The following is a 288,358-nucleotide window of genomic DNA, read 5'->3' on the forward strand; positions in this document are numbered from 1 at the left end:
TTTCTCAATCTTCGGCGAAAAAAAAACAAACCAGTCTTTCTCTTGCAAGCTTGGGGGTCTGGGAGCGCGCGGTAAGCTTCTTCAGTGGGGTTCTGGGCGAAGCCCGACGCCCAAAAGCGTTTTCTTGCATTTTTCACTGCAGAAACGCATTCTTCTGACATCTACAGCTGATTATTTATCAGTGGGGTTCGGGGCAAAGCCCCGACGCCAAAAGCGTTTTCTTGCATTTTTCACTGCAGAAACGCATTCTTCTGACATCTACAGCTGATTATTTATCAGTGGGGTTCGGGGCGAAGCCCCGACGCCAAAAGCGTTTTCTTGCATTTTTCACGGCTGAAACGCATTCTCCTGACATCTACAGCTCATTACTTTTTAGTGGTGTTCGGGGCGAAGCCCCGACGCCAAAAGCGATTTCTTGCAATTCTAACTGCAGAAACGCATTCTCCCGACATCTACAGCTTATTATTCATCAGTGAGGTTCGGGGCGAAGCCTCGACGCTAAAAGCGTTTTCTGGCATTCTTCACTGCAGTAACGCATTCTCCTGACTTACAGCTCATTATTCATTCTATTATAAAGTGCCTTTTGAATAATGAGAAAAATATTCTAATATGAATTTATAGTCCCTTATTTAATACATTGCAAATACAACTGATTTGTTCTTTGAAAAGATAAGATACCCCACATATTTAGATTAAGGTTTTGAGGATCGTCGCCGAAAAAAAAATCGATAAATAATATTCAATAAAATTCTAGTATAGATTGTGAGTTATAGTCCCAAATTTATTTAACTAGAAAAATATGAGATAGAGTAAAGGTTGGAAAAAGTCGACTAGGAAAAGATTATCTGGCTTTTGAACTCATCTCAACCGTGACTGTTATATTGAAAAATTTCGTTTGAATTATAACTTTTCCAAAGCAAAGTTTTTCTTAAAATAGTTTTGATAAATTCATGTCAAATTACACAAACTCTGTCTAGAAAGGGGAAGGGCGGTAAAATGAAAACGATTAATTCTCGCTCCTTTTTATAATTCCTGCTAATGATTGACTTTTTGCATTAAAGAATAGGGGTTGGGTGACTCGATATAAGAATTTACTTTATAGCATATATAAATTATATTAGTGACAGATTTTTTTAAATTTTGTAATTTCTTACTATAATACAAAAAGAAAAAGTATTGATTTGTCCGATGGGGGGAAGGGTATTGCATGTATCGCACTTCCACCTGTTTATATTATATAGATATTCGACTAATTTTGTTCACATACTATGATTTCTCCATAAAAGTAGGACCGCCCCCCCCACTCAAAGGGTTTAGATGGGAAGGGCGCTGGAGGTATTCGCTCTTCCCCTTCCAATCGGCCAACAGGTGAACGAAATTATACAAAGACCGGTTAAAATACCAATAACAAGTTTTAATCATATAGATATTTAATTGATTCTGTTAGCCAGCTGTGATTTCTATAAATAAATAGGACCGCCCCCCCTCTCGAAAGTTTATGGTTGGGGGGGCGGATTGATGCCATCGCCCCCTCCCGACCCTACCAAATCGGCCAAAATACTAGAAGAGGGGCGAAATAATCTAAAAATAGGTTGAAATATAAATAATTAGTATATATTATTAACATAAGTAATAAATTCCAATACAAATTGTGTGAATTCTTTACTATAATTCGTCCGCCCCCCCCCTTTCGGGTCGGCCGAGTGGGGGGGGGGGCGATCGCCCCTACCGCCCCCCCCCCCTGGGCCCCTGCTGTAGAGAATAGATACGTAATTGAAGATTATTTCGTTCACGCCCTTTGTCTCTCATTTCAGATTCTTTAGATACGGTAAAAAAAATTGTAACAAAGAAAATTTGTGTCAAATAAAGTCAATTTGTACGATTGTAAACTGGAATAGAGATGCTATACACGGATACTGGGCAAAACATACTAAGAACGCATCACAAATGAGGATATTCGAAACCGGATCACAATCGCAATTAATGACATGCTGATCATTGTCAAAATAAAGCAAACTAAAACTTTACGGTCATATCACAAGGTCCTCAGAGCTCGTAAAGACCTTGCATCTGAAAAGAGTTGACTCACCAGGAAAAAAGGAGAAAGGGAGAGGAAGCGACGAGAAGACACCATTAAAGAATCGACGGGCCTGTCATTAAAAGGAGATTCTGTTCAAGAAAAACAAGGCAGAGGAATGGAGAAAGACGTTCGACAGATCATTTGTGGTACTCCAAAGGCTTCGACAGACTGAGTGAAAAGTGAAGGTAATATTGAAGATAACATTTATGTAACAACTGCTATCAAAAATTGGGGAGGAGGTGCCACCTTTGTTGTGAGTTGGTAAGGTTTTATCATTTACAGTTTACAGTAAAAGCAAATTATTGCAAGGGATGACCATTCAAAATTATATCTTATCTATTACAAATGGTACTTCAAAAAAGAAGATAACTACATCCTACGCCTTTCATAAGTCAATCTAGCAATGCATGTTAATCAATGACTTAACTTTGCTAAGTCTTTGGTTTCCATGCCTGATTCAGGCAACCTATTTCACTCTTAAATGGCACTAGGAAGAAGGAGAACTTGTACGAATTTGTTCTAGCGTATGGAATAAAAGATGTACCTCCATCGTTGTGTCTTTCTGAGTATTTCATTAGGTTTAGCTTTTCTATTTGTAAATTATTAAATTTTGTTTTTATATTTGAAGGTTATGGTTCAGTGTTTTATGTATTATATCTACTTTACTTTTTATTCTTCTGTCCTGAAGTGTCTCTAAGTTTAGTGATTTTACTTATGGTACTCCTCTAATCAATTTGGAATACTCGTGTGTTATAAATCTAACTGCTCTATTTTGTATCTGTTCCAGTTTCTTTATGTTTTCATGAGTTAAGGGATCCCTCCCATTACAATCCCACTTATTTAGTCAATAAGTCCACTTTAGCCCCGCCATGATAGATGTGACTAGTCGTTTAAAATTTAACTCATCTTATATTTATATGATTCATATCTTGAATGATAAAAATACTGCCTATAAACTCGCATTATATTTCAATAGTACATTTATAATTTGTATCACTGCTAAATTGCTAAATAATCTTGTTAATAAGAAGTTAGCAGGTCCGCTGCGGGTGTCACTTTTGGCATGTATTGTAGTGTCCTCAGATCTTCGCCCCTTAATCTTTGTGATATTTTTTTTTCTGTTTCATGGGATTTAATTTTAAGAATCATAATCTTAGTTTTATTATCGGAATTATTTCCCTTAGTTCATATAAATGATATGCTCCACTGAAACGTATTTTAGCAACAAATTGTTTAATTAATACAATACACGATCTTAATGAAAACGTTTTTGAAGTCACAAAAAAATACCAAAAAAAAAAATAAATTTAATCTTGCGATTTATGTAGGTTATAATAAACATCGATACATAACCCAATAACTGGAGGAAGTGAATTTGATGGCTACAAATGAGATAAAAGTAAGGTTACAAATACAGTTTGTGTGGACCACAAACTCAAAATCGGTCCCCGAAGTGGCCCATCCAGGATCTTCTGTGTGATAGGCAGATGTGATATGCACTACGCTACGGAAACACATGGAAATGTACAATATATTTATAATCGTTCCTTATACTTTCAGTTTGATACTGTTACAAATGAACAGTGACAAGTAGAGGTCAACGTGTGACCCCAGCGAGATGACACAGCAGTTAGTGTTCTCTGGAATCTACGCGTATAAACAAAGACAGGATGTGACGTGTCCTCAAGTGTTGTTCCAGGGGAAAAACAGATCTAAGAAGGGGGCAGTTACTAATGAACAGTGACAGATAGAGGTCAGTACGTGTGACCCCGGCTTGATTACACTGCAGCAGGTGTTCTCTGGAATCTGCATCGAAAAACAAAGACAGGATGTGATGTTTCCTCACGGGTTGTTCCAGAGGATACTAGCAGTGTTTGTGCAACTTTGGAGGAGCGATTAGGGACTCTATATAAGCCAGAGAGTTAATGTGAAAGTCAGTCGTATGGAGTCGTGAGTGAGCTGTTACAGTCGATACAGACGATGTAAGACGTGTGCGACTCTAGTGGAAGAGAAATGTGTACGACTCGATGCAAGTTAGCTAGGGTAGAGTTAACTGTCGTTAAAGCCTATACAGCGAACTACAGTGGACTTGAGCCGTTACAGTCGATACAGTCGATGTAAGACGTGTGCGGCTCTGATTCGGTAGACTTGAGTACGACTTGGTTCAGCTTTGGGAGACCTGGAGCGACACTGGGAAGTGTGTCGTTTGTCTGTTCTGTGGAATACGGCACGATGCATGTTGACAAGAGATAAATTGCAACAAAGTGAAGAGATGAATTACAACGAAGTATAGCTAACTGTAAACTGACAGATATTGTACAGTCTTCTACACTACATGTTACAGTGACGAATTGTTAGAGTTAATAGTCATTAAAGTTATATGAAGCTGAAAGTTGAGTCGTCAAGTTCTTTGCAGTGTTTTTATTTGTGTGCCTACTAATACATTTAGCCAGAAGATTCAGAAATACGTAACAATACCATAGTTATGTTACTTAGTATCTCAATAGTCATTTGTCATACAAACTAGACATTGATCTAGCTAGATATAGACTACAGACCTAGTTTTAGATCTAAATCTAGATTCAAGATCTAAGCCTAAGCCTAGATCTAGAAATAGATTTAAGTCTAGATATAGACTAATTATAGAAATAGATCTCAGCCTCTAACTCTAGATCTAGAGTTAGATATAAGTCCTTCTAAGTCTATATACTATATACTATATCTAAGTAGAGTTAGTTTTAAGACTCTAAGTCAGTCTAAGTCTATATCCAAGTCTAGATATAGATATAGAATCTTGATATAGAAGCTACTATATGTAGACTAGATATGTAGGCCTATAGAGATCTATGTCGATCTGGCCTCTATTTATTGTAATTTAGATTCAGATTGTTGTAAAGTGTATAGGCAGCCTAATGAGGATGTGTGAAAACTGCGCGGTAAAAGTAGTTTTTTTTTAAATTACAATTGAAACGAAGTTCGTATTAAAATTCTTTTTAAAAACAACATTTGAATCATTATTCTATTCCATGAGTTAGTTAATAAATGGAAAATCTATTTTATAATGATTCATTGATACTTTTTCCATTGTGACCTTTGCTGCAATTTTTTGTACCAATGCGTGAATCTATGAATGAAGCTTGATTTATTAATGAAGAAGCCTGTGACCTTTTTAATAAGACTTACTTCCCCTGAAGTTTTTCATTGAAAAGTGGTGTAATTTTTTGAAAAATCTGCTTGCATATATAATTTTAAAAATTATATGGTTCACTTTTGGAAAAGAAAAAAGTAGCCGTTGCATCAGAACTTTGAATGATCTATATTATCATCATGTCCGATTTTCATTTTCTCTTCTAGTTTCTGAGATCTAAACGGTACGGACGGACAGACAGGTCACACAAAACTAATAGCGTCTTTTCCCCTTTCGGGGGCCGCTAAAAATTAAACAAAAGCGAAAAAATAAAAGAAATTACGCTATTTATTTAAAACGTATCGTACTGCAAAATAGCATTAGGCACAAGTGCCAGGCCCCAACCAATCGGAAGCCTTAAGCAGCTGCCTAAGGCCGGCCCTGGCAATAATCTCTCCATCAGTGTTGATTATAATTATTTATTTTTGTTTGATATTAAAAAGGAAAGTATTGAGTTATATATCTGTATGTGCGGAATCCTTCCCATTAGATAAAAAACAAACGATTTTTTATAAATGACTTCTTGTATAGAGTAAGAGTACTTTTACTCCTGCTCAGTGTCAGTGATATTAGCAGGCTTTTAAAAAAAGCTTAAGTCGAAGCGAATTTACGCTGCAACAATGTCAACCTTTAATTACTGCTTATGTTTCACTTATATCGTAGTAACTCTTATTTGATGAGGGTTAAAAAAATGGGATGCGAACATCGTGGAATAGTGAAGATCATTAAACTATGTGAGGACTTACTTACTAACATAATGGCATCCAGCTGTTGAAGATGTAGTCAGTGAGCTGTTAACTGTACTCCAGTAAACATGGCTTGATGCATACGTTGTTTGGGTCAGTGTTTCTCAAAGGATAATTCAAAATTCAGCATCTGCTAACTCCAAAATAAAATATCTTAATGGACAATATCTTAATGGACACCAGAGTACATCTGAATATCCATTTTTATTAATAGTCCTCAATCAAAGAAACGTATAATTTTTTTTGATATCAACTCATTTAAATATGCGCACCAAAGTCCCACTTTCAAAACTTAAGGGCATGATTTAAAGATTATCTCTTTCTTTAGCAGACAGTAACAACAGTGTCATGTGGCCAGCATAAGAACCAACCTCCTTAACCAGGTACTAAATAACGTTGGGTGGACTTCGGTTCATCTAAAAAAAAATTCAGAAATGTAAAATCCCAGTCTTCACCGACACTCGAACCCAAGATCTCTCGGTTCGGAAGCCTAGCGCTTTACCGCTTTTACCACGCATCCTAACTATGTGCATTATAAATAATAAAGTAATTGGTTAATTTTTTAATTGATTCAGCTTTTGTTACGTACCATAAATAATTGTTTAAAGCTTCAACGTGATCTGAGAATGGGTTTGGAAGAACTAAAGTTTACAACTATTTAAAAGGACAAACCCGACATATTAAACCATTAGTTTTGGTTCTCGCGTTAGTGATTTTATGCACCTTTCTCGAATGTAGAATTTAAAGCTGTATATAGAAAAGTAAAAAATCCCCACTCACAACCTCTGCGGGTAATCTGTCTCCTCATTATGTTTGCCCAGTAAAGGAACAACTAGGTCAAAATGCAAATCTCCTTGCAATGTATTTACTTATTTAAGTAATTAAAAATATTGTTTAATTTACGAGATTGATTGTAAAATAAAATGGAGTGTTATAGTTCATTAATTCCTACTAACACCTCACACTGTCGTCATGGTAACAAAAAAAAATATTTTGCCAACTTTTCAAATAGACTCGTGCTGCGTGACAATCTGTCTGTGGCATTTTAGGTCTCGAGAGACGATCTTTTCCCTTTGCAATTTCTTGTGTGACTAAAGAGGCCAATCCTTGATACACAGCTGCGATCGCAGGTTGGGCATATGTGATCACCAGACGCCGTTGCATTTTCACCCTTCTTTCTGCTTCTGTGGTGTATGGCATCTGCAATCCGAGACCCCTCCTTTATGCTCTCTCTCCATGTAGATCTATTCAGTGCTACTTTTTCCCAGCAGCTAGTGTCGATTTTGAAGAGCTTCACGTCGCGTTTGCATACATCCGTATAACGTAAAAGTGGGCGACCAGCGGCTATCCTGCCTTCTATTTGATCGCCATACAGGATGTCTTGCGGAAGTCGACCTACTGGCATTCTACGAACCTGGCCAAGCCAGCCAAAGCGTCTGCTGCTGATAACAAAGCGGATGTCCTGGCATCCTGCTCTTCGTAGCACTTCATCATTGGTTATCCTATCTTGCCACCTTATTTTAAAGATCCGCCTTAGGCATCGGAGGTGGAAGACATTCAGCTTTTTTTCCTGCCATGAGTAAGTTAACCAAGTTTCACTTCCGTATAGCAATGTGCTCAACACAAAGGTCCGGTAGACTAGGGCTTTAGTACTGCTAGTCAGCAATATGTTTTCATATAATTTCATGATTGAAGTTGACATCTTGTAAATTTAATATGCGTGACAATACATTTATAAAAATGTCCCAAATATCACTTCTTATTAAGTTCTTATAGTATTGCATTGATTAAACTTTTTATTTTCAGTGACAACGTTCTATCCATGGGATTCAAGGGGAACTAGAAATCAAAACACACGCTTTCTTTTATTAATAGCTATCTAAGGATGTTTTTATTATAATATTATACGTATTTGTGATTCTTTTGCCATATATCTAAAATATTTTTTATTTGCTGGGTTTATTTTATTTTTGTTTTGGCTACATGAACCACTCGTTTATCTTTGTTGATGAAAGCATTCAAAATCAGCTACAAGTACAACAGGGCAGGTATGTAAAGAAAGTTTTAAAATTATTTTTTAATTGTTTGTTTACAAAGCTTACTGTAACTCACTTCCTGGTCAAAAAAAGTTTGTACACGTTATTTCTTCAACACAAGCTGAACTTTTGAGCAATTATTTCTTTTACCTGACAAACAAGAAATTTTTTTTTTTCAAATGTTCATTAACTACTGGTAATAAATTCTTTTGTTTGGTATCTCGAACAAGGAAAGAAATTGTAATTGACTGAAGTGGTGGTAGAAGCTGAATTATAGGTCGTCGTCTGAGTCTTAGGGAACACAAACCTGAAAAATAGGGCGAGACTATAAAGCAACTGAAAACTAAACAATCTTCCTTGTTCGTAAGTTCTCCACTTGCAGAGTGGTTACCGTGTTTGGTTTGAGAAGCCTGAGAATGCTTGAGCCACGAGTTCGAATTCAGGTCGTTCCCCATTTTTTTATTTTATTTTTATGTAGTGGAGTGGATACCTTTTCAGTAACCACCGGCCACCCCGATATCCACGTGACCCTTCCCCCTAGATGGCACCTTGTGTCCGCGCATAACAAGGCAGACCAACGTGGACACTGTCCATTCGATCGGCATCTATTGTCGCTGTAGTGTCCATACGTTACTGGACCTACGTCGTCTCCACTACATTTATAAAGCTTTTTTATTGTTAGTCTAGATCTATTACAAATTTAATGACATGATCCAAGCTAATTGATACAAGTACACTTATTATTTATTGTTTAAAACGGTGTCACTACTGGCTTAATTTTTTTTTTACCTCAAAGCCCACGTCCTGACCAAGCATATGACTATATAGGTAAATAACTCAATAATGTTTTTCCCATTATAAAAAAACAAACTTTTATTTTAAAACAGTGCACAAGTATCAGGTTGCCGGCATGGAGCCTAATGACTTTAACACTGTGTGTATATGAACAGTGCCAACTATTTAAACGATGGTATGATTCAGAAGGCGACAGCTGCAGGATACCAGACATTTAAATAGGATCCAATAGGATAGGATACTCTTCTTAAACTCTCTTTTTAGAAAGGACTACCGAGTAGAAAATAAACTATTCTGGTGTTGTTCAACTTAAAGCTACTGGTATATAATGGTAAGTGAGTTGCTTTGAAATATATTGCAGAATAAATTGATAGATAGTTAGATAGAAATTACTATGCAGATGTCAACTGGGTTTGCGTAGTCACGTAAGATACTGCATTCATCTTCGGAATCCAAGACAGTGCACATTATATAGTCAGAAATTACTATAAACAAGAAAAATATAGAAATATTTTTTAAAAGCTTCTATTAAATGTTACTGTATCAATTAATTTTGATCAGTTACTACTTAGCTTTGTAATAGATCTAGACTGGTAATAATAAATCAGTACGATTAGAAATATTTTTACCAATTAATTGTTTTTGTTAAGTAAAACATGTAGGTCAATTATGTGATTCTGAAATATATTCGCAATAATTGCTACAAATATTTGTCTCTATGCTAGACTCAGATCTTTCTCATGTCTCGAAAAAAATATATTTATATGTATGTGTGTGTACATAATCTTTATTACATTCTGACCCATCGTTCTTTCGGAAGACGCTTATTGTGCCCTAGAATTGGTTCTTCCTCGAGTTAGTGGGAAAATTGTAGACCCCACCGCGAATACCAGCAAGGGGGGTCTGGGGGAGCGCAAGGAGCTCCCCCCGCGCGGGGCGGAGCCCTGTCGCCAAGCACTATTTCTGATATTGAAAGCCAGCAAAATGCATATTCTGGGGTATCTACAGTGCATTTTCCTGCTATTCAAAAGTTTTTATTTCAAAAACCTAATGTGCTATTCTTACTGATTTACACCTTCCCACGCCATTCGGCGCATTTGCCGTCAAGTGTTTCCACAAAATCTGTCACTGGTAATGTCTGAAGCCTCTTCCCACCTGCTCTGAGGAACTCCATGAATGTGTGGCGCCAATTTGTACTAGGATGTCATCGCAACTCTTCTTATGCCTAATTCATTTTGTCGGAAAACATGTCCCGCAAATCTCATGCGACGCTCTGTCACAATCTTACTAAGGGGTCAACTCCCAGTTCAGCATGGAATTTCTTTGATTTACACCCGATCTCTATAACTGACTTCTAAAATCTGTTTTAGCCATCTTTGTTGAGCCACATTTAGTGTTTTTCAATTTCGGCAGATGGCTATTCACTGCACTTTATTAATTGAGCCCCGCCACTGGTAGAAATGTGTAACCTCTCTTGAATACGCTCTTGGAATTAAGTGACTGTAGTTTGCTTTAGATTTTATATCGAAAAAAGTGAAGTTTTATCGTCAAAATCATCTGTTGGGGGTTTCAAACTAAAAAATCCATTTAGCTAAGCTCATAACATTTTGAGTGCGTAATTTGCGTTTTTTATACCGGGTATTGAAGACGTATTTTTTAGCTTCAAATCCTACTGAAAAGGGGTGGGGGTTAACTCAAAACCCCTTTGGCTAAGCTCAGAATTTGAGTGTGTAATTTTCTTTCTTTTATATTGAAGAGGGGGTTTATCGTAAATTTTGGAGGGGTTTAAAAATCAAAATCTTCCTTAAATGTGCTCGTGAAATCTGGGAGTTTGTAGTTTGGATTTTTTTGTTTTGTGTTATAGAAGAGTGGAATTTAACTGCGAAAACCCCTGGTAGGGGGCTTAAAACTCGAACCCCCCCCCCGGTAGGGGTTTTTAAACTGGAACCCCCCTGGTAGGTTTTTTTTAACTCGAACCCCCCTGGTAGGGGTTTTAAACTCAAAAACCCCTGGTAAGGGGTTTTAAACTCAAAACTTCCTTTGCTGTGCTAGGGCAAGTGATAGTTTAGTCTTAAAATCTCACCTAAAATAAACAAAATCAAAGCAAAAAATCAGTCACTAAATTCCGTCCCTCGGGGGGATTTGAACCCCAAAACCCCCCTCCCTGGCTGCGCCCATGCAGTATGAACTAAAGTCGCAATAATTGCTACAAATATTTGTCTCTATGATAGACTCAGATCTTTCTCATGTCTATGAGCTATATTCGCAATAATAACTCAGTTCATTTTTTGTACGACAGATTCAGATCTTTCTCTTGTCTGCATCAGCCTTGTTGGCTCTGTCGTATGCCGCTCCTTCCGGTAAGTAGATTTATCACTAAAAGAAATGGAATATGTCTCATACTTGTTACGAGAATGTGATCAAAGGATTAGCTCACAGACCTATATAATAATTTTTTTTGGGATTAGCTCACAGACCTATATAATAATGTCTTTGGGTTTATGAAGTGTAGATAGTCTTTATTTTTTAAAATCATGTTTGTAAATTATTTGTGTGCGTGTGTGTGATTTTGTGACAAACAAACTTGGAATGTGTGGATGAATGTCACAAACCACTAGGCTACACATTAAGTGGGTTCGGATTAGAACTCCGACTCGAGGGGACCTGCGTTTGATGAGCGCCTAAAGGCAGCACGGAAACCTTCTCCCAGATTCCCCTCTCATCGAGTGGTTCGCAAAAGAGATTGGACATGATATAAGAATGAAAGATGCGCCATACTAAAGCCATTAAAATACAGAACAAAATTCTAGTTGACATTAATTTTTGGTTCCAGGTTCCTGTACTCTGAATGGACTGATTGTGAAAGACGGAGACATTTTTAACCTTCCAGGATTCTCTCAGTGTACTAAGTACAAGTGTTTAAATGGGAAACCAGTCGTTCTCCAGGAAGGTAAGAAACTTAATACACTGAACTTTGACCTTTTGATCAAAGACTGGTGCTACTGGAGATTTTCAAACATGGCGGTGAAAACTATAAATAGGTAGCATTTTTTTGGTGTATCCGGTGTACAAACTACAGGAAGTGCTGCTATGTCACAATGCCCCTGAAGATGTATATGGCAATATTTGTGTTCCTTTTAGCACTGCTAAATCAACTCTTACAAGGTCTTCCGTATGTAGCACTCAGATAATTTCAGATAATTTCAATAAGACAGAAGCGTGAGACTTTCATTCTATGACTTATTGTTTTGTTTAAATGGACAGTTAATAAGCTGTAATTAAGGAGATTCGATTCGAAGATGAACTGTTCCGCATTGCGATATTGTTAAAAATGTTGGTCCAATTCTCTTCCGTTTTGATCTAGTCGAAAACGATTCATTTCAATTTGGTGTCCTTGACATTGATTAGTTTATCATCAAAATTTCTAATACCCTATAATTTTTTTGACATATTAGCAGACATTCAATCCATTCTTGTCGTCATCATCATCAACATTGGTATGGGTTCCTCCAGGGGGAGGAGATTTGGGTTGCCCCTTAGAGCGAGCAGTGAAAACAGTCCAGACATGAACATTGGACTATGAATCGATCGAAAGACCAGTTCAGCCACTCGCTCGTCTGGGCAGGGTTTAATCCACGAAAGTGGAGTGAGGCAGGAGACCTTTTTTTTTTATAGCCACCAGTTTAGAGCTGGCAAATTTTGATGGCTTGACCCTCCACTAGTCTACAGGGCGGCGGCTGGTCAATTCAGCATTAGCTAAAGCCCCGACAGACACAAATCCCTACACCAGACGAGCGTGCAGGGGTTATGTCGATCAGAGCTTAGCATTGCCCAGACCTCACCAGCAGAACTCTGCACCAGGAGAGCGTGAAAGCCTGCTGGGAAAGTTGAAGCTCCCGCAACGTTAGCCCTTTTCGGACCACCCTGAGAGCAAAGGGTGGACTTACTCCAGTTACCAGGGGACACCACGAGGAGGTCGGCGGGCACTGTCCCTCATCCATTCTTGTCAACTAGCGTGTTCCTGAGTGCCAATTGTTCAACAAATAATGTCCCGATTATTCATTTTGATTGGCTAGTTAAATAATCATCAAGTTTTTTATATAAACATTTGGAATACTCATTGAATATATGATTGGCTATGAACTCTTCACTGACTTTAAGTAATATGCCACAGCAATTCAAGCAAGCACTTGTCAGGCCTCTACTAATTAAATATTGACCAGAGTGTCTATAAAAAATCATCGCCCGGTATCTAATCTTCAACTCCTGTCAAAGATTGTAGAGCGTGTTAGCGTAAGTACTTTCCCTAATGACGCCACTCTGTGCGTGTGTGTGTGTGTATGATGTAGTGTGTGTGTGAGGGGGGCGGGGGATTTCGGCCCGTAGAGTTTAAACAGGGTCCATCGAAAGGACATTTCCCGAGCTAATACCACACGAATACGCAGCCATCTGTAATTCACAATTTGCGATAATGAAATAGTCAAAAATATTAAAACTTTTATTTTAGTGGGGGGGGGGGGAGGGGTTGTGATGGGAGATTGTATACTATATAGTATAGTATAGTATAGTATAGTATAGTATAGTATAGTATAGTATAGTATAGTATAGTAAAGTGAATAAGTGAATCAATGTTTATAAGTCAAAGATTTGTGTTTTATAAATTATAGTCAAACCCTCTCGCGCCATAACAGGCTGCGCCAAAACGACCATTTCGCCAAAACGGCTGCGCCATAACGTTTCGTGTCCCAGTACTCTAGCCTAACTGACTCTATGCAAGGTATATAACTCTTGGATTCCATATCTTTTGTTCTATACAAACTGCTTCTTTATCTCCAGGCTGTGAGTTTGAAGGCAAATGTATTCGAGTCAAAGGGACATTGGTCAAGGACTGCGTTACGTATTCTTGTTCAAAGTCGACAGAAAGTGGCATCAACACATTTTCGACCACCATCACTAAAATACGTAGGTGTTGCATTTTGATTTCACTTCATTTCGATCTGGTAATTTAGACTAAAAAAATGGGAGAGCATGTGTAATGATGCGCAGATGTTCTTTTTCACGAGTTTCGGTCCTTATGATTAGGTATGGGACAATGTATTAAAATATGATCGACCAAATATTAATCAAACAAAATATGTATATATTAGTCGTTTCTTAAACGTGAGGCGTTCGGTAAGCACCCAATACTCTCTGCAACATCGCTGCATCACATTTCTACATCATGTACATAAATGTACAACTAGCTTTTAAAGTTATCATCTATTATACAGTCAGGAGAAAAAAAGACATTTCCTGTAAATGAATGGTACTTAAATGAGTGGGGAAGATAAATACGATTTCGCAGTGACATTGTATACTTTGTGGTAGGAGTAGTCGTTCTTGTCTCCTTCTTCCATTGAACCGATACTGATCGTCATAGAAGGTCCGAATACTGATCTGCAATAAGAGCTCCTTGCAACTTTGTAAAGAAGCCCTCTATATGGCGATTGGTCTCGGAATGCACAATCAGAAACTGACTTTTTATATCCAAGAGTAAATGTAGAACCACAGCGCGAATACAGAATTACAGAGCTCTGTAACTCCTTACATGCAATTGTGAATTCAGAATCATAAATCTCTTTGATTCTTTACGAAAAATAAAGAATTTTTGTTTGGTTCTTTGTTTTTCCACTTTTCTAATTAATTTCTTCCAATTTACACAGTCAAAGTTTTCTATTCTTCAGAGTGTAAAGACGTAAATGGCATTTGTCGCAGGCCAGGAAGTACATTTAAATTTACTATGAACGGAAGGACCTACGACAAGTGCACTTGTGCCGTTATAGGCAACTCCTCGAACTACAGCTGTTCTTAAGGAATTACAGATGCTTTTTAAAAAAAAGTACTGTTTAGGGTGTTATTCAGTTGATAGTAAATAAGCCTTACACATTGAACGGACTGCACTATCACAAATCTTTGTGACTTTTTTATATGTCTTTGTGACTTTTTTCCATGTCTGTGTGACTTGTTTCTATGTATGTGTGACTTGTTTCTATGTCTGTGTGACTTGTTTCTATGTCTGTGTGACTTGTTTCTATGTATGTGTGACTTGTTTCTATGTCTGTGTGACTTGTTTCTATGTCTGTGTGACTTGTTTCTATGTCTGTGTGAATGCCTTTTCGAGGACTAGACTAAAGAATGGAACAAGCAGAATATTTATCTAAAGAGAAAGAACTCGTCCTTACAACTATAACAATAATGTACACGTTATTTCCCTTTTTCGATATCAAACAAAATAATTAGTAACAATAATAAATTGACTAATTGAGTATTTTTGTTTATTGATTCATGGTTGATCACGTACAATAAATGATTGTTTAAATTATCACCTTGATCGGAGAATGCGTGAGGGAGAAATATCATCTACATCTATATAAGGGGACTAAATCCAACAAATTTAGCCAAATCTGTCTGAAGTATTAGTTTCCCTTGATGCTATTAAAAAAAATAATGAACCAACAGTAATTAATTGTCTAATTGATTACCTTTTTTTTATTGATTCATGTCTTGTCTATGCCAATGAATAATTGTGCGAAGTTTCAGCTTGCTCCGAGAATGGGTGTGGGAGGAATAACGTATACAACGTTTTATTTATACTATACAAACAGACAGACAGACAAACAAACAGAAAGAGAGTTGGTTGATATAAGCTTTGTAAAAAGTAGATTTAAAGATAATGATATGTCGATCTCTATAGTAATGAGGATTGATATTTTATCCTTTATTAGTGATACAAGCTAAGAAGTATCGAAATTATCATAGAATTTTGTTGTTGTTTAGTTTTACAAAGATTCAGTTTTCAAAACCTTTCCAAAAGAGGCTTATGTTATAAATTCTAAACAACAACAAAAAAAAAAAAAAATGCGTCAATCAAAATTACCAATTGTTAGGTACCTCGATAACTTGCAAACATTTCTACCAACCACTTAGTATAATGGTACAATAGTATCGGCAACACTTTCGATACGAACATGTCTCTTCTTTTTGTTATTGGTGGGAAATGTTTTGCTTGTTGATATTTGTAGTTCATAGCTTATGATAGTCTTGCTGAAAATATTGAGACCTACTGTATTAGAAACTCTTTAGGTTCACTTACCTGTCTTTGTAGCGTTACTAACAAACAATGTTACTGCTGCTAATGTATGTAGGTGTGTAAGAGGTAAGCATTGGTTGGGAGCAGCTTAATACATATACTTTTAGTTTCAAATGAGGTCCCTTGATGTTTGTTTTCATATTTGTTTTCCAAGTTTATATCAACTCACTCCGTCTGTCTGTCTGGTCAAAATGTTTTACACGTTTTTTTCTCCCTTTTCCCGTTCTCGGATCAAGTGAAACTTTGCATAATTATTAATTGTCGATGACAACGCATGAATTAATCAAAACATTAACCAATTTGTTAATCAATTAATTGTAATTAATTAATTTTCTTATAAATTGTTGTAGAAAAAAAGGGAGTCAAAGCATAAAACTTTATTAACTGCATTATACCCTCCATGGTCATAATTACATTCTTGTATGCTTCCGAACCTTGGACGCTAATTGCAGAACTATAAAAGTGGGTTCTACCAATGGAATCGAGATGCTATAGAAGGAACTTTTGTATGATTTACAAAGACCGCATCACTAATTAGAATATACTTAACAGGATCACAGTTACAATAGCACCCCTTGATGATAACTGTAAAAAAAAAATACGAGCTAAAACTTTCTGCCCTATCACATGGCCCTCGGGGCTCGCAAAAGGCTTTCCTTCAGGGAACAGTACAAGGAAAATGAAGAAGAGGTAGACAAAGAAAGTGGTGGATAGACAACATCAAAGAGTGGACAGACCTGTCACTGGAAAAGTTTCTACTTAAAGCAAAAAGACAGGGAGGAATGGAGGAAGACGGTTGACAGATCATGCGTCGCACCCTACATCCTACCCATGAAAGTGAGATGCTAAGAAAGGAGCCTAGGTATCACCTACATCTCCAACGAGGATATTCGGAACTGAATCACAATCACAATAGAGCCAACCCTGACCTGCTGGCCACTATCAAAAAACGCAGCCTAAATCTTTATTGACATATCACAAGGTCATCAAGGCTCGCATAGACATTCCTTCAGGGAACAGTACCGGGAAAAGGGAGAAGAGGCAGACAAAGCGATGGGAAGTGGACAGAACTGCCACTGGAATGGATTCTACTTAGGCACAGATCACGTGTGTTGTCCCAATTGTTCAACAGACTAAGGGATAGGTGAAAAAAGATGAACAGTTATTTAATTCTTAAAAGGAAAAAAAAAACAAACACTTACTCTAGACATGCTTTCGGAGGCTCGGTGGCTGAGCGGTAAAGCGCTTGGCTTCCGAACCGGGGTCCAGGGCTCTAAGCCTGGTGAAGACTGGGATTTTTAATTTCGGGATCTTTGGGCGTCTCTGAATCCACCCAGCTCTAATGGGTACCTGAAATTAGATGGGGAAAGGTAAAGGCGGTTGGTTGTTGTGCTGGCTACATGACACCCTCGTTAACTGTTGACCAATGAAACAGATGACCTTTACATCGTCTGCCCCATAGATTGCAACGCCTGAAAGAATAACTATACAGTCAGATTGTTAATGAAGTACTATACAGTCAGATTGTTAATTAAGAACTTTACAGAGAAGTTGTTAATGAAGTGCTTTACAGAGAGGTTGTTAATGAAGTACTTTACGGAGAGGTTGTTAATGAAGTACTTTACGGAGAGGTTGTTAATGAAGTACTATACAGAGAGGTTGTTAATGAAGTACTATACAGAGAGGTTGTTAATGAAGTACTTTACAGAGAAGTTGTTAATGAAGTACTTTACAGAGAGGTTGTTAATGAAGTACTATACAGAGAGGTTGTTAATGAAGTACTATACAGAGTGATTGTTAATGAAGTACTTTACAGAGAAGTTGTTAATGAAGTACTTTACAGAGAAGTTGTTAATGAAGTACTATACAGAGAGGTTGTTAATGAAGTACTATACAGAGTGGTTGTTAATGAAGTACTTTACAGAGAAGTTGTTAATGAAGTACTTTACAGAGAAGTTGTTAATGAAGTACTTTACAGAGAGGTTGTTAATGAAGTACTTTACAGAGAAGTTGTTAATGAAGTACTTTACAGAGAAGTTGTTAATGAAGTACTATACAGAGTGGTTGTTAATGAAGTACTTTACAGAGAAGTTGTTAATGAAGTACTTTACAGAGAAGTTGTTAATGAAGTACTTTACAGAGAAGTTGTTAATGAAGTACTTTACAGAGAAGTTGTTAATGAAGTACTATACAGAGTGGTTGTTAATGAAGTACTTTACAGAGAAGTTGTTAATGAAGTACTTTACAGAGAGGTTGTTAATGAAGTACTTTACAGAGAAGTTGTTAATGAAGTACTTTACAGAGAAGTTGTTAATGAAGTACTTTACAGAGAAGTTGTTAATGAAGTACTTTACAGAGAGGTTGTTAATGAAGTACTATACAGAGAGGTTGTTAATGAACTTGGCGATCGTATTGGCAGGGGAAGTCATCTCTTTGTAAAAAGTAAGTGCGCTTCCCCTTGTCCAGTTGTTCTATGACTTGGACAGCTGAGTGAGTGACACTGCTGTTTGAACTGGTGTGCTATATGGTGAAAGATAGTAGATCTATATCTAGACTATATGTATAAATTAGTTATATTAACGTTGCACTAACTCAGGAAGGAACTGAAATTTTAGTCTGATATCGAACCAATGCAGAAGTCTACCGATTGCTTTACATTATATGGTCCAAATTTATCTCCATTGTTTTCAGGTCACGTCTTTCTGTTGTTACATATCTACATTTTTGTTTGCATGTTTTAATTTTAAAAACTAATTAAAGTACTAACTATTCTCAAATATACAATCTATTTTAATAATAAAGAAACGTGAAGCAATAGTTACTAGATAATTGAACAGTAACCTATGCTTGTCGTGAAGAAACCCAAAATTGAGCTCTTTCTAAACATAAAATAAACCTATTTGCTCAAGCAATATCCTTAGCTTTCGAAGAAACCAAAAATCTACACACAAAACCCAAGAAAATCCTAACAAAATAAAACATGGATAATAATTTAAAGTACGGCTTACAATACAATGTCGGACTTTTTTTTCCCTCAGCAAAGTTCCTAATCCTGCCCATTCTTATCACTTTTTTTTTATTACACGTTACATATACATAATAGTCTGCTTCAGAACAGTTCAAAGCTTGGGGACCTTTATCTTGCCCATAGGAACAGAATCAGCCTACTCGTTAACCTGCTGAGAGTGAATAGACAAGTCTTCAAAGCTGTCAATCGAGTTTGGGATTACACAAATACCCAAGTGGTGATTACAGCTGGCTTACGATAAGTGAAACCTATCACCCAGAGATAACGCACAGACGTTGCGTTGTGGAACTAAAGCTAATTTGAAATCTGTAATTCACAACTTCAAAACACTATTTTAGTGGAATATTGTTTTGACAATAACCTGAATCTTTTCATACATTTAAAAGATTCCATTTGTACTCGCTCTTACAACCCTCTCCTCAATTTGTGTCCATGGGTTACCAACTCCAATCTTTATCTTCTTCGTGAAAAAAAAAAAGCAGTAAAGTGTTAGGGACAAACTAGATATAAAGTTCCAACCTGGTATATTGAAATGTCTCTAAACCGGAAATAAACTTTATAGTGACACTTATTGATTTATTTGTACCATTTTTTTTTTATTTGTTGTTCACTTTATTTCTCTGACTCCACCCAAACTCTGTCGAAAACCTATCTACACGACTCTCTCTCTCTCTCTCTCTCTCTCTCTCTCTCTCTCTCTCTCTCTCTCTCTCTCTCTCTCACTCTCTCTCTACCTTTACCTTTTTTTTCCAGTCGAAAAATTCAGGGTTTTAACACCCTTTAAAAAAATATTTTTGAATTTCCATATGCTAGCTTTCAAACAGGACTTGATTTAAATATTGCTGACGTCTCGGTTAGTAACTGGATTGTTATATTCGGTATTTGACAAGATCAGATGATAGTTCAAACATAGCTCCTGTTGTTTTGTCTTAAACTTTAGTAAGTACATTATCTTTTAGATATACGCAATATATATTATAAAACATGCAATAACGTAGCAGATAGTTGGTCCAAACAGTAAAATTGAAGGTTTGACATATTTAAAAACTGGATCACGTTAAATTTATAATTGGCTCCTTTCATATTGGAGATAAACTAAACTAGGTCAAAGGCGCTAAATAAAACTCCTGATGGTAGAATTTTAAGAATTTCTCAGTGCGTAGCAGTTTATCTTCGTATCAAAATCTTCAATTCATAATTAAGTAAAGACATACTATTTTTATATTGAAATTATTTAGGTTTAGATCATTGGATTCTGCACTTCTGAAAACTGAACAAAATGTATAATATTTCTTTTTTTTTTATCAAGATTTTCTTTCTTTCGTACAGTGGATACACGCAACACATCTGACTAGTATGTGTCCGCCATTAGTAAAAATACCTAATACTATATCATTCATGTTTGTTTTACATTTTAGAATTGTATCTTTCTAAGAGCTATGATTCCATTTACACTTTTTTTTCTTCTATTTTTTGGGGGGAGCGGTTGCTGGAAAATGTTTTTTTTTTTAAAAAAAGCTACTTTAGGTCTAGTCATAGTGGGTATTGTTTGCATTGTAAGCTATTAAAATCATAATTTAAAAATTTCTACCTTATACGGAAGGTGACATGGGAATTAATGATATTTTAACGTGTGCTGCTGGGGTCAGTGGAGATTATGATATGATCGTATCGTGCACTAAGGAGTTATCACACCCCAGATACCAACAGGCATATTATGCTTAAACATTTAGACATAAATCGTCCGAAAATCTGAAGCCTTTGTTAAGATTCAGTAAAACTTAAAGTCACCTTTAGTCTTAGCAATGGATTAAAACTAATCTCATTACACAAAACAAAGGCACAAATTCGAAACAAATTTCTTTCCCAGAACCCCCTCCCCCCTTTTTGTTTTCTCTTTTCCATAGCCTCTATCCTATACACATTCACATTTTCACAAAGGTGTGGTGCCAAGTTCTACGAGAGCGTCCCTGTTTGCGCTTTTATTGTATTGGTCTCCATGTCATTGTAACTCGTAGCATGCGTGATTCATTCTGTTGGAGGACATGTCCCGCAACATCATTGAGTGGTGAACTCCAAGTTCGGCATAGGATTTTTTTTTTACTTATGATCCTATCTCTGTAATTGACTCCTAATGTCCACCTTAGCCTACATCTGTAAGAAATTTTGTTTGGTTACATAAACATATTGCAAAGCTCTGAAAACAAAGTTGGTGAGAGAAATGGTCAATTACACAGACCTATTTCTCTTAATTTTGTGCATTGTTTAAGCAGTCATGACATATATTGAAACAGAGTTCTAGGACCAAAGTTATTTAAACATAGAAACATCCGAGAAATGGATGGGAAAAGGGGACTACGAAAATAGAATTTGGTCTCAAATTTCATCTCATTTGTTCCACTTAAAAGTTCCTAATTAATTCTAAATGTTTCAGGAAAAAAATAATTGTGCCAAATTTATGCCAGAGAATAAACAGTTTAGAAATTTAGGATTGGATTTGATATTTGACAATCTAGGTTTAAAATTCATGCTTTCGGCAGAAAAGTGGAAAGGGGAGGGGTAGAATTAAAACGATAATCACGTACTGGTCTTCTTTCTATTTTGTATTTATTATATTTATTATATATTTATTATATTTATTATATATTTATTATAACTATTATATTTTTTATTAATGATTGTAGTGGACTCGTTATAAAAAAAAATAAAGCTCCCCTTTCAGACCTTGCGATCTATGGGACAGATGTTGTACAGGTCATCTGTTTCTGTGGCCCACGGTAAACAAGCGTGTCGTGTGGTCAGCACAATGACCAACATTTTATACTTTTCCACAATTAATGTCAACCTAATGAAATACTCAGAAAGACACAAAGATAAAGGCAGACTCTATGGAATGGGTTGCCTGAGCTATCCTGGAAAACAAATGACTTGGCAGAATTTAGGTCATTGGTTAAAACATGCATGACTTGATTGACCTAGGAACATGCGCAGGACGTAATCATCTTATTTTTGGAAGTAACGTTTGTATTTCTTAAGATAAGATAAGATAATAATTTTAAATAATTTAAAACTCAAAGAAAATGAATAGGCAATCGAATAGGTCTACGTTAAATCTCACTAAACTCCTTGCACTTAACATTACAAAAAAATTATAAACATCTAATGTTCTTTCAGAAATGAATATTATAACATTCTGACCCAAACCTCACACAAGACTGCATAGACTCATGGGGGACAAGGCTCTTACTCCTTATTATCTTGATGACAGTTGGTATGGTTAAGGATGGCTGCCTGGTCGTGCAGTTTGCGCGCTGGACTGTTGTTCGGACTTATCGATGGCTCCGGGTTCAAACCCTGGCCGCTCCCATCCCCCGTCATCCTGCGGGAGGTTTGGACTAGGAAGTAAATTATCTTCAACTCTGAAGGAACATTCGAAACATGTTAAACAAACAAAACAAAAAGTCCCAAACGCATACACGACCCAGCACCCATCCTTAACCAAATCAACAAAATGTACAACAGGTTAAATTCTCGTATAAAGCAAAATTTAAACCAAAAAAACACAACGAGCTTTTCTAAAGTAGTTTTTCAATTTAAAAAGATTTGCAAACGTCTCAATAACATCTGTCTAATCATTTGTTTTGTTTTTAAATATTGATACAAATCTAAAATATTAGGAAATTAATCATACCTACAAACAAGCTAATGGGTTTGTATCTAGGCCTACATGTTTGTAAGAATAAATGTGAGTATACACAATAGTCTTGGTGGGCCCTATGTAGAGATATGGGTATGTTAGATTTGGTATAGGAAATTGGCATAAGTGCATGTAGCCTTCTATTAGGCTAAAGGTCCATCTCCTCGGAGACGCATGCAAATTAAACAACAAACTAATAGATATAATGAAACACTGATCAACATCATAATGTCTGATGATCATAGATTTGAATTCGAAGAGGAATAAAACAGTAGGACATATTCGCCCAGGGCCTACTCAAAATACATAAATAAATGGGCATAACAAATTTACAGCTACAAATTATTATTTTATTATTATCAACAATTTTGTTTAAAAGTCATCTAGCTCTGGGGGAAAATGTCTCGATTATTGGATCTCATTTTTATTATAGGCCTATTATTATATAATATAAATATTGAATAATAATCAAAATGTTACATCTAGATCAGTGGCGTAGCAACCATAGCGAGAAGGGGTTCTTAGCACCCGGGCCCACAACCAAACGGGCTCTTGTAATAGGAAAAAAAATGTTGACTATACAAATTTCAAATTTAAATGTTTCAAACTATTAAATTATTTGACTTAAATCATTGCATATTCTACATTCTACTTCTGGTATCCGAGCAAATTAACACATTGATGTGAAATTTCTTTGATTACTGTATTGCTGGACGGCTGTCTGGTCGTGTGGTAGGTGTGCTGGACTGTCGTTCGGTCGTCTCTACTGTCACGGATTCATACCTTGCCCGCTCCCATCCCCCGTCGTCCTGCGGGGGTTCGGCCTAAGATGTAGATTCTCTTCAACTCTGAAGGAACAAAGCACGTAAAACACTGTACTCTATTATGAAAGGGAGGTAAGTCTAGAATCGTAAGTTCAGAATTTCATTAAATTGTAACGTGTTAGATTTGTAAACAATAATAAATAGTAGCCTAATAATTTTAAAAAACTTAAAAAAAAAACAAAGCTTATATTAAATGTAATTGCATCAATTACATATGTAATTTTATTAGTAATATACCTATATAGATAAACAATAATAAATCTGTGTAATTAGAAATGTTTGTACCGATTGTTTTTGTTTAGCGCAATTTCATGCTTTTAGTTAGCTTTCTAAATGCGCTACAATCCTAGATCACTTGGCAGACTTGTCTGGAACAGTTGGTTATCTTACATAGACCTAACTATAGATTTAGACCTAGTTCTCAATAATAGGTCTAATAAAGAATAGTATCAATTATACGCTTCAGCTTCATCTTAGGCTTAAACTATTAAAAGGGTGTACTTGATGTTCCTGAAGTTAATAATTTATCGTTTACTTTAATGAATTGATTAAAATGACTAAATATTGAGCTTACACGCTCATCAGAGTCCCACTATGTACTAACTGAAATTAAACACCACCACGTGACTCAAAAAATAATTCTAAACAACTTCACTCATAATATTGCATAGAAGCTTTTGGCCAAAAATATTTAATAACATTTATAGTTGAAGTGCAGATATTGGGTCCATAACCTCTACACCATCTTACTTTATCAATCTCTCTTCAAATGCAGACAATGACTAAATAGTTGTTAATTGCATCTTTTTTTTTTTTTTTAAATCAACGCTGTTGGTATTATGTAGATGATCAGAAAACAGGGATGTGTGTCTCACCTGCTACCACATGTTTAAAAGTTGTACACTTTCTAATTGAAATTGTTAGTTTGTAGCTAAAAAAAAATTAAAATTAAACTACGATTTTAACTTTTTTTTTCTTAGTTAAACTTCGGCCTTAATTATTTTTATTATATTTTTCTTATAACTTTTTATTCCACTTTTGCCCATCACTAGTTGTACCTAACAGTTTATTACAACTCAGCTGTTTCTGTGAAATTCAATTCTCTATTGACGCTTATTGATTTACACAAAATTGAAAAAAAAATATTATTATAGAAGTCTTGGAATTTATTCAAACTGAGATAAAAAAAAACCTCGGCTACATTGACATCTGGAGACACTGTATCGTAAAGATGGTGTTATGAAGCGTCGAGTGTCTTTGATTACCATTCGAATGTAAAGCAAGTTAGCGAGAAAGTCAGACATCAGACTAGCCAATGTTTTACATCGTAGTAGTGAAAGTGAAACATCAGTTCGGTGAAAGTCAGACATCAGACTAGCCAATGTTTTACAGCGTAGTAGTGAAAGTGAAACATCAGTTCGGTGAAAGTCAGACATCAGACTAGCCAATGTTTTACATCGTAGTAGTGAAAGTGAAACATCCGTTCGGTGAAAATAAAAAGTCAAGATGGCTGAAAGTAAAATGTCATCCTAGCGGACGTGAAACGTCAAACTGGTAGAAATTCAACGTAAACCTAGTGAAGACAAAACGTCAGTCTAATGAAAGTGAAACGCCCGTCTAGTGAAAGTGAAACGTCCGTCTAGTGAAAGTGAAACATCCGTCTAGTGAAAGTGAAACATCCGTCTAATGAAAGTAAAACATGCGTCTAATGAAAGTGAAACGTCCGTCTAATGAAAGTGAAACGTCCGTCTAATGCAATTGAAACATCCGTCTAATGAAAGTGAAACATCCGTCTAATGAAAGTAAAACATCCGTCTAGTGAAAGTGAAACATCCGTCTAATGAAAGTGAAACATCCGTCTAATGAAAGTGAAACGTCCGTCTAATGAAAGTGAAACATCCGTGTAATGAAAGTGAAACATCCGTCTAGTGAAAGTGAAACATCCGTCTAGTGAAAGTTAAACGTCCTTCTAATGAAAGTGAAACATCCGTCTAATGAAAGTGAAACGTCCGTCTAGTGAAAGTGAAACATCCGTCTAGTGAAAGTGAAACATCCGTCTAATGAAAGTGAAACGTCCGTCTAGTGAAAGTGAAACGTCTTAACACGATTCTCAAGAGATTTTATAGGACTGACGCGTGCGATCGTCACAAGAAGCGTGGTCGAGAGGCCAAGTGCGCTTGTCTTGGCTACCTAAAAGGGGGCTCGAGGTTCGACACCCGACTCGGGCAGAGTTGTGTTTACTGAGCGCTTAAAGGCAGCACGGAAAACCAACTCCTAGATACCCACTCCCCCCCATTGGACCAAAAGCGCTCTGAGCATGCTATAAGCATGAAAGTAGCGCTATATAAAATCTAGAATAATAATAAGAAGAAGAAGAAGAAAAAAATTCACATTTTACTTTTGCAAACGTTGATTCTGTTTCCGGTTAGATCTGTCTTACAGGTACAGCTCCCATAGGTGATTCCATCTTTATGTACTGGAAACCTTGCTCCCGGCTTGTGACATTGTCCAAACATATCTAGGCAGTCTGTAAGGAAGAATGTTAGTTGGACGTTAGGATCTTTAAAACAAACAGAAAGGCGACTAATATTCAAACAATAATCTGATAGTCAAGAGAAAAAAAAAGGTTAATTTTTTAACAATATTTTCAATTATGTGAGAAAAAATATTTGAGGTAGCAATGAATAGATTATATCGTCACAGTTGTAGCTACGAACAATGTAACTACTCTGCTAGTACAGCTCTTATGAATGTAGTAGTTTTTTGTTTCTATAACTTCGTCGTATTTCATGTGTGTTCTTTAACTCTTTGACTGCTGTGTTTTGTTTTCAAAAAAATGCTACTTTTTTTTTAAAAATAAGAAAATGTTCCAAACATGGCTAAAACAAAAATTTATTGTTTAAGTACCAATGATGCTATAGTAACAAATTTGGTATCAAAGTAAAGGTAAATGAATGGAGAATGTGAAAATGTAAACATCTTTCTATTTAAATATAAGATACAAATTATAATCTAAATAATATGACACTCAGAAAAAAAAATGGATGCCAACTTTAGAACTTTTGAGACCTAAATTTAGATTTTGTTCTTTGTATTACTGTTGAAACAGCATATTTAGACTATTTACAGCATTTTCAAAAAGAAATGTGATAAAACAGTCAATAAAAGATGATGAATCATTGATTATATTATTATTTTTACCTTGTTTTTTAGTCAGAAAAAAAGTGAAAATTATTGTGCTTTTCATTTCTACCAATAACAATAGATACCAGTACTAAATCTATCAACCAAATGCACTCAAATATTATGTACATTTGAATCAATGGGATATAGATCTAGATTTGTCTTATTTTTATTTGCATAGAACATCTTTCATTCTAATACTAGACCAGTGCAAGACATAGGCTAGCAAGAGATCAAAGCCTAAATCTCTAACTAGATGAAGGACAATAAAAATCCTAATTCATTTTACCTAAGATTTAGACATCAAATAGATCATTATTACTGTTCCTTTGTGATATTTTCAAAAAGAAATGTGATAAAATAGTCAATAAAAGATGATGAATCATTGATTATATTATTATTTTTACCTGGTTTTTTAGTCAGAAAAAAAAGTGAAAATTATTGCACTTTTCATTACTACCAATAACAATAGATACCAGCACTAAATCTATCAACCAAATGCACTCAAATATTATGTACATTTGAATCAATGGGATATAGATCTAGATTTGTCTTCTTTTTATTTGCATAGAACATCTTTCATTCTAATACTAGACCAGTGCAAGACATAGGCTAGCGAGAGATCAAAGCCTAAATCTCTAACTAGATGAAGGACAATAAAAATCCTAATTCATTTTACCTAAGATTTAGACATCGAATAGATCATTATTACTGTTCCTTTGTGATAAATTATGGATTTAGAATAGTTTTATATTTTACTTTTATTTAGTAGTAAACCTTTTGGAGTGCAACTTGAACCAGTATAGTGATGGTGATGATTTTTACCAAAAAACAATACTAAAAAAAATTGCTAGAAAATATACCAAGAAAAGGCCCAGCATGGTGGATGAATATTGGATTTAGATCTGCCATTTCTGTTGTTTTCATTTATCTAAGGGTTAGATCTATAGGAATCTACAAAGGTGTAAAGATAAAAGCATAGATCTAGTCAACCTTGATCTACATTCAAGACCTAGCCCTAGTCTAAGGCTAAGGCCTAAGCCTAAGCATATAAGGCAATTCTAGATCTAAATCTAAATGCTAATAATGTCCAAGTCTGCTTCATCCTATGCTAAATCTTGATCAAGATCTTCATTATTACAATTCATAGAAGTATAAATAAAACAATAATAAAGCTTCTTCAGTAGTAAACATTGTGGGTGTGTCTTGGACAAGCATAGCCATGATGTTGTAGATTTTTACAGATAAACAATACTAAAAAAAAAAAAGAAAATGGGGAAAAAATGCCCACAGTACAGTGGATGATTATTTGATGTAGATTATTGTAGATCTACCATTTCCTTTCTTTTTATTTACCAGAAGCTTAGATCTAAAGATATATCTAGATCTAGAGTCCAAGTCTAGAGATAAAAGCTTAGATCTAGATCTAGTCAATCTCGATCTACAGACTACACCTAGCCTACTGACAATAATAGATTTAGATCTAAATACTAATAATATAGATATAATCATATAAATACGCTAAATTTAGACCTACCTGAATCTAATCTAGATCAAATTCTTCATTATTACTATTTATTTGTGATAATTTTTAGAATAATTATAAAGTTTCTTCAGTAGTCAACATTGTGGGTGTGTCTTGGACTAGCGTAGTCATGGCGACGTTTTTTTACATTGTAAAAAAAGTAATAAATAAATGTCTAAATAAAGCCAAAAGCTTCTAATTTCTATGTAAACAAAGGATGAAGAACTCTTTTATAAATTAAAAATAGTTCCACTGTTGTTAGTTAAAATTTTTAATTTAAAAATGCAACGAAACAAAGGTAGGGTAAGAACGTCTATGGGATAGACGTTCCGTGCGTTTAGGGCAGACAGACCGTCTATGGGATAGACGCTCCGCACTCATTGAGTTAAGATTCAGACGACGACCTATTAAGAGAACTTATATAGCGTATACCACTATTTCGGTCAAGTACAATTTCTTTCCCTTGTTCGAGATACCTAACAAAATAATTTATTAATAGCTAGTTAATACTGCATTGCAAGTTTTTTTTTATAATTCTTGTGTAGTCAGTTAAAAGAAATAATTGTACACATTTTCAGCTTGATCCCAGATTGAATATCGGAGAAATAACGTGTACAAATATTTTACCAGACAGACAGACAGGCAGAGTTGGTAAAAACAAGACTTAAATATTTCCGACTAGGGCATATGAAGTCACAGTTAAAAATAGTTCCAAGTTTTTTCTAATATGGAGACAATTCATGTTTAGAACGTTAGAATGCAGAGAGCGATTATCTCCCTTGTCCCTTGTTTTTTCTTTTGTAGTCAACCATTGTATATGTACAAAAATTAATCAGACAGTTCAAGGCAATCTAGATCAAAACTGAGGCAGTTCAAGGCAATCTAGATCAAAACTGAGGCAGTTCAAGGCAATCTAGATCAAAACTGAGGCAGTTCAAGGCAATCTAGATCAAAACTGAGGCAGTTCAAGGCAATCTAGATCAAAACTGAGGCAGTTCAAGGCAATCTAGATCAAAACTGAGGCAGTTCAAGGCAATCTAGATCAAAACTGAGGCAATCTCTCGTTTGTTCTACTTGGCAGCAGCTATGAAATATTCGTCAATAGTCTTAAATAATCACATCATTTTCGGAAGTACTAGGCTAGGGAGTAGGCTAGGGCGTAGGCTAGGGCGTAAGCTAGGGCGTAAGCTATGGCGTAGAGTGACAACTATAGAGGAAAACACAGAATGAGACAACATACGGACCGGAAGCTCAAGATTCGGACTAACTAGACTTTTTCTTGTGCACCATCGCCAGATATTGCCGACCCCCAATAAAAAGATATGCTCACGCTCCTTCCCACCAAGCCAACTAAAGAGTCAGGAGTCAGGGATATGGTGCTTTGAGTTCCCTCCGCGGGAACCGGGTCAGAGTAGGTCTTCCTGCATTTGAAACTATAGAAATTCATTCTCCTCGCGTCTAAGCTGCATACTCAATATAGAGGCCCGAACCGAAGAAGACAATTGCCCCGAAACCCTCCTATAGAGATTAAAAACTATATGGAGAACTGCTAGATCTGGAAATCTAAAAAAAAACAGAATATACTTAAATGTAAATCAGTTGCATCCCTTTAGTGGAGGTAATGAAAGCCAATGGTTGATATCAAGAAGACTTGTGTTACTCAAGGGATTTAAAGTAAAAAAATGTGTTTGTTTCTACATATTTCGGATGTTCCTTCAGAGTTGAAGATTTTATTTCCTAGTCCAAGCCTCCCGCAGGACGACGGGGGATGGAAGAGGGCGGGGTCTGAACCAAGTCCGAGAGACAGTCCATCGAGCAAACCGTACGACCAGGCAGCAATCTAGACCTAATTTACTTCGGCCTTCCCCCCTCCCCTATAAGTACTGTCGTATCTGAATGAGATTGTTATGAATAAACTATAAACTTCTGAATTTAGGCCTAATAGTAGTTTAATTGTTATGAATAAACTATAAACTTCTGAATTTAATATTAGTTTAAGCCATATAAATATCTGAAAATCCTACTTGGCACTGACATATAATACTTGGACTTAAAAAGGGCGCCACTATATTAAATATCTTAGGGCCTAGTGAACTCCAGATTCACATCTCTCTGTTATATGTTATTTAGATTTAGTTATTTATTTGTGAGGTGCTCTTTGACAGAGGTCAAAACACAAATGTTGATGGTCAGTTGTTTGTTAGTGGCCCCAAACAGCTAGTTCAACTAAGCCGATGTAGGCTTATGATATATTTATATTGTAGAACTTTTTAAAAATTTCAATAAACTTCAAATATGAACAGAAACTCAAAATAACTTTTCGTAACAATGTACACAGATTCAACTTGAAATCTAATAGTAGCAATAGTAACAAAAATAGTAACGTATTTAAAAAAAAAATCAAACTCGCTGCAAAAAAAAAAAAATCTTTACTTGCGTCTCTGGTCCGTCTCCTCTAGTAACTATAAAATCCCTCACTTATGAATTATGACAGACCAGCCCTTGGTTTCATCATTCTACACCAACAAAAAAACAATCTCTACGCTGCATGATTGTAACGTTGGCAACACATACAGTCTTCATAACAACACTCTAGAAATCACACTTTGATATGGAGTCCTTATAATACGTTTGATTTCTGAGGAACTATTTTACATTGTCTCAAGTCCTACCTAAATGAAAGCATAAAAAGTGGGGCATAGGTGAAGGTCATCCCCAACCGCCCTTTGTTTGACTTGGTCCGGCAGGGTTACATATATGCATGTTTATTGTATTTTCTTCCCTCAGGCACGGGGTTATGGGATAGAAGCAGAAGAAAGAGGATTATACAGTTGGGGAAGACGTTCATGAAACTTAAGAAAACTTTCTTAGATACAATTCGTCATTTCCTTATTGACACTTACTATTTTCTAAGAGCGCTACTTGAGTGCGCCTTGCCAGGGGCATCATTTGTACCATGCACTTGTAGACTATACATCTTAATTGAAATGTTGAGTTGGCCAGGTAGCACTGACCCTCGAAATCACAAGCTGAATGTACAAGCAAAAGAGAATTTTGAGGACGCTTGAGGCAAAAGTAAATTTACATTGACATACTGACAGACTAAAAACATTTTCAGAGAAAACAGCTTGTCGTGCTAGACGAGAGTTTCAGTGCTGAACAAGCTTGTCATAAAGTACCAGGTGGTACAGACCTGTGACGTGGCAACCAGCTATTGGATTAAACTGCCCACAGATTGCGACTAGGCAGGTCAGTGCTCAGGACTTCTATAGAGATTGGTCTCAGTTTTAGACGCCAGGAGAATGAATTTCTATATTTTCAAACGATTAACTCTGACCCGGTTCTCGAGGAGGGATCTCAAAGCGCCATTTCCCAGACTCTTCTGAATTTAATTTTAGTCTAACCCTTATGATATCTAAAAATCATACTTGGCACTGACATATAATACCTGGAATTAAAAAGGGCGTCAATCTATCAAATATCTTAGGGCAATAGGGGTGGTGGGAAGGAGCGTGAACGTACATTTTTTTTATGGGAGAGGGGTCATGAATAAAAATTTGAGAACTTACCGTGTTCATAAACTTCTATTTTCCCATTTCTACATATATGTTTGGTACATCTGGATAATCCGGGCAATGTAAATACTACATTATTTTTGAAGACTTTCATGTTGGAAATCAAGCAGGAACCATCTGCATTTCATAGGAATAGTCAAAGAAGAAACAGTCAGGTTTATTTTCATCTAGAGTGTTTTATAAAACAGCCAGTGGGATATTTTATGTTTTTATTTTTTGCAAAGGTTATATTTATTCATTCCATCTGTCTGTCTGGGTGAAATCTTTCACACGATAGTTCTCACACCTCCCATTCTCGGATCAAGTTGAAACTTTGCACAGTTTGGGTGGAAACACCAACTCAGAATTGATATCTGCAGTGGTCCACCATGACAGATATTTTGTTACTATTAATAGTGAATAGTTGTAAAAATGGTGCATTGTTATGGAAAACAATGCTTGCATAATTGATTTTAAAAAAATAGATTTTTCGCTTTCAGAAAATAAAAAAGTAGCAGTTGAATCAGAACTTTGAATAATCTCATGTATTATGATGTCGGATTTTCACTAACTTTTCTAGTTTACGAGATCTAAACAGGACTGACGGACTGACGGACCTCACAAAACTAATAGAGTCTTCTCCCCTTAAAAAGTAACAAACCTTATAATTAGTTATTGCTAAAAGGGATAAATACACGAAGGGGAATGATCAGTATTTAGAGAATAAGGTCTTTCACAAAAAAAATTTTAACTTCAGACTTTTTTAGACTATAAACCTTTCTATTTTTATAAGTACTTGAATAGCTAAGTGGCTAATGCGTCGGCCTCCCATCAGGAATTTCACGACCTTCTGTTTGAATTCCGACTCTAGAAACATTTTTTTTTAAAACAAAACTTTATTTTACTCGAAAATTTATAACAGTCAAATTAGAGTTTTCACCGTGTGGCCAACGAGCTAGTAATTCTTTTCTCAGCGATATACATCACCTGTTAAATTTCTAGGAAAATCGTTAGAGCCGTTTTTGAGGTCAGCCTTCAGGCTCCTCCGCCCACCCTCCAGGTTCCATGAAGCTCTGACTTAAAATAGAGGTATTGTAAAAATTAATGACAAGATTGATTCAAAATAATTAATTGAAATTTCACTTTTTTTTTCATTTTTTTCAATAGAAGAGTTAGACTAAAACTAGAAATTTGGTTTACATTTTTTTTTCGCTAAAAATATTTTTTACTTGTAATTTTGCTAATTGCTAGGAAGTTGTGTGGTTTGCGATTCAGGGTGCCGTAACGAATGGTCCCGAAGAAAAATAATGTGTATAATAACAAGAAATTTTCCCGTTTGACCAACGAGCTAGTAATTCTTTTCTCATGCGATATACATCTACTGTTAAATTGATAGGAAACTCGTTGGAGCCGGTTTTAGGCTTGTTCCTGGATGGGTTCTGGCTAAATCCTGGCTGGTTCCAGGTTCCATGAAGATCTGACTTGAATAGAGGTTTTGTAATAAACAGAGCCAAAAAGACTGAAAGAGAGGGAAAGTGAAAGAATTAGGGGGAACAAGAGAACGGAAGAATGAAAGATTGCAGCAGCAGAGAGAAAACAAACATACTATTAACGCTTACCTGTCCTTTGGCACCACATGACCAACGGGAACAGGGTCAAGGTCAGAAGTAGCAGCAGATACTATCAAAGGATGAAAACAACAACAACAATATTTTCATGATATCAGACTTGCATTTTGGTTGCTGGTTGATAAGTGACAAGTCCATTATTTTGCGACTTTTTTGTTTGTAATTCTACTTTAGATGGAATACATAGAGATTAATGTTTTATTGTTTTGGAAAAATAATTCATAACTATAAACTACTTCAAATTATAATTTGGACAAATTGTTAGTTCGCTGAAAAGTTTTAAATAAGGCTGCATATTCTAGTTAAAAAATGCCAGCTGTTTGCGAACCATATTTTAAAATAAATTGGTCTGAGAATGATGCTATTATTGAGCTATTTTTGAGCCTAAAAAGTTCAGGTCTGAATACTATCTTCTAAGTTAGCCTCGAGCAACGAAATCTTTATACTTATGATAAATTAAACGTTTTTGCCTAGAAATAGTGTCAATGTCTAAGTACAAATGACTCCTCCAAGAAAAGATTCAATGTCTACGCCAATGGCCTATTAAATGTCTACGCCTATAATAAAGTAAATGTCTATATGCATGACAACGTAAATTTCATCGCGTATGCCAAAGTAAATGTCTCCACTTAGAATCAATTATACATCTACGCCTATGATAAATTTGAATCTCTACGCCTATGATAAAGTAGATTTCTATGTTTATGATAACGTAGTCGCCTACGTGTATAAAAAATGAACGTCTATGCGAACGATGAAGTAAATGTGTATGCACATAATAAAGTCAATGTCTACGCGAATGTCAAAGTCAATGTCTACGCTAATGCTAGCGTGTACGCATATGGTAAAGCAGATGCAATACAAATAACATCTTACCATTTAAAAATGAATCTGTGGCCCTGGTGAGGCGAAGTGACCATGTAGTGCGAGCATATGGAGCAATCCTATGGACAGTCGCAGTAGATTCAGTGTCAAGATGAATCAAAAGGTTGGCAGTGCAAGCTATTGATTTGTACTAATCTTTTAATAAGTCTTTAGAAAAGAAGATATGTCACATAAAACATCCCTTTTGAGTGTTTTAGCGGATGATAATGCGCCCTAGTCTTATATGTTGGATTATCTTTAACACCAGCATTCTTTAGCAGTAGTATGGCCAGGTGCAAAGAGGGAATGTGAGGCTGCTCCCCCCTTTTTTTTTTCAAAAAACTTAAACAACCACAGACTAACGGAAACATGGAACTCATCTGAAAAAGAGAGATGTTTTGAGATTTCTAAACATGTTTCAATATAATAAATACTTCATTAGTATAATTATATTATTTTTTGCTTCTTCTCTATATCAAAGGATATAATTTTTTACTTTTAAAGTTAGCCTATACACCCAAAGGATGTCTGCCTGGTCGTGCGGTTTGCGCGCTGGACTGTCGTTCGGACTTATCGATGGTCCCGGGTTCAAACCCTGCACGCTCCCATGCCCTGTTGTCCTGTGGGACGTTTGGGCGAGGAAGTAAATTATCTTCAACCCTGAAGGAACATCAGAAACATGTCAAACATTTACAACAAAAGACGCTACATCCCCCCTCCTCTTCAGTTTGTAGATTATGGACTTAACTTTATAAATATTTGTTTTTTTTTTTGTAAAAGCGAACATTTCTTTTTATCATTGAATGATATGATTGGCAATGTCTTTGATTCCTAAGATTAGGAATTATGTGGAACATTCTTTTATTGTTCTAATGATATCATGTGCACTTATATGGTTACATATACACTGATTGATATTATTGATACACAAATACATCATCATCATCATCATCATCATTCCTTTGGGTTCCTCATGGAACATAGGGCCTCGACAAAAACACGCCACTCTCCACGGTCTCTTGCTAGTTTTTTGATGGTTTCCCAGCTCTTCCCTGTCCTCTCAGCTTCTTCTAGTACACTGCGTCGCCACGTTCTTTTTGGTCTTCCTCTGCGTCTTGTTCCCTGGGGGTTCCACTCTAAGGCCTGCCTAGCTCTGTTGCTGGTATCTTTTCTAAGGGTGTGGCCAATCCATCTCCACTTCCTCTCTAAGATCTGCACTTCTATATTTTTCTGTCCACTCATCTCCCACAGTTTGGTGTTTTCTACTTTGTCGCACCAGTGTATTTTTAGGATGATTCTCAGGCATCTGTTGATGAAGGTCTGTATATATTTTTTTTTGTCGTTTCAGTTGTTCTCCATGTTTAAGTTAAAGATTCTTAGTTTAGTCTTGTTTGAGATGTGAGGAGATTTCCAGGTTGGTTTTAGCTGTGTAAATGTCTGACGCGCTAGATTTATACGCGTTGAATGTCTTCATCTGTTCCACCTGATATACTTCCAAGGTATATACAATGTTCTACTTGGTCTATAGTCTGAGAATCCAGTTCTATGTCTCAAAATTTGTTTATTGTTTACTTTAAGTACTTTAGTTTTTTGGTGGTTTATTTTGATACCTACTTTTCTTGCATATCCTGTAATCTGTGTGATAAACACAAATACATACACATGTTAAAATTGAGAGGGGGACACTACTTCACATTTTTTTCCCTTATCGAGGCAGGTTCTGGTCCTATTCTTATTGTGACGATCACACTTGCCGGGGATTATATTATCAAACTTGATAATTCAATAAAGTGAAGAAAGAAACATTTCTGTATTTTCTCGAAACGTCTTTAATAATACTTCTTCAACTTTTACATCAAATTAATTTCTCAATTCAATAACAACTTGACTTGATACTTCATAAATAAAACTTAAAGATACATGAAACTTCACTTAGTATAACATTCAACTTCAACTAATAATATTACTCCAACTAATAAAACTTTAATTAATGGACCCGCTAATATCACAAAACTTATAACTCTATCAAACTATTACTAATCGAGGACTAAGCGAGGACCCCGACTAACTGACTTTCCCCCAATTTATACTTTTTTAAATCGTACATTCCAGAATCATGGAAACTTCTCAGACAATTATTTGAGTAACTTTGACCTTCTAGAAGTTGACGTGTGCTATTTATTTTCCTTAACCTCTTTCTTTGATTGGTACCTAAAATTAACTTGTTTACGCTGGACACTAGCACTGGTTTGACCTCGCTTCTAGAAACTGGTTGAAATAGGTCACAGACTCGACTCGTGACACTTATCTTATCTTATAAAATTAGTATTATAGCTTTTATATAGCGCTACTTTCATGCTTATAGCATGCTCAGAGCGCTTTGGTCCAATCTCATTTGTGGACCAGTGGGGGGGGGGGGGGGGAGGGGGTATCTAGGAGTTTGTTTTCCGTTCTGCCTTTAGGCGCTCAGTAAACACAACTCTGCCCGAGTCGGGTGTCGAACCTCGAGCCCCCTTCTAGGTAGCCAAGCCAAGCCAAGTTCAAGCACTTGGCCTCTCGACCACGCTTCCCATAAAATGCAGACGTTACTCCAAAAAAGAAGATGATTACGCCCACGCGTGTTCCTAGTTCAATCATGTTATTAGTCGCTATAACTAAGGGATGACTGTATTTTTGGTGCTCTGAGGGATTGTCTGTTAATGCTGGAGATATGCCAAGGGTGTGACCTATCAACGTCTCTGAAGGATCTCAACTTCGATGGGCTGCTGCTTTATTCTTTGCGACAGCTTCTAATTCGAAAATCTGTTCAAGTTAGAGGATCATACGAATCTTCGAAGCAGATATTGATGAATACCTGGATTTTTTTTTCATTGCGGTGATTTACAAGGTTACTCTAGTCCAGGCATATCAAACACATTAAGGTGTATGGGCCACTTAAAAAACTTACTATGACCTGAAGGGCTACAGACAAAAATCTGTTGGAAAACATAGCCTACAAGTTTATGTAAATAAGAAACAATACAATAATTAATGTCCTTTATCAAAATTTGTAGTACTATTTTTGTTAGTTAGAAAGTACTATAATTACCCGTACGCATTCGTTTCGTTGTACTTATGCTTGACATCTTTTCTGGGATACAAGTTTATAAATGTCGGGTTGAAGTTTGTTTGCCACTGACACTTTCATCACTGATTCAAATTTTGTTCAGATAATCTCGAATGGTGAAGTGTTTTTGTAGCTTTCATTATTGTAATGAACTGTTCACAGAGATAAGTGCTTGCAAACATATCTAGAATTCTTGCTGCAAATCTCCGCAATTCAAAGTACCTTTCAGGTAAACAAATGTAAAATTTTGGCACAGCCACTTCTATATACTTTGCTTTCAACAAAGAATGTGACTGCATTTCTATCAGCTCAAGTTGCACATTACCAGCAGCATTTTCAGGAGCAAATGAAAATGGAGATACAAAACAACGAAAATTCTTGCTCGTATGAAACGAAGTCACGAAAACGGTCATTGCAAGATATTGTTACGACCCTATTGGCGGCGCAAAAGGGTTAACTATAGGCTCAGCTGACACACCCGTGAATCACTCAGGTCAGCGGGGCCATGGACAAGGGACAGTACTACGATTACACGCAAATATGACCAATGTTATGGTCATGTGATCGAAAGCCTGCGGTACGAGTGACACAGTGTGTAAGAAAGCGGCAGTTCAAGACCGGAGAGCGTTGAGACCAGGACTGTTAGTTGGCCATGAAGTCGGTCCTTGTCGAGTCCTCAAGTGTTATGTACGAGTCTAGGAAGAAATAGAGACAGTAGAGTTGTATACGGTGATGTACAGTTTAACTTTCGTAGTAGCTTATTGTGTTGCCAATTGTGTCGTATTGGCTGTCTTCTACTTATTCACTCATTATTAAAGTACCAGATTATTGTGGAGCTCTTGTTGGCAGGTTCTTGATGTGTTGATGTGTTGTGTTGTGTTTAGCAGTGTTTATAGAAGGCCGGAGTAGAAGAGAACCGTAACACTGGTGTCAGAAGTGGGATAGTCGTCCTCAATCTTCCCCCAAATGATCATTTCCGACTTAGCAGGCAAGGTTGTATTTTCCACCAACGTAACCCTTCTGGCTCGGCCATCTTCTTCATTTTCGTCGCCAAGCAAGGGTACTTCGAGGTCCCCACATTGTAAAGTGCCTCCGCCGATATTCAAAGAAAAGCCATATTTCAGCATGAAGTCGAGTCCTATTATGCAGTCATCTGTGACGTCAGCAATCAGGAATTCGTGTTTGAATGACTGATTTCCGATCTCGACTGTTATGTCGATCAGGCCTTTTATGGGCATCAGTTCTCCACTGGCTGTTTTCAACGAGTAGGCCCTAACTGGCGTTTTCTTGCTATTGTCCACTTTATCCGTCCGGATGACTGATCGTGAGGCACAAGTATCAAGGAGGAAGTGATAGTTTTGACATCCAATTTTCCCGATGACCTTTAGACTCTTACTTTGCCCTAGCACGGCGACCGGGATGATGGTTGCAGGGGCTCTCATTCTCTGTGTCGCCGGGTTCCGCCCCTTGAAGCCGGCGCGTGCTAGTTTCCCTGGTAGCCCCGAGAATTTGGTCGTGCATACCTTTCTGATCTGTAATGGGTTCCAGTTTGTGCAAATTTTCTAGTGCAGCTTCTTTGTATATGACCGAGTTCACTACAATTCCAGCATCGTACAGGAACCCTAGGTTGACTTTCTGGTACTTGGTTTGTTCGTCGTTCATCTATTGCCTCTGTCACCCTTCTCACAAGTTGTGTAAATTCTTCCTCTTTGACTTCTAACCTTCGGCCTTGATGAGTGCTCCCTGATGCGTCTTTGGCGGCTTCATATGAGAGAGCATATACGAGGGCTTCACTGGCCTTACGTTTACCACTAACTCTGGTGGCTTTCTTTAACTCGGGGTCTCGAAGGGCATCAATGAAAGTGTCTGTAATAATGACTTCCAGAAAATCTTGTGCGGCGGTTGGGTAGGCCAGATGTGCGAGGCGTTCGATGTCTGTCTCTAGTTCCTGTAGTGTTTCATCGGGGCGCTGTTGTCTGGTCTTTAGTTGCACACGATATACTTCTTGCAGATGTTCATCCCCGTATCGGAGTTCCATAGCCTGGACTAGGGCGGCGAAGTCATGCTGGTTCGGTAGAGACTGTAGCAATTCGGAGGCTTTTCCTCTTAGGGATAACACAAGGGCTGTTGCTTTCTCCTCCTCACTGATCCATTTGTTAACTTTGGCTGCTGCGTCAAATTGCTTCTTGTATACTGACCAGGACACGGAACCATCAAATACGGGGGGCTTCATTTTCCCGGAGACTTCAGGTACAAATGACGTCATATCTGCTTCTGGTACATTTGTGTGCTTGCGTTGGACTTGTATCTTCATTTCGTCGATGGCCTTCTCCACTGCGTCGACCCTCTGATTCATCTGCTCGTCAGTGTTGGTGATTCTCACCTCCACAGCATGTATGCGTTGGTTCATTGCCAATAACTCCGTTTTGATTCCCGAGTCCATCGTGTCTATCTTGGTGTCCATGGCGTCTATCTTGTAATTGATCTGTTCCAGCAAGTCCGGTTCGACCTCAAAAAGATATGTGTCCGGATCTTCTTTTTCCTTCACCAGTTCTTCCCGAAGGCGTGCTTGTAAGGTTTCTTTGTTGCCGCTCGTCTTCAGGCCTCGATCACGGAGCTCTTCCTTCAGTTCCTTCACACGGAGTTGGTCTAACGTTTTCATAGTAGCCATAGCGGATCCGTTCCTATCCGATACGATCCGATCCCACTTCTGACACCATGGTGTCGTATCGTATCGGATAGAAACGGATCCGCTATGGCTACTATGAAAACGTTAGACCAACTCCGTGTGAAATGCAGAATGGAATGTAAACACTGCAGCAAGGTTGAAGAGAAGGAAGTTATCGTTGATTGTCGACATCTTGGGGTACAAGCTTCCGGGTCATGGTCCGACGAAAGAATCCGAGAAGACCAGTTAAAAGATGAGGACCTGGCTCCCATTCTGCTTATGAAGGAAGACGGACAAAGACCAGAATGGCATCACCTTTCTGATAAAGGAGCTGCTACCAAGGCATATTGGGCACAATGGGACTCACTGACAATCGACAATGGAGTTCTCAAGAGGGTCTGGGAAACGGCAGATGGGACATGCAATCGCTTACAGCTGTTGTTGCCTAAAGTGAGAGTTGCTGAGGTGCTGCAAGAAATCCATAATAATTCCAGTGGGTCACATTTAGGTGTCAACAAGACCTTTGAAAAAGTACGCCAGCGGTTTTACTGGTTCGGCTACCGGGATGATGTAGAAGAATGGTGCCGAAGATGCGACGCATGTTCAGCAGCAAAGGGCCCGCACAGGAGAACGAGGGGACGTATGCAGCAATACAACGTCGGTAACCCCTTTGAAAGAATAGCGCTCGATGTAGCCGGACCATTTCCTGAATCCCAGAGAGGAAACAAGTACGTTCTAGTAGTGATAGACTATTTTACTAAGTGGCCTGAAGCGTATGCGATACCAAACCAAGAAGCCACCACCATAGCGGAAACACTTGTGGAGAATTGGATTAGCCGATTCGGTCCTCCCAGGGAGTTACACTCCGACCAAGGTCGAAACTTCGAATCCAAGATCTTTCAAGAGATGTGCCAGGTACTCGGCATCGAAAAGACACGCACAACCCCTCTTCACCCCCAGTCAGATGGAATGGTGGAACGATTTAACCGAACATTGGAACAACATCTGTCGAAAGTCGTCGATGAACGTCAAGAGGACTGGGACACCTATATCCCAATGTTCCTTATGGCATATAGAGGATCGATTCACAGCACCACCGGTTACACTCCAGCAAAGATGTTGTTCGGCCGAGAGCTGCAACTACCTTGTGACTTGCTATTCGGGATCCCGGGAAATGTGCCAGCCTCTTCGACAGACTATGTCGCAAATCTCCGAAAACGGATGGAGAAAACTCACGCTCTAGCCCGCAGAAACATCAAGATCAACAGTGACCACATGAAGCCAAGGTACGACAAACGGGCCAATGCCGCTGGGTTTCATGAGAACGATCTGGTGTGGCTGTACAACCCACAAAGACGAAAAGGCAAGTCCCCAAAGCTTCAAACAGACTGGGAAGGACCCTACCGCGTGATAAAAAGAATCAACGATGTCGTGTATCGAATACAGAAGAGCCCAAGATCCAAACTGAAGGTCGTCTACATCGACAGACTCAACAAGTACCATGGTGAAGCTGGATCTGCCCGGGACGGACAGATCTAAGGTGGTGGCACAGATGGGGGTAGTGGTGTGTGTAGTCAGCCGTCGCTTTTGCTGCAGAAATGAGTGCCTCCGTCAGCCAGACAGAGCCAGACAACGTTGTGTTACAGCCAGACAGAACCAGACAACGTTGTGTCTTACATCAAGCCTGTAGCTGGGGACATTAAAGACATCTGTCTTTCTGTCAGTGCTGATGAGAGGGACCCGAATCCTGATGGCTGCACTCAGATGTTTGGCGAGAACTTTGTGTGTCGAGCTTTGCAGGGAGAACGCCAACTCCAAGAAACCCATCGGCAAGGTCTGCACCCAACAGACGTTTGTCCAGCTGACGAGACCTGGTGATGGTCAAGTAAGTGAACTGGAGCCTGATGCTGAATATGAGGGTCCTTCGCAAGTGGAGTGCTGCCAACTTGCTCCGCTAGTTTGCCCTCCGGACAAGCCTGAAGATGATGTGTGCCACTATCTCCCCTCCTGTGGACCTGACACCCATTCCCAAAAAAACCCGTCTCTTGAAAACCCTATGAAACAACCTGATAGGCCAGCGATCTTGGTGACCCCAGTCCTGACATCCTATCCCTCCCCGTGTGTTAAATGGCTGCCCTCAGAAGTGAGCGACCGAAGAAGGCGACGTTTGCTCAGTCCAAAGTGCATGGCGATGCAACCACGACGTCAGTGCAGCCAGGTGAAGGTCACCTGGAGTAGGAGAAAGAGACATACGCCGAATACAACGCAGATGGCTCCATCGAGATGGCAATATAAGCCCATTGTCGCCCCCACCGATAGACCTCCTCCTGCATCGATTCACCTCCACTGCCCATGTCGTGTGATAGATTTTGTCCGGGACGGACAAATCTGAGAAGGGGGCAGTGTTACGACCCTATTGGCGGCGCAAAAGGGTTAACTATAGGCTCAGCTGACACACCCGTGAATCACTCAGGTCAGCGGGGCCATGGACAAGGGACAGTACTACGATTACACGCAAATATGACCAATGTTATGGTCATGTGATCGAAAGCCTGCGGTACGAGTGACACAGTGTGTAAGAAAGCGGCAGTTCAAGACCGGAGAGCGTTGAGACCAGGACTGTTAGTTGGCCATGAAGTCGGTCCTTGTCGAGTCCTCAAGTGTTATGTACGAGTCTAGGAAGAAATAGAGACAGTAGAGTTGTATACGGTGATGTACAGTTTAACATTTGTAGTAGCTTATTGTGTTGCCAATTGTGTCGTATTGGCTGTCTTCTACTTATTCACTCATTATTAAAGTACCAGATTATTGTGGAGCTCTTGTTGGCAGGTTCTTGATGTGTTGATGTGTTGTGTTGTGTTTAGCAGTGTTTATAGAAGGCCGGAGTAGAAGAGAACCGTAACAATATTAATAACGACTCCAGGTGTCAGACATATTTACCAAATGTTGTAGCCGTATTTAATCTTTTTAGTTCCTGCCACGTTGAGAAATGAACAAGAGCTCTCTTTTGGTATTTGGTTTACCCACAGTCGTAACTTTGCTTGAAAGCACCTCACATCATCACACGCAGTTGTGACAATTTTGTTTTTACCTTGAAGTCTCAAAGTCTTGCAGGTGACCAATGAGATCAACTGCAAATGTCAAATCCTGAACCCATTCGTCAGTTTAGAAATGTTCAACAAGTTCACCTTTCATGTTCTAAAAGATATTTACTTTTTTTTCAGTACATATTTTACCTTAACATTAGTGGTGACTGTAAAAAAAATAATAATTTAACATATTTTGGATAATTCTTAAGGTGGCAAAGTGCTCGCAATGTTTGACATGCCTGTCTTAACACCTCTTTGGCCAATAAGTGGGAGGTGTTAATCTTGACCGGATGTCACATTAGCTATCTTGATCTATTACGTGATCTATCGCATGCTATCCTGTCCAATCCATATTTTCGACCTAGCAGCATATAAGTCTCAATCTTGTCAATCATATGCTGGACATAAGGCAATAAATAAAAATGAAATAATTAGGTTTCTACCTTACGACAGTCATGTCTTATTCCAGTTCACATTTACTGGTCAACGAGTCTGACAGAGTAAGAAACAAATGATCTGTTTTTGTGCACTGTTCGGTTCTACCTGCTCAGAAGTCGTTCACCTCTCGACGACTAGACGTAGTTATAATGGAAAATATCTATTATAAGAAGCTATCTATTGAAAATACATTGATGGCATGTGGCGAGTTTAACATAAATAAAACATTATTGATGTTATCACAGCCCTATACCAAAATGCAACCAAGTATTTTGAAAGTTTTACTATATTCATAAAACGGTTCTCGAAAACGGCTCTAACGATTTTCCTAGAAGTTTGACAGTTGATGTGTATTGTTACAAATGAACAGTGACAGTTAGAGGTCACTACGTGTGACCTCGGCGAGATGACACTGCATCAGGTGTTCTCTGGAATCGACATGTATAAACAACGACAGGATGTGATGTTTCCTTCCGTGTTGTTCCAGAGGATACTAGCAGTGTTTGTGCAATATTGGACAAGCGATTAGGGACTCTATATAAGCCAGAGAGTTAATGTGAAAGTCAGTCGTGAGTGAGTCGTGAGTGAGCCGTTACAGTCGATACAGTCGATGTAAGACGTGTGCGGCCCTAGTGGAAGAGAAATGTTTACGACTCGATGCAAGTTAGCTAGGGTAGAGTTAACTGGAGTGGACTACTTTCGTTAAAGTCTATACAGCGAACTACAGTGGACTTAAGCCGTTATAGTCAATACAGTCGATGTAAGACGTGTGCGGCTCTGATTCGGTAGACTTGAGTACGACATGGTTCAGCTTTGGGAGACCTGGAGCGACACTGGGAAGTGTGTCGTTGGTCTGTTCTGTGGAATACGGTTCGATGCAAGTTGAGAAGAGATGAATTGCAACGAAGTGAAGAGATGAATTGCAACGAAGTATAGCTAACTGTAAACTGACAGATATTGTACAGTCTTGTATGCTACATGTTACAGTGACGAATTGTTAGAGTTAATAGTCATTAAAGTTATATGAAACTGAAAGTTTAGTCGTCAAGTTCTTTACAGTGTTTTTATTTGTGTGCCTACTAGTACATCCAGCCAGAAGATTCAGAAATACGTAACAGTATCGTTGACCCCACAGAGAAAACTCTAGTTTGACCGTTATAATTTTTCAAAATATAAAAAGAAACACATTGAAATGTGTCTAGGCAGCTAGAAAATATTTATCTTGAAAAAACGATACATCTAGTGACATGCTGCACGAGTTCTTTTGTTTACATAAGCTGTGTTTTAAATAAACTTGTATCTAAGTTTTCTTTCAGACCTGGTCACATCTGGTCTCTAATTGTGCTATGAATGAAATTGTTAAGTTGGATCCTCCTATCTAATTTAGCACCACAGGTGTCTGCACAATTCGTTGTTTGACGTTCCAAAAGAACGGTAATTCAAAGGTTTCCATTTGACAATATACCCAGCTAGTTAACTCCGACTCCACTTATACACTTTGCCCTATGCCTCGTGACAAATAAAATCTTGCCAACGAAGTGGCTAGGGGTTAATATTTTCTCTTTATTTCTTGCTATCGGCCTCATTTCTAATGTCTTGGGTTGGGAGGTACTCGTATTTAGGATGTGATATATAGACATGTGCTTGAACCCCTACCAGACAGAACAAATGTTCAGACAGGCCGGCGAATGGAAGCTTTCGTTGGCTTAGAGCAGTGGTTCCCAAACTGTGTTCCGCGGAACCCTAGTGTTCCGCGAGGCCTGACTTGCTGTTCCACGAACTATTAAAAAAGATTTATAAGCAGGCCAACACTTGAATCTAGATTCTGAAAAAAAATTGAAACAAAGATACAGAGATCTTCAAATATTTGCGTAAAAAGTTGTGAATTCAATCTGAGATTTTTCTAATGTATAAGTAACTTTCGAATTGTGTTACAAAATTTATTCTTCAATCCAAAATACAAAATACAAAAAATTTAGAGTAACATCTAATTGGTCTTCTTAATCTCTCCTTCGCTTCTGATTTGTTTGTTCATAACTTTGAATTATAGTTCTGTAACAAACAAATTTACAAACAAGAGTATTGAACAAAATTAATAACATATTAATATTAATGATTTTTTTTTTCGAAGACATTTTTCTTTGGCGGCGTTAATCTAAATCTTTGGAGTATCCTTTCTTTTTAAGGAACAAATCTGTTGTATTTGGAATGTATTTAGGGCCTATAAATTCACATTATAATTTTTTAAACTAAAAAATTCTTTAATTTGCACACGTAAAAACAGTCGAATATCCAAAGAGCGGTGAACCATCGTTCTGTTGACCTCTTATCCTGACTAAAAAAAAAGACTACTACAAGAAGCTCGCTTAACATGAAGATAATACTACAATAAATACGCCTAATAAAGATATATTTACATTATTTGTATCGACCCCATGTTACTTTATTTTACTACATTTGACCTGCCTTTTTTTTAATAGGACGAATAATGAGCTGTAGATGTCAAGAGAATACGTTTATGGCAGAGAAGAATGTAAGAAAACGCGGGGAGGGGAGGGCGGGGGGGGGGCTTACAGCGCTCCCCAAAACCCCTCAATTGACAAGAGAAGGCCCACCAACATGACTTTGAGAAACACTCCTTTAGTTGCACATGACCACTTTTTGTTATTCTCTTGATATATATATATATATATATGTGTGTGTGTGTGTGTGCTTTGATACATAGGGATAGGGTTTACTGGTCGTTAGGATAAGCGTTTTGAAAAAAAAAAATCTCCCCCCCCCAAAGATCTGGATCCGCTAGTGTGTATAACCCTTGTTAACAAACACTGTTAGTGAACATTTTTACCAATTGTGTGATCTAGTAGGAGGCAGGTGCAGAGCTCTTCAAATTGATATTGAATATACAGCTTTACACCATGGTAAGTTAAAGAGATAGAAGGATGGATGGATAAAGATATATATATATATAGATAGATAGATAGATAGATAGATAGATAGATAGATAGACAGACAGACAGACAGACAGACAGACAGACAGACAGACAGACAGATAGATAGATAGATAGATAGATAGATAGATAGATAGATAGATAGATAGATAGATAGATAGATAGATAGATAGATAGATAGATAGATAGATAGATAGATAGATAATGATAGAGATTTATTATTTTCTAAAATAAAGATTTTGTATAAGTACATCCATCCATCGATTCCTCCCAGAGGCGCAACTTCAGTTCTTGAAATAAAGAAAAAAGCACAAACGTTTGATGGACTGTCCACGTAAAATTGCTATAAAAAGGTTTCAATTCAATTTTCTCTATACTTGAAATGACTGAAGATGTCAATTCTACTGACTGCAATGGCTTTAAGCAGGGTGGAAGTGACACAATAGAATTAGCCCATGGAGGGGAGGGATCTAGCCTGATTGAACGGAACTTTCACAACTCTCTTGAGCTTTTTGTCTCCAAACCCAAACAATAAGTTGTTGTAAATTTGCTTCTGTTGTTATATGTTTGCTTCTAATGTTATAGGTTTGCTTCTAATGTTATAGGTTTGCTTCTGTTGTTATAGCTTTGATTCTGTTGTTATAGCTTTGCTTCTGTTGTTATAGGTTTGCTTCTAATGTTATAGGTTTGCTTCTGTTGTTATAGCTTTGATTCTGTTGTTATAGCTTTGCTTCTGTTCTTATAGGTTTGCTTCTGTTGTTATAGGTTTGCTTCTGTTGTTATAGGTTTGCTTCTAATGTTATAGGTTTGCTTCTGTTGTTATAGCTTTGATTCTGTTGTTATAGCTTTGCTTCTGTTGTTATAGGTTTGCTTCTGTTGTTATAGGTTTGCTTCTGTTGTTATAGGTTTGATTCTGTAGTTGTAGGTATGCTTCTGTTGATATAGGTTTGATTCTGTAGTTGTAGGTATGCTTCTGTTGTTGTCTCCATCAGTCGTGGAAACGACTATAGTTCATTTCGTTTAACACTTTTTATGTGATAGTGTAACCCTATTCTCGAGAGACATTCCGGTCCACATATACAGCGGGCTAAGAATATGTACAAAATTTCAGCTTGATCCGAGATTGGGCGTCGGAGAAATAACGTGAACAAACCTTTGGCCAGACACACAGAGTAATTGGTAAACATATTTCTAATCGCTCAGATTTATTATTGTTATTGTAGATCTTTTACAAATTTAATTACATGACTGATCCAAATTAATTATACTTCGTATAAGCTTTTCTTTTTTTTTTAAATATGTTTAACGTACTATTAGTTACAATCCCAACTTGGCGGCGATCTCAACAATAAAAGTTGTCATTATTATTACAAAACATGTGGTGGACCGGATTGAAACCTTTCCGCCGGGCCGAACTTAGTCCATCATTGTAATACACCGTCCATGCCCGCATTCATCACAACATGTTTCTATAGTGTAGTATATGCCCATGTATGCCTATGTATACCCTTAAAACAATGCAAGCGTCTCTGGTGAAAGCGTCCAAGAAGTCAGAGATCATATAGCAATAAAGTATCGGAACAATGATTACACTTAATAGAAATGAAAAAAATATATTACTTTTCATCCTGCATGACAGACTCTGGTTGTCCTCGTGTCCTTGTGTGCAGTGTTGACTCTGTCTTACGCGAATCCTCTTAACCCTCGTAAGTTGATTCTTTTGTTACAAAAGCTTATATCAATTCTGTCTGTCTGTCTGTCTGGTAAAAAGTTTGTGCACGTTATTTCTCCCACACATTTTTTAAAAATTAAACAATTAGAAAAATAACTATTGGTAATTAATTCTTTTGTTTGGTATCTCGAACAAGGGAAAAAAATTGTACTAGACTGAAGTGGTGGTATAAGCTGAATTAGTTCAGTTTATATGTCGCCTCTCTAAATTGAAACAAACAATATTTGACTATACAATTGTATCTAGTTATGAGCTCCTCACTGGCAAAATGTCGGCCCGAGGTGGCGTGAGCCACGAGTTCGAATTCAGGTCATTCTCCCACTCCCTTTTTTTGTAAATGCTTTTAAAATTCAATTACTTTTTTTTTTCTCCCCCCCCCCCTTTTCCATTTTCCCAACTGGTCCAGATATGTGATCTGTAGCGGCCTTAGGGGGTGGCAAGTGGGACTAACGCCCCAGGGCCTGCGATCGTAGATTTCCTTGTCACATTCAGCTTCGCAAACCAGTTCAGTTCACATTAACTAGGACTTGTTACTCAAGTATTTGGAAGCCTTCCCGGCATCTATATGATACATATTGGCATGCAATATTTTAATAAGACATTTTTGGTTTCAAATACAGTTCAGTTTCGGTCAATTCATTTTTTAACAGTTCACCTTGGCATCAATAAAAACAAGTAGCCGGAAGCGACCAATTAACATCGATAATTTTGTAAATAAGTATGACATCCAATCGGATTTGAATAGGCAAACGCATAGTGATCAAGTTTGTAACATAATGCAACTTTTGAAATATTGATTTTTTAAGGAAAATTAATAAAGAAATGTAGTGTTTTCTTGACTTTCGAGGGTAATACGTTCCGAGACCGCCAGCAAAATTTAAATTTCCGCGGTAATTAATTTCATATTAGTACACTATTTTTGGATACGAACAATATCACAAGACATCCCCTAACACATTAATCACCTAAACAACTATTTTTCATTCTCATAATAACCTTTACATGTCATCATCATCATCATCATCATCAAACACCATTTGAGTGAGGGCTTGAGAGGCTCAAATCTTCTCTTGCAAAATCCCTGGACAGAAACCCTGCTGCCTTGCGTAGTGAATAAATGTCGCCATACAGGTCGAGAATTTTTGGTTTCCCAGACCTGTAGAGACGGAGATCAGCAAGTCTGGGGCAGTCAAAAGGAGTAAGAGACACGGTTTCCTCTTCTTCAGCGGGGGCACCGTGAATCGAAATTTGGCCATAGCCGTGAGAAATATGAGCCAACAGGACAATGACCTGTCCTGCACTGTGCTATAAAGCTTGCTCAGGCCTGGACAGCCTCCACCACGGGGAAGTGCGGTCAGGGCGCCTCATGCGCTCCCAGACTCCACGGGCTTTTTGGGACTTGTCCCAGCACTCAAACCACTTTTCCATTTCTGTTTTTTGAATTATAGCCAGAGCATGATGAAAACTTACAGCCTGTTCAGTGGATGGTCTCTGCATCGAAACTGCAAACACTACCACATGGTCCAAAGATATTGACTGAGTGACCTTTACATGTCAACTGTATCTGACGTCACAACCTGTGACTGGGCAACGAGCAATTGGTCTACACAGGTTGCGAAGTCACAGGCCAGTGTTGAGGCCACTACTAACGATTGATCTCGATCGAACCAGTTAATATGCTTAAACGGTTATTTCAGCCAATCAGCATGTAGAAAGTCTGGCGATGACGTATTCATTTTTTTCGAAATACGCTACTGTGCATATACATCGGATGGCTTTGGGAAAAACCGTGCTCAAAACAAACAAAAAAAAAACAGAAAAAAAAACAACAAACAAACAAAAACGAAAAAAACAACTCATTTATTTATTTTGAATACCCGTAGTATAACTAACCCTTCCGCGAAAGTCGCATCTGCGAACGTCAAGGGACAACTGGAGCGTCCTATGTGATAGTTCTTCAAGAGCCTCCATTAGGCTTCGGCATTCGGAGCACACATTGGGAGAGAAGAGACATCACATTAGTAGTGCAAAGCGACAAGCCAGGAAAGCTCCGTGACTGAATCCGTCAGTGACCGTCTAAGCAACTTTTTGGTTATTGCAAGTGTTTTGGTTCTCCTTCGTAATTAATAGTTACATTCCGAGTCCAGCTTAGCAGAAATTATTTTTATCTAGTTTGTTGATTTTTCATGCAAAATGTTTCTGAATTATTAGTTACCGTTTATGGACATTAAAAGCGAAATCTTTCTTGCAGAACAAATACAAAACCGTATATATAGTTCGTCCATCGTGGTTCGATGATGACCACTTTGTCATCCAGGGGGCTGTGGGCTTTGCACTGGGGTTTTATGCCTCCTCATGTGGCTGGTGAGACCTATGTGAGCCCGGAATGTTTGGCCGCACACTGGGCAGGTTATTCCAGCTGGGGCTAGTGTCGTTTGTCTTGCTTTTCTTTTGTGGCGTTTTTCTTCTGCCAGCGTTGTTCTTTTTTCCTCAGCAACCTGTGCGCCAGTTTTCACAGCGCGACGCCATGATGCTCTGTCATGTGCCTCTGTCTCCCAGGTGCCAGGGTCTATGCTGAACGCCTTCAGAGAAGCTTTGAGGGTGTCCCTGAAGCGCTTTCTTTGCCCACCTTGCGAGTGCTTTCCTTTACTTAATTGGCCATACAAGAGTCGTTTAGGGATGCGGTGGTCTTTCATTCTGTAGACGTGACCTGCCCATCGCAGCTGGGACTGCATCAGGATTGTGTGGATGCTTTGCAGACACGCTCTTCGAAGTACTTCTGTATCTGGTATTTTGTCTTGCCATTTGACATATAGTATTTTTCTCAGACATGTCATGTGGAAGTGGTTTAGTTTCTTTGCATGTTTACTGTACACTGTCCATGTTTCTGAGGCATAGAGCAATGTAGGGAGGATGACGGCTCTATATACCCCTAGCTTGGTGTTTGTGGTGAAAGGTAAATAGTACAGTGACTACGTAAGACGTACGATACTATATTTAGTAGTAAAAATAAGGCCTACCGCGTTAAAGGCAGACAAGCCCGTTAGCGTGATGTACGATACATATAGGCTCAGGCCGGTTCAGGGCCCCACATAGGACACTCGCCCAGGGCACCGCGATCTGCTAAGGATGGCTCTGTAATGTGATAGGATCATAGCGTATTGAAATAGCGCTAAGCAAAAACAAATGGTAAAAATATTATTAATCGCACAGATTTATTGTTGTTGGCCTATCTATTACAAATTTAATCACATGACTGATAATTGGTACAACTACACTTAATATAAGCTTTATTTTTTTTTTTTTTTTTTTTTTTTTAAGTATTTTGTTAAATAATATCATATAGTAGGGGGGCCGCTAAAAATCTCTATTCTGCATGATCTTTCATTTAGAAATGTAACCAAGAAGCTAACTTAGACCACCGCCTGTTTTGTTATATTTAATTATTTTTTTTAGTTTGCCTTAATTTTTAGAGTTTTTGATACAAAAAAGGTCTAACTTAAAAATATTTCAGGTTCTTGTGTCATTGATGGAAAGACTTTCAAGAACGGAGAAATTATTCCGTTTCTAGGTTCTAAGTGTGACACGTATAATTGTGTAGATGGACATCCAAGCCTTTTGAAGGAAGGTAAGAAATCACCTTCACCTATATCTATACAGTTGAATCGTTGGGGCACCATACAAGATTTTTTGACTGCCTTTCTCCAATTCTTCCTGTCTTGCCATGGATAATTCTCTGTCTTTTTCATTAAATACAATCTCTTTCAATGCCAGCCTGTCCATTCTTTTATCTTGTTTCTCATCGCTTTCTCTGCCTGTCGCTTCTTTTTTTTTCCAGGTTCTGTGACTTCGCTAAAAAAATTTTAATCAATTGACTTTTTTAGACTATAAAACCTTCTATTTTTATAAGTGATGAATACTCAATGGCTAATATGTCTGACTTCCAGAGAGAAGGAGTTTAAATTTAGACTTTAAACAATTTTTTTTTTTAAAGCATCAAGGGTAAGTTACGGCCTTCCCCACTTGTCCACAAAGGTGATTGATTCATAAATGCACTGACCACTCCATATACATGAACATTGCACTATATTCGATGAACATTATTATAATTATGTCCAATCGTTTATGTCTTCAACTTTTTGTTACCTATTCCTTTGTTTCTTAAGGTTGTAACTGGCAAGGGGAATGTATTCCAGTCAAAGGGACATTAGTTAAAAACTGTAAGACCTATACTTGTTCTAAATCTACGAAAGGCTTCACCATCTCATTACTGAAAATAGGTAGGTGATTGATTTCCAATGGTAAATAATGCTGTAGGTTAAGGGTTAATTTAACTGCCACATATTTGACCGCACTTGACTATAGCAAGAGAATTCCGACATTCCCTTTCTGATGAATGATGTATAAGATGGTTGGAAGAGCTGGCCACGCTCCACTAAACTGTTAAACCGTTGTTCTTTTTTTTTTTTTTTATCGGAGCTAATTTCAAAGCAAACAATGAAGGGACATATTTGGCAGCGCTGGATTTACCTAGAGGCAACATAAGCTATAGCATCCTAAATATTATTTTGAAGATTAGGCCATAAGACCAGTGACTTCTGCTGTACTGGCAAGTTAGTCCAGTGGTACCTCGTTGTCCCAAAATTATACTACCTTGGCTATTAGTTATAACCTCTCGATAAACAATTGACTGAGACATATACATAATAATAATAATAATCAAGTTTCAGTTACAACTAATATTGAGCTTATTTAGAAACAAATAAAAAGGTCATAAATGAATGCGGAAATAAAGGCTAACAAAAGAAAAGAATATTGAAAAAAAAAGTAGAAAGGTTCAGGTCAAAATAATCAAAGGACCGCCATCTCTGAGGCACCCTACTGTCTGGTCTCAATAACAAAACGATGGCTTAAAAAATATAGTATGAAAAAGATAGGTCATAACAATGACAGTCATCCTTCAGATACAATACTGTCTCGTCTCAAAACAAAAGTTTGTCTTTTAAATAGGCCTACTATTCGACCCTAATCTGGTCTTTACAGTTACAAAAAAAAACACTCACATATGTGAGAGGATAAGAGACTAAGTAGACATATAATATTTACAGATACAAACTGATTAATAACAAATAAATATAGTCTACATAGCTCGTCATTGAAAAACACGTTACCATAACAGTGGCACACTCTCCGTGTGTAACACAATCAGAGCACAACATGAGAATTATATTCATATTACATAGATACAGTTCAAAATAATGTATACTTACTGGTCAGCTCAATGACTCAAGGGAAAGTGGCAATTGAATACAGTCAACAGAGCCTTAAATAGTGTATTAAAGGGGACTAACTCTTCTTGACAAACAAAAGTAACTACCCTTATTAACCTCTCTTGTCACACAAATGTTGTTATGTTGATTACTAGAAGCCACATATCTCAAATAGCTTAGAGCCTTGTAAAGTCTAAATCTGGCCATGACCCTTGGGTCCGTAACATAGACAGGTTTGGACACTTTTAGTACGAATATCAGACGACTATAACCACAAGCTAACAACAGTCACAATCCTACATTTCCCCAGACAGAAAGAAATTTTATTTTAATCCTGATTATCAGCGATCACTTCAACCCAAAGCGCGAGGTCCTACTATTTGTCTGCGTGAACATTGCATGCTGTCACGTATCATCATTGATGTCTGATGTAAGATGTCAAGATCTATGAAGATGTTATGATAGATGTCACGTTGGAGATTATCTTGATCTGTATCACACCATCAATGATCATGTTTGCCGAGGATCTTAAAATCTTCTTTTAACAAGATGATCGTATAGAAGTAGCTAGGCCTAGTTGATAATACGATCATTCAGAATGTTGCCAGTTGATAAGAGGATTATCTAGATCTAGGAATTACTATTTGACAATACAATCTAAGTATTTTATTGTATTCAATGGAGAAACTTCTCTTCGTCTAAAACAATTACTTTAATTCAGAACTTGAAAAAGCTATTCACAATAATTACAATGGTTAAATGTACTTGAATAGAATAACTGATCTACACAATAATATAACTGAGTTCTAATACAAAATTGATGTTATCAATAACACGTTCCAAAACAAGACTGACGTCAAACTAGCCTCTTCCCGGGATTCATAGCATAATCACGTGATCAACAACATTACTCTGCAAGACCAACCAATAAATGCAGCTCAACATACAACAATTAACATTTCGAAACCAATCCCTTTCATTTTGAAACTGAAATGAAATGCATGCCTGGTTTTTCCCGAGCCAGCTCAAGTCCCGTCGACAAGCTAAATATAGACTATTGCCAAATATGGATACAGTGTACGTGACATATTACCCCCCGCTTTCTTAAGTATTTGTATGGTAATAGAAATGCGTATAATACATGAAAAATTATTATGACATTATAACTTATTTGGTTAGTACTAATGTGAAAATGTGTACATATACAAAAATATTACATATGAAAAATAAAAAATAGTTGAGATGCTACAAGATGATTGTAGTTACACAGTAAGTAGTATTATGTAATCACATTTTTTATCATGGTTCATAAAAATATGTATAATGTCTTTAAACATTAACAAGTTATTGTTCACTTGATGTCACATTCGAAATAAAATAAGACTATAATAAAATATGATAAAAATGAGTATCTTTTCTTCGAAGGTACTTTATATCTGTAATAATAAAATATCTGTGAAGAGAAAATGAAATGATGAAACTTAAGTAATTATTATATACATCTGGACAGTGTGTCAGCAAATACATTCAAGTGACCTGGTATTGTCTTGACATCAAACTGGTAGTCCATGAGTTGTAGACTCCAACGTGTTAATCGTCCGTTTGCCATCTTTTTTGAATTCAGAAATGCTAGTGGTGCATGGTCTGTAAGTAGTGTGAAGTGTGCACCCAATAAATATTTGGTGAATTTGGAAATGGCCCAGACAATGGCCAGACATTCACGTTCAATGGTGGTGTATCTAGTTTCGGCTGGTGAGAGTTTTCTGCTGGTAAAAAATACAGGATGTAAAGTTCCTTGGTAATCCTGCATTAAACATGCTCCTATGGCTGATGAAGATGCGTCGGTAGCGAGATGAAAAGGCTTTTCTCGGTTCGAAAGTTTGAGTATACTGTCTCTGGAAAAAGTTGCTTTGATTGTAGTTCCGTAGACCATGGAATCTTAATAGGTTGACCTTTCTTTGTGAAGTTGGTCAATGTTGATGTGAGTGCTGTGTAATTAGGACTAAATGTTCTGTAAAAATTACACAGTCCCAGGAGGCTTCTAACTTGCTTCTTAGTTGTGGGAACCTTGATGTCTAAAATGCGTTTGATGATATCTTCTTGTGGTCTAAGTGAGTTGTAGCTAACTCTATGACCAAGGAAAGATACTTCAGTCATGGCTAATTCAACTTTGCTGGATTTTATCGTGAAGCCGTATTGTTGTATTATGTTGAATACTTCATGTAATCCTTTCATGTGTTCATTCCATGTTTTATGGAATATGCAAATGTCATCTATGTAAGATACTGTGTCTTTTCTTTGGTTCAGTATTCTATGTATAGCTCTGTTAAAAGTGCTGCTGGCGTTGACCAATTCGAATGGCATGTAGTTGAACTGGAATACTCCGAAAGCTGTTGTGAAGGCTGTAAATAGTTTTGATTCTTCCTTCAAAGGAATTTGGTAATAACCTCTAGATAAATCTAGTTTGGTAAAGAATCTTGCCTCTGAAAATTGTGTCATAAGATCTTCAGGGTTAGGCATGGGATATGAGTCGAGGCGAGTTATTTTGTTTAATTGTCTGAAGTCGACACACATTCTTGGAGTTGATGCTTGTTTACGTTTGACAAGTACAATTGGTGCAGCATTTGGTGAATTAGAATGTTCTATGATGCCTTGTTTTAAAAGTTGGTTAATTTCTTGTTGAAGAAAATCTCTGTAGTGTATTGGTAAAGGATAAGGTCTTGATTTTGAAGGCTTGGAATCTGTAAGTATGATTTCATGTTCAACAATAGAAGTTTTTGCTGGATTATCTGTAAATATTTCTGAATGTTCTTTGAGAATGTTTGTCAATTCTTGTCTTCTCTGAGGTGATAATTTATCAATTTTGATATCATGCCAAAATTCAGTTTGCTTTGGTGGTGTATCTGGCATTATGAAATCATTGCAATCATCCATATCATTTTCTTCTTCTTCAGGTATGACTGCTAAACATGACATAACTCTTTCTGTCTGTTCTGTACTTGTATCATCATCTGTTTCAGTATTGTACTTTTGTAGCATGTTGATATGGTATATTTTCTTCTTGTTATGAATGTCAATTTCATAGTCAACATCTGTGATTTTTCTGAGTACTGAGAATGGACCTTGCCATTTGATAAATAGCTTGTTGTTCTTGTCTGGTAACAATAAACATACTTTGTCTCCTGGTTCAAACTGTCTAAGTTTTCTAGTTTTGTTGACTCTAGCTTGAGTATTTCTGTTTGCTTTAGCTGTGGCTTCTTTAGCTTGCTCACATGCTGATATGACAAAAGTTTCTGATATTTGAGGCTTGCTGACGTGCTGTCTCTATCTCTGATGAGTTTGAATCTAGGTGTATTGTGGATTCTTTTATATTTCAATTGTTACATTGTCTATCTTGTTTGTCGTATAAATTGTCTCTGTATGATGCAGCACTGACTGGTAGTGTTCTTGGATTCTCGTATAAGACTTGAGATATAGAGTCTTTGTTGCCAATGGTTAAGGATGGACATGTGGGATATGGGGATGGACTTGTGATAGGTAAGGATGGGCATTCAGTGAGTAGGGATGTCCATGTTGGCTTGCTCATCAACTTTGTTTCTTGATTTGATTGTATTGTATTGCCTTTGCGACATTTCATTCGGAAAACATGGCAAGAGCTGACATACTTCTTTACATCTTTGGTGATGCTTGGCCAATAGAATTCTTGAAGGATTCTTTTCTTCATTCTGGTGACACCCATATGACCTGCGTGTGGAAGATTATGTCCTGTTGCCAATATTTCTCTTCTGTATCTTTGAGGTACAAGGACTTGTTGTATTGTTTCGTTTTTATTGTGACTGTTCTTCATAAGAATACCATTCTGAAAATATGATTCATCTGTGAATTTTGATTGTTTGTTTGCTTGCGCCTTCTTATAAAGTCTTTGCAATGACGAATTGATCTTCTGTTCATGTTTGAATTTATCATGTTGGAATTGTAGCAGTACATCGTCTTTTTCAGGTAATGTTCTGATTACTGGTTCTATCTCATTTTGAATAGTTTGTACTTGAGTCTTAGGTATTGATTCATTTTGGCTTGCTCGTTCGGATGAAAAATGTTCTTTTGGTTTGGTCATTGATCTGGTTACTACTGCATAACATTCTTGATTTCGTTCAATGTTATTCGCCCATTCTAAAAGTTCTTGTGGGGTGCAGTCTCTGACTCCTTCAATGTTGCCTATGATTAAGTCAACTGGTAAGTCGCGGACAACCAAGGCTTCGGTTGGACCGGTAAAGAATGGCGTCTTAATGTGTATTATGGCTTCTGGTAGACTGCTGACAGTGCCATTGAATGCTTTGACTTGAACTGATTTGCCTGTTAGTTGGTTTGACTTGACAAAACATTTCTTGATTAATATAGATGTGCTTCCGGTGTCACGTAGCACCTGTACTTTTTGATTTCCTACCACACCTGGATAGAATTTAAGACCATTTGTTTTCGCTATGACAGTCATGGTTGAATGTTCATCTCTATCATTTCGGTTGGAAAAATTCTTCTTTTATGGCGGCACCGTGTATCGTAGTTCTCCTTCCACCGTCCAAAGTACGCATTGTGTAGACGATTAGTCATTCGCTAAAAATTTTTAATCAATTGACTTTTTTAGACTATAAAACCTTCTATTTTTATAAGTGATGAATACTCAATGGCTAATATGTCTGAGTTCCATCACGGAGGCCAGAGAGAAGGAGTTTAAATTTAGACTTTAAACAAAATTTTTTTTTAAAGCATCAAGGGTAAGTTACGGCCTTCCCCACTTGTCCACAAAGGTGATTGATTCATAAATGCACTGACCACTCCATATACATGAACATTGCACTAGATTCGATGAACATTATTATAATTATGTCCAATCGTTTATGTCTTCAACCTTTTGTTACCTATTCCTTTGTTTCTTAAGGTTGTAACTGGCAAGGGGAATGTATTCCAGTCAAAGGGACATTAGTTAAAAACTGTAAGACCTATACTTGTTCTAAAACTAGGGAAGGTCGCAGCATCTCATTACTGGAAATAGGTAGGTGATTGATTTCCAATGGTAAATAATGCTGTAGGTTAAGGGTTAATTTAACTGCCACATATTTGACCGCACTTGACTATAGCAAGAGAATTCCGACATTCCCTTTCTGATGAATGATGTATAAGATGGTTGGAAGAGCTGGCCACGCTCCACTAAACTGTTAAACCGTTGTTCTTTTTTTTTTTTCAAATCGGAGCTAAATTCAAAGCAAACAATGAAGGGACAAATTTGGCAGCGCTGGATTTACCTAGAGGCAACATAAGCTATAGCATCCTAAATATTATTTTGAAGATTAGGCCATAAGACCAGTGACTTCTGCTGTACTGGCAAGTTAGTCCAGTGGTACCTCGTTGTCCCAAAATTATACTACCTTGGCTATTAGTTATAACCTCTCGATAAACAATTGACTGAGACATATACATAATAATAATAATAATCAAGTTTCAGTTACAACTAATATTGAGCTTATTTAGAAACAAATAAAAAGGTCATAAATGAATGCGGAAATAAAGGCTAACAAAAGAAAAGAATATTGAAAAAAAAAGTAGAAAGGTTCAGGTCAAAATAATCAAAGGACCGCCATCTCTGAGGCACCCTACTGTCTGGTCTCAATAACAAAACGATGGCTTAAAAAATATAGTATGAAAAAGATAGGTCATAACAATGACAGTCATCCTTCAGATACAATACTGTCTCGTCTCAAAACAAAAGTTTGTCTTTTAAATAGGCCTACTATTCGACCCTAATCTGGTCTTTACAGTTACAAAAAAAAACACTCACATATGTGAGAGGATAAGAGACTAAGTAGACATTTAATATTTACAGAAACAAACTGATTAATAACAAATAAATATAGTCTACATAGCTCGTCATTGAAAAACACGTTACCATAACAGTGGCACACTCTCCATGTGTAACACAATCAGAGCACAACATGAGAATTATATTCATATTACATAAATACAGTTCAAAATGACTCAAGGGAAAGTGGCAATGGAATACAGTCAACAGAGCCTTAAATAGTGTATTAAAGGGGACTAACTCTTCTTGACAAACAAAAGTAACTACCCTTATTAACCTCTCTTGTCACACAAATGTTGTTATGTTGATTACTAGAAGACACATATCTCAAATAGCTTAGAGCCTTGTAAAGTCTAAATCTGGCCATGGCCCTTGGGTCCGTAACATAGACAGGTTTGGACACTTTTAGTACGAATATCAGACGACTATAACCACAAGCCAACAACAGTCACAATCCTACATTTCCCCAGACAGAAAGAAATTTTATTTTAATCCTGATTATCAGCGATCACTTCAACCCAAAGCGCGAGGTCCTACTATTTGTCTGCGTGAACATTGCATGCTGTCACGTATCATCAATGATGTCTGATGTAAGATGTCAAGATCTATGAAGATGTTATGATAGATGTCACGTTGGAGATTATCTTGATCTGTATCACACCATCAATGATCATGTTTGCCGAGGATCTTAAAATCTTCTTTTAACAAGATGATCGTATAGAAGTAGCTAGGCCTAGTTGATAATACGATCATTCAGAATGTTGCCAGTTGATAAGAGGATTATCTAGATCTAGGAATTACTATTTGACAATACAATCTAAGTATTTTATTGTATTCAATGGAGAAACTTCTCTTCGTCTAAAACAATTACTTTAATTCAGAACTTGAAAAAGCTATTCACAATAATTACAATGGTTAAATGTACTTGAATAGAATAACTGATCTACACAATAATATAACTGAGTTCTAATACAAAATTGATGTTATCAATAACACGTTCCAAAACAAGACTGACGTCAAACTAGCCTCTTCCCGGGCTTCATAGCATAATCACGTGATCAACAACTTTACTCTGCAAGACCAACCAATAAATGCAGCTCAACATACAACAATTAACATTTCGAAACCAATCCCTTTCATTTTGAAACATAAATGAAATGCATGCCTGGTTTTTCCCGAGCCAGCTCAAGTCCCGTCGACAAGCTAAATATAGACTATTGCCATACAGTGTACGTGACACATGCTTTCTTATATATATATATATATATATATATATATATATATATATATATATATATATATATATATATATATATATATATATATATATTATATATATATATATATACATGGGCGTAGCAGCGCTCCGTGCACTATTTCTGGTATTGAAAGCCAACAAAATGCATATTCTGAGGTATCTACAGTGCATTATCTTGGTATTAAAAAGTTTTATTTCAAAAACCTAATGTGCTATTTTTACTGACTTAGACCCTCTCGCGCCGTTCGGCGCATTTTCCAGCAACCTGTTTCTGCAACTTATTATGCGTAATTCATTCTGTCGGAGAACATGTCCCGCAAAACCTCATGCGACGCTCTGTCACAACCTTGTTAAGGGTTCGACTCCCAGTTCGGCATATGATTTCTTTGATTTAGACCCGATCTCTATAACTGAATCCTAAAATCTGTCTTTGTTGAGCCACATTTATTGTCTTTAAATTACAGCAGATGACTATTCACACTTTATTAATGGAGCCCAGCCACTGGTAGAAATTTGTAACCTCTCTTGATTACGATCTTGGAATTACATGCCTGTATTTCGCTTTAGATTTTATATCGAAAAGGAAAGTTTTATCGTCAAAATCATCTTTTGAGCTGTTTTAAACTAAAAAAATCTCTGGAGTTTTTTTTTATTTTTTTATTTTTATTTCAAAGCCCTTCATTAGCTTAGCTACGCTCAAATAATTTTAGTGTGTAATTTGCTTTTTTTATATTGAAGAGGTATTTTTTAGCATCAAAACCCTCTGAAGTGGGATTTAAACTCCAACCCCCCTAAGGCTACGCTCATAGCATTTTAAGTGCGTAATTTGCTTTTTTTTTTAAATATTGAAGAGGTATTTTTCAGCTTCAAACCCTGCGGGCGGGGGTTTTAAACTCAAAATCCCTTTGGCTACACTCATAGATTTTATAGTGTGTAATTTGCTTTTTTTTATATTGAAGAGGTACTTTTTAGCTTCAAACCCCAACTGGAGGTGGGGGGTAAACCCCAAGCCCCCCCTGGCTACGCCCATGTATATATATACAAAAGCCAAAATAAATATATATTGTTGTAAACATAGACATAGATATATTATATCTAGACTGGAAACCGGAAACAAATTCTTATCCGCGATTGATCGATTCACAGACCTATATATATATATATATATATATATATATATATATATATATATATATATATATATTATAAAGTAGAATGTGAGGGGTATGTATGTATGTATGTATGTATGTATGTATGTATGTATGTATGTATGTTACTTATAGACATCAAAACCGCTTGACCAATCTTGATAAAACTAGGCAGGAATGTTCCTTGGGTACCAACTTAGACCTTAGTGAATGTATTGTAGCCCTAAAACAAATGTAAGACCCTCAAAAAAAAATAAAGTTGTCCGACTCTATTACAGCTATAGTATTTTATGGATCTAGGCCATGTCTACAATGTTGACATGAGAAAAGATAGAAAGGATTTAGACCTAGATCTAATTTTAAGAAATACACTTTGCGCAGATAGTTTTTTACTTTGACACATGAAAAGACAAAAGAAGATCCATTGATTTCATTATATAATAAAATTAACCTTCAATTTTGTGTTTCAAAAGCATTTTTTACATTAATTAGTTCCTTATATCTGTGATTACAGATTTCCTGACGAACATTCCTTCATTAGACAATTCCGTAATGAATCGCGTACTAAAAATTAATTCGTTTAATTGTTTACTTTATAATCCCATCCCTAGATCTAAAACTCTAATTCAACTCTAAGATGATAAAACTTCTCTTCGAACAGATAGTTTTATACTTTAACACATAAACATATTAATTAAAGTCCATTCATTTCATATTTTGATCAATTAAACATTCAAATTTGGTTTTCTAAAGCTACATTCGTTTACGAAAGCTGCGAAGCCGAGTTGAGATAGGCCTAGATCTATATTCATTCATGAATCGCGTACTAAACATTATTTCGTTTAATTGTTCACTTTATAATCCCATTCATTTAACAAAGCTATCGCTCTTTTCGTTTTTAATAGATAAGAATGTATCGACTTCCTTCGGGTAAACCCATTTTCTCAAAACTAATTTTATTTTCGTAGCGAAACAGAAATAACGTGAAAGGATCATTAGCTACCTTTAACATACATCTAAATCCAATCCACTAGATTATCCAAAAGCATTTTTTACATAAATTAGTTCCTGATATCTACAGATTTCCTGGCGAACATTCTTTCATTAGACATTACCAAATGGTTACACATTAACACATCTCTCTTCTGAGGTCTGAGTCTATTCCTAGGCCTAGGTCTAAAACTCTTACTGAACTCTAAGATGATAAAACTTCTTTTCGCAAACATAGTTTTATGCTTTAACACATAAACATACTAATTATTGTCCATTCATTTGATATTTTAATCAAATTAACATTCAAATTTGTTTTTCTAAAGCATTTCTAATACATTCGTTCGCTGTTCGCTAAAGCTGCGTAGCCGTGTTGAGATAGGCCTATATTCATTCATGAAAAAAAGTTCACGCATGCGCAGCACAGAACTCTAAATTAGTGTAGATTTAGATCTACGTCTACCTCAAGATCTACTTTATACTTTATACACATGAACATACAAAATTTAGTATATTCATCTCAAATTTTAATCAAATATATGTAGGCCTTCAAGCAAATGTTTTAATTTGAAAAAAAAAATGGATTTAATTAAGCCTATTAGCTATTTTGATTTGATAGCTTCATTCACACTATTTTTACATTGACACATTCGCTTTACTTATTACATTATTATTTCGTTTAATTGTTTACAAAACACTCTCAGTGACTATATCAACAGTAATGCGCAAATAAAGACCCGCGGGTCGCGGGTAACATATGTCTAGTATATATATATATATATATATATATATATAATATTATAATATAGATTTTTATGTACGTAACTCTTTTTCAAGCTGTAAGGGAAGTAGCCCCAATCAATCTTTTCTGTCTTAGAAAAGTAATGATATTTAGTTTTCAAAGTTTAGAAATAATGCAAAATCATTTCTCGGATTTTCTTTAGAATGGGCTATTAATCACAGAACTATATATTCACGGAAATATATGAAACAAAGCCATTTCCTGTTAGTTTCCATTGAGATAATGTTTCAAAAATCCTAGATCGAAATTGGTCATGTGTGTTGATTTTTATTATCTTATGTAAATTTAAATAGATTGATTACCTAGATCTTTCTAGATTATGTATCTAAAAATTGCACAATAATAATTATGAGACAAGAGAACTCTTATTTGTGATGTTCAATCACTATATCTAGATCTAAAAATTAAATTATATATTACATAGGTTAGGGTTTAAAAAAAACACTTTACTACTTATAACTACTTTACAAAACAACGCCTTGTTTCAACTTTTGAAAAAAATTCACATTTTTTGTAAAGAACAGCGTATCAAGTTATTAGGAAGAGTCTGTTGCTGGAAACCGAGGAGCCGTCTTTTTGTGCTGCCTGAAGACTGTAATAGGGACCTGGAGCGAAGCAGGGAAGGCTGTCGTTGGTCTGTATTCAAGATTTGGTAGAGAAAGGAGTTGTAGAATTAGGAACAAGACTTTTTAGGAATGTAGAAGGCTGTTATGTGTTTTTCCTTTTGAATAAACACACGTATTTATTTACTGTAGAACTTCGTTGAGTTGCCTGCCTAGATTTACAACAATATCAACATCTAACGTAAAGCATAACATCAACAATTCCATGTGTCATTGAATCAATGAGAGATTTATTCGTTTATGTCTTAAATTAAAAAAAAACTGTTTGTTTCTTTAGGTTGTGACTTTAAAAACAAATGCACTCCAGTCAAAGGGACATTAGTTGAGGACTGTATCACCTATACTTGTTTTCTGTATGAGAACCGTGATGAAAGAATAGCCAATATGTCCTCCACTAAAATAAGTAGGTATTAAATTTCAATTTACAAGTAATTACTTAGACTTAGGTCCTCCCGCGCCGTTCGGTGCATTGGGCGGCAAGCTGTCTCCATAAAGATCTGTCACTGGCAATGTCTGAAGCCTCCTCCCACCTGGTGTCCACTGTTCTGAGGTCCTCCATGAAGATGTGTCGCCAAGTAATATGAGGATGTCCCTGTTTGCTTTCCTCATTTTGGATTCCATGTTATCGCAACTCTTGGTGTGCGTAATTTCTTTTGACGTAGAACATGTCCCGCAAACCTCATGCGACGCTCAGTCACAACCTCACTAAGTGTTCGACTCCCAGTTCGGCATAGGATTTCCTTGTTTGAGACCCGATCTGTGTAACTGACTCCCAAAATCCGTCTCAGCCATCTCTGTTGAGCCACATTTAGTCTTTTCTCAATTTTGACAGATGACTTCCATGTCTCACATGCATACGTAGCCGTTGGAATGACGATCATGTTACTAGACAAGTAATTATATTAGGTTAAAGGTTAAATTTAGATGTGACATATTTGACTGCACTTGACTATAAATGCTTCCTTCCTACTCTGCCATCTTTAATAACCTTGAAATTTAGGGGAATTCCTTTCAGCTGAATGCTATGAATAGGGCTGCAGAGATTTGGGATGGTCTACTAAACCATTTTATTTTTTGTTCTTAGTGAGGTTTCTTGTTGCTGTGGTCGGTCTATAGTTCTTTTCCTCATCTCCCCACCCCATATTCCTTTTTAAATGGGATTTAATATACGAGAAAACAAGTAAAGGTCATAGCTGTGCTAATATTCAACCTTATCATCCAACTCCACTTGAGTGAGGGCTTGAGAAGTTCAAATCCTCTCTTACAAAAGCCCTGGACAGATGCCCTGCTGTTGTGAGTAGTGCAAGAATGTCACCTCACAGAGGTAAAGAGCTTGTGATTTCCTAGACCTATCGAGTCTGGGGCAGTCGAAATTAATATGAAACACTGTATCAACTTCCACTCCGAAGTGGGGTGGGGCATCGTAAGTTAAGGCTTAACCAAAGCAGCGCGGTCGGGGCGCCTCCGTGGGCATGTTGAAACTTATCTCAGCACTGAAACCACTATTCCATTTTTTCTTTTTTTTTTAAATTGTTTGGAACAAGGGTTATAATTAAGATAATATTACATGCAAGGGCTATAATTGTGATAATATTACAAGCAAGGGCTATAATTGTGATAATATTTTTTTTTACAAGCCAGGGCAATTTTCTTTTTTTTTTAAACATTGCTTTTGAAGAAGCAGAAAACCTTCTTCCAGATTCCTCATTCACCGCCCCCATTCCCAGCCTCAAACTGGTATACAAAAGTGATTGGAGCATAGCGCAGTCAGCAAAATTAATAATATTTCATATTTCACAAATGTATTACTGTTAGTCTAGATCAGTGGTTCCCAAACTTTTTTGTCTCGTAGACCCCTTGCCATGTTTTCTGATTTTCGGTAGACCCCCTACTCAACTTGCAAATTTTTTGCAAATTCATCAACATTATTTTTAAACAAATTTCTAACTGTAGTGAGCTGAGGAGTGAACATGTAATTTAAAACTACACAACTACGGATATTATGTTTCATATACGAATCTGTTTTTCTATGAATTAGTCTTTCTAACATTGATATTAATTAATTAATTAATGAATATGTCATAAGTATCATTGTAAAAGGTTTCGCAAAGAGCAGTTGCTCGTGTATTTATTGATCTTTCACGTTTGGCTCAAATATTAAATCTGCGGAACTGTTTTCATTAACAGGAGAGGGGCAAAGGCGAGTAACTGGAGCCTAAACCAGCTCTCGTGAGTCAACCTTAGGAAATATAAGGAGACGGTGACCATTACCGCCATGTATCCCTGGGCCGTCCCCTCTTCTTCTTTCCTTGTGGGTTCCAGGCTAGGGCTTGCCATGTTATGTTGGATGCCGGCTGGCGAAGGGTGTGACCTATCCATCTCCAGCGTCTCTGAAGGATATCTACTTCAATGGGCTGCTGCTTTGTTCTTGCCACAGTTCCTCATTCGAGATCTTGTCTGGCCATCGGATTATAAGAATCTTCCTCAGGCAGCTATTGATGAATACCTGGATTTTTTTCATGGTGGTGATGGTGGTTCTCCGGGTCTATGCTCCATAAAGTAGTATTGGCTTAACAATGGTGTTACATAGCCTAATCTTGGTGGTCGTGCTTTTTTCCCTAGATCCCCAGGTGTTCTTCAGCTGATGGAAGACTGCTCGAGCTTTACCATGGCACCGCGATTTGGAAACAGATGCCAAGCAGATGGGCAAGACGTGGAGACAGTTGGAGAGTCTCGCCCAGAACCGAGATGCCTGGAGGAAGCTGGTTGGTGGCCTATGCCCAGAAAGGACCACAGACATAGATGAGATGAGATAAGATAAGATGGTGACCATTAGACAGTTTGTAGCACACAGCACTACACCATGTCAGACCAAACTGTATTTCTATCTTTTGCAAAGATTTACATAAGAAGCTTTTAATTTTATAACTCATGCCACCGAAGCGACCTTAAACTGTATTGTCGATTAAAGAAATTCTTTTAATAGTAACAGATGTATGTTTTTGTAAAACGGCTGGTAAAATCAATGTTTGACCTTTGCTGTTTTCCGTATGTTGCTATAAGTAAAGAAATCTTGAAAGACGCTCACAAACCAAAATCTTCTCTATATTATGTCGAACAGAGATTTTGTGGGTCTATTCTGAACTTTGAGTAATCGAAAGTTGTTCAAATCTTAATTTTTGTCAGGGTGGCATTGTCTCAGATGATCCTCCATCGTAACTGGTCTCATATCGTCATAAAAGAGTCACTTAGGCAACTGTGTGTTTGACAAGGAAGGAATGAATCCCAATTTAAAATAATTAATGATGTACTGTCAACATTTCTTTTTTTTCCTCTAAATATTGGTTTCATGTAGACAAAATTAAGCTATTTAAATAAGTTGAACTTGAATACAACAATGTTTCGTTTCAATAGCAGGATAAATATTGAAAGGATTAACTCGGGTAAAAATCATATATTAGTGTATGAAATAAAATCATATATTAGTGTATGAATGACATTAATGGAATGTGAAAATTAAGTAACGACCTGCTTAAATGAAATCTATTACCCTAGACCCCCGTGGACATCTCATAGACCCCCAATTTATTTTATTTTTTTACTTTCGTAGACCCCTTGGAGGTCTTCGTAGACCCCTGGGGGTCTATATAGACCACTTTGGGAATCACTGGTCTAGAGCTAAAAGGTAATAAAAATCCCCTTTCAGACCTACTGATTTATAGGGCAGAAACAGAAAACTTTAACATCATTTAACCTATAGATCGAAAGGTCTAAAAGGTGAACATTCTGCCCTCTAGATCGCAATGTCCGAAAGAGGAACTCTACTACTACTTGTAGCATTTGTTCCACTAGTCCAGACACACAAACAAACGCAGTAAACGTTACTACCATACCTCAACCCCAGCCTTGACTTTGGTTTCCATGCAGACATACTGAGCTAGATTACACTTTACAAGAGCTAGATTAATCTTTACAAGAACTATATTGCACTTTACAAGAACTAGATTGCACTTTACAAGAACTAGATTAATCTTTACAAGAACTAGATTAATCTTTACAAGAACTAGATTGCATTTTACAAGAACTAGATTGAACTTTACAAGAACTAGATTAATCTTTACAAGAACTAGATTCCACTTTACAAGAACTAGATTGCACTTTACAAGAACTAGATTGCACTTTACAAGAACTAGATTGCACTTTACAAGAACTAGGTTGCACTTTACAAGAGCTAGATTACACTTTACAAGAACTAAATTACTATTTACAAGGCCTAGATTATACTTTACAAGAGAATTTTTTTTGTAATTGTATCGTTCACTCGTTGAATTTATTTCATCTATTAGATGTGTACATCATCAACCTGCTTTTTCATCTATTAGATGTGTACATCATCAACCTTTTTTTTTTCTGCAGTGTGTGAAGACAAAGATGGCATTTGTCGTAATCCAGGAACTAAATTTAAATTAGTTGTAAACGATAAAATTTCTGACAATTGCACATGTGAAATTAAAGAGAACTCGATTGATTACAAGTGTAATGGGGACACCTGCCTAAGACGGGAAAAGCCTTCTGTTTAAGTACAAGATCATTAAAGCTTTGTCTCATTCTGGATAAGTGTTTGGGTTTTGCTTTACATTCCTAGTTCACATTAAAGAAATATTATACACTGACATAGATTCATAGCAGAAAGCAACTTGCAGCAGATAGGCTCAGACAGAAGCAAATTGAGAGCTCTCTAGACTGTCGCGGGGACACACATTAGAGAACCAAAAAAAGGAAACCTTGCCGAAGACGGGCGCAGACGATTAAAACAAAACTTAAATAGACCCCCCCCCCCTCAGGGGCGCAAAAGCAAAGTAAGCGGGTCATAATTTAATTTGCGAGGTCACTCATCCTTAATCTTCGGAATCTTGTATTGCAATAATTAAACAATCTGTACCTAAAATACGTTTCAGTGGAGCACATCATTTATATGAACAAAGAGATATTATCTAAAGACAATAACACTAAGATGTCCTAATGTCCTATATGCGTGTTTGTTATTAAATCAATGGAAAGGTTCTGTCTGTGAGCATCTTAATGTTTGTGTACGGTTTATTTTTTGGAGTGGCGAATCTCGAATGTTTAGCCACGAGGAATTATGTACATTTTATGTTTATTACTCTGATTTCTGCAGTTTTATTTTTAGCTTATATTTTTTTTTCTTTTTCGGCTTCTCATTGTCATGTTTATAGGGCAGATCATGTTGAAAAAGTTGTCGAGATCAGTGGCGTAGCAAGGTGCTCGTGGGCCCGGGTTCAAGTTTATGATGGTGCCCCCCACCCACTAGAAGGGTAAATGAAAAAAAAAATCCAGTCACCATGTATGCATCAGCAGGTTATTAAAAAAAAAGTAATTCCTTTGGTGATAATGCTTTATATAACACAATGACTGCAAAGTAAAATTATATAAGTATTTGATATCTTTTGTTTATATTTTTAAAGTGCCCGTTTTGGCCCTATTGGTCTTGGGCCCGGGTTCATTGAACCCCTTCGCGCCATGGATGCTACGCCACTGGTTGAGATAATAAGATGAGTTTTTAGATCGGCCAGCTCTCAAAACATTTTGTCTTTTAATTGGCTGTTGTGCGACAAGTTTGGGGCGCTAGATATGTATGCAACATTCCCTGGAAACACCCTACATGGGCATGTTGCGTGTATTTATGTTTATCTATCTTTTCTTTTTGTCTTGATGTCCTGCGATGACATGTTTTCCCTCAATATGGGAACCAGACTTCCACATGAATGGCCAAAGTCAGACTGTTGGCTGGACCAGTGCGAGATAGCAGAATGTTGTTGAGTTTGGCCACTTATAAGTCATTTAAGAATATTTGGCGGATCGGGTACGGTAAACGGCGTTTATTTTTAGCTATCCAATAGTGTTAACTTTAAATAAGTTATTAAGTTCTATTGAACATGAATGTGTCGTGCGCATTTAGGCATCGCCAATTTGGTTTTGCACCGTTTTTTACATTATGTGTTGACGTAATTTCATTCTCACTTCCTGCTTGTCACTGTATGCTGTGTGGACCTTCTTGGGGATACACTGCTCTTGATCCCCTCTCTCTCTCTGGTAATTTTATAGATGAACATAAATCTGAGAGGGTTATTCTCGTGTCTGCTCGGTTCGATTCGACATTACTCTTTCAATATTCCTTTAGTAGAGCGATGAGTGGGAGAGAGAGAGAGAGAGAGAGAGAGAACAAAATGTATGAATACCTACGCTCAAAGAGTAAACCGAAATCTATCAACCAGTTTAAGAAACATCTCATTGGGGTTTAAGTTGCAGTGTAAACAAGGGAAAATCTTGCAGACATTTACAAGGCCCTGAAAATATACGAGAGAATTCTCGTTACATGTATTTCTGAAGACCTGTCATCAAAATGTGGTAAGGAATAAATGGGAACTCCAGACATCCCTCAGTACTGTATATACAGGCGCTCGTGTAAGTGTACAGACATAATTAGGCCCCCCTACCATCAAAGATTGCCGCAGTGTTCCTTTTATCGATAGAGGTCGTACTTTTGGAGTTCACTTTTTCTCAATTTAGTTGTACTCCTAGGACAGCCCTGCTGTAGAGAATAGATACGTAATTGAAGACTATTTCGTTCATGCCCTTTGTCTCTCAAATCAGATTCTTTAGATACGGTAAAAAAAATTCTAACACAGAAAATTTGTGTCAAATAAAGTCAATTTGTACGATTGTAAACTGGAATAGAGATGCTATACACGGATACTGGGCAAAACATACTAAGAACGCATCACAAATGAGGATATTCGAAACCGGATCACAATCGCAATTGATGACATGCTGACCATTGTCAAAATAAAGCAAACTAAAACTTTACGGTCATATCACAAGGTCCTCAGAGCTCGTAAAGACCTTGCATCTGAAAAGAGTTGGCTCACCAGGAAAAAAGGAGAAAGGGAGAGGAAGCGACGAGAAGAGACCATTAAAGAATCGACGGACCTGTCATTAAAAGGAGATTCTGTTCAAGAAAAACAAGGCAGAGGAATGGAGAAAGACGTTCGACAGATCATTTGTGGTACTCCAAAGGTTTCGACAGACTGAGTGAAAAGTGAAGGTAATATTGAAGATAACATTTATGTAACAACTGCTATCAAAAATTGGGGATGGGGAGGAGGTGCCACCTTTGTTGTGAGTTGGTTTTATCATTTACAGTTTACAGTAAAAGCAAATTATTGCAAGGGATGACCATTCAAAATTATATCTTATCTATTACAAATGGTACTTCAAAATAGAAGATAACTACATCCTACGCATTTCATAAGTCAATCTAGCAATGCATATAACTTTGCTAAGTCTTTGGTTTCCATGCCTAATTCAGGCAACCTATTTCACTCTTAAATGCCACTAGGAAGAAGGAGAACTTGTACGAATTTGTTCTAGCGTATGGAATAAAAGATGTACCTCCATCTTTGTGTCTTTCTGAGTATTTCATTAGGTTTAGCTTTTCTATTTGTAAATTATTAAATTTTGTTTTTGTATTTGAAGGTTATGGTTCAGTGTTTTATGTATTATATCTACTTTACTTTTTATTCTTCTGTCCTGAAGTGTCTCTAAGTTTAGTGATTTTACTTATGGTACTCCTCTAATCAATTTGGAATACTCGTGTGTTATAAATCTAACTGCTCTATTTTGTATCTGTTCCAGTTTCTTTATGTTTTCATGAGTTAAGGGATCCCATTATAATCCCACTCGTCTAGTTAATAAGTCCACTTTAGCCCCGCCATGATAGATGTGACTCATCGTTTAAAATTTAACTCATCTTATATTTATATGATTCATATCTTCAATGATAAAAATACTGCCTATAAACTCGCATTATATTTCAATAGTACATTTATAATTTGTATCACTGCTAAATTGCTAAATAATCTTGTTACTAAGAAGTTAGCAGGTCCGCTGCGTGTGTCACTTTTGGCATGTATTGTAGTGTCCTCAGATCTTCGCCCCTTAATCTTTGTGATATTTTTTTTTCTGTTTCATGGGATTTAATTTTAAGAATCATAATCTTAGTTTTATTATCTGAATAATTTCCCTTAGTTCATATAAATGATATGCTCCACTGAAACGTATTTTAGCAACAAATTGTTTAATTAATACAATACACGATCTTAATGAAAACGTTTTTGAAGTCACAAAAAAATACACACAAAAAAATTTAATCTTGCGATTTATGTAGGTTATAACAAACAGAATTTCCAGGGGACAAACATATCTAAGAAGGGGCAGTTACTAATGAACAGTGACAGATAGAGGTCAGTACGTGTGACCCCGGCTTGATGACACTGCAGCAGACACTCTGGAATCTACATCGAAAAACAAAGACAGGATGTGACGTTTCCTCACGTGTTGTTCCAGATGATACTAGCAGTGTTTGTGAAACTTTGGAGGAGCGATTAGGGACTCTATATAAGCCAGAGAGTTAATGTGAAAGTCAGTCGTGAGTGAGCCGTTACAGTCGATACAGACGATGCAAGACGTGTGCGGCTCTAGTGGAAGAGAAATGTGTACGACTCGATGCAAGTTAGCTAGGGTAGAGTTAACTGGAGTGGACTACTGTCGTTAAAGTCTATACAGCGAACTACAGTGGACTTGAGACGTTACAGTCAATACAGTCGATGTAAGACGTGTGCGGCTCTGATTCGGTAGACTTGAGTACGACATGGTTCAGCTTTGGGAGACCTGGAGCGACACTGGGAAGTGTGTCGTTGGTCTGTTCTGTGGAATACGGCTCGATGCATGTTGACAAGAGATGAATTGCAACGAAGTGAAGAGATGAATTACAACGAAGTATAGCTAACTGTAAACTGACAGATATTGTACAGTCTTCTACGCTACATGTTACATTGACGAATTGTTAGAGTTAATAGTCATTAGGCTAAAGTTATATGAAACTGAAAGTGGAGTCGTCAAGTTCTTTGCAGTGTTTTTATTTGTGTGCCTACTAATACATTTAGCCAGAAGATTCAGAAATACGTAACAATACCATAGTTATGTTACTTAATAGTATCTCAATAGTCATTTGTCATACAAACTAGACATTGATCCAACTAGATACAGACTACAGACCTAGTTTTAGATCTAAATCTAGATTCAAGATCTAAGCCTAAGCCTAGATCTAAAAATAGATCTAAGTCTAGATATAGACTAATTATAGAAATAGATCTCAGTCTCTAACTCTAGATCTAGAGTTAGATATAAGTCCTTCTAAGTCTATATACTATATACTATATCTAAGTAGAGTTAGTTTTAAGACTCTAAGTCAGTCTAAGTCTAGATCTAAGTCTAGATCTAGATATAGAATCTTGATATAGAAGCTACTATATGTAGACTAGATATGTATAGAGATCTATGTCGATCTGGCCTCTATTTATTGTAATTTAGATTCAGATTGTTGTCAAGTGTATAGGCAGCCTAATGAGGATGTGTGAAAACTGCGCGGTAAAAAGTAGCTTTTTTAAATTACAATTGAAACGAAGTTCGTATTAAAATTCTTTTTAAAAACATTTGAATCATTATTCTATTCCCTGAGTTAGTTAATAAATGGAAAATCTATTTTATAATGATTCATTGATACTTTTTCCATTGTGACCTTTGCTGCAATTTTTTGTACCAATGCGCGAATCTATGAATGAAGCTTGATTTATTAATGAAGAAGCCTGTGACCTTTTTAATAAGACTTACTTCCCCTGAAGTTTTTCATTGAAAAGTGGTGTAATTTTTTGAAAATTCTGCTTGCATATATAATTTTAAAAAGTATATGGTTCACTTTTGGAAAAGAAAAAAGTAGCCGTTGCATCAGAACTTTGAATGATCTAAATTATCATCATGTCCGATTTTCATTTTCTCTTCTAGTTTCTGAGATCTAAACGGTACGGACGGACAGACGGACAGACAGGCCACACAAAACTAATAGCGTCTTTTCCCCTTTCGGGGGCCGCTAAAAAAATTAAATAAAAGCGAAAAAATAAAAGAAATTACGCAATTTATTTAAAACGTATTGTACTACAAAATAGCATTAGGCACAAGTGCCAGGCCCCAACCAATCGGAAGCCTTAAGCAGCTGCCTAGATTGTCTGCGCCTAAGGCCGGCCCTGGCAATAATCTCGCCATCAGTGTTGATTATAATTATTTATTTTTGTTTGATATTAAAAAAGGAAAGTATTGAGTTATATATCTGTATGTGCGGAATCCTTCCCATTAGATAAAAAACAAACGATTTTTTATAAATTACTTCTTGTATAGAGTAAGAGTACTTTTACTCCTGCTCAGTGTCAGTGATGTTAGCAGGCTTTTAAAAAAAGCTTAAGTCGAAGCGAATTTACGCTGCAACAATGTCACCCTTTAATTACTGCTTATGTTTCACTTATATTGTAGTAACTCTTATTTGATGAGGGTTAAAAAAAATGGGATGCGAACATTGTGGAAGAGTGAAGATCATTAAACTATGTGAGGACTTACTTACTAACATAATGACATCCAGCTGTTGAAGATGTAGTCAGTGAGCTATTAACTGTACTCCAGTAAACATGGCTTGATGCATACGTTGTTTGGGTCAGTGTTTCTCAAATGATAATTCAAAATTCAGCATCTGCTAACTCCCAAATAAAATATCTTAATGGACACCAGAGTACATCTGAATATCCATTTTTATTAATAGTCCTCAATCAAAGAAACGTATAATTTTTTTTTTGGTATCAACCATAGACATAAATAAATATAGACTGGCCGATTAAAGAGTTTTATGAAACGAAAATTTGTGATTTGCAATTTTATGTACTTTATTATACAGCATTTGTGAGCAGTATAAAAGTTAAGTATTCATATTTATTTCAGCCATAATCTATATAAGTATTACATTATTTTCACTAGTGATTTTTTTTTTAAATCTCTAAGAATGAAGATCATGCAATTTTTCATAATTCGGAAATCCGAATACAATAGATATACATGTTTTCAAGTTACATGAAGTTACTTCCTTCGGCCAGTCTATATTTATTTATGTCTATGGTATCAACTCATTTAAATATGCGCACCAAAGTCCCACTTTCAAAACTTTAGGGCATGATTTAAAGATTATCTCTTTCTTTAGCAGACGGTAACAACAGTGTCATGTGGCCGGCATAAGAACCAACCTCCTTAACCAGGTACTCAATAACGTTGGGTGGACTTCGGTTCATCTAAAAAAAAAAAATCCAGAAATTTAAAATCCCAGTCTTCACCGACATTCGAACCCAAGACCTCTCGGTTCGGAAGCTTTACCGCTTTTACCACGCATCCTAACTATGTGCATCATAAATAATAAAGTAATTGGTTAATTTTTTTATTGATTCAGCTTTTGTTACGTACCATAAATAATTGTTTAAAGCTTCAACGTGATCTGAGAATGGGTTTGGAAGAACTAAAGTTTACAACTATTTAAAAGGACAAACCCGACATATTAAACCATTAGTTTTGGTTCTCGCGTTAGTGATTTTATGCACCTTTGTCGAATGTAGAATTTAGTAATTAAAAATATTGTTTAATTTACGAGATTGATTGTAAAATAAAATGGCGTGTTATAGTTCATTAATTCCTACTAACACCTCACACTGTCGTCATAGTAAAAAAAAAATATTTTGCCAACTTTTCAAATAGACTCGTGCTGCGTGAGAATCTGTCTGTGGCATTTTACGTCTCGAGAGACAATCTTTTCAATTCCTTGTGTGACTAAAGAGGCCAATCCTTGATACACAGCTGCGATCGCAGGTTGGGCATATGTGATCACCAGACGCCGTTGCATTTTCACCCTTCTTTCTGCTTCTGTGGTGTATGGTATCTGCAATCCGAGACCCCTCCTTTATGCTCTCTCTCCATGTAGATCTATCCAGTGCTACTTTTTCCTAGCGGGAGGTGTCGATTTTGAAGAGCTTCATGTCGCGTTTGCATACATCCGCATAACGTAAAAGTGGGCGACCAGCGGCTCTCCTGCCTTCTATTAGATCGCCATACAGGATGTCTTGCGGAAGTCGACCTACTGGCATTCTACTAACGTGGCCAAGCCAGCCAAAGCGTCTGCTGCTGATAACAAAGCGGATGTCTTGGCATCCTGCTCTTCGTAGCATTTCCTCATTGGTTATCCTATCTTGACACCTTATTTTAAAGATCCGCCTTAGGCATCGGAGGTGGAAGACATTCAGCTTTTTTTCCTGCCATGAGTAAGTTGACCAAGTTTCGCTTCCGAATAGCAAGGTGCTCAACACAAAGGTCCGGTAGACTAGGGCTTTAGTCCTGCTAGTCAGCAATATGTTTTCATATAATTTCATGAATCGAAGTTGACATCTTGTAAATTTAATATGCGTGACAATACATTTATAAAAATGTCCCAAATATCACTTCTTATTAAGTTCTTATAGTATTGCATTGATTAAACTTTTTATTTTCAGTGACAACGTTCTATCCATGGGATTCAAGGGGAACTAGAAATCAAAACACACGCTTTCTTTTATTAATAGCTATCTAAGGATGTTTTTATTATAATATTATACGTATTTGTGATTCTTTTGCCATATATCTAAAATATATATATATATATATATTTTTGCTGGGTTTATTTTATTTTTGTTTTGGCTACATGAACCACTCGTTTATCTTTGTTGATGAAAGCATTCAAAATCAGCTACAATTACAACAGGGCAGGTATGTAAAGAAAGTTTTAAAACTAATGTTTTAATTGTCTATTTACAAAGCTTACTGTAACTCACTTCCTGGTAAAAAAAAAAAGTTTGTACACGTTATTTCTTCAACCCAATCTCGGATCAAGCTGAACTTTTGAGCAATTATTTCTTTTACCTGACAAACAAGAAATTTTTTTTTTTCAAATGTTCATTAACTACTGGTAATAAATTCTTTTGTTTGGTATCTCGAACAAGGAAAGAAATTGTAATTGACTGAAGTGGTGGTAGAAGCTGAATTATAGGTCGTCGTCTGAGTCTTAGGGAACACAAACCTGAAAAATAGGGCGAGACTATAAAGCAACTGAAAACTAAACAATCTTCCTTGTTCGTAAGTTGTCTACTAGCAGAGTGGTTAGCGTGTTTGGTTTGAGAAGCCTGAGAATGCTTGAGCCACGAGTTCGAATTCAGGTCGTTCCCCATTTTTTAATTTTATTTTTATGTAGTGGAGTGGATACCTTTTCAGAAAACACCGGCCACCCCGATATCCATGTGACCTTTCCCCCTAGATGGCACCTTGTGTCGCAGTTATCTATGTAACTGTATAGTAGAATTATTTCTCTAATTGATAGTGCGGCGTTGATCACTATATTGATGACGTCATTACACTATTAATATTTTCTGTGTAGACTAGAGGACTGAGCTTTTTTTGCTTGTCACAACTTCTAGTGATGTAAATTTAGTGTGTGTGTGATTTGCGTCATTTATCGTCTAGTACAGTCTCTCCATTGTTTTGTACGTTGGTACAGATAGACGTGTTTTGAGAGCTCTTGAATTTCTCCTTGGGTTTTTGTTACTGGATAGCCTTAGCATTTGCCTTGGACATTTTCTTGTTGGATTATCTTGACCCCTATTTAGGGTGAGTTTTATTTTTCATTGTATAGTTTTTCTATTTGAATTCGTTCGTATTTGTAAGTCTATAATTAGACTAGATATAGATGATTAGAAGAATCCTTTCTTTTATCTTCTATAGGGTTTTAGCGTCAAGACTAAGTTTTAGTCGTAGTCTCAGTCCAGGACTCTATTTCAAGTATTAACGTCAAGTCTAAGTAGTGATCTTAGCTTGGTGTCAAGTCTATGTGTTAGACTCTGTGTCAAGTCTCAGTGTCAAGACTTGTTTATCCAGTCTCAGTTATATATTGAGAGTACAACTTTAGGTCTACAGTCTACAGGAGTGAGGTCTTTCTCTCAGTTGGTCATCTGGTGTACAATTTGGTTTTTACATGAGTCTGAGGTTCAAGATTCCGGACTGCGGGTTGCATTGGTCAGACCTGATGGTGTAGTATCAACTATGAACTTCTATTTTTGGAATTGTCGTCAGTGGATAGTGCCTGATCTAGAGGCTATATCTACATATATTACCAGTTGTATATTTTTGAGATTGAAGGTCTATGTGATCCATTGAACTAGCTATTATAGTTAAGGTAATATATTATGTATTTCATAATTATTTGAATGTTATTTATCTAAAGAGACTAACTGGATCATTTTAGATTACATATTGATATTTCATACTATTATTATCACTCATCATGAATCAGTCATTTGTAAATATATCACAAGAATAAATTTTATTGTTATTTAACATCATACACATAGTTTATTAGTTTATCTACAACTATATGTGTATGGTGTGCTTGTCAGGCTGAACTTGAGCCAAAATATTATAAGTTCAGAAAATAATAACAATAACACAAATTGAATTAATATTTAATATTAATAAATATTTACATTTGAAATACCTAATACTAGTTTGATAAATACAAGAACACAAGAACCTGACACCTTGTGTCCGCGCATAACAAGGCAGACCAACGTGGGCACTTTCCATTCGACCGGCATCTCTTGTCGCTGTAGTGTCCATACGTTACTGGACCTACGTCGTCTCCACTACATTTATAATGCTTTTTTATTGTTAGTCTAGATCTATTACAAATGTAATGACATGATCCAAGCTAATTGATACAAGTACACTTATTACTTATTGTTTAAAACTGTGTCACTACTGGCTTAATTTTTTTTTTACCTCAAAGCCCACGTCCTGACCAAGCATATGACTATATTGGTAAATAACTCAATAATGTTTTTCCCATTATAAAAAAACTTTTATTTTAAAACAGTGCACAAGTATCAGGTTGCCGGCATGGAGCCTAATGACTTTAACACTGTGTGTATATGAACAGTGCCAACTATTTAAACGATGGTATGATTCAGAAGGCGACAGCTGCAGGATACCAGACATTTAAATAGGATCCAATAGGATAGGATACTCTTCTTAAACTCTCTTTTTAGAAAGGACTACCGAGTAGGAAATAAACTATTCTGGTGTTGTTCAACTTAAAGCTACTGGTATATAATGGTAAGTGAGTTGCTTTGAAATATATTGCAGAATAAATTGATAGATAGTTAGATAGAAATTACTATGCAGATGTCAACTGGGTTTGCGTAGTCACGTAAGATACTGCATTCATCTTCGGAATCCAAGACAGTGCACATTATATAGTAAGAAATTACTATAAACAAAAAAAATATAGAAATATTTTTAAAAGCTTCTATTAAATGTTACTGTATCAATTAATTTTGATCAGTTACTACTTAGCTTTGTAATAGATCTAGACTGGTAATAATAAATCAGTACGATTAGAAATATTTTTACCAATTAATTGTTTTTGTTTAAGTAAAACATGTAGGCCAATTATGTGATTCTGAACTATATTCGCAATAATTGCTACAAATATTTGTCTCTATGCTAGACTCAGATCTTTCTCATGTCTCGAAAGAAATATATTTATATGTATGTGTGTGTACATAATCTTTATTACATTCTGACCCATCGTTCTTTCGGAAACGCTTATTGTGCCCTAGAATAGGTTCTTCCTCGAGTTAGTGGGGAAAATTGTAGACCCCACCGCGAATGCCAGCAAGGGGGGTCTGGGGGAGCGCAAGGAGCTCCCCCCGCGCGGGGCGGAGCCCTGTCGCCAAGCACTATTTCTGATATTGAAAGCCAGCAAAATGCATATTCTGAGGTATCTACACTGCATTTTCCTGCTATTCAAAAGTTTTATTTCAAAAACCTAATGTGCTATTCTTACTGATTTACACCTTCCCACGCCATTCGGCGCATTTGCCGTCAAGTGTTTCCACAAAAATCTGTCACTGGTAATGTCTGAAGCCTCTTCCCACCTGCTCTGAGGAACTCCATGAATGTGTGGCGCTAAGTTGTACTAGGATGTCATCGCAACGCCTAATTCATTTTGTCGGAAAACATGTCCCGCAAATCTCATGCGACGCTCAGTCACAATCTTACTAAGGGGTCAACTCCCAGTTCAGCATAGGATTTCTTTGATTTACACCCGATCTCTATAACTGACTTCTAAAATCTGTTTTAGCCATCTTTGTTGAGCCACATTTAGTGTTTTTCAATTTCGGCAGATGGCTATTCACTGCACTTTATTAATTGAGCCCCGCCACTGGTAGAAATGTGTAACCTCTCTTGAATACGCTCTTGGAATTAAGTGACTGTAGTTTGCTTTAGATTTTATATCGAAAAAAGTGAAGTTTTATCGTCAAAATCATCTGTTGGGGGTTTCAAACTAAAAAATCCATTTAGCTACGCTCATAACATTTTGAGTGCGTAATTTGCGTTTTTTATACCGGGTATTGAAGACGTATTTTTTAGCTTCAAATCCTACTGAAGAGGGGTGGGGGTTAACACAAAACCCCTTTGGCTAAGCTCAGAATTTGAGTGTGTAATTTTCTTTCTTTTATATTGAAGAGGGGGTTTATCGTAAATTTTGGAGGGGTTTAAAAATCAAAATATTCCTTAAATGTGCTCGTGAAATCTGGGGGTTTGTAGTTTGGATTTTTTTGTTTTGTGTTATAGAAGAGTGGAATTTAACTGCGAAAACCCCTGGTAGGGGGCTTAAAACTCGCCCCCCCCCCTGGTAGGGGTTTTTAAACTGGAACCCCCCTGGTAGGTTTTTTTTTAACTCGAACCCCCCTGGTAGGGGTTTTGAACTCAAAAACCCCTGGTAAGGGGTTTTAAACTAAAAACTTCCTTTGCTGTGCTAGGGCAAGTGATAGTTTAGTCTTAAAATCTCACCTAAAATAAACAAAATCAAAGCAAAAAATCAGTCACTAAATTCCGTTCCCCAGCCCCCCCCCCCCGAGGGGGGGATTTCATTTCGGGGGATTTTAAACCCAAAATCCCCCTCCCTGGCTACGCCCATGCAGTATGAACTATAGTCGCAATAATTGCTACAAATATTTGTCTCTATGATAGACTCAGATCTTTCTCATGTCTATGAGCTATATTCGCAATAATAACTCAGTTCATTTTTTGTACGACAGATTCAGATCTTTCTCTTGTCTGCATCAGCCTTGTTGGCTCTGTCGTATGCCGCTCCTTCCGGTAAGTAGATTTATCACTAAAAGAAATGGAATATGTCTCATACTTGTTACGAGAATGTGATCAAAGGATTAGCTCACAGACCTATATAATAATGTTTTTGGGATTAGCTCACAGACCTATATAATAATGTCTTTGGGTTTATGAAGTGTAGATGTCTGTGTAGTGTAGTGTCTTTATTTTTTAAAATTACGTTTGTAAATTATTTGTGTGCGTGTGTGTGATTTTGTGACAAACAAACTTGGAATGTGTGGCTGAATGTCACAAACCACTAGGCTACACATTAAGTGTTTCGGATTAGAACTCCGACTCTAGGGGACCTGCGTTTGATGAGCGCCTAAAGGCAGCACGGAAACCTTCTCCCAGATTCCCCTCTCATCGAGTGGTTCGCAAAAGAGATTGGACATGATATAAGAATGAAAGATGCGCCATACTAAAGCCATTAAAATACAGAACAAAATTCTAGTTGACATTAATTTTTGGTTCCAGGTTCCTGTACTCTGAATGGACTGATTGTGAAAGACGGAGACATTTTTAACCTGCCAGGATTCTCTCAGTGTACTAAGTACAAGTGTTTAAATGGGAAACCAGTCGTTCTCCAGGAAGGTAAGAAACTTAATACACTGAACTTTGACCTTTTGATCAAAGACTGGTGCTACTGGAGATTTTCAAACATGGCGGTGAAAACTATAAATAGGTAGCATTTTTTTGGTGTATCCGGTGTACAAACTACAGGAAGTGCTGATAGGCCACAATGCCCCTGAAGATGTATATGGCAATATTTGTGTTCCTTTTAGCACTGCTAAATCAACTCTTACAAGGTCTTCCGTATGTAGCACTCAGATAATTTCAATAAGACATAAGCGTTAGACTTTCATTCTATGACTTATTGTTTTTTCTAATGGACAGTCAATAAGCTGTAATTAAGGAGATTCGATTCGAAGATGAACTGTTGCGCATTGCGATAGTGTTAAAAATGTTGATCCAATTCTTTTCCGTTTTGATCTAGTCGAAAACGATTCATTTCTACTTGGTGTCCTTGACATTGATTAGTTTATCGTCAAAATTTCTAATACCCTATAATTTTTTTGACATATTAGCAGGCATTCAATCCATTCTTGTCATCATCATCATCAACATTGGTATGGGTTCCTCCAGGGGGAGGAGATTTGGGTTGCCCCTTAGAGCGAGCAGTGAAAACAGTCCAGACATGAACATTGGACTATGAATCGATCGAAAGACCAGTTCAGCCACTCGCTAGTCTGGGCAGGGTTTAATCCACGAAAGTGGAGTGAGGCAGGAGACCTTTTTTTTTATAGCCACCAGTTTAGAGCCGGCAAATTTTGATGGCTTGACCCTCCACTAGTCTACAGGGCGGCGGCTGGTCAATGAAGCATTAGCTAAAGCCCCGACAGACACAAATCCCTACACCAGACGAGCGTGCAGGGGTTATGTCGATCAGAGCTTAGCATTGCCCAGACCTCACCAGCAGAACTCTGCACCAGGAGAGCGTGAGAGCCTGCTGGGAAAGTTGGAGCTCCCGTAACGTTAGCCCTTTTCGAACCACCCTGAGAGCAAAGGGTGGACTTACTTCAGTTACCAGGGGACACCACGAGGAGGTCGGAGGGCACTGTCCCTCATCCATTCATGTCAACTAGCGTGTTCCTGGGTGCCAATTGTTCAACAAATAATGTCCCGATTATTCATTTTGATTGGCTAGTTAAATAATCATCAAGTTTTTTATATAAACATTTGGAATACTCATTGAATATATGATTGGCTATGAACTCTTCACTGACTTTAAGTAATATGCCACAGCAATTCAAGCAAGCACTTGTCATGCCTCTACTAATTAAATATTGACCAGAGTGTCTATAAAAAATCATCGCCCGGTATCTAATCTTCAACTCCTGTCAAAGATTGTAGAGCGTGTTAGCGTAAGTACTTTCCCTAAAGACGCCACTCTGTGCGTGTGTGTGTGTGTATGATGTAGTGTGTGTGTGAGGGGGGGCGGGGGATTTCGGCACGTAGAGTTTAAACCCGGGTCCATCGAAAGGACATTTCCCGAGCTAATACCACACGAATACGCAGCCATCTGTAATTCACAATTTGCGATAATGAAATAGTAAAAAATATTAAAACTTTTATTTTAGTGGGGGGGGGGGGGTGATGGGAGATTGTATACTATATAGTATAGTGTAGTATAGTATAGTATAGTATAGTATAGTATAGTATAGTATAGTATAGTATAGTATAGTATAGTAAAATGAATCAATGTTTATAAGTCAAATATTTGTGTTTTATAAATTATAGTCAAACCCTCTCGCGCCATAACAGGCTGCGCCAAAACGACCATTTCGCCAAAACGGCTGCGCCATAACGTTTCGTGTCCCAGTACTCTAGCCTAACTGACTCTATGCAAGGTATATAACTCTTGGATTCCATATCTTTTGTTCTATACAAACTGCTTCTTTATCCCCAGGCTGTGAGTTTGAAGGCAAATGTATTCGAGTCAAAGGGACATTGGTCAAGGACTGCGTTACGTATTCTTGTTCAAAGTCGACAGAAAGTGGCATCAACACATTTTCGACCACCATCACTAAAATACGTAGGTGTTGCATTTTGATTTCACTTCAATTCGATCTGGTAATTTAGACTAAAAAAATGGGAGAGCATGTGTAATGATGCGCAGATGTTCTTTTTCACGAGTTTCGGTCCTTATGATTAGGTATGGGACAATGTATTAAAATATGATCGACCAAATATTAATCAAACAAAATATGTATATATTAGTCGTTTCTTAAACGTGTTGTATACGGAGAACAAATAATTCACTTTGCGACAACGCTGCATCACAATTCTACATCATGTACGTAAATGTACACCTAGCTTTTAAAGTTATCATCTATTATACAGACAGGAGAAAAAAAGACATTTCCTGTCAATGAATGGTACATAAAATGAGTGGGGAAGATAAATACGATTTCGCAGTGACATTGTATACATTGTGGTAGGAGTAGTCGTTCTTGTCTCCTTCTTCCATTGAACCGATACTGATCGTCATAGAAGGTCCGAATACTGATCTGCAATAAGAGCTCCTTGCAACTTTGTAAAGAAGCCCTCTATATGGCGATTGGTCTCGGAATGCACAATCAGAAACTGACTTTTTATATCCAAGAGTAAATGTAGAACCACAGCGCGAATACAGAATTACAGAGCTCTGTAACTCCTTACATGCAATTGTGAATTCAGAATCACAAATCTCTTTGATTCTTTACGAAAAATAAAGAATTTTTGTTTGGTTCTTTGTTTTTCCACTTTTCTAATTAATTTCTTCCAATTTACACTGTCAAAGTTTTCTATTCTTCAGAGTGTAAAGACGTAAATGGCATTTGTCGCAGGCCAGGAAGTACATTTAAATTTACTATGAACGGAAGGACCTACGACAAGTGCACTTGTGCCGTTATAGGCAACTCCTCGAACTACAGCTGTTCTTAAGGAATTACAGATGCTTTTTAAAAAAAAAGTACTGTTTAGGGTGTTATTCAGTTGATAGTAAATAAGCCTTACACATTGAACGGACTGCACTATCACAAATCTTTGTGACTTTTTTATATGTCTTTGTGACTTTTTTCCATGTCTGTGTGACTTGTTTCTATGTATGTGTGACTTGTTTCTATGTCTGTGTGACTTGTTTCTATGTCTGTGTGACTTGTTTCTATGTATGTGTGACTTGTTTCTATGTCTGTGTGACTTGTTTCTATGTCTGTGTGACTTGTTTCTATGTCTGTGTGAATGCCTTTTCGAGGACTAGACTAAAGAATGGAACAAGCAGAATATTAACAAAATCTTTTTTTTTAAACAAAGTTTATCTAAAGAGAAAGAACTCGTCCTTACAACTATAACAATAATGTACACGTTATTTCCCTTTTTCGATATCAAACAAAATAATTAGTAACAATAATAAATTGACTAATTGAGTATTTTTGTTTATTGATTCATGGTTGATCACGTACAATAAATGATTGTTTAAATTATCACCTTGATCGGAGAATGCGTGAGGGAGAAATATCATCTACATCTATATAAGGGGACTAAATCCAACAAATTTAGCCAAATCTGTCTGAAGTATTAGTTTCCCTTGATGCTATTAAAAAAAATAATGAACCAACAGTAATTAATTGTCTAATTGATTACCTTTTTTTATTGATTCATGTCTTGTCTATGCCAATGAATAATTGTGCGAAGTTTCAGCTTGCTCCGAGAATGGGTGTGGGAGGAATAACGTATACAACGTTTTATTTATACTATACAAACAGACAGACAGACAAACAAACAGAAAGAGAGTTGGTTGATATAAGCTTTGTAAAAAGTAGATTTAAAGATAATGATATGTCGATCTCTATAGTAATGAGGATTGATATTTTATCCTTTATTAGTGATACAAGCTAAGAAGTATCGAAATTATCATAGAATTTTGTTGTTGTTTAGTTTTACAAAGATTCAGTTTTCAAAACCTTTCCAAAAGAGGCTTATGTTATAAATTCTAAACAACAACAAAAAAAAAAAATGCGTCAATCAAAATTACCAATTGTTAGGTACCTCGATAACTTGCAAACATTTCTACCAACCACTTAGTATAATGGTACAATAGTATCGGCAACACTTTCGATACGAACATGTCTCTTCTTTTTGTTATTGGTGAGAAATGTTTTGCTTGTTGATATTTGTAGTTCATAGCTTATGATAGTCTTGCTGAAAATATTGAGACCTACTGTATTAGAAACTCTTTAGGTTCACTTACCTGTCTTTGTAGCGTTACTAACAAACAATGTTACTGCTGCTAATGTATGTGTGTGTGTAAGAGGTAAACATTGGTTGGGAGCAGCTTAATACATATACTTTTAGTTTCAAATGAGGTCCCTTGATGTTTGTTTTCATATTTGTTTTCCAAGTTTATATCAACTCACTCCGTCTGTCTGTCTGGTCAAAATGTTTTACACGTTTTTTTCTCCCTTTTCCCGTTCTCGGATCAAGTGAAACTTTGCATAATTATTAATTGTCGATGACAACGCATGAATTAATCAAAACATTAACCAATTTGTTAATCAATTAATTGTAATTAATTAATTTTCTTATAAATTGTTGTAGAAAAAAAGGGAGTCAAAGCATAAAACTTTATTAACAGCATTATACCCTCCATGGTCATAATTACATTCTTGTATGCTTCCGAACCTTGGACGCTAATTGCAGAACTATAAAAGTGGGTTCTACCAATGGAATCGAGATGCTATAGAAGGACTTTTGTATGATTTACAAAGACCGCATCACTAATTAGAATATACTTAACAGGATCACAGTTACAATAGCACCCCTTGATGATAACTGTAAAAAAAAAAATACGAGCTAAAACTTTCTGCCCTATCACATGGCCCTCGGGGCTCGCAAAAGGCTTTCCTTCAGGGAACAGTACAAGGAAAATGAAGAAGAGGTAGACAAAGAAAGTGGTGGATAGACAACATCAAAGAGTGGACAGACCTGTCACTGGAAAAGTTTCTACTTAAAGCAAAAAGACAGGGAGGAATGGAGGAAGACGGTTGACAGATCATGCGTCGCACCCTACATCCTACCCATGAAAGTGAGATGCTAAGAAAGGAGCCTAGGTATCACCTACATCTCCAACGAGGATATTCGGAACTGAATCACAATCACAATAGAGCCAACCCTGACCTGCTGGCCACTATCAAAAAACGCAGCCTAAATCTTTATTGACATATCACAAGGTCATCAAGGCTCGCATAGACATTCCTTCAGGGAACAGTACCGGGAAAAGGGAGAAGAGGCAGACAAAGCGATGGGAAGTGGACAGAACTGCCACTGGAATGGATTCTACTTAGGCACAGATCACGTGTGTTGTCCCAATTGTTCAACAGACTATGGGATAGGTGAAAAAAGATGAACAGTTATTTAATTCTTAAAAGGAAAAAAAAAAAAAACACTTACACTAGACATGCTTTCGGAGGCTCGGTGGCTGAGCGGTAAAGCGCTTGGCTTCCGAACCGTGGTCCAGGGTTCTAAGCCTGGTGAAGACTGGGATTTTTAATTTCGGGATCTTTGGGCGTCTCTGAATCCACCCAGCTCTAATGGGTACCTGAAATTAGATGGGGAAAGGTAAAGGCGGTTGGTCGTTGTGCTGGCCACATGACACCCTCGTAAACCGTATGCCACAGAAACAGATGACCTTAACATCATCTGCACTATAGATTACAAGGTCTGTAAGGGGAACTTTACATGCCTTCAAGGGTCCGATTGTTTGATGTTAAAGCATATCAATAATATTATTTTAATTACTAAATATCACCTCCCTTATATCAACTCAATTCGTTTGATGATTCAATTTCTTTCCCCAATGCAGAAGTCTACCGATTGCTTTACATTATATGGTCCAAATTTATCTCCATTGTTTTCAGGTCACGTCTTTCTGTTGTTACAGATCTACTGCTTTGTTTGCATGTTTTAATTTTAAAAACTAATTAAAGTACTAACTATTATCAAATATACAATCTATTTTAATAATAAAGAAACGTGAAGCAATAGTTACTAGATAATTGAACAGTAACCTATGCTTGTAGTGAAGAAACCCAAAATTGAGCTCTTTCTAAACATAAAATAAACCTATTTGCTCAAGCAATATCCTTAGCTTTCGAAGAAACAAAAAATCTACACACAAAACTCAAGAAAATCCTAACAAAATAAAACATGGATAATAATTTAAAGTACGGCTTACAATACAATGTCGGACTTTTTTTTTCCTCAGCAAAGTTCCTAATCCTGCCCATTCTTATCACTTTTTTTTTATTACACGTTACATATACATAATAGTCTGCTTCAGAACAGTTCAAAGTTTGGGGACCTTTATCTTGCCCATAGGAACAGAATCAGCCTACTCGTTAACCTGCTGAGAGTGAATAGACAAGTCTTCAAAGCTGTCAATCGAGTTTGGGATTACACAAATACCCAAGTGGTGATTACAGCTGGCTTACGATAAGTGAAACCTATCACCCAGAGATAACGCACAGACGTTGCGTTGTGGAACTAAAGCTAATTTGAAATCTGTAATTCACAACTTCAAAACACTATTTTAGTGGAATATTGTTTTGACAATAACCTGAATCTTTTCATAAATTTAAAAGATTCCATTTGTACTCGCTCTTACAACCCTCTCCTCAATTTGTGTCCATGGGTTACCAACTCCAATCTTTATCTTCTTCGTGAAAAAAAAAAAAAGCAGTAAAGTGTTAGGGACAAACTAGATATAAAGTTCCAACGTGGTATATTGAAATGTCTCTAAACCGGAAATAAACTTTATAGTGACATTTATTGATTTATTTGTACCATTTTTTTTTTATTTGTTGTTCACTTTATTTCTCTGACTCCACCCAAACTCTGTCGAAAACCTATCTACACGACTCTCTCTCTCTCTCTCTCTCTCTCTCTCTCTCTCTCTCTCTCTCTCTCTCTACCTTTACCTTTTTTTCCAGTCGAAAAATTCAGGGTTTTAACACCCTTTAAAAAAATATTTTTGAATTTCCATATGCTAGCTTTCAAACAGGACTTGATTTAAATATTGCTGACGTCTCGGTTAGTAACTGGATTGTTATATTCGGTATTTGACAAGATCAGATGATAGTTCAAACATAGCTCCTATTGTTTTGTCTTAAACTTTAGTAAGTACATTATCTTTTAGATATACGCAATATATTTTAAAACATGCAATAACGTAGCAGATAGTTGGTCCAAACAGTAAAATTGAAGGTTTGACATATTTAAAAACTGGATCACGTTAAATTTATAATTGGCCCCTTTCATATTGGAGATAAACTAAACTAGGTCAAAGGCGCTAAATAAAACTCCTGATGGTAGAATTTTAAGAATTTCTCAGTGCATAGCAGTTTATCTTCGTATCAAAATCTTCAATTCATAATTAAGTAAAGACATACTATTTTTATATTGAAATTATTTAGGTTTAGATCATTGGATTCTGCGCTTCTGAAAACTAAACAAATTGTATAATATTTCTTTTTTTTTTATCAAGATTTTCTTTCTTTCGTACAGTGGATACACGCAACACATCTGACTAGTATGTGTCCGCCATTAGTGAAAATACCTAATACTATGTCATTCATGTTTGTTTTACATTTTAGAATTGTATCTTTCTAAGAGCTATGATTCCATTTACACTTTTTTTTTTCTATTTTTGGGGGGGGGGAGCGGTTGCTGGAAAATGTTTTTAAAAAAAAAAAGCTACTTTAGGTCTAGTTATAGTGGGTATTGTTTGCATTGTAAGCTATTATAATCATAATTTAAAAATGTCTACCTTATACGGAAGGTGACATGGGAATTAATTATATTTTAACGTGTGCTGCTGGGGTCAGTGGAGATTATGATATGATCGTATCGTGCACTAAGGAGTTATCACACCCCAGATACCAACAGGCATATTATGCTTAAACATTTAGACATAAATCGTCCGAAAATCTGAAGCCTTTGTTAAGATTCAGTAAAACTTAAAGTCACCTTTAGTCTTAGCAATGGATTAAAACTAATCTCATTACACAAAACAAAGGCACAAATTCGAAACAAATTTCTTTCCCAGAACCCCCCCCCCCTTTTTTTTTTGTTTTCTCTTTTCCATAGCCTCTATCCTATACACATTCACATTTTCACAAAGGTGTGGTGCCAAGTTCTACGAGAGCGTCCCTGTTTGCGCTTTTATTGTATTGGTCTCCATGTCATTGTAACTCGTAGCATGCGTGATTTATTCTGTTGGAGGACATGTCCCGCAACATCATTGAGTGGTGAACTCCCAGTTCGGCATAGGAATTTTTTTTTTACTTATGATCCTATCTCTGTAATTGACTCCTAATGTCCGCCTTAGCCTACATCTGTAAGAAATTTTGTTTGGTTACAGAAACATATTGCAAAGCTCTGAAAACAAAGTTGGTGAGAGAAATGGTCAATTACACAGACCTATTTCTCTTAATTTTGTGCATTGTTTAAGCTGTCATGACATAAATTGAAACAGAGTTCTAGGACCAAAGTTATTTAAACATAGAAACATCCGAGAAATGGATGGGAAAAGGGGACTACGAAAATAGAATTTGGTCTCAAATTTCATCTCATTTGTTCCACTTAAAAGTTCCTAATTAATTCTAAATGTTTCAGGAAAAAAAATAATTGTGCCAAATTTATGCCAGAGAATAAACAGTTTAGAAATTTAGGATTGGATTTGATATTTGACAATCTAGGTTTAAAATTCATGCTTTCGGCAGAAAAGTGGAAAGGGGAGGGGTAGAATTGAAACGATAATCACGTACTGGTCTTCTTTCTATTTTGTATTTATTATATTTATTATATATTTATTATATTTATTATATATTTATTAAAATTATTATATTTTTTATTAATGATTGTAGTGGACTCGTTATAAAAAAAATAAAGCTCCCCTTTCAGACCTTGCGATCTATGGGACAGATGTTGTACAGGTCATCTGTTTCTGTGGCCCACGGTAAACAAGCGTGTCGTGTGGTCAGCACAATGACCAACATTTTATACTTTTCCACAATTAATGTCAACCTAATGAAATACTCAGAAAGACACAAAGATAAAGGCAGACTCTATGGAATGGGTTGCCTGAGCTATCCTGGAAAACAAATGACTTGGCAGAATTTAGGTCATTGGTTAAAACATGCATGACTTGATTGACCTAGGAACATGCGCAGGACGTAATCATCTTATTTTTGGAAGTAACGTTTGTATTTCTTAAGATAAGATAAGATAATAATTTTAAATAATTTAAAACTCAAAGAAAATGAATAGGCAATCGAATAGGTCTACGTTAAATCTCACTAAACTCCTTGCACTTAACATAAAAAAAATTATAAACATCTAATGTTCTTTCAGAAATGAATATTATAACATTCTGACCCAAACCTCACACAAGACTGCATAGACTCATGGGGGACAAGGCTCTAACTCTTTATTATCTTGATGACAGTTGGTATGGTTAAGGATGGCTGCCTGGTCGTGCAGTTTGCGCGCTGGACTGTTGTTCGGACATATCGATGGCTCCGGGTTCAAACCCTGGCCGCTCCCATCCCCCGTCATCCTGCGGGAGGTTTGGACTAGGAAGTAAATTATCTTCAACTCTGAAGGAACATCCGAAACATGTTAAACAAACAAAACAAAAAGTCCCAAACGCATACACGACCTAGCACCCATCCTTAACCAAATCAACAAAATGTACAACAGGTTAAATTCTCGTATAAAGCAAAATTTAAACAAAAAAAACACAACGAGCTTTTCTAAAGTAGTTTTTCAATTTAAAAAGATTTGCAAACGTCTCAATAACATCTGTCTAATCATTAGTTTTGTTTTTAAATATTGATACAAATCTAAAATGTTAGGAAATTAATCATACCTACAAACAAGCTAATGGGTTTGTATCTAGGCCTACATGTTTGTATGCATTAATGTGAGTATACACAATAGTCTTGGTGGGCCCTATGTAGAGATATGGGTATGTTAGATTTGGTATAGGAACTTGGCATAAGTGCATGTAGCCTTCTTTTAGGCTAAAGGTCCATCTCCTCGTTGACGCCTGCAAATTAAACAACAAACTAATAGATAAAATGAAACACTGATCAACATCATAATGTCTGATGATCATAGATTTGAATTCGAAGAGGAATAAAACAGTAGGACATATTCGCCCAGGGCCTACTCAAAATACATAAATAAATGGGCATAACAAATTAACAGCTACAAATTATTATTTTATTATTATCAACAATTTTGTTTAAAAGTCATCTAGCTCTGGGGGAAAATGTCTCGATTATTGGATCTCATTTTTATTATAGGCCTATTATTATATAATATAAATATTGAATAATAATCAAAATGTTACATCTAGATCAGTGGCGTAGCAACCATAGCGAGAAGGGGTTCTTAGCACCCGGGCCCACAACCAAACGGGCTCTTGTAATAGGAAAAAAAATGTTGACTATACAAATTTCAAATTTAAATGTTTCAAACTATTAAATTATTTGACTTAAATCATTGCATATTCTACATTCTACTTCTGGTATCCGAGCAAATTAACACATTGATGTGAAATTTCTTTGATTACTGTATTGCTGGACGGCTGTCTGGTCGTGTGGTAAGTGTGCTGGACTGTCGTTCGGTCGTCTCTACTGTCACGGATTCATACCTTGCCCGCTCCCATCCCCCGTCGTCCTGCGGGGGTTCGGCCTAGGATGTAGATTCTCTTCAACTCTGAAGGAACAAAGCACGTTAAACACTGTACTCTATTATGAAAGGGAGGTAAGTCTAGAATCGTAAGTTCAGAATTTCATAAAATTGTAACGTGTTCGATTTGTAAACAATAATAAATAGTAATAATTTTAAAAAACTTAAAAAAAAAAACAAAGCTTATATTAAATGTAATTGCATCAATTACATATGTAATTTTATTAGTAATATACCTATATAGATAAACAATAATAAATCTGTGCAATTAGAAATGTTTGTACCGATTGTTTTTGTTTAGCGCAATTTCATGCTTTTAGTTAGCTTTCTAAATGCGCTACAATCCTAGATCACTTGTCAGACTTGTCTGGAACAGTTGGGGTTGGGGGGGGGGGGGGAAGGGGGTATCGACCCATTGTGGTCTAGTCGGTCACGAGAAGGCCGATGTTTAAGCAAATACCGTGGTCCAGACGACAGTTGGGACGTTTCCGATAAAAGATGTGAGCTTTAAAAGCATTTTTTAAATTTGAACTCGAGGACTCAAGCCTCCTAAATGGGACTAATTCATTTTATACCACCACGACTGTCAAGTACAATATCTTTCCTTTGTTCGATACCAAACAAAATAATGAATTTCCAATAGTTATATTAACTAATTTTTTATTTTTTTTTTTAAATTGTTACTTGTTTTGTCGGCTACACGAAATAATTGTGCAAAATTTCAACTTTATCCAAGATTTGGTGTGGGAGAAGTAGGGTGTATAGACTTTTACCAGACAGAGTGAGTTAATATAAGCTTTGTAATTATAATAATAATAGTTCATGTCTGTAAGAATAATGTTTTTGTTTAATGACTTCTTTCTTTAATCTAATTATATGTATTTACTGGTTGAAATACATACATTAATAGTATGAGTAGACAATAGACGCCTCATTATTTTTTTTTTTTCAGGGGAGGGGGGAATTTTTTCTCTCCCCCCCCCCCCGGCAAAAAGAATATCGTGTGTGCGCGTGCGTGTGTGTGTGTACATAATTATATATAATCTTTATTACATTCTGACCTTTCATTCGGAAGACGTTCTGATGCAACGGCTACTTTTTTCTTTTCTGAAAGCGAAAAATCTAATTTTTTAAATCACTGAAGTTCATAAAAACACACCACTTTTACAACTATTCACTATTAACAGAAACTTCAACACTTGAGTCTCTTCGTTAGGAGAGACGACGATCTTCCATATTTTTAACACATTTATGCAAACGGTTGCAGATTTTTTTGTCAAAATTTTTTTTTTTTTTATTTGTATTATTTAGTTATGTAAGTTCTGTTATATTAGTAGGCCTACTATATTTACACAAAAAATGTTTGTTATTTTTTAAAGAGAAAAAATTTATTAAGTATGCATATAAGTCAGACATAATTTAAAACAACAATTAATAAGTAGGTTTTCTTCTTATCTCGTGAGCTTCAGTCGTGCCCATAACACTAAAACACGTAACCAAAGAAAAAATATTTTTTTTTTACGGATTGGCCCTTTACAAAATAATTAGATCAATTACATATTCATTATAAGACATATCAGTTAATTAGGCCAGGTTCAGTTAGGCCAGGTTCACATCCAACTTCTCGTTCACTTTCACCTATTCTTTGGTCCGCTAGACCGCTGGGGCACCACACGAGATCTGTTAACCTTTTTTTTTTTTCATTATTTTCTGTCATTTGTCTTTGATAAAATTTCATTCTGATAATATTGAAACCTGCCTTTTTACCTTCCTGGGTGGACCACTTCGGGGGCCGATTTTCAGTTTGTGTTTCCACACAAACACTCTTTGTAACCTTGTTAAATTTTATTTTATATAATATAGACTAGATCTAGATTTACACATTATACTTGTACAAGTTGTCCAAGTTGTCTATCCTAGAGTTCACTCGTAAATCTGGCCAATCGCATGAGATCTAACGCGCACTAAGTAGATGTTTACAAATGGCGTCTTACGATACCTTTGACAGTAATAAAAATGGATACAAAAAACACTTTTTAAACGAGATATTGAAAGGATCATATATCGCATAGATCAAGGCCAGATTCTAGTATTTAAGTCAGTAGCACATTGAATGACAATAGACTAGATTTAGAGTAATCTAGACTCATATCTTTTTAGTTGTAAAATTTCCGACGGTAAGTTAATTTTAGTAATGAAGTAGATCTAGATCTAGTATACTATAAGTAGTATAACTACTATAAGGCCTATAATAAGCTTTTATATATTTGTAACATTTTTTTTGTGTAGGTGTCAACTTAGGAAGTTTTACTCATTTTAACTATCTAATCTATAGTTATATATAGATCTAATATAGATTTAGATTATTTTAGATCTAGTTACCTATAGTATAGTATAGTTTAAAGTTAAATTGTTTGTTCCTTATAGTTAGAAATCTAGTTCAGAAGTAATTTCTAATTGATCTATGTCTAGATTTATATAATGTAGATCTATTCTAAGTTTAAAGTTAAATGGTTTGTTGATCATTTTTAAGATGCGACTAGATGCAAAATCTGCTAACATACGGAATAACTTTTTGGCATGGCAATACTTCATCTGAACTATTGCACCACCTAGAGAAAATTATAAAAAGGGCATAAAAAAAAATCACAGGCACAACATTACCATATTTAAATGAAATTTCTGAACTAAAATGTCTAAGAAAAATCATGGAAGACAGCAGCCACCCTCTCCATCATAAGTACGTCAACTCTTCGCATAGTGGGCGACTACTGTCAATCAAGACAAGAACAGAGCGATACAAAAACTTGTTCATACCTTAATTGTTGACTGATGGACAAAAATTTTGCTTGACTTACTCCTGAGGTCCATTGCATCATAACCCACCCACGAAATAATTTTTTGGAACAAATTCGTGACTTTGTGTACAAAGGGGTTACTCTGTCAGACTATATCAATGCCACTCGTTGTTCAGGAAACATGAAAAGGACGAAGATACCTGTGTGTAGCGCTGAATGAACTCTTTATATTGTGTCTGCTCTATTTATATGTATGTTTCTGTTGTGTTGTCTTTATATGAGAAAATAGTCACTGTTATCACAACTAATTTACATAAGGATCAATAAAGCAGTCTTACGTAGGACGTAATCATCTTCTTTTTTGAAGTAACGTCTGTATTATATAAGATAAGATAAGAAATCTAGTTTAGAAGTAATTTCTAACTGATCTAGATCTAGGCATTAGAATGACTAGATCTAGAGTCTATATTAAGGTCTTAAACAGTTAATGTTAGTAGATCTAAGTTAAAATGGTTTTACTTGTTTTAGCAGCTTTACATTTAAATAATTATCATGTTAATTTTGGGAAGGCAATATAGTCTGGCATGCAGACTAGCAAGGTGTCCCACCCATTGAAATTGGGACCTTTTTACTGTGGCATAGATACTATTCATGTTAGACAACTGTAGAAATACAAATATTATTTATATAATTTATGTCACTTTGGCAGCTTACAATATATATATATATTTCAATATTAGTTCCATAATTTTCGTGGAAACTTTGTCAACTATATTATTACTTTGATCATTTCTGTAGATGAAGTAATATATTAAACTATTAGTATATTACATACACTTGACTTTATTAACTGTTTAAAAAAACACTCAATGGTATAATTTAATTTATTTCATCACACAGAATTTAGTCGAGTTTAAAATGTTTACTGGGTCAGTGATGTTGAAAGCAAAAATATATATATATATTGCTTTGTTCATGAGAATTTAGTGTTATGAGAATTTCATTTGGCCATCACTCCTGACTATTTTATGTAGTTTGTAAATATTTTGCATTATAATTCTATCAGTCACTAAACATGAACAAAAGTCTGCTAATCACCATTTTTCATTTAAATATTCATGTTGCACTAGATAACAATGTCCTTTTTTTTTTAGGATAAGGGATTCCGAAAATATGTATGGATCTTTTGATAAAAGGATAACACTCTAAGCTAGATAGGGATAAAGTAGCTATGGCTTCCTTGGCACAACCAGCTGCTGGTAAAAAGGCACAAGACAGGCAGATGGAAAAGATTCAACAACAACTCTTGACCCTAGAGAAACAGAATGCTGAGAAAATCCTCCTCATGGACAGATTGGAACAGTTGAGCAGAATGGACACAGAGAGAACACAGAGAGTGCTGGTAAGAGTCGAAATTGTTTAGGAAGATTCTAATGCAAAAATTGTTTTTAAAAAAATGTAAAAGTAACCCTTTCAGATCATCTGTTTAAATGTTTGATGGTTAACAGAAGTGACATATATGTGGCCAGCTCAATGACCAACTGCTATATTTTCCCCCCAAAATGTCAGATGCCCCTCAGAGTTGAGTGGGCTCAGAGGTGTTTTAAAAATTCAGCTCAGTTCGGAAGCCAAGTGATTCAAGACTCAGCCACCATACCCCTAAAATTAGTTTAACTTCTCATTTATTTTCTTCCATGAAAGAGAGGTTACAAATGCAAATTTTTCGCATTTTGTAAAGGAACATAGATTCTCTTCTCATCTCTCTTAGATTACAGCAATATTAAAGTTTTATTACCTATATTCTTGTAGTGGCCTGAAAGACTTATTCCCTGAGCTTATTTATGTTTTGTCTTCTTTTCTTCTTCTTCATTCTCATTTTTATGTTGGAGCATTCAGATGACTATAGACCAAAATATGAGATGAACTGCGCAGTGGTTTCCATATCAGGGAGCTCTCCATATAGTTTTCTTTCTATTGGGGTGTTTTGGGGCCATTGTCTTGTACAGGCCTCTTGGTAAAGAGAGCAGTTCTGGAGGATGTGGTCAGCATTCTCTGGAGACACTCCACATAGGCATATTTCACTGGTTCCAATTTTGAGCTTCCGGTACATATGTTGTGTCCATCCTAAGTCGAAAGATTAGACGTTGATCTTGTCAGGATTGCTTATAATAGGCATCATCTTTCTTGTGATTTGGATGAGAGCGTGTCAGGATGTTGTGATTAGCTCCCCAATCTGTGCCAGCTAATTTTTTAATAAGAGATAGCCTCTGGATGCCTTTACTCTGTGTTTTATCTATTTGGTTTTTCCAGTTAATCTTGGTTCATATGTGACTCCAAGATATGTAGGGCTGTCATTTTTTTCTAAAGCTTCCTTATCTAATGTTAATTTTATTGTTTGTTGTTTTGTTGACGTGAGAAGATGGTATATGTTGTCTTTTTTTGTGTTGATGGATATGCCCAAGTCTTTGGCCCATTTATTGAGTTTATCGAGCGCATCTTGTAATAGAAATTTCGATGTTCCTACATACTCTTCTGTGCTAATTAAGGCAAGCTCATCTGCATATATGCTGCTTTTAACTTTTCTTGGTAGGTTTTGATTTAGATCATTTATGAATATTAGGAAAAGTGTTGGGGATAGGACTCCTCCTTGTGGGACACCTTTTTTATATCCACTGTGTGACTTCTTTGCCCTTGCATGCAAACAAAAGCTTTTTCTTTCTCATGCAGAAATATTTTTAGAGCTTCTTTTTTCTTTTGGATGCTCTCTTCATTCCATTGTAGGATTTTTAGACTTTTGGTCTTGGAGAGTTGGCCAGTAGTTTTTACTTTCTTGTCCCTGCTCCTGGCTCCACAGGCAGAGATAGAAAAACCACCAGCTCACTTGTGTGGGCTCCTTCGAGGCAGAGAGCTCAGCCCCCCACCTGCGTGGCGGGATTCCACAGGCAGGACGCCACATCTATTAGAATTGTTATTGAACATCAACATAGATGAGGTTGCGTGTCAATGTGTTATGTGCCAGGAGGCCCATTGACTCCGACTTCAGCCTGCTTTTCTTTCTGGGTGTGCTCCCATAGCCTTTGATCATCCAAGATCATCTGCTAGGCAGCAGGTGTTTATTTTCAGAGTTTTCTCTCCTAGATGAACTGCTATCCCTAGCTAACGAGCTTCATGTACCTGGGTTTAGAGTTAGAGCGCCCTATATTTGCTTTTTGCAATAATTTCCCTGGATTTCTAAGATGTTTTTAGTAAATATTCTAACCACTGGAATACTCCACCTCATCCTCCATAACTGCAAACCAGTTGGTCTGCTGCTGTTTATTTGATATTCACAGCTATACCTTATATCTAAGGGTCCTTCCCCTTCCGCCTCCTGGGGAGGCGCTTGGTAGAAGATGGTAGCTCCCCCAAGTTATGTTTTGTTAAATATGTTCTAATGTACATTACTTCTAGTTCTACCTGCTTATTAAAGTTCATACTTGTTATCCATTTTGTCTTTCATAAATTTCCAACCTGTTGGTCAATGTTTGTAATTAATATTCATTGCAAAGTTTGTACATGTATTCACTTTTATTGGTTTAACAATTACTACTTAATCTGTCAACAACTGGTCATTTGTTACAATCTAGATGTAGGTCTACTATACTAGTTGCTAGTTCCTGTAGTAGGCCTACTCAGTAAATGTTCAGTAAAACCAAATATTACTAATTTATAAGTTGTACCAGAAATTCAAGCCATTATCTAGTCAGTAATTACACTCACTATGTTGTCACTATTACTAATGCAAAAGGTCTTAGCGGTTACAGAAAAAGCCTTTTAACTTTCAAGCTTCTTAACGAGTGCCCTATTGAGTAAACTCTTTTTGCACAGATCCCCTCTCTCTTTGACTATCCCAATCTTGGTACTCCCGGGTGCTAAGAAATCTTGCTTTACAATTTTGATGATCTACATTGTACATCTTAAAAATTATCAATAACCTTTGTTATATAAGATGTTACCATTAAGCATTGCTTCGACATAAACAGTCCATGTATTTAACTATGACTGTTTTATTGCAGAATTTTAGTGTAGCTGTTTTTGAAAATCTTTTTATATCCATATTAGGTATTGAAATTTGAAAAGCATTAGATAAAGGATATTACTAATTCCTTCCAATCTCTGGAATAAAAGCCTGTTATTTAAGGAGACTGGTCATAAAACAGAACACACATTACTGAAGTTACTATTTAGTTGAATTGTGCCAATGAAAAAAACACCTCTATTCTTTAAAAGATTGCACTTGGTCTGATATTTGCATCACTAAACTCTTGTGTCTATAATCCAAATTTAATAAGTTAGTATAACCAAAGACATCTACATTTGGTTTAGTATGAATAAGAATACAAACTTGTCATGGAGACTGATTAAGAAACCACTCAGCATATTTGTATTAGGATTTTTAAATTGGTATCTATGACACTGTCATCCTGAAAAAAATGACCTTTTTAAAAAAAATAAATTATTATTAATTGAATCATTAGCTTTTAACAATAAATTATATAATTTCACAATTTTAAATATTAAATTATTTAATTTCTCTTTTTTTTTTTTTTGTAAACAATAAAGTTTTTTTAATATATTTTTTTTTTATTTTTCCAGGAAAGAGCTTCAAGCAGTAACAGAACACTGAAAGATGAAATTGAAAGAGTATATGGACCAGATGAAAACAGTGAGTTTCATGGAAATTAAACTGTATGTTTTCTAAATTTGAAAGATAACATATTTTTTTTTTTAAATTGAATCTTTATAAAACATATTTCAGGTCCAAGAAATGTAAACAACAAAATTGTCCATGAAATTATTGCTAAAAGAACTCAAGATTTTGAACGTTCAAAGGCAGAGAAAGCACTACACATGCAGTTAGTATTTTGATCATGTTCATGTTTCTTGTGTTGAGTCTGGAAATCAGTATTGATTGTAATGATGGATAAAGGGATATTAATCACTACTACTTATTAAGTGTCATGATAAACTTCTTCAATGTATCTTTACAATAAAAAAAAATTGATCAATATAAGTCAGAAAATTGTACATAATTTATTGTCTTTTCAGAAATCTGAATGAAAAATGTATAGGATTTTCTACTGATTTTATTATTAGTAGATTCCCTTTTGGTCTCAAAATAAAATCTACTGCCAAGGGCAGGCATAGATTTGCAAAAAAAGATGACTTAAACCACACCACCAACAGACAAAGGTTTTCTGCTGCATGAGGCAAAATATGTAGCTAGGACTACATAGCTATGTAAAATTCTGTTCTCATTAATCTTTAAACTTGAAGACAAGCTTTGTTACTACTATTAGTATTATTATATAAATTATCATAGTTATTAACATTTCTAACACAAAATTTATGGATTTTCCATATATAATTACAGAAATTCTAAGATGTAATTTCCATCTTAATATTAACTCATGTTCTAATAATATTCTAATAAATATGCAAATTGCATGTATAAAATCCACCTAATACAAATTTTAATGTTGTTAACAATGTAAAAATCCTCTTGCACCAGTCTAAGTTATAAATTTCACTATTATAAATCTTTTTTTTTTTAAAAAGGTAAATTTTTTAACCTAATAATAGTAATTTAAATTTACAAGAAAAATATTACTGAGTTGTTGTTTTTTGTCCACTTGTAGGCTATTGGTTCAAGAAAGACTAAAAATTCTGGAGGCACGTGACAGACTACGAGCAAAGAAAGAAGTTTACAGATCTCTCCCATCTCCAATTGGTAAGGCCACTCAGCGTTCTTGGGGTCACAAATATTCACTTTATACTCCCATGCTTTATGATGATAGGCTAGACACATATACACCAGTGTTTCAGGATGGCTACTACACTTATTTCCCTCGCACTAGACGTAGACGCCAGTGGTTTAATAGTAAAGTAAAGTTTGTTCCTGTACCTCTTTTTGAATCACTAATGTAAAGCTTTCTTATATAGTCAGAATCATAATGATTGTGCAAGAGCCTATTTCACTATGGGTAATTTAAGAGGTTGAAAAAAATCTTTGCAAACATCTCTATTAAGTATCTTTATTTTTGTTTTCGGTTAATAATATTGCTTTAAATATATAAACCCATAAGATTAAAGTAGGCAACTGTGCAATGACTATGACAAGTACACTTTTTGTTTTAAACACACAGTAAATGTAAAGATAATTTTTTTTTAATTTTCATCTCCACCCATCTCAAGATATACTCAGAATAAAGCATGCAATAAATATATAACTTTTTTTCATACACTTTTGAAGTATTAGAAAGATATGTTTTGTTTATTTTATTCAAAATCATTTTTACAAGTATACTCTATAAAATGCCCAACTTTCTTGTTGGCATGTCTTAGTCTTACATTTATAATATCAGAATACAATATTTTCCCTGTGTACTTATGCCAGTATAAGGGACCTTGTTATTACCAAAATTAATATTAATTGATGGAAAGAAGAAAGAAGGAAATTTTGACATCACTGAAAGATATAAATCAATCGGCTTTTTATACTATACTGCTTTAATCTAAATTATATATACTTTTTAAATTTATATGTTTATTTCAGCTGTTGCTGACATAAAATAGAGCTTTGTCTATACTTTACAATTAGGCCATTTCATGCATGAAAACTAAAAATAATCTAATTTTAAATGTATGTAAGTTCTGTTTGTTCAAGATTATGACTTTCTCAATAATAATCATTAATTGTTTCTTGGTTAAAGTCTGATAAAAAAGAATTAATTTGTTTCGGTATCATTGTTTTTTTATGCATCTTATTAAAAAAAATAGAGAATTTTTTCCTAATTTAATCACCTAGAATGTAGGCTATAAATACTCCAAAGTATTTTCACCCATATCCATAAAACAAAGTAAACAGTGACTATAAAGCTTGTATTGCTTTTTAAGTTGTCACCTTCATGTAAATCTTATTAAGTTTTAATATTTGTATGATTTGATTGTTGTTGATCTCTTTATTTTTTTTGGCATTACTAATAAAGTTTTCACCTGGGCTTGTGATTAACAAATATAAACTTAATATAAAATAGTCTATTGGGCTGTGCATTATGGCTACTTTCAATTGTAAGACCACAAATGGCTCATGTCTTATTGTGTAAAGCTCTATTTTGGAATAGCATTCTTGCCCACGTGCTTAATTTGTGAAAGTAGAATCTGGCTATTTATTGAATGAGCCATTTTTTATCTGCTTTGCATTATGCTGTGGGGAAAGGTTATTTCTGGCTTGAAAAAAATACAACTCAGTGATAATTTTTACATTTGATTTTGAATTTATTCTTTAGTGAGAATACATGTAGAAATGTTTTCAACCATTTGAGGACAAAATTTTAACATAATGATTTGCCACATTTTTTTGTTAGAGATCAACTTCTATGACTTAATTCAATGTAATGTATCTTGTGTGTTAAGTAAGATTACACACACACAGACATCCAGAAAGTAGTGAATTTATTTTTGTTTAAAAACAAAACTTCTGAGTTATCATAAAAAAAAAATCAACAAGTAAATTGAACACAATATAAAGATCATTCTATCAGGCATGACTATATTTTACATAAACTTATGCAGAAGAAAATGAGCCTCTGTGCCGAACGAAGTCTGTACATTACAGTATAAGAACTCAGTATTTTATTTTCCAAAACATAATTAACATCCAAACATTATACTTGCATAAGTGTAGATGTGTCTTATCTTATACAATACAGACGTTACTTCAAAAAAGAAGATGATTATGTCCTACTCATCATGCATCTAGTCATGCAACCAATGTAGGCACACATCAAATGTTTTGTTTATGATCCTCAACAGTATTGAATCAAAAGACAAAATACTCTGACAAAGTACTATGATTTGAAGACGAAAATATGATTTACTTTGTTTGGTAAAAATTGAAATTTAAGCCATGACTAGTTTATATATTTCCAATTTGAATCACTAGTGTGACTAGACTATATTTCAATAGTACTTTATGGAGAAAAAAAAAATTAAATTGATGATATTGATTTATTAACTAATTTAATGCAATCTTAATGAAATTTTTTTATTTACTAGTTGAACATTTTATTCTATACAGTGATTCATGCTGTACAATTCTAATTATTAAATATAAATTGAATAAAATAAATAACAGTTTTATATTTTCTTTTTCATTTTTGCTTCTTTTAGATCATATAATTCTATTTTTAAATTTACTTTTTTTAGTTTATGTGTTTGCGTGTGCACTTTAACAAATCAATAACTATTTTTTTTTTTTCAAAATAAAAAAAAAAAATCAGTGAAGGCTCTAACTCTATATCTACGTCTATGTAGGCCTACGTCCTATTTTCTGTTCAGATTTATTGCTCTTTGACACTTTTTACGATGCAGTCTATTGCAGTCACAGTAAAAAAAAAAATAATGTCGTGTTTTATTTTCTAAAGGCTAAATATCATCTTTCTCAGTTGTTCTTTTCATGAGTGTCCGATATTGAATGTTACAGGATGTTTTAGGCCCTACAGTGTAAGGCAGAAGACCTTTAGACATAAAATACACAGTGCACAGACCCTTACGAAGTGTTTAACAAGCCCAGACGAGATCTCCTCTGGCACTTAACATAACTAACATCTTTGTCTCACATCACATTTTCTGATAAACAAACAACAAAAGTTATTGAAGTTTAATCATAACGGATAGTGAAATACAAATGAGCGAAATGAAGAATTCTATCTGAATGATGAAAATAATTACGGAGAGAAAGAGTTAAAGACTTACCTTCTTTACATGTCTGCAGTGTGCTCTGGGGCGGCCTTATGGTGTGTCCAACCTCCCAAAGTCTCGCGACTATGATATATAATAGGGCCCGACCGCCATGGAGACATTTTATTGTCCTCTTCAGCCCATCATACAACTATTACAGGTGTGTGGGACCCCTGCAACACATTCTAATGCATCGAACCATGACGCGTAGGACATAATCATCTTCTTTTTTGAAGTAACGTCTGTATTATATAAGATAAGATACTCGATATAGAACTTCTTGGGAAACTCCTACTGATAAACAAAGACGTGTTTCTCATCTATTTACAATCCCAAATGAAAGCTCTTAGAAAGAAATTTTGACTTCGGGTTAGGCCCCGAATATGACATTCCCCGAAGGCTCCACGTACTGGTATGGCCGCCTCTTCTATTCTAGTGGACTCTTTCTTGTTAATCAAATTATAATTGTGGTATGCATCTGAATTAAACGTACAATTTACCTAGTAGAAATACAGGTGGAACTCCTTAAGTTACAGGATAGCCTAGATATGGAATTTGTGGATGTACAGTGTTTTATGTCTACACTTTGTTCCTTCCATTTCTAGTTAGTTATATTTAGTATTAGGAAGACGTGCACATAGTTCACAACATTTGTTGACATTCTTGTTATCCAGTAGGCTATATTCTTTGGAGCTTGACATGAGAAGTACCTTACAGAAGACAGCTTTTGATTTACGGCTGGTAGGGTCTCAACTCTGAACACTTGAAGCTCATTCCACACTTGCCAGAGAGCCGAGTAGTCTCTTTCAAGACATCGCTGTCTCGTATTCTGTTTATAACGTTGTGTCACTATCCAAGTTTTTTTTTCACTTGCTTTCTCTTACTCTTTCCTCACCCTCTCTTCACTCTCTCTTTCTCTCTCTCTGAGAGTTCAACATAAATCATTGTTTTCAGGAAACATACATAGATAGGCCTATGTGATATAACCTAGCACTCCAATCGGGATTTCAATTTAATTACAGCCATAGTGAAAAATCTTTGGTTCGAGTTATTATGAAAGAAAACTGTGTTTGTCACAGAGTACTGGTAATTTAAAAAAAAATGCAAAAAATTAAGATTCTATAATTAAGATTTCTAAATCGAAATAATCTATATGGACCCTTAGAGTAAGACCTACGTTCTTGTAAAGAGAACAAATTTTTGTATCTAGCATTCAACGGGTACAACACCTGTACCCAGTAGCTTCAATAGTTGGTAGTGGTCTTTAGAGATATAGAAATGCTATATATAAATCCTTTACCTGGTTTAAAAGTATGTCTTGTATATGTAATCTTATCATACAACAGAAATTGTATTCTTACCTCAGTGTGTGTGTGTGTGTGCGAAATGTTTTATGACCCTTTCCCTTTTTTTTTTTGACTGCTAACTTGTGACAGACAGACAGACAGACGCTAGTCCTGAAAGGAACGCTGTCAGATTAGCATTTGTACTACACATATTTGATATCTCAATTTGTTCTCGATAGTAAATAAAAAAAAAAAGCTTGTATTGAAAGACTCTGATCGGTTTATTGTTGACACATAACAACTTGGCACACACACACACAAAGATTGAGTCAATTGAAAGCAATAGAAACTGAAGAACCCGACCTCTGTGGCGTGTATATATTAGGCAGATGTGAACAAGACCATTGTGGCTCGAATCATAGTTGAGTTGATTATCTTGCAGATCGCCTTGAAATGCTAAATGATAAGGCTTACCTGTAAGAGGCCATAGAGTGCATTTTTTAATGTTTGTTTCACAATATTTATAGCCGGGTATTGATTTGAACAGGGAAAATTTTGTAGGAGCGGCGTCAGGGGCAAGAAATTTTCCATCGTTTGGAGGCCCGGGGGGCTTGACTTCTTTGGGGGCTCCTGCATTTTGCGTAATATTTAATTTTGAATGTAAAAACACTCATTTGGGGGCCCTCCTCAAGCGGGGGCTGGGGGGATTTTCAAAATCTCCCCCCTCCTCCCCTCACCCTTGCTACGCCACTGAGCGGCGTGGTTAATTTTGACACGAATGTGATCTTACGTCATATCACATGTGAAGTATTGAAGACTTACTTTTGTGAAAGTACAAAAAAAAAAAAATCTGGGACAAAAGAGTTAGTCTAAATAGAAATAGTGCGCTGTGTTTATTCAGCTCTCCAAAACATGAGAATTAAAAAAAAAAAATGCTTTAATTTGTCAGTAGTCTAACAGTTCAATTCCTATTCATTCCTATCTATAAATCCGTCACAGGGCGTTGCTTGGACTATGTCGATAAGTTAATAGAGCTAGATCGATGCGCCACGTCGTCCTAGATTGTTGTTGAGGTTTTTTCCCCCCTTTAAACGAATATTGACCTACTAACAGGCATACATTAGAACTACTTTATCTGCCCATTACTTTATGGGTGGATCTTGTCTGTGACAAATGGTTAATGTAGAAGAACTTTTTTTAAATACACGTTTGGTTGTGAAGGGGATCCATGCTGTGACTGGGTTTAAAAAAAAAAGGATTTGAGATGTGTTTACCAAAGTCGTTAAAGCAACTATCATTTTAAAGAAAATATAAGTTCATTTGTATATAGAATGGATATTTATGTTGTGCTTAGAACTAGTATACTTAAAAAAAGGGAGGGGAAAGATGTTAACGACTAATGATTAAATAATTTGATACAGAGCAACATTAAATTAGATCCATATTAGTATTAGTACCATGGGCGTAGCCAGGGGGGGGGGGGGGGACACGGGCTTTAGTGACTGATTTTTTGCTTTGATTTTGTTTATTTTAGGTGAGATCTTAATACTAAACCATCACTTGCCCCAGCGCAGCCAAGAGCGTTTTGAGTTTAAAACCCCTACCAGGGGGTTTTGAGTTTAAAACCTCCTAACAGGGGGTTTTGAGTTTAAAAACGCCTACCGGGGGTGGGGGGTTTGAGTTTAAAACCCCCTTCAAGGGGTTTTTGTAGTTAAATCCCCCTCTTCTATAAAACAAAACAAAAAAATGCAAGCGACAATCCCCAAATTCCAAAAGCACAGTTAAGGAAGATTTTGATTTTAGAACCCCCTCCAAAATTTACGATAAACCCCCTCTTCAATATATAAAAAAGCAAATTATGCACTCAAAATGTTATGAGCTTAGCTAAATGGGTTTTGACTCAGTTTTAAGTTTAAACTCCCCTCCAGTGGAGTTTGAAGCTAAAAAATACATCTTCAATTTTAAAAAAAAGCAAATTACACACTCTACAATCTATGAGCGTAGAAAAGTGGTTTTGAGTTTACCCCCCACCCCCGGCCAGCGGGTTGGAAGATAAAAACTACCTCTTCAATGTTAAAAAAAAAGCAAATTACGCACTCAAAATGCTATGAGCGTTGCCAAAAGGGGTTTGGAGGTTAAATCCCCCTTCAGAAGGGTTTGATGCTAAAAAAAATACCTCTTCAATATAAAAAAAGCAAATTACACACTAAAATTATTTGAGCGTAGCCAAGCCAATTGGGGGTTTTGAGTTTAAACTCCTCTCCTTCAGATGGTTTTGAGTTTAAAATCCCCCCTACAGAGCGTTTTGAGGTGGGAAAACCTCTATCTTTAATATTATTCTAAAGCAAACTACAGTTACCAAATTCTATGATCGTAGCTAAATGGGGTTTTAAATTACAAAAAAAACACAACAACTAAGTCCTGAGATTTTTTAGTTTAAAACCCTCAACAGATGATCTTGACGATAAAACTTCCCTTTTCGATATAAAATCTAAAGCAAACTACAGTCACCTAATTCCAAGAGCGTATTCAAGAAAAGTTACACATTTCTACCAGTGGCGGGGCTCCATTAATAAAGTGCAGTGAATAGTCATCTTCCGAAATCGAAAAACACTAAATGTGGCTCAACAAAGATGGCTAAGACAGATTTTAGGAGTCAATTAAAGAGATCGGGTCTAAATCAAGTAAATCCCATGTCGAAATGGGAGTCGACCCCTTAGTAAGATTGTGACAGAGCGTCGCATGAGGTTTGGGGGACATGTTCTCCGACAAAATGAATTACGCATAATTAGAGTTGCGATGACATCCTAGTACACACATTCATGGAGGTCCTCAGAGCAGGTGGGAAGAGGCTTCAGACATTAACAGTGACAGATTTTTGTGGAAACAGCTTGACGGCTAATACGCCGAACGACGTGGGAGGGTCTAAGTCAGTAAGAATAGCACATTAGGTTTTTGAAATCAGACTTTTTAATAGCAGGAAAATGCATTTTGTTGGCTTTCAATACCAGAAATAGTGCTCCTAGCGCTCCATCAGACCCCTTGCTGGCAATGGCGGGAAGTGAGTCAACAATTTTTCCACTAACTACTGGAAGAACAATACACGGGCACAATAAACGTGTTCCGAAAGAATGAAGGGTCAGAATGTAATAAAGATTATGTACACACACATAGGCCTACATACATACACATTTTTTTTTGCGGGGGGGGGGGGGGAGAAAAAAAAAATCCCCCCCCCCCTCCGAAAAAAATCCTGGCTACGCCCATGATTAGTACGTTCCTACCATAGGTTCTGTAATATCAGATAAAACTATTAGTAAGTCAAAGTGTCGACAAAAAATAAATATTGTATGGCTACGTGATGCTCACACTAAAACCAATACTTAAATAATATACCTAGAAAAAAAACGCGAGTGGTAAAAAATCACGGTAAAAAAAAAAAACTTTATTTCAAGCCGCATAATAAAAACTCGATAAACGCGTCTCGAAAAATGTGAACGTTTTTTCATGTGCGTCCACGATTTAAGGGAATCTACCGAAATTGTAGAAGTTGCCAAAATTTAAAGAGTGACTTCCCTTGTTTGAATACTAAGCAGCTATAACACAGTGGACATAAACAGAGCTTAAAAGTTAATAAAAGCCATTATTTAGGTGTGCAAAGAATGAAAGTTTGAGCATGTGATCCCTGCCTTTATATACTCACACAAAACTTAGCCTTTAGAGAACTCATTTTTCACTTGCTGGAATATTATCATACAATGATAGTGTTTTTAGTTGAATCTTATTTCCAAATGTTCAACCATTCAACAGCATCAAAATACTAAAAAAAATATTGGCTTTTTCTAAAGCAAAATTTCACTCATTTCTTTCAAGTAATCAACTAAAATCTAGCTTTCCTATTATTTGTTAAACTCAGCCTTAACTATGTAAGTCTATGCTGTTTCTATTCAACAAGATTCCAACCCTGCGCTAGAAACATTTTAAGAAATGGCGTAGTACAAAAGTCCATTTCAAAATACAGATTTGATGTGAACCTTTAAAATGAAGAGTCTATGTTTGAAACATCTTTCCTAATACTTTCTATGCATTTCATTTTTATTATCTCAAATGTGTAACAGTGTAACAAATATTAATGTAAATGATATGGATGTGTAATGTTTTTTGTTTTTTTTTTAAGTTTCTAAAAATTTAATTTTGAAATGCTTTTAAACTTCCATCTGACTGCCTATCATCTGGTATGGGCTTCAGACTGCCATCACAAGCTCAAACCTTGCAAGCTGCCACCCCAAGAAATCCTGCAGGTTTGGACTAGGATGCAATAATATTCCTTTCTGAAAAAATGTCAGAAACAAAAAAAAACAACAGATTCATATTGATTTTATGCAGTTAAGATTACAACTACTAAGAAAACTGTCCTCGTTTAATGTTAGCGAAAAGGCCTTGGCTATGTTTTATCACGCTCACATCTGCAATATTTTCAGTTTCAATATCACTGCCTGGTATGGCAATCTGAGCATTAAAAATAGGAATAAACTTAATAGAATCCTCAATGCTGCTGGCAAAATCATTGGCAAAAAACAAACCCCATTTGGGCAGTTGTTTGAGACAAACATCTATAAAAAAGCTAACAAGATCCTCGAAATAAAGAATCACCCTTTGTGTCAGGATTTTGTGATTTTACCAAAGAGATACAAGACACCGATAGCAAAGACAAACAGACACAAACACTCTTTCGTTCCCCTGGCAATCAAATCATTAAATAAGAACAATCTGGTATAAACTTTGTCACATGTAAATTATGAGTGAGTCTGGTGTGAATGTACACTTTGGTTTCTTATAGTTATAATGTTTTTTGTTTGGTGTAATGCACAAATTGTAAGACTAATTTCCTTACGGATAATAAAGATTATTATGTTAGAAATGAACGAGTAGTCATTCTCTGGCGCTGCCAGGGTCGAGTTTCGCTAAAGAGAAACAAAATTCATCGTAGTCCCTTTAACAGTTTCCACTGAGGAATTTTCTGGTGATGTGGCAGGTCTGCAGCAGTACCGCCCTCTGACAGGCAACGAAGATGTTCCTAGGAATGTTAAGGGCCTTGAAGGTGTCTGTGAGGTCAGTTGTTATTATCCCCTCGGTTGATATAACAATGGTCCAGGGAGAGTTTTTGCCTATAACCTGGGAGAGGTTTATCATCACAAATGTTTACACGGAAGAACGATTTGATGTCTATATTCATTTCTCTCGTCCATTTGATCCTTTTGGCTCCTCTTGTTCTACCACCAACAGCACCTCTCAATAGTGTGGGGTGTGAGTCAGGGAGTAGACCGACCTCCTGTGTTTGGTCATGAGGTTATTATTAAATCATTATACAATATGCTGACTGGCAAGAAGAAAAAAAAACATTCTAAGTCTGCTTTTTTGTTCTTATTTTTTCTGTCTTTTCATTCGTATCTGCAAAGGAAACAACATAACTGTCATTGAGATGGCACCTCGAGGCAGATCATCTGGCCACCGCAGCGTCCACTCAGGCGGATCTTATGTTAAGAAAGCAATAGAGAGCATGCCAGATGCTATGGACAGAATCTGGAATTTAAGGTAAACTTAATCTTGAATTAAGACTTAACTAATTATGAAATATTTTATGAACTTATGTAATGCAATACTTTATTTTTAAACAAACACATTTATGCAGAAAAAAAATTGGTAAATGTTTAATTTTTACTAGGAAGGGGAGTGTGTATGCTGTAACATAAAACCAGTAAATGCTCTGTTGTTTTTTTTTATATACCATCTATTTTTTAGACCTCAAATCCAGAAATTTTATATCACATCTCTTTTTTTTTTCTAAAATATCTTAGCTATATATAAATTTGTATTGTTCTCTTATTGTTTTAATAATAATAATAATAATAATCTTTATTATCCATTAGGAAATTTGTTTTACAATTTGTGCATTACATCAAATAAAACAACATTATAACTATAGAAAACCAAAAAATATACATTAAAACCAGACTCACTCATAATTTACATGCAAGCAGTTTATAACAGATATAGTTTCTATTTAATGATTTGATTGCAAGGGGACCAAAAGAGTTTCTGTATCTGTTTGTCTTTGCTATCGGTGTCTTGTATCTCTTTTGTGATGGTAAAATCAGTAAATCCTGACCCAAAGGGTGATTTTTTATTTCTAGAATCTTTTTGTTTTAGTTTATAAAAAGAAATCGTTTAATTGAATATTTGTATTTCAATAAAAAACATTTTCTAAATTGTTGTAGCTAAATAGTTATTTAATTTATAGTTAGTACTTTATATCACTCTTGTTCTATAGCTTTATATCTCTTTTACATTAGAGACAGCCTACATGATGATTATGTTAAAAAGAGGAAGCCATACGCTGGTGAATTAGGAATAGCTTCTTATCTACCAAGACAGATTCCAAGTTATTTGCTGGTAAATTGAAGAAAATTAAAATTATAGCTCTTTGAAAAGCAGTTATTTCACACTCATTTATATTAAGCTTTCCTGATAGATAGATAAATATTTAAGCTTCAATATATAATTTAATTATTTTAAATTGAAACTGTACATTAATAAAAAAAAAAAAAAGAGTCATTGAAAATAAGTGAAATTTGATATGCAATTTTCTTTTTTGCTTGCAACATTTGTTTTTTTGCCTAGCTTTTATCCATTTTATTTATCATGATTATTTTCTACTAAAGCACTGCTTTTAAAAGATTTGAACCTGAGTTCTCTCTCTCACTCTCAACATATCTCGAAATAAAAATTATTTGTCCTTTTTAGTCTAATTTGTTTGGGTGTGAGTAGTACAGACTGTAACTGCATTGTACAAGCAATGAATGTTACTCAGACTTATACTAATTAAACTGAAATACTGCAATCATCATCAATCTTCATGATATTACTAGTAGAATTAGCTAATTACTATTTTGTTTTAGAAAATGGAACAGGAACATTTAAAGATGTAAAATTCAATTAGAATTTATAGAGTTTATAATTTAAAAAAAAAATATTACTTAACATTTCTACATTTATTAGCTTTTCTTTAAAACTTATTTTTGGGCCTAAACGTATCTTTCATCTTCATGAAAGTTGTTTTTTTTTACTTTTTAAGGTCAGAAAACTTGTTGAGGATTTCGTAGACAATTTTATAGTCACCAACATTCCACCTGATCACCAAGTTCAGAAAAAGGACCTAAAACGGTAAATTTAAAATCCTATTTAGAAAAGTTTTTTCTTCTACTTTTCTCCATGAAATTTAATTAAAATTTTTAAAATAAATAAATAAAAAATGTCTTATGTATTGAATATCAAAAACCAATGCTCCCGTGTTTATGTTTATAATGTCATCACAGTGCCTTGAGCCTACAATTTTGTTTTTTTAACATCACTCTATAAATTAAATTATTATTATTATCATTTTATTGACAGGAAAAAACTCAATGAAAAAGAGAAGGATTGGGAAAAAACATCTAAACTTTTAACAGAGAGAGCAGCAGTGCAGCTTGTTGCAGAGGAGCTACTTCTAGAGGTAAAGTTTCCCTTTCAGACCTTGTGATCATTAGGGGCAGATGCTGCAAGGGTCATTAGTTTCTGTAGCCCATGGTTAATGAGGCTGTCATGTGGCCAGCACAATGACCAATGGCCTTTATTTTTCCCCAACAAATGTCAGGTACCCATTAGAGCTGGGTTGGCTCAGGTGCCCAAAGATCCCTAGAAATTAAAAAATCCCATTCTTCACCACCCTAGAGGTAATTGGTAGAAATATTTTTGTACTTTTAATTTAAAATGCTTAACTCTTAATGTCCGTAATTATTTTCCACGTTCTCACAGATTAAACTTCAATAACATTTTGTTTTGTAATCAGAAAACATAACTTTTGGTATAGAATTATAGTAGACTGCATGCTCTTTTTTATATAACACAAATAGAAGTTTATAAAATGAAAAATTAATTTAATTTAACTGGGTCAAATCAACAATGGTGTCATTAATTTGGAGAGAAAAAGTTAATTCAATTCTCATTATTTGTATCTTAGGTGGTGCACATAAGAAAGTCTGACTAAACAGATACATTTGTTGTTTACTCCCAAAAAATGTGATAAAGATATTTATTTTGTATTTAAAGTTAGCCTAATAATTAATTAGCTATTGGAATGTTGATCTAACCCCGCACCCCCTTTTTCCAAACTGCACACACACACACACACACGACACACACATATTCACAAAAGAAAAAATTCTAATAGCCGAGTCTTGTTGCTAAGTGACCCAACAGCTTGGTTTTCTAGCCTTGGGGCTACCAGGAAAATTAAATTCAAAATTTAACTTATATTTACAGAACAATTAAAGGCAACAAAAGAGATTGAATCAGAGTGCACTGAGTATGGCTTAAAGTATCATAGTATAATAGTATCATGTGTTTTTCCAAATAGAAAAACAGATTCAGTTCTTCTTTAAATTGATGCTATCTAAAAAATATGACCATAATATTAAATGTACCATTGCAGGTGGCCAAACAGTCATTGCTGCAGGATTGAAAGAGCTCTCAAAGTGTCACTAAATTATTGTTTGTTTATTGACATTGCAGGTCACAAGTTCAATGACCAAAGATGTAGCCAGTGAAGGAATTCATCAAGACCTCTTGTTCAAGAGAATGTCTGCAAATATGTTTATTAGAGAAGCCGAGGTAATAACTCAGAATGGAAATCATAAGTTTATTTTACATTATAACCCTTGTTAATCAGTCTTCTTTCTAAATAACTAATGTTAATCAGTCTTCTTTCTAAATAACTAATGTTGTTTAGATGGATCAATTTATATTTTTGAGGGTCTCTCACAAAAATAACGTATAAAATATTGTATAATATTATTGTTACGAATCTCACTATCCAGGCTCTCTGCAAACTGCACCATACACCACCAACTTAAAGAACTTGACAACTCAGGGCTCAAAAGTAACGTAACACTTTAATAGTTGAATAAATAACAGCCAATACTGTACAATTGGCAACACGTACACTGTACAAATATCTCTCCGATAACACTGTTCCGCCATATCAACTCTTGCACTGGCCTCTCAGTCTTGTTCCGGGCTTGCACTGAGTTCAACAGTTCAGGACTGACTTCGCACACGGGCTCGTTGTGTCGGACTCGATCGCAGACCAAGATCAAGATGCCAGTCGTCTCAACTGTACTTGACAATACTCCGCACTGAACCGTCGTAATGCTCCGTACAGAACCACACCGCTGAACTGTGCTGTAGTCGACCGGACTGTAGTGAACCGGGCTCTGAACCGTAATGACTGCATCACCTCCGCTCTTATATAGGGTCCCTACTGGCCATCTCGAACCGGACAGAACACTGCTCGACATTTCTAGGTGGTCAGATGACTACAACTCTCGTGACGCTCCTGAGCTCTGTTCACGATGGCGATCCTTCCCGAACCGTCCTGTTGACACTCAACTCGGCTGACCATCGTAGCTCGTCACGGTTGACTGCTCGTCTAGCGCTGGCCTGGGGCCATTTGCGGCGGCTGACTACACACACACCACCACCCCCATCTGTGCCACCACCAGGTTTATAACATTATTTTTAATAAAATTTATCTTGTGAACTGAGCTGGAAAATGTACCTAGACCTTAATTTTTTTTATTAACAAAAAAATCACACACTGCAATGTTGAAAACATTGGATACAAAAAGTGAAAGAATGAACTGAAATCATCTATTAACATATCTAAAAAATACAGTAATTCTTTTTTTTAGGATTATCTATAACTTATAAGCATTTTTGTGTTAGTTGACTAAAACAATTACTAGTTTATCAAGACTGAATTTGAGTTTAAATTTCAGGACATTTAGCCCAATTTCAAAGTAATTATTATGCTTTTTATTATTATTTAAGAAAGTGGTCTTTAGTTTGTGTCTTTAGTTGAAAGTTTAAAGTATTGTTACGAATCTCACTATCCAGGCTCTCTGCAAACTGCACCATACACCACCAACTTAAAGAACTTGACAAGTCAGGGCTCCAAATTAACGTAAAGGTTTAATGTCCATAAATAACAGCCAATACTGTACAATTGGCAGCACGTAGAACAGTACAAATAGTTCTGCGATAACAAATACCTCTCCGATAACACCGTTCCGCCGTATCAAGTCTTGCACTGGCCTCTCCGTCTCGTTCCGGGCTTGCACTGGGTTCAACAGTTCGGGACTGACTTCACACACTTGGGCTCGTTGTGTCGGACTCGATCACAGACCAAGATCAAGACGCCGTTCGTCTCAACTGTACTTGACAGTACTCCGCACTGAACCGTCGTAATGCTCCGTACAGAACCACACCGTTGAACTGTGCTGTAGTCAACCGTGTTCTGACCTCCTGTCGTGAACCCGCTTTCTGAACCGTCTTGACTGCGTCGCCTCCGCTCTTATATAGGGTCCCTACTGGCCTTCTCGAACCGGACAGAACGCCGCTCGACGTTTCTAGGTGGTCAGATGACTACAACTCTCGTGACGCCCCTGAGCTCTGTTCACGTCGGCGATCCTTCCCGAACTCTCTTGTTGACACTCGTCTCGGCCGATCGTCATAACTCGTCACGGTTGACCGCTCGTCTAGCGCTGGCCTGGGGCGATTTGCGTCGGCTGACTACACACACACCACTACCCCCATCTGTGCCACCACCAGGTTTATAACAGTATAGTGAGGTTGACTTCAGAATCACAAATTGAGCCCGACATTTTAGTTTTATTTTGTTTTCAACACCAGGCTCAAGCCACTGGAGATCCCAGAGGAAGAGATCCCAATGACCCAGCATATGATCTCATCACTCGTACATTTTACACTCTACAGAAGAACAGAGATAATTTCAAGTAAATCATTTACAGTTTTTATTACTTTTTACAATTTTAATGGAAATTTTTATATTTTTTTTTTTTTGCAGGCTAGAAATAATTTAAACTATTTTTGGGTTATTAGCTATAAATTGTTTTCTTTTGATATATATTTCACAAAGAGCTCATTCTTATTCGTCCTATGTTTTTCTTTTTTAGAAAGCACATTTGGACGCACTCTCAGTTGACCAAGCTTAGTGGCCCACCACCTCCTCAAATCATACAAATTGTCACCCCACCAGTAAAAACAAAAAAGAAAAAGAAAGTCAACATACCACCAGAGGCTCCAGTCTCTGCTCCAAAATTAACAACAGTAGTTCAGTAAGTAATCCCTATTTAGCTAGTAGTTGCTCTTGGCTTTAGCGAACATATAATATTTGCTGAACATTGATTGACTTTTCAGTTCATCAGTAAACAAAAAAAGATTAAATTTAGTCAAATGTGTATACCTAAGAAATGAAATTATGACACATATTTTATCAATCTAATATTTTAATTATTTAAACTGTTCAACCTTTTTAAATTTATCAAAAAGCAATCTAAATAGTTTAAATAAATAAGTTTGAATATTGTAAAATACAAATTATTCCTGCCTTATATTTTTTTATATTTTTCTAAGTACCTTGTAGGTGCATGAATGGTTGCTTTCTATAAATAAATAAGCCAGTGACACATTCATATTAAAGCTAGTTACATATCTACATATACACAATTATTTAGTTATCAAGTTTTTGAAATAAAAATTTACTGTGTTTTGTGTGTGTCAATACTTACATGCTTTAACAGAAATTAATTGTAACATGGTAATGTGTTATGATATCATGATCTTATTAAGCTTAATGTATCTGAACTTTTAATAAACTTCAAATCAAACTTTGTGCAAATGATTGATTTGTAGTTAAATCTGTTCAAATAAATTACTTTATATTTTTTGGATGGATTCCAGGTGGATTTTTCTGTGTCCAGTTAAACTATTGTCCCAGGCATACACAAACAATTGTATCACCACATCTGAAGTTTTGTCTAACATATTTTACATTTTATTGTGTTATTTTTGGCCTTCCACTGTTGCTTAATATAGTCCTAAAAGTTTTCTTGTTCATTACATATGTGGGATAAGGTCCATTTATCTCAGTCATCTATTTCTAAGTATACTTGATAATATGATATGAATTATAGAAGCTGTATTTAATTGTCACAACTGCTTTGAACTGGGTTAAAATATCTATGAAGCACATCTTAGTTTACTGTATGAATTCATTTTCTAATAATAGACAGAGGTCTTGTGCTTTGATCTGTTAGCATCACTGGTAGTCTTAGACAATTTGTCTTTTCAATAGGTCATTGTTTTGATTGCTCTGTTTTGTTCCTTTGATCACAGATATTATTTCAGCAAATTTTTCTAGGCTAATATTTTATAAAATCAAGAGTCGGTAGAAGTTTCTTAATCATGTCTGGTTAGTAAAATTAGTAAGATATTTTTTTTTTCATTCTGTTACTACCTTTATTACTTACCTAATGTTCTAAGGTAAGAATAACTGACATTTTGTACTCTCCTGCTATTGATTGAGTCTGGCAGCTCATTTATTATTCCATATGCTAAGACAAATTCGTACAAGTTCTTTTTCTTCACTAGTTTCAATTTTTAGCTACTTTAAGGGACATTTTGGATACAGAGTGTTGATACAATTAATATATCTAAATATATATATCTGACATGCAAAAAAATATATTGCTCAAATTTAGCTTGCAATAACAATAAATAGGTGATTTAATTGAGCTGTTAACTTGGGAGTGTTTACTTTTCAATCGACTGTACATTTTAGCTTTAAACTATAAAATGTTTATTCAAACATCCAGTCAAATTACATTTAAATTATAGTCTAGACTGCTAAAGACTTGCCCACTCTGCTAACAAAATAGAATTGAGCTATGTTTTAAATGGAATATGAACTAGGTTTAAAAATTAAAGTGAATCATTTATAAAATATTCATATTTCTATTAAGCAAAAATGGCTATTACTCAAGAGATTCATATTTCCTTTTGTCATTTTGGATGTACTCTTTAAAGCAGCTCATTTTCTTTTATTTCGGTCTTAAAATATAGCTGAAAGTTTATATATAGAGGTTTAGAGTGGGCAATGCTTTAGCAATCAAGATCAATAAGTGCTTGCATGAATAAACTGCTTTATATTTGAATCTTCTGCTGCTCCACAGAACTATTGACTTTTAGGATTGGTGAATTTTAAAAGGATAAGTCATCTTCTGACTAGGACTTAGACACTATTTTGTTTCCTCTTTTCTTTCTTTATTTTATGCTATGCAAATTAGATTTTTTATTTTCAAATTTTTTGTTACTTTACCATTACTTTGTTCAAAGTAATTTCATTTGTTTATTATATAACAATGTACATATTTGGCATACTCTGAAATATCTACAGATGTGAAAGAAATCATTGCATTTATAGTGCTTCTTGATATTTCAGCTTTTGCTTTCTTAAGAAATAAAATACACTAGAGATAGAGTGTCAACATTTGTTTACTTGATTTTGCTGTGATCTTTTCCTCCCTATTCTAATTGTTATAATCTCCTAGGTATTATTTTTATTAAAGGTATAAATGTCTTTAAAAAACATATTAGTGATTGTTTATTGTAGGGTCAAAGAAAGAAGATCCAAATAACATTTTAAAATTTTGTTCAAAACTTTTTTAAAAATTCTTTGAAGCTGAATAACCTGTTTTTTTTCCCCTATGATCTAAATTGTATTTAAAATTAAGCAGATTCATTCTTTATTTATCGTTTCTCTAGTTAGCGTAAATATATTTTTTTGCTCATTATTTAAACTCAAAAAGCTTTCTTTTTAACTTGGTGTGTAGTTAAATAATGCATTCATATGCTGTGGTAATACATTCATATGGTGTGCCTACTAACATAAATAAATACTGTAGCAGGTAAATGTTAAATGAATATCATTCAGCTTCTGTCTGTATGCTTCTGCATATTAATGCTTTTTTTTAAAACTGCTGCTAACAAATAATTTTATTGGGCAGTATTATGGAAGTCATGGTGAAATTGTGTACACTAAAAATAATTAAATAGAAGAAGACAATATATGGGATGGAGGTGCAGTTGCTGAGTGGTAAACTACTTAGCTTTCAAACCAGAGTCTCAGGTTCGAATCCTTTAAAGACTGGGATTTTTAATTTCGTGTTCTTAGAGCGCCTCTGAGTCCACCCAGCTCTACTGGGTACCTGACATTAGTTGGGGAAAAGTAAAGACGTTGTTCGTTATGCTGGACACATGACACCTTCGTTAACATGGTGCGTCACAGAAACAGATGACCATTACATCATCTGCCCTGTAGATTGCATGGTCTGAAAGGGAAACTTTATTTTTTTTACTTTCATATGTGGGATAATCTATGTTTTAAATAAGTTATAACTTCATTTACTAAATGTCTAGATTGTTGTCTGAACTGTTTACTACTAATACCATTGTCTGACAAGTTTTTGTCACACAATTGGTCTAACCTCTATTCACTCACTTTGTTTGAGAGATAATGTGTGCTCACTCAATCTAATCTATTAATTCTAGAGCAGTTGCACCCTATCTTACTTAACAAGCTAAATCTTTTGTCTTTTGAAATTAAAATGCTGCCTAAGCAGATTGTTATGTACATAAAAACCATTGTGTTTGTATAGTACTTGTATACTTACAGCAAGTTAAGTGTTTGAGTACATGGAGGTGTTACTGATACATTATAAAATATCTGCATGTATTAATGATAGCCATGATATTGTACATCAGAAGCAAAGAGATTTTAAAATAAATGATTGAAATCAATTCAGAAAGTAATATTTTCTTTTTGTGCAATTGTTTGTTTTTTTTGGCATGTTTGTTTGGTGGAAAGTTATTATGTTATGTCAGTTTGATACATTAGCATGTGCCATTGTTGTGTATGTGATGGATCAACCCTGTTGGTTTCAGTCAACCAATGGAGGCAGATGTCCAACTCATCACATATGATCACCTGCATCCTGTTGACCTGAAATCCTCTGATGCCAGACCCACTGATGGGGCTTCCATTAAAAAGCAGAAATTCTGGAATGATGTTTATGAGAGGAGAGAAGCAAAGTACTGGAGTGTGAGTGGATTTAAAAACCTTCTATAGCTTGAGACCTTTGACATTGTATTCGTGTCTTTAGCTTGTCTGTGCACTTGTATGTCTGTCACTTTCAGAGCATATAAACTTTTCATCTTTCTAGATCTATCTGATCTTTAGTTACTTTTTTTTTCCTTAGTCTGATATACTATTCAGGTGTAATTGCTTTAAAATTGTAGCATATTTATTACCTAGTGTAATATTAGGTTTTCATTTAATAGATTATATCTTCTTTTATGTTTATATATTCTAGCAGATCCCATATTCTTCAATAAAAAAAAAAGTTAACTCAGAATGAATAAAGTGGGATGTTTGACCGAGTTACATTAAATGCTAGGCTTCCTATCAAGTTGTAATCTCTAACTCGATTTAAGTTGTGCTTATTGAGTCCAGTACATAAACCTTCTCATTGATACCCCCTCTCCCCCTGTCTATAAAAGACACAGCACACTGAGCACAATAGATGCACATTTCAAAAACAATTTTTTTTAAAATTAAAAAATCTAATAATAGAAATAAACTTTTTAACTAATAAATCCAACAAGAATAAATGTATCAGAATCACAGTACTGAAATCTCAAAAAAAAAATAATAATTTTAAGTTCAACTAGTCATATCAATACAATGAATCATCTTCCCTGACTACTAGAATGCACTCCCTTACTTAGTGTTTTCTTGTTACTTCTCAGAGACTTCCAGTTCAAAAGAATTCATTCTAGACCAAAGGAATGTTAGATGTCATCATTTTTTTCTATATCATGACATCACAAGTAGATTCTTTTCTTGTGTATACAAAATGGCATTTAACTATTTAATGTTCTTGGTAGTCTAGCTCCATCTAACCCAAAGTTTTAATGGCACAAGATATACTTCTTCACCCTTTATCTGTCAGTAATTGCATTTTGGCTGGGCTTAGTGTCTAACCCATATGCAGACAGCCCATGCAGTATAATGATGGCTACTTTTTAGTGTGCTTTGAACTTTTGTCCTGATGGTCTTGAGTTTGAACCTGGTACATACTGCAGGACTATCTGTCTGGGCTAGGAATGTCCAAAACTTGTTTAACAAACAATTTGATGGTGGTTACTTGGAAAGTTTTACTATAGGGATAGTTTAAAAAGGGATGGGGATTTTGAAAAGTTTTCTATAGAGTATTGATGACAAAAAATAAGTGTGTCCAGTACTGAAGCTACACAATTGCTTTTGAGACATTCATTAATGTAATAGTAAATGTTTTAGTTCTTTTATTGATTAAAACTTAAAGCTACCAGGATATATACTTTATGAATCTAACATATTTTTTTAAAAAATTTTATGTTTATCTAAGCAGAAGTTAAAACCAGATGTGTTCATTTTACCTATGGCAAGGCGATGTCTTGGAGTCACTGCTATAAGACCATCACCTGATCACATGCAACTTGCTGTAGGAATGAAAAGTGGTAGGCCTGTGGTTCTGTGACTGTTTTTGTTACACCATTACCCATACACCTTTTAGTTTATTTGCAAAATTTTCATGCTATTTAAGAATGTGTGGTGTCTTAACTTCAGAAATAATGTGTTTTTGTTTTTTTAAATAATTCTATCTATATGATGCTATTTATCTCAAACCAGGTGATGTAGTAGTCTATAACACGCAAGTACACCCGTGGAGGATTGTTAAAATAGACTGTAGCCAAGAAGCTGACGGCCATGTTGTTCACCTGGCCTGGTCCCTTGATTCTTCTAGACTTTTGGCAGTGAAGCATTCTGTAAGCAATTTAGATGTTGATGTTGGACAAAGAACGTAATATTTGCTTATAATACCAATTATTTAATTTCAAACTTGCAATAAATGTTTAGGGAACTGTCACAGTTTGGCTGACTATTGGCCATCCTGCAAGTAAAGAACACTTGAGACTTATGGAATTAACAGCTAATGAAACAAGAGTTCAGCCATTTTCTCTTCTACACCTTCACACTTTCAATGCAGCACAAGGGGACTTAACTCTAACAGAAGGTGATTCATCATTTTATTTTCTATTAGAATTGATTTTTCTTGTTTTACTTCCTCCTCCTCTCTTCCTATTAAAACTATATTCTAAAAAAGTGAGTGTATAATTAAATACTAAATGAGCTAATGTTAATTACAGAATTAAACCATGATTATATTGACATAAGCAAGGAGGTGTAGTGGCAGAGTGGTAAAGCACTTGACTTCCAAATTAAGGGGTCCTGAGTTTCAATCCTGGTGAAGACAGGGATTTTTTATTTTGGTATTTTTAGGGCACCTCCAATTTAACCCAGCTCTAATGGGAACCTGATTTTGGTTAGGGAAAAATAAAGGCTGGTTGGTCATTGTACTGGCCACATAACACATTAGTTAACTGTCAGCCACAGAAACAGATGACCTTTACATTATCTGCACCATAGATCCCAAGGTCTTATAGGGGAACATTACTCTTTACTTACATAAGAAAGCAAAATTTTGTGGCAGCCACGAAAGAAATCAATCAATAAATATCCACACAGAAGATTTGCATGAACAAAATAAACATTTAGGCTTATTTAGCAGCACAATGATTTGTTCTTGTCAACATTAGCTATCAGTTTTATCAACAGATACAAATTATTTTATGACAACCACAAAACTTGAGTGTATCTCTCTCATGTTAATATACTTTGATGATGTTTCTTTCTCGTGCAGGACCACTAGTTGAACAAGGCTCATCAAGAGGCCAAGAAAAGGCGACTCTGGCAGCTTTTTTTCCCTCTTTGACATTGTTTACAACACAGGCAAGAACACATTTATAATTGCATGTTATACCATGTTAAAGTATTTACACTTCATGTCTGTATAAAACTAAACAGCCACAAATCTGTGTGCCTTGTTCTAGCATTCTGTGTGTACAGCCCTACAGAATGGAGATGTACTTAAGTTAGATCTTGAAACAGCCAACACAGATACAAATCTACACAAGTCGCCTATATTGTTGAAACCAAAGATACAAGTAAGAATTTAATATGTGCCATTAGTAGTGGTGGCAGCAGGCTTTCACATTTGAGTAAAAAAAATTTTGATGACGTCTCAGTGCCATATTACTAATAACAGTTTCTAATCTTAAAAAAATCTCAGATCTTTAGAATGTGATTTCTCTCAGCCAACAGGTAACATGATATATTTTATTTTTAATTCATGTTGACATAAATACAATACTGGCCTATAAAAAATGCAGAGCCTGATTTTATTGTCTGTTAAAGAAAATAATAAAAAGAATGGTTTTTTTTTCTTCTAAATTTTACTGTGAAATGGAAATATGTGGCTGTTTTTTTTTCTCTTAATTTTCTATGTTTAAGAAATGCTCCTCCAAGCATATTCGGGCACGACATGGCCTAAATTGTGCCAATGTGCCTAAAATCAAAATTAAATCACTCCAAGCATATTAGCTTTGAAACTATTAGACTTTTACATTAATGTTATGTTAGTGCTATGTATGCTAAAGTGTAAATTGTTTAAAACTTATTGTTCTGTCAATTATTCAATTATTACAGTTTTTTATCTCCCACTATTATTATATTTACTTGCATATACCCCATCGACGCTATGTTTATACTTTCTGTTATGTCATGTTTATGAGTAAAATGAGCTGCCATTCATTTGTAAAAACTTGTGTAACCAGCTTTATATGCGTGAAAAGAGGGTAAAGATATTTTAACAAAAAGAGTATTATGTAACTGCTATTTACTTTACTTTTGGCAGACAAATGTGCAAGTGCCGAATTTAGTGAGGCAAAAAATTGAGGCTGAGCTGTTGAGAGAACACAAGCATCCAATAATTCATTTAGACTTTGTTGGAAATATTGGCAAAATGATTACAGTTGATAGATCAGGTCTGATCTGTTTGTGGAAATATGACAAGTATGTCTATAATTTTTGTTACAACTAAGTTATAGTAGAATAATTAAGTTTGGACAAATAGGACATTTAGTCTTTAATTGAATACACTTTGTGCTGACATGATAAATCATTTTCTGTTGCTTGGCAGTTCAAAGATAATTTGTTAGTAATTTATCATCCAAAGATTTTTAGGGCGCCCACTCAACTCTAATGGGTACATGACATTAGTTGGGGAAAGTAAAGTGGCTGGTCATTGTGTTAGCCACTTGACACCCATGTTAACCATTGGCCAAAATACAGATGACCTTTACATCATCTGACCTATAGATCATATGGTCCAAAAAGGGTAGGCTACTTTACTTTACTTTACTTGTGTTTGACTTACAAAAAGAGATAGTTCATCCCTTTTCTCAAAAAATTTAATGACAATCAACCTTCTATTAGGAAGTTAACTGTACAAGGCTGGCATAAAGGCAATAAATCTAAATCTATGGGAGCATATACTATGATGATTTGATTCTTGTAGACATCAGTTTTTCCAGTATTTTGAGTGTGTTTTTAACACCAGCAAGAAATCTTGAGTGTGCTTTCCTTGGCAGACATTGTATTCTTAATAGAGATCATTTGTGCTCACCAGATTTGTCTCTTCTGTAATTCCGTCACAAAAAAAATGAACAATTTTGTTTATGCTGTTTTACTCTTTGATCTATCATAGGGCACAACTGTCTGGTTTTGAGTGGTTTTTGCCAGAGAAAAAATATCAACTAAAAATGTCTAAAATCTCATATGCTCCTTCACCAGAAGGTATATATAAGGTAAGTTTTAAAACAGTTGTAAGTACAACATTACATTTGATTTTCCAACTGAAATATTTTATTCTTTTCATTACCACATTAAAAAAAATGATATTTGACAGGTTCTATTTACGGATAGAAAAGGTAGAACAGCTCATCAGGGTAAAATAGCTCAGGAAAGAAAACAAGGTAAATAACTTTCCAAATTATATTGTTCCAGTTTGAATTGAATACATTCTAGAAGTTTTTTGGCTTAAAATGTCTGAAAAAATGAAACTAAAAGTTATTATCTTATATACTATTTCAATTTTCTGTGAATTGCTGCATTCAGACTGTGAATATATCAAAACAGTTATTAGCAAGCACCTAAGGAGTAAGAAACCTGTGTGCAAAATATCATGTAAATCAGTTTGGTGGTAACTAAGATCTCTTAAGAGAGGAACAGTTTCTAATCTTAAAAAATCTCAGATCTTTAGAATGTGATTTCTCTCAGCCAGCAGGGAACATGATATATTTTATTTTTAGTTCATGTTAGTTCATGTTGACATATATACAATACTGGCCTATAGGAAATGCAGAGGCTGATTGGTGGTAACTAAGATCTAAGGAATGAATTAATAAAATTTCGCACATATACATTTTTTCATCACCAGATTTATTGCAGGACACAAAGTTTCTCATGAAATCATGCTACAGTTTTTGTCATTATTTAATCCTATGTAGGGAGAAAATGATTGTCTAATTTGCATTGAAAATAAATTGCAGCATTTGTGTTGTTATTTAAAGTGTCTTTCTTAAAAAGTACAGATATGTCTGAGGATAAAACAACTTTCTGAATACTGATAGCATTGTGTAAACTCTTCAATGAGATTGAGCATCTTTTAAAACTGTCAAGTCTTTTTAAATAGAACTAAAAAGAAATTATACTTTTCTGGTTATTTCAAATTTGGTTTAATGTAAATGAATGCACTAAATCTGATTACATCAGATATGGTTAATTTGTTCTTCTACATATTTTAATTGTTTTCCAAGTCTAAATTATCTTGAAATTTTTCAAGGTAAAAGTTTACCACCTAAATTAAACTAAATCAACTATCATGAACTTTCATTAGTCAATATAATGCATCAACAAGTCATATTATGCTAATAATAAAGTTTGATATTTCAATAGAAGTATGATTTATAAATTAATATCATGCTCAAAAAAAAAGATATATACTATACTTACACACTTAGATGATACTTGTACCAATAAATATTTATACTAATCTGTAGCTTAATGAAAGGGCTTCCCTTTGTTTGTATTGGTAGGTTCTATTTGAATAGGACTATCAAATTTGATCTAACTTGAAGAATGATTTAATAGTAGTCTGTAATCTAGATAAAATATATTTCATATGCTGTAAATTGTCGATGGGTAAAATGTTAATACAGTTTGTATTTGATCAGACAACTATCAAAGAAGAAAATTGATTTTATATATTCATAATTATAGGCCTACTGCATAAATGGAGTAAATCCCATATTTCACTTATCTACTAATTCAATCTTGTATTTGATGTTTGCTTTGTTTTTTCATTCAGCTCAAAGAGATCTGATTAGGATGAATCTTTCTGATCCCTGGCATGTAGTTCATGGTGCTAATGAACTTGATGTAAGTCTATCACTAGCTGGACCAATAGAGGCATTATTTTTTGTCATAGTTCTTCCATTTAATTCAGCTAATCTTTAGAGTTTAGGTGTCATAAGAAATTATATCTAGTAGTACTCTTACATTAACTAAGTTTCTCTTTCTACACCACTTTTAAGAAGAACATTAAGACCTATCTGTTTAAAACTTTTTTAGATTAACTGTCATTTTAGCTCTCGTGTTTTTGTTTGTAATGTTGTTACAGCGCCTTGAGCCTACATTTTGTTTGTTAACAGCGCTTTATAAATAAAATTATTATTAAATTATTATCTCTCTCTACATGATATTTAGGAGTACTATTTCATTGTCATAGTTTCAGTACATGATATCTAAATGTACTACTTAATTGTCAATGTTTCTGTACCTGATATCTGATATCTAGTATTACTATTTCATTGCCAATGTTCTGTACTTGATATCTAGTATTACTATTTCATTGCCAATGTTCTGTACCAGATATCTAGTATTACTATTTCATTGCCAATGTTCTGTACCTGATATCTAGTATTAATATTTCTTTGTCAATGTTTCTTTTCCTGATATCATGTAGTACTCTTACAAGCTCCATGTTTCTATCTAGACTTACATCTATGAACCTCCTGGTGGGGCTCGTAATACAACCTCAGTTTTCCATATTGTGGTGAGACATCGAAAAACTCAGCAGCTGTCTAGCTACAAGACATTCTTGTTCCAGCCTGTCCAGGTAAGGATATGGGGTGGGGGGTAATTTCAAATAGTATTAAAGTGAATGTTATTTTGTAATGGCAAATGATTGAGTGTTTTAATACTGTTATTATTCTTTTGTACAAAAATTATAAGCATTTTATCAAAATAATTTTGAAATGAAAGGTAATAGTTAGGGCATGGTTTGAATCCATGACCATTGTGATAAAAAGCTGACAGTGTGGAGTGCATACCAAATGATTAGACAGCTCTTACTGCTGGCTAATTGACTAGATAATTCTTTCACACTGGCCTCAAATCACCTTCATGGTACTGTTGGTGCCTGACTCCATTTTCTTGTTATACTTTACCATGTTATTTTAATTTCATTTTTAACCATTGCTAAAAATGTATTATTACCTACTTAGTATAACGTAGTGTGAAAAACTCTAAGGAGCAATAGAAATTTTCTTTGAATGAGACAAGTATAAATAAGCTTATTATTACTGAACACATTAACTCAGTTCTTGTCAGCTTATCATTTAAAGTTAATGAAGTTACTAATAGCAGTCATCAATGCTAAAGACAATGCTTTATAAAATTGTCAAATAAAATAACCAATGTACTGATCGGGTCACCTTGTCTTGGTCCTTGATTTTACTAAAGAATGACACCTAGAATTTAGTCATTCACTATTTTAATGTGGACAAAAAATGGTAATGACATCATGTGCTAGAAATAAATATTATAAAAGGTAGCAGCAGAGTAGATGTAGCTCAGTTCAGTGGGTTTGCTTAATTTCTAACTTTATTGTAATTCATACTTACATAATTATTCTTGTTGAATTTATTAATTACAGTAGGCTATATGGAATTTCTATCTGTATATATAATACTCTATGTTGCCCAACCATGCGGGACACTATGCACACTGTCTCTCTAAACCTTGATGAAAAAGTCATAGAAAGATAACTCTTTTGTTTCTGCTAGTTGGACTACCACCCAACTTTGATGGCGACAGAGAGCGCGGCTCAGAAAAAAAAGAGGGGGGGGAGAACAAGTAATCTTCTTTTGTATTTATAATCCTTACATTCCCCAACTTTGCGGGACACCATGTACACACACCATCTCTCTAACCCTCCCGCCTGCACCCACGCCTTCCTTGCTCTCCAGGCATGCCCACACAGTCATTTGCCCAAACCCACCCCATTGAGACAACTGTGTCTTTCCGGAAGTGTTCACCTGTCACGAGCAGGTCGGCTCATTATTATTATTCTTTTGAAAGCTAGATGTGTTAATAAAAGGACAATGAATCCACTGAAATGTCAGTACAACTTAAGATACACTCAATCAAGGATAAGACAACCTGACATCAAACTACAATGTTGTTTAAAACATAAAAGACTTGTTTTTAAAAAAAGTTATTCATGATGTTGACTTTTCAATTTATTATGATCATTTTAATTAGGTCAAGTGCTCAAGACTTTTAGTTGTCAAACAAACACCCTCAGGAAATAATTTAGTTTTCATTCTTCTTTTTCCTGCTCAGTCTCCCAAAAGTAAGTCTATTTTTAAAACAACTATTGTTGAATTTCTGCTGTCTTTTTTTTTTTACATCTTTCTTTATAATTCTAACCATAATTTAGTTAGAAAATTTAAGAAGTTAATTGCAATCACTCATTTATCTAAATGACTAGTCACTCTATTTTGGACTAGCAGGATATCTAAGCAACCCATTGTTTGGAATGATGGACATGTATATTTTAAGAGGATAAAAGGATTATAAAAGGATCTTTGACTGGTAATATCCATGTGGTAAAGATCTTTGCTTGGTCATGAGTCTTGTTGCAAAAATAGAATTTCACAACATTCCCCTTTCCCTGTTTATCAGGTTTATAAAAATATTATGCAATTGTACATGAAACTTCAATTAAGCATTGACTATAGAAACAGATTAATTTTGCACAATCTGTCCCATAATGCAGTATTGCATCAGCACTGAGCCATATAAAGACAAAATTACAGCCTCAAAAACACTCAGACACAAAGATAAAGGCACACTTCTTATTTCATATGTCAGGATAAATTCATACTAGTGCTCTTCTTCCCTAGCCTAGTGCTATTAGAACATTGATTGGGTTGCCTGAGTCAGCCAGCACAACCAATGACGTAGTAGAGTTTAAGTTTCTAATTTACATGCATGACTAGATTAACACATGGATATGTGTAGGACGTAATTATATTCTTTTTACAAGTACATTAAAACTGGGTGTAGACATACTTGGCATTAATAAATAAGAATATGAACATATTTTTTGAGTCACATCACCAATCACCTTATCAGAAAATTTGCTTTTAATTTTTTTTTTTGTCTTCAGGCCCTCACCTGACAATACTTGTGCTAGACCTTCAAACCATGAAACTTCATAACATTAGGAAAGATCTGGATATAACTGTTGAAGAACATGACACTTTGAATGAAGTAAAAATATTTTCAGCTGATGTAAGTTTATTTTTAGATAAATGTTTACTATTAAAATAAAGATTCATTAGCATCAATCAGCCTGGAGACCAAGATCCACCTCATCAATACAAATTATCTGCCCAATGTCCCCCCTATGCTTGCAAGACATGGATGTCATCCATAAAGATTGAAAAGAGATTAAACCTTTCTCAACAGAAATAACATACCACTAGAGAAGTCTGTTCTCACATAGGCACCTATCCCCTGAGTGAAATGATAGTGAAACATCATAGAAGATTTGCATGGCATATCCTTAGACAAGATAAAACATTTACCAAAGTCAGTCATAACATGGATACTGCAAAAAAAAAAAAGAAAAGCATTGACCTAAAATCCATGGTCACCCCCTGGGAAGAGGCTGCAGAAGTCACTTATGACTGGTCTCTGTGGAGAGTGCTTGCCATCCTTTGCACCAGAAAGAGTAGAGAGATTTGGTTAGGTGAACTGTCACAGCACTCCTTTGATGTAAGTCAAGGGGTGGATGAGATCCTAGGTTTCTTTAGCCTCATATCTAGACTGAATCTACAGTGGCTGAATCATAAGTGACTTTCTTTGTCCCAGGCTATTATGTTTGTATTTTACACGTTTCCATGTTTTTCAGATTCGAAGATTATTATCCCAAACATCCTGCAGGACTGGGGAAGGGGGGGTATGGGCTGTTGGCACAGTGCAGACTCCAGGGCAACAGTCCAGAGTGTGTACCACATGACCAGGTAGTCAGTTTATGCTGGTTACTTTAATCTTGTGGCTTAATGGTTTGGCTTTTATTTTTCTCCTGTCCTCCAAGGCTGCCAACTCTGCCTTCTTCTCCCTGATGGTAATACCATCAGGTATTTAATCTCTAATTTTCCAGTACAGGTCTGAATCCATTTTCAAAAACTATTCAGAAAGTAATATGATTTAGAGGTAGTTCATCTATTTTGTATCAGTAATACACATCTAGAGTGACTAGCTCCTGCAACTTATTTTAATATAAGATCTTTTTTTATACTATGGAATTGTGAAACATATAAATACAATTGCAACATTAAACTTTAGGTAATCACACGAAAGTGCATTTTTATTATGGAAAGTGAAAAAAAATTTACCATTTTTTTTATGATTTAAAAAAAAAATTAAACACTTACATCTCCTTAAAAACATTGCATTAGATTGCATAACAGTTCATTTTCCCAATGTGCAATGTGCTTTTGTTCAGGTCACTCAGACATATGGCCCCACTGGATCTGAATATCTCTTCATAACTCTAAATGGCCGCCTAAGTTGCATATCTCTCAATACAGGGGCTCTAACTCTGTGTTTAGACAGCTTAAAAAAACCTCAAGGCAAGTTGTTGTGGCACTTTTTTTTCTTGTAAAGTCAATCATTTTGTATCCCTTATTAGTTTAAAGTTTATATTGAACTGTGAATGTGTATTGTAGCTAGAATTAAAATCTCAAAAAATGTATAAACTCATTCAAATGTTTCATCTCTTTGACAAAAATGAGTCAATATGTTGCCCTAGTAAAATGCTTAGAGCCAATTTATTATCTTAGCAATGAAAGAGGAAAGAATAGTTTTTTTTTAATCAAGTCTTTCATTTCATTGAAGAATAAAAAAATAAGTGTAAATGATTTTTATTTATATAATAATGAAGTCAACTATAATGAGGAGAATAGATGAGTATATATTTAACATTGATCACTTTTATTCACAAATAGATATATACTTTGTTAACTTTCTAAATTCACTTGCAACATGGTCATATTACTAAGTCCACTATTTGACTCATTTCATCGACTCATTAAAAACTAACATTTCTTATAGAACTTCCAACTGACTAGATAACTGACTTCAACAACTGACTAGAATGAAGTCATTTCACCAACTTTACTTTCAATTTCCCAAACAACTTTACTTCCAGTCATGCCTAACTTGTGTTCATTATTTAGACTTGTAGTAACTTTGGGCACTTTTAAGGAAGTGAAGCTTTTTGATTGCATTGATGAGATAAAATGGCTTATCAAGTCTCAGAATGTATTTTGTTGAACAAAAAAAAGAAAATAAACAAAAACTTAAATAAATAGTAAATCTTGAAGTATATTTTTCTATTTAAAAAACCCTTGTTTATTTTTGTTGATCTCACATTCTACACAGAGCTCACATTCTACAAAGAGCTCACATTCTACACAGAGCTCACATTCTACACAGAACTCACATTCTAACTGAATGTTTTCATTTCCCTAGTGCCTAGATTCTCAGGACTGAGAGTGAATAAGAAGCTCTTGACACTTACTAAGTATTACCAGGTGGCCAGTATTGGCAACTTTGGAGCTCTACATGCAATCATGTTTGATAGGGTAAGCCTTGAAACAAAATGTTATCCTGTAGGTTGTTTTTTCTTTTTCTTTCTTAGATTCCACAAGTATTTTAAATGGTGTAAAGTTGGCAGATGATTTAGTTTGGTCTTTAATGAGTGAATTGAATATATATATATATACCCTGAAACACTGAAAAATATGCAACTAGGGGCTGTTAACTTTGTAACTACCTTTTTTTTTTTGTAAACCACATTCCATTTAATTTCTATTCCATGTCATAGTTATCTATATAGTATTTAATTTTGGTTTCATTATTTATCAGGATACACCTCAGCTAACTGTACTCAAACTTGAAGATGAGAATTTACCTGAAGAAACTAGACAGATGACTAAAGCCTACCAGCTCTGGTAATTTGTTCATTAATGACAATGTTATTTCAAAGAAGTTTTAAAACCAAAAGTTCAAATACATTCACCATACAAAATAGTTGTATACTACAAAGTGTTTTCTTTCTTTAAGTACAAACTCAATTATATAAACAATTTTATCACTTGTTTTGCTGGTTGGTGACATTAATTTTGTAGAAATGGTTTTAACTTTCATTTCCCTCTAACCTTAAAACTTTCCAAGTAGAAAATAGAATATTTACAAGAAAATATAATTTTTTGTTTAGTTCCTTCATGCATTATTTAAATTTTAAAGAAATCAATTGAAATTTAATGGGTTTTTTTTTTCACATATTTTTTCTGAGGGACTAATATAAGAGTCTAATATGGTGGATGGCTGCCTTCATTGGTCATTGGTTTTCCTGGCTAGCTCAGGCAACCCATTCCATGCTCTGGTAGCACTGGGGAAGAAGGAGCATTTGTAAAAAAAATTTCTAGCATATGGAACGAAGAATGTGCCTTTATCTTTGTGTCTTTCTGAGTATTTTATTAGGTTTTGTTTTGGTATTTGAAGATTATGGTTCAGATTTTTATGTATAATTGCTAGTTTACTTTTGAGTCTTCTATCCTGAAGGCTTTCTAAATTTAGTGATTTTGCTAAAGGTATTACTCTAGTCAAATGTGAATATTCATTTTTTATGAATCTCACTGCTCTATTTTGTGTTTGTTGGGCTAGCATGTAGTTTAAATCTTTAAATCTGAAGGAACATCTGAAATGTACAAAACAAATGAATTGTCTTTTCACAGGAGTGATCTGATGATAGTATTTCACTGATTTACTTTATACTTGTTCTGGGTTTCTTCTATTGGCCCTTTCCCTTTGTCTATTGGTCACCACACATGATCTGTCAACCATCTCTCCATTTCTCTCTGTCTTTTGAACCTTTGATTTACATTTAATCCTAATTTGTCACATGTTGTTCATTTATGCTCTGAATAAATGTTATATAAAATGTATTTAACTTAGGGGAGGTAAGTCATGTCCATCAGAGCTGAGAGTTAACCCTGTAGATTGCTCTCTTCCTGACATGAAACATAAAGAAGCAGAGATGCGAAGTCTGATCTTGTCTCTACTCCCTCCGGATGAAGAGTTGTCAGTAAAAGATCGGGAAAAAGAAAAGAATGAAAACTACCTCTCTCTGACACAAAAGGTAAAACAACAAATTATTCAGCTGACGTGTAAAATAAAAACAAAGTTTTCTATCTTTCTAAACAATCATCACTTACTTGGTTACTTACAAAGATATAGTAAAGAATTTATTGTAACTCATTTTAATCCATGAAAATATAAAGAACTGAACTAAATAAAGTTTGTTTTGTAACTGACTATTCCTTTCTTTGGCTAAGAGATAAAGCAATGTCATAAACCAATGACTTGCTGTAGTTTAAAGTATTTTAAAAAATAAGGCTGTTGACATGGGATATCATGATTTCAGAGCAGATGTGTTTACTAAAAATATGAAATAAAATATTCTTCCTGTTATTTCTTCCAGTTTTATTTTTTTGGCTTTCAATTCTTTAAAAGTATAATTTAACTTTAATTTTTTTGTTGTTTTCTCTACAGGTCAGAAAACAGGCTCTTCTTAGTGACCTTTAACCTCAGGAACACTATTAACTCTCTACAAGCAGCAGTCAACATTTGAACTTTGACAAGTTCCCTGATGTACATTCATAATTTTTGTTATAATCATTGCCTTTTTTTAAAGATAAAATAGCAGAACATGGCAAAATATTCCATTCAATCATTTGTTTGAAAATTCATCTGATTCTTAAAGGAGTAATTATCTTTAGAAAAAAAAAAAGTTTTTTTAAAATGTTGATTGTATATTTATAGGTCAATTCTTAAAAAAAAAAAAGAAACATTGTGAACTCATATTTTAGAATGTAAATATAAACGGTCAAATTAGTTCAGTAAAACTGTTGTTTTTATCTGTCCGAATGGCATGTGAAGGTATGAACGTCTAGTAAGAAAGTCTTCCTTATTTATTTCTGTAAGATATGTAAAACTGTGATGATAATTTTAATGTATTGAATATGTAAGATATTGCAAAAAACTTTTCAGAGTATGGTACATGTATGTATTTAAAAATCTATGTGCTGATTACTGTTAAAATGTAATTTATATTTCAATCCAAAACCTGATTTGTGAATAATAACCATACAATATTTATTGCTTTTATTTATACAAATCTTTTATTAAGTCACTCTGACTGTCTGGTACAATTTTTTACACAATTATTTACCTATTATTGTACCTAACAAATTATGAATCAATAAAAAATTAACAAGTTAGTTACTTAATTATTGGTAACTAATTTTATTTTTTTTTTATTGGGTATCAAAAAAGGGAAAGAAATGCTTTTTATTCAGAGATGTATATGGAGTTTTTCCCCTTAATATGCCTTCCCATTCTCTGATCAAGTTGACATTTTGCTTAATTATTCATAGTTGATGGCAGTACATTAATCAATTAAACAATTAATTAATCAATAGTGGTCATCAAATAATTTGGTTTTATATAGCAGAAAGGAAGCTAAACCCTACCATTGTGAGATATATAATATATATGTAATAGCAGTTCTTCCCCTTAGATAAGCTTTGTCTTTTTTCCCTTTACCTTGTTATTGTCTTACCTCAAATCTTTGAATCTTCCAGAGAACAAAAAATGTTTGGCTGGGTTCATCAACTGTTGTAATTTTTTCTGTCTTTTTATTTATTTATTTTTGTATTAACTAAGCAAACTTTATTTATAAAGATACTCAAAAATGATGTTTTATATCTGTTTAGGATGTTTTCTTTTAAGTTTGTGAATAATGCTGCATGCATATCAATGACATATAAGGAAATCACAATTAGCCAAGACCATTTTTAGCCTCAGTATCTTATTTTTTAAATGTTCTAGACTTGGCTTTTTTTTGTTTATGACTTATTTTGCTAAAACCTGTTTTGTTATGCAAGTCTTGTTTAGTCATTTATCAAGGAGAACTTTGTAATACCTCTTTCAATATCACATTAAACTTTTGATTTCTTTACTGACTATGTCACTCTTATTGTTGTCAAATAAATAAACATTTGATTTTAAATTTTTACAAATTTGTTCAAGTCTTACCAAAACATACCTCTAGTTGATAACCTGAAGTAAATGTCAAAATTATTTCATTCACATTATTGAAAGGATCACTTTTTCACTTCACTAATGTTTGGTTGAGGCAAAGATTATAGTATTTGGGTCTATGTCAAGAACAAAAAAAGCACTGAAGAGAATAAATAAATGTCATCGTAACTAAAGCAACGCTGTTACACCAATAATAACTCACCACCCCTGTTCTTAACAAATAACTTGGAAACTTGACATGGAAATATTTAAAGTTAGGACATTTCACAGTTGGCACACATACATTAACAGATATAAACTTATTGGAAACTTGACATGGAAATATTTAAAGTTAGGACATTTCACAGTTGGCACACATACATTAACAGATATAAACTTATTGGAAACTTGACATGGAAATATTTAAAGTTAGGACATTTCACAGTTGGCACACATATGTTAACAGATATAAACTTATTGGAAACTTGACATGGAAATATTTGAAGTTAGGACATTTCACAGTTGGCACACATACATTAACAGATATAAACTTAGCCTTTTAAAACAAAAAAACAATAAGACAAAAGCTTTATATATTTAAAATTTTATTTGATAGAAAAATGGCTAGAAACTAATTGATATTTTGTTCATTTCAGCACAGAGTCAAAAGAATATTATTGTTTTAATATAAATTTCCTTACAATAAAAAAAAGCATTTAGTACTATAAAATTAATAAAGTTACTATATAATTGGGCCAGGACATCGCCTAAATTTTGCCAAAAACCCAAAATATCAAATATCATATGAACAAAATTAATGACTATAAACAAACTTGATTTTTTTTAAATGAACTATTTCATGATCTTTTATATGTCTTGGGTTGTCATATTCCACCCCAAGCACTCCTTTGTCTTCCAACTGGGGCTGTGAAATTGTTACCAGAAGGTCTCCATTTATCTTACCACATGCTTATTACATTTTAATGTGTTTGTGTCCAATTAATGAGAGCTTTAACTCGTCACAACACTACAAACTTTAAAATATTCTAACATTCCATTTACAACAGTTTTAAAGAAATGATTGTCTATTGTCCATGCATAAACAATAGTAGATTACCTTGCATTACTAGTGAATGTGTTGACGCTATCTCAAAAGAAATAATCCAGCAAAATATATTTAATAATGACAATGTCTTTGATTCTGCAGATTACAGATGAGAGCAGTGCTTCAAATGTCTAAACAAAGCCATTAGCAACCTGTTTATTTTTCCACATCAAATGCAGACAAAGCTGTTATCCTTTGGGGGCCTATTTAAGTTTTCCTTACGTCTTCTACAAGAGCTTTTCTTTAGACCTCTGAAGTGTGTTCCCTGGCCTTCATGAGAGCTCTCCAACTCTCTCTTTTAGAGGCCATCTGCTGCCAGATACTTTACTCAATACCAGTGAGGGCTAAATAATGCCTTATTTGCTCTTAATATAAACAAGCAAACGAATATAAATCTATTTTTTAATGCTTATTCATTTTAAATTTTCTGAATTTTCTTTCACCGGTTTTGTTATCGGAATTATAGAAACCAGGATGACTGCCTTGTCATGTGGATTCATTTTGGAATGGCATTACTATGGTTCAGAGTTCAGAACCTGTCTGCTTCCATCCCCTGGCGATTTTGGGCTAGCAAGTAATAATCTTCAAATCTGAAGGAATGTCTGAAACTTACAGTACAGAAGAAAACAAAATTTAAGTAGAGATTCTTCTTCTAGCCAGCCTTTGGTGCTGAGCTGTGAGCTCTTTTGCAGACTGTGCCAAGGAAAAATAGTAGAGAGTAGTATAATATGTTAAAAGTTGTAGAAACATTTCTTTGTTCATTCTTCATTCAAATCTCTGGCAAGAATTCCTAAAGAAACATAACTTGAAAACAACCTGCAGATTAAAGAAGACCATAAACTCTTAAAATAATGTTTATATTTATTGACTTACACACTAAAGATGTATGTTCTCTTTTAATACAACAGTATTATTATTCTTTGTGTTCAATCTATATGCATATTTTGAGATATTATTTTTTTAAAGTGTTTTGTACTTAGATAACATATTAGTTCCAGTGAAATTTGGACAGAATTATTCCTATGCTGGTCCTTGATGTAAACAAAAATGTTCAGTATTTTTTTTTTACAATATGTGTAATTTGTGGTCTGGTAGGTTGATATTTTAATGCTGCTTTACTTTTTAATCTTCAGAACTATTTCTAAATAGATTATTGTTACTTGTAATATTGCTCTATTACTGTTAATTATAATATTGCTCTTGTTAACTGCAAATATTCACTTGAGAAACTACTTTCTGCTTTTGTTGTTCATAATACAGAACTGTAGTACCACTATTTCATTTTTCCATAATCAAAATTTACTCTAATACTTTTGACATATGAATGCATGCTACAATGCATATAATATGCTTAGAATTTGTAGGAAAAGGCGGCAGGATTTACATGTGAGGCCAACAGAAAATCTGCTGCCGAGAACAGAGGTAGACGTAAAAAAGAAAATCTTAATCAACCACTGGTGGACAATAGTTATGCTTGCCCTGGATGTGGCAAAATATGTAGGTCACAGCTGGGGCTGCGCAGCCACAGGAGATACTGCATTCCTCATTAATCTTCCGACTCGAAGACAAACCTTATTATTATTAGGCAATAAAAAGATTTTACATGAATACATAAATTACAACAAATTCCAATGTGTGTATGAATCTGACAACAGAAAATACTGTCCAATATAATGGTTAAACAACACTCACTGGTCAGTGTCAAAAATAATATTTTCCCAATAAATTAATAATCTTGTTAATATTTTTTATATTTTTTTACAAAATTGTACTTAGACTTTATACAAATAATATATAAAGAAAACAAAACATATACAGTTTACAAAAAAATATAAAATGGAGAGGTTACAAACACCTAAACATATATTTCAGACAACAATATGCTGTTTTATACTTTACTTTTATTATATTAAAGCATAAGAGAGTTTATTTTCTTAAATATTACAATTAATGTCTAAAGCCAAAATTTAAACTTAGGAAACAAACAAAAAAAGTTGCTTTTGATATACATAATAGAGAATTTTAAAAAATGATTCAAAATGTTATTGAGTCAAATCTGATTTTGAAGACATTTCAACTTTATCATAGATCAGAAGTCACAGTCCACCAGACTAACAACCAGTTCTTAGTTTCACATCAATTGTCATCATTGCAGTAAAATGTGTCCCCAATGTACACTGGTTCTCACATTTTCAGTAACCTTGATGGCTGCCCATGTCAGACTAGATGGTAAAAGAAGAAAAATTAGTAATCATGGTAATTATCCATGTTTGCTTTGAACTAAAACCAAAACACAATTTTTTTTTAAAAGAAGTAGGGGAACAATTGAATATTTATAAAACAGGATAACAACTATTCATAATAAATGTATACAAAGTAAAATTACCAAATAGCCTCTACACAATATGCCTTTGTCAACAATTTTTTTTTATACATTTTGAAAGATTAAATTTTTAAAGTTAACTTACTTGACAAAAACATTATAATGAAGTTTTGAGTGATCAGAGGTACTTCTAGGATTTATTTTAAAGTAATCTTAATCTTAGCAATACAAATTTAAAATCCCAAGTTTTTTCTTTAAAAATCTACAAATCAAAATCTAAATAACAACTTGAATGTTTCAAAGCACACAGAGAGAAAACACAAAAATGTAAACTATGGTGAAGAGCAATGTCACATGTATATGGCTATTAAAGCCCTTTTTACATATACGGCAATTAAGGCTAACTATGGTGAAGTGCAAATCACATGTATATGGCTATTAAAGCCATTTTTACATATACTGCAATTAAGGCTAACTATGGTGAAGTGCAATGTCACATGTATATGGCTATTAAAGCCCTTTTTACATATACGGCAATTAAGGCTAACTATGGTGAAGTGCAATGTCACATGTATATGGCTATTAAACCCCATTTTACATATACAGCAATTAAGGCTAACTATGGTGAAGTGCAATGTCACATGTATATGGCTATTAAAGCCCTTTTTACATATACGGCAATTAAGGCTAACTATGGTGAAGTGCAATGTCACATGTATATGGCTATTAAAGCCCTTTTTACATATAAGGCAATTAAGGCTAACTATGGTGAAGTGCAATGTCACATGTATATGGCTATTAAAGCCCTTTTTGTATATAAGGCAATTAAGGCTAACTTTGGTGAAGTGCAATGTCACATGTATATGGCTATTAAAGCCCTTTTTACATATAAGGCAATTAAGGCTAACTATGGTGAAGTGCAATGTCACATGTATATGGCTATTAAAGCCCTTTTTGTATATAAGGCAATTAAGGCTAACTATGGTGAAGTGCAATGTCACATGTATATGGCTATTAAAGCCATTTTTACATATACTGCAATTAAGGCTAACTATGGTGAAGTGCAATGTCACATGTATATGGCTATTAAAGCCCTTTTTACATATACGGCAATTAAGGCTAACTATGGTGAAGTGCAATGTCACATGTATATGGCTATTAAACCCCATTTTACATATACAGCAATTAAGGCTAACTATGGTGAAGTGCAATGTCACATGTATATGGCTATTAAAGCCCTTTTTACATATACAGCAATTAAGGCTAACTATGGTGAAGTGCAATGTCACATGTATATGGCTATTAAAGCCCTTTTTACATATAAGGCAATTAAGGCTAACTATGGTGAAGTGCAATGTCACATGTATATGGCTATTAAAGCCCTTTTTGTATATAAGGCAATTAAGGCTAACTTTGGTGAAGTGCAATGTCACATGTATATGGCTATTAAAGCCCTTTTTACATATAAGGCAATTAAGGCTAACTATGGTGAAGTGCAATGTCACATGTATATGGCTATTAAAGCCCTTTTTGTATATAAGGCAATTAAGGCTAACTATGGTGAAGTGCAATGTCACATGTATATGGCTATTAAAGCCCTTTTTGTATATAAGGCAATTAAGGCTGATAACTAGCCTAGTATATAGTTGCTGCAACACAAAAAAAGACATGCTCTTATCTAAATATTACAGCAAGATAGTTACAAAAAGCAAACAACCTTTAGTTTGTAGTGTAAAGAGTAAATCTAGAAAAGAATTTTTTTTTTCAGAGTTGGAGGAGTGAAGGGAAAAAAAAGACTCGAGTCAATTGTTAAAGTTTGTTTCTTTCATTTTGATGACAATAGGACCATCTGGTAACAAAGTGGTTTAGGCTAAGGTCATTTAGGCTCTACAAAACCTGACAATGGTAGTATTAAACAAATGGACATAGTCATGTTCAGAAAGTCTCTTCAAATTTTGACTTTTTGTTTCACTAATGTTTTTTACTCAGAAGACTTTTTTTGATTCAGTTTTGTTCATAATCTTGATGACTGATGCTCTTGTTTATTCGTATTCTTAAAATTTATTTTATCAGTTTCCCTCTTTAACCAACAGATGACCTTGACATCATCTACCCCAGAGGTTCTCAAGCTTTTTTGACCTAGAGACTCCTTTAAATATCAAAACTTGTCCATGGATTCCTGAGTGAAATTGTTACGTAAATGATTGGTAAATAAATTAAAGAAGTGTTTATTGAGATAATAAATTTTAAAACAAGGTTACAAAGACAGTTTGTGTGGAAACACAATCTCAAAATCTGCCCCCAAAGTTGTCGACCCAGCCAGGAAAAAAGGCAGGTTTCAATATTTTCAGAGGAAAATCTGTATTAAATTTTATCAGAAGTGGTCCACCCAGGCAGGTAAAAAGGCAGTTTTCAATATTTTCAGAAAGAATATCATAATGAAATTCTATCAAAGGCAGAGAAGAATGGAGAAAGAAGGTTGACAGATCCTGTGTGGTGCCCCAAAGGTCCAGCAGACCAAGGGATAAATGAAAATGAATGTGAAGTTAGATGTGAACCTGGCCTAACTGATGTCTTATAATGAGTATTCTAATTGATCTAATTGTTTTGTAAAGGGTCAATCTCTTACTCAAAACCTCAAGAAAAAAAAACATTTCAGTAAAAAAAAATTTAAAAACAATTAGTTTTGTGTTCCATTCTGCAGTTCATGCGATAATATGAAAAACTACTTTTTAATTGTTGTTTTAAATTACGTCCAACTCATTTGCATAGTAAATAGATTTTTTCTCTTAAAAAAAAAGTTAAATTTGCATAAATCTGTTAAAGAAATGGTAAACAGGTGTCTTCCTTACTAAAAAGCCTCGAGTGTTTGCTACTATTAATAGTGAATAGTTTTAAAAATGGTGTATTTTTATGAAAAAACTGCTTGCAAAACGATTTAAAAAATTAAATTTTTCGCTTACAGAAAAGAAAAAAGTAGCTGTTGCATCAGAACTTTGAATGATCTAAAATATCATGATGTCTGATTTTCATTTTCTCTTCTAGTTTCTTAGATCTAAACGGGACGGACGGACAGACAGACAGGCCACACAAAACTAATAGCGTCTTTTCCCCTTTCAGGGGCCGCTAAAAAAACATTTTAAAAAATCAATAACAGAAAAAAATTACACATACCAAGAGTTGCAATGAAATGGAGGCCAATATTAGGAAAGCACAAAGTCCGTATAACTAGGCACCACACTCTTATGGAGGACCACAGCATGGTGGAAACAAGGTGGGAGGAGGCTTCAGATCTAAATGGGACAGATGGATGGATAGACCCCATAAAGCTAATAGCAGCTATACTCCCTTTTGGGGGCCGCTAAAAATTACCACAACTTTCAATAACATTATTTTATTTGCATACAAATAGCATATCTAAAGTGCACTTTTTTTTTTTTTTTTTTTTTTTTTTTGTTCAAACTGTATTAGACATTTTTTTCTACCTAATTTAATAGTAATGTAAGTTGTTTTAGTGATTTACATTGTGAAATTATTTGTACTGGAGACGAAAGGCCCAGGAGAGATCTGAATGGAAGGATGTGTTAAAGCAGGCCAGAGCCCTCCATGGGCTGTAGCGCCACTGGGATGGATGGATAATTATTTGTACATCCTAATATGTTCAGAATTGGTAGACAAATATCACTTCTATAACATTGACAACTATAATCAACCAAGGAATAAAGTGGCACATGCAAACAAAAAGAAGTAAGTCTGTAGAAGTGGACCACTAACTTTTGAGAAAATTTAAATGAAATCATCAGAATATATTTATCAAATGTATTTACAAAATAATTAACAATCCCATTCTTACTGTAATACAACCTACATAAAATATTATTACTAATATTAACCCTCAACCTAACTTCAAAACTTAAGATAAAAAAACAAACCTTAATTATTCCCACATTACTAAACCTGAAACAAACTATTCCAAATGCTACCCTAAACTTTGTACTAATCACAATCCTTAATCTATCACTAGCATCAAGAATTAAATCTTAAATCTGCATGGATATTTAACAAAGCATTATCAAAAAATACCAGAAAATGTGTACAATATGTGTGGTAATTAAAGGTGAAAAAAAAGTGAAACTGAGAAACACTAACTAATGAACAACACTCCATTGAGAGATAGTAACCACAAAATGTTGTTTGTCATAACTATCTATAGACTATTAAATATTTAAAACAGTACATTTAACATTGAGTTCATGTCTAGAGATATACCGGTACTGCTTTCAACTCACATAGGGAGTGTGCACCATTGGTTGTTGCTGCTGTTGGCGACGATGGTGCTGTGCAGCAGAAACAATGACAATAACAAACTATTAGAAAAGGAAACCCCTACACAAAGTGGTCTAAAAATTTTGTATGAGCTTCTATACTTCCTGAAATCAACCAATATGAGATCGATTTTCACTATTTTTTAAAGAAGTGGGGGGCTTTGGTGACTGAGTGGTAAAGTATTTGGCTTCTAAACCAGGGGTCTTGGGTTCAATTCTTAGTGAATTTTCAGAATTTTCAACACCCCCTGAGTCCACCTGGCTCTGTAGGATACCTGGCGCATTAATTGGGAAAAGTAAAAGTGGATAGTCATTGCACTGGCCACATGATATCCTTGTTAATTGTCAACCATACCAACAGATGACCTTTGCATCATATATAGGAAGGTTTGAGAGGGCTACTTTATTTTTTTTTAAACTTTTCAAAGAAATACTTAAACTGAAGACATTGTTATAACAGATGTTCTCACCGAAGTATCTTCAATATACTGTGAGGAGTTCTCATCATAGACACTACCTTGTTGTTGGTAGTAGCCTTGAGGTGTATGCGGTGTACCTGCCTAGAATTGTGACAAAATAAAATGAAAATATGATAAAAAGAGTCCACATAAGGAGAACAAAAAAATATTTGCCATACTACTATCTAAACAGCCAAGTTGTTGTTTTATTCATACTTTTCTCTAAATGGTTATAGTCCAACCTATTTTCATTGGGAAAACCTTTGACCTTTAGTGTGATTTCTATTCTCTTTTTCTTTGTCAATGTAAAACTCTAGTGACTGGCTGACTGATGTAATGCTAAATAACAACTGGAACACTTACCCCCGAGGTCATGGGGGAGCCCATCATCTGTTGTGGCGTCATAGCTCTCCTGTGAGGAGACTGACAAGGTATGTGCTGTTGCTGCTGCTGTTGGTAGTAGTACTGGTGTTGCTGGTGGCGATGGTGATGTCTCTGCTGGTGGTGGTGGTGCTGCTGCTGCTGCTGGTGGTGGACAGAAGCTGGACTTTCAAATTCACCAATGCTGTTATCACTTGTTTCACTTAGCTGGGCTCTGATGAGTAGCATTAATGAGAGCTCAAAGAGGAATATGTGAAAGGCAGAAAATGGGAAGGAGTGAGATGCCATGAGACACAGAGTTACAGTATAGATAATAGAATAGTGACTGACTTTCCCTTTAATGAGAAGGTTGACACACAGTTACATTACAGATAATAGAATAGTGACTGACTTTCCCTTTAATGAGAAGGTTGACACAGATTTACAGTACTTTCCCCTTAATGAGGTTCATTGAGCTTTTATTTTCTCATAACCACACACACAATAATTTTTTCAAACTCAACAATTACTACATAGCTTTGTATGTAAATATTGAATTTTACTCGAGGTACTGAAATTCTGTTTATAACAAATTATACTCAATGTCCCATTTTGCTTTTTTATGTGGCACACAGGGCACTTTCACGAGGTTCTTTGAACAGCCAACAAAAATAAATAATCAAAATACAAAAAAAAAAAGCTTATATTAATGTGTATTAGTTTGGGTCAGTCATGTAATTAAATTTGTAATACATCTACACCAGTGGTCTTCAATGGGGCGATTTCATGAAAATGGGGGGCGCTGGGAGTCCTATTTAAATCTAATTATATAAAATACAAACTTATGCAAAGAATAAGCACATATTTAACAGTTTTTTTAAACAAATGATGAACAACATGTTTAACTCTTATTATACAATGAGTTTCGCTGGATTTCGAATGGGAGTTGTATTGCTTGTTTTCTTAAGCTCTTTAATACTATTGTGGATTTTTTTTTTTTTTTTTTGAGAAACAGGAAAATTCATGGGTTGACGATGACTTAAAGCAGGCTTAAAAAGAAATAATTTGTTTTACATGGTAGGCATCTAACACAAATGAATGAAACCAACCTTCACTTGAAGGAAAGAATTGACTTTCATTGATCATATCATTTTCTCTTTTATCGAGATATTAAATCTGTTTTAAAGCATTTTACTATCTCACATGACTTATTTGTTGACAAATGAATTACTGCTAAGGTCATTTATGTCTACACAATTCACCTAACAATGCTCTATGAAGAGCTGACGATTCACTTCTAGGGTGTAATAAATGTAAAAATAAATTACAATTTTTAAACATGTTACTTATGTCCAAATTAAGTATAAGGAAAAGAATACATTTACAAAATTATGTCTTCAGTAAAAAGAATGTTAACATAGTAGGCACAAAGAGATATGACTGCACTAAAATGTTCCTGGAAAATTCAAAAACTGTGGTCGAAAATGGAATTATTTTTAGTGTTTCCCTCAACATACAAGGTTTAATTGGATCTAGGGCTGTTAAAAAACTTCATGAGTAGCAAAGAATTAGAATGGATGTAGCCACTAGAAAAGACCTTCACCTTTCTTTTGGATAATTTAAAGCTTGACATTTCTAATATTGTTGAACTGCAGTAGGCACAAGGTTCCCATTGACTTAATTTCATTTTTAGTGAATTCAGCAATAATAATATTTATATAAAAAATAAAGCTAAATTTACAATAAAGCCTAAAAATAGTAGGCCCTAATATTCAATTACTTAAAAAGGGTATTATTTAAATGATTTGAGTCAAAGTCATGAAGTTGACATTATATTATTTATATTTTCGACAGCATGAAAATTAATAAACAATGACAATTTATTCCAATTTGCCTTCTCAAGCTTCTTTATTAGTATTTTTCTTAAAGTCTGGCGCTGGCGGATTTTTTTAAAGAAAATACGAAAAAGGGACGGTAGACCAAAAAAGGTTGAAGACCAATGATCTAGACTAACAATAATAAATCTGTGCGATTAGAAATATTTTTTTACAAAATGTTTTTGTTTAGCGCAATTTCATGCTTTTAGCATTCTTAATATGTTATGATCCAATCACTTGTCTGGACCAGTTGGAATGGGGGAGAAAGAACGGAGTCTCTGGGTGATCGCTTTTTAAATGTAATTTTTTTAAAAAAAGGAACGATCTGAATTCAAACTTGTGGGCTAAAGCTATCTCAAGCCAACGCGGTAACCACTCTACTAGCAAAGAGTCTAAGAACATGGAAGATTGTATTTATCTATTGTTTCTTTTTCCTGTTTGCGTTCACTAAGCCTCAGACTTCAGCCTAATATAAAAGAGACTAATTCAGCTTATACCACTTCAGTCAAGTACATTTCTTTCCCTTGTTTGAGATAACAAAGAAATTTATTACCAATAGCGATAGTCTGATAAAAGAAATAATTGTGCGAAATTTCAGCTTCATCCGAGATTGGGTGCCGGAGAAATAACCTGTACAAACTTTTGGCCAGACAGAGTGAGGTGATATAAGCTTTGTAAAAAAAAAAAAAAGGATTAGTCTAGTTAAACTTACGCAGCTGGTGTGACATGTCGGTGCCTGTCAGACATAACAAAGAAATTTATTACCAATAGCGATAGTCTGATAAAAGAAATAATTGTGCGAAATTTCAGCTTCATCCGAGATTGGGTGCCGGAGAAATAACCTGTACAAACTTTTGGCCAGACAGAGTGAGGTGATATAAGCTTTGTAAAAAAAAAAAGGATTAGTCTAGTTAAACTTACGCAGCTGGTGTGACATGTCGGTGCCTGTCAGACCTCCTGAGGTTGTGATGTTCAACAGCTTGAGGCTTATGTGTCCAGGTACTGTGAGCACCTCTGGAACTTCGTCTACATTAGTGCAGTATCAGAGCATTCAAAGTTAGGGTGAAGCCCCAGAGAAGACAGAAAAGATTATAAAAGAATCATTTCCTTTTTTTTTCTAAATGTTATGCAATTTTGTATCACTAAATATATGAACATTTTTATTGACTACTGTTTATTTCTACACTGATTGGAAACCTTGATATAAGAATTATTGAATGCTGATTGTTGTACAGTATTTTACACATAGAAAGATACATAAATGTACATCAACAACTTATAAATTATATATTTGTATAGAGCATCAAAACACACATCATTATTCATGGGAAATAGTAATAGATAGTAATGATCTAAATTAGGTTTATGTTGAATGTAAAGTAGTTTAAGAAGAGGTCAATATTATCTTTCTCAACTGCCAAAAATATGTGTTCACATCAACAAATTCTAACAAAAAATATACTATATTACTTAAAACGTAACTAATCATTTTTCATTACACCCATTCAAAACCAATTCAAGTTTTTATAAGAAATTCTGTCTCAGACTTAACGAATATGTCAATCCATTGGAACAGGGAAATACTAAGCACCAGCTATGGTTGTGTGAAGCTAATTCTATCAAGGCACCAAAGTTACATAAATTGGTGATAACTTAAAATTGTTAAATAGAATTTAAAATAAAAACAATCAAAAGCAACAAAACTGAAGTAATTTAAAACAAAATTTATTGAAAATGTCGTAATAACATAATTGTAGACTAAGATTAAACCACTGGATGAGAAGTTTGAAAGGAAAATATTATTTTCATAATGATGAAACAACTGCCCCTTAAAAAATAAAAACTTAGTTTTATTTTTGTTTTCTTGATTTGTCTTTTTATCTGCTCATTTAATTTCCTAACACACAATATTTACAAGCAATACATATATGAAATATGTAACATTCCCTCCCCTCAACAAAAAAAAAACACATTATTGTACATGTAAATTATGTAAAAACAAAATGCTAAAGAATATTTGGGTAAGCAACCAACAAATTTAAGCTGCCCTTTAAAAAAAAATATGAAGACATTAAAATTGTAACATTGATTTTTTTCGCATTTGTATTACCTGTAAACACTTTTTTATCAGAAAATATATACACAAAATGAAAGGGTGGAAACATGCAACTACACAAGTAGTGATATACACAAATGGAAAAAATACAAAGGGCACTAATGCTTGTTCTATTTTTTTGAATAGCCTGTTTCATTAGGTTTCACACACTACTCACTGTTTTCAAACAATTACACAACAATCCATGAATAGATTTTCTCCCCTTGTATGCAGACCCATGCAATAACATTCCACACTTGCTTACATCTATAAGAGCTCAGCCCTTTTTACCAGTTCACTAGACTGGGTTGCAACAAACAACCAATTGCACAGGGGAATAGACAAATTGAACAGAGGCAACCTCAATTATCATATTTACAATGAAAAAAAAAGCACCCCTCCATATTTCCAAACCTGGCTATTCTACTCTTTCAGAGACTATTCATTTAACATGTGGAAGCAACACAAAGTTACAGATGAATGACTAAAGGAAATAAAGCACCCATCTGAATTATATTCATTTAACATGTGGAAACAACACAAAGTTACAGATGAATGACTAAAGGAAATAAAGCACCCATCTGAATTTTTCTATATACATATGATAAAGAAAATCTGTGTTTTAAGATCCAAGTAGTTCAACACTGTTTGAGAGGTTAACATAAGTAAGCTCACACTACAGCTCTGTTTTGATTTAAAGCTTTTGTGTGGGTGGATATATATGTATATATGGATTACATATATGTAATTTATTTATTTATGTATATTTTTTATAAAAACAAAAAGATTTTTAAAAAAAAAAAAAAAACTGTGTGTGACATGAATATTGGAAGTGGCCAACAAACACAACAAAAGCAAAAATACATTGAAGTAACTTGACAACAGAAAATAACTCAGGAGTTTATAAACAAGCCATTATCTTAATGATAAGTATTTTTAGATTTATTATACTTTTATTTCATAACTTTTGGTTTTGTACTTAACGTAGGACATTTACAAAAGAAAATATTTTCTATAGTAGCCAAGCTAAACAAACAAAAAAAAAAAAAAAAAAATTCTTTATACAACTATATTTTTACGAGTTCATATATAAATATATACAGATATATTTTTTATTGTATTATAGGCAGTTACTGAGTCAGCAGTTTTATATTTAGAATAAAGAAATTTCCCAATAAGAATTACTTAGTATTTAATTGATACTCAAGAAAAAGTATTTCGATGTAGAAAATAATCTTTGTCATTACATGAGATTTTAAATAACTAATCATTGGATAAAGCTTACTCTGTGGATTAAATGCACTCAACAAGCTTTGTGCATAAGGCCACAGTAGAAGCAAATACCAATGTTTAGTGAAACAGTATTTGAGTAGTGTACAAATGATTGCTCACAAAGCTGCCATCGTACACACAAATCAACTTATTAATGAGGTCTAAGAATGCATTCATGAATCAACAACTGCCTGTATTTAAATACAAATAAATAACAAATGTGTAACACTACCAAAAATAATAACTGTAAAATAAAACACACACAAAAAAAAACCCAAACATTTAACTAGTACAGGGCTCAGTTTAACTTCATGTTGTGATTGATAAGAATAAAGGATTATTTTTCAACAATGTATAGTCTATGTGATTAACATAGTACATCAATAGAGGCAGTTAAGTGAACCCTGTATTTATTTAAAAAAAAAAAAAAAAAACAAGAGAAAAAAAACACATTTAACACTTAATAATAATACCTAGAAATCAAGACTCTGAAACACAAAACAAAAAGGTGGGAGGTTACAGCTTAATGATGGAAGGAGAAGTGCTGACTACAACTCTGGACACTGGTCAAACAACAGATCTTACGAATCATCAAAGTCCTGCTCTGAGCCTATGTTGGAACCCAAGTTGGAGTCTTCATCCTGATCATGGTGGTGGTGTCCCCTCTTGTTGGCAGTGGAAGTCATTGGCTGGGTGCTCATGGGGCCAGGGGTCTGAGGCTCATAGCTTGTATCTGAGGAAGCTAGTAACAACAGATATCATAGCATTACTCATATTGCCATTATTATTAATTTATTCTTCAAAATATATTAAGCTTATATGCATCAGGTTACATTCTAGTAGAAAAAGGAAATAGTTTTATTGTGTTATAATCTAGAACCAAAACAGTTGCTAGGGTTAGATAGGTAGTTAGTTACATTAATTTTAGGCTAGAGAGTTATAAGAATAACTGTGCAGGATAGACAAAATCGGATATATTTCCTTTCTACATAAATAAACAATTGTTACTTGTAAAATGAGAAAGTTTTATTAACTTTCTAGTATCTTGTGTGATTGTGCAACTGTGTGGAATTAATGAGACTGTAGTCTTCTTAAATCATAACATTAGTTTGTTATAATGTGATGTGTTTCCAGTAGATAATTATTATTTAAAGTTCTATGTTTTTAACAATACAATCTGCTTTAAGTTGTGGATCAATTAATTTTTTTCTCTTCCTATAAACATTCCAATAGTTGATATGAACATGAGAAGGGTTGCACTAGACTGAGCTCTGGCTCTTCATTGCAGGATAGTTGGCCAGATAGTCAAAAGTATGGCTTTAGTTCCCACAATTTTTTTTTTCAGTTTGTGTGTTTTGACCTTACCCAAGTCTGTCCAAAGGGGGAGCCGAACTCTCCCCCTCCCTTTTATTCATCACATTGAATTTATTGATAGACATGTGACCACATTAAGTCAAAAAGGATTAACATAACTTGTTCAGACAACATGCTAACACTGTCACATCTTATGAATTTGTTTACTTAGTTCTAACCCTTTTAGATTGTTAGGAGTGGGGGTGCACAGTGTTTAGATTGGTGTAAAAATTTTTTTTTTACTATTTATTGAGCTCTGGAATGATAAAGGAATTTAATACAGGTGTTCAGGGGAAGTAATGTGTGCTGGTCCAGATGTCAGAAGCAGACCAGGTGTGAGTTGTTTCTGCTCTATATTATTAATGAGTATTATTGCATTTTGCTGTTGTAAGTAACCATTGATCATATTGCTTTGATATATTGATATTTTATTTCTACTACTACTTAAATATAGCCCGCTTTAATGGATATCAAGGTACGATCATTTTACCAGTCAGATATTTCATAGTTCAATTACAAATTTTGATGTAGATTTGTATAATGCACTATCTACTGACCAGTCCTACAAAAATTGGATTTGAGACAACTTACTGTCTTGTCTGTTCCTCTTGCCATATCTCTTCTGAGCAGCCTGTTTCAATGTGATAGGATTCCAGTCAGTCTCCCCCTGAATCAAGCTGTTTCTGTAAATGAAGAAAGGCTGCCAGTCCTCTTGGCGAGTATGAGGCATTTTACCCTCTACTTGTTTGTCTAGATAGTTGACACTAGAAAGACATATTTAGAACAACACTTCAACAAAAATATAAGATCAACAAGTTTTGTATGCAGTTTAACAGGGTCAACTGCATCTTAATACTTATGCAACTTTCCTTTAAAAAGAGTGCCGTTTCAAGTGCTAAGTGAATGTAATACCAATAATTAGTTATTGTCTTATCCTTTTAAACTATTGTATAAAACTTATATAGTTTCCTTAAATATTAAAAAGCTTTTTTAAATGTTTTTAACAATTAAGAGAAAACTAATGAAATGAAAATAGCAATCAGGAATTGAATTGTAAAGAGTTCAACATCTGAGAAGCATTGTTTAAGCTAGTGCTAATAAGCTCTCAGTACAAAGAAATAATTATAATTATTACAACTAAAATAACAATTATTTTAAGAACAAAAGTTATTTTGTTAAGGGATCTCATGCAATTTGTTTACATAGTGATGATTTTTTTTCTACTATCAATTTTTTTTTATAATATTATCATTGTGGAAAGTGTTGTATAGTCCTATCCATTATTATATTTAAGTTTCTCTCTTCTGGCATTAAGATCAATTTAGATTTGTCAATAATATTTTATTTTAAATATTTTTGTAATCTAACATACTAACAAGGCACGGAAGTTTTGATACAAAAATCATTAAAGCCACTTACACTGTCTTCTTATCCTGTTTCATTAATTTATTGGCAAACTCACACAGTACCTCTAGAAAAGCAATGTTTGGTGGCGCAGCATTAGGGCCTTTGTCCATGTTTTCAAATGGTGTCAAGCTAAACTGTATGCCTTCACTGTAACAGCAGAAACATTTGGTCCATTAAACTACTCAGTACCCATGATTCAAGTGAGTAATTTATTTATGACATAAAAAAAAAACATGTAAAATTGTTTTGTTCTCAGCAAAACCATAAACTTTTTTGTAACAAATATTTACGTGTGCATTGTGGCCACAGCCTCCCTGTTCTTAATCTGATCAAGTCCAAAAGACAAGGCAAATCTTCGACACAGTTCCTATTGTGATGACAACAAAATGTATTGAAGATACTATGAAAATAAGTGAGAATGGCAAACTTAACAGCTTTAAACTACAAAATAACATTCTGGTTAGTTTTTACAGAGCCACAATTCAAAATCTAAAAAACATGCAATAAGCTGTTGGCAAGACAATGTGGCATTCAAACTGTTGCACCACTTGGACAGCCTCCTAAAAAGAGTGTCACAAACCACACATACAAGCCTACCATATTTAAATGAACTGTCTGAACAAAAATGCCTCAGCACGCGAAAAGTCAAAAAAATCTCTGAAGACAATCATCACCCACTACATACATTATGACTACATTAAGTCATAGCAAAGTGAACGACTTTAGTCCATGGTATAAAAACTTGTTTGTCCCTCATTCTGCCACACTGTATCAGCCCTACTTGTGGACTAAGAATCATAAAAAGGATCAAGACGTGTGTGTATGTAGTCACTCAATCAACTTTGTGTGTAGTGTTTGTTCTCTAATTAAGATTATTAAAGCAGTCTTTAGGGAATATATACATTAACTAGGTCATGCAGTACCTTCTGTTCTAAGCTTTCAAAAGGAAAAAAAAAAAATAAATGAAAAAAAAAATCAAAGTAATATCAGAAGGTTTTCAGAAAACTGCTATTTTAATTTTAGTCATTTATAAATTATTCTTAAGGTTGAACTCACTACAAGGCTGAGAAGATCAGACAAGGAGAACTAATCTCATTTTACCTTAATAGCTTGGAATGCATCAGAAGAACGATCCACATCACTTTGGTCTGCTTGTATTTCTTTAAACAGCTGTAACATTTCAAATGTTTCTATTACTATCTTTAAGGACATAGTCATTTACTTTTGACTCAGAACATTATATATATAGTCATTTACTTTGACTCAGAACATTATATATAGTCATTTACTTTTGACTCAGAACATTATATATAGTCATTTACTTTTGACTCAGAACATTATATATAGTCATTTACTTTGACTCAGAACATTATATATAGTCATTTACTTTGACTCAGAACATTATATATAGTCATTTACTTTGACTCAGAACATTATATAAATTAGTTTACACATTTTTTATGAAAACCAAAAATTAAGTTCTTGCAACTGACAGACACACTGAGACAATGTAAACACAAGTAAGCACACACCTGTTGAAGGCTGGCAGCCAATGTTTTAGAAGTGGCCACCTTGTTGATCTCCCTGGCTTTACCCAAAGTAAACTTGATGATGTCACCATAGTCATTATAGAACTAAACGAAAAATAGAAAATAATAACAAAATGTAATTTACTAGAAGCTAGTACTTGCCAAGTTATAGCCTATATCACAGACTTATCACTACTTATAAAATGTTGAACAGATGGTAATAATAAGTGGTTCAAAAACTATTATGCAGATATAGATAACCTAAATGCATTTATATAGATTCTACTTAGACGTCTAATAGCAAACAGAATTCTTGAGTGTGTATTACCCTGGCTGTGCATGAAATTGAAAATAAAGCAGGTCAGGTTAGATTGGTCATACCCTACTATTATTACCTCCTCTCCACCATTGAAGCTCAATGTCACAACTTACCTTCATATAGTGCTTGAACACAGTGGCGGCAGCTTTGATAGGGATGATGTTATACACAACAAGTTTACAGAAACTTGCCAGAAAATTTCTCCTTTTGTGCAGCTCTTCAATTTTGACATTTTCATCCATATCTTCTGTTCACAAACAAAACCAAAATGTTATTTTTTAAATTTAATCTGAAATATTGACAAAATATATAGAGCACTGTCTAATAATCAAATCTACAATAGCCATAAAAAAAAAAAAAAAAAACTTCTTTCTACAGTGTAGCCTCATTTTGTTCAACCATGTTGAAAAACCTGCATCTTAACATTTTAATCTTTATATATATATACCCAGCAAGTGATTCTGTTAGTGCCATGATAGATATTAAAAAAAGAGGAAAGATATGTAATGTATTGAAATTATCATAAATATAAAATAATCATCAACAAATATTTCCACTAAAGAAAACAGAAACAATCACACCAATGACCAAATCTAGATGTATTTCATTGATTGCTAAACTATTAGATAAGAAATGAGATAATTATAAACTGAATTACAATGCTATGAAAATATCATGTTTAAGTTGAGCACAGCAACTACTGCTAACAACCAAAGAGCTGAAGAGTGACAAAGTTCATAATTCAAATTCAACTTAGAAAAGAAAACATACCTTCATCATCCTCTACAAAAACCTTCATTAGAAGGAATTCACTGAGGTGATTGGTCAGCTTAGGTTCCATTGTATACACTATAGGTTTCAACAGTGGGTTGCTTTCTCCCAGGTGGGGACTAAAGATTATAGCCAAGTCACAGATACTCAGAAAAGCCTATGGAGAAACAAGTTGAACTGAATTCATTACAATCTAACCAATAAGCATATAACTCTTTTTCCTTCAGCTTGTAGATAACAAGAAAAAAGATGTATGATTTGTTTAAAAGTGTAAAACTGCTGTGTATTTTACAATATTGAGACTACCAGCTGTTAGTGAAAAAAAAAATGTATATGATAAATTATGATGGCCCAAGGAAATGTATGGAAATCAACAAAGTTGACCCTAGCAAGAAGAAATGTAGTGCCCAAACCTAACTAAATCCAACAGCTTTTTATTTCTTGTTCACCACTTCAAGAATTCATAAAAGGCTACATAGTAATATAGTCACAGACAATATTATCCCAGAGATCATTATGTTCTGGCTGTGGGATGTGAATGTCATAATTTACTCACATCCTCCTTGACTTTCTCACTCTCATGGAACATAAGTTCATGGAAACACTGAATCAGAACCGCGGTCTTCTTTCTTAGCCGTTTCATTTCATCCTGCAAAATGTTAATAATTTGTCAATTTTCTTTATATTTTTTTTATCTCCAAAAAGCATTACAAAAAATGAAACCATGTTATTCAATCATGCATAAACAAAACAAACAATATTACTCTTAATTTCTATTAAATCAAACAAAATGTAGGACTCTGTTATGTAAAAAAGTAAAAGGAGTCAAGGCATTAATTCTTTACCACCAGATATTACAATCAACCTGGTTCTAGTAAACTTTGCTATATTAGACTTGGATTGCATTATTGAAATGTCAACTTACAGGGCGTGGCTTTGTTTCATCCAGTCTCTTCAAGTAAAACATCACAGCCAAAGAACAAGCTTGAATGGCCTTCACAATGATCTGAGAACAAAAATAACTTTCAAAATGTCTGCATGAAAAAAAAAAGTTATTTAATGACAAGGTCTCTGAAGACATAAAAACCTTTCATAACATACACAAAAAAACTTACATCTTCCGGTACAGGTGCTTTATCTCTAGCAGACTTGACAACAATGAAGATGTCATCCCAAATCTCCCAGCTGGTCAAATCGTGACAGCTGCAACACAAGTACACAAAATTACACACAATATGTCAACCTAACCCAACGGTTCACTCCACATTCAACATTCACATTAAAAAATTATGGAAAAAAAAGCACTCACGCATAAAAAGCAGCAATTCTTTTCAAAGCAGCAAGTAATGCATACACCTCATCTTCATCTGGTACATCGCCCTGTCATCATACATAGAACCAGAAATAAATTAGAACAACAAACCTAAGGCACTTATACTGTAATAATTAGTCAATGTTGATTTAAACTCATGAAGAATATTATTTTAAGCAGATATGTGAAAACAAAAACCTCAGTGAAATAATCTTGCACAGCCTGTTTCAACTTGATGACAAGTGAGTCTATCAACGTCTTCTTGCTGACTTCACTCTTGCCAGCTATTGCAAACTCCTCATTGCACAGACATTCCATACACTTTGAACAGGCTTCAAGAACCTGAAGAAAAAAAAATACATGCATACATATTGCTTTATAAAAGTAGTCAGGGTAATTTATTCCAAATATTGGTCTGGAATGTAACAAGAAAGTGATGTCCTGATTATAACTTTTTTACTTTACTTTTACAAAAAAAAGTTTTTTAAGAGTTTTGTGAGAAAACAAAAAAACTTGTTAGAATCAAGCTTTCTTAGGTTCTCCTAAGTTCTATAAAATCAAAACATTTTTTTCCTGCTTCACTGTTTACCAGCTGCTACTGGATATAAGAAAAATACAATAATAAAGAGAAGTTTGCTGAACAATATCCAGAACTTTAATAATGAACATTCTGCCTGAGATGTTCATTAAATGTCATATTTATCAATCATCGACAAGCATCTTTATCCAGTTATGACTTATAAATAAAATATCAAATTTTTTATAGCTAACAGCTGTAAACATTGCAGTCAAAAGAAACAACCGATCTGCTTTGAGTAAAAGAACATTACTTTCTTGTTATAGTCAATCCAACTGGTAATATTTAAGTTGAAACAAAAAAAAAATTTTTTTTACCTCACTTCCAGTGTGTTTCTCTACAATATCATTAATATATCGCAGCAGCAACTCTAGATTCTGAAATTCAAAATAAATGTCAGATGAAAACAAAACATATTTTAAAATATAGAACTTAAAAAAAAAAGTATAACATGAACATTTGTGTTTACCTTTTCTTGTCTGCCAGATGTGTAGATGTCAAGATCAAAGTACAATGGAATCTGTAAGAGGTTAGCCACTTTCTCAGGATCCATCAAATACTAGACAGATACAATTAAAAAAATATTTAGTTTTTACTGAACATTACTATTAGTTAGAATAAAGTACAACTGCTCCTGGAATCAAATCCAAGGGTCACCTACTGCAAGTCACAGAAAAAGAAAAATCATCAAAGAGAATATACATTGGATCCCATGATGAAGTCTTTTTATTTAGTCAAGAAGACAAAAAATATACAGACCTGAAGGCACGATTTGATGGCACAGCCACAAGATTCTAGATAAATGAAGAAACGCTAAACAAGACTATTATTATCCTCACAGACTTACCTTTAACAACAGCTGAGGTAAAGCAACAATAAAATGTTCAGTAAGTTTCTGTTTATCTTCTGATACTTGTTTCACTTCTCTAGCTGACATCTACAATAGACATGCATTCAAAATATAATAAGACATACCTAATACAATTTTGGGGGACATTTTTCCACTAGCTATAACTATATCTGTAACAGCTTCTAATTAGGAACAGTGAAGGGATTTGGTTACACAAACTGTCACAGCACCCCTGGGAAGCAAGTTAAAGGAATGATGAAAACTAAGACGCAAAAGGACCAGCCCAATCACAACAGCCAGATTTTTGTATTTCCAGACTTATGTTCACAGGATCCTTGCTTTATATAAAACAGTTATTTAATTAATTTGTAATTTGGCTATTGATAAAACAGCACAAAGAAGATGTCACTTAAATTATAAGCCTAATAAACCCGAAAGCATTAAACAGATGAGACAAACAGAGAGGTTGTATTCAAATAAAAAGAAATAAAACTAACTTTTCTGTTAGGTCCTCTACCCACAGGAGATTCCCCAGTTGCAGCCTGCTTAACACAACAAACCATAATTTCAATCAGACTAGTTTCTTGTCTGTCATCAAGAGCTGCAAAACAATCAAAATCTGGTTAGTTCCTTCTGTGACTAGAACAGACTAATAGTAAATTGTAGTTATTCGATTCAATTCAGAACCTTCTTCTCCTTTGCCAGGCTCCTCCAGTAAGAGGTCAGTCATACATTCCCAGTCCTTCATCATTTCATTGATTTCCCACAAGCTGTCCACTAGATAGGCAGCATGCTCATGAAGCTGTGGTGTAGGACAAAAAAAGGAAATTTAGTTGATAGAAACATCTTCAAAAATAATTCAATTTTTCAACATAAAGGATTTAGCCATTCATTTCAATGTATAGCAACTCTAGAAATTCATATTGCTAAAGAAAGATGACTGGTGGTGAGTGTTTTAGTCTTGAAACTATAGTAATTGGAGTGTAAAGCCAGGTTCTAGAAAACATGCTTAAGAAACTGAATAGCTTAAGAACTTCTCAAAATCTCATTAAAAAATGCAAGTTAATGCAACTTAAAATCTCTTCAAAGATGCAATATTAGTGTTCTTTTGAAAGATTAGCATTTGTATAGCATGTTACTTGTTTTAGGACACCTACTTCCAAAATTAAAAAATTTATACATCTGCATATACATCAAAAATTCATCTAAAACACTCTAAGCCTACCTTACCAATAAAGCATTCATGAACATTATTAGAAATATATCCATTTAAAATAGAAAGTTACTTTAGTGGTCAAGACATAATCATTATTGCTTCTCAAGTTTGTTTAATTTCTTTTTTTTTAATCAGTGGTATGAACTTAATATTTTTATGTCCAGTACAAGCAAGACTGCTTGAGCCTAAACAACCATTTAGCACCAAGACTCATTCTTTCAACAATCTTTTTATTTGACCTACAAGTAAAAGATAAATGTTATAATACTTTACCTCACTCTCAATAAAGAACTGAACCAGATCTCTCAAAAGTGGAGTATTGGGGCTCCTTTTCTTGCCACTAGCTGCCTTCACAGCTGGGGCATTGTCATCTCGTTTGAACAACTTGTGGTTGAGAAAATCTCCTGCGGCCTGTGCTACAGCTCTGTGAGATGAGTAGACCAATTCGTACACATTCTCACAGTCTTTGTCTGATAAAACATTTTCGCTGTATCTAAAGAGCAAATAGAGCATATACAAATTTAGTAAGTCAAACAGTGTTGAAACTGTTACATTAAAAAAAAAAAATCACTTTAAATTAAACATAACTTTTATAAATCATTGTTTCAAAAAAAAAACAACAAAAAAAAAAGCCATGAATCATTAACATTTAACATGTTCTGGAAAATATTTTTCTAGATAAACAGACTAACATAAAAGCAGGAAAACCTATAAACAAATCTTACCTAAGGACACAGATAACTAGTCGAATGGCTTGCACTGCTACATCATATTCTTTGTCTAATGTCATTTCAACTATTCTGTCCTATTAATGATAATGAATAAATTAAATCATTAAAAAATTGATGAATTTTAAAATCCTCCAAATTGTTTTTATTTAGTTAGCCAATCTAAAATGCCACAGACAATAATAATAAATTATCTGCAATAGTTGTTTTTTTTCCTTTTCACATTATTGCATTTCAAGCCCAAATAAACATTTTTACATTTTTTTTTTTAAATATAGTCCAACGCAAGTCAATAAAGTTGTATACCTTGAATCTGTTTGTAAACAATTCCAACTTGCCAGACAGATCAGGTGTTTCATGCAAGGGTGCTAATGTCTTCAGACAACAGAGACGAACATCACCAACCTAAAATATTAGAGACATCAAAAGTTTGAATTTTAAATGTTCACACAACAAAGCTGTATCTATTCATCTCACAATATGAAGAGTTAACAGTATTCAAGTATTATACGAAATAGAAATAAACAGGCTATTGTGTTTTGGCTTTAAAAAACAATCCCCTGATAAGGTATTACATTAACATCACAAAAAAGCTGAAATTATTAGTATTACATAGTGACACTTTAAGTACCACTCGCTAAGGACAACTGGATAGAGTGGAGGGATGTGGTTATGTGAACTGTAGAGGTGAGATGAGACTACTTCAACTTATCTTGAACTATTTCATGAAAGACTGAAGTGACAGGCTAATCAATATGATAGACTCATGAAGTCCCATTCTGAGACTTTAAAAGAACTTGCTAAGCTAGAGAGCACTGCGATACCAATTTTGTAGTTGGGATTAGATCTCCTTCCACTTTCACAAATAGCACGCAAACAACTTTATAGCTAAGGATGTTTGAATAACAATAACTGAGGAGGTCTCTAAGCTTGAAACCAGTTTAAAATCCTTTAAATAAACAAGCATCCCTGTTAATGTCAAGTTGGATTTTAGATGCCCAATAATTAACCTGTACATCCACAAGATTCACTATCTAGTACTAATTAGTACTGATCTAGTTAAAAAACGGTATCAAGTGTACTATTATTGTGTTATGTTTATAAAATTAGCCTAAATCTATAGAATTAAAAAAATAGACAAGTGTGAAATTAGCACATCTCAGGATAAAAAGTGAATTTACTATGAATATAAAACAAATATCAAAAAATGTATTTTCTAGCTTTGCTGTTGATGGAATAAATAAAAGACAGAAGTTAGACCTTGTCATATAGAGTCCACCCAACATATTTAAGATAGCTGTCATCCAAGAACATGTTTGGATACTTCTTCATCCAAACACCAATTTCTGCCATACAAATAGAGCGGATCTCTGGCTGGGTGTCCCTGTTGGAATAAGCAAAATGAGCCTTTAAGCTGCATTTTAAGCTTAAAACTTGAGTCATGATAATCAAAGCATCTTAAGGTTAAAAAGGCAGAATAGTTGAATATATATAGATATGGAAATTAACATTACATTAAAAGGATTAAGTCTTTTTAAAAGAGTGAACTAAAACAATCCCCTCATTGTTAATGTTAGTATTTTTTATATTATCCTCTAAGGCTATTCCTTTCTCAATTTTGTTTTTGGAATAAAGCTACCTACAAACAAGATCAAGTTACCTGTATCTATGGACAAAGACACCCTTGAATATGTATGTCAGCATGTTACGAATTTCTGCTTGGTTCTCTTCCAGCTGAAAAAAAGAATATAGTTAGTCTACACATACTAGAAATATAATTATTTATCTAATACACTAGTTAAAAAAGTGCAATGTTCTAGGATCTAGATAATAATAATAATTTTATTTATAAAGCGCTGTTAACAAACAAAATGTAGGCTCAAGGCGCTGTAACAACATTACAAACAAAAACACGAGAGCTAAAATGACAGTTAATCTAAAAAAGTTTTAAACAGATAGGTCTTAATGTTCTTCTTAAAAGTGGTGTAGCATGTTGTCTGTCTGAGATCAGATCAATGGGGAGTGAGTTCCAAACCTTTGGTCCGTGAACTGAAAAAGCACGCAGACCATAGCTTTTGAGGGAGAAACGTGGCACTACTAAAAGCGTTGAGTCCATTGAGCGCAGGGCTCTCTGGGGGACATATGGAGTAATCAGTTAGCTAAGGTACAAGGGCATCTCATTGTTATATATACACTGATGACAAAGTGTGGCGACCTTGTAATCGATTCTTGCTTTCACTGGAAGCCAATGGAGCGTGCGCAAGAGCGTAGTAGAAGAATCTTGTCTAGTTTTTTTAAGGACTATTCGAGCGGCATTGTTCTGTATACGTTGCAGCTTGGCTATTTTGTCATCAGGTATACCTGCTAGCACGGCGTTGCAGTAGTCAAGGCGGGAGAGTATGAATGCCACAGCTAGCGTTTTTGTTGACTCTGTTGTTAAATGTGGTCGGATCTGGCCTAATCTGCGCAGCTGCAGATAAAGACCTTTGCAGAGCTGACTTATGTGTGGGTCGAAAGATAGTGTTGAGTCGAAGAAAACTCCAAGATTCCGCACTACATGGACAAAAGGAACATGGCAGTTCGTGATAAAGAGAGAATATGTGCTTTCAACTTTTGAGACATTGTTCCTAGTGCCAATCTTAATTATTTCTGTCTTGTCTTCGTTCATCCTGAGTTTATTTTCAACCATCCAATCGCTCACCCTTGCAACGGTACTACTGATTTTCTCTGCCAGATGCGACACCTCTGAGGGTACTGATGAATCGTATAACTGTGAATCATCGGCAAAGAAATGGTATAAGATGCCGGTTGGCCGTATGACACCGCTGAGTGGATATGTGTACATAGTGAACAGTACTGGGCCTAGAACTGATCCTTGGGGTACTCCATACTTCAAAAGTAAGCTTGTTGATTCCGTCCCGCACTTTGGGTGCGTTCCGTCAGGTAGGATCCAAGCCACTTTAGGACGACTCCTGCTAAACCTGCTAAGCTGATTTAAACTCACCTCTTGTCTTTTCTGCATCAGCAAGTCGAGTCTGTCCCCTGCTCTCTTGTTCTGTTGCTTGGCTCTCTCAGCCTCATACTGCCTCTGTGTGTTGTCTAAGTTTATACTCAGGTTGAGTGCTACATCCACCAAAGCTGTCATAAGCTTCATGGCTATGAAGAAAAGCAAAAAACTGATTGTTTTATGAAGGTTTGAAATAAAACCAAGTAATCTATTAACATATATATAATAAATGAACACATGTGTAATACCATAACATTTCAAGACATCACCTGAGAATATTGGTATATAATTATTATGAAAGAAAAAAAAAAACTAATTTATAGAAATTCACTATCTGTGTGACAGTAAAAAACACAAGTTTACCTGCAAGTGTGCTGGTATGCCTAAAAGCCCTGACCTGGGAATCTGTCAACCCAGTCAGGAGAGAGATAACATTATCCATCATGTATTGGTCATAGATGATACTGTACTGACACTGACGCACGAGAACTTGGACGAATTCACAGTAAGAGGATTTAAACTTTTTCCACTGTGGCCCAGTCATTATCAAAGGGTAATCTCCACTTTCCTACCATATAAAACAGTCATTATTAAAGGGTAATCTCCACTTTCGTAACATATAAAACAGTCATTATTAAAGGGTAATCAGTTTCCTACCATATACAAAAAAAAAAAAAACATTAGTTCAGTTTTATCTTACATTGGTAAGCAGTAGTAAATTTTCATCTAAAACACTAAAACAACTATTAAGAGAACCAAAACTCTACCTCATCAAACTCTTCAGTCATTTTACGTATAATCTCTGCATGCTCCATACTGGCATACATGTAGGGAGTGATTTTACCCTTGCACCCTGAACACTGAATGAAGAACTGAATTAGTTCCAACAGTGCAGCATTCCTATCTAGCTTGTATCCTTCAATCCAGTCATCAACCACTGCCTATCAAAATAAATGCGTTATTCTCAAAATGTTAAGGCTTTCTTTGTAAATAATTAAATCATATTTTTTTAAAACTGAAGTATATACTTTGATTCTTTTTTTCTTCGTTTGTTTGATTTTCTAAAAATAAATTTAGACCAATAAAAATTATTTTATTGAAACAAACCTCATAGAAGATGTGCTAGAGTGTGTTTTAGTTAATTCTGTGGTATTTTACATTTTGAGAGACATAACAGGCTACTGAAATAGTTTGTCTTGATTCTGAAATTTTTAAGTATTTAAAAACCTGACTTAACTTACCAACTAGCACTACATATGATTGAAAGTAATACCTGCAAAGAAGCTTTGCCAGCCTTAACAGTTTCAAAAAGACTCCCATCACCATTTTCTAATGCCATGAGATGTGTTTTCTTTGCTTTTGCTCCTGTATCTGCTTTCTTGCGTTTGGCAGCCTGGATTCAAAAATAATATTGTAAAACACACTGTTCATTAAAAACACTAACATGTAATTCTATTAATTTTAAAAAATTAGATTTCATGTAAAAAAAAAAGTTAAAAAATTACGGGTGCAGAATCATCCTTTTTCTTTCTTTTTCCTTTAGCCTTAGGTTCTTCAAAGTCACTATCAGAATCATTGCCCACACTTCTGTAGGAAAAAATAAAAATTCAGATTTATACATTTATTAAAATAATGCCATTAATTAGTTTATAAAGAAGTTTTTATTCTAGTGTTTGTCAATAAGAGATTTGAAGAAAAAACAAATAAAAGACTTTGATAGTTAAATTATATAAAACAAAAATGAAATTTTGTAAACATCAAGATTAAGGTTGTTGCTTGGGAGAAAAAAAAAGAAGGGGGGGGGGGGGGGTGGGGGGGACACTGTCATTAATACTTTCAAATAAAAGTCATTGACTATTTCATTGTTTGCATCTAGTTAGCAGTATGTGTATGTTAAAAGCATTAGCTACTTTATATGATAGTTTTTACAAGATGACAATATAAATAGAATATTGTTCTTTTTAATTGATATCTTCGAGAATTTTGGCAGTTAATTAACAGTACGGTAATTCAAAGAAAAGTATGTATGTTGTTTTTTTATTTAATAGTATTCAACAAGACTGTTTAGTGAACTAAATGTGTATATATATATATATATATTTAGTTAGATATTTTATATATTATATATATCACTTTTGGATACAACACTGCAAGGGTGTACCAACAAATGCATCACGGAATTAAGGAATAGTCTCATAACATCACGGAATTAAGGAATAGTCTCATAACAATGTCAGGTTTCTGGGTGGATTCAGGAACATCTGCATCTTTCTGCTACACCTAAGTAAAATGCTATTTAGCTTCCATGAGCTCTAAAACACAGTCACATTGCCTTTTAATCAGGACTAGAAATAGAATACACTTACAAAGATATTTCTGATGCTTGCTCAGATTCATCTAATTCTGGTGGAGGTTGTTGCTTAACAGCACGTCGTGGCCGCCCTGGCGGCATGTTAAGTTTTTAAACAAATGCTTAAAAAAAAAACAAACAGAACATTATTCAATATTTGGGTACACATACATGTCATTTGTGAACAATCATTTTCTTGTTTGAAAATAAACAAGTGTAAAAACAGGTCAATGCTGACTGGCAGTGATTTGAAAACAGTCACGAGGATAACAACTAGTATGCTGCTAAACAGTTCCTGCACATGATTATGCATGAATGCAAACAGTTTTTAAATACTTCACATTAAGTATTTATTAGATCTATATAAATGTACATTTCATTTGTGGTGCACCGAATAGTTACGATGTAAAATATGATATGATTGTAAAATTACTATTTAAAATAAACAAAAATATTTGACTCTCAGAAATTGCTAATTCAGGTAATTCTTGTTGTATTCTAGATCTTCTTCTTCAATTCAATTGGGAGTTTAAGTTAATGGGAGTTTACACAACAGTTGAGTCAAGTGTATATTTATAATACAGATTTTACATTTTACAGTATTATCATTATTATGACTGTCTGATCATAATGATACTAATGATAATAATAATAATACTAAAAAACTATGTCAGTAAAGAAATAAAGATGTATACGTATAGATTATAGATATAGTATTATATTTATTATATACTATAATTTAATATATATATTATTAATATTAACATATCAATATAATTTTTATATCTATTCTATATAATATAATACTAATAGATCTAGACGTCTAGACTCTAGACAGTCTAGATCTAAATATTATTAATATATGACCTAAGCCTTTAGATCTATCTAAGTCAAGTCCGATTCAAGTCAATCAAGTTAAGTAAGTTAGTAAGTTAAACTTAAAACTAGATCTAGATCTAGCAGTCGAGTCAGAGACAATAAAAACGAGATTTATTTACTTATTTTAACAATTGTCTAAATTGACTAAATTTAGTCCTAATCTGCAGGACAGCAAGCAGCAATACTCCAGTAATAAATACTAATAATCTAGTAATTTAATGGTGTAGATTAATATCTAGATTAGGAGTCTAGTATGACTATAAAAGATTCAATTATAACACTTAATCATAATCTAACTTAGCCCGCGAGAATGCGAAAAAGTATAGATATAGCTATTATAGATCTATTTTAGACTAATTTTAGGCATACCGACAGGATGTTTTGTTAACTTCATGCCGGTTAAGCTATTTTTTTCTGTATTTTGGTATTTCGATATTGATATCTAGATCTATATCTAGATATATATATATATAGAGAGAGAGAGAGATTATATTCAATCTTACATGCAATGTTAATATTTGTGTTGTTTTAAATCATTTATTTTTTTGCTTTATATAATAAACAACAGTAGATTTATTTCTAAATTCTTGATGTAGATCTAAATAGAGCGATATTTTTTTAAATATAGTTTTACTTTGTGTAATGCGCCTGGCATTTAGAAGTAGATACCATATATTTAGATCCTTATTTTTCTCTAAAACCATAACAAAAACTTGAGTAAATATAACTAACTAGATCTATAACTTTAGATAGAATCTAGATTTAGTCTAATATCTAGACTAGATTCTAGTAGACTAAAGCACGGTTCTGGTAGCTAGATTTAGATCTAGATATATTATAATAGAATAATACTTAATTAATTAATACTACTAACTTACTACTACTACTAGTAGACTAGTACTACTAGACTTGCAACTTGTCTTCTAGTTCTAGACTCACATCACTCCTGTCAGTCACTAGGACTAGACTAGTGTCACTGTACTGTTACAGTGTAGTCAATGTAGACATAATAATACTAATTTACTATAAAAATAATAATATTAAATAATGACTATAATACTAATAGTTCTAGACTAATACTTAGATTTACTTAAGATATATCATGAAAATTAGCATTTTTTTTAATGAGTGAAGACCAGATAGAGTATTGACTATTGTCAGTATAGAGATCTAGATGTAGAGTCTATCTTAATATTATCTACTAGATCTACATAATATAAATATAGAATCTAGATCTAATAAATCTAATATATTTTTTGTATATAGAATAGTCAATACATCTACTCCTATCCTATGATAATGATGACACTGTCATCATGGCTTCACACGGTGTCCCCGCTGCAGGGAAGAAGAGGAAACCGTGTCTCATATATTCTTTTTGATTGCCCCACCAGACTTGTTGATCTCTGTCTCAACAGGTCTGGGAAACCAAAAATTCTCGACCTGTATGGTGACATGTATGCACTAAGCAAAAAAAGCAGGGTTTTTGTCCATGGCTTTTGCAAGAGAGGATTTGAGCCTCTCAAGCCCTCACTTAAATGGAGTTTGATGATGACTCACACATAGACCTAGATTAGGCTTTAGGCTCTAGATCTAAAATTAGATAATATATCTTAGAGTCTAGAATAGATATAGAAATAGTAATTTAGTATAATATATAATGTTATTATTGTTATTAATGATAGATGATTTTGATTATAGATTTATAAAAAATATAATTTTGATTAGGTTTAGTTGTTTTCATTTATTTTTCAAGTCTTCTCTGGGATTCACACTTTATAAGTCAAGTGGGTTATAAATGCAAATCAGCCACATAACTTTCTGAGTCTTTCACTGCACATCTGTGATTGTAGACTGAACAAAAAAAAAGAATCTTTAATTTTCATAGCCATCTCTCCTATGATCATCTAATAATCTATATCCATGATCCATCTTTCCTACACACATCCAACCATCCCATACTTATCTATCTCCCACACACTCATGCATCCCTCATTCATCAATCCTTCCCACATCTGACATTTTTTATGGGTGGAAAGACATGCTCCAATTTGATTCCCATTTTTGTAATTCATCTACCCTTTGTAAAATGTCTGTGTCTTGTGTTTGTTTTGTTTATTGTCTATTTATTATGCATTCATCTGCAAATAATGATTAATCTGACTTTTGTTCCTGAACTATTAATGCACTTTGGTAAATCGTGTGAGTTTACTGCTATTTGTGTTGAGTTAGAGCTATTTATTATTACAGTTTGTTTTCTCTCTATCAGAAAATTTAGAATCCTTTGATGTAATGAACAACCATCAATGCCAAAATATTTTAATTTTTTAAGCATGCTATAGTGGTGAACTTTGTCAAAAGAATCGGAAAAAATCTAATAAGATCTATAGCATCTATTTGCTCGTTATTATATAATACCTTTTAAAAAATCATCTTCAATTAATCCTGTTAGTTGTGTTTCTCATGATGATCAATATTTCCTAAAGCCATGTTGGTATGGAGTAAGGACATTATGTTTGTCTATGTGGTTTACTGTGTTGCTAAATATTATGTTTTTTAGGATTTTTTAAATTTTACATGTATGTCATGCTGGTTAGCTGTAGTTTCCTGGGTCAGATTTTTCTCCTTTTTTTAAATAGCGGAGTGACATTAGCTTCTTTCCAGTCCCTTGGTACTCTGCCCTGGTTGAGAGATGCTTGAAAAAGTATTTGAACACTGGGGCTAGCTCATTGCTTAGTTCTTTGAGTAATCTAGATGGAATACCATCAGGTCCAGATGCTTTCCTAAATTAGGTTTGATGTTGGCTATTAGTTTTTGGATTCCACTTTCTTGTTCCCTGTTGTTGACTTTGGTTCAAATTAAGTAATATGTTTTTGTCTCATGAGGCTGAGAATGCTGTAATGCAAAGTATTTATTTAGGATGTTAGCTTTAGTTTCATCTTTATTATGTATAAAGTTATCTTCTCCTTTTAATAGTGCTACGCCTGTTGTTTCCATTTTCTTAGACTTCATGTATGACAATAGGTTTTTGTTGTTATCCTTAGATATTATATTGTTTATATAATGTATTAACTCTGCAGCTGTCTACTTACTTTTTGGGTTAGGTGTTTAATTTTTATGTACTTTTTATAAACTTTTTCTGCCTTAGTTTCTTTAAATGTTCTATATAGGTTTTCCTTCTGTTTGGTTCAACCTCTTGTTCATAAGTGGGGAGGGGTTATTTGGGGCATTGAAAAATGTTTCCATGATGTTTCCAGTATGCACTAAATGTTTATGTTTCTTTATGATCTACAACAGAAAATAAGAAACTAGTCCTGTAGTTGCAGCGAGAAAGTCAAGCTTATACACAAAAGGTAATTTATATTTTGTATTTATAACAGAGAATTAAAGATGTATATACAAAAGATTTTAAAATTTTTATAGAGAGCATAGTATATATTATAAACAAAAGATATATGTTGTTTGATAAATGACCAAAAAATAATAATTAATCGAACCTTCCCCCTCCTCTTTCTTTTTATAATCTCTACTTTACTAGACAGTATTATAATAAGCTATGAAATACTCTCCTCCTCTATTTAGAAGCCTGAAATTCTGTTTAAATTTAAATAGCAGAATCTTCTTCCTGAGAGGTAAAAAAAAAACTATTTTCATTCACTTTTGATCTACAGTAGAATGTGCTATAGATTGGAGATTTTCACTATAAACGAAACAATGTCACAGATTCTAAATCGAAGGTCACTGTTGCCAACTAAACAAAAAAGAGGCGCTATAATTTTTACAATACCTCAATGCATTGCAGTGAATATTCATATCAAATCTCCTTTTTTACAGCTAGTTAGTTGCCCATTTGTTTTTAAATAAGTCTCACAGTGAAAGTCCAATGCTTCCTCCAGATTGAAATTATTTTGTACTATAAATGGAAGAGCTTAGAAAATTTGATTTTGCAATGCTAAAAATTACACACAAATTATACTCTATTTAAAAAACTGAGCTTATCAATATTTCCTTTATTTTGTAAAACAGATACATGAAACAGCAGTAGCTGTATGTATATTTTCTGCCATGTATAAAAATCTCTAATAGATACCAATATAGTTGTTCTGTCATGTCATAAGAATAAAGCTGTATAAATAAAATATGGTATTTGGTAAAAGATACACTAGTCTATGGTAATTGTGATTTACTTGAGTAAGCCTGGGAGAGTTAGGGTAGACAATAAGCGATACACCATAGGTCTAGTTCAAAATGGCTCTTACCTCAACAGTTTTTAGCCTATTTCTGTCAAAAACCTGTTATGGCTTGTGATATCATTTATCATGTGAAACACAACTAATAGGACTAATTGATGATTTTTCAAAAGGTTTAGATAATAGTGAACAAATAGATGCTATCTTACTAGATTTTTCTAAGGCTTTTGACAAAGTTCACGACCATAGTTTGCTTAAAAAATTAAAATATTTCGGCATTAATGGTCCACTGCATCAGTGGATTAAAGACTTTCTGATAGGGAGAGAACAAACTGTAATAATAAATGGCTCTAAATCAACACCGATAACAGTAAACTCAGGTGTACCTCAAGGTACAGTCTTGGGTCCACTACTATTTTTAATTTACATAAATGATTTACCAAATTGCATTAGTTCAGGAACAAAAGTCAGATTATTTGCAGATGATTGCATAATATATAGAACAATAAAAACAACACAAGACACAGATATTTTACAAAGAGAATTAGATGAATTACAGAAATGGGAATCAAATTGGAGCATGTCTTTCCACCCAGAAAAATGTCAGTTGTTAAGAGTAACAAAAAAACTAAAACAAATTAATTCCACTTATCTTATTCATGGCAAACCAGTATCACAGACTAAAAACGCAAAATACCTAGGTGTTATAATAAATGAAAAACTATCATGGAATCCACATATTGATGAAACTACAAAAAAATCAAACAAAGCATTAGGATTTATTAAAAGAAATTTCTATAAATCAAATAAGAACATAAAACTAAAATGTTACTTAACCTTGGTTAGGCCAATAATAGAATATGCATCCTCCGTTTGGGACCCCTCAACTCAAGAAAACATTAAGAAACTGGAACAGACACAAAATAGAGCAGTGAGATTCATAACAAACGAATATTCACATTTGACTAGAGTAACACCTTTAGTAAAATCACTAAATTTGGAAAGAAGGCTCAAAAGTAAAGTAGCAATCATACATAAAACACTGAACCATAATCTTCAAATACAAAAACAAAATTTAATAAAATACTCTGAAAGACACAAAGATAAAGGCACATTCCTCGTCCCATATGCTAGGACAAATTTGTACAAATACTCCTTCTTCCCTAGTGCTATTAGAGCATGGAATGGGTTGCCTGAGCTAGCCAGGAAAACCAGTGACTTGGCAGAATTTAAGTCATTGGTTAATATGCATGACTAAATGCATGACGCGTAGGACGTAATCATCTTCTTTTTTGAAGTAACGTCTGTATTATATAAGATAAGATAAGATCACCACATGAAGTTTGTAGGCCTTTTATTAATTTGTTTATTATCTAGAAATATTATTTATCAAATCATTCTTTCTCCATTTACTTTTCAGTCCGAATGAACATCTTGCATTATGTCACCAAAAAACAGGAGATCTCTCCCAAATTGAAAAAATTGAAAAGCCTTTGTGATGCTGAGTCAGGAGACGTGGACTCCACTGACAGCAAGGCCAGTGAGAATGGTATTGAAGAAGCAGACGTCTTGAAATCTAAAGAATGCCCAGCAAGTGTTTGTTGCAGGACAGTATATAACAAAGAAGAGTTAGAAAAACGTCTGAGTCCAGCACAGTTTCGAGTGACACAACAATTGGGAACAGAGAAGTGATTACATTGAGCTTTTATAGATAGGAAATTAAAGGTTTTTAGAATAAAGGCTAGCTCAAAGCAGTGGTTTTATAATAATTTTACAAATACTAAATATAACATGATGAAATCTGGTGTACTGCCTATCAGTGATCACAAATATTTTGAGGCTTTCCTAAGAAGAATATGAGGCCACATTTAGTTGGCTGTTTCATTTTAGAGCTGGATTAGGACCAAATATTCTTAATCTCTAATGGAACATCTGAACTTGTAAAACAAAACAAAACTTTTTATGTTACTATTTTACTTAAAGATGCATATATGTGAAATTCTCTCCTTTTGCTTTCTTTGTCTAAAAATGTATTATAACAACAAGAATATTCAAATGTTTTACTCCTCAACAGACCTTTTTCTGGTAAATATGTCAAATGGAAAGAGGAAGGTGTCTTCAACTGTATAGTTTGTGGGACGCCATTATTTTCATCTGAGACAAAGTTCGATTCGGGTTCTGGCTGGCCAGCATTTTATGATGTCATATCAAAAGGTCATGTGCTTTTAAAGGAGGAAAATGTAGGAGGTAGAATTTTTATAAATTTTAATTATCCTATATAGTTAAAGACATTTAAACCTTTATGGTTATAGACATTTTAATTCACCTTTATAGTAATAAACAATATGTTAAATCAACATATTATTATAGACAGTTGAATACATTCTTTGCAGTGTTAGGAGGGAGCAGGGCTAACATTTGTCACCTATTAGAATTGGGCATTTTCTAGACACCTTGCTCCTTTTAGGGGTGAAGTAATTAGTACAAAAAAAAGTATATTTTAAAATGACAAAGTTGAGGTTTTTGAGAACATTTGTTAAAAATGTTAAGACGAGTCCATTTCTTATTGTCAGACTCCTCATTTAAATAAGGCTGCCAACTGAATGAAGTTCTGTATAGAATGAGCATCACTTGTCATTAAAATAAGATTTTTTTTTTTTCTCAATAAAAAACAATATTTTTACTACTTCTGTAGATATTCATTTTCTCTAGTCTTCTGGGATTAACTATTGGAGCTAAAATGCAATCTTAACTTGCTAGAGCTGAGTGGAGACAAAGTAGCGCCCACTAATGTATCAAATTTTCAGATTCACATTAAAATAAAAATTATTATTTTGAGCCTTGTCACATTATTGTTATTATTTAACATTATGTTACATGTGCATTCTGGAAGGAACTTTTAAAGCTTCAATCGAGTGGAACTTCTCTTAACTTAATAATTAAAGTCATGAACTAAAATAAAAGAATTAAGATCTTCTTTTAAAAAAAAAGCTATCAAAATTATTTTTTAAAAGCTGTAAATTAAATTTTTTTTTTTACAGGTCTTCAGCGAATGGAGGTCAAGTGTAGAGAGTGCAAGTCACATTTAGGTCATGTATTTGATGATGGCCCAAAACCAACTGGAATTAGATTCTGTGTCAACTCATGTTCTCTTGACTTTAGAAAGCATACAACAGTCTGAGAAAAAAGAAAATTGGCAAGTAACTAGGCCAGGCTTTTTCTTTAAGACCATATTGTTTTTTTGCAACTCAAAATCATCTATTTGTAGAAAATTTATTGAAAAACCTATTTCGCCTATGCATTATTTTATTCTCAAGATGTTGGGTTTTTTTTTAATCTGTATTTTCATTAAAATTTCTGTAGAATTTTATTTAGCATTCATGACTTAATATTTTACATTTTATCTGTCACCTTGTCAAATTATTACTTTTTTTTTTCATATCTCGGAAACATGTACAATTTATCATTTATTTCAAAATTTTTGTTTTTAATCACAATTTTAAGTTTATGACATTGTGATGAAGTGCTTGTATCCCTAGAATGTTAGCAAACGGAGTCATGCCACAACTTAGCCTTGAACCAGATTTCATGCTCTGCAATAACTTTTGTTGTTTTTTTTTTGTTTTTTTTTTTGTTTCAGCTTTTTTTGTGATTATAAAAAGCTGTAGATATTTTTCTTTTTTGGACTTGTACATGTACATGTGTTTTCTACAGTCATGACTACTGGTTATATTCATTTTATTCAGTTGTCAACATTTTTTGTAACTTAACAACGTTCATGTCCAGTATTATTTTTATGAAATCATTTTTAGCGGCCCCCGAAAGGGGAAAAGACGCTATTAGTTTTGTGCGAAATGTCTGTCTGTCCGTCCCGTTTAGATCTCGTAAACTAGAAAAGATATTGAAAATCCGACATCACAGACCATTCAAAGTTCTGGCTACTTTTTTTTTTCTGAAAGCGAAAAATCTAATTTTTAAAATCAGTTATGCAAGCTGTTTTTTAAAGAGAAAAAGCTAATTAGTACGCATTATAAGTTAGACCTAATTTAAAATGAATAGTAATCTTGTAAACTTTATTTTCCTGAACCTTTTTTTTTTTTTTGTATTGTCTAAATTTATTTTTTTTTTTTTTTTTTGAGGATTCAATTAAGAGATTGAGCCTTTTCAAAACAATTAGATCAATTATAAGACATCAGTTAGGCCAGGGGAGTCGCGGTGGCTGAGCGGTAAAGCGCTTAGCTTCCGAACCGAGGGTCTCTGGTGAAGAATGGGATTTTCAACTTTGGGAGCCTCTGAGTCCACTCAGCTCTAATGGGTACCTGACATTAGTTGTGGAAAAGTAAAGGCAGTTGGTCATTGTGCTGGCTACATGACATCCTCGTTAACCGCAGGCCACAAAAACAGATGAACTTTACATCATCTGCCACAAGGATTAAAAGGGGAACTAGTTAGGCCAGGTTCACATCTATATTTACATTCACTTTCACCTATTCTTTCATCCGCGGGACCGTTGGGGCACTACACAAGATCTGTTAACCTTCTTTCTCCATTCTTATGTCTCATTTGTCTTTGAAATAATTTCATTTGGATGTTCTTTCTGAAAATATTGAAGCCTGCCTGGGTGGACCACTTCGGGGGCCGATTTTGAGTTTGTGTTTCCACACAAACTGTCTTTTGTAACCTTGTTTGTTTTGTTTTTATGCTTCAAGTAAGGCATGTGTACACTTGTGATTTCTGTTGCTCTTTAGTTTCACTTTGAACAACACATTGATCTCCAATTAGTGTACAAGTTTAAACCTTGATCTGCTTTGTACATAGGCAGAAAAGAAAACAAATTAGTCTTGATTTTAATTTATAATGCATTAAAGCTTTTTTTTTTTTTTTTTTTTTTTTTAAATATTGCTAAATTTAGACTACTATTTAGGTTTTTTTGGTCATTGGAACAGTTAAGTTTCATTGACTGTGTTTATACAAGTGGGCTGTATAATTGAGATTGTATTTATGTTATTTTAAAATTACTTGAGCTGTGTTGCTTACAATTCTGTTAGTTTTTGCATGTTGTTTCTAGATAATGAAAGTATGGTATGTTAGTTAATGATGAAGAACTTCAGTACATGTCTTGATATTTAAAGGCATAGAAAAAACTTGTTGTACTGAGAATAATAGGAGATTATAGCATGTACTTATTTACAAAATGATTTGACTTGCCTTTTGTTAGGATCTGCCATGTAAAGCCTAGTATGATCTTCCTTCGTTAATGTTGTTGTTGAAATCTAGTGCAAATATAACTTGTTGTTTTACATGAATTAAGAATTATATATATATTCAATGAATACTTAAATTCCCAGCTGTGAAGAGCATATATAATATTAACAACAGCCACTAGTGTGTCTGGGTATTTATCTTTTTGGAATGTACTCTTTTTTAATTTTGAAGAGCTGATAATACATGTGTGAAACACATTTATTACTCTAAAATTTCAGCACATACCTTAGGGAATCTTGAAACCTTTTGAGTGATAAGGTTGACCATTTGGATGGCATGTCCATTTCTTACCCCCTTGTCTCTCAGAATTGTGTCACTGGGTCTCAATTCACATCTTAATTTCTTTTTCAAATCTTTAACCAAAAAAATAAGGTGCTGCTTAGATTTAAAGGTGTAGGGTTAGATTTTATAGGATTTGGAATATTTCTTTGTTATTCTAGATCTAGATAGAGTACTACTGTATTGAAATTTTCAGTGTTGGTGCATTCCCATAATTCATAATATCACATCTTCCTGATTTTCTATTGTATAACTATTTTAGAAGTTTTCTTAAAAAAAAAAGGTTTTAATCAGCAAACATTAATGTCTCCATGTTATCCTCTTCCTTTATCTGTATAGAACTAATGGATCACATAACATTTTTTTCTTCCATGGGTAAAATAATGTCTCTATTCTTGATCCTTAGCAAATTTTAATTCATATATAGTCTGCTCCTGAAAATATTGCATAGTGCAGTGTTTTTTTAAAGTTAAGTATTCATATGCTTACCGTATATATAATTTCTTTCATTGCTGAGAATGTTACTCTTCATGTTGTGTTCAATAAACATGGCCTGGTGCTAAATCATCTTAATGGCTTTCAACTGGTTTTACTCCACACTTTTAAGTCATTTTGTGAATATTGAGCAAATGAAGGATAGCCATTTTGCCACTCATTTCAGTCTAATATTTTATTGTACACTTGGTTTCTTCTCTTGTTTTTCTTACAACATGAAGATAATGTTATTTTAATGCATTCATTGTTTCTTAGACTTGTTGTTGTTATTATGTTAAATCAAATGTTTTTCAAAAGTTGCCCTGTGTGTAAGTTTCATTTTTCTTTTAAAGTAATTGTTGCATGTTTAAGTTCTTGTACATTTGTCTATAATAGCTTAGAGATTTTAAGTCTTTTGTTAATAAAATGCTTTAAAAAAATATCTTAAAAACCTATCAAAATTTTTTTTTGTTAGAGCCAAAATGTTTTTGTTTAATTATTGTATTCAAATTCACTAAGATCTACTTATAAATAGATTTTTGTTTGTTTGAGTGTATAATGTTATTGTTACAGTAGTTACGCTGAGGTTGTCAATAGTAGTCAAACTGAATTTCCATTTGATTAGATCAATAAATATTATCTTATCTATCTGATATGTTGGACTGTTTGATTTATTCTTATTTTTAAACTGTATCAGTGGCCTAATACATTTTGAGATTATAAGACTACTTAGCCCGGATTGAGCTCCAGTCCAAATAGGGACACTACATAGTGATATGGATTCATTGTATTGTTTAAAAACCTACTGTGATCTGATCACCTTAGAATGAAACCTTTGTTTCTTGTTTCATTGGATTTTATTTGCTAGCATCAATTTTTTTTTTACAATGTCCTGTTTTTAGATGCATGCAATATAGATGCATGCAATATCATTACTGCAAAATCTTTTTTTTAAATTTGTATACCTTTCTCAACCAAAGTTTAGTGCATAGTTTTAGCTTTGTTGCTATTTCTAGATTGTAACAATTTTTTAAAAACATTTTCTGTTTTTCATGAGAAGTAAATATTCTGAGATTTGCTTCTTTTCCTATATTGTTTAAGTCTTTTAGCAGATTATATACATTTCTCAAATTTGTTGTTGTTGTTTTTTGTTGTTGTTGATTCTATTCTCATACATTGCTAAAAAGCTGTGAACTAGAAAATTAAGCCCTGTACATGCTCCAGATAAATAACACAATTATAAAATGGAATAAATTAGTACCATTAAAAAAAAACAGGGGTTAAAAAAAAAGCAGTTAGAATGATAACCTTAAAATTATTATTATTCCTTATTACCTTCTCTTGTTTTAATCCTTTAAGATGTACATATTACATTATTTAAAAACTATTATAATATTGTATGTCTGCCAAAATAATTTATTGTATGTAAAATGTATTTATTAACAATTTTTTACTTAATCTTTCCTTTATTGGCTGTGAAAAACTGTTTGCTTCAATTTTTTTTTTTTTACCTTCTAATTTAAATAACAAAATGTATCGGTTTTTGCTTACCTATGTAATCTGTTTATAGCCAGTCTCCTAAAAGTGTACACATTGTTGCAGTGTAAGCATGGTTGATATACTGGTATCACAAAGAGTGATAATAAAAACCCTTTGAATGACAGACAAATCAAACTGGCATACAGTAGAAGAGATAAAAAGATAAAATATTGCATGCCAATGCTACAGTTTGAACAAATCCAATATCATTAAGGGAAAAGAATACTGAGACTTTCCTAAACAACTTATCAAGACTTTCCTAAACAACTTATCAAGACTTTCCTAAACAACTTATCAAGACTTTCCTAAACAACTTATCAAGACTTTCCTAAACAACTTATCAAGACCTTCCTAAACAACTTATCAAGACTTTCCTAAACAACTTATCAAGACTTTCCTAATCAACTTATCAAGACTTTCCTAAACAACTTATCAAGACTTTCCTAAACAACTTATCAAGACCTTCCTAAACAACTTATCAAGACTTTCCTAAACAACTTATCAAGACTTTCCTAAACAACTGATCATGTTTTTTCTTTCTCTCCAGAATAAGCCAGTCAGCTATGGCTTCAGTCTCTCAGCTTTCTACACATATAATTCCATTCTATGCTCAACACTTAAATGTTATTCTAAATTGTGATATTTTGTTTGAAGAACATCAAGTAGAAACAGTTTAAAAAAAAAAATCCTGCATTTAATTCATAAGCATGCTTCAAACGCTAATGATTACATTAAATATAAATAAAATCATAATAGCTTGGAGTGTTGTTGTTTTAATTGGCTAATATTTTTTTGGTATAAATATATTGCATTAGTTCTAATTCTTTTTGTAAGCTAAAATGTTGTTGCTGTTAATTAAATGAGTTTTTAAATGTAGATAAATAAAAACAATAGTCATTCACTTGGCAATATTGTGATAGGGTTATTCTCAGTTTAATGCTATCCTGATATTTAATTATTGACTTGATTTCTGTGTATGAACAAAAGAAGTCATCCCAGCCTTAACCTGCGCTATATTGCATTAGTAGTGGGTTGTATGTGTAACTTTTGACTTGTATGGTTTAGATGTACGCTACCTTTAGAAATGAAACATTATTTCTACCTAGCCCCCCAACTTCCTGAAGTTGGAGGGCAGCACTAAGGGTTTTAACATGATAGAGTCAAAAGTGCAGACAGCTATCCTAAATGTCCTTTATACTGCTGGGGAAAAAACCACTCCTATCTTACCACACTATATTATAGAACCTTAAATTGCTCTTTCTCCTCTCTGCCACTCTTGTTTTGATAGTTCAAAGAAAATGACCTTTTTGATGAGCTTTGACAATCAGCAGATAATTTCTGGTTCATTCCTTCCCTCTACCCCTATCAGACAATAACATTTTACTTTTCAAAAACCACATGTTCAGAGTTGTGTTCTTTTATTTTAAACAATTCTGATTATTCAACTTTTATTTATTTGATTGGACATGTGAAAAACTTGATCATGAAGTGGTTTTCTAGCTATTTAATTAGGATGATCACAGAATTATTTTTACAAAGCCTTTGTTCTCATTGAATGTTGTTGTTTTGTTTTTTTAATGACAAGTTTGCATTAACACTATGGAAGTTTTGAACTCAAATTGTTTAGCAATTCTCTTGGTTATAGAACTTGGATTAGTATATGTTGTAAAGACTAAGACACTAGTCTTTTATTTAACCCATAAGCACATGCAAAACAGTAGTTCACAACAAAGGGTCAGGATAGAAATACCAGCATCAATACTTTGATCGAACCAATACCAATCACTTTATTATTGCTTCATTTGTTTTATCCATCTGTTAATAGTGTGTTTGATAGTACATAGTTTTGTTTACACACCTGACACAGTCTCTCTATTCATTGCTCTTATTCTATCACTCTAAAATTAGGTATCTACCATAAACAATGACACAAAATATAATTACAATATTAGATCATTTGTTTTTAAGTTACTATGTCCAAGTTTTATTAACAAGTGGATTTTATTTATACACACAAAAGTGTTGCAAAAATTTTGATTATTTTTTTTTTTTTTTTTTTTGGAAGACTTCATTTGAAAGTGAACCTTGTTCATTTCTTATTTATCATCCTAATAAGTATTGTATTATCTCTCTATACTGATATATTGGGATTGTTGGCAAGATATTTATTTGATTTTTCGGATATACATGTTATTGTTTATCTATAACGTTTGTACTCCAAATTTGTACTAACTAACAAGTAGAGCTGTGACCTCATATCAATGAATGTTGTGTGCAATAGCCAATAAAATGATTGAGAAACATTTCTTGAAGGTTGGTGTTGCCTCGTTGATGTGATCAGGAAAAAGACGTTTGTTTGTTTGTTGTTTTTTTCAAAGCTTATATCAACTCACTCTGTCTGCCTGGTACACGTTTTGAAAACGTTATTTCTCCCACTTCCCATTCTCAGATCAAGATAAAATGTTCACTATTGCTCATTGTTTTTAACAAAACATGAATCAATTAAAAAAAAAAGCCCTAATTAGTTAATAAAATAATGGTAGGTTGTTTGTTTTGTTTGTTTTTTTTTCATAAAAAAAGGATAATAAATCTTACAGTATTAGAATCTATGGCTGTAAATGTGTAGTTCTTCCCATTCGTTACACCTAAATATATTTTTTTGAACATGTGTGAAAAGGAGACACACATGAAGTGTATTACAGAGAATGCGTAATAGTGGTGAAAAGACTTCTTTCCTTCCTGTGTGAACAAATGTCAGAACATCACAGACTCAACACGCAGTAGATGTCATAGTTTTGCATTTGTCTAATCTAGCAAAGTAAAGTCAAATCTAAACAGCACTTTATTATCTGCGACAAAACATGTTTTATCTATCTGGTCAATGTCAACAGTGGTGACATGGTTGTTATGCCAAATAGCAGTAGCATTGTTGAGCATGTCGAAAAGGAGGTCGTTCTCTCCTACCACGGTGGTCTTCTTCTTATCCTCAGGGTGGACAATGCTCACCCGGCACTTGAAGATGGCAATGTCCGGCAAGGTGGTTGGAGAGCCGAGGAAGAAATCTAAGAAGATGTCTAGTTTTTCGTCGCAACCTAAAATAAAAATGGCTTTGACGCTGTGTCCCAAAAACTCCAAATGCCATTCCTCACTTTCAAATAACAAACCGTCGCTAACACTCAAGTCTAATTCAGACACAGGACAAAGAAAAGAATCGAGGAGCAACATGTCTTCAGTCGATTCTTCGTCTTCTTCGTCCGTTTCAGAGGAATCGGATTCGCTGCTATCATTCTCTTCAAGTTCTGTTGGCCTATTCGATGCCAAACTGTCGTAAACATTTACCGCTAGCCTGACAGTTAAGTTGTCATTTTCAAGTAAACAAATTTTGTTCTTTATCATTTCAAGCCAGTTTGTAGAAACAGAGGCCACTTCGAACCAACCAAATTCTCTGTTCCTTGTTAAATTAAAAATTCCTTCCTCACTCGCAAATATTTCCTCAGATTGTTTGCTTTGGTTTATAATAAATATTTTGGTAGAGGTTTGGAGAAAAACTGGCAATGTTACCTCTTTGCCTGTTTGACACATGTCAATAAATATTTCCATGCAGTAACAATTACTGGTTTCTTGTTTGGGAAAGTATATGCCGTATCTGAAACAAGAGTCCAACTCTGGAACATAAAGTGTTTCAGCCACAACCTGGCCAGTGTTTAGCAATCCTGTTACTTTATGGATTTGCTTCCAATATGAGAAACTTCTCATTGGTTTTGTTGCCTTGATAAACTCAAAATGTCTTGACTGTTTTTTCAACTTCACTGTGCTCAAGCTAGAAGCGTCTTGCAAACCTAAACTATCGACAGCTAGGGATTCCCGAGTTTCAAAAGCGTCGTTACTGGGATCTTCGAAGCCATTTACTTTGATCTCTTCAGAACTTGTATCATGTGTCTCGTTATCAGCATCCTGCAAGGAAGTATACACAAATATAGAAGTGTCACGCGTCTTCAGCTCGCAATTTTAAAAATAATTAATAATAAGACTTTTAAGATGCTTAACTTAAAATTCCTACTCAATGAATCGACCAGATTTCGAAGCATCGATATACCTGGGGAGTATTGAAGCACAGAACAAATAGATCTGTCTACTCCCTTAACGTAAATTGGGTTGTTGGTCTTAAAGTGTGCTCAACTGCAATCAAACGTATACTTATAAAAAAAAAACACACAACATGCTTAAGCCTAATACAATCGCATGTTGCACTGGTTGGCAGAGAAAGAAATATAGAGAATCTTATTTTTGAATTCGGGGAAATATTTTACAGGCAAAGGAATGACATGAGAATTTGCGTTTAGTTAATTGCTCACTTAAATATAAAATTACATTTAATAAGAGTGTGTTGACTTCTAGGCTATCGATATTAATAACATAAAAAGGAATATTTTATTAATACAATGTAGTGAAACTGAAATGTGCTTTCATTTATTGATCACTGTTTAATTCAAGTTCACTTATCAATTCAAAGTCTTTGATCAATTCAATTCACTGTTTAATGTCGCTGACCCCTTGACTTGACATTTTTAGATTGCGCTCGAAACGTCTCTCCGTCTGCCAGGAACCGTCATCGTAAGTGATACTACCTGGGACCCTTTACATTTGTAGGCCTACATGTATTTTTCTTTTCTTCTGGTGACCTTTCCTTGTTCGCTATACTTCTTTTTATAATCAGACATAACAACACTATTGCCTATGCTTACAAAAGTTACCTCTCTTAACTTTACCAATTGAGCCAATGTCCTTCGAACAATTTTTTCTCGGACGATCCTAAAACTTGCCATGGCTCTGCTCGTAAAAAAGAATATTATTTTAAAAAGGATATTCGAATGAAAGAAAACTTTTAATTTGCAAAGCACAAGACAACCGATGGCAGACTAAAGTACAAGACATTAATGGATATATATTATACATATGAAAGGCTTAAAACACGTAGCTACCTTATTGAATTCGAAATCCGGAGTAGACTAGTAATTTGCTATTCAAGATTCAACTCGAGCTGATCTGGCTTTGCTGACAGTATAAAGGCAGCACGGGATTTTCTCTCAGATAATCCCTGATCACCCCTCCCAGCATGTTCACAAAAGAGTTTGGACTAGAGTGTTAAATGCTTTTGGAGCGTAGAAGACATCAAAGACTTTTTCTCATATTTAGTATTTCAAATTTGTAAAGAGTGTTAGCTCCATATAGGCCTACACAAAAATAACAGTTACGTATGAACTATTCTTAGACAGACCTAACTTAGAAAACAGAGTCCGTCTATAACTGAATAATATATAGATTTATATATACATATTGCTATAAATATAAATCTATGGTGAATAAAACCCTGTATCTTTAAAGAAGAGTTATGTCAATAACGGGGATAGATTAATTGTCTATGAAAACGGTTAACCTAAACTAATGACGAATACAAGTAACAAAAAAACAAACCTTCGGTAATTTTAATCCAAAATGAAAGTTATCTTTAGGGGAAATTCCGTTTTTTTGCTTACTAAGAAACAAATCGGGAATATATGTTAACTATGTGGTTGACTCACACATCAGTAACAGGTCCAAAACTGTAACTAGACCTAAATGAAACGGTTTTACTTTGATTGTCTTGGCTTTGTTTTAATGATTACAATAAGCGCGAGCAGCTTCATGTCTTTCTGTTTGTTTTACAAAGCTGATATCAACTCTTGTCTGTCTGTGTCTGCTACACATTCTGTACACGTACGCTGACGTACGGCTATTTCTCATCAATTCAATTTAAAAAAATGACGAAATATTGGATCAATTAATCGTAATTAATTAATTTGTTTTATATAAAGTACTAGCAAAGGGGAGATATAACGTGTATAGAGAATTAGGTCGTCGCCTAAAAATTTAAAACTAACAATAAACGACTATTTTCATAAGCACATGTCAAACTCAATTGTTAACGTATCAACTTTCCATTCAAGGAGACTTCGAGACTTAAGTTTGAATTGCAATCGAGCAATTTTAATTTTACGAAACTTTTATCAACACACTCTGTTTGTCTTCTGTCTGGTTAAATAAAAAAAAAGTGTGTACACGTTATTTCTCACACACCCATTCTCGGATCAAGTTGAAACTTCGCACAATTATTCATTGGCATAGACAAAACGTGAATCAATAATGCGTCAATTAATTACTGATAATTAATTATTTCGTTTGATACCAACAAGGGAAACTAATACTTCAGTATTCACAGAGATGGCTACATTTGTTGGGTTTAGTCCCCCTTAACTAATTGCTAACGCTATTTCTCCCTCTCTCGTTCTCCGATCAAGTTGGTACTTTAAACAATTATTTATTGCACTTAACAAAAAAAAAGAATCAATTAAAAAATATCCATTAAGTCAATTAAATATTGGTAATTAATTGTAATGTATAAATATTATAAATAACTATAAAGTTATAAATTACTTTTGAACAGCTAGCAGGGAAACTCTCTTCCAGATACCCCCCTTCTCCCTCCCCCGACTGGTCCTCACCAGTGATTGTACCACATCGCCTTGAGCATGCTATAATCATAAAATTGAGCTTAACAAAAACATTTGGTAAAATACTTCCAATCACACAGATCTATTAAAAGTATTAGTGTTAGTCTTGATCTGTTTAAAAAGAATTACATGATTGAGTCAAATAATTGATACACTCAAACCCTGGCCTTCCAGTACCACCTCAGCGTGGTTGACTGGTGAACATTCCGCTCTTTAGAGGGCTGGCCAAGTATACTGGTAGTTCGCTACTGATGAATGAGCAGTCAGCGAGTGTACAATGACATCAAAGGGTTATGTCCAGCCCTTCTCCCCCCCCCCCCACGTGGGGCCCCGGGGCAACGGTGAGTAAGAGACCCACGGGTTCTCCGAAAAGCGGATAGGCTGGACACCAACTCGAGGGTTGGTCGGAACGGAATCTCCTGGGTCTTGCCATAAGGAGGTGGTGACCAGTGGTGCGGATTTCCCGCACCCAAGTTTTTGAACCCTCTTGCAGCCCCTCACACACTACCCCAAATGGGAAATAATTAATGTCGCCAACGGTCTGCGCCTTCCATACATTCATGATCAATACACAAATAACCAAGAAAAGCGGGTATGAGCTGACCCAATCAGGATCCGTTGCACGGGTAGAGGGCGGCAGGCCCGACTACGCAAAATCCTCTACTACGCGCCCCGTGGTTTCGATCCGGAGGAACCTGTCGAACCACGAAAAGTCAGTGAAGGTTTTTCACCCCAGGACAAAGCCCTCCTCCCAGGCTACACTGCATTCGTTCCTCCCTCGGAAGAACGGTAGCCAAGGTGTGGTACGCCAGCCACACCCTCCCGGTGATCATGTCCCGCACCAGGCCCAAATGGCCGAAACACCCAACACGACGAGGGCGTCTGGCCCTCCAAACCACCAACCATTACAACAGTTTGTCGCAACCAGTCCAAATCCCTTAGGGGGCGACAAATCTAGCTCGATAAAAATACTCCAGCTCAACATCTACGGTCTGATACCAAAGGAATTGGAGCTTACAAAACTCCTCCATGAGAGGGCAATAGACATAGGCGATCTTGCAGGAGACTCTGGTAGGCAAGAAGCGCAGTTGCCACATAAGTGGCTTCACGGCCTTTATTGCGTCTACAACCTCAAACCACTGTCCAGCTTCACTGCTACAATCTACAACCTCAATCCCCTGTCCGCTCAAATACAATCTACACATATGAAACCACTGTTACATCAGATCTTTACGAAATGGTCGTCTGCTTTCCATTAAGGCTAAAACAGAAAGATTTGTGGATCATCTTCATGGGTGAATGTTGTTCGTGTTTGAATCTATATTGTTATTGTAATAGTAGTTATAATGAGGTGGACAATTGTACCATAAAAAATTAGAGACTTGCTGGAACATCGTATTGGTCTCACTTTAAATAGGCATAATTTTGACTTCAGTCAGGCGCAGGACTTTTGAGCAGTAGTACCAGCTCCTCTACACATAGTAGGGCCTACCGACTCAGTCATCATTGGATCTGTTCACTGGCACCTTTAATACCTACATATTTGGTGGTTTTCTGGTCCGACCTAGACGAATGAAATATCTTATTATGGAGACTAGACAGTAGTTGGAAATAAGAAAACAAACAAAAAAAAAAAAGACTTTTTTATTTTTAAAAAGTTGGAGAAAGATCATTAATATATTCAGGCCCACAGGGGGGGGGGGGGGGGGCAAACAGTATTCTAGTCCGAGCCTTTTCACGTTTTAAGCATCTAGTAAATGTATTTGAAGGTTTTTGTACGGGGGTGGGGGGGGAGCAGAGGGAGGTATGGCGAGAGTGAATATGTCACTTTGATATTTTGGTATAATAGCTATATCCCCTTGTTTAAGTACTCCCAGGTTATGAATGTGAATAGTCTTGCACGTGTTATGAACTGAATGATTTAGTCTTCTTTGAATGTGCGAGAGAGTGTGTTAGTCAGTGAGGTCTTGTCCCCTGTCCAGGAAGGTTGGACAGTCGCTTCCTGGACCGGATATAAAAGAAACATAGAATTAACAGTTACTGCATAACCTTCGTAAGAGTAACATCATAGCTACCGACTGAGGTTGAGGGTTTATTGTGTATTAAACAGGGTAAACCTAAATGTTGAGCTTTTGTCGGTTCTTATGAGTTATCAGATATCTTGTCCTTTTTGTTGGGGTCTAAGGAACCTAACACAATGAAGGTCTTTTAATACATCAATACAATACAGCCAGATATTGCATTACACGTGACACGACATGCACATTTTAAGGCTACATTCTGTCCCTTATTGCTACCTACTGCAAGTGAAGTCGTTCAATACAATTAAAGTTGGGACCTGTCTTTGTCAAACAGCAGACGCAATAAAACGTGACGTTTTTCTCAGACGACAAGTGACGTGGGGACTCTGAAGGTTTACACTTTGTGTTGTAATGGATATTTAGAGAGTTAGGTAAGTAGGGGCCTTCATTTTAAAATATCGCCTCCCCATTTCACCTGGTCGAAGTTGACTCCTCTTTTATGTAAGGATTTTTGTCTTATAAAAGTGCTAAAAATTACAACTAAAGCTCTTTGCTATTTCCAGTGGTGGAACAGATATCAATCGTTCTAGAACTGAAACAATTGGTCTCTGTTTAACTAGGTACTTGATTCTTATCTTATATAATACAGACGTTACTTCAAAAAAAAAAGATGATTACGTCCTACGCGTCAAGCATTTAGTCATGCATATTAACCAATGACCTAAATTCTGCTAAGTCGCTGGTTTTCCTGGCTAGCTCAGGCAACCCATTCCATGCACTAATAGCATTTGATGGGGTTTCTTTTTACTAGGATGTTAAAAACTATCATCACAAGATGGACTAATTGTTTCAGTAAGAACGAACGCATTGATTGTCCATATTAAGATCTCAACGCTACGGATATGATATAGTTTTAATATTTGTTTTCCAGAGTGTATTTTAAAAAGAGCGATGCTCATATACATACTATGACTATATATATATATATATTTGTTCTATCCATTAAGCATTGATAAAAGCTAGCTCAATTTATTTTTCAGTCACATAAATGCTACAAATTATTGTATCGTCAATCAGCAATATCTTCCTCTTTATCTTTCTCTATATTAAAGGTTTCATATAACCAGTCTCTGAGATGAACTGCGCGCGGTTTCCAGATCGCACAGCCCACATACATTTACAATACTGAATTCGTGATATTACATTGTTGCCCAGACTTCGTCTCTTTACTTATTCTTGTAAGTCTCTTCATTTCAAATGTGTACAGTAAAAAAATAAATAAAAAAAAGAGGTGATAAACGGTTTCCTGCATTCTGAAATGATGTAACAGGAAAGACCAAAACTCAAGTGTGAGAAACGTCTATAATGTGCAGTATGGTAGTTATATCATATGTGTGCAGTGGCCCCAAATGAGTGTCCGAAATTTGTTTTTCAATCAATATTACGCCATTATCTCATGTTGAATGTCAAAATGCAAGAGCCCCAAGGAGGTCAAGACCCCCCCCCCCACGTGCCCCCAAATCCCTTGCTGCGCAACTGTTTGTGTGTTAAGCATCATGTTTGCTAGCAGTTACGTTTGATCACGAAAAAGTCATTTACCAATTGTTTTTTTTTTAAAGTACAATTTCATGCTTATAGCTTTGATCCTATCACTTGTCTTGACCAGTTGGGATAAGGAGTGGTGGAAGGAAGGGGTATCTTGGAGAAGACTTCCTTGGTGTCTTTTTTAAGAGCAATTTAATATATATATGTATATAACGATTTGCGACTTGAGTTCGAAATCGAGGGCTCAAGCCGACACACTAACCACTGAGCCAGCCAAATGTTTATGAAAATATATAGTTATCTATTGTTTGTTTCACATTTTTTAGACGATGACCTAATTATCTATACGAGACTTATCTCCGGTTAGCTAGTACTGTTTTCATATAAAATGAAATTAATTAATTATGACTAATTGATAAAAGAGTTGGTCAATATTTCGATTGATTTCTGTTTGGTTGAGGGTGTCACAGATATATATATATATATATATATATATATATATATATATATATATATATATATATATATATATATATATATATATATATATGTGTGTGTATATATATATGTGTGTGTGTGTGTGTGTGTGTGTGTGTGTGTGTGCGCGTGTGTGCGCGTGTGTGTGTGCGCGTGCGCGCGTGTGCGTGTCCTTTTCAAAGGGTAATGGAATCAGTAGAATTTAAATACAATTTTTTTTTTAAATTATTAAACCAAAAATTTAAATAAAAAGGATTCTTGGAAATGATTTGGCCGCCCCTTACATTCGGCCGCCTGCGTGCAATGTACACATTGCACAATAGGTAGTGGCGGCCCTGGAATGAATCGGATACGAACAGCATAGTACACCTTTGCCTTTACCCTGTTACAAAAGGCCCACTAATCATGGTCATAACATTGGCCTAGGTCTAGTAATTTTAAGATTAAACATGTAAATTCATAAGAGTTCTAGTTTAGATATAGTAGATTCTATATCAAGATTCTATATCTAGTTCTAGATCTATATCTAGACTTAGAACTAGATATAGAGAATATAGACTTAGATCTAACTCTAGGTTCTAGACTCTAGACTTAGATTACTTAGAATAGATCTATTCGACTTAGATCTTGAATCCAGATTTAAATCTAAAACTAGGTCTAGATCTATCTAGATCTATGTGTAGTTTGTATGACAAATGACAATGGAGATATCTAATTTTGTAAGAAGACTAATTTTTTAGTTTCTCATTATTACAATGTAACATGTTAATAATTTTGAATGTATGGATAAGGTTAATAATTATTGTTTTAAAAAATATCATTGTACTCTAAATAAATATATGGAGATGCTGTGGCTGAGGGGTAAAGCATTTGGAACCGGAATCTTGTGTTCGAATCCTGGTGAACACTCTAGGTGGACCACTTCGGGGGCCGATTTTGAGTTTGTGTTTTTACACAAACTGTCTTTGTAGCCTTGTTGTTTTTTTTTAACATTCATAGTAGCCTAATGTCCTCTTACTTGATCACTTTTCAAATGTTGATCTATAAACAACAAAAGCAAATACAACAGAATGCTTGTCCCTTGCTTTAAATAAGCCCCACCTCTTTTTGTCCCCCCCCCTCCCTTTTACAGGTTGGGAATTTTTGAATTCGTGTATTGCTTACCAATTGCATAATCTCTGGGGATGTCTCAAAAATTCATTGTAAGATCAAACTATCATCACCTTGGCATATGTGACAATCTGGGATATAACATCCGGAATCATGTGGAAGACACCTTTATTACTTTGTAAGTTACTGGGATAAACTTTCACGGCATGGCATGCAGCGGCTATTCACAAGCTGGAATGAAGTCATTCAAGAAACGGCCTAGTTATATAACTGGTTATTTACTAGGTGTTAAGTGTTAAAATCTTTAAAAAATATATATAGTCTGAGAAGAATGTGTCCAGATAAAAAAGTATTTAAAAAAAAAAACCTAAAACACAATTTTGCTAACATTTAATACTTGTTCACGTCTATGCATTAAGTTGTTGAACTAAATATATAAAACAGCGTCCGTTGCTAAATTTTAAAAGACTTTTTGTACATACTGACGATTGCTTTACTGCTACATTCAAAGGCAGTTTTTTTTTTCTTGTGCGAGGAGGTTGGAGATTCTAATCTATAAAGCGTTCTGTTTCATTGGTTTCGGGTTACTTTTTATGTTCCGATACAATCCCTACCTTTGACCCCCCCCCCTCGCTCGTAACTATCTCCGCATCTAATAGCGTTGGAGGAAGCTTAACACAATTCATCCATTGTCAAACAGAACAATGACTTCGTAACCTGGCTGGCTATCTCTGATAAAAGGAGCCCCCCCCCCCCTTTCTTTTGTAAGTTTCAGTCACTACTGTGCACAACAGCGTGGAGACCAATTTTTCCCTTGTGTCCTGGACAACAAATGTAACGTATTTCTTGAATCGAGATTTGTTTTTCAACGTATTTTTTTTTTATTAATGTAAAACCACTGTATTGATTGAATAAATGTTGTACAATAGTGACACTGGTTGATTGAATAAATGTTGTACAATAGCGATATATTGATTGAATAAATGTTGTACAATAGCCTAATTGTTTAACAAAGCTCAAACTTCTTATTCTCACGTTTACTCAATATTTGAAAACAATTCATAAATAGTTTGTATAGTTTGGTAGGTAATGCTAGCCATGACAAACCAACGACTTGGCAGAGTTTAAGTCATTGATAAACATGCATGGCTAGATTGACACATGGGATGCATAGGATTTAATCATCTTCTTTTTTTTTTTTAAAGTAATGTCTGTAATCTGTAAGATAAGATATCTAATCCTACCATTGGAGTACTTTTTGGCTTTTTTTTTAACGAGTCTCAAAACTATAGAAGGAATTCGGGAACGCTGATACAAAAAAAAAATCCATTTGTTTGTCGTGGAGAGCGGAGACTTATTTCCCCTGTCCGGTTTGAAATTCACACAAATTGTGCTGCTCATTTTAAACAAACTGCTAGTCACTGGCGGACCCAGGAAAGGGGGGGGGGGCGATAATGTAATGTAATATACTAATATTCAGGCATGGAATAATAACTACAATGAAAATAAAACATTTATTTTGCCGCCCCCCCCCCCTCGTTTTTGTTCGGTCGTTGGTTTGTAGCCCCAAACAGCTAGTACAAATGGACCGATATTGGCGTTTTATATTTGTAATAAATAAACTCTAAATAACTTGAACAAACTTCTCGTAACAAAACTCAATATAATTGTTATTACAATATTCACATGAGGTTTAATCTAATAGTCATTATTTACTCTTTGATGTCTCTAAATCGTCTGCCGCTTCACATTCGCAATACGCTAATTGCATCATTCTTATTACATAACAACAAACCAATCGCTTAACTTTTTCTCAAAGACGCCTAGGAAACACGCACACTTCATAACACCCCTTTGTCAGAACGTTAAAGCCCCCCCCCCCCATGAGAGAACTCACGCCCCCTGGGGGGGGGGACCCAAAGTTTGAAAAACGCTGCTGTAAAGATACAGATGATCAATAATTTAATACAGAATAATAGTAACAATAATCCAATACGGAATACTTGCACCATCTAAAAAAATAAAACACTAAAAAGATATTTAAAAATCCATTATATATAATTAAATATTAAGTAGATCGAATATTAAATATTTATAAAACAGGTACCCTTTTAACATTTGACCAAGTTTGACTAAGAGAAGAAAAGAATTAAAAATGTATTTTCAACTAAAGCACAAAATAAGAATGTAGATCTACATACCTATAGACTCTTTAAACACCTAAAAATATTCTACTCTTAACAAACAGCCATTTAAAATAAAAATGAAAATGTTATTAAAATGTTCTTTTTTAAAAAACTATTTACTTTACTTTAATTTACTAATTACTAGATATACTAACGAGCGGGCGTTTCGACTCAATTACAAACAACCCGCGAAAATTTAAGGCAAGGAATGGGTAGACGCCTATGGAAACACTTGTGGGAATCCCTCGCCTGCTGCTTTATTTTTTTAAATGTACCTTTTCCAAAATAACTTATGTGTACGACTATTTATATCAAAGTTTTCAAAGAATATAGGAATAATTAGAATTATATAAAATAATTAAGTATTTTAGTATTTTCTTTTTATAAACTAAAATTTAAAAAGAAAGGTAACCTTGAAGTAATGATTTAGCCACCCTTCACAAATCGACCGTCTGCGTGCAATGCAGACATTGCACAATAGGTAGAGGTGGGCCTATATATATATGTATATATTTCTTGGAATACATTTTTTAATGACTTTAAAGAGGAAGTACCGTTACCAACACAGCATATTGTGATTCAGAAAGAGATTATTACATAAACATAATGGCTTGGGAGAAGTCAAACCCATTCATGCGAAACATTAATGTTAAAATTAAGATCAGGAAGTTGGCAACGTCATTCTGCTATTATTAACATGTGGGTCGCGACCTCTTTGGGTGGGTTAAATGAATATTTACCAGCGGGTGCTTAAGACCATAAGAAATACGGCCTTTGTTTGGCGTGTGTAGGGAGAGAATGTCTATTTCAACATGTATAACTTGTTACATTGTATAAAGTTTTTTCATTGGAAGTTACTTTTTGTTTTATTCGAGGAAACGATGTTGAGGACAACTGAAACAAAATGATTTCCAATGTTTTCATTCTTGCAGAATAAATTATTTTTTGTTTCGGATAGCTAACATCCAAAGTATACCGACAAGGACCTCTTGTATTTTAGAGGTAAGGCTATGTACACAAATGATGATAATTATGAAGAAACGTTTGAAAACTTCATGAAACGTCTGCTACAGCACGTGCACGTATAAGAGAGAAAGTTCATTTTTGGAAAAGTATCTCATAAAAAAAATATTTGTGGTGTCAGAATAGATGGTGCTTCAAATATATTTGTAAGATGATCTGAATTTCATTGCTACTGAATGAGTCACCAAAAGTCATCGGAACTCACTGGTACTGAATGAGTCACCAAAAGTTATCGGAACTCACTGGTACTGAATGAGTCACCAAAAGTCACTGGAACTCACTGGTACTGAATGAGTCACCAAAAGTCATCGGAACTCACTGGTACTGAATGAGTCACCAAAAGTCATCGGAACTCACTGGTACTGAATGAGTCACCAAAAGTCATCGGAACTCACTGGTACTGAATGAGTCACCAAAAGTCATCGGAACTCACTGGTACTGAATGAGTCACCAAAAGTCACTGGAACTCACTGGTACTGAATGAGTCACCAAAAGTCATCGGAACTCACTGGTACTGAATGAGTCAAACAGCAGTTCCATAATCAAGATACGCCGTCTCTTCGTTTTTGGCTTTAAGGCGTGCCAGGTTAAAAAGCTTTTCATCGGATCTACTTTATCTTCCAGAGATTTAAAAGCGCTGGTGAGTACAACTGGAAGAAGATGCCGAATAGTGTTGGAGCCAGAACACATCCTTGTTTTACTCCGCTCTTGATGGAGAATGGCCTAGAGGCGGAATTCTAAAACTGTACTGTTCCCTGCATATTTACATGACAAGCTGACACTAGTTTCCGTAGCTTGTTTGGACAGGCCGGTTCTGCTGACAACCAACTTGTAGGATAACGGCAATGATAATTTTAATCTCGAATGTTATTTTTTTCTCTCAAAAATTATTTTGTTGTTAGGCCTATTGATATCGCTTTCATATAAAGAATGAATTTTAAGGTTCATTTTGTGAAAGATCTAGTTAAATCATGGTTTCATTTGTTTTGGTTCAAATGCAGACAATTATTTTCTTGCATTATTTACTTTAGCTAAGACAATTAAAAAATAATACAAATTGCGAAATGAAAACATACAAGTGACAAGAATCAAGAAACACTTTTTAATTTTTTTTTTTTTTAAAGCAATACCTCCATTATTAAAATTAAAAATAGAATAGAATATCGAGTATCGAACCCGTGACACCGTCAGCTGTTTGATACGCAAAATTTTGCTGAACATTAATCTGCTATATAAAAGCGAAAATAGCCTACCAATGATCTGTCACGAGATCTATTAAACTATTGCACGTATCCGTATCAAATTTTACACACAGGTTCCTTTTGCTTTTTGAACACGATGTCTATGATGTTGACACCGGATTTTTAATATCTCCAATAGTTGTTTTTTTTTTTTTTTAGATATAGGCCTAAACGTTATAGAATGATGAACAGACAAAAGGACAGACAGAAAGCACAAAACCAAAAGTGGCTTTTACCTATGAGGTTTTCTAAAAAGGTAAATGAAATATAAGTTAGCTTGTGGAAGCTATGTAATAAAGTGGGGCTTATTGTAGATTTGATTCAGCAAATGTACGTTTTTTTAGTGTTAGCAGGTGGGGGCTATAGGTCAGGTCTAGACCTCATGCTAACCAGAAGTTTACACAGTAGCCAGATGGTAACACTACTGGGTGGGTTGTATCTGTGCACCTCAGACTGAGACCAAGGGGCTAGAGTCGCCTAAGCAACCTTCGATGAAGTCCAGTAGGGAATCGGCGCCGGAGGCGCCATTATCCCGTTGATGGTTAGAAAGGCTTTTATCCAACCACCAGGCCTGGACATGGGGCTCTTCACCCCTGTCCTGTCTGAGGGCACCCAGCGGTAGACGGCCATATCGATTGACTGGGCCAGACCGGGCCGTGCCGCGTACACAGCGCACCGTCCCCGAGTCTTAAGTCACCCGCTATAAGTGTCAGGGACAGCGCTAACAGTCCAAAAAGTCCGCCACGCCGTTCCACAAAGGGTGTCGTCATCAGTTCCGGATTGCTGGATTGGCGGCCCTTGCACGGAACAGTGGCGGTTACAGTATAGGAATATGAGACAAGCCTAAGCAACCAGACAGCACAACTAAACTAAACGGACTATTCTAACTAAAAGAAAGCAAGAATGAAACTAATTGAGAATAATTACAAAACAAAAAACGATGCTTTATTTACATAAAATAAATCAATAATAAAATATATGTAAATTAATTGCTGACCTCAACAACTAACCAAACCCTAACCGAACTGTGTTGCTACAAACACTAACTACTTAACCAATATCAACTAAATTACACCCACTTACTACACTAAACATAGATCTATACTAACAGCCCACAATATACTAGTCTAGATCTACAATGAATTCGTAATACTAAAATAAAACACGCTTTACTAAGTAAGAACAGACTAGTGCAGCAGTAACAACACTACAGCATCAGCAGATCTAGTAGAAACAAACAATGCAGAGGCAGTTGCAGCAGTAACAAACACTACAGCAGTAGGAATTATATCAGGCAGTCCCTGGTACAGGATATATCAAAATAATAACTCGCCAGATCACAAAGATCATCACCTGTCACACAGACAGAGATACTGTACTGACTGTACACTCACACTGGTCAACAATCCAGGAAACAGCATGGACCTAACTATTTATATTACCCCGCCCTAACCTATCTTATCTTATCTTATATAATATAGACGTTACTTCAAAAAAGAAGATGATTACGTCCTACGCGTCATGCATTCAGTCATTCATTCAATGACTTAAATTCTGCCAAGTCACTGGTTAACAAGTCAACCTTTATAATAATAAGCGGAAGTACAAATATAAAATCATTAAAAATTTGACACTAGCCAATAAAAAATAAAACAATATATAATGTTTGTAAAATGTTTTACATGTTTCGGATGTTCCTTCAGAGTTGAAGATCAGTAACGACTTCTAACAAGTGGCTAGATAGTTTCATAACATTCGCTGCTTGTTCGTCTTCTTTAAGGTAATCAACGATTATCTTTCTATGTCCCCCGTTAGAACCCTATCAGTCATGGACCCAGGCGAAATGAGCCCCTATAGCACTGCTACGCCTTTGTCATTGGCACCAGCTTTTGTCATTAGCACCACCACACCACAGATAGTTGTGTTTTTTTTATTAACCATGCCGCAGCCAAGCCTCTGTCATTAGCAACACCAAACAATTAAAATACAAATACCTTCTATCTACCTCACCTAATGTGAAAAGTCCTGATATTGTTTACTTTTAAGGTAATTTTAGCCTTTTAAACTAACACACTTACTAAACCTGGACAATTTATTATGTCTTCCAGGTGAAAGGGGACGTTACCGGGCCACGAGTTGTAGAACTTGCTAATATATTTCTTACCACGCATGTTCAATCTGGTCGTTGACCAGGACTATTTAATAATAAAACAATGAAAGCAGAGTCGTTTACTATTTAGTGTTTATTGTTTTAGTGCGTATTCCGCGAGACTTTTGCCTTTTTAAATTTATGGATGTGTTATTTAAAAGTTATGGTTTACCAGACGTCTGGCAAGAAGAGGTCATGTTCTACTTTTTGGGGTCGATTCCTTCGTCGGGCAGACATTGACGTACAGTTTGAAAATGCCCGGCCACAGACCTATGTGCCCGGCCACAGACCTATGTGCCCGGCTTATCAATCGAAATAAATATTTCAAATCTTCAGATAATATATAGGCCTATGTATGCGTACGCCAATGATAAGTGGGACGAGGAATGTGCCTTTATCTTTGTGTCTTTCAGAGTATTTTATTAAATTTTGTTTTTGTATTTGAAGATTATGGTTCAGCGTTTTATGTATGATTGCTACTTTACTTTTGAGCCTTCTGTCCTGAAGGCTTTCTAAATTTAGTGATTTTACTAAAGGTGTTGCTCTAGTCAAATGTGAATATTCGTTTGTTATGAATCTCATTTTGTGTCTGTTCCAGTTTCTTAATGTTTTCTTGAGTTGAGGGGTCCCAAATGGAGGATGCATATTCTATTATTGGCCTAACCAAGGTTAAATAACATTTTAGTTTTATGTTCTTATTTGATTTATAGACATTTCTTTTAATAAATCCTAATGCTTTGTTTGATTTTTTTGTAGTTTCATCAATATGTTGATTCCATGACAGTTTTTCATTTATTATAACACCTGGGTATTTTGCGTTTTTAGTCTGTGTTACTGGTTTGCCATGAATAAAATAAGTGGAATTAATTTGTTTTAGTTTTTTTGTTACTCTTAACAACTGACATTTTTCTGGGTGGAAAGACATGCTCCAATTTGATTCCCATTTCTGTAATTAATCTAATTCTCTTTGTAAAATATCTGTGTCTTGTGTTGGTTTTATTGTTCTATATATTATGCAATCGTCTGCAAATAATCTGACTTTTGTTCCTGAAGTAATGCAATTAGGTAAATTATTTATGTAAATTAAAAATAGTAGTGGACCCAAGACTGTTCCTTGAGGTACACCTGAGTTTATTGTTATCGGTGTTGATTTAGAGCCATTTATTATTACAGTTTGTTCTCTCCCTATCAGAAAATCTTTAATCCACTGATGCAGTGGATCATTAATGCCGAAATATTTTAATTTTTTAAGCAAACTATGGTGGTGAACTTTGTCAAAAGCCTTAGAAAAATCTAGTAAGATAGCATCTATTTGTTCACTATTATCTAAACCTTTTGAAAAATCATCAATTAGTCCTATTAGTTGTGTTTCACGTGATCTATATTTCTTAAAGCCATGTTGGTATGGTGTGAGAACATTATGTTTGTCTAAGTGCTTTATGATGTTGCTACATATTATGTGTTCTAGGATTTTACATGTGATGCTGGTAAGTGATACTGGTCTGTAGTTTCCTGGGTCAGATATATCTCCTTTTTTAAATAGGGGGGTGACATTAGCTTCTTTCCAGTCCTTTGGTTCTCTGCCCTGGTTAAGTGAAGCCTGAAAAAGTATTTTGAACACTGGGGCTAGCTCATTGCTTAGTTCTTTGAGTAATCTAGCTGGAATACCATCAGGTTCAGACGCTTTATTTGGTTTGGTGTTGGCTAATAGTTTTTGAATTCCATTTTCTTGTACTTCTATATCTCCTATGTTGTCTACTTGGTTCAAATTCAGTAATATGTCTTTGTCTCCTGGGGCTCAGAATGCTGATGCAAAGCAGCAAAAAGCTGGCAAGAAGAAGACCGGAGGAATTCGCTACCCGTCGCCTCAGCGTGGCCCTCCGGTGGATACGTCTAGTGGGTGGATACTAGATAGGCTAAGTAAGAGTAGCAAACCAGGCCTGGCCGGGCTTCCTTGGGTGAGCTTTTGTTTTTTTTTCTCTCACTCGAGGTTGGGATGGAAAGAACGCCCGGAACCCAGTCCAAAAAGTCCGCCACGCCGTTCCACAAGGGGGCCGTCATCAGTGTCCCGTTAGCTGGAGTGGCGGTCCCTGCACGGAACAGTGGCGGTTACAGTATAGGAATATGAGACAAGCTCCCCGCAGTTAGCGCTGTTCCCGGCCACTTATAGCGAGTGGGCCAGGACCGGGGACGGTGCGATGTGTACACGGCACGGCCCGGTTTTACCAGTCAGTCAACCGATATGGCCGCCTACCGTTGGGTGCCCTCAGACAGGACAGGGGTGAAGAGCCCCATGTCCAGGCCTGGTGGTTGGATAAAAGCCTTTCTAACCATCAACGGGATAATGGCGCCTTCGGCGCCGACGCCCTACTGGACTTCATTGAAGGCAAGAAGAAGAAGAAGTTTGTACCCGTCTTTTTTGTGTCTTTCTTTGTCAAGGATTGTCTTAGTTTTTGACCTACTCTGGGCTCGCAGGTGTCTGTAAACCGTATTCACGATTCAGGTGCATTCTTTAAGCACTGGATGTTCTTTAAGTTTAAGCAATTATTGTTTTGTTGCGTGTTTCGCGATACTGTTGCACTTTTTAAATTTTTGAGTGTGCTTTTTTTGCAATTTCATTTACCTGCGTATTTCACGATATAGTAGCCTTTTTAAATTTGTGGATGAAGTTATTTCCAATTAATATTCTAGACACAGTCTTTGATTCTGTATTATAAGCTACGCACACTATTATATTTACATTTCACACGTATTCAATATCAGTGGATTATTTAGAATGGTAAGTAAACTACTCAAACAAACAAGGATAACTTCGGGATAACGTGGTCCAATAATAACAATATCGATTCATTACTGGTCAGTTTCTTTTCCTAAAATGTTCTCAACCGCCTTCGCTACGTATTCGTGACAGCTTAATTATTTAATGAAGCGTTTGCTGTTTTAGTATATAGAGCTGATACACTTGCTTCGCTAGGTTGAAATATGTAATATAGATCCAGATCTATGTTGATTATTTTGATGATTTTTTACAAAGCTTATATCAACCCACTCAGTCTGTCTGTCTGTTTGTCTGCCTATTTATCTATCTGTCTGCCAGTGTATCTGTCTGTCCTTCTGTCTGTCTGGTAAAAAGAGTGTATACGTTATTTCTCAAACACCCATTCTCGGATCAAGATGAAACTTCACACAATTATTCATAGGCATAGAAAAGACACAAATGTATTTTTAAAAAGTAACCAATCTGACAATTAATTCCTGGTAATTAACTATTTTGTTTGGTACCAGCAAAAGGAAACTAATCCTTCAGTATTCACATATATGGGTCAATTTGTTGGGTTTAGCCCCCTGAAATAATTGTTAACGCTATTTCTCCCTCACGCACTCTCCAATCAAGTTGATACTTTAAACAAGTATTTATTGTACCTAACAAAACATGAATCAATAATAAAAAAAAAATACCCAATTAGTCAATTAATTATTGGTAATTAATTACTTTGTTTAATATCGAATAATGGATATATCTTGTACATTATTGATAGTTTTAAGGGCGGACTTCTTCCCCTTTGGATAAAGTTTTTTGTTTTTTTTCTTGTTTTTCATCCTTCAAAGGACAACACTCCCCCACAACTCCTAACACTCAGACACACAAACACACGCACGCATATACTTTTGGAAAGTAAATTCTATTAGCTGTTTGCGCTGTCCCCCCACCCCCCCATATAACAGTCTCTTAGGGACACTTTATAGCAGTGATGCCCAAAATACCGCTCGCGGGCCAGATCCGGCCTGCGACGTGTTTTTATCCGGCCCGCTGAGATGTCGGCATAAGGTATAGACATCCCCTCTAAAAAAAAAAAGGTCAAATAAGGTTGGGCCTCACTTGTGAACAACGTGTGACTGTTTAAAAAAAGAACATTATGTAAACGTCATTATGTAACAAATATGACGGCATTCTTGGTTTGGGTCGCGAATAAAAAAATTGTTAAACTACGCCTACAGAGTGGAGGATCGATGCAAATATTTAGCAAAATAGGCGACAAGACAATGAGTTGGTGGTGAAGCTAGCTCCAATGTTGCTCTTTGATTTGAAGTAGAGGGAGGCTAAGTACGCTTGCACTTGGCTTGCACTTGGCTTGCACTTGGCTTGGCTTGGCTTGCACTTGACTTGGCTTGGCTACCAATGAAGGGGGCTCGAGGTTCGACACCGACTCGAGCAGAGTTGTGTTTACTGAGCGCCTAAAGGCAGCACGGAAAACCTACTCCCAGATACCCCCTCCCCCCACTGGTCCACAAATGAGATTGGACCATAGAGCTCTGAGCATGCTATAAGCATGAAAGTAGCGCTATATAAAAGCCATAATTAGAGAAATTAAGTCGTTTTGTGACGCGTGAAAAAATCACTTCAGATATCCAATTTCTTAATGTAAGTACTAGATCTAATCAAATAGTCTCAAATTCAGGTAAATTTCATTTCATTTTTGTGTGTGTGTGTGCACTTTTGTTCATGTGGCCCGCGACACGAGTGTCAGAAATTAAAATGACCCGCAGGTCGAATTAGATTGGGCATCACTGCTTTATAGGGATGTCCTTAGTGGAGTCCATTATCCGATATTGCAGATTACTTGTTAATCCTCTTTAATGAAGATTTATTGTCGATTCTCTCTTTTTTGGGAAGCTTTTGCTATGGCATGGAGATAGTATTCATGTGTAGTTTGTTATCTTGGGGTAAGCAGAATGTTAAGTTTGAAATCTCGTTTCAAGGCATACTTTTCTTATTTTTAGGTCGTTTTGTTAGAGAAATGATTATATCAAAATTACGTAGTAGCTGGATAGTATGAGTGGCAACGAGACATTAGCTTCAATGTAAAATCGTACAAAAAATAAAATCAAACATATTAGCACAAAACAGATCATAGACAAGTCAAAGTAAAGGTTCCCTTTCAGACCTTGCCATCTATAAGGTAAATGATGTACTCATAGCTGCTTCTATAGCTGACGAGGGTATCATGTGGCCAGCACAACGACCAACCGCCTTTACTTTTCCCAACTGATGTCAGATACCTATTTTTTTTTGAGCCCTAAAAATACGAACCTGACACCCCTCAGTTCACAAGCCAAGCGATTAACCACTCAGCCACCAATCCCGTAGAAAGATTATACGACTTAAGGTAAAACAAACAAGAGGTATGTACATGAGCTATTCAAACAGTTTTGTATAATTAAGTTCGTGTCGAGTACAATGTTGGATTGACTAATGGGCAAGCTAAAGCTAAATGGCTCCTGTGATATTTTTAATCATATTCAAGAAAGGAAAAAATGCATTATGATGATTACAAGGGGGCCCCATGTCTCATATAGATTAGGGCTTTATAAAATCTAAATCCGGCCTTAGTAGTGTGTAGCTGCACCTTTCAGTAATAGATAACACATTTGTAGGGGGGTAAACGAATGAGTTGACTTAGAGAATTCATGATGTATTATAAAACCTATTCTCCCCTATATAAACTTCGCTAGTGTCTCCCACACGACTCTCACCTGTATTCAGATGAGGACAAATGGCATTCTTTCGACTGTTACACTAATTATTTAGACAGCAGTTGCCGTGGCGCAGAAACGAACTCTCTAAATACTCATTTCTCCAGCCCTTCCCTTCAACTATTCGCCCTTGTTGTAAAAGCTATGACGTCGACAAAAATGCGTGTGCCTAGTTTGTCGAAATAAGTAGATTTAAATAATAAAACAGAAACACAATTCGCTAGCCTTTGAAACGCTAGCGACGAGTCTAAACTCTTTTTGAATGCATATGTCGCTATTGTTGCGGGGATTTATTCGTCTCTGATGTATTGTAACTTCTTGACAGTGGTACAGTGTTGTAGTCTGTAACGAATTAGACTTGTTCTCACAGACACTCTTAACTATGCCTATTGGAATAAACTTAATGATATGAAGTAATCCAGGTAAGAACGTTGATGTTTGAGCTTAGAATCGATTTGACTTTAAAAAAGTTTTTCATGATAATGCATATTTTGAAGTGTGTGCCTGTGTTTCGATATAAATTAAAGAAGTAATACAATATACTAGCAAAAAATAGAAAAAATGACTAATTTGATTAAGTTTTTTTTTTTTTAAGTTGATTCATGTTTTGTTAGGTACAATAAATAATTGCTTAAAGTTTCAACTTGATCCGATAATGGCTGTGGGAGAATTAATGTGTTGAATCATCTATTTAGCTTTATCTGTGAATACTGAAGGATTAATTTTCCCTTGTTGGTATCAAACAAAATAATTAGCTACCTGTTATTAATTTACTAGTTGGTTATTTTTTTTTTTATTGATTCATATCTTGTGTATGGCAATGGGTGCAAGGTTTCAACTTGATTCGAAAATGGGTGTGGGAGAAATAATGTGTACAAACTTATTACCAGACAGAGTTAATATAAGGTTAGTAAATACAAGAAACCAGGTGTGGGTGCCTGCTCTCCTCCGCTGCCAACTCCTGTCGTCCTGCGGGAGGTTTGGGCTACGATGTATTAAATTTCAGAATCTGCGGCGATTCACGCATATGTAGGAAATTTGTGTGGCCTGCATCGAGACCAATCGTTACAAGAGGCCTCAACACTGACCTGCAACGTGGCAACCTGTGGGCATTGGAGACCACTAACTTATTGCGGGGAGGGCTCGAACTTGGGACCATTGACACCAGCGAACTTGAAGTAGAAATCTAAGTCTGTATATACCATCACTATCACAGGAAGATCTTATTTTCTTGTCCATGATTCTGTAGATTTTATCTAGGTCTGTATATACCATCACTATCACAGGAAGATCTTATTTTCTTGTCCATGATTCTGTAGATTTTATCTAGGTCTGTATATACCATCACTATCACAGGAAGATCTTATTTTCTTGTCCATGATTCTGTAGATTTTATCTAGGTCTGTATATACCATCACTATCACATGAAGATCTTATTTTCTTGTCCATGATTCTGTAGATTTTATCTGGCTTGAACTATACAAAACTTTCTTTATTACAAGTGAATGTAAAGGACTGTTACATAATCAGAGTTGTTCCTGATTGTGATCTCTCAATCATAAAATGGAATGTGTTCCAAAGTTGCGCTATTCTTAATAAAATGACTTTTACCTTTGTGTAGCGTGCATTTATGACCTACAAGGTCTTCCTTTCACATTATTACTATGATTCACAACAGTTTTAAACAGACCTTTCTAAGGGCAGTTTTATCATATACAATAATGTGAAACAGCAATAAAAGGCCGACATAAAACACTAAACCATTACCCATAAACACACACAAAAAACTAATAAAATACTCAGAGAGACAAAGGTAAAGGCGAATTTCTTATTCCACATGCTAGGACAAGTTTATAGGTGCTCCTTCCTCTTGAGGTGGGCCCCCAAATGAGTTTTTATATTATTACGCAAAATGCTGTTGCCCCCAAAGAGGCCAAGCCCATGGGCCCCCAAATGATGGCAAATTCCTAGCTACTCTACTAGTAATTGATTTAATATGCCCTTAGCGTCCGATCTGGTTGTTACTGTTATACTACCGTAGACTTGTATTCATAAAACTGCACCTCTAAGCTGTCAGAAGCTAAGCTATTGCGTTAATAATTTAATGATGCAAATAGTTCTCATCAAATATAGATCTAAACCTAGCCCCGGGCTCTATTTAGTGACAATTTCGTTATTTAGATTGTTGTTATATAAATAATGAGGATGTGTGAAGACTGCGCGACATCAAAATAGGCCGTTTTTTTTTTAAACTTACAGTTTAAGTGAGATTTGTATCAAAAATCTTTTTTTTTTTTAAAACAACATTTGAATCATTAATTTATTCAACGAGTTGGTTATTAAATGGAAAAGATATTTAATAATAATTGATAGGCTACATTTTCAATTGTGACCTTAGAAAGGCTTAGATGCATTTTTTAGCAAAGCGCGAATGAATGAAGCTTAAGTTATTAATGGAGACGTATGTCACTTTTGTTTTATAATTTACCTCCCCCGGAGTTTTTCATTAAAATGTTGGGTATTTTTATGAAGAAAAAAAAAACGCTTTCATAGAATGAAATGTTTACTCTCAGAAAAGAAAAAAAAGTAGCCGTTGCATCAGAGCTTTGAAAGGTTTAAAATATTAAGATGTCTGATTTTAGATATCTATTCTAGTTTTTGTGATCTAAATGGGACAGACGGAAGGACAGACCGACCACAAAAAACTAATAAAACAACAAAACTGAAACCCTTACAAAGGTCGCTAAATATATTATTCTTTTGAACGTTTATTCGACAGTTAAACAAAAGACAAAATATTTTCAGATCAAGGTAACATAAAATAGGAAAAATATTTACTAAACCATTGCTTAGATTTTCATTTTTTTCACCCAGATGTCTCGACTAAAGGTTAGAAAGTTGATAGCTCTGGCAATAACCTTAAGTACAGGTGCAATGCTGGTCAACATTGTCTATGTCAGATACACGACATTTAAGAAAGAAGGTAAGGACAGATCTATAGGCGTGGTAACTTCATGATTGGGTGTAAATGCATTCGCTCATGTGTGCTTGTGTTTATGGGGTGGTGCGTGCAGATGCGGCCTTAGCGAGTGTCACAAAACGGCAATGAACATTGGTACGATGGGTTAATGGTGACAAAAGATTCTCTTTATCGCTGCCCCCCCCCTTTCTCTAAGGCGAGGGGCCTGAAGCGGTTGCCCCACTCGTACGGGAGTGCGAACCTGTTTGTGTGTGTCTGCGTGTTTTTTTTTTTAATGTTTTGTACACGAAAATTCGAGAGTTCTAAACGTGTGACGTTAACTGTCTATTGAAGGAACGTCTCTAATGTATAAGATAAGAAGATAAGAACACTAGATCTAAATACTTTTTTTTTTTAAATCGGGGCTCATCTAAGGAGACGAACTGCACATTAATAGTATTAATAATTTATACTATATCTCAATAATGTCGAATTTATTTCCATTTTCGATATCAGAGAAAATATTTAATTACCAATAAATAATTTACTAATTGGTTAAATTTTTATTTGATTCATGTTCATGTTTTTTTTAAGTACAATAAATAATTGTGTAAAATTTCAACATGATCCGAAAAAGGGTGTGGGAGAAATAACTTCAATTATCTTAGGGGAGAGAAGCCCACATATTTAGCCACATCTTTAAGCCAAAGCTTAACACAATAATAATCAATGATTTCAATTCGTCATCATTTCATCCATATGTCCTTCAGTAAGCCCTGCGCTCCACCATAGACTCAAAGTTTCTAGTTTTGCCAGATTTCTCCCTTAAAAGTTACGATTTATTGGCTTTTCATTACGAGAACCAAAGGTTTGGAACTCGCTCTCCATTGAGCTCAGAAAAAGAACATGCTTCACCACTTTCAAGAAGAACATTAAGACCTATCTATACAAAACGTTTTTTAGATTAGTTTGTAATTTTATCCCTCGTTTTTATTGTATACTGAGGATCCTAATTTTGTTGAGCAAATAATTCCTCTTTGCGAAATAAAAGATTTTAATTCTCCAAGAAAAATCATGATAATATTGAAAATAAACTATATATAAATTATTAATACACTTAATAATTAGAATTCAATATCAAATTCTCAAAAGTAGACTACACATGAAGCTCTAAACTTATAAAATAAATTAATTGATTTTTGGACCCCGAAATAATCTCTTCTCCTCTATGTATAGTTTTCAAACCAAAATTTCAAGGATATTCTCCTACTGGAAGCTAATTGTCCTTCTTTCTTTAATTTTCTCTACAGTGTACAAACAGGAAGCTACTAGAATGTAAAAAAGGTCCTGTCGACAGTTCTCTGGCAACAAGAGTATCCCACGAGATAGCTAGCCTTACAAATTATGATTCTCGTTAAGCAGAGAGCTAACCCTACACCCAACTGCTATTCAATGCATGACATTTGACCCCTAAACACTTCTTCAAAACTCTGTTTTTAAATGTTACACTAATTTTTTAAATCTTATTTGTAGACTTTCAGATTGAGGCGGTGGAAAGGTTGGATACCTTGATTAACAGAAATGAACGCTTGGAATGGTCCTCACAAGTTCGTATGATTATCAACAAAAGTACTAACGCAACTGGCAATTTAAATCAACCAGACCACCTCAGCCCTAAACCAACCAAAACTATTCAAAATTGGTCTAGGAATCTATCTTTGGAAACTATAAAACGAATGGCTGATTTCTCACACACAGAAGAAAATAATTTGCAATCAAATAGATTTGTTGACAAACAGTCAAATTCCTCAACAAAAAGAATACTTGAAAAATCAAATAATTCGACATTCGAGAATCCTCTTGAAAAAAAGACAATCTTGACAGCCGCGAAACCTTTAGAGGAATCACAAAACACAAACTCTTCTGTCAAGGAGATTGAAAAGAAGAAATCTAAAGCCACCAAAGGAAAAGCAGAAACCACAAGCAACGTTTCAAAGAAGGAACCAATAGACAAGGAGAACGCCAACGACTTCGATGAGTCAGTCCTCAACAACGAAATAATGCACTTCGTCTCAAACGATACGCTAGTCGCCAAAGACTCTGTCTGCCCTGAGAAATCTCCCTATCTTGGTAAGTAAATCTCGATGTAAACGCCACGGTGACTCTAATTTCCGTAAAACATTATATTAGGCCGACTATTTATTATTATGAGTGTTTTCCATAGCGTGTCTCTGTGTTAAGTCAGCAGGTTCAGTGCGCTCATTTGTAGATACGTGGTGTAGCGCTGTGTTGGAGAATATTTCTGTGATGCTTTAGGGCGCCCAGCAAATAGTTCTATTTAACTTAAATTTCGAATAAAATATTTCGAATTTCAATCGTGACTGAAACTTTCTCCTCCCTCAGGTTAATGCCACATGCCCCAACACATATTAGTTGAATGTAGAATCTTCTTTGACTCCAGACAACAGTCAAATACTAGATGCTAACTGTGTACAGTGAAAACTAGATTTGATTTTCTACACATTGGATTCGGGCTTGCTTCGAGCATGCCAACTACACTACTACCTAAAGGCCTTCATGTTAATGTTCGGCGTCCTTTCAAAGAGTGACAGATTTATTTGTCCACAATAAAATCTTCCGTCTATTATATCATAAGGTACACTGTTTTTCGTTAAAACAAACGTGATCTGATTTTATTCGTAAATGTATTTTTAGGTATAGCATTTCCTAGCTATTATGCATGATTTTTTTTGTTAGTGATATTTTTTTACCATGAGGCTGCTGTGAATTGAAGCGTGTACTGTTTGTTGGACTTGATCATTGAAAAAACACTCCCTACCTATAAAATGCTTCTATTAGCATACTTCTAAAATAGCCTCAGCCAACTAGTCCTGGCCTTCACGTGTGGCTCAGATAATTGGTCCCGGCGGTACTGTTATCACTGACACTAAAACAGTAACTGGCGTCTAAATTCGTAAGAATCGGACAGGATGGGCTCGTTAGCCTTGGCTGGATACTGCTATCAACCTTGGAGAATACCCAAGCATTGGAATAGCTTTGGAAGTCAACCCTAGGAAAAACCAGGAGCCGGTGACCCTTTGGTAGCTTGCAACATATAGTACTACACCCTGCCCTAGCGTGCAACGCCGATAATCTTAAACTGAAACGGCACTTGCGGTTCCTTAGAACAGTGTTTCCCAAACTGTGGTCCGCGGACCCATCGGATAATTTGAATAATAATCCATTCGCCCCTCACTACTGTTTAATATTTCTATTACGTACTAATCTATGACGACCTAAACCAAAGATTTGAAAACATTCTTCACTTGGATATTTCCTACTGGATAATGAATCCATTTGCGCGTGGACAAACTCAGATTCCAATAATCCTACTAATGCAAGAGCAGCTTAATTGAAATATCCACAATCGAGAAAATTAAACAAATGTTCAAACAAGGATTCCACAAAGTCTGGTTACGAAAACATATTCCCCATTAATATCCTGCACTATGGGTCATTGTAAAAAAAAAAGTTAACTACTTTCCCATCTTCTTGTTACAACGTGGATTCATTGCCCTAATGAACCTCATCACAAATAAAAAAAAAACGACACTCGAAATTAGTGCCCGTTGAGGCGGGCTTAAATAAACTCTTGAAATCAGCCTTATTCAAAACTCTTTCAACGCTGTTTTTTTTTAATGCATTTGTTACTAATATGTGCATTTATATAGCTTTTTAATTTAGGGGTCTGTGGGCAAGTTTTGACCATATAATGGGGTCACCCGAGTCAGAAAAGTTTGAGAACCTCTGCTTTAGAACACATAAATTGCGCAGAGAGATGGAAACTGCTGTGTGGGTGACATCGTTTCCGACCAGAGCTAAAGCCTAACTGTTCAATGAGAGGATCCAAAGCCGCTTCGCAACTAAAGCAGGCCATAGATAGCCATATGTTTTTGTGATGATGTGTAGAAATATATATCCCTACATTAATACAAGGATTTAAAAAATCAAACTAAAAAGTTTTTGTTCGAAAAAAAAAAAGATTATTTTTACTTAAGTGCGGAGTTTATTATCTCTAAGGCTGCTTCATTGCAACACGAATGTATGTTGGTTTTTTTTGCTCTATGTCGCAAGCAGACGTCCTAGATATTAAAGTGCATGACATATTTATGAAGGTCACGTTTTTATTTTCTACTTGTTAGTGCATTTTCATGCAAACGTTGTTTTTTTTAATCATTATTTTTAGCGGCCCCACAAAGGGGAAAGGACGCTATTAGTTTTGTGTGGCCTGTCTGTCCGTCTCGCCGTCCCGTTTATATCTCATTATTCTCATACACTAGAAGGGAAAATGAAAATTGGACATCATGATATTTTATTTTTTTTCTTTTCCGAAAGTGAACCATCAAATTTAAAAAATTATCTAGGCAAATAGATTTTTCAAAAAATTGTACCGCTTTTCAATGAAAAACTTCAGGGGAGGTAACTTTTTTTTTTGTAAATGTCATGGACTTCTTCATTAATAACTCAAGCTTTGGGGCGGATGAAGACTGACATCCCATTGGTACATAAGAGCCTGAAGCTGTTGGACCTAATAACAGCCGACCGTAGGGATGTCACCTTCATCTGGGTCCCCTCCCATGTTGGCATTGAGGGAAACGAAGCCGCAGACAGAGAAGCAAAGAGAGCCCTAAATCATGCGGTGTCAGGAACCCAAATCCCCTACTCGGACCTGAGACAAAGTATTGCCTCTGCCACCTATCGAGAGTGGCAGAACCGATGGGAGGCTGAGACTCACAGTAAACTCAGGCAGATTGTGGCGGATGTCAGGTGGCGGCCCACATCTAAGGGTCTGACAAGGCGTGGTAGCACAACCATGTCCAGACTTAGGATTGGCCACACCTACATCACGCACTCTTTTGTACTGAAGAGAGAGGAGCCCCCACTTTGCGAGTACTGTGACTCTCGCCTCACCGTGGAACATATCCTCGTTGATTGCCCCAGATACCAGGATGTCAGGGCGAAACATTTTAGAGCCACTAATCTAAAAACACTATTTAATAATGTCGACCCTGGGAAGGTACTGGGCTTTATTCGGGAAGTGGGGCTATCTATGAAGATGTGATTTCTGAATTTGTGAACATACACTATTTACATTAGATTTTTACCAAATATTTAAATTTTTACTACCTTTACTATTTTAACTGTGAATAGACCTTAATTTTAATTATATTACTGTATAGAATCTGGCCCTTGCTGTTTAGAGAGAGAGTAGTCCTTAAGGGACTGCAGGCACGACATGGCCTAAATTGTGCCGATGTGCCTCAAATCAACAAATCAAATCAAATCAAATCAAGCTTCATTCATAAATTCGCGCATTGGTACAAACAATTTGCATCTAAGGCCACAATTGTAAAAGTGGCAATGGATCATTATAAAATATATTTTCCATTTATTAACTAACTCTTTGAATAGAATGCTGATTCAAATGTTGCTTTAAAGAAACAATTTTGATACGAACTTCGTTTTAGTTATAAGTTTCAAAATAACAAACTACTTTTATAGCGCGCAGTTTTGACATATTCTCATTAGGCTATAGGCGCCTACACTTGACATTCTAAATAAGACTAAATAGAGCCCAGATCTAGATATATTGCTAATTTGAACAAAATTGTAATTATTAAGGCAATAACTTATCCTCTAACAGCTTAGGGGTGCAGATTTATTTATTATGTAAACAATAGTATCACATTAAGAAATAAATCGGATACGAACGGCATAGTACACCATTAGCCGGTAACAAAAGGTCTTAACATTGGCCTAGGTCTCAGAAAGACACAAAGATAAAGACACAATCCTCATTTCATATGCTAGGACAAATTTGTACAAATACTCCTTCTTCCCAAGTGCTATTAGAGCATGGATTGGGTTGCCTGAGCTAGCCAGGAAAACCAGTGACTTGGCAGAATTTAAGTCATTGGTTAATATGCATGACTGAATGCATGACGCGTAGGACGCAATCATCTTTTTTGAAGTAATATCTATATTATATAAGATAAGATAAGGTCTAGTAATTGTAAGATTAAACGTGTAAATTCATTCTAGTCTAGATATAGTAGATTCTATATCAAGATTCTCAGCCCCCTGGATGACAAAGTGGTCACCATCGAGCCACGATGGACGAACTATAGACATATATATATTTGCCCTATGTCGCAAGCAGACGTCCCAGATATTAAAGTGCATGACATATTTATGAAAGTCACGCTTTTTTTTTCTTTCTACTAGTTAGTGCATTTTAATACAAACATTTTTTTTAAATCATTTTTTTTTACTATATATTATTTAAAAGTTTTTAGTTGCATTTTCCAGCCAATAATTTAAGCCTTCTATCGACAACTAGCGAAGTAAACATTGCTTGACTGACACTTAGAACTACGCCTAACACTTGTTATGGAGTGAAACATGTCCAGCTCGCGAGCCCCACCTGGTTTTCTAATAACAGTTGAAGAGCAGGGGAAAAAGCGGGTGACTGTATTTTTTTTAAGTGAGTTAAAAAATCTCTTTGTCTAAGTCATTCGATATGTTGTTTATTTCATTGTTTTGTCTCCCATTAAACCACAGTTACATCGAGTCAGTAGCAAAGTGTCTCGCTCATCTTCATTAAGGCTAGGACAGAGAGATTTTTAAAAACTCATCAATCCCATTTTTTAGTCAGGGTGTTTCAATATAACTTTTCGTCACCGAGAAGTACATAGAAGCCTAATTCATAAAGCGCTGGTTCTGTGTGTGTGTGTGTGTGCGCGCGCGTGCGTTTGTGTGTGCGTGTGTGTGTGTTTATGTGCGTGCGTGTATGTGTGTCAGTGTGTGCGTGTGTGCGTTACTGTGCTTGATGTCAACGTATTTCATGTTTGAAACTAACTTGTTATTGTTACAGTTGTCGTGCTGAAGTGGACATTGTAGTGACATTGAATTTCCATTTGTTTGGACCAATACAATTATCTTATCTTATCTTATCTTATACATCTACATTGAAATGGAAAGCTGTATACTTTGTCAAAGAAAGTTCATGTTTGTTGAAAAAGAAGTTTTTTTTTTCAAGTTTTATGTTGAGAAAGTAAGAGGCCTACCGAAGTTAAGTTGGACTAGCTGTCTGGAGCTGCAACCCAGTACTGTAAACCATCTATATCCACACCAATGATAGTCGTACTGTAAACCATCTATATCCACACCAATGATAGTCGAAGCCAATCACCGGATATTCCCAATGTCAAATTCGCTGACGACGCAGCCATCATTGGTCTTATTGCAGATGACGAAATGTTACGAAACTCTAAACTCTAAACCATTCTACAAACCGTAGACCAAGTGCAAGAATGTAAATACCTAGGCATAACCATCAACAACAAGTTAGAATAAAAAAAAAAAATAATTATAACGTCTTTATAACAAAATTCATCAACGACTCTTCTATTTTAGGAAGCTAAGAAAATTTAAATTTGACTGAGTAATGATTATCCTTTTTTTAGCGGCCCCCATAAGGGAAAAAAGCCGCTATTAGGTTTCTGCAAAATGTCCGTCTGTCCGTCTGTCCGTCTGTCACACTCAGATCTCGAAAACTAGAAGAGATATGAAAAATATTATTTCATCATTAAATCCGGCTTGAAAAGTTTAGGTGCAACGGCTACTTTTGGTTTTCTAAAAGCAAACCGTTTAATTTATAAAATTAATTATGCAAGCGATTTTTTCATAAAAAAACACCAATTCTAAAACAATTACGTAAATGTAAGGGAGGCAATATTACAATATGCTAACAAAGATGGACAATTTGTGTGTATTTTCAGTATCACTAAGTCAAATATATTTTAAAAATGTACAGGAAATGTTTACAACAAATATAAATAATAGTTAAAGACGTTTTTTCTGGTCAACTAGCTGCTAAAATTAAAAGACAACATTTCTGTTTGTTTATAAAGGCTAATAATGCATTTTGTATGTAAATATCACGCACATTTTTTTAAATGGACTTTTTATGCAGCGATTTTCGTGCAGTAGCGTAGCGTCGCTACATGACCAGGTGCTAAACCAATTCCTTAAACTTTTTTAAAAAATCAGATTTTATTTATTTTTTCTTTAGTGCCCCCATCCGAATAAAAGAAGATTGTTTTTGTGCGTTTTGTCTGTTGGTCGGTCTGTCCGTCATGATTAGATTAAAAAAATCAGAACTCTAAAAGCTATTGAAAATCTGATTTACACTTTAATGTTCCTCCCGTAACATCTCAATAGTATTAAGTATCTAAAAATTGATTGTTCCGGATTTTTTTGTGCAAAACTAATCAACCTCAACAAATGTTTGTTTGCTCTTCTAATTTATATTACATTCAATTTCCATGCTTAAGCGTTGCAAAAACACATTATCAATAATATGTTGTTCCGTTTTTTATGTAAATAGCATATTAATGCTAAATCAAAATCTCTATACTGACTTATATTTCATTAAGTGTAAAAATGTTCCGGATATTGTTTTATAAAACATGAATTATGCCTAATGATTGTTTGAAATAGCATTATTTACCAATATTACACTTATATTATTTGACAATGCGTCACTATAATTTGGTTATCAATATCAAATTGTTCCGTATTTTCATCTTTAAACAAATTTTAAAAATATCGACAATAGGTTGTTCAGGGTTCTAATAAAAAGTAATTTACTAGAATTGATTACTGAAAATTACTTTTTAGACATTTAATTTTTTTGCTAAAACATAACATAGAAGTTTTGTAATCGATAAAGAAAGTTCCGGATTTTGTTTCTTACAAATCGTCGCCAGAAATTTCCGAATTTATTTAAAAATCTACTAACGCCAAATAATTGTTTGAACTCCCTCTCTAATTAATAAACAAATAATCTTCTCATTTACGAAATAATGTTTTTACGGATTTTTATGAAAAATATTTTAACTCACTACTCTCTTACAGTACATTTAACTTTCTACCTAAAACATGTAAAAATCTAATTATCGTTAATATTATGTTCCGATTTTTAAGGAAAACAGAATCCAAACACCAAAGTAAGGTTTGAAAATCTCTCCACATGGCTGTAGTACATCTAATTTTTATACGAGACCATCCAAAAAATTTAATTAACGGTATTTCATTTATCTGAAATTCTCTTTTTCTTTTACTATTTATACAAACATCCGGAACAATCTATTATATAAACTTTTCAATTGTGTTCATACCTAAAAATTATTGCGATGTTTTGAAACGTAGAATAAAGGTTAATCAATTTTTAATAACTTTTAGTTGTAGTTTTTTTTTTCTATCAAGATGACGGACAGACCGACTGACAGACAAAACGCAAAAACAATGCGGCTTTGATCCTTTTTAAATAAATTCTATTAGAACTCAGTGCACCAATGTCTATGAACCCTCGTTAAATATCTCGTGTAAATAAAGACATTTTTTTTATGGTACCGGTACTAGCCTATTGTGAGGTAATGTAATTTTTTTTCTTTGACGTCATATGAATGGACTCTTTAAATGTAATGTTAAAAGAACGCACTCGGTGCACCAATGTCTATTAACCCTCGAAAAATTGCTTGTATTAATGAAAACATATTTTAGTCTAACTAAGCCGTGTGAGGTAGTGTTTTTTTTTCCTTTGACGTCATATGGAATGAATTCTTTAAAAGAAATGCTAAAAGAAGGCACTCGGTGCACCAATGTCTATGAACACTCGATAAATGGCTCGTAATGATGAAGGCGATTTTTATTCTAGCTAGGCCGTGTGACGTAGTGTTTTTTTTCCTTTGACGTCATATGGAATGAATTCTTTAAATGAAATGCTTAAAGAACGCACTCGGTGCACCAAAGTCAATGAACACTCGGATAAATGGCTCTTATAGATGAAGGCGATTTTTAGTCTAGCTAGGCCGTGTGACGTAGTGTTTTTTTTTCCTCTGACGTTATATGGAATTAATTCTTCAAATGAAATGAAAAAAGAACTCGGTATAGTAATGTTTATTAAGCCTCGTTATGTGATTCGCGTTTAAAAAAGGAATGATATCTTGATTTAGATCTAATCTAGATTTTTTAAACTAGATCTAGATTTTTATTACAGTATATCTAGATCTGGATTTATATTTTAATTAAAAATATTTTAGAGTCTATATCTAGAATTTCTAGATATTTCTAAACTTAAAGTGTAAAAAAAAGTGTAGATTTTCATTTCCAAACGTTTTGATCAATATTGTAATGTTTTAATATATTAAAACTAATCTACTACTGCCTGGTCGTGCGGTTTTCGCGCTGGACTGTCGTTCAGATTTATGGATGGTCCAGGGTTCAAACCCTGCCCGCTCCCATCCCCCGTCGTCCTGCGGGAGGTTTGGACTAGGAAGTAATTATCTTCAACTCTGAAGGAACATCCGAAACATGTAAAACATTTTACATCAAAATTAAATCCCCTCTTGAATATTATTTGCGAATATGCAGATCCGACAGGGATCCGACTTCGACGGGGGCCGCCTCTGAGTTTGTGTAACTCAAACTCTCTTTGTAATCTTGTTTTTTTACCATCAGCAGTTACCAGTCTAATTTGTCATGACCTGCTGGTAAGGTAATACCTCTCTGGAACAAAGACATCGACTAAATAGACTAATTAAAAAAGCATCGTATATCACTCCCATCTACCATCTATTGACAGAACTTTTTCATGAAAGAAGCTGTTCCAAAACACACACCATTCCTAAAGACAATCTCCATTCATTAAACCACAGTTGCATCAGATCTTTATGAAGTGGTCGTGTGCTCCTCATTAAGACTAAAACAAAGAGATTTAAAAGCTCCTTTAGTCCACTTTCAGTCAGAGTGTTGCAGGGTCATTACTCGTCACCGAAAAGTACCTGGAAGGCTTATTCATTGTACTAGTCGACCCGCGGCGTAGCATACGCCTCTATTTTGCAGCGCCGGTCTTAAGCTACTGCAAACTATGCGACCGCAGTGGTCCACGCACTTTGAAAGACATCAAAGATAGGGGCCAAAGGTAGAGGGAGTACTAAGAGATTCAGATAGAAGAGAAATAAAGAAAGAGAAAATGAAAAACAAAAATTCTATGATGAGAGACTTGCGAGATGAAGAAATTCAAGAAGAAACTTAAACGCTTTTCATAAGTGATTGTTATAATTAGTTTTTTGTTTTGGACCCTGGCATTTTTTTTTTAATTTTCTAATTCTAATATTTTAAAAACGTTTTGCTATTTTGAAAAACTAGAAAGCAAAATGAATCCATTATAAAGATTGTATTAAAACCCAGCCTAGCAGAAGAACCTCCTACCACTTATTTCATTTATTTGTTACTTTCTTCTCAACGCTCACCTCTGCTTCCATCTTTCAGTTGGCGCACTGGCGGGGATGTTTGAAAACGTGACCAAGGAGAAACTAATCGAAGAGTTTCCTTACCTCAAGACTTGTGGGAGGCTCCGGCCATCTGAATGCGCTCCAAGACAAAAGATCGCCTTCATATTTCCTTATCGCAACAGATCCAGGCATCTTCACATCACTTTATACAATCTCATACCGATATTAAAGCGCCAACTGGCTGACGTGACATTTTTTGTGGTTGAGCAGGTAAAGGTATTTCATTCCTACTTAAAACAACAACGATCTGCCATTCAGCTTATCATAGTTTCAGATTTATTTGGATTCCTATCTTTTTACAAAGCTTATATAAGATCTATCAAATACCATTTGTCTGCTACAATTTTTGTGTACACTATTTCTCCCACGCCCATTGTCGCATCCAGTTGAAACTTTACACAATTCTTTGTTGTAAATATCAAAACATTAATCAATCAAAAATTAACCTATTAATTCATTAATTATTGATAATTAATTATTTAGTTTAGTATTGAAAAAGGGAAATAAATGTTACTTATTGAGAGATGTGGCTATATATGTTTTGTTATTCCCCTTATTAAGCTTGTGCATTTCCCATTCTTGGATCACGTTGAAATTTAATCATAATTATTCATAGTCGATGACATATGAATCAATAAATAAAAATAACCAATTAGTGTTAATTAATTTTGTTTTACATAGAAAAAGCTTATTCCTGCAGTATTAAGATACATGGCAATGATTTTGCCTCGCATCTTACATTTAATGTAAGACATTCGTTCCATATTGTTGGATCCACTTACATTTAATGTAAGACATTCGTTCCATATTGTTGGATCCACTTACATTTAATGTAAGACATTCGTTCCATATTGTTGGATCCACTTACACTTAATGTAAGACATTCGTTCCATATTGTTGGATCCACTTACACTTAATGTAAGACATTCGTTCCATATTGTTGGATCCACTTACATTTAATGTAAGACATTCGTTCCATATTGTTGGATCCACTTACATTTAATGTAAGACATTCGTTCCATATTGCTGGATCCACTTACATTTAATGTAAGACATTCGTTTCATATTGCTGGATCCACTTACATTTAATGTAAGACATTCGTTCCATATTGCTGGATCCACTTACACTTAATGTGAGACATTCGTTCCATATTGTTGGATCCACTTACACTTAATGTGAGACATTCGTTCCATATTGTTGGATCCACTTACACTTAATGTAAGACATTCGTTCCATTCTGCTGGATCCACTTACACTTAATGTGAGACATTCGTTCCATATTGCTGGATCCACTTACATTTAATGTGAGACATTCGTTCCATATTGTTGGATCCACTTACATTTAATGTAAGACATTCGTTCCATATTGTTGGATCCACTTACATTCAATGTAAGACATTCGTTCCATATTGTTGGATCCACTTACACTTAATGTAAGACATTCGTTCCATATTGCTGGATCCACTTACACTTAATGTAAGACATTCGTTCCATATTGCTGGATCCACTTACATTTAATGTAAGACATTCGTTCCATATTGTTGGATCCACTTACATTTAATGTGAGACATTCGTTCCATATTGTTGGATCCACTCACACTTAATGTAAGACATTCGTTCCATATTGTTGGATCCACTTACATTCAATGTAAGACATTCGTTCCATATTGTTGGATCCACTTACATTCAATGTAAGACATTCGTTCCATATTGTTGGATCCACTTACACTTAATGTAAGACATTCGTTCCATATTGTTGGATCCACTTACACTTAATGTAAGACATTCGTTCCATATTGTTGGATCCACTTACATTTAATGTAAGACATTCGTTCCATATTGTTGGATCCACTTACATTTAATGTGAGACATTCGTTCCATATTGTTGGATCCACTTACACTTAATGTAAGACATTCGTTCCATATTGTTGGATCCACTTACACTTAATGTAAGACATTCGTTCCATATTGTTGGATCCACTCACACTTAATGTAAGACATTCGTTCCATATTGTTGGATCCACTCACACTTAATGTAAGACATTCGTTCCATATTGTTGGATCCACTTACATTTAATGTAAGACATTCGTTCCATATTGTTGGATCCACTTACACTTAATGTAAGACATTCGTTCCATATTGCTGGATCCACTTACATTCAATGTAAGACATTCGTTCCATATTGTTGGATCCACTTACATTTAATGTAAGACATTCGTTCCATATTGTTGGATCCACTTACATTCAATGTAAGACATTCGTTCCATATTGTTGGATCCACTTACATTTAATGTAAGACATTCGTTCCATATTGTTGGATCCACTTACACTTAATGTAAGACATTCGTTCCATATTGCTGGATCCACTTACATTCAATGTAAGACATTCGTTCCATATTGCTGGATCCACTTACATTCAATGTAAGACATTCGTTCCATATTGTTGGATCCACTTACATTTAATGTAAGACATTCGTTCCATATTGTTGGATCCACTTACATTTAATGTAAGACATTCGTTCCATATTGTTGGATCCACTTACATTTAATGTAAGACATTCGTTCCATATTGTTGGATCCACTTACATTTAATGTAAGACATTCGTTCCATATTGTTGGATCCACTTACACTTAATGTAAGACATTCGTTCCATATTGCTGGATCCACTTACATTCAATGTAAGACATTCGTTCCATATTGCTGGATCCACTTACATTCAATGTAAGACATTCGTTCCATATTGTTGGATCCACTTACATTTAATGTAAGACATTCGTTCCATATTGTTGGATCCACTTACATTTAATGTAAGACATTCGTTCCATATTGTTGGATCCACTTACATTTAATGTAAGACATTCGTTCCATATTGTTGGATCCACTTACATTTAATGTAAGACATTCGTTCCATATTGTTGGATCCACTTACATTTAATGTAAGACATTCGTTCCATATTGTTGGATCCACTGGCGGATCCAGGGGGGGGGGGCGGTAGGGGCGATCGCCCCCCCCCCCCCACTCGGCCGACCCCCCCCCCCCCCGAAGGGGGGGTCGGACGAATTATAGTATAGAATTCACACAATTTGTATGCGAATTTATTACTTATGTTAATAATATATACTAATTATTTATATTTCAACCTATTTTTAGTTTATTTCGCCCCCCCCCCTTCTAGTATTTTGGCCGATTTGGTAGGGTCGGAAGGGGGCGATGGCATCAATCCGCCCCCCCCCCCCCATAAACTTTCGAGTGGGGGGGGGCGGTCCTATTTATTTGTAGAAATCACAGTTTGCTAAGAGAATCAATTAAATATCTATATGATTAAAACTTGTTATTGGTATTTTAACCTACTTTTATGGAGAAATCATAGTATGTGAACAAAATTAGTCGAATATCTATATAATATAAACAGGTGGAAGTGCGATACATGCAATCCCCTTCCCCCCATCGGACAAATCAATACTTTTTCTTTTTGTATTATAGTAAGAAATTACAAAATTTAAAAAATCTGTCACTAATATAATTTATATATGCTATAAAGTAAATTCTTATATCGAGTCGCCCAACCCCAATTCTTTAATGCAAAATGCAATCAATAGCAGAAATTATAAAAAGGAGCGAGAAATAATAGTTTACCAGACAGAGTTTGTGTAATTTGACATGAATTTATCATAACTATTTTAAGAAAGACTTTGCTTAGGAAAAGTTATAATTCAAACGAAATTTTTCAATATAACAGTCACGGTTGAGATGAGTTCAAAACCAGATGATCTTTTCCTAGTCGCCTTTTCCCAACCTTTACTCTATCTCATATTTTTCTTTAAATAAATTTAGGACTATAACTCACAATTTATGCTTGAATTTTATTGAATATTATTAATCGAATTTTTTTTTCGGCGGAGATCCTCAAAACCTTAATCTAAATATGTGGGGTATCTAATCTTTTCAAAGAACAAATCGGTTTTATTTGCAATGTATTAAGGGACTATAAATTCATATTAGAATATTTTTCTCATTATTCAAAAGGCACTTTATGTATGTATGTATGTATGTAGGGCACGAGAATGCGTTATTGCAGTGAAGAATGCCAGAAAACGCTTTTAGCGTCGAGGCTTCGCCCCGAACCTCACTGATGAATAATAAGCTGTAGATGTCAGGAGAATGCGTTTCTGCAGTGAGAAATGCAAGAAAACGCTTTTGGCGTCGGGGCTTCGCCCCGAACACCACTAATAAGTAATGAGCTGTAGATGTCAGGAGAAGGCGTTTCAGCCGTGAAAAATGCAAGAAAACGCTTTTGGCTTCGCCCCGAACACCACTAATAAGTGATGAGCTGTAGATGTCAGGAGAAGGCGTTTCAGCCGTGAAAAATGCAAGAAAACGCTTTTGGCGTCGGGGCTTCGCCCCGAACACCACTAATAAGTGATGAGCTGTAGATGTCAGGAAAATGCGTTTCTGCAGTGAGAAATGCAAGAAAACGCTTTTGGCCTAACCCGAACCCCACTGATAAATAATGAGCTGTAGATGTCAGAAGAATTCGTTTCTGCAGTGAAAAATGTAAGAAAACGCTTTTGGCGTCGGGGCTTCGCCCCGAACACCACTAATAAGTAATGAGCTGTAGATGTCAGGAGAAGGCGTTTCAGCCGTGAAAAATGCAAGAAAACGCTTTTGGCGTCGGGGCTTCGCCCCGAACACCACTAATAAGTAATGAGCTGTATATGTCAGGAGAAGGCGTTTCAGCCGTGAAAAATGCAAGAAAACGCTTTTGGCGTCGGGGCTTCGCCCCGAACACCACTAATAAGTGATGAGCTGTAGATGTCAGGAGAAGGCGTTTCAGCCGTGAAAAATGCAAGAAAACGCTTTTGGCGTCGGGGCTTCGCCCCGAACACCACTAATAAGTGATGAGCTGTAGATGTCAGGAGAAGGCGTTTCAGCCGTGAAAAATGCAAGAAAACGCTTTTGGCCTAACCCGAACCCCACTGATAAATAATGAGCTGTAGATGTCAGAAGAATTCGTTTCTGCAGTGAAAAATGTAAGAAAACGCTTTTGGCGTCGGGGCTTCGCCCCGAACACCACTAATAAGTAATGAGCTGTAGATGTCAGGAGAAGGCGTTTCAGCCGTGAAAAATGCAAGAAAACGCTTTTGGCGTCGGGGCTTCGCCCCGAACACCACTAATAAGTAATGAGCTGTAGATGTCAGGAGAAGGCGTTTCAGCCGTGAAAAATGCAAGAAAACGCTTTTGGCGTCGGGGCTTCGCCCCGAACACCACTAATAAGTGATGAGCTGTAGATGTCAGGAGAATGCGTTTCAGCCGTGAAAATTGCAAAAAAACGCTTTTGGGCGTCGGTGCTTCGCCCCTAACCCCACTGAAGAAGCTTACAGCGATCTCCCAGACCCCCAAGCTTGCAAGAGAAAGACTGTTTTTTTTTCTGTTTTTTTGCCGAAGATTGAGAAACAATCTTATTTTATTCTCATATATCGAATATATATATATGCTGTACGCACGTTTATGCATAGGGTTAGGGTTTACTGGGCGTTAGGGTTAGGGTTTGGAAAAAAATCGCCCCCCCCCCCCACTCCAAAGTTCTGGATCCGCCAGTGGTTGGATCCACTTACATTACCAAATGATTTCAATAATTGATAAACTCGACAAGTTTGGTAAGCCACATGCTCTTGACCTGTATGATGACATTAGTACATTGCGTGAAACCACGTGGTTTTTGTCCAAGTCTTTTGGAAGAGCGGATGTGACCCTCTCTAGCTCCTCTCTCACATGTAATTTAAGGATTATCCAATGGCATAAGATTTCGGGATCTGAGATGTCATATTAGAACTTTTTCAAATAATTTTGTTTTGATTGTATTGAATGTGCGTCAATGGATTAAGACAATCCAGAGCAGTGTTTCCCAAACTGTGTCCCGTGGAACCACTTATTTAAAAAAAAAAAAAAAAAAAACAACAACAACCGTAGTGTAGTTGTATTAATTAGTTTTGATCAGTCGTGCTTAAATTTTTAACGGGTCTAGACTAACAATAATAATTCTGTGCGATTAGAAATATTTTTACCAATAGTTTTTGTTTAGCGCAATTTCATGTTTTTAGCTTTCTGATTGCGCTGTGATCCTATCACTTTCTGATTGCGCTATGATCCTATCACTTTCTGATTGCGCTATGATCCTATCACTTTCTGATTGCGCTATGATCCTATCACTAGTCAGTTGGGTAAAAGAGGTGGGGGCAAGAAGGGTATCGAGGTGAATGTTAACGTGATCGTTTTTTGAATGTTCTTTTATGGCTCAAGCCTTCTCAAGGGAACTAATTCAACGTATACCCCAGATCTGTCAAGTACGATTTCTTTCCCTTGTTTGATAACAAACAAAACAATTAATTACCAACAGTTAATCAACTAATTGGCTTACTTTGTTTTATTTATTCTTGTGTTGTCAGGTAAAAGAAACAATTGTGCAAAATTTCAAATTGATTCGATAATGGGTGTGGGAGAAAAATCGATATGTGTATGTATCTGTTACAATCTATTGTGCTGTGTTTTTTTTATGAAGCCTTATACGAGTTTGTTTTATTTAGTAAACGTTTGTGATCTTGGCCTATTTCACACAGAAACATTTAAATAATGATCAAACTGATATTTTTGTTTAACGCAGGCCCCGCCATCAACGTTTAACAAAGGGGCCCTGCTGAATGCAGCTTTCCTGGAGGCCGAGAAACTTGGCCACTTTGATTGTTACGTATTCCACGATGTGGACCTGATTCCGTTGAATGACAAAAATCTGTACAAGTGTGAGTCCAACCCCAGGCACTACGCTGTGGCCATCGATAAATATGACTTTGAGTATGTATTTATAATGTATTTGTAATGTATTTGTAATGTATTTATAATGTACTTGTAATTTATTTGTAATGTATTTGTAAAGTTTTTATAATCTGCTCTCATTATTATTCCATTCTAAGAAATAAAACGTTACGTCTAAATGGTAACTATACATAAGCTTCATTACCTTAAAAAAATTGATACGTGTGCGTTATAGTCAAAGCATCTACACAATCCTAAAGCTGCAACAGTGTGCACCCCCCCCCTTCCCCCAAGATCCCTAACCAACTCCTGTATGGGCAATTAATTAAAGGGAAGCGCTCACAAGGTGGACAAAGAAAACGCTTCAGAGACAACCTCAAAGCTTCTTCGAAAGCCGCATTGACCCTGCCACCTGGAGACGGAAGCTCATGATAGAGCGTCATAGGGTCGCTTTCAGTGGCGTAGCATCCATGGCGCGAAGGGGTTCAATGAACCCGGGCCATGACCAAAAGTGACCCATACGGCCACTTAAAGCGTCAGAAAAAAAAGCAACGGTTACAACCGTTTAGTTTTCTACCAGCAGCTTGTTTATACAAGTCAACGACGGTAACAACAACCCTACTGTTGTCATCTATTTATAAACAGGCTCTACTTTTGTCATCTATTTTTACATAGGCTGTACTGTTGTCATCTATTTTTACATAGGCTCTACTGTTGTCATCTATTTTTACATAAGCTCTACTGTTGTCATCTATTTTTACATAGGCTCTACTGTTGTCATCTATTTTTACATAGGCTCTACTGTTGTCATCTATTTTTACATAGGCTCTACTGTTGTCATCTATTTTTACATTGGCTCTACTGTTGTCATCTATTTTTACATAGGCTCTACTGTTGTCATCTATTTTTACATAGGCTCTACTGTTGTCATCTATTTTTACTTTTTACATAGTTTTGTATTTTTTACACTTTATATAAGTGATTCCACGGAACACAGTTTGGAAAACACTGCTCTAGATCATCTTAGTCCATTGACGCACATTCGATAAAATGTCCTCTATTTTTACATAGGCTCTACTATCAGTCGCACTTTGGAGGTGTTGTTGGCTTCTCCAAAGAAAACTACCTGAAGGTGAACGGGAATTCCAACTTGTACCTTGGCTGGGGAGGGGAAGATGACGATTTTCGAGCGAGGTAGGATTACTTAAAGGTAGGAGGTAGGATTAGTTAAAGGTAGGAGGTAGGATTAGTTAAAGGTAGGAGGTAGGATTACTTAAAGGTAGGAGGTAGGATTAGTTAAAGGTAGGACGTAGGATTAGTTAAAGGTAGGAGGTAGGATTAGTTAAAGGTAGGAGGTAGAATTAGTTAAAGGTAGGAGGTAGGATTACTTAAAGGTAGGAGGTAGGATTAGTTAAAGGTAGGAGGTAGAATTAGTTAAAGGTAGGAGGTAGGATTACTTAAAGGTAGGAGGTAGGACATAAACGAAGGTGTGTTTCTACATACAAGATCCTCTGGAAAACTATTTAATGTATCAAGGCTGCGGGCAAAAACCAAGGTTAGGAAGCTACTCGTCAGGGAACTCCTGTATGCTGATGATGCAGCTATTGTGGCTGATTCTGATATTCAGCTACAGTCCATGGTTGACAAACTATCTGCTGCTTGCCAGAAGTTCGGCTTAAACATCAGTCAAAGCAAGACTAAGATACTTGTCCAAAACACAAACACTGCACCTCAAGTAAGCATTAATGGCCAACCACTAGAAATTGTTGATCACTTTTGTTACCTTGGCTCCATCATATCCAACAACACTCTACTGGATAAAGACATAAACAACAGGATAGCCAAGGCAATGGCCACCATGTCACGGTTGCAGAAAAGAGTCTGGGACAACATATTGCTGACTAGCAGTACTAAAGCCCTAGTCTACCGGACCTGTGTGTTGAGCACCTTGCTGTACGGAAGTGAAACATGGTCAACCTACTCATGGCAGGAAAAAAAGCTGAATGTCTTCCACCTCCGATGCCTAAGGCGGATCTTTAAAATAAGGTGGCAAGATAAGATAACAAATGAGGAAGTGCTACATAGAGCAGGATGCCAGGACATCCGCTCTGTTATCAGCAGCAGACGCCTTGGCTGGCTTGGCCACGTTCGTAGAATGCCAGTAGGTCGACTTCCACAGGACATCCTGTATGGCGATCTAATTGAAGGCAGGAGAGCCGCTGGTCGCCCACTTTTACGTTATACGGATGTATGCAAACGCGACATGAAGCTCTTCAAAATCGACACTGGCAACTGGGAAGAGGTGGCACTGGACAGATCCACATGGAGAGAGAGCATAAAGGAAGGGTCACAGATTGCAGATGTCATACACAACGGAAGCAGAAAGAAGGGTGAAAATGCAATGGCGCCTGGTGATTTTATATGCCCAACCTGTGATCGAAGCTGTGTATCAAGGATTGGCCTCTTTAGTCACACAAGAAGTTGCAAAGGGAAAAGATCGTCTAACGAGACGTAAAATGCCACAGAGAGGAGGTAGGAATACTTAAAGGTAGGAGGTAGGATTAGTTAAAGGTAGGAGGTAGGATTAGTTAAAGGTAGGAGGTAGGATTAGTTAAAGGTAGGAGGTAGGATTACTTAAAGGTAGGAGGTAGGATTACTTAAAGGTAGGAGGTAGGATTACTTAAAGGTAGGAGGTAGGATTACTTAAAGGTAGGAGGTAGGATTAGTTAAAGGTAGGAGGTAGGATTAGTTAAAGGTAGGAGGTAGGATTACTTAAAGGTAGGAGGTAGGATTAGTTAAAGGTAGGAGGTAGGAATACTTAAAGGTAGGAGGTAGGATTAGTTAAAGGTAGGAGGTAGGATTAGTTAAAGGTAGGAGGTAGGATTAGTTAAAGGTAGGAGGTAGGATTAGTTAAAGGTAGGAGGTAGGATTACTTAAAGGTAGGAGGTAGGATTACTTAAAGGTAGGAGGTAGGATTAGTTAAAGGTAGGAGGTAGGATTAGTTAAAGGTAGGAGGTAGGATTAGTTAAAGGTAGGAGGTAGGATTACTTAAAGGTAGGAGGTAGGATTAGTTAAAGGTAGGAGGTAGGATTAGTTAAAGGTAGGAGGTAGGATTACTTAAAGGTAGGAGGTAGGATTAGTTAAAGGTAGGAGGTAGGATTACTTAAAGGTAGGAGGTAGGATTAGTTAAAGGTAGGAGGTAGGATTAGTTAAAGGTAGGAGGTAGGATTAGTTAAAGGTAGGAGGTAGGATTACTTAAAGGTAGGAGGTAGGATTACTTAAAGGTAGGAGGTAGGATTACTTAAAGGTGGGAGGTAGGATTACTTAAAGGTAGGAGGTAGGATTACTTAAAGGTAGGAGGTAGGATTAGTTAAAGGTAGGAGGTAGGATTAGTTAAAGGTAGGAGGTAGGATTAGTTAAAGGTAGGAGGTAGGATTAGTTAAAGGTAGGAGGTAGGATTACTTAAAGGTAGGAGGTAGGATTAGTTAAAGGTAGGAGGTAGGATTACTTAAAGGTAGGAGGTAGGATTACTTAAAGGTAGGAGGTAGGATTAGTTAAAGGTAGGAGGTAGGATTACTTAAAGGTAGGAGGTAGGATTACTTAAAGGTAGGAGGTAGGATTAGTTAAAGGTAGGAGGTAGGAATACTTAAAGGTAGGAGGTAGGATTACTTAAAGGTAGGAGGTAGGATTAGTTAAAGGTAGGAGGTAGGATTAGTTAAAGGTAGGAGGTAGGATTAGTTAAAGGTAGGAGGTAGGATTAGTTAAAGGTAGGAGGTAGGATTACTTAAAGGTAGGAGGTAGGATTAGTTAAAGGTAGGAGGTAGGATTACTTAAAGGTAGGAGGTAGGATTACTTAAAGGTAGGAGGTAGGATTACTTAAAGGTAAGAGGTAGGATTACTTAAAGGTAGGAGGTAGGATTACTTAAATGTAGGAGGTAGGATTACTTAAAGGTAGGAGGTAGGATTACTTAAAGGTAGGAGGTAGGATTACTTAAAGGTAGGAGGTAGGATTACTTAAAGGTAGGAGGTAGGATTCGTTAAAGGTAGGAGGTAGGATTAGTTAAAGGTAGGAGGTAAGATTAGTTAAAGGTAGGAGGTAGGATTAGTTAAAGGTAGGAGGTAGGATTAGTTAAAGGTAGGAGGTAGGATTACTTAAAGGTAGGAGGTAGGATTACTTAAAGGTAGGTGGTAGGATTACTTAAAGGTAGGAGGTAGGATTACTTAAAGGTAGGAGGTAGGATTAGTTAAAGGTAGGAGGTAGGATTACTTAAAGGTAGGAGGTAGGATTACTTAAAGGTAGGAGGTAGGAGGTAGGAATACTTAAAGGTAGGAGGTAGGATTAGTTAAAGGTAGGAGGTAGGATTACTTAAAGGTAGGAGGTAGGAGGTAGGATTACTTAAAGGTAGGAGGTAGGATTACTTAAAGGTAGGAGGTAGGATTACTTAAAGGTAGGAGGTAGGATTAGTTAAAGGTAGGAGGTAGGATTAGTTAAAGGTAGGAGGTAGGATTACTTAAAGGTAGGAGGTAGTGTTACTTAAAGGTAGGAGGTAGGATTACTTAAAAGACTTTTTTAAAAAATCACATCCAGGTTTTGTGACAGGCTCTGGGGAACATACTGTTCCCCTCATTTCGATATTTGATTTTTTTTTAAATCAGTGTTTATACAATAATGCATTGTTGTCAAATAATTTATGTACGAATCAACACCTGTATTTGCAAATCTCTTTGATCAGGTTGGTCAGCAAGGGATACAATATATTGCGCTACCCCTTGGAGATAGCACGCTACAACATGATCAAACACACTCGAGATAATGGCAATGAGGTGAACCCCCTGAGGTAATGAATGGGAAACGTCTGATATGTAGATTCATTATTGCAGATAATGTATAGAGAAAGTTCTGTGTATCGTAGGTTACATTTAAATATCAATTACTTCTTTGGGACGGTACCCCGACAAAATAGCGTGGGACAAAATAACGCCGACAAAATAGTGCGAACAAAATAGTGCAGAAAAAATATATTTCAGTCATTTTAAAAGAAATACTTTAGATATCGTAAAATAAAAAGAGACAAATTTTTTTTTTAATATTATTATTTTTCAGTCATTTTGCAGGAAACACTTCCAGATATACAGGCGCACATCTCAATAAGTAGCGTTTATTTTAAGTTTTAGCATTGTCATTTTTTCTGTCTTTGCTCCCTGTTCCTTTTTGAGCGACCCCCGAAAGGGAAAAAGACGCTATTAGTTTTGTGTGGTCTACCTGTCCGTCCGTCACTTTTAATATAAAATGTATATATTAATTCAACTAATTTTGTTCACAAACTATGATTTCTCCATAAACGTAGGACCGCCCCCCCCCACTCAATGGGATTAGGTGGGAGGGGCAGTAGAGGTATTCGCCCCCACCCAATCGGCCAACAGGGAACGACATAATATAAAGATCGGTTAAAATATCAATACCAAGTTTTAATCATATAGATATTTAATTGATTATGTTAGCAAGCTGTGATTTCTAGAAATAAATTGGACCGCCCCCCCACTCAAAGGTTTATGGGGGGGGGGACGGGATTGATACCATCGCCCCCTCCCGACCCCACCAAATCGGCCAACATACTAAGGGGGCGAAATAATCTAAAAATAGGTTGAAATATAAATAATTAGTATATATTATTAACATAAGTAATAAATTCGTATACAAATTGTGTGAATTCTATACTAAAATCCCCACCCTCCTGGATCCGCCAGTGTTTGGCATACACTTATTTCCCCTGTCGAATGGTAAATTATACTTCTATACTGTCCACACCGGCCTCTAGTCTATAAACCAGTGGCTCTTACAGCACTTTTATATGGCCTTGGCCCCAATAGAAGGCATCTAAGACTTCTGTCCAAAAATACGTTGTTGTTATGTTTTTATTATATAACAAACGTAGTCAATGGAATTACAATTAATTGAACCCTATCAGACCACGATGTACATTAAATGAAAAAACGTTTTATAAAAAGAATGACATTTAAAATATTTTTGCTATAATTTGTGTCCTTTGTAATTTTTACAAAGCTTATATCAACTCGCTCAGTCTGTCTGACTGTCTGTCTGTCTGCCTTTTTGTTAAAAAAGTGTGTACACGTTATTTCTCCGACACCCATTCTCGGATCAAGCTGAAACTTCTCACAATTATTCATCGACATAGACAAGACATGAACCAATAAAAAATAAGTAGACAATTAATTACTTGTAATTATAATTTGTTTAATTGCAACAAAAAAAAAAAATCTAACATATACGGCTAAATTTGTTGGGTTTAGTCCCCTTAAAAAAAAAAAAAAAGATTGTTAACGCTATTTCTCCCTCACGCATTCTCCGATCAGGTTGATTCTTTAAACAAGTATTTGAATTTAATTAAGAAACAAAAATATTCATTTATTCAATTAGTTATTGATAATTAATTATTTTGTTTGATATTGAATAAGTGAAATAACATGTACATGATTGGTAGATATAGCTTTTTTAAAGACGGAGTTCTTTCCCTTTAGATAAGCTTTGTTGGTGTGTTGTTTTTTTTTGTTAAAGGATTTTTTAAATATTTTGTTTGTTCTCTATCTGTTTATGTCTCTACCAGACGAGTCATTTTGAAAAGCTCGAACAAGCGGCAGGACATTGAAGGTCTAAACACAGTGAAATACAAAGTGTTGAATATAACGTGTGAGCCTCTGTACACTTGGATCACTGTGTCCATTAACAACACGGAGATCTTGCTAGTAAGTACTACGCCTCACGTATGTTTGTGCGTCAGTGTGTACTGTGTAGGAGGGAACTGTTGTTGACGCTCGTTGACTTGTAGCACCAAACTACACGTAGACAACTAAACCGCTGTAGATATATTATATTTTAACTTGTAAAACTTGAAATACCTTTTTTTTGTGAACATTCATAACATGTAAACAAAATGTACTAACTTTGCATAACCAACCTTTTCTTATCATCAGTAATACACACACACACACACACACACTCACTCCATAACAGGGGGAAAGCGTGTTGACATTGGTATTACACACATACTCACTCCCTAACAGGGAGAATGCGTGTTGATATTGGTAACACACACTCACTCCATAACAGGGAGGAAGACGTGTTGACATTGGTATTAATGTCTCTACATTTTCTTCAACCTTTTTGTTCTGTCAAATCAGTCTTAAGTCACCTGAGAAGCTGCAAATGGAAAATAACGTCTCTCGAGACGTTAAATGCCACAGATGGTGCATAAATGTATTTCTTTTTTTTTTTTTAATGTGTAGTCACCCTGGGACTGAGAGGTAAAGCACTTGGCTTCCCAACCGGGTAGCTGGGTTCGAATCCTGGTGAAAATGGGGTTTTTAATTTCGGAATCTTCGTGTGCCTCTGAGTCCTCCCAACTCTAATGGGTACCTGACATTAGTTGGGGAAAAGTAAAGGCGGTTGGTCGTTGTGCTGGCTACATGACACCGTCGTTAACCGTGGGCCACAGATACAGATGACCTTTACATCATCTGCCCTATAGATCGCAAGGTCTGAAAGCGGAACTTTACAAAGAATGTAAGTTTCGATTGGACGAAGATTTAGGCAAAAAGGCAGGCAGTGGGAACTGAACTTCGTCTGAGAGATCAACCTGTCACTTGAAAGAAATAATCTTTAACGCATTAGGAAAAGTAAGATCAACTCACCTTCATCACAGAGTTATTTTTTTTTAGGCATTACATGTATTGAATATTTACCTCATCAAATAGATCATCTGGTCAGTTTTTCTATGTTTTTGATAGCTCAGTTTTGCAGTTTATTTTAAGTATAGTCGGAGTTTACAGAAACATTCGCATCCAAAAAGTTGGATGGGAAAAACGATTGAAAATTTTTCTCACTTTTAAATGACCAATGGCTAGCGAAATTTTCGTGTGTAGAAGGCAAAAGGTAATGGAAATAACATTCCCTAGATTTTTTAGTTGCTTTTTTTTAAAGTTATAAATAATAGTAAATTCTTTATTTTAATTTTTTTTTTCAGACCGCACCACAGTCCACCTTGAAAGACGTCCAAGAAGCCAAAAGGAAATGGCAGTCTGAAATGGAGCGCAAACGAAAAGAAGGCAACGTGACCATATTTTAAGGGGAGACAAATTCATTACTTCTTCAACATCTTTAGACACACGAAGCGAAAATGTTGTGCTCATATGTTATACATGCAGTGCGCTACACTTAATGCGGCAATTATTATTATTCAGATCATCTAAGGACAATGGAAGACACTCCTTTTCAAACACGACAGAGGGTTGAATGACTTCCCCACGTCTCTAGGAGATGTTTTTCGAATCAAGTATTTAAACAGGAAATCATCACAGAACCATTCTGAAGTAAGAGTGGCTTATTAAAATGAAGATAATCATTAAGTGACCAACTTGCTTTTATATTATTGACCTTCATATTGCACAGGCTTTTGTACAGTGGATGAGTTAGTAACTAACATGGAGTTCCACAATGCAGCAATAGGGGTAAAGATGAATGTGTTGTTTTTCTTTAATAAGCTTGAAAATAACATCCACTAGGCTACAAATGAAAAAGATTGAACATTTACCAAAGATTACGACAGGCATTCAAGGAAGTCTACTCTATTATATTTAATCAGTATTTTTAGAAGTCATAAATACATCTGAATACTGATAGTTTGCAATAGAACAAGCCAAACGGATAAAGAGTTGAAATCAATGTTTATATAGTAATCAAAAGATCCCGTTTCCATTCAAACGGATGAGATTGTCTTCAAATCTTTTTTCGTATTTCTTGAGACTCTTACGGAGTACTGATTCATTAGCACTGGACTGCTATCATTCTCTTATCAGCAATGATCCATTCGACTCTAAAGGGCAATGATTAATCAGCACTGTATTACTATCAATGACCTACCAGCAAAGTTCCAAGCGAAACTATGGGACAATTATTCATCATCACTGGTCTACTATTTATGTCCTACCAGCAATGTTCCTTGCGACTCACAAGGGGCAATAAGAGCAAAGTTCCGCTAACAGTGCCCTGCCATTAATGTTCTTCGAAACACTATTTGCTGTTTTATATCATCTGACCAATGTTTCCTGGTCATAACATTGGTCATAGACCTACAAATGGCCATGACATTCTGTGAATGATCCACACGGATAACGTTCAATAATGCTTTTGCCTGTTCAGGATATGATGGGGGGGGGGGGGGGGATGCCATGCCACAGCCATTACCACTTGGTGCTTCTAGCCATTTATTTATTGGATATTTTCTTTCATTGTAAGTTTGACATGTAGGAAATGACTAACTTGAGCCACAACTTTATTATGTTCAACTACTTGATGTACTCACCTTTGTTCACGTTTTACATTAGCATCCATCTGAACCCTAAGTTTAGTCTTGTGTCACATGAGACAGTCGTAAGAATGAAATTATGTCAGCTATACATTTTGTTCTGACTCATATAGCTGTATTTAAACACAAATTTGTTAGTTTCCCCGCGAAATAGGACTAGCCGCTATTTGGTTTGTGTTCATTTTGTGTTGACCTCCGACCTTCCCATTTAGATCTCAAAAGCTAGAAAAAAAAAATTGAAAATCCAATATCTTTGATATTTTAGATCTTTCAAAGTTAAATTGCAACAGCTCCCTTTTTTTCTTTTCAGAAAACGAAAAGCTAAATTGTTAAAATTAACTATGCAAGCAGTTTATTTTTCCATATACAATCTTGAAATGAATTGTGGAGTAAGGGAGGGTCGAAAATGAAGATTTTTTTATTTTCTAAATTATATTTAACTTTTTTTTTTATTAAAACGGATGTCTCTGATTCTACAGATACGGAGATAATTTTTAGTTTTTATTTTATTCCATAAAAAAAAAAATCATGATCTCTAGTACAAAATCAGGTTTTCCCGAGGTGATTAACTTACATTTTTGTCGCAGCTAGAGATTAGTAACCCAATATTTACTATGCACATCTATTCATTTATTTATATACATAGTACACATCCTAACAGGCAACCGATAATGCCATAAAAATACATTTTTTATAACTATTCACTATTAATAGTAACAAAAATGTAACAAAAAAAAAGGGGGAGAATATATAGGCAAGAGGTGATTGTTCAGTATATTTCTAATACATATATGAAAAGAGCTAAGAGTGTATTGTATTAATTATTTCATGTTATACAAGCTACTTACATTATGAACTAAATGTTTTACTTTTTTGTTTTTAAAGAGAAAGAATGCGATTACTATGTATATAAGTATAATATAATTTAAAACATTTCACATATGGATCGTTGGTATAATAATAATAATAATAATAGGCAATACAATGAATTTCATTTCTGCTGGATGAAACTCCATCCTGGCAATGCCAGAGAATGAATACTCGTTCGTTTCTAGCGTAATAATAATAATAATAATCTTATAATACTCTATATCAGTGGTCTTTAACTGGTTTTAGCCTACCGCCCCCTTTTCGTATTTTGTTCTTTAAAAAAAAATCGACCAGCGCCCCCTCTCCCTTTCAAAGAAAAATACGCCTACTAATAAAGAACAGAGAGAAGGCCGAATGGAATAAAATGATATTCATTGATTGATGTTCATGTTGTCAATAGCAGATCGGTAATTTTGTAAATATTATACAAATATTAATGTCAAATAAATTGCAGTGGTTTCAAACAAAATTTGATCTCATTGTCATGACTTTCTTTCAAATCTTTCCAACATTTCATTTGTAAGTTATTGAATACCAGGACCTATTATCTTAAGGTTTCATTGTAAATTTAGTAATATTTTTTAAAATAATAATAAAAAAAATAAAAATTATTATTGCTGAATTCACTAAAAAATGTAATTAAGCTAATGGGAACCTTGTGCCTCCTGCAGTCTGACAATATTAGAAATGTTAAGCTTTAAATTAGCCAAAACAAGGTCTCCTCTAGTGGCTACATCCAGTCTATTTCTTTGCTTACTCACTAAGTTTGTTACGCATTAAATCCAGTTTAACCATGTATGTTGATGGGAAAGCTAAAGGTAATTCCATATTCAACCAGTTATGGAGTTTTACAGGCACATTTAAGTGCAGACATATCTCTGTTATTTTTTAAATTCTCTTTACTGAAGACATAATTTTGTAAATCTATTTTTTTTCCTGCAACGCATTCGAAACATCAGAATAGAATAGATGTTTATAAATTGTCATTTATATTTCAATTTTTAAATTTATTACATTCGTCATTCTTAATAGAACATTGTTAGGTGAATTGCATAGACATTGATGTCCTTAGGCAGTAATTTATTTGTCAAACTACAAGTAATGCGAGCTTTTAAAACCCCTTTTTAAATTTGTATGTATTGTTCCCATTGTACCGGTTAGTTTTCAATACGACCGACTTTATAAATGTTTTATTTGTTTAAAAAATGGTTAAATTATTCTATTTTATTTATATACATATACATATCGCAAGGTCTGAAAGATAAACTTTACTTTTACTTATTATATATATTTTTATATGAGCTTCTTTAAAAAAATTAATCAAGATGTTTGATAAAAATGTGTGCTACGTAAGAAAGAAAATAAAATCTTTGAGATTAATTCATTACATAACTTTGTATTTAAAGAGTTCAATTTTGTTGTTCAATCATGAAAATTATATCAACTCTGTCTGTCTGTCTGTCTGGTACTAATCTTGTACTCGTTATTTCTCCCACTTCTCGTTCTTGGATCAAGCTGAAACTTTGCTCAATTATTCTTTGCTGAAGATAATACATGAATCAATAAAAAAAATTAACCAATTAGTTAATAATCAATTAGTTTTGTTTTATATAGAAAAGGGAGATAATTCTTGATTCATTAAGATATGTTGCAGTAATTGTGAAGTTCTTTATCTTACATTAAAAGTTTTTTTTTAAAGTATTTTTACTATTCCTCTTCTCAGCTTGCAAAATCTTCATCGGGTCAAAAGAAAAGGTCAGAGATACAAAAAAAATTTTCACGATTCTAGAAAAACGTACCAAACCTTTTTCTAGAAATTGAACAGTTTATTAGAAAATAAATTACTAGTAATCAGCCATACCGGGATAACTCCACATCGACCATTATATTTTTTCGAAATATTCTCTTATGAAATTAAAATTGGTCTAGAGTCTACACTACTTCAGACAATCTTCATCTAGAGCAGACATAGCGGGTATTTACGCTGCCTTCGTTAAAGAGTTCAATAAATAAATAGACGCTCAGGAACATTTTGTGTGAATCTCTAGGCCTAGCAGTAGAGTTCTGTACACTCTCAGCATACGTTTTGTGTGAATCTCTAGGCCTAGCATTAGAGTTCTGTACACTCTCAGCATACGTTTTGTGTGAATCTCTAGGCCTAGCAGTAGAGTTCTGTACACTCTCAGCATACGTTTTGTGTGAATCTCTAGGCCTAGCATTAGAGTTCTGTACACTCTCAGCATACGTTTTGTGTGAATCTCTAGGCCTAGCAGCAGAGTTCTGTACACTCTCAGCATACGTTTTGTGTGAATCTCTAGGCCTAGCAGTAGAGTTCTGTACACTCTCAGCATACGTTTTGTGTGAATCTCTAGGCCTAGCAGTAGAGTTCTGTACACTCTCAGCATACGTTTTGTGTGAATCTCTAGGCCTAGCAGTAGAGTTCTGTACACTCTCAGCATACGTTTTGAGTGAATCTCTAGGCCTAGCAGTAGAGTTCTGTACACTCTCAGCATACGTTTTGTGTGAATCTCTAGGCCTAGCAGCAGAGTTCTGTACACTCTCAGCATACGTTTTGTGTGAATCTCTAGGCCTAGCAGCAGAGTTCTGTACACTCTCAGCATACGTTTTGTGTGAATCTCTAGGCCTAGCAGTAGAGTTCTGTACACTCTCAGCATACGTTTTGTGTGAATCTCTAGGCCTAGCAGCAGAGTTCTGTACACTCTCAGCATACGTTTTGTGTGAATCTCTAGGCCTAGCAGTAGAGTTCTGTACACTCTCAGCATACGTTTTGTGTGAATCTCTAGGCCTAGCAGTAGAGTTCTGTACACTCTCAGCATACGTTTTGTGTGAATCTCTAGGCCTAGCAGTAGAGTTCTGTACACTCTCAGCATACGTTTTGTGTGAATCTCTAGGCCTAGCAGTAGAGTTCTGTACACTCTCAGCATACGTTTTGTGTGAATCTCTAGGCCTAGCAGCAGAGTTCTGTACACTCTCAGCATACGTTTTGTGTGAATCTCTAGGCCTAGCAGTAGAGTTCTGTACACTCTCAGCATACGTTTTATGTGAATCTCTAGGCCTAGCAGTAGAGTTCTGTACACTCTCAGCATACGTTTTGTGTGAATCTCTAGGCCTAGCAGTAGAGTTCTGTACACTCTCAGCATACGTTTTGTGTGAATCTCTAGGCCTAGCAGCAGAGTTCTGTACACTCTCAGCATACGTTTTGTGTGAATCTCTAGGCCTAGCAGCAGAGTTCTGTACACTCTCAGCATACGTTTTGAGTGAATCTCTAGGCCTAGCAGCAGAGTTCTGTACACTCTCAGCATACGTTTTGTTTCAGAAACAGATGACCATAACATCATCTGCCCTATAGACAGCCTGGTCTGCAAGGGGGGGGGGGACTTGACTTCTTTGCTCTCAGCATTTTACATTCGCTTAATTTAACCAGAACTTTTTTTTTCAGGGTGGAGGGATGGGGAGGGAAAGGGGCGTGGTAAAAATCTATCATTCATTTGTTATTCATAGCAAATTAATCGCTCTTACAAAGGTTGGTCAGCTGTATATAGGAGGAACTGTCTTTAAACAAAAAAAAAAAAACCTAACCCTTTTCAAAAATATTACGTGTATATTATTATTTTTTATTTTTTTTTAGGGCTACATTTTTATGCAATATTAAACAGTCACTGAGCTATACAATCTTGAAATGAATAGTGGACTAAGGGAGTGTCGAAAATGAAGATTGTTCTATTTTCTAAATTACATTTAACTTTTTTTTTGTTTTATTAAAACGGATGTCACTGATTCTACAGATACGGAGATAATTTTTAGTTTTTATTTTATTCCATTAAAAAAAATCATGATTTCTAGTACAAAATCAGGTTTTCCCGAGGTGATTAACTTACATTTTTCTCGCAGCTAGAGATTAGTAACCCAATATTTAATATGCACATCTATTCATTTATTTATATACATAGTACACATCCTAACAGGCAACCTAAAATGCCAAATAATAAGAAATTCTGAGTGTTTGGGCTCTACATAATTGTTTTCACTGGTAGCAACTAATGGCAATGTATAATAATTGGATATTCTACCTTCAAGAAGTTGAAGCGTAAGACTTTAACAAAACATCGCTAATAGTATGAAGATGTTCATAGGTGGTCCTTTATATTATATTCTACATTATTTCAAGTGTTTCAACCGTCAAGTTACCTCTTTATAGTGTTAAACTAGGTACAGCCAAATTTACATAAATGTTTAGTTTTTGAATATCAATCCTATTGTTCTTCTTCTTCGACGTTATTATTGGATGATCCCGTGGCATTTTCCTATGGAGATTCTTCCAAAGAGAACACAGTCATTCGACTTTTATGAATGAAGTCAAGATTCTAGTATTAATATTCTAGCGATGCGTCAGGTGGTCCTACAGAAGAGAGGTCAGCAGAGAGGTCAGCAGTATCTGCTCTGTAGTATCATGTTCTCACTACAGATACAAGGGAGAGTAACACCGAATAACAAGGCGTCTGTGATGATTCTTACACAGTTGCAGCAGGGGCTTGAAGTAGAGAATATTTGAAGAGTTTTTTTAAGATCCTTTTAAGTCAATCAAATTGAGATTTATTATTCTATAAAAGCACACTTCTCTTCTAAAACAGTAATTCTTTTAAATTAAATGCCTAAAATGTCTCATGATAATTCTTGTTATGCAAATCAATTCAAAGCAAAACAGAAACCCATAGCCCAAGTAATTAATAGCGAAAATAAAATTGAGGAGCAATAGTCAGTACTCCAGAAACTGGTTAGTGGCCATGCCCTAGTTAGACAGAACAACAGAGAGAGGAGATACATATCCCAACCCTCTCCCGGGCGACGTGTGATCGATTGTCTGATGTGTATGTTTCTTTGAGAATATATTTCTATATCGGTGAGTGAGTTTCACAAAACAGATTTAAGGAAGCAAGAATGTTACACAAACACCAGTGTAGCCAACTCACCCAAATGGACTCAAAACGATGTACAAGGCGCTGAAGACCACGGACAATGGCCAGCCCACGAAGACAAGAGTTAAAAACCAGAGAACAGACCTCCAGGGGTATGCTGACACAGAGGGAAAAAAAGTTATTATCAAAAAAATATTTAAAAAAAACGCGTTTCTAACTATGAGGTATTTTCTATCACAACAAAGACATATCAAATGTGAATGAGTATTTAATGTATAATTGCTTTTTATTAAATTAAAGTTGGCTGCTTACAGTTTTTTTTTTGTTTGTTTGTATTTTTGTCAACATGGAAAAAAAGTGCTTCAATAAACAGTATGACTATGTCGTTAAAAGCCAATAGGGCCTACTAAGTAAACTACAATTTTTATTCTACAATTTTGACATGGCCGGATTAGGAGGTCCGGAGTCCCTTTGAAAACGAAGGGGCCCCTAACTCGAGATAAAAGAAACTTTTTTTTCCCGTCTCAAACATTTTTTGTCAACAAATAAAATTATTTCAACTAAGAATGTAGTATTACTATTAGTAGTAGTAAGACAATGAATGAAAAACTAAATTATCGCGTTGAGGCATGGAACTTTGCGAGCTCCTTTTCTCTACTATGTGGGCCCCACTCTTGTGGACTCCCCGTGGCAGTAGTCCAGCCTGCACGGCCTCAAAATCAAATGAGGCCTTCAATGTTGAACACAAAAATAAAATTTAGTTTTGTAAACAGAACGAATTGCAATACATTGAATGGGTAGCTTTCTGAAACACCGCTCGCGACGAGCCACCAAGTGTTGAGACTATTTCTTTAGAGCACATAAAGGAAACGGGCAGTTTTGTACAAGAAATAACCTGTATCTGAACATGTTCCACCTCTCTCTCTCTCTCCCTGGTATTCTTGTCTCCTATCATGCAAGATGTATAATCGTCCTCTCTGCAGTGGCGGCGGCGTGATCGCAATGATCTCTGTATCGCTCAAAATAGGCGCCTAGTGGGCAAGGTCCGACTCTGACCTGAGCTAGAATGGCCTGTTCTTCTCGCTTGAGCTGCCACCAGTCAACTTTGCGGCCTGGTTTCTTCATTTGCTCCCATACCTCCCTGCTCTTGTCTGATTTGTCTCAGCTTCCAGACCAGAGGCTCTTTTCCTTCTTACAGACTAGAGCTAGAACACATTCGTAGGATAGCAACAGGTTTCGTTAAAACAATCTGCTCGCCCAACACCGACCAGACACCAGAGGTCTTAATCAAGACATTAAGAAACTAAAAGTCAGTAATAAATATTTAAAGAAAACGCCCCCTCCCCCACCGTAATGGCCCCTTGGATTAAAAGACATAATTGGCGTTAGAACGAAGAAATTTATTTTGAAGAAATAACTGAGAATGCACGCATTAAACATCATTCATGTGAGACCGCCGCATATCAAAGAAACAGAAATGATCCCCCACTAATAAAATGTTACCAAAAAACTATTAGAGATGTGTAAATGTCATTAAAACAATAAAAAAAAACAGGTTACCAAAAAAAACATTAGAGATGTGATAAATAAAACAAGACTTCAAACCTTCACCAGAAATTATAATTCTGCAGCGAAGAACTGCACTATGCTTTTCGCGACTTACATAAATCATATTCCTACTTCCCCACGAGTAAAGAATGCTGCATTAATCTAACACACACACAGTGTTATTAATATAAGCAGTTACTCAATATGAAAATACATTACATGTTCCAGAAGCTACTTCCAAATCACAGCTCTGTACCGGGCAAGCCACTATATGACCAGACGGGTAGCCCATTACAATAGGTTGGTATATGGTTTGAGGCGGATACATCATGGGTAATGCTGCCAGTTTTCTACGTACAAGGAATTAAACAACACAAAATTTTAAACAAAGAAAAACAAAACATACTTGTAAAGAAAAGTCTATACCTCCTTTATATAACTTATAGAGCGATCGTTTTCTCTTAATAACTAATTAATGTTAGATTTCTTAAAAATGTAACATTTTATACCACTTCCCATTTCCCCTTGCTGAAGAAAAAAATCCTGTTTATGCAAATGTATAAATCTACAAGACTTAATAATGTTCTATTGATAGCCATATTGATCTAGACATAGAAGTTAGTTTAATTCTGTTGTAACTCTTGAATGAATATGGTCTACATTTAGTGATGGGAACTAAACTAAATTTTTTTAGTTAAACTAAAACTAAGTTTGAACTAAAAAAAAGTAATTAAACTTTTAGTTAATCACCAAATGAAAAAATTAGTTAAACTAAACTAAGAAACTTTAGTTAAACTTTTACTAACTATTTTGACCTTTTTTTATGGACGAAACAGCCAAACATGAAAAATATAAAGCACAACCAATCTCTTTAGCAAAATGTAATAAACATTTATTTGTGCACATGAAAAAAGATTTAAATGTCTTTATGGGATAGATGTAGATCTTAATAGAATCACTAGAATGATACTATTTTAGAAAGAAATTAGAAGTAATTGTCCAAGTTCTAATATAAGTCTAATAAGTTATCTTTTTAGAAGTAATGGTAATACTGCATGTTGACTCGCTGACTAATTCTAGATTGTAGAATATTCTGGATCTAATATCTTCTACAAACGAAATGATCAGAAATATAATCTGGATCTAGAATTAGATCTAGCTACTAGACCTAGATCAAATAATTAATATTTTAATCTAAAAATAATTTAAGAAATACTAGTTACTACTACTACTACTAGATCTAAATAGAGTCTAGTAGATATCTTAGTAACTCTAGATCTATCTAGAGATTTTAGTGTTTTTTTTAATAATTATGATTATAACTAGAAATATAATGAGTATTTAGATCTATATACTCTAGTAGATAATACTAGATCTAGATCTAATAGATCTAGAAAGTAGATATAAGTATAATTATAATAGAAGTAGAAGTAGATCTAGTCTAGATTTTGTTAATTTAGTATTAGATCTAGTATAGTGATGACTATTATTAGTAGGTCTATTATAGTCATTAATATTATAGATCTATCATCTTTGCATCTTAGGTCTTAGTATAGGCCAAATAAGTAATTCTAGAATAGTAGAATCTCTAAACTAATAGATCTATATTATTGACTTATAATTTTAAATTTACATTTAGATCTAAGACTAAGACTACTAAGAGTAAGAATTAGACACTACTTAAGACTAAAATAATTAAATATAGACTATTATGTCAATAGATCTAATAGTAGTAATAGACTAATACTAATAGAATAGACGTCACTAGACTCTAATTTTAAATCTAAATCTATCTAGTAAAAAGTTTTTAAATAAAAAGAGTCGACATTTCTTTTAGATCTATAGTAAAGCAAAATTCTTTGCCTGCAGCTATACAGGAACACACTGGTGTTTAATAAAAAGCAGCAAAATGTAGATCTATAGAAGCAATTAAGGAATTATCAGGATTTATAAAGCAGCGAAACTTGCTAGAAATATAATGATCACGTTTATTTTTCTCGCCTTTCAAATACATTGAATTGGCGGGAATAGTGGCCATTATAGGGTAAAGGTCAAAAGGCTTTCTAGTGACCTGTGCACCCTCTAGTTTATTCTCCTCTCTATTATTTATTACATGGGCGTAGCCAGGATTTTTTTTCGGGGAGGGTTTTGGGGGGGGGGGAATTCCCCCCGACCCCCCCCCCCCCCCGAGGAAAAAATTATATATATATATATATATATATATATATATATATATATATATATATGTGTGTGTGTGTGTGTGTGTGTGTGTGTGTGTGTGTGTGTACATAATTAATCTTTATTACATTCTGACCCTTTCGGAAGACGTTTATTGTTTATTGTAGACTCCCCGCCCTTGCTAACAAGGGGGTCTGGAAGAGTTCGCAGCGCTCCTCCAGCGCGGGGCGAAGCCCTGCCGCCGAGCACTATTTCTGGTATTGAAAGCCAACAAAATGCATATTCTTAGGTATCTACAGTGCATTATCTTGCTATTAAAAAGTTTTATTTCAAAAACGTAATGTGCTATTCTTACTGATTTAGACCCTCTCGCGCCGTTCGGCGCATTTTCCGGCAAGCTGTTTCCGCAACTTTTATTTTGCGTAATTCATTTTGTGTGAGAACATGTCCCGCAAAACCTCATGCGACGCTCTGTCACAACCTTACTAAGGATTCGACTCCCAGTTCGGCATATGATTTCTTTGATTTAGACCCTATGTCTGACTCCTAAAATCTGTCTTAGCCATCTTTGTTGAGACACATTTAATGATTTTCAATTTCGGCAGAATGGAGTTAATGAAATTAATGGAGCCCAAGCCACTGGTAGATATTTGTAACCTTTCTTGACTACGCTCTTGGAATTACATGCCTGTATTTCGCTTTAGATTTTATATCGAAAAGGAAAGTTTTTTCGTCAAATCATCTGATGAGGGGTTTTAAACTAAGAAATCTCTGGAGTTTTTTTTTTTGTTTTGTTTTTAATTCAAAACCCCATTTAGCTACGATCATAGAATTTGGTGACTGTAGTTTGCATTAAAATAATATTGAAGAGAGAGGTTTTCAACTCTAAACGCTCTGTAAAGGGAATTTTAAACTCAAAACCATCTGGAGGGGTTTTAAACTTTAAAGAAAAAGCCATCTGGAGGAGGGGGATTTAAACTCAAAACCCCTTTGGCTACGCTCATAGATTTTATAGTGTGTAATTTGCTTTTTTTTTTATATTAAAGAGGAATTTTTTAGCTTCAAACCCCAACTGGAGGGGGGGGGGGTTAAACTCAAAACCCCTTTGGCTACGCTCATAGAATTTTGAGTGTGTAATTTGTTTTTTTTATATTGAAGATGGGGTTTATCGTAAATTTTGGAGGGGGTTTTAAAATCAAAATCTTCCTCAACTGTGCTGTTGGAATTTGGGGATTGTTGTTTGCATTTTTTTTTGTTTTGTTTTATAGAAGAGGGGGATTTAACTGCAAAAACCTCTGGTAGGGGGTTTAAAATTCAAACCCCCCTGTAGGGGTTTTTAAACTCAGAGCCCCCTGGTAGAGGGATTTGTATCTCAAAACCCCCTGGTAGGGTTTTTTTAAATCTCAAAACCCCCTGGTAGGGGGATTTAAACTCAAAACCCTCTGGTAGAGGGTTTTTAACTCAAAACTGCCTCGGCAGTGCTGTGGTGATGATTTAGTATTAAAATATCACCTAAAATAAACAAAATGAAAGCAAAAATCAGTCACTTAATTCCGGGGGGGGGGGTTTGAACCCCAAGAACCCCCCCCGGCTACGCCCATTATTTATTATATATATTCTCCAAATTACATAGATCTAAATCTATGTATGTTAAAAAAGTTTGTAAAATTTGTAATTAAACTTTTTAGTTTGTAACTAAAAAAAATTAATTAAACTAGGATTTTAACTAAATTTTTTTTTTAATTAAACTTTGGCCTTAACTATTTTTTTTTAGTTAAACTAAAAGTTAGCAACTTTTTAGTTAACTTTTGCCCATCACTATCTACATTCCGAAATCCTCGAAGAGGTACAGATTATTCAAGATAACTATTTCTACTCCTCTAGCCAAATTTATAAATACATCTTATTATACTTTAAAATATTGCAACGGTCAAACTAGAGTTTCCAATGGCCAACGAGTTCGTAGTTATTTTTTCCCAACGATCATCTGTCAAATTTCTAGAAAAATCTTTACAGCCGTTTTCGAAATCTGTATCCAGGTTTTTGAGCCCATTCACCCAGGTTTTAGTTTGCAGGAAAGTACGAGCTGAATAGAGGAATTGTAACAATCAATTCCTATTTTATGCTCTAGTAATATTGTAAGCTAAAACATTCATATTTCATTTTTAATTATGAAATATAAATCCTAATTAATATAGATCAATGATAATTATCAAAACACATATGTGATATTGGACTCCAAAAGTCGTAGAACGACTATGGTTTCTCTGGGATCGCACTTGTTCATGTGATTGTAGAGCCATTCTCTACCACATGTGACGTAGATTGAGGCGACATTTGCTTTGTAATTAGAGGAACCAGCCATTTTTTGTTTGGCACACTTTTCATCTATACCTGAGGTCAATGCTTTTTTACTTTCCATGGCTTTCTTGACTACCATCTCTCTCCACATAGTGCGGTCTAGGGCTAGGGAGGTCTAGGGCTAATGTCTTAATTCCCAGTAGTCAACATCGATATCCACTGCTTTGAGGTCCAGTTTGATTACGTCCACGTGTTGGAGGTGGGGTCGACCAGTTTTTCATCAGCGAGTTCAACCATAAGGAGTGACTTTGGTGATACGTTCACCCTCCTAACGTAACACATGACCGAGCCAGCTCAGGTGGCGTTGTATGAAGAGCATAACAAAACAAATATGTTGCAAAAAGAATGTAGTTCTTTTCCTTATTTTCTTTCTCCATGATGTCTCCTTATAATACAACTATTATCTTAATAATAATGCTTTCTAATTTTGTTCTTATTTATGAAGCTTCTAATTCTATTTATTTCATTTTTCATTTAATTGGGATTAACATCATTTGAATAGCGTCGTAGTATAAGAATAACAGGGGACATAATTATATTTTCTTATATTAATATATGTTATATATACAGTTACGTCCCATAATAGTGTTTTTGCATAAATAATTTTAGTTACTGAACTGGTCTTCCTGAAATTTTAACTCTATATGATGTCTGATAGTACACGTTTATGTGCAAAATTTCAGCTTGATAGCTATGATGAGTTGATAAAACTATAAACGGTGGACTTCAAAGCACAAACTCGTATAAATTGGTGCCACACTTTTGTGGAGGATCTCAGAGCGGTGGACACCAGGTGTGAAGAGGCTTCAAACATTGCCAGTGACAGATCTTTATGGAGAACGCTTACCGCCCAATGCGTCGAATGGTGCGGAAGGATCTAATCTAAGTATTAACGTTATTAACGTAAATCTCTTTGGATAAGCCAAAATATGTAGGTCACAGCTAGGGCTGAGTAGACATGTGATATACTGCACTACTCTTTTTAATCTTCGGCCTGATTATTAGACAAGTTTTTAAAAGAACTCATGTAGTATTTCAGTGTTTCCCAAACTGTGTTCCTCGGAACCAAAGTGTTCCGCAAAGCCTGAATATGTGTTCCACGAACTACTGGAAAATATATTATAATATAACTAGTTGGCCACTACATGAATTAATCTCTCTTAAAAAAATAAGCCAAGTGAACCGCCAAATACTCATAATGTGCGAAGTGTTCCGCTAAATACTCAGAATGTGAGAAGTGTTCCTTTAAGGGAAAAGTTTAGGAAACACTGTAGAATTTGATCAATGTTACCCACGTGACAATAAGGAGATGGACTTATTTAGATCTACTGATAGACTAACAGTTACAGTCGAATAGGTCTCCTTCATGATGATCTATCGATTAGATCTAGACTTCTCTCGTCTCGAAGTCTTTATTAATCTATTGACATCTAGACTTACCCCAAGTATCAGATAACGTACAGTTTACAATAAGATTGTATACAGAGAAAGATGGAAACACAATTTTTAATAGTTCACTCTGAGTTTTATTTAAATGAAGTAACCATAGACGCCTCTCACTCGATTTTACACACAGTTGGAGGTTTTCACAATCAAAGTTAGTAAAAGATAATCACAGTAATCTGCTCTTTGTTTACATTTGAATTTTAATCTCATTCTACAGTGCGATAAAGTGCACACACAAATACTAGATCTATAAAGCATGGGATGCAGAGGCGTAGTGCGCCCGGGGAAAAAAATCCCCCCTCAATTTTTCATGAACATCACAAAGAAATGTAGGCTTATAAATAAAAATTATATAATAATAATATTATAATACAAATATCCTTAGAATGTATTACCTAACTAAAATATCAACAATAATTTTTATTTTTTGGTGCCTCTGCTTGTGGCACACCTAAGGGTGGTGACCGTGGCATCGTGGCCCCCTTGATCACCCCCCCCCAACTACGCCTCTGATGGAATGTATAAAGTTTTTATCATAGACATATGATTTTTATCTTTATCTCACGAAATACAGACCTAACTTCAACAAAGAAGATGGTTACGTCCTATGCCGCTATGAGTATTTCTAAGTCACTGTAGTCATGCATGTTAATCAATGATTTAAATTCTGCCAAGTTATTTTTATGTATTGGTCTAGTCATATGAACACTCCAACATAACAATGAGAACGATGAAGAAGAAGAAGAAATTCTTTTTCTTGGCTGACCCAGGCAACCCATTTCATGATCTAGTAGCACTAGGGAAGAAGGAGCATTTATTACTCGAACAGACAAATTCTGTACATCGGATAAACCAAAAAAAAAAATGATTGCTATTTATGGATTGGCCTTCATTCTTTGAAAATCTGCAATATTTCTCTGTTGTTAAAAAAAATTCGAAATTTACATTCAAAGATAAATAATTTTAAACAAAAATCAAAATAAAAGAAAATATGTAAGGTGCGAATTGTTTAAAATTTGTTTTTAAAAATTGATCCCTAGTCTCTCTTTCGTATAAAATCTGGCTTTTAAACGATTTCTCTTGCCAGTTTTGCATTTATGTAAGTTTTTTTTTTTGTTTTTTTTGTTTTTAAACAAATCTTTATTAGATTAGCTCTATTCAATTCGTACCTTCGTGGTAACGTAAACCTGGGTGGAAACTTCTGGGTGGTGTACCTGATTGTCGCAAAAGGATTTAACCATTTTCCTAGAAATTCGACAATTGCTATCTCTCTCTTGGAAAAGAATAACTAGCTCGTTGGCCACACTGGGAAAACTCTAGTTTGACCGTTATAATTTTCTAAGTAAAAAAAAAAAAGAAAAAAGAAATAAATTTGGCTAAACAACAAGAAAATATTCATCTTGAATGTCTTTGGGTATTCCCTCACGTAGGCATTTGGCATTATCCTATTCAATGTTGGAGAACCATAGACATAAAATATGTAGATTGGAAGATAGAATTTATTTTCTGCAACTTGAGAACTGTGTATTTCTGTTTCAATTGCTTTTATATTGTGGAAAGTCGTTTTGAAAATTAAAAACAAACTACAAGATTGGACTTCTCCGGAGCATTGACACAGAAATGTATATATACATATATATATGTATATATATTTATAGTAGAAGTTATTATCTCCTAATCTCCTAATAATAATGTCTTCGATTCCCAAGATTAAGGATGAATGCAGTGTTTCACATGACTTAGCAAACCCCGCTGCGACCTGCATATATTTCCATATCTGATGCAGGCAAATTCGTTGTCCGCTGGGGTCTATTGAATTATTTTTTCGTCTTCTGCGTCTGTCTTCAACAAAGTCTTTTCTTCGAGTCTCAAATGTGTGTCCCGCGACTTTTATGAGAGCTCTCCAACTGTCTCTGTCAGAGACCATAAGCTGCCAGCTACTTTCCTCTATGCTAGTGAGGGCAAAAAGGCGCCAGAGTTGATCTTTATAGCACTACGGGGGCCACTTCTGTTACGCCGCCCTCCTTTAAGCTCACCAAATAAGATCGACTTTGGCATGCGGTCGTCTCCCAACCGGGATAACTGTCCGACCCAGCGCAGCTGTCGAACAGTAGTGATTCTGTACTGTCCACAGAACGAGGCTGTTTGTAATGTAGCCTTGCCAACGTATGACCATTTAGGAGCGTCGGCACCTTTGATGGAAGCGTTCGAGGAGCCTTAAACTCAAGATGCAAACCATGGGTAATTAAAAATGTCATCTCTTGTGAGTGGAAATACAATTTTTGCTTTATTGGAGATGTCATTTGTAACAAAGACTTGTAATAAGATATTTCAGAATTTATATGATAATAATTTAAAAAATATCACGACGCAATAAATCGACGCTAAACGTGTGGATACAGAAAACACAAAACAAATATTGTACATACATTTTTCAAAAGAATAGATCAAAATTGTCACATAAGATGGAAACAAAAGTCAAGGAAATGTTCCAGTGAGAGCGCTCATGTTTGCGACATCACAACCAAACAGTAACACAATCAACATTCACATTATACGTTTGTTTGATCAGCGCGTGTTTCCAATAGCACTTGTCTGTATTGTGGCGACATGAACTGTATAACGTAATATTCTGATTTTAAATAAATTATGTAAATTATAATAATTATAGTTAAGGTTTCTGGTCTGGGGGGGGGGGGTCATTGGTAAATCTGTTTCTTTTAAGTTCAAGTCATCGTTGTATATTGTTGATTACCGTCATTGCCTGATAATCGATTTCCTAAGCGCATTTCCTAGATGGAGCTTGAAAGCGTTCCCAGCGGGAGCCAACACAAGAGATTTAATGAATCACTCAAGAGCTCCATCAATACATGCGATGATCATTCCTCGTGGCTCAGTGCGCTGATATTTGGTGTTTTAAACATCCCTAAGCGTAGAAAAAAGGGCCAAAAACTTAAAGCAAAAGCAAACAATACTGCCATAGACTCAATTCGTCTAATTCACCAATCGTAAACAAATACCCTTGAGCCATATTTCTCTGCCTACACTACACAACTTACGAACTAATTCGAATCAAACATGAATAGCACGGGACCTTATTTTTTGCAGTTTTTAATCATTGGTCATGACGTGACTGTTCGTTTTGGCGAATGAGGTCCATTAACGAAGATTAGACCTCAAGATCATCATAAGTTCATAGTGAATGAGGAGCGTGGATCTATATTAACAGCATCACGTGATGGTGAGATGCTGGATGGTCACACGAATATTACATGCAGTTAGATAGCCGACATATTATTATTCTATTAAGTTGTTTTTTTTAAATGTTTTGTTTTATTTATTTTAGGTATTCAAATGTAAGAACTAGTCTTATCTTATTCATTGTTTGCCGATCCACAATTGGAGTCCCTACTATATGTTAGTTGTTAACTTTTCCCTTTCGCGTCATTCAGCCTTTCCCCATAATTCAGCCTTATCCCATGACTTAGCCTTTTTGCATCATCAGCTAGGCTCAAAGACTTTGCTTTCTGGGAGTTTGTTTCTTAAGATAGTTGTGTTCGCGTCAGTTATTTGTTGAGACTCAACCAAAGAGGGGATAGCGCTGGAAGTGACTTTAGAGTTAACTGAATCATGAGAGATGACTTGAGTGACGTTTTTGGCAGAGGCGGACGTGTTGGAGACGTTCCTTCGCTGAAGAGCTTCTAGCCTGGCTTTCTCTTTGCGCATCTTTTCCTGGTGCCATTTTTTCTTCGCGTTGTCGACGTCCTGAAGGGTCATGGCTGGAGCAGTCTGCAAGAGGAATTAAACGTCTAGTAAAATTTTTAAAAGGCTACTGAAATTTTTAAAAAGTCTAAATTACATTATTTGGGCGTTAGTGACTGTGTGGTAATGCCTTTGGTTTCCGAAACGAGGAAACTTCAACTGATATAACCTATTATTTAAACAACTTAACGATACAACTTTAACTAGTGGACCCGCAACTGTTTAAGAACTCAGTACAACACACGAACCAGTTACAGTGCAAGGACCTCCGACTAACTTGCTTTCCCCAATTAATACTTTTCTAAACCGTACTTTCCAGAATCTTAGAAACTTCTATTCTAAATATTTTATTAACTATGACCTTCTAGAAACTGACGTACGCTATGTTTCCTCTGACCTATTTCCCTAATTGATGATGATAATTAACGTGTGTTTGTTCTACGTCTTCTTTGACCTGACCACGGCTTCTAGAAAAAGGTCGAATTAGGTCACATCATCGATTGGTGACACTGGTCACACTACACACTCGTTAAGCGTCGTCTATAGAAACAGATGACCAGTTGAGTGAGGTATGGAGGGGTTACTTATAATTATTATAATATAATTATCAATCTTTAATTTTAGTCCTTATATTCATAAATTCGTTGACTATACGAACCAGAAGTATTTCGGTGGTATTGATGGAAACATTGATCCAAGTGTACAGAGGATCTAATGTGATATTGATCACTTTGTATTTCACTGTGTTCAGGCCTTCAATGTCTTGTCGCTTGAGAGCACTACTCAAGATGGCCTTTCTGTAATTCATTAGAAGAAATAAAGCTTAGTTATTATGATATCAGCAAACTTGTTTGATTAGAAAGTAAATGAATATGTTCTTTTGTTTCGTTTCTTAGAGATAAAATCAACAGCCATATTTTACAATTAGTATGGTAGAAATGTGCCTAACATAGACTTATATATATTGTATCTAGACTGGACATGGAGATCTTTTAACATTACAACCAAAACATTTCGTGAAATTATTTTAAAAAGTTGAAACAAGGCGTAAAGTAGGTCTAAGAAGTAAAGTTGTTGTTTTTCAACCCTAACCCTAACCTATGTAACATATAATTTAGTTTTTAGATCTAGATCTAGTAATTCAATATCAGAAACAAGAGTACTCTCGTCTCATAATTATTATTTTGCAATTTTTAGATACATAATCTAGAAAGATCTAGGTAATCAATCTATTTAAATGTAGATAAGATGATTAAAATCAACAGACATGAATTATTTCAATCTAGGATTTTTGAAACATTATCTCAATGGAAACTTACAGGAAATGGCTTTGTTTCTATTATTAGCGTGAAAATATAGTTCTGTTATTTATAGCCCATTCTAAAGAAAATCTGAGAAATGATTTTGCATTATTTCTAAACTTTGAAAACTAAAGATCTTTACTTTTCTAAGACAGAAAAGATTGATTTGGGCGATTTCCCTTAGAGCTTTTAAAAGAGTTACGTACATAAAAATCTATAAATATATAGGTATGTGAATCGTTCAATTGCGAATAAGTATTTGTTTCCGTTTCCAGTCTAGATATAATATATAAGTCTATGGTGCCTAACTTTACAAAAGTAGAGAACTTAACTCTTTCTCTCCTAATCAACGATACCATCGTTGATTTTGACCTCATTAAATGGAATTAATGTTTAATTTTTTAAACTTGACTTTGAATTATATAAAAAGAGCTTGCATTTTTCTTTAAATCTATACCAAATACAACATTTTCTGATAACAAACAACAAAGCTATTGAAGCCCAAATCATAACAAGGTTGTGAAATAGTAATGAGCAAAATGAAGAATTCCTTCCAAAACGTGGAAAATTAATTACGGAGAGAAAGAGTTAAATTTAAACTCACACTAAAGCTAACGTAATATCAGCAAAATAAACATCCCATTATTTTTAGAAGGAAAACGTTTTCGCCATATTTTTGTGACAATGCTGATACGTTCTTTAATAACAATTAAATTATAGATCTTTAAGTGTGTTTAAAATACGCACGATCGTATGCTGTATATAGTTAATATTAAGATAAACCATAATTGCAATCTATATACAATTGCAAAGAAATATAATGTTTTTTTTAGCTTTTTAGTTGTTTTTTTCAACCAAGTATAGAAAGTACCTAGCAGGGCCTAGTTGGACAGTGTAAACTAGCCGTGAATTCTATTCACTGCTATTATGCTAATTATTTTAAGTTAATCCCAATTTGAAAAAAAAAATCTAATTCACAATTATGTCACTGTTTGTAACATGCAGGGTTCACATTAATATTCACATCTATGTTCTCGAGATCTGCAGTCAGTGTCTAGGTTTCGAGAAGAGGATCCTAGCAATGAAACTCAGATGCTACAGAAAGATCCAAGGTGTCATTCACAAGGACCGCATCACGAATGAAGAGATTAGAAACTGGATTAATACAGCAACTGGACTCCACGATGACCTGCTAACTACTGACAAAAAACGTGCAACTGGACTCCACGATGACCCACGATGACCTGCTAACTACTGACACAAAACCTAACTTCAAACTTTATGGCAGCATCACAAGAGCCTCCGAGCTTGCAAAGACCTTCCTTCATAGGACAGTACCAGAAAGAAGAAGACCGAGGAAGCAATGGGAAGACAAAACCAAAGAATGAATAGTACTGTCATTGAATGGAATTCCAACCAAGGCAAAGGACAGCGATGAATGGAAAAAGGCGGTTAACAGATCTTGAGTGGTGCCCCAACTCGTGCACAGCACAGTAACCTTGAATGAAAGAAAGTTTACATTAAAAAAAAAGGTATTGACTCACCTCAGTGGGTTGGCCTCGTTTCCTTTGTCTCGTGTGTGTTTTAACATAAAATAACGAGAAATAGTTGTTGGATATCGTAACATCTTGTACTCCTTATTATACAACCTGTTCGAGAACGTTGGGGCATAAAAATAGATGTCGCAATGAAAATGTTAATACAATTTACTTAAAGGAACAAGATGACAATATCTCCAAGCCAATAGGAATCATTGCAGCTCTACTTATGATGGAACTTTAAAAAGGTATTGCATGGAAGTGTTAAAGATGTAGCTGGAAACAGAGCTTCACACGATCTATGACACAATCATAATTACACAATACAACAGAAAATAAACATATGGCTTTGTACTTTTAATAATTATATGCTCCAATTATAACAAAAAATAAAATTAAAATATAATTTTTAAAAAAGGCCTCCAAGAAATTGCAGAATTTTTTTCCCCACTTAGTATTGGCCTTTTAAGTTTAATATTCAATCTGAACTATTTCACTCGGTTTTCCTAAATTATAAGGCTGTATGTTTGATGTTCCAACACAGACACACAAAGAGGTTACCTCTTCAGCAAATCATCGTCCTCTCCGCCCCATCCGATGTACAAGTTTGAGTTCCCATTGACCTTCAGGAACTGTTCCTTGGAGAACCCAACCACACCTCCGAAATAGCCTGAATAGAACAGTCTAGAATCACAGAGAAAGTGAGATCGAGAAGTTCATAGAAGTCTAATTCATGGAGATCTGGTTGTGGGTGTGTGTGTGTGTGTTTCGTGTGTGAATGTTGTTTCGTATTTGCATTTAAAATGTTATTGTTACAGTAGTTACGCTGAGGTTGTCAATTGTTGTCAAACGGTATTTCCATTTGATTGTATCAATGAAAATTATCTTATCTTATCTTATCAACAGTAACTTTCTTGGATCAATAATCTTTATGTGTTTTGCTTATTTGAAAATTTGACTGCTGGGCTTAATTGACAAAAACATTCTTCAAATATTATAAAGAAAATTTAAATAAGAAAGGAGAAAAAAAACCCACATCAAATTGATTAATATTAGATGAAAAATATGAATTTGTTAGAGAATATCGTACGTAAGGTTGTTATTGCCGGACGTGGTAATGAATATAAGCCCATCATGACCTATAAAATGTTTCCAATGGCACACGTCTCAAGTAGCCCCTAACAACCAGTCCAACTCCTGGCATTCACGTGTGGCTCAGATTTTGGGTCAGGCGGAACTGTTCTCAGTAACAGAAGGTGCGAAGGCGAGTAACCAGTAAGCTTCGGGCGGGAGGGTCTCGTTAGCAATTTCTGGCTACCCACCTAGGAGAATGAAAACTCTTAATTCAACCCTTTGCTGCCATGCAGCTATACCCAAATATGGAGTCACCTCTGAGGAAAAACCAGGAGCCGGCGATCCTTATGCAGTTTGCTGCACACAGTTCTCCACCCCGACAGAACCTGCGATGATCTGAAACTGTATCGCCACTTGTCGCTCCTTTGGATACGTCAGCTGAAGATGAGTGAACGACAAACGCCCAACAATAGCCAATGCCCAGTCATTCGTTTCATTTCTGTGAAGCGATCTATCATCGCTTTAAAACTGAACGAAGCCCTATATTGTCATTACAATTCAGTTATTGTAAATTTTTTTTTTTTTTAAGTAAGTCGAGAAATCAGAGTTTAGATTTCTTTAGGCGTAAAATCAGTTTGTACGATAAATATTGTTTGTACTCAAAACAAACAAAACAAAACACAAGCAAAATTTTTAAAATCCTTTTTTTTTTTTTTAAAGTTTATCTTTTAAAGTTTATTAAAGAAGTTCGCCCTAACAACTATATATATATCAATAATGTACAAGTTATTTCCCTTATTTGATATCAAACAATTACCAATAATTAATTGTCTAATTGAGTATTCTTGCTTATTGATTCACGTTTTGTTAGGCCATTAAATAATTGTTTTAAGTATCAACTTGATCGGAGAATGTGTGAGGGGCAATCAGCGTTAACAATTTTTTAAGCTAACTAAACCCAACAAATACATAAGTATTAGTTTCTCTTGTTGGCACCAAACAAAGTAATTAATTACCAGTAATTAATTGTCTAATTAGTTACTTTTTTAAATTGATTCATGATGATGTAAATTTAATTCAAGAATGGGTGAGGGAGAAATAACGTGTACACACTTTTTACCAGACAGACAGACTGAGTTGATATAAACTTTGTAAGAAGTCGAACAGATTATATTATGCTACATTTTTTCCTTCTGAATTCTTTTGGAAGTCACAAAAAGTAGCCCCCCCCCCAAAAAAAAAAAAAAAAATGTTACATTTAGATCTAAATTAATACATGAAGTTTTATTTAAGCATAAAGAGATCAATCAATATAAAACGTTTACCAGACTGGATGGGTAGGTAGGCTTTGTGATAGACATTTGTTTATACATATAATTAGAAAGATATACAAGACAAAGAGAAAAAAAAAGAGAATCAGAAAGAGACAGAGAGAGAGAGAGAGAGAGAGAGAGAGAATATGGTAAGGTGTATACTTACTTAAAATTGAATTTATTCATAGCCACAGCGTAGTGCCTGGGATTGGACTCACACCTGTACAGATTTTTGTCATTCAACGGAATCAGGTCAACATCGTGGAAGATGTAACAATCAAAGTTGCCAAGTTTCTCGGCCTCCAGGAAGCCAATATTCAATAAGGCGCCTCTGTTGAAAGTTGACCCCGGGGCCTGTTAAGTCACAAACAAAATAAAAATGCAATGCAACAATCAGACAGCATTTTCTCTACGCTGCCAGTAGAATGCTATTCTTATCAGCCTTCTTTTTTAAATATAACTTCGTATGCTTATTTATACAACTTCATATATGTATCCCAGACAGCTTTATCCACATATAAAAGTAGGTCACACATACACCAACATACACACACACACGAAACCCACACAGCAAGATATAACGTATTATTCAAGACACAAATTGTGTTTTAAAATGTCTGTTGATTTCAGTGCATTTGAGTATCTACTTGTATGCATATTTCTTCTGCTAATTAACCTGTTTAAATTGACATACTGACCTGTTCGATAACAAAGAATGTCACATCGGCCTGCTGGCGCTTCAAAAACGGGATCAGGTTATGGAGGGCGATATGCAGATGCGGAAATCTATTACGATAGGGCATTATTATCGCCATCCTCTGCTTTGGGACACAATCAGGTGGTCGAATACGCCCACCGCTCTCCATTTCTGGAAAAAGTTCTTGCAATTCTTCTTTTGTGATCTCATTGTACAAGCCAGCAAGACTGCCAACTAAAAAAAAAAATAGGTAAAAATAAAATTTAAAGGTTTTTATTTAAAATAACGCACAAAGCAACACACTTAAATCACGCAACCTACAAAAAAATGTTGGAAAATCTAAAAAGGCAAGGAATCTGTAAATGTTAGGTTACTGAGTGGAGCCCATATTGTTACGAATTGAAAGGACCCCATCAGGGTCCTGCCTTGCAGCTAAAAGTTAGGGGTGGGGAAGAAGCTTTGTGAGCGCAACATAAAAGCATTGAGCACCTTGAGATTCTTATGTCGTTTGACTTTTGTTCTTTATATTTCTGTTGTCTAGTGCATCCTTTATGCTATGGCATTTCCAGTGCGCTCTCGTGCAATCTCTTTTGGTGACATATAGAGGGATTGCAATCTGGGAGAAGACTTACATATTGACTTTGAAAGGTGAGCAAAAAGAGCTCTAAGTAAGAAGTTAATTTCAGACCTTGTGGTCTATTGGGCAGAGGTTGTAAAGGTCATCTGTTTCTGCGGCCTACGTTTAACCAGGGTGTCATGAGACCAGCACAACGACCAACCGAATTTATTTTTCCCCAACTAATGTCAGGTACCCATTAGAGCTGGGTGAACTCAGGCGCGCGCAAAGATCCCGAAATTAAACATCTAAGTCTTCGCCAGAATTCGAACCCGGGACCATCAGTTCAGAAGTCAAGCGCTTCAATCGTTCAGCCACGGAACCTTAAAAAAAAAGAACTCTGCTAGCATTAAATCCAGATTTAACATGTTGAAAAAAAAATCAAAGCATTGGCTGAGATAGAGCGAAACTCACAGCCAATGTTTTGATTTTATGTTCTACCTTTTAGTACGTTTTAAAATCAACATTGTTTTTTTCAGCGGCCCCCGTAAGGGGAAAAAGCCGCTATTAGGTTTGTGCAAAATGTCCATCTGTCCGTCTGTCCGTCTGTCACACTCAGATCTCGAAAACTAGAAGAGATATGAAAAATATTATTTCATCATTAAATGCGGCTTGAAAAGTTTAGGTGCAACGGCTACTTTTGGTTTTCTAAAAGCAAACCGTTTAATTTATAAAATTAATTATGCAAGCGATTTTTTCATAAAAATACACCAATTCTAAAACAATTACGTAAATGTAAGGGAGGCAATGTTACAATATGCTAACAAAGATGGGCAATATTTGTGTATTTTCAGTATCACTAAGTCAATATATTTTTAAAATGTACAGGAAATGTTTACAACAAATATTTATAATAGTTAAAGATGTTTTTTCTGGTCAACTAGCTGCTAAAATTAAAAGAAAACATTTCTGTTTGTTTATAAAGGCTAATAATGCATTTTGTATGTAAATATCACGCACATTTTTTTTTAATGGACTTTTTATGCAGCGATTTTCGTGCAGTAGCGTAACGTCGCTACATGATCAGGTGCTAAACCAATTCCTTAAACTTTTTTAAAAAATCAGATTTTATTTATTTTTTCTTTAGTGCCCTCATCCGAATAAAAGAAGATTATTTTTGTGCGTTTTGTCTGTTGGTCGGTCTGTCCGTCACGATTAGATTAAAAAAAACTAGAACTCTAAAAGCTATTGAAAATGGGATTTACACTTTAATGTTCCTCCCCTAACACCTCTATAGTTTTAAGTATCTAAAAATTGATTGTTACGGATTTTTTTTGTGCAAAACTAATCAACCTCAACAAATGTTTGTTTGCTCTTCTAATTTATATTACATTCAATTTCCATGCTTAAGCGTTGCAAAAACACATTATCAATAATATGTTGTTCCGTTTTTTATGTAAATTTTTATGTAAATAGCATATTAATGCTAAATCAAAATCTCTATACTGACTTATATTTCATTAAGTGTAAAAATGTTCCGGATATTGTTTTATAAAACATGAATTATGCCTAATGATTGTTTGAAATCGCATAATTTACTAATATTACACTTATATTTTTTGACAATGCGTCACTATAATTTGGTTATCAATATCAAACTGTTCCGTATTTTCATCTTTAAACAAATTTAAAAAATATCGACAATAGGTTGTTCAGGGCTTTAAAAAGTAATTTACTAGAATTGATTACTGAAAATTACTTTTTAGACATTTAATTTTTTTGCTAAAACATAACATAGAAGTTTTGTAATCGATAAAGAAAGTTCCGGATTTTGTTTCTTACAAATCGTCGCCAGAAATTTCCGAATTTATTTAAAAATCTACTAACGCCAAATAATTGTTTGAACTCCCTCTTCTAATTAATAAACAAATAATCTTCTCATTTACGAAACAATGTTTTTACGGATTTTTATGAAAAATATTTTAACTCACTACTCTCTTACAGTACATTTAACTTTCTACCTAAAACATTAAAAAATCTAATTATCGTTAATATTATGTTCCGATTTTTAAGGAAAACAGAATCCAAACACCAAAGTAAGGTATGAAAATCTCTCCACATGGCTGTAGTACATCTAATTTTTTTACGAGACCATCCAAAAAATTTAATTAACGGTATTTCATTTATCTGAAATTCTCTTTTTCTTTTACAATTTATACAAACATCCGGAACAATCTATTATATAAACTTTTCAATTGTGTTCATACCTAAAAATTATTGCAATGTTTTGAAACGTAGAATAAAGGTTAATCAATTTTTAATAACTTTTAGTTGTTGTTTTTTTTTTATATCAAGATGACGGACAGACCGACTGACAGACAAAACGCAAAAACAATGCGGCTTTGATCCTTTTTAAATAAATTCTATTAGAACTCAGTGCATCAATGTCTATGAACCCTCGTTAAATATCTCGTGTAAATAAAGACATTTTTTTATGGTACCGGTACTAGCCTATTGTGAGGTAATGGAATTTTTTTTCTTAAACGTCATATGAATGGACTCTTTAAATGTAATGTTAAAAGAACGCACTCGGTGCACCAATGTCTATTAACCCTCGAAAAACTGCTTGTATTAATAAAAACATATTTTAGTCTAACTAAGCCGTGTGACGTAGTGTTTTTTTTTTCCTTTGACGTCATATGGAATGAATTCTTTAAAAGAAATGCTAAAAGAACGCACTCGGTGCACTAATGTCTATGAACACTCGATAAATGGCTAGTAATGATGAAGGCGATTTTTATTCTAGCTAGGCCGTGTGACGTAGTGTTTTTTTTTCCTTTGACGTCATATGGAATGAATTCTTTAAATGAAATGCTTAAAGAACGCACTCGGTGCACCAAAGTCAATGAACACTCCGGGTTCAAACCCTGCCCGCTCCCATCCCCCGTCGTCCTGCGGGAGGTTTGGACTAGGAAGTAATTATCTTCTACTCTGAAGGAACATCTGAAACATGTAAAACATTTTACATCAAAATTAAATCACTTCTTGAATATTATTTGCGAATATGCAGATCCGACAGGGATCCGACTTCGACGGGGGCCGCCTCTGAGTTTGTGTAACACAAACTCTCTTTGTAATCTTGTTTAATTTATTTTTTTTTTTGTTTTTGCTATTTATTATTTAATTGTGAAATTTAGAACTATACATTTGAGTCAAAAAAATAATTTTTTTGAAAGAAAATCAAACAACAACTTACGGAGATGTGGGGGTCTGTCAGGGCAAAAGGTCACGCCGTCCTTTGTCAAAGAGAAACGTTTTTGTTCAATTTCGAACGACATAATTTCATTATCGAATACTCCATCTCTAAAATCATTTGGTCGGTCTGGGTCATAATCCTCGTCATTATCAGTCTCGTGAGGCTTTTCATGATTAACTCCGGCACCTTGAACTGAGCTGTTGGAAACTTGCTTCCCCTGTTTCTCAATGGTCATTTCTGTTATAGCTTTTAGAATATTAGTTGATAAGTTCTGAGAGTTCTCTTCCCCTGTCATGTTTTTACCTTTCTCCTCAATGCCCTCAACATTCTTTGTATTGTTTCGCTTTTTTATCCCAATGTCCAGCTTTTTACTTGCCAGCGACGACCCTTTATTGTCAGAAGAACTGGGAGGTTGCAGAACGCGGTTTTTTAAGGGGATGGTAGGTGGGGGAGGATCCAGTGGCTTGAAACGTTGTGGTTTAATGTTTTTTGTTTGTCCAGGAATGTTGACATTGATGTCTTTGAAAAACGTCACGTTGTGATACTTCAATGATCTTTCATGATTGTTTAGCTCAGAGTTTAGACTCGATTTGAAGTCGGAAACGAGTTCTGAAAAAAAAAATGATTTTCTGTAACGCTAAGAAATATCGAACAAACTTTAAAAAAAAACACTTAAAAAAAACATAAAAAAACATGAAATGATAGAAACAATAATGCTAAGGTTGTTACCTAAGTCACAAGTCACACTTTTTAATTCTCACATATACATACAAGTCCAAAATTACTACTAAATGAAAAGTCGACTGCCTCAATAGACACGATTCTATCAAATAACTTTTCGTTTCACATCTAAACCTATTCCTTGTTTTGTACAACTACGTCATCATTGCTGAGACTTAAAAAAAAATAAAACAAAATTATACATTTACGCGCCGAATTAAATCCCAAAATCTTAAGCATGCCCTGGGCGTGATCGGCTTTTATAAGCTAAAATAAAAGTTGACCGTCATCTTCGAGGTCTTAAAATGTTCATCTTCAATCAGGAAGCCGGAGCTTTTTTTAGCATTGTTTAGATTCGAGAGTTGAAGTTAAAGTGAGCACGTCTTCTTCATCTCAAGCCGAGATATAAAATAAACAAGTAATGTACTTGCCTTTAGTGGGACGATGCTGGACATCTGTAATGTACACCAAATGAAACAGTAGTGACCCAACTGTGAGGGTCAGGGATAGAAAAATCAGCTTCTTGACACACCTTCTGAACATCTGGAAGGAAATGAACGTGACGTTTGACAGTCATACTACCAGTGATATTTACAAAGCTTCTATGAACTCACTCGGTCTGTCAGGTACAATTTTGGACACGTTATTTTCACAAGGTGTATGCAATAAGGAGAAGGCGTGGTGGCTGAGAGGTAAAGCGGTTGGCTTCCGAATCCGGTTCCGCGTTCGAATCCTGGTGAAAACTGAGATTTTATTTTCGGGATCTTTGGGCGCCTCTGATGGGTACCTAATATAAGTGGGAGAAAAGTAAAGGCGGTTGGTCGTTGTGTTGGCCAAATGACACCCTCTTTAACTGTTGGCCACAGCAACAGATGACCTTTACATCATCTGCCCTATAGACCACAAGGTCTGAAAGGGGAACTTTTTTATGCAATAAGGAAGAAATATATGCTTGCTTATTAGATTTTTAAGGCTCTAATAAATAAGACTAAGACTAAGACTGCTTTATTGATCCTTACGGAAATTTGTTGTGATTACAAGGACTCTTTTCTCATATAAAGACAACACAACAGAAAAATACACATAAATACAACAGACACAACATAAAGAGTTCATTCAGCGACTACACAAAGGTATCTTGGTGCATTTCTTGTTCCCTGATCAATGAGTGGCGGTGATAGAGTCTGACGAAGTGAGGTACGAACGAGTTTTTGTACCGCTCCGTTCTTGTTTTGATTGACAGCAGTCGGCCACTTCGCGACGACCTGACGTAGTTCAGATGGAGCGGGTGGCCGTTGTCCCAAGATTTTTTCTATTTTTTTTAAGGCACTTTTGTTCAAAATGTTCCTTTAAATGTGGTAATGTTGTGAGTGTAATTTTTGATGCTTTTTTAATGATGTTTTCTAGACGTCGCAACAGTTTAGATGAGGCGTTGCCTTGCCAACAAGTTATTCCGTATGTAGGCAGATTTTGTATAGTCGTGCCGTAAAAGTATCATGGATCTTCTTGTTTAGTTTAAAGCTATTGAGTTTGTATAGAAAAAAAAAATCGCTGGGCTGTTTTCTTTGTCAGAGTTCCAAGGTGGTGTTCCCATGAAAGCTTGTTATTGATGATAATAGATATTTATATGCCTTTACTTCTTCTATAGATGTAGTGTTTATTTGCAGTTCACGTATAGTTTGTTTTTTCTTTCTGAAATCTATTATAAGTTTAGTTTTTGTGACATTCAGTTCTAGAAAGTTGTCAGTGCATCAGTTTGTAAACTCTTCTATCGAGCTTCGATACTGAGTTTCGTCTCCTGAAAAAGACCGACTATGGCCAGTGGCGTACCGAGGGGGGGGGGCGGGGGGGCATCCGCCCCGGGCGCCGGAGAGTAGGGGGCGCCAAAATGGGTATTACCAGTGGCGTCACTAGGCAGGTGCAAGACTGCAAGATCCATCAATGAATTTCCATGACGCAGCACTGGATTTAGAAGGACTGCAGCAACGGCTAAGTAGCATTCGAGAAGATGTTTGCATCACTGCAGTCAATGCAGCTAAAGTTCTGTGTGAAAAATTGGGAATTAGGATAGAAGGAAGAATTAAACGTCGAAAACAGACGCCTGGTGAAAATGCTGGTGATGCAGGACTCGCTGAGGTTGAAGAAATAACTCGCATTATGAAATCAGTTATTGATAGACTAATCCAGGAGATGACAACACGATTTGGTCGTCTCAAGACGTTAGATGAAAAGTTTGGATTTCTATTCAACATCAGCAAATTGTTTGCTAATGATACCTCTAATGATATTCAACAGCACTGTGCTACGCTGGCTGACTTTTATAAAACTGATATCGATGGAACTGAACTGTTCGTAGAAATCAGTGACTGCAGTATGTTGCTGAAAACCCGGCCAGATGCTACCCCAAGCAGCCCATTAGAATTACTTTCATTTATTATTTCATATGGCAATGACATATTTCCAAACTTGCGAATTGCTTTGCAAATTATGCTACAATCTCTGTGTCAGTTGCTAGCTGTGAGCGTTCTTTTAGTAAACTAAAAATCATTTTAACTTATTTGAGAGCTTCAATGGGTCAGGAGCGTCTGTCAGACTTGGCATTGCTAAGCATAGAAAAGGAGCTGGTCGAAACAATTAATTTTGATGATGTCATTGACAACTTTGCTAGTGCAAGATCACGAAAAGTAGTTCTATAAGAAATGGCTAATGTTGCTTCAGATTGTTCATTAACTTTGTTTACAATAAAAAAAATTAATTTATTGATTGGTGATTGTTTTAATGCAAATATAGATTACGCATACTAATGGGGGGGGGGCGCCAACAGACTATGCCGCCCCGAGCGCCTGGCACCCTCGGTACGCCACTGGGTGACACCCAAGTGGGTAAAATGCAACTTTTAAAACTAAAAATTAATACCTCGAATTTGAGAAAAATAATTCCTTGTAGACGCCAGGAGAAAGAGTTTCTGAATCCCAGAAAAGTAGAATAACGCTCGGCGTCCGGGGCTTCACCCAGGAACACTATGAGTGAGATTACGGCACTCTAATCATCTCATCTAACCAGTTGAATGACAAACGTAGCATTGTTTATTTTAAACTGTTCAGAAACACATAGACTGAAGCGCCTCATTCGACGCATAGGGCTGCAAGCTCTATCCACAGAAATGAGTCGAATGCGACTTCACAGCCTTTTCCCAGCTGGCTCCACGGAATTCAGGACTTCGAAAAAGGTGTGACGCCATTTTTTTACGTTCCTCATTTTGGCTTTCATGTTTAAGTCTGACTTTGGTAAACGTTTTTCGTCTTGTCTAATGATATGTCTCACAAATGTCAATCGACGTTCAGTTGTCACTTTCCTTGGACGGCCTGTTGGGGGAAAAGATTTCTCTATTGGGTACTGTTATGAACACAATGATAACAGAGTCGAAAATCATGTCCGCTTAGTCTGGCTTGAATACACTGAATGACTACACAACACACATTTCGTGAACACAGACGAGTTATGTAAACATAAGAACGACAACCGATACAGTATATAATATTCATAACAGGTACATTATCTCGGTATTTTATTCGTAGTATCTTTCTCAGCGTAGGTGCCGCTGGGACAACTATTGTATTGAGTAGGTGGATTTTAATCTGCAGGCTAATTAATTTGTTTATTCAGATATGCCTTAATTTTTAAAAGACGGTTCCTGCTTTCCAATCCGACATGCAACACCATGATATGAATCTTTATCGCTTGAGATAACATTTTCTAAACAGGCTATGTTAACTTTGCAATGTGACTAAGATCTGTATAACCATTGCTAATGGGTGTACTGGGTAACCTGCACCCAATATGCATAACTTTGAGGGCGTCTTTATCCGTCATCTCGTGTATACACTTAATTGTATTTCAAAGTAATGCATGCGGCTTCAGAACGAGACAGCTGGAGGTCACTCACGAAGGCTGCGGGATACACATTTGAGACCAAAAGAAAATCTGATGCCGAGGACAAACGCAGACGGCGAAAAGAAAATCTAAATCAACCGCCTGCGGACAATGGTTATGCTTGCCCTGGATGTGGCAAAATATGTAGGTCACAGCTGGGACTGCTCAGCCACGAGAAATACTGCATTCCTCACTGATCTTCGGACTCGAAGACTAGCCTTATTATCACAAAAGAAATCTGTTCATATGATGAACATATGAAAAATGTCTTTTTATAATTTTAATTAAATAATATTGTAAAATTTGCAATATCATTTGAATAAATGTTATTAACATTGGGATTTTATATTTGAGTGAAAATCAATAAAAGTAGGTAATCAGCTCACTGTATTGGTTCAACAACAACAACAAAAACAACTAGCAAAAGTGTTCATTGGAACATATTTCAAGAAAGTTGATGGGGAGGTGTGACACATTGAGCTACCGTACTAGGTGCCACCGACACTGTATCGGAAGGTTTCCATGCTGATCTTAGGTGATCACTTAACGCTACTCACTTATTCCTGAAGAGTTAGAAGAGTCTTATCAAAGACAACGTGTTGCGCTGTTTGCTTTTATGCGAAAAATAACGCCAAATTTTTACAATTCTTTTAAACGATCAAAACAAGACTATGGCTTGAATATATTTCTCGTCCATTGGTGAATTTGATGGGGGCCGCACAAACTCTCTTTGTAATCTTGGTTCTTTAGGATTTGAATAAGAGAATGACCCTTTACAAAAAATTAGATCCGATATTCATAATAAGATATCAATTAGGCGAGGTGCACATCTAACTTCACATTCACTTTCACCTATCCTTTGACCTGCTGGACCAATGGGGCACCACATAAGATCTGTCAACCTTCTTTCTCCATTCTTCTCTGTCATTTGTCTGTGATAGATTTCATTCTGATGTTCTTTCTGAAAATATTGAAACCTGCCTTTTTACCTGCCTGGGTGGACCACTTCGGGGGCCGATTTTGAGTTTGGGTTTTTACACAAACTGTCTTTGTAACCTTGTTTTATCTTTTTTTTTCTAATCAGAAAGTGTAATGTTACACTTAGGACATGGCATCATAACTCAAATACACACTTTTTTACAAAGCTTATATATACTCACACTGTCTGTCTGGTAAAAAGTTTGAATACATTATTTCTCCCACCCCCATTTTCGGATCTAGTTGAAACTTTGCGCAATTATTCATTTGGGGAAAACATTACATGAATCAATTAAAAAGTAGCAAATTATTCCATTAATTACTGGTAATTAATTTTTTTGTTTGATATTGACAAGGGACATTAATTCTTCAGTAATTCAGTGACGCCTAAATATTTGGGATTTTGTCCCCTTAGATAATTGTACACGTTACTCCTTCCATAACCATTCTCGAATCAATTTGAAAGAACTCTGTATTGTACCTAACAAAACCTAATAATAAAATTAAACACAAAACAATTTATTATAGGTAATTAATTATTTTTGTTTAATACAAAAAAGGGAAATAACTTCTATATCATTGAGAGATATTGAGCTCTAGATTAGATGATGTTCCCCTGAGATAAACTTTTAAAAAGTATGATTTACAAAATATTTTTCTTCTTTTCTTTAAGCTTGTACATTTGAAAGATACAAAAGAAAGATCGAACCGGGGGGGGGGGGACGTGACAGCATAGATTTGACAGTGAGAGAGAGAGAGAGAGAGAGAGAGAGAGAAAGAGAGAGACGGAGAGAGAGGGGGGGTGGGGAAGAAAGAGAGAAAGATTTAACTAAAGAGCTCTTCAACTCGCTTCACACTATCATACATGAAACTGTTACAAACCATAACAAGGAATAATTTTTTTTACAATCGTAACAATAGCTAAAAATAAAATGTCCTGTTCTCACCTACGCTCCAGACGTGACACTGGATACAATGTATGTAACATGCTAATTTTAAAATGTATCCTTGGTTAGTGAACAAGCGACAGGTATATATTTAGACACATACACAAACACACACGCACACGCGAACACACTTGAGACTAACGCGTTAATACGATGATAATCTCTCTATATTTAATTGTTTTCTTCCCTCAAGAGTTTGGACGAGAAGAAGAAGTAAAGGAAAGATCACTCTTTTATATCTGCGGATAGAGTTATCCCACGAACTTTACGAGCCTTGCGTGTAAGCTAAGTCATACAGTATATCATAAAAATTATATTTCCTATATAAATCACTCTCAATAGCAAGAATTACCAAATGTTTCAATCTATCTACGAGAATTGTTGAACTAAAGTAATTCTTCATTAGTTTGAGGCGCGAGAAGCTTCTTTCACCAGATTACACAATTGCGGGATAATGACTTTTTTTTTTTTTATCGCGCGTAGGATTGGCATTTTCCTTATTGAATGACACCCCAAAATGACAATTTTTGTCTATATATTTCAGGAGATTCGTATGATTTTTCTAAAGATTTAAATAATTTCCGGATATTTCCAGGACTTTTTCGTATATTTTGCTATTTCAGTAGCTCCTAGTAAATTGACAGGAGGCCGCGGGAAATCTGTTATAATTTATACAATGGTTTAATTTTATAATTTATATACCTAGAATTAGCGCGGGTCCTATGAAAGTACGGGGCCCACTGCGGTTGCATAAGTGCGGAGCCCACTGCGGTCACCTAAGGCCGGCCCTGCAAATTAGCGGCGTATGCTACGCCGCCGGTCGACTAGTAATATAATAAGGCTTGTCTTCGAGCACGAAGATTAGTGAGGAGTGCAGTACTTCCCGTGGCTGCGAAGCCCCAGCTGTGACCTACAATGGTGTAGGTTTCTTTAAAATGTAAATTTTTTAAAATCAGTATATAAAAACCAAATACCATTGATATGCAAATCCATGCTGATAAAACGTTATCGATGTTATACAGTTTTTTTCAAGTCTAAGGCTTGACACCAAAACTTGAAATGAATAGGTAAGAAGTGTCATGGGCTTCAAATACTATAATGTTTAAGAAAGGTCCACACTCACTAGATCTATTTGCTAGAATCAAGAGATTCACATACCATAGTCTCAGAAGAAGGGTTCTCACTCACTAGATCTATTTGCTAGAATCAAGAGATTCACATACCATAGTCTCAGAAGAAGGGTTCTCACTCACTAGATCTATTTGCTAGAATCAAGAGATTCACATACCATAGTCTCAGAAGAAGGGTTCTCACTCACTAGATCTATTTGCTAGAATCAAGAGATTCACATACGATAGTCTCAGAAGAAAGGTCTTCACTCACTAGATCTAATTGCTAGAATCAAGAGATTCACATACGATAGTCTCAGAAGAAAGGTCTTCACTCACTAGATCTATTTGCTAGAATCAAGAGATTCACATACCATAGTCTCAGAAGAAGGGTTCTCACTCACTAGATCTATTTGCTAGAATCAAGAGATTCACATACCATAGTCTCAGAAGAAGGGTTCTCACTCACTAGATCTATTTGCTAGAATCAAGAGATTCACATACCATAGTCTCAGAAGAAGGGTTCTCACTCACTAGATCTATTTGCTAGAATCAAGAGATTCACATACCATATAGTCTCAGAAGAAGGGTTCTCACTCACTAGATCTATTTGCTAGAATCAAGAGATTCACATACCATAGTCTCAGAAGAAGGGTTCTCACTCACTAGATCTATTTGCTAGAATCAAGAGATTCACATACCATAGTCTCAGAAGAAGGGTTCTCACTCACTAGATCTATTTGCTAGAATCAAGAGATTCACATACCATAGTCTCAGAAGAAGGGTTCTCACTAAACTAGATTTATTTGCTAGAATCAAGAGATTCACATACCATAGTCTCAGAAGAAGGGTTCTCACTCACTAGATTTATTTGCTAGAATCAAGAGATTCACATACCATAGTCTCAGAAGAAGGGTTCTCACTAAACTAGATTTATTTGCTAGAATCAAGAGATTCACATACCATAGTCTCAGAAGAAGGGTTCTCACTAAACTAGATTTATTTGCTAGAATCAAGAGATTCACATACCATAGTCTCAGAAGAAGGGTTCTCACTAAACTAGATTTATTTGCTAGAATCAAGAGATTCACATACCATAGTCTCAGAAGAAGGGTTCTCACTAAACTAGATCTATTTGCTAGAATCAAGAGATTCACATACCATAGTCTCAGAAGAAGGGTTCTCACTCACTAGATCTATTTGCTAGAATCAAGAGATTCACATACCATAGTCTCAGAAGAACTAGATCTATTTGCTAGAATCAAGAGATTCACATACCATAGTCTCAGAAGAACTAGATCTATTTGCTAAAATCAAGAGATTCACATACCATAGTCTCAGAAGAAGGGTTCTCACTCACTAGATCTATTTGCTAGAATCAAGAGATTCACATACCATAGTCTCAGAAGAACTAGATCTATTTGCTAGAATCAAGAGATTCACATACCATAGTCTCAGAAGAACTAGATCTATTTGCTAGAATCAAGAGATTCACATACCATAGTCTCAAAAGAACTAGATCTATTTGCTAGAATCAAGAGATTCACATACCATAGTCTCAGAAGAACTAGATCTATTTGCTAGAATTAAGAGATTCACATACCATAGTCTCAGAAGAAGGGTTCTCACTCACTAGATCTATTTGCTAGAATCAAGAGATTCACATACGATAGTCTCAGAAGAAGGGTTCTCACTCACTAGATCTATTTGCTAGAATCAAGAGATTCACATACCATAGTCTCAGAAGAAGGGTTCTCACTCACTAGATCTATTTGCTAGAATCAAGAGATTCACATACCATAGTCTCAGAAGAAGGGTTCTCACTCACTAGATCTATTTGCTAGAATCAAGAGATTCACATACGATAGTCTCAGAAGAAAGGTCTTCACTCACTAGATCTAATTGCTAGAATCAAGAGATTCACATACGATAGTCTCAGAAGAAAGGTCTTCACTCACTAGATCTATTTGCTAGAATCAAGAGATTCACATACCATAGTCTCAGAAGAAGGGTTCTCACTCACTAGATCTATTTGCTAGAATCAAGAGATTCACATACCATAGTCTCAGAAGAAGGGTTCTCACTCACTAGATCTATTTGCTAGAATCAAGAGATTCACATACCATAGTCTCAGAAGAAGGGTTCTCACTCACTAGATCTATTTGCTAGAATCAAGAGATTCACATACCATATAGTCTCAGAAGAAGGGTTCTCACTCACTAGATCTATTTGCTAGAATCAAGAGATTCACATACCATAGTCTCAGAAGAAGGGTTCTCACTCACTAGATCTATTTGCTAGAATCAAGAGATTCACATACCATAGTCTCAGAAGAAGGGTTCTCACTCACTAGATCTATTTGCTAGAATCAAGAGATTCACATACCATAGTCTCAGAAGAAGGGTTCTCACTAAACTAGATTTATTTGCTAGAATCAAGAGATTCACATACCATAGTCTCAGAAGAAGGGTTCTCACTCACTAGATTTATTTGCTAGAATCAAGAGATTCACATACCATAGTCTCAGAAGAAGGGTTCTCACTAAACTAGATTTATTTGCTAGAATCAAGAGATTCACATACCATAGTCTCAGAAGAAGGGTTCTCACTAAACTAGATTTATTTGCTAGAATCAAGAGATTCACATACCATAGTCTCAGAAGAAGGGTTCTCACTAAACTAGATTTATTTGCTAGAATCAAGAGATTCACATACCATAGTCTCAGAAGAAGGGTTCTCACTAAACTAGATCTATTTGCTAGAATCAAGAGATTCACATACCATAGTCTCAGAAGAAGGGTTCTCACTCACTAGATCTATTTGCTAGAATCAAGAGATTCACATACCATAGTCTCAGAAGAACTAGATCTATTTGCTAGAATCAAGAGATTCACATACCATAGTCTCAGAAGAACTAGATCTATTTGCTAAAATCAAGAGATTCACATACCATAGTCTCAGAAGAAGGGTTCTCACTCACTAGATCTATTTGCTAGAATCAAGAGATTCACATACCATAGTCTCAGAAGAACTAGATCTATTTGCTAGAATCAAGAGATTCACATACCATAGTCTCAGAAGAACTAGATCTATTTGCTAGAATCAAGAGATTCACATACCATAGTCTCAAAAGAACTAGATCTATTTGCTAGAATCAAGAGATTCACATACCATAGTCTCAGAAGAACTAGATCTATTTGCTAGAATTAAGAGATTCACATACCATAGTCTCAGAAGAAGGGTTCTCACTCACTAGATCTATTTGCTAGAATCAAGAGATTCACATACGATAGTCTCAGAAGAAGGGTTCTCACTCACTAGATCTATTTGCTAGAATCAAGAGATTCACATACCATAGTCTCAGAAGAAGGGTTCTCACTCACTAGATCTATTTGCTAGAATCAAGAGATTCACATACCATAGTCTCAGAAGAAGGGTTCTCACTCACTAGATCTATTTGCTAGAATCAAGAGATTCACATACGATAGTCTCAGAAGAAAGGTCTTCACTCACTAGATCTAATTGCTAGAATCAAGAGATTCACATACGATAGTCTCAGAAGAAAGGTCTTCACTCACTAGATCTAATTGCTAGAATCAAGAGATTCACATACGATAGTCTCAGAAGAAAGGTCTTCACTCACTAGATCTATTTGCTAGAATCAAGAGATTCACATACCATAGTCTCAGAAGAAGGGTTCTCACTCACTAGATCTATTTGCTAGAATCAAGAGATTCACATACCATAGTCTCAGAAGAAGGGTTCTCACTCACTAGATCTATTTGCTAGAATCAAGAGATTCACATACCATAGTCTCAGAAGAACTAGATCTATTTGCTAGAATCAAGAGATTCACATACCATAGTCTCAGAAGAACTAGATCTATTTGCTAAAATCAAGAGATTCACATACCATAGTCTCAGAAGAAGGGTTCTCACTCACTAGATCTATTTGCTAGAATCAAGAGATTCACATACCATAGTCTCAGAAGAACTAGATCTATTTGCTAGAATCAAGAGATTCACATACCATAGTCTCAGAAGAACTAGATCTATTTGCTAGAATCAAGAGATTCACATACCATAGTCTCAGAAGAACTAGATCTATTTGCTAGAATCAAGAGATTCACATACCATAGTCTCAGAAGAAGGGTTCTCACTCACTAGATCTATTTGCTAGAATCAAGAGATTCACATACGATAGTCTCAGAAGAAAGGTCTTCACTCACTAGATCTAATTGCTAGAATCAAGAGATTCACATACGATAGTCTCAGAAGAAAGGTCTTCACTCACTAGATCTATTTGCTAGAATCAAGAGATTCACATACCATAGTCTCAGAAGAAGGGTTCTCACTCACTAGATCTATTTGCTAGAATCAAGAGATTCACATACCATAGTCTCAGAAGAAGGGTTCTCACTCACTAGATCTATTTGCTAGAATCAAGAGATTCACATACCATAGTCTCAGAAGAAGGGTTCTCACTCACTAGATCTATTTGCTAGAATCAAGAGATTCACATACCATATAGTCTCAGAAGAAGGGTTCTCACTCACTAGATCTATTTGCTAGAATCAAGAGATTCACATACCATAGTCTCAGAAGAAGGGTTCTCACTCACTAGATCTATTTGCTAGAATCAAGAGATTCACATACCATAGTCTCAGAAGAAGGGTTCTCACTCACTAGATCTATTTGCTAGAATCAAGAGATTCACATACCATAGTCTCAGAAGAAGGGTTCTCACTAAACTAGATTTATTTGCTAGAATCAAGAGATTCACATACCATAGTCTCAGAAGAAGGGTTCTCACTCACTAGATTTATTTGCTAGAATCAAGAGATTCACATACCATAGTCTCAGAAGAAGGGTTCTCACTAAACTAGATTTATTTGCTAGAATCAAGAGATTCACATACCATAGTCTCAGAAGAAGGGTTCTCACTAAACTAGATTTATTTGCTAGAATCAAGAGATTCACATACCATAGTCTCAGAAGAAGGGTTCTCACTAAACTAGATTTATTTGCTAGAATCAAGAGATTCACATACCATAGTCTCAGAAGAAGGGTTCTCACTAAACTAGATCTATTTGCTAGAATCAAGAGATTCACATACCATAGTCTCAGAAGAAGGGTTCTCACTCACTAGATCTATTTGCTAGAATCAAGAGATTCACATACCATAGTCTCAGAAGAACTAGATCTATTTGCTAGAATCAAGAGATTCACATACCATAGTCTCAGAAGAACTAGATCTATTTGCTAAAATCAAGAGATTCACATACCATAGTCTCAGAAGAAGGGTTCTCACTCACTAGATCTATTTGCTAGAATCAAGAGATTCACATACCATAGTCTCAGAAGAACTAGATCTATTTGCTAGAATCAAGAGATTCACATACCATAGTCTCAGAAGAACTAGATCTATTTGCTAGAATCAAGAGATTCACATACCATAGTCTCAAAAGAACTAGATCTATTTGCTAGAATCAAGAGATTCACATACCATAGTCTCAGAAGAACTAGATCTATTTGCTAGAATCAAGAGATTCACATACCATAGTCTCAGAAGAAGGGTTCTCACTCACTAGATCTATTTGCTAGAATCAAGAGATTCACATACCATAGTCTCAGAAGAAGGGTTCTCACTCACTAGATCTATTTGCTAGAATCAAGAGATTCACATACCATAGTCTCAGAAGAAGGGTTCTCACTCACTAGATCTATTTGCTAGAATCAAGAGATTCACATACCATAGTCTCAGAAGAACTAGATCTATTTGCTAGAATCAAGAGATTCACATACCATAGTCTCAGAAGAACTAGATCTATTTGCTAGAATCAAGAGATTCACATACCATAGTCTCAGAAGAACTAGATCTATTTGCTAGAATCAAGAGATTCACATACCATAGTCTCAGAAGAACTAGATCTATTTGCTAGAATCAAGAGATTCACATACCATAGTCTCAGAAGAACTAGATCTATTTGCTAGAATCAAGAGATTCACATACCATAGTCTCAGAAGAACTAGATCTATTTGCTAGAACCCCCCCCCCCCGAGACGACTGCTAGTAAGCTACCCAATGCTACACTGACTACATCATGCAGACGTTGATATGGAGCTACACTGACTACGTCATGCAGACGTTGATATGGAGCTACACTGACTACGTCATGCAGACGTTGATATGGAGCTACACTGACTACGTCATGCAGACGTTGATATGGAGCTACACTGACTACGTCATGCAGACGTTGATATGGAGCTACACTGACTACGTCATGCAGACGTTGATATGGAGCTACACTGACTACGTCATGCAGACGTTGATATGGAGCTACACTGACTACGTCATGCAGACGTTGATATGGAGCTACACTGACTACGTCATGCAGACGTTGATATGGAGCTACACTGACTACGTCATGCAGACGTTGATATGGAGCTACACTGACTACGTCATGCAGACGTTGATATGGAGCTACACTGACTACGTCATGCAGACGTTGATATGGAGCTACACTGACTACGTCATGCAGACGTTGATATGGAGCTACACTGACTACGTCATGCAGACGTTGATATGGAGCTACACTGACTACGTCATGCAGACGTTGATATGGAGCTACACTGACTACGTCATGCAGACGTTGATATGGAGCTACACTGACTACGTCATGCAGACGTTGATATGGAGCTACACTGACTACGTCATGCAGACGTTGATATGGAGCTACACTGACTACGTCATGCAGACGTTGATATGGAGCTACACTGACTACGTCATGCAGACGTTGATATGGAGCTACACTGACTACGTCATGCAGACGTTGATATGGAGCTACACTGACTACGTCATGCAGACGTTGATATGGAGCTACACTGACTACGTCATGCAGACGTTGATATGGAGCTACACTGACTACGTCATGCAGACGTTGATATGGAGCTACACTGACTACGTCATGCAGACGTTGATATGGAGCTACACTGACTACGTCATGCAGACGTTGATATGGAGCTACACTGACTACGTCATGCAGACGTTGATATGGAGCTACACTGACTACGTCATGCAGACGTTGATATGGAGCTACACTGACTACGTCATGCAGACGTTGATATGGAGCTACACTGACTACGTCATGCAGACGTTGATATGGAGCTACACTGACTACGTCATGCAGACGTTGATATGGAGCTACACTGACTACGTCATGCAGACGTTGATATGGAGCTACACTGACTACGTCATGCAGACGTTGATATGGAGCTACACTGACTACGTCATGCAGACGTTGATATGGAGCTACACTGACTACGTCATGCAGACGTTGATATGGAGCTACACTGACTACGTCATGCAGACGTTGATATGGAGCTACACTGACTACGTCATGCAGACGTTGATATGGAGCTACACTGACTACGTCATGCAGACGTTGATATGGAGCTACACTGACTACGTCATGCAGACGTTGATATGGAGCTACACTGACTACGTCATGCAGACGTTGATATGGAGCTACACTGACTACGTCATGCAGACGTTGATATGGAGCTACACTGACTACGTCATGCAGACGTTGATATGGAGCTACACTGACTACGTCATGCAGACGTTGATATGGAGCTACACTGACTACGTCATGCAGACGTTGATATGGAGCTACACTGACTACGTCATGCAGACGTTGATATGGAGCTACACTGACTACGTCATGCAGACGTTGATATGGAGCTACACTGACTACGTCATGCAGACGTTGATATGGAGCTACACTGACTACGTCATGCAGACGTTGATATGGAGCTACACTGACTACGTCATGCAGACGTTGATATGGAGCTACACTGACTACGTCATGCAGACGTTGATATGGAGCTACACTGACTACGTCATGCAGACGTTGATATGGAGCTACACTGACTACGTCATGCAGACGTTGATATGGAGCTACACTGACTACGTCATGCAGACGTTGATATGGAGCTACACTGACTACGTCATGCAGACGTTGATATGGAGCTACACTGACTACGTCATGCAGACGTTGATATGGAGCTACACTGACTACGTCATGCAGACGTTGATATGGAGCTACACTGACTACGTCATGCAGACGTTGATATGGAGCTACACTGACTACGTCATGCAGACGTTGATATGGAGCTACACTGGTATGTACGACAACGATTTGATTGACTTTTTGTCTTGAGCCCATTTCATTGTACATACCCTGGAATACAGCAGTGTCGGAGTAAAGAAGACACCCATCAATAAATAGGCCTACTTGTTTTAAGAGTGCATGCATTAGCAATACAGTGCCAGGTGACCGAGCCTCGCTCGGTTGAAAGATTTAGGAAATATATTTACCCGAACTCATGTTGGAAACATTTTTGTAATGACGAGAATGATGGAGCGATGTTCTGTTTGTTCTAAATGTCACTGTACATGACGATTTGAATAGAAATTACGTTTTCATTCATCCAATGACTTGCATGGGAGATTAGATTATAATACTCTGAGCAAGCCATAAGCATGAAAGTTACGCAATAAAATGGTTATTCACGATTTAAGTACCGGGACTAAAATGCATTTTATAAATATTAGTCGCTTTTAATTTGTACTTTGGCAATGTCTATTAGATAGATTTCAATTTCTCTTCCAAAAACTACTCATAGATGTTTTTCTAGCTTTATTTTATTTTCGCTCTTGGAGATATATACAAGCATTGTAATTTTGGTTTATTACAAGAGTACTGGCTATTCTATTTTGCGTGATTTTTTAAAATTGTTTACACTTTAATGGGCTTTGTTGCTGCACATAAAAATTATATATGTGTCACGCGAGAATTTTCAGTAAAAGAAATTACAAAAGCCATTTCTCTATAGAAGCAGCTACGAACGTTTTATAATATAAAACCACAGACCTTTATATACTACAATGAATATAGGTATTTGAGCTCTTTTTACGATTTATTTAGGTTAGTTCTGTTTTTCTATTAAACACCAAATATCAAAATTATAAAAACCCAGCTTTGTTTCTTGTGTAACGCTTTTCGCTAACACCGTATAGATCTAAATTACATCTTTATATTAGTATAACTAAATCTATATATTAAAATCTAATATAATAGATATAGCATGTATAAATGTGTTGGTAATATTATAGATCTAGAGCTACATATTAGCTACATATTATAAATGAGTTTAGTAGATTTATGTTAATAAATTAAGTGGAATCGTTCTATTGTTCTAGATTCTAGAGTTTTAGAATCTACATTTTTGGCAACGTAGAAGAGAGCACCTGGCTGCATGCGGCGTCGGAACGAGACAGCTGGAGGTCACTCACGAAGGCCGCGGGATACACATTTGAGACCAAAAGAAAATCTGCTGCCGAGGACAAACGCAGACGACGAAAAGAAAATCTTAATCGACCATCTGCGGACAATAGTTATGCTTGCCCTGGATGTGGCAAAATATGTAGATCACAGCTGGGGCTGCGCAGCCACGGGAAATACTGTATTCCTCATTAATCTTTGGACTCGAAGTCAAGCCTTATTGTTATATGCTAGTAGTAGATCTATACTGGTTATGTAGTTACAATAGTAACTCGACTTGAATAGTTAGGATTATAGAGCTTACAGATTCTAACTAGATTTGATAGATCTATGACTATTATGACAATGCTCATAGCATGTGTGAGATCAATTTTTCAAAGCAACTATAATTAATGGACTTCATCTAAAACAAGTTAATTCATATACTCACATGTTGTCTTTTATATTTGATAAGCTTAGAATCAGTTTGGACCAATGTATCACAACGGCTGATAAGAGAAATTAGGTATAAACATCACGAGAAAACACGAACTCCAGAAAACATTAAGAAACTAGAACAGACACAAAATAGACTTAGATTAATAACAAACGGATATTCACAAATAATTACAGTAACACCATTTGAAAAACACCTTTGGAAAAAAAAACATTTAAAGTTTTAAACTCACTACAATTTTAATTCCACAATTATTTTGTGTGTGAAATAATGTATCGGAAAATTATGGGTACTTGGAATAAGCTAGTCCTAAACAAAATACACAGATTTTGGGTAAAAGACTTGTCAAATAAAGTACTGTAAATGTGTAGTTTCAGACGCTTGTTTCAGGCCTTTTCTTTCTATAACCTCTATCGTGTTTGATCCCAACTCCCCATATTTTTAAGTGGGTTTTTTTTTCTATCAGGTACACTTAAATTCACAGCTTAATAATGTCAGTTTAATTTAAAATGAGAACTGAAAAATGCAAAAGATATATAAAGAAAATGGTACTTCAGGCCCAACTTACTAATTCTAGTTCAAAAAAACGAAACCCATAAGCCCATTGTAAAGAGCCGTCATGAAGGCTTTTAATTTGGGGAAAATTATAATATAGCATACAATAAGATGGTGCGCAAATGTTGAATTCTATTGATTCAATAAAACTTGTTCATGTTTTCAAAGAAATGCTTAAGTCACACTCACTTTAGTGTACTACTGTAACCCAGTGACATAAGTGGTGTCAAGTTTTTCCCCTTTTCTTGCTGTAGGAATAGTGACACAAGCGGTGTCAAGTTTTTTTTTTCCCTTTAATGTCATTCAAAACCCTTTTGGCTTTTATTCATACAAAGATGTCAAGCCAAACATTAATTTCACGATAATAAAACATGTTTGAACCAATACAACAGTCGACCTCGAGTTTTCGCAATGTGGCCAACGAGATAAGAATTTTGTTCTCATATACCTTACAATAGGCCTACATATACCTTGAAATTTAAAAGAAAATTTTTAGAGCTGTCTTCGAAAAACATTTAAATAGAAATATATATATATAGGCTATATATATATAAATAACTATAAACAACTATATACAAAAATAATACAAAGATTGCTCTGTTAAGAGTATAGGATAAACAGACGTGGTAAACATGGGAAAACAAAATGAAAACGAGGGTGGATAGAAAAACTCTCTTCAATCAGCAAACGAAACAATAAGACGTGAATATCAAAGAATAAATGTGTATAGTGCATATTGAACAAACAACAACTAGAGAAACAGGTCAACAAAGTCTAGTAACACTTCTGTGCTATCACTTGTAGAAACAGGTCGATATTCTTTAACAGCATATCAAATGGACAGATGTCGAATAATTACGTTAACTTTTACTGTCGATAAATGATTAAGGAGAAAAAATTGGGTACACACCGACCTTTGTCTTTCCAACGAACGTGTGGCTTCATGATACTATTATAAAATTCTGTTCATGATATTTAACACATTTCCACCCACCCAAAGTTGCAATAGGACGCAGGGCTGTGCAGACTTTATCCTGACTAACCATCACACAGTCCGGAGATATCAGTATTAAGAATAACACTTCTAACTCTAGCAGAGATCACCACTCATCCATCATTGATTTCATTGACCTTTTCACTTACACCATGTATTTAATTATCAATATCGTTTTGTCTTTCCTGTTTCTCAAGAATCGTTTCATGAATATCACGATAAAACTTGTAGAGTTAGGGAGTCAAGTTGTGAGGTAGAATAGCAGACCTCGTTATACAACTGTCGGCACAAGCTTCACATTTAAAGCAAAAACAAAAAAAATAAATAAAATAAAATAACAGTATATGTGAATCATGAACCATTTAGTACAATATTTACTTTAGGTATATGAACGAATTTCAGTAAAAAATCAATGTGGGAAACAGGTTATCTTATCAGTCTTAAAGTATCACCAGCGGCATTAAATTACCATGTGATTTGTACTAGTTAAACACATTCTAGAAAGAATTCTACTTCTGAGGTACTTTCCAACTGTTGAAGTATGAAGAATGTTGAGTTTAATAAAAGAAACGAAAAGGATACCGCGGACTAGTCAATATCCGACGAGTTCTTCAAGTCCTTCGCAAAAACGACCTTAAAAAACCTTTGGCAAGTTAACTCAGAGAAGTGTTCCAAATTCTAGAAAAACAAATGAAACTAACCTTTCACGTAACTACTTAGGAATAACTAGATCTCAGAGAAATATTAAAGATAACAAGAGCAGTTCAAAACCAACAAAACCATTCTAGCATTCCTAGCCCTCTCAACACAAATAGTAACAAAATCCACATTGATCCATTTGAAATTGAAAACGGATCTCTTTTTGAAGGTCCAGAAATGTATGTTTGTAACGCAACAAAATGGGGACAGCTTTAAAAGGAATGCCGCGAGTTGATTCTGCGCATGGAATAATCTTCAGTGAGGTGAAGAAGTTGGTATTTGGAGTGCTGACTATCTTCAGATTGACATACTCGTGCGAGAAAGCGTTCTCTTGCATGAATATAATTAAAAGGAAAGTAAGAAGCCAACTAGCAAATGAAAATTGAGTCGTAACTATAAACAATTTATGAGCCAAATGTATCCAAACTTTCTAAAACCATGCAAAGCCAGGCTCCCATTGAATTTGTTTGCTCATATGTTTGTTATTGAAGTACAAGTTAGTGTTGTAAATGTGTAACTGCTTTAGTTGTCACCGAAGTAAAAAATAATTATCTAATAAAGCCATAAAGCCAGATTCTGCCCCGTCTCAAGATTAAGCCAAAACCAGTGACTCATTTGGGCGCATCCATTGCCTTTCGAGACAAAAGGAGCCATATATATATATATATATATATATATATATATATATATATATATATATATATATATATATATATATATATATATATTTGTTGTGAAACACACTACTTATATATTTATATATGAATAAATAGATTCATTTTTTTTTCATTAAAAATTAATTGTGTGAGTACTATATATAATTGGCAAGAACAAAACTTTGTGGCTCTTTATAATCTTTGAAAGTTGGTAAATTGCATTTTTTGGCTCTTCCGACTCAAAAGGTTGTCGACCCCTGGTTTAGACTAGAATATTGAATCTTGTTGAAAAAAAAAGCCTATGGGTGTCGAAATTAGTCCGGGTATTTCTATACCATCCTGCCCTTAATTTGTATATTATATGTTAGGCCTCCAATCATACCTGTCCTCAAATTCATTATGTTAATTTCGATTAAGTATCCCTTTCAGACCTTGTGGGGAAGATGATGTAAAGGTCATCTGTTTCTGTAAATGTCATCTATTTTTGTGGCATACGGTTTAGGAGGGTGTCATGTGACCAGCACAACGACCAACCACCTTTCCTTTTCCCCAAATAATATCAGTCCCCCATTAGAGCTGGGCAGATCCCGAAATAAATAAAAAAAATCTCCACCAGGATTTGAACCCGGAACCCCCTCGGTTCGTAAGCTTTTACACTCAGCTACCGCGCCTCTTGTTTACGGGTGTAGGCTGTTAGTTATGAAAATGTGTTCGATTAAATTAGAATTACACTGTAGAGTCTGTAGATTTTTTTTTTAAACACGACGCTCAAATGGTCACTTTTGTAAGAGAATATCATAAAACCTTTCACAATTCAACACGTGTCATAGTGACATCCATGCGCCATTTAGGGTACCGGCCCACCGGGCATTTGTCCCTATTCCCATATAGTCAGTCCACTCCTGGGTACAGAGTATTCTAGTTTGGTGATAGATATAGATCCACAAACATAAAAAGGCAGCAGTCTAGACTGAATTCTTTAAAAAATTACGATGCGAAAAATGCTCGCTAGCGCCTATCGTTCATTTAACTCTAGTGATTATAAACGGGAATTTCCAATGACGTGTACAAGCTACAGATCTCCAGACCAAATTTACGTTTAAGACATTCTGAGTATTTAGCGGAATTCTTTGCTTATTTTTTTTAAAGACAGTCATTCACGCCGTGGCCTACTAGTTAATTATTCCAGTAGTTTGTGGAACATCTATTCAGGAATCACGGAACACCAGGGTCCCGCGGAACACAGTTTGGGAAACACTGGACTAGATGAATTAGAATGACATGTATTTTGAAATAATGATTTAATTCATTGATAAGACATGACCTCATCAAGTCGGCTACTGTACATTACTTTCTGAATAAATGTCTGTCTGTAGAATCTGCGCAGCAAGAACAAAATAGAACAAAGGAAAGACATTTATTTTTCTTTCCTAACCACATGGGCAAACGTTTAGAGTCCGTGAACAAAATTGAATTGATAAGTGTAACCGTAGCCTGTACATTTACCAAAATAGAGACTCCATAGAGTTATTATGCAAAACAATATTCTCTGTCAAAGTCGGACTGTAGGATAAAGTAGAGCCTAATAAGTTCTTAAAACATATTTCTATTTTAAAACTGTTTCACTGATCTTTTAGAACTAATGAAGAGTTTCGCTATACACTTTAGACAGAACACTTCTATACAATTGTATTAAATATGTTTCATTATCCACTCTAATCCCAAAACCCTCCTATAGAAGAAAAACTACGGAGAACTCCCTCATCTGGAAATCACTGCGCAGTTCGTCTCAGATATAGGATTACTGATCTGAACTGCATGATCTGGAAAACGCTTGGCGGTTCATCTCAGATATAGGATTACTGATCTGAACTGCATGATCTGGAAAACGCTTGGCGGTTCGTCTCAGATATAGGATTACTGATCTGAACTGCATGTTCCGGTGACCACTGCGCGGTTCATCTCAGATATAGGATTACTGATCTGAAACATTCGCCATGAAAATTGAGAACGATGAAGAAAATAAAGTCTTTGCTCGGAGAAAATTGGAGCTATTTTTTAAGCATAACAACATTTTAAAATATTTATTTCAAAATCGAAGGTCAAGTTTGCAATTATTATATTCATTACATCAGCTGAGCTTAATAGAGATTTTTTTTTTTACTTTAGTCTAGGTCTACAGTTCTACATGACTCTTTGAAAGTTGACGATAATTAGCCATTCTTTGTGTACGAAATATGAGCATTTTTTCATTCTATTTACCCTGAAATTTTAATTACACATGACATGACTAAATACTGGTGTGAGTTCAAACCTTTCCCGTGTTTTCTTACAAACACTCTATGTCGCTATATCTCCTGCCATTTTAAACTTAAAATGACAGACAGTTAAACTTAAAATGACAGACTGTTCAACTTAAAATGACAGGCAGTTAAACTTAAAATAGTTAAATTTAAAAATGACAGGCAGTTAAACGTAAAATGACAGGCAGTTAAACTAAAAATGACAGGCAGTTAAACTTAAAATGACAGGCAGTTAAACTTAACTGCATGTCATTTTAAGTTTAACTGCCTGTCATTTTAGGTTTAACTGTCTGTCTATCATTTTAAGTTAAACTGTCTAACTGTCATCGTCCTTGTCTCTCTTTACTTACATTCAAACTCCCTTTCAAACCTTCCTAGTTGTAGGAATGACCAACAAAAAAAAAAGTTTCACTTGTTTTAAGAACGCCTTTTAAGATGACAACAAACGGCAGGCCATTCCAGTCAGACCAATGCTTCACTTATAGATAATAGAGAATGTTACAAAAACTTACCCTCTTTATATGGAATCTAAAAACTTAAAAACAAGCACAGATGTAATGAAACAAACTCTGTCTTTCCCAGAGACCAACATACACTACATTATCCCTTGGTACTAGGACTACTAGATCTACAAGTCGCAACTGATTGGACAATTTTGACTACTGCTGTAAACTAAAACCTGGGGCTATATAATTGTAGTGTAACTTGAGGTGTACTTGGGGCCTCTACTTCGCTACCCTTACGAGGGAGGAGGTCAACGTGGACCTACTTTTAGTGACGATACCTGACAATAGGGGTGGTAGTCCCAGGTCACGGCAGTGAACAAAAGGAGAGACTTTGCCCCTTCGGGTAGGGCGGGTTGTCCATGGGTGCAGAGGCGGAGCTTTGAGATGGGACACGTATTTCTGAATAATTGTACTTCTTTTAAAAAATTATGTCTGTATTGTTTTTAAATTGAAAATTAGACTGTTTTTTTTTTTCAGTTTTACTTCTTGTTTATGTTACCGGCCTGTAACTCTACTGATTAGCTCAGGCATAGTACGAAATAAGTTTTGAATGACTAGATCTACTACAAAAAGTATTAAATGCGGATTTAAACAATTTATTAATACTTTTTTAAATAAAATTTCTAACTTATAATTACAGGTATATTACTCTAGTCCAGTGGTTCCCAAACTTTTTTATCTCGTAGACCCCTTGCCATGTTTTCTGCTTTTCGGTAGACCCCCTGCCAGTGGCGTAGCAAGGTACCCGTGGGCCCGGGTTCAAGAACATCTTGGTGGGCCCGGGTTCAAGAACATTTTGGTGGGTCCCCTCCAGCCAATAAGACAAATTTGGTGTGTGACAAAAATGAGTAATCTAAATGCAAAGACATTCCAATGTAAAGATCTTACCTTTTTTAAAAAAATAAGTTATTAGAATGGATGGTTTTAAGGTCATACGATGAGAATGTGTGGGCATTGGCATCATATTGGTTTCAAAATCAACCACCGCAAGAAAAAAAAGAAACTAACAAACTTCGAATGGATGGTTTTGAGGTCATACGATGAGAATGTATGGGCATTGGCATCGTATTGGTTTCAAAATCAACCACCGCTGGAATCCGCTATCGGAATAATTTAAATAGGCACTCGCTGAACCTCCAAGAAAACCTTTAACATCTATATTTCATTTAGTATGGGAATCCAACCCAGGACATGTGTGACAGGCTCGAGCTAAATGGGAGATGGCATAAACACGGCTTGGTGTTGGACCGAATTGATGTTGGAAATCAAGTGCCAGTGCTTCTTGTGACTGAATTAAGAGACAGTATTATTAGCGCACATTCTTATAAGCACGGGATAAAACGATATAAGTAATTAATATCTATTCGTTTTAAGACACATTAGGAAGTAATATGTAAGATTGTAGTTTAAATATTGGACTATTAGTGTTAAGTTAAATTTTAATTTAGGTGATGGCCAGATGTATAAGTAAATATCACACCAGTACTGCGAGGACTATAGGACATAACCACTGCTTGCTACACAAGTAAATATCACACCAGTACAGCTAGGACTATAGGACGTAACCACTGCTTGCTACACAAGTAAATATCACACCAGTACAGCTAGGACTATAGGACGTAACCACTGCCTGCTACACAAGTAAATATCACACCAGTACTGCTAGGACTATAGGACGTAACCACTGCCTGCTACACAAGTAAATATCACACTAGTACTGCGAGGACTATAGGACGTAACCACTGCTTGCTACACAAGTAAATATCACACCAGTACTGCTAGGACTATAGGGCGTAACCACTGCCTGCTACACAAGTAAATATCACACTAGTACTGCTAGGACTATAAGACGTAACCACTGCCTGCTACACAAGTAAATATCACACCAGTACTGCTAGGACTATAGGACGTAACCACTGTCTGCTACACAAGTAAATATCACACTAGTACTCCGGGTTCAAGAACATCTTGATGGGCTCCTCTCCAGCCAATAAGACAAATTTAGTGTGTGACAAATAATGAGAAAAACTAAATGTCAATACATTCCAATGTAAAGATTGTACATTTTTCTTAAAAAAAGTAATTATGTCATAACGTTTGATTCAGTTAGGATTGTATATAAGTAATAGTTTCTTAAAAGTCAATGTTTTTACATCTTCTTAACAGAGTTAAACTACTTAAAAGTGTTTCAAATGAACAAATAAATGTTCTTCCTAAGTTCTAATGTGGGCTCCAACTGGCCTTGAGGCATGGGCCCAAGCGTAATGAGCTCCTTCGCGCCATGGTTGCTACGCCACAGCTGGGGGCCCCTATTGCTTGTGGGCCCGGGTTCATTGAACCCCTTCGCGCCATGGATGCCCCCTGCTTAACTTATATTTGCATTTTTGCAAATTCATCAACTCCATTTTTTAAAACTAATTTCTAACAGTAGTGAGTGTAAGAATGAAAAATATATATTTTTAGATATATTAGATATATATATTAGATATAGATAATCTTTTTTTATTCATGAAATTCAAATTTAAACCAATTAAAATAAAAATTAATATTTTTTACTGGAATCACCAAAACACACTGCTTTCTTGCACGTCTATTATCCGTTGCTATGGATATTATGTTTCATATAGGAATTTATTGTTCTATGATGTAATCATCAAACATTAAAAATTAATTAATCAATTAATTAATTTGCCTTATTTGTAAAAGTTTTCGCAAAGCGCAGTTTCTCGTGTATTTCTTGATCTTTCACGTGTGGCTCAAATATTGGATGTACAGAACTGTTTTCACTAAGAGGAGAAGGGGCGAAGTTGAGTAACTGGCACCTAAGCCAGTAACTTTGAGCAGGAAGGGCTCATTAGCCTTGGCTTGCTGCCCACCTAGCAGAAGGAAAACTGAATTCAAACCTCTGCTGCTTGCAACTTTACCCAAACACTGGAAACATTTCGTGGGTCAACCCTGTTAAAAATAAGGAGCCGGCGGCCCTTAACCAGTTTGAAGCACACAGCATTACATTCTGTCAGAGCCTGTGATACCGCTGATCCAAAACACAGAATGTATGTCGTTTATAAAGCATTACATAAGAAGCCTTCAATTTTATGACTCATACCACTAATGTACCATTGAACTGTATTGTTGCTTAAAGAAAATGTTTTAATAATATCAGATGTAGGTTTGTGTAAAACAGTTTTTAAAACTACAACGGCTGATAAAATCAACCGGTTTTTGCTATAAGTAATGAGATATTGTAAGTCGCCTACAAACCATCATCTTCTCTATATGATGTCGAAGAGGGATTTTGTGGGTCTATTCTGAACTTTATCTTTGAGTGTTCGAAAGTTTTTCAAACCTTTATCTATTTTGTCAGGCTGGCATCGTCTCAAACGATCCTCCAGCGTAACTGGTTTCATGGCGTCATAAAACCGCTTCTTTGACAAGAAAAGAATGAATCCCAATTTTAATAAATCAACGCTGTACAGTCTTTCTTTATGTTTAACATTAGTTACATGTCGACAAAATTAAGCTAGTGAAATAAGTATTGAAATTAAATGCTACAATTTTTCGTTTCAATAGCATGATACATATTTAAAGGATTAACTAAGGTACAAATCATAGATTAGTTTAATAAATAATTACATTAGTGGGATGTGAAAATTAAAGTCGCAACCTGATTGAATGTAATTTATTATCGTAGACCCCCGTGGACATCTCATGGACCCCCAATTTATTTTTTCACTTTCGTAGACCCCTTGGAAGTCTTCGTAGACCCCTGGGGGTCTATATAGACCACTTTGGGAATCACTGCTCTAGTCAAATGTGAATATGCATTTGATTAAGATCTCACGACTCTATTCTGCGCATGTTCTAGTATATATTTTCTTGAGTTAAGAAGTCCAAAACAGATGACGCATTCTCTAAAATGCCTAACCATGGTTAATAGCATTTTCGTTGTATGTTCTTGTTTGATTTGTAAAAATGTCTTTTATAAAACATAATAATATAATAAAGCCTTTCTTCGAGTCCGAAGATTAGTGAGGAATGCAATATTTCCCGTGGCTGCGCAGCCCCAGCTGTGACCTACATATTTTGCCACATCCAGGGCAGGCATAACCATCGTCCGCAGGTGGTCGATATAGATTTTGTTTTCGCCGTCTGTGTTTGTCCTCGGCAGCGGATTTTCTTTTGTCTCAAATGTGTATCCCACGGCCTTTGTGAGTGACCTCCAGCTGTCTCGTTCTGAGGTCGCATGCAACCAAGTGCTCTCTTCTATGTCAGCCAAGGAAAGTTTACTCCTAAGCTGGTCTTTGAAGCGTTTCCGTGGGGCGCCTCTGTTACGTCGACCACCTTTTAGCTCACCAAAAAAGACTGCCTTTGGCATACGTTCGTCTCCCATACGAGATACGTGCCCTACCCAGCGTAACTGTCGGACCATAAGAGGTCCCTCTATACTGTACATACCGGAGTTCGCTGTTTGTAGTGCGGTCCTGCCACAGTATGTTCATGATGGAGCGCAATAATCTTTGGTGGAAGCGCTCAAGAAGTCTTAGTTGTTTTCTGTCTAGTGTCCATGTCACAGGCCATATAGAAGGGTTTGAGAGAACCACCGCCTGGTAGACATTGATTTTTGTAGGCAGGTGGAGCGATTTGATCCGCCAAACTCTCGCCTGAAGGCGTCCAAAAGCGCTACTGGCCCTGGCCAGACGGTTATCAGCTTCCCTTTGTTTAATCTGTTAATAATTTCATCAATCAGATGTTTTTGTGATGCTTTTCATTTCTCAGAATATCTAGGTAGGTATTTAGAGTGTTTAGTTTGTGTAACTGATATACCATGAATAAGTTAAGTTGTTTTTTTTTTGTGGCTACTTGTTAATAATAAATATGACCTAATTTTATTCCAAAGTCTGTAATTCATGAAAGTCTAAAAAATACAAACAACAAATCCATAGCTGGTGGTTTTTTTTTACTGTAATATAAACGATGCAATCAACTGCCATTAGTCAAACTTTTGTAGAAGGGATAATAAAATAATGACTCTATGAAAAATTAACTGGAAATAATAGTTCACAGAATTCACATAAAAATCCAATAACTCTTAAATTCTCTTTACTTTTGTCTTGAATTTTAAAAAAAAATGCTCTCCACAAATTCACTTATGTCCTGTATGATGCATTTACACGAAACAAATTAAAAAAAAAAAGCACAAAAAAAAGTTTAGATGAAGCATAGTTATTTGTGTCAATTAGTTTGATCAAACATGCAATTAAATTTGTAATAGATCTAGACATAATAATAAAAATGAATTTATCATTAATTAGTTACCAATAGTTAATTAACTCATTGGTTAATTTTTGTATTGACCCTTGTTGTCACATAAAAGAAATAATTGTGCAGAATTTCATCTTGATCCGAGATAGGATGTGGGAGAAATAACGTGCACAATCTTTTTACCAGACTGACACACTGAGTGAGTTGATTTAAACTTTGTACAAATCAAATCATCAAATCGAGGTGTTGACCAGTCGACCACACCTGGTCAGTAAAACAAGTCATGTTAATTGGTGGGAACAGCATGTTTACAAAATTATGTTTTTTTTATGCCCCTAATCATCTAATGCAGTGTTTCCCACAATTTTGACCTATTTGTACCCCTTTTATAATTTTTGTAATGCTGAGTACCCCTCGCCCCCCCCCACTTTAACTTATTAACAGAATATAATAGCTATGTCTTTTTTTTAAATCAACATAGTTAATGAGGTGCAGCGCGTACCGCCCTGCAAAGTCTTCTCGTACCCCTGGGGGTATGCGTTCCCCACTTTGGGAAACACTGATCTAATGTATGCCACTTTGGAAAACACTGATCTAATGTATTGTTCAAGGTAAATTGTTGATAACCAGGAGATGTTTCACATTGTGTTGTAATAATGTTGTCAGAATGACCATGTTTGATACGACTACTTAGTACTAAGGTAGAAGTACGTGACTGCTACAACGTGTCGGTGGGATTTGGCATGGAACTCAACACCAACCAAATTTATTACGTAC

At 35.3% G+C, this 288,358-nt stretch overlaps 11 protein-coding genes across 26 annotated transcripts; 6 read left to right on the forward strand and 5 right to left on the reverse strand.

The window, feature by feature from the left end:
• The first annotated feature begins 9,016 nt into the window (after nt 1-9,016).
• Nucleotides 9,017-15,341, forward strand: LOC129923055 (uncharacterized). The gene is made up of 5 exons (XM_056011946.1): nt 9,017-9,175; nt 11,144-11,204; nt 11,678-11,794; nt 13,681-13,806; nt 14,568-15,341. Exons 1-5 carry the CDS (start codon nt 9,173-9,175, stop codon nt 14,693-14,695), a joined length of 435 nt encoding a protein of 144 aa, XP_055867921.1. The 5' UTR covers nt 9,017-9,172; the 3' UTR covers nt 14,696-15,341.
• Nucleotides 15,342-19,815: 4,474 nt separating this feature from the next.
• On the forward strand, nt 19,816-135,970 carry LOC106055629 (uncharacterized). 4 transcript variants are annotated; one of them, XM_056011937.1, is made up of 30 exons: nt 19,816-19,940; nt 96,655-96,902; nt 100,136-100,205; nt 100,299-100,395; nt 101,179-101,270; nt 111,027-111,162; nt 111,921-112,020; nt 112,703-112,791; nt 113,020-113,119; nt 114,178-114,276; nt 116,356-116,459; nt 116,640-116,801; nt 120,469-120,625; nt 121,974-122,082; nt 122,255-122,391; nt 122,483-122,639; nt 123,327-123,415; nt 123,517-123,630; nt 124,380-124,537; nt 125,232-125,331; nt 125,433-125,499; nt 126,894-126,964; nt 127,581-127,703; nt 129,131-129,221; nt 130,041-130,165; nt 131,385-131,511; nt 132,413-132,525; nt 132,809-132,894; nt 133,901-134,084; nt 134,498-135,970. In XM_056011937.1, exons 2-30 carry the CDS (start codon nt 96,732-96,734, stop codon nt 134,528-134,530), a joined length of 3,261 nt encoding a protein of 1,086 aa, XP_055867912.1. In that variant the 5' UTR covers nt 19,816-19,940; nt 96,655-96,731; the 3' UTR covers nt 134,531-135,970. The 4 variants fall into 4 exon arrangements, with proteins under 4 accessions (XP_055867912.1, XP_055867911.1, XP_055867910.1 ...); XM_056011936.1 differs by lacking the exon at nt 19,816-19,940 and adding an exon at nt 88,951-89,122; XM_056011935.1 differs by lacking the exon at nt 19,816-19,940 and adding an exon at nt 94,611-94,879.
• Nucleotides 21,697-34,360, reverse strand: LOC129923054 (uncharacterized). Of its 3 annotated transcripts, XM_056011940.1 has the most exons (7): nt 34,289-34,360; nt 33,404-33,464; nt 32,772-32,861; nt 31,800-31,922; nt 31,134-31,259; nt 25,921-26,049; nt 21,697-23,546 (listed from the first exon to the last, which is right to left on the reverse strand). In XM_056011940.1, the coding sequence occupies exons 1-7, from the start codon at nt 34,289-34,291 to the stop codon at nt 23,476-23,478; spliced, it is 603 nt and encodes a 200-aa protein (XP_055867915.1). In that variant the 5' UTR covers nt 34,292-34,360; the 3' UTR covers nt 21,697-23,475. The 3 variants fall into 3 exon arrangements, with proteins under 3 accessions (XP_055867915.1, XP_055867916.1, XP_055867917.1); XM_056011941.1 differs by lacking the exon at nt 32,772-32,861; XM_056011942.1 differs by lacking the exon at nt 31,134-31,259.
• On the forward strand, nt 46,361-68,956 carry LOC129923053 (uncharacterized). The gene is made up of 7 exons (XM_056011939.1): nt 46,361-46,498; nt 48,168-48,234; nt 51,775-51,888; nt 52,427-52,540; nt 58,467-58,580; nt 64,483-64,608; nt 68,622-68,956. Exons 1-7 carry the CDS (start codon nt 46,496-46,498, stop codon nt 68,783-68,785), a joined length of 702 nt encoding a protein of 233 aa, XP_055867914.1. The 5' UTR covers nt 46,361-46,495; the 3' UTR covers nt 68,786-68,956.
• Nucleotides 79,191-85,568, forward strand: LOC106055653 (uncharacterized). Its single transcript, XM_013212008.2, has 5 exons — nt 79,191-79,346; nt 81,338-81,398; nt 81,885-82,001; nt 83,878-84,003; nt 84,766-85,568. Exons 1-5 carry the CDS (start codon nt 79,344-79,346, stop codon nt 84,891-84,893), a joined length of 435 nt encoding a protein of 144 aa, XP_013067462.1. The 5' UTR covers nt 79,191-79,343; the 3' UTR covers nt 84,894-85,568.
• Nucleotides 135,971-139,016: 3,046 nt separating the features above from the next.
• LOC106055627 (cohesin subunit SA-1-like) lies at nt 139,017-166,487 on the reverse strand. Of its 3 annotated transcripts, XM_013211964.2 has the most exons (35): nt 166,260-166,487; nt 165,278-165,383; nt 164,417-164,498; nt 164,185-164,304; nt 163,679-163,852; nt 163,275-163,479; nt 162,909-163,060; nt 161,565-161,638; nt 161,165-161,288; nt 160,211-160,309; nt 159,902-159,981; nt 159,450-159,669; nt 158,648-158,762; nt 158,458-158,561; nt 157,958-158,047; nt 157,580-157,669; nt 157,428-157,487; nt 156,732-156,875; nt 156,531-156,601; nt 156,337-156,424; nt 156,147-156,227; nt 155,778-155,870; nt 155,222-155,378; nt 154,564-154,697; nt 154,135-154,236; nt 153,704-153,772; nt 152,893-152,969; nt 152,615-152,749; nt 151,787-151,959; nt 150,428-150,584; nt 147,397-147,501; nt 144,602-144,833; nt 144,251-144,340; nt 143,745-143,792; nt 139,017-139,354 (listed from the first exon to the last, which is right to left on the reverse strand). In XM_013211964.2, the coding sequence occupies exons 2-35, from the start codon at nt 165,361-165,363 to the stop codon at nt 139,325-139,327; spliced, it is 3,861 nt and encodes a 1,286-aa protein (XP_013067418.2). In that variant the 5' UTR covers nt 165,364-165,383; nt 166,260-166,487; the 3' UTR covers nt 139,017-139,324. The 3 variants fall into 3 exon arrangements, with proteins under 3 accessions (XP_013067418.2, XP_055868464.1, XP_055868465.1); XM_056012489.1 differs by lacking the exon at nt 143,745-143,792; XM_056012490.1 differs by lacking the exons at nt 139,017-139,354; nt 143,745-143,792; nt 144,251-144,340; nt 144,602-144,833; nt 147,397-147,501 and adding an exon at nt 148,185-150,330 and having other exon boundaries at nt 166,260-166,486.
• Nucleotides 166,488-166,795: 308 nt separating this feature from the next.
• Nucleotides 166,796-180,193, forward strand: LOC106074418 (peptide methionine sulfoxide reductase MsrB-like). The gene is made up of 5 exons (XM_056012472.1): nt 166,796-166,857; nt 169,438-169,493; nt 171,751-172,018; nt 172,405-172,577; nt 173,372-180,193. The coding sequence occupies exons 3-5, from the start codon at nt 171,756-171,758 to the stop codon at nt 173,509-173,511; spliced, it is 576 nt and encodes a 191-aa protein (XP_055868447.1). The 5' UTR covers nt 166,796-166,857; nt 169,438-169,493; nt 171,751-171,755; the 3' UTR covers nt 173,512-180,193.
• A 201-nt stretch (nt 180,194-180,394) lies between these two features.
• Nucleotides 180,395-183,498, reverse strand: LOC106074419 (uncharacterized). 2 transcript variants are annotated; one of them, XM_013235191.2, is made up of 3 exons: nt 183,363-183,498; nt 182,642-182,717; nt 180,395-181,841 (listed from the first exon to the last, which is right to left on the reverse strand). In XM_013235191.2, the coding sequence occupies exons 2-3, from the start codon at nt 182,711-182,713 to the stop codon at nt 180,693-180,695; spliced, it is 1,221 nt and encodes a 406-aa protein (XP_013090645.2). In that variant the 5' UTR covers nt 182,714-182,717; nt 183,363-183,498; the 3' UTR covers nt 180,395-180,692. The 2 variants fall into 2 exon arrangements, with proteins under 2 accessions (XP_013090645.2, XP_013090646.2); XM_013235192.2 differs by lacking the exon at nt 183,363-183,498 and adding an exon at nt 182,870-183,281.
• A 3,218-nt stretch (nt 183,499-186,716) lies between these two features.
• On the forward strand, nt 186,717-231,342 carry LOC106055626 (beta-1,4-galactosyltransferase 2-like). Of its 5 annotated transcripts, none has more exons than XM_056012863.1 (10): nt 186,717-186,890; nt 194,201-194,297; nt 204,600-204,708; nt 206,218-206,814; nt 216,082-216,314; nt 222,770-222,957; nt 223,990-224,112; nt 227,652-227,756; nt 229,545-229,683; nt 230,961-231,342. In XM_056012863.1, the coding sequence occupies exons 2-10, from the start codon at nt 194,223-194,225 to the stop codon at nt 231,060-231,062; spliced, it is 1,671 nt and encodes a 556-aa protein (XP_055868838.1). In that variant the 5' UTR covers nt 186,717-186,890; nt 194,201-194,222; the 3' UTR covers nt 231,063-231,342. The 5 variants fall into 5 exon arrangements, with proteins under 5 accessions (XP_055868838.1, XP_055868840.1, XP_013067411.2 ...); XM_013211957.2 differs by lacking the exon at nt 186,717-186,890 and adding an exon at nt 192,477-192,779; XM_056012864.1 differs by lacking the exon at nt 186,717-186,890 and adding an exon at nt 193,081-193,440.
• Nucleotides 231,343-235,124: 3,782 nt separating this feature from the next.
• Nucleotides 235,125-236,386, reverse strand: LOC129923172 (uncharacterized). The gene is made up of 2 exons (XM_056013059.1): nt 236,376-236,386; nt 235,125-236,247 (listed from the first exon to the last, which is right to left on the reverse strand). The coding sequence occupies exons 1-2, from the start codon at nt 236,384-236,386 to the stop codon at nt 235,125-235,127; spliced, it is 1,134 nt and encodes a 377-aa protein (XP_055869034.1).
• Nucleotides 236,387-245,698: 9,312 nt separating this feature from the next.
• LOC106055625 (beta-N-acetyl-D-glucosaminide beta-1,4-N-acetylglucosaminyl-transferase-like) lies at nt 245,699-282,656 on the reverse strand. 4 transcript variants are annotated; one of them, XM_056013013.1, is made up of 9 exons: nt 282,326-282,650; nt 260,290-260,401; nt 259,139-259,747; nt 255,328-255,560; nt 254,796-254,983; nt 252,804-252,926; nt 252,249-252,353; nt 250,062-250,200; nt 245,699-249,430 (listed from the first exon to the last, which is right to left on the reverse strand). In XM_056013013.1, exons 2-9 carry the CDS (start codon nt 260,399-260,401, stop codon nt 249,143-249,145), a joined length of 1,797 nt encoding a protein of 598 aa, XP_055868988.1. In that variant the 5' UTR covers nt 282,326-282,650; the 3' UTR covers nt 245,699-249,142. The 4 variants fall into 4 exon arrangements, with proteins under 4 accessions (XP_055868988.1, XP_055868990.1, XP_055868989.1 ...); XM_056013015.1 differs by lacking the exon at nt 282,326-282,650 and adding an exon at nt 282,164-282,275; XM_056013014.1 differs by lacking the exon at nt 282,326-282,650 and adding an exon at nt 262,775-263,326.
• Between the last annotated feature and the right edge of the window lie 5,702 nt (nt 282,657-288,358).

The sequence above is a fragment of the Biomphalaria glabrata genome, chromosome 15, assembly GCF_947242115.1.
Source record: "Biomphalaria glabrata chromosome 15, xgBioGlab47.1, whole genome shotgun sequence".
NCBI classification, from domain to species: Eukaryota; Metazoa; Mollusca; class Gastropoda; family Planorbidae; genus Biomphalaria; species Biomphalaria glabrata.

What these genes read in the sequence shown, in the direction of transcription:
- LOC129923055 (XM_056011946.1), top strand. An exon ending in GTCGTATGCCGCTCCTTCCG is followed by an intron (nt 11,205 to 11,677) that starts GTAAGTAGATTT and finishes TTTTGGTTCCAG; the next exon opens with GTTCCTGTACTCTGAATGGA. An exon ending in ACCAGTCGTTCTCCAGGAAG is followed by an intron (nt 11,795 to 13,680) that starts GTAAGAAACTTA and finishes CTTTATCTCCAG; the next exon opens with GCTGTGAGTTTGAAGGCAAA.
- LOC129923054 (XM_056011940.1), bottom strand. An exon ending in CATGTGGTGCCAAAGGACAG is followed by an intron (nt 32,862 to 33,403) that starts GTAAGCGTTAAT and finishes CTCTATTTTAAG; the next exon opens with TCAGAGCTTCATGGAACCTG. An exon ending in CAGAATCAACGTTTGCAAAA is followed by an intron (nt 23,547 to 25,920) that starts GTAAAATGTGAA and finishes TTGTTCCTTCAG; the next exon opens with AGTTGAAGAGAATCTACATC.
- LOC129923053 (XM_056011939.1), top strand. An exon ending in CGCGAATCCTCTTAACCCTC is followed by an intron (nt 48,235 to 51,774) that starts GTAAGTTGATTC and finishes AAAATATTTCAG; the next exon opens with GTTCTTGTGTCATTGATGGA. An exon ending in TATGTCCTCCACTAAAATAA is followed by an intron (nt 64,609 to 68,621) that starts GTAGGTATTAAA and finishes TTTTTTCTGCAG; the next exon opens with TGTGTGAAGACAAAGATGGC.
- LOC106055653 (XM_013212008.2), top strand. An exon ending in ACCAGTCGTTCTCCAGGAAG is followed by an intron (nt 82,002 to 83,877) that starts GTAAGAAACTTA and finishes CTTTATCCCCAG; the next exon opens with GCTGTGAGTTTGAAGGCAAA. An exon ending in GACCACCATCACTAAAATAC is followed by an intron (nt 84,004 to 84,765) that starts GTAGGTGTTGCA and finishes TCTATTCTTCAG; the next exon opens with AGTGTAAAGACGTAAATGGC.
- LOC106055629 (XM_056011937.1), top strand. Translation starts at nt 96,732, where the DNA reads ATGGCTTCCTTGGCACAACCAGCTGCTGGTAAAAAGGCACAAGACAGG. An exon ending in ATATGGACCAGATGAAAACA is followed by an intron (nt 100,206 to 100,298) that starts GTGAGTTTCATG and finishes AACATATTTCAG; the next exon opens with GTCCAAGAAATGTAAACAAC. An exon ending in TGCTGTAGGAATGAAAAGTG is followed by an intron (nt 122,083 to 122,254) that starts GTAGGCCTGTGG and finishes ATCTCAAACCAG; the next exon opens with GTGATGTAGTAGTCTATAAC.
- LOC106055627 (XM_013211964.2), bottom strand. Translation starts at nt 165,363, where the DNA reads ATGCCGCCAGGGCGGCCACGACGTGCTGTTAAGCAACAACCTCCACCA. An exon ending in TGATGCAGAAAAGACAAGAG is followed by an intron (nt 161,639 to 162,908) that starts GTGAGTTTAAAT and finishes TCTTTTTTTCAG; the next exon opens with CTGGAAGAGAACCAAGCAGA. An exon ending in CAATGGTGCACACTCCCTAT is followed by an intron (nt 139,355 to 143,744) that starts GTGAGTTGAAAG and finishes TTTACCATCTAG; the next exon opens with TCTGACATGGGCAGCCATCA.
- LOC106074418 (XM_056012472.1), top strand. Translation starts at nt 171,756, where the DNA reads ATGAACATCTTGCATTATGTCACCAAAAAACAGGAGATCTCTCCCAAA. An exon ending in CAACAATTGGGAACAGAGAA is followed by an intron (nt 172,019 to 172,404) that starts GTGATTACATTG and finishes ACTCCTCAACAG; the next exon opens with ACCTTTTTCTGGTAAATATG. An exon ending in AAAGGAGGAAAATGTAGGAG is followed by an intron (nt 172,578 to 173,371) that starts GTAGAATTTTTA and finishes TTTTTTTTACAG; the next exon opens with GTCTTCAGCGAATGGAGGTC.
- LOC106074419 (XM_013235191.2), bottom strand. Translation starts at nt 182,713, where the DNA reads ATGGCAAGTTTTAGGATCGTCCGAGAAAAAATTGTTCGAAGGACATTG. An exon ending in AATTGGTAAAGTTAAGAGAG is followed by an intron (nt 181,842 to 182,641) that starts GTAACTTTTGTA and finishes ACTTCCTTGCAG; the next exon opens with GATGCTGATAACGAGACACA.
- LOC106055626 (XM_056012863.1), top strand. Translation starts at nt 194,223, where the DNA reads ATGATGAACAGACAAAAGGACAGACAGAAAGCACAAAACCAAAAGTGG. An exon ending in CACGACATTTAAGAAAGAAG is followed by an intron (nt 204,709 to 206,217) that starts GTAAGGACAGAT and finishes TCTTATTTGTAG; the next exon opens with ACTTTCAGATTGAGGCGGTG. An exon ending in CATTTTTTGTGGTTGAGCAG is followed by an intron (nt 216,315 to 222,769) that starts GTAAAGGTATTT and finishes TGTTTAACGCAG; the next exon opens with GCCCCGCCATCAACGTTTAA.
- LOC106055625 (XM_056013013.1), bottom strand. Translation starts at nt 260,401, where the DNA reads ATGTTCAGAAGGTGTGTCAAGAAGCTGATTTTTCTATCCCTGACCCTC. An exon ending in TGACAGACCCCCACATCTCC is followed by an intron (nt 255,561 to 259,138) that starts GTAAGTTGTTGT and finishes TTTTTTTTTTAG; the next exon opens with TTGGCAGTCTTGCTGGCTTG. An exon ending in CATTCTTTGTTATCGAACAG is followed by an intron (nt 254,984 to 255,327) that starts GTCAGTATGTCA and finishes GTGACTTAACAG; the next exon opens with GCCCCGGGGTCAACTTTCAA.